The sequence below is a fragment of the Somniosus microcephalus genome, chromosome 9, assembly GCF_052327205.1.
Source record: "Somniosus microcephalus isolate GS21.2 chromosome 9, FLI_Smic_1.0, whole genome shotgun sequence".
NCBI classification, from domain to species: Eukaryota; Metazoa; Chordata; class Chondrichthyes; order Squaliformes; family Somniosidae; genus Somniosus; species Somniosus microcephalus.
The window spans coordinates 205,943,721-206,232,078 of NC_140995.1; the positions used below are offsets into that span (position 1 = coordinate 205,943,721).

Genomic DNA, 288,358 nt, shown 5'->3' on the forward strand with positions numbered 1-288,358 from the left:
ATCAAGCCCCTTCACAATCTTATATGTTTCAATAAGATCGCCTCTCATTCTTCTGAACTCCAATGAGTAGAGTCCCAATCTACTCAACCTCTCCTCATATGACCACCCCCTCATCCCCGGGATTAACCGAGTGAACCTTCTTTGTACTGACTCGAGAGCAAGTATGTCTTTTCTTAAGTATGGACACCAAAACTGTATGCAGTATTCCAGGTGCGGCCTCACCAATACCTTGTACAACTGCAGCAATACCTCCCTGTTTTTATATTCCAACCCCCTAGCAATAAAAGCCAACATTCCATTGGCCTTCTTAATCACTTGCTGCACCTGCATACTAACTTTTTGAGTTTCGTGCACCAGGACCCCCAGATCCCTTTGTACTACAGTACTTTCCAGTTTCTTGCCATTAAGATAATAACTTGCTCTATGATTTTTCCTGCCAAAGTGCATAACCTCACACTTTCCAGTATTGTATTCCATCTGCCAAATCTCTGCCCACTTACTTAGCCTGTCTATGTCCCTTTGCAGGTTTTTTATGTCCTCCTCACTCACTACTTTCCCTCCCATCTTTGTATCATCTGCAAACTTTGATATGTTACACTCGGTCCCCTCCTCCAAATCGTTAATATAGATTGTAAAGAGTTGGGGACCCAGCACTGACCCCTGCGGAACACCACTAGTTACTGGTTGCCAATCTGAGAACGAACCATTTATCCCAACTCTCTGCTTTCTGTTAGAGAGCCAATCCTCCACCCACGCCAGAATATTACCCCCAATCCCGTGATTTTTTATCTTGAGCAATAATCTTTTGTGTGGCACCTTGTCAAATGCCTTTTGGAAGTCTAAATACACTACGTCCACTGGTTCCCCTTTATCCACCCTGTATGTTACTTCCTCAAAAAACTCAAGCAAATTTGTGAAACATGACTTCCCCTTCATGAAACCATGCTGAGTTTGCCCTATTAAATTATGTTTATCCAAATGTCCCGTTACTGTCTCCTTAATAATGGACTCTAACATTTTACCAACCACAGATGTTAGGCTAACAGGTCTATAGTTTCCAGCCTTCTGCCTACTACCCTTTTTAAATAAGGGTGTTACATTAGCAGTTTTCCAATCTGCCGGGACCTTTGCTGAGTCCAGTGAGTTTTGGAAAATTATTACCAATGCATCCACAATCCCTACCGCTACTTCCCTCAAGACCCTGGGATGCAAGCCATCAGGTCCAGGGGATTTATCCGCCTTGAGTCCCATTATTTTACCAAGTACCACTTCCTTAGTGATTTTAATCGTATTTAGTTCCTCCCCCCCTAGAGCCCCCTGTTTGTCCAGTGTTGGGATATTCTTAGTGTCCTCTACTGTAAAGACTGATACAAAATAATTGTTCAGTGTTTTTGCCATCTCCATGTTTCCCACCATTAATTTCCCGGTCTCATCCTCTAAGGGACCAACATTTACTTTAGCCACCCTTTTTCTTTTTATATAACTATAGAAACTTTTACTGTCTGTTTTTATATTTTTTGCTAATTTACTTTCATAATCTATCTTCCCTTTCTTAATCAATCTTTTTGTTATTTTTTGCTGTCTTTTAAAGACTTCCCAATCTTCCATCCTCCCACTAGATTTGGCTACCTTATATGCCCTTGTTTTTAGTCGGATACTATCCTTAATTACTTTACTTAGCCACGGATGGCTATCTTTTCTTTTACACCCTTTTTTCCTCAGTGGAATATATTTTTTTTGGAAGTTGTAAAATAACTCCTTAAATGTACACCACTGGTCATGTACCGTCTTACCCTTTAATCTATTTTCCCAGTCCACTCTAATTAATTCCGCTCTCATACCTTCATAGTCTCCTTTATTCAAGCTCAGCACGCTTGTTTGAGATCCAACCTTCTCACCCTCTAATTGAATATGGAACTCAACCATGTTATGGTCACTCATTCCAAGGGGATCCTTTACTAGGACATTTTTAATTAATCCTGTCTCATTACACAGGACCAAATCTAAGGTTGCTTGCCCCCTGGTCGGTTCAGTTACATACTGCTCAAGAAACCCATCCCTAATACACTCAATGAACTCTTCCTCAAGGCTGCTCTGCCCAATTTGATTTGTCCAGTTAATATGATAATTAAAATCCCCCATAATTATAGCTGTTCCCTTATTACAAGCCTCAACTATTTCCTGATTAATACTCCGTCCAACAGAGTTGCAACTGTTCGGAGGCCTATAGACTACACCCACTAGTGTTTTTTTCCCCTTATTATTCCTTATCTCCACCCAAACTGTTTCACAATCCTGCTCCTTTGACCCAATATCATTTCTCTGTATTATAGTGATTCCTTCCTTTATTAACATAGCCACCCCACCTCCTCTCCCTTCCTGCCTGTCCTTCCTGATTGTTAAATAACCTGGTATGTTTAATTCCCAGTCATGGTCACCCTGCAGCCATGTTTCTGTAATGGCCACAAGATCATACCCATATGTCATTATTTGTGCCGTTAACTCATTCATTTTGTTACGAATGCTACGTGCATTCAGATAAAGAACTTTCAAATATGTTTTGTAACACTTAGTTCCTGTTTTTTCCCTTTTTAGTACTTTACTTTTTACTCCATACCTTCTGTCCCTTCCTGACACATTCTGTTTTTTAATTCCCCCACTGCTACCTAAGTCTATGACCTTCTCTGTTGTCATTTCTATTATTTGCTCTCTAGAAACCTCCCCCCCACTAATTAGTTTAAAGCCCTCTCTACAGCCCTAGTTATATGATTCGCCAGGACTCTAGTCCCAGCACTGGCCAAGTGGAGTCCGTCCCAACAGAACAGCTCCCTCCTGTCCCAGTACTGGTGCCAGTGTCCCAAGAAGCAAAACCCATTTCTCCCACACCAGTCTTTGAGCCACGCATTTAACTCTAAAATTTCCCAAGTTATTAGGATCTGTGGACAGAATTGAACTTCTTTTCACTGGCTGAGTTTGAACATAATCCAAGTCTTTAAAATGAAATACTGTACGTCTTGAATGAGTAATTCATAAATAAGCAGTTATGTAACTTGAACTGTGATCACCGAATGAGAGGACCTCTGCTCAAATTTGGCATGCCTCAGGCAATACCTTGGCATAAAGAATGGTTTCCTAAAAAGATATATGGGATAGACTGCTTTTTAAAGCAGTTAACATTGTGCTGCTTAACTCTTTCAACAAAAAAAAAGTTAGAAAAGTATCTATTTGAGAAAAGGATTGATGGCTTGAGAGTAAATGTAGGCATTTCTATTTCTGTCGCTTTGCAGAGTTGTCACCAGCGAGTGTGTCATGTAGCAACCCTGTAACATAAAAGTGACCCAAAAATGGTGCCATTTGAAGAGGGGTTTCACTGAATTTCTCCAGCAACAAAGTGCCACCTCTATTGTGTGCATCTGAACTGGAATCTCATACAAACCTATGCAGGCAAGCAACACATTATCATCACTGCTGGCCTGCATGGATCTTCCCCTGATATCAGGGAAGGTCACAGCCAGAATGTCGCAATTATTTAATCTCCTTGAAGAAAGTGAATAACAAGCAAATAAAACTGGGCAACTTCTCCCTGACTCTGTAAATGAATGAGAACTCTAGGATATGAATTTAACATGATAATCAGTATTACTCAACCCTGACCAGCTGCTCAACATTCCTTAGGTCCCAACAGGATGAGAGCCATAATGTTGCATAGAAACATAGAAGATAGGAGCAGGAGTAGGCCATTCAGCCCCTCGAGCCTGCTCCGCCATTCAATGAGATTATGGCTGATCATCCAAATTCAGTACCCTGTTCTTGCCTTCTCTCCATATCCCTTGATCCCTTTAGCCTTAAGAAATATATCCAACTCCTTCTTGAATATATTTAATAAATTGGCCTCTACTGCCTTCTTTGGTAGAGAATTCCACAGGTTCACCACTCTCTGGGTGAAGAAATTCCTCCTCTGTCCTAAATGGCTTACCCCTTATCCTTAGACTGTGACCCCTGGTTCTGGACTCCCCGACCATCGGGAACATCCTTCCAGCATCTAGTCTGTCTAGTCCTGTTAGAATTTTATAAGTTTCGATGAGATCCCCTCTCATTCTACTAAACTCCAGCGAGTACAAGCCCAATCAACCCAATCTCTCCTCATGCGTCATTCCTGACATCCCAGGTATCAGCCTGGTGAATCTTCACTGCACTCCTTCCATGGCAAGAATGTTACAGTGGGCATCTTATTGTAGGAATGGCTAGATTCCTAACTAAAGGACTGAGGTCGAGTCAGTCTATCAAACAAACGATGTTTAATACTATTGAACAGAGTTTAACACGAAAACACAGGAGAACTAAATTATAGGTCTGTACTCTTTGCTGGCTCCACGAGGACTGGCTAGGGCGGCTCCCCAGCCTCACGTCATCATGTTTTCCCGCCGCTGGAGGGTCACGTGATCAACGTGATGACGTCATCGCGTTTGGTCTCATTCTTAAAGGGACCGCGCTATGTACATACAATAATATGAACAAAGATACAGATTCATTCTGTAGCTAATAATTTGTTAAAGATAATTATGTACATTAGATCAGAGTCCCCTGGTGGCTCTGCCACATGCGCACCCCCCCCCCCCCAGAATTGTCTTTAACAGTAAAAGTCAATCGACTAGGCGGTCTGACAAGCCTGTCACAGCAACCCCTGTATTCTTGGAGTGGACGTTGTTGAACAGCGGGAGGGCTGGCGGATGGAAGCCTTCGGTCTGGCGTGGATGCAGCGGGAGGTCGACCACGTCGTGGTGGCTGTGCAGCCTCTACTGGCCAGTCGATGTCTAGGTGTGCCGGTTTGAGACGGTCAATGGATATGTGGTCGGGTTTACCACCGATGTCTACAGAGAAACTCTTGTCGCCTGTCTCCAGTACGCGAAAAGGGCCTGTGTAAGGGGCCTTGAGCGGATCCCTATGGGCATCATGACGAATGAATACAAATTCAGCATTCTTTAGCTCCGCTGGCACGTGTGAAGATGGAAGGCCGTGATGCGAAGTTGGGATAGGCGCAAAAGCCTTGGCTGTTTCCCGGTGGTTGCTGAGTTGGTCGGCTGCGGACCACGGCTCAGTTGGAAGCGGCAGGAAATCTCCCGGTACGCGGAGTGGCTGGCCGTACACGAGCTCTGCAGCGGACGATTGCAGGTCCTCTTTGGGTGCCGTGCGAAGACCCAACATGACCCACGGAAGCTTATCCACCCATCCGGCGCCTTGGAGGCTGGGCCTCAGCGATGCCTTTAACGATCTGTGGAAACGTTCGCACAAACCGTTGGCCTGTGGGTGATAGGCTGTGGTGCGGTGAAGCTTGGTGCCGAGACCCTGGGCCACAGCGTTCCAGAGCTCGGAAGAGAACTGTGGACCGCGGTCTGAAGAAATGTCCGCCGGAACGCCGAAACGTACGACCCACGAGGAGAGGAATGCTCTGGCGACATCAGCGGACGTAGTAGTCGCCAAAGGAACTGCCTCTGGCCACCTAGTAGTACGATCGACCATGGTGAGGATGTGTGTGAACCCCTGTGACGGTGGAAGTGGCCCGACGAGGTCCACGTTGACATGGTCGAATCGATGTTCTGGTACTGCGAACGTGGCCAATGGGGCCTTGATGTGACGTTGCACCTTAGACTTTTGACAGACGACGCAGGTGTTAGCCCAGTCGCAGATATCCTTACGCATTCCTCTCCAGACGAACTTAGCCGACATTAATTTTTGAGATGCCTTCACGCCAGGATGCGAAAGTCCATGTACGGCGTCAAAAACTTTGCGGCGCCAGGCAACTGGAACGATCGGGCGGGGATCTCCCATGGAGACATCGCAGAGTAACGAGGTGCCTGCAGCGTGGAATTGCACATCGGCCGGTTGGAGGCTAGAGGTGTCGGTGCGATATGCCTGTGTTTCAGGGTCGGATGCCTGATCGGTAGCCATGAGGGCATAATCGATGCCCAGCTGGACCGCCCGTACGGTCGCGCGAGAAAGGAAATCAGCTACCAAGTTGTCCTTGCCAGCTACGTGTTGGATGTCTGTCGTGAATTCTGAAATGAAAGTTAGCTGTCGCTGCTGTCGAGCCGACCACGGTTCGGCGGTCTTGGCCATGACGAAGGTCAGTGGTTTGTGATCTACAAACGCAGTGAAGGGACGTCCTTCTAACAAAAAACGGAAATGGCGGATAGCCAGGAACAGCGCCAGCAACTCCCGGCCGAAAGTGCTGTATTTGCATTCATTGCGCCGGAGTTGGCGGCTGAAAAATGCCAGTGGTTGCCACGTCCCATTGACCCACTGTTCCTGTACGGCGCCAATGGCAAAGTCGGAAGCGTCGGTGGTAAGGGCGATGGTGGCACCTGGCAGAGGGTGCGCCAACATAGTTGCATTGGCTAGAGCGGTTTTTGTGTTGTCGAAAGCGTTGTCCATTTCGACCGTCCAGACTATTGTATCCTTTCCAGCCTTGCCTCTGAGGGCCTCATAGAGGGGCTGCATGAGTTGTGCTGCCTTAGGTACAAAGCGGTGATAGAAATTCACCATGCCCAGGAATTCTTGAAGAGCCTTGGTGGACTGCGGCCTTGGGAATGCCGTAATTGCTTCGACCTTTGACTGCAGCGGAATTGCGCCCTCCGAAGTAATGCGGTGGTCCAAGAAGTCAATCTGCTGTAGGCCGAACTGACACTTGGCCGGGTTGATTATGAGGCCATGTTGGCTGAGGCGCCGAAAGAGGGTGCGTAGATGGCAGACGTGTTCTTCTTGGGTAGAGCTGGCTATCAGGATGTCGTCGAGGTAGACAAATAAAAACCTAAGATCCCGCAGGACCGAGTCCATTCGTCGCTGAAAAGCCTGTGCAGCGTTCTTGAGCCCAAATGGCATCCGTAGAAACTCGAACAGTCCAAAGGGAGTGATGACTGCAGTTTTCTGGACGTCCTGCGGGTGTACGGGAACTTGGTGGTAGCCACGGACGAGGTCGACCTTGGAGAAGATTGAGTTTCCCGCCAAATGGGCGGAGAAATCCTGAATATGCGGGATCGGGAGTAGTGGCGTCATTAAGGCGTCGGTAGTCCCCGCATGGCCGCCATCCGCCGCCGGGCTTCGGGACGATGTGGAGAGGCGAGGACCAGAGACTATTCGACCGGCGAATAATCCCCAGCCATTCCATCGTGGCAAACTCTGCCTTCGCAGCCGCGAGCTTGCCGGGTTCCAGGCGCCGAGCTCGTGCGTAAACTGGAGAGCCAGTCGTAGTAATGTGGTGTTTGACACCATGCTTAGTGGCCGAGGAGGAGAAAGTGGGCTTGGTCAGCTCCGGGAATTCACCTAATAGGCGAGTGAACTCGTCCGGCGAGGGCAACGCGCAGGAGACAGTGTGCGACGTTGCGGAACTGCGGAAGCAAGGGATGGAGTGGAAGGTGGCCGCGTTAACCAATCGACGATTTCTTACATCCACCAAGAGGCCGTTGGCGCATAAGAAATCCGCGCCGAAGATGGCTTGCGAAACCTTGGCTGTGATGAATTCCCACTGAAACCGTTGCCCGCCGAAGCACACCTTGACCCGCCGTTTGCCAAAGGTACGAATGGCCCCGCCATTAGCTGCCTCGAGGGAGAGGCCGTGCCTCCCAGACTGAATATCGAGTGCTGAGGCAGGAAGGATGCTACACTGCACCCCGGTGTCGCATAAAAAGCACCGGCCCGAGAGGGAATCTGTAATGTAGAGGAGCTTCCCGGAATTTCCAATCGCGGCCGCGGAGCGTCCCTCAGACTCGGTCCTCCTTTTCTGGAGTTGCTGCTGGTGTTGATGTTTTTTTTTTAGGCACGAAACTGCAGGGAGGGCGGCAGCCTCTGGCTTTCATGCCGAAACGGGCGTGGTAAAAGCACAAGCCGGGGGATGGAGGCGTCGGGGCGGCGTTCGCGGGGGAGGGGTGCCTCGTGGCGGCGCAGTATTGCTGCGTGACCGCATAAATCGTATCTGCTTCTGCAGCAAGTGCTGCGCAAACTGTGGCTTCCGATCTGGCGAGGGCAGCCTGAACCTGCTCGGGTAGTTGACTCGGGAATAACTCCCGAAAGAGGAAACATTGTGGTTCGGAGCCAAGGAGCGTGAGCACCTGGCTCATTAACTCGGATGGCTTGGAATCGCCAAGCCTGGGCATAGCGAGCAGTCGACGGGCACGCTCCGCCTTCGTGAGCCCGAAGACCTGTATTAACCGCGCTTTAAGAGTATTATACTTGCTGTCAACCGGGGGGTTTTCGAGCAGGCTGATGATCCGTGAGGCCGTGGAGCTGTCGAGTGCGGAGACCACGTAAAGGTAACGGGTCTGATCCGCAACGATGTTTCGGAGTTTGAATTGTGCTTCTGCTTGTACGAACCAGGAGGCCGCCTGTTGTTCCCAAAACTGTGGGAGCTTCAAAGCCACGGATCGCTTCCATGTTTCGTTTCGCTTTGCTTCTTCCGCGAAAATTGTTCACACAAATTCGGGGTCACCACTGTAGGAATGGCTAGATTCCTAACTAAAGGACTGAGGTCGAGTCAGTCTATCAAACAAACGATGTTTAATACTATTGAACAGAGTTTAACACGAAAACACAGGAGAACTAAATTACAGGTCAATACTCTTTGCTGGCTCCACGAGGACTGGCTAGGGCGGCTCCCCAGCCTGACGTCATCACGTTTTCCCGCCGCCGGAGGATCACGTGATCAACATGATGACGTCATCGCGTTTGGTCTCATTCTTAAAGGGACCGCGCTATGTACATGCAATAATATGAACAAAGATACAGATTCATTCTGTAGCTAATAATTTGTTAAAGATAATTATGTACATTAGATCAGAGTCCCCTGGTGGCTCTGCCACATTACCCCATTTATATTAAGAAAATGCTGCTGCTGAATTTGCTCCATTTACATTGCAAGGCTAATTCAGCAACAATAGAAGAACTGCATGCATGCAAGCTTTGTGCCTGTACAGTTGTTCAGAAGTAGTTTTCGACCACTAAGCATTTTCTTAATATAAATGGGGTAAGGTGCACAGTGTAACATTATGGCTCTAATCCTGTTGGGACTTGAGGAACGTCGTGCAGCTGGTCAGGGTTGAGTAATGTTGATTCTAATGTTAAATTTATATCCTAGAGTTCCCTTTCACATTCAGAGTCGAGGAGAAGTTACCCAGTTTTATCAGCTTGTTATTCACTTCCTTCAGGAGATTAAATAATTTGTAGAATGTGAATAATAAAAGAAAAATCTGCAATTGCTGGAAATCTGAAACAATAGTAGAAAATGTTGGAGAAACAGCAGGCCAGTCAGCATCCGAAAAGTCGTAACTCAACTTTTCTCTTTACAGATGCTAATTGACCTGCAGTATATTTCCAGCATCTTATTTTTATTTGTCACAAGTGCATGAGGCGTCGAACTGTAAATGACCTGCAGGAAGCGGCAAGTGTGATGTGAATTTTTTTGTTCCACACCGTTCTGATATATTTTATTCAAAATGTTTTTAAAAATTCACATTCCATTTTGTTTTCTCTTTTTGCGTTCCCCCTTATGCAACTTTAATAATTGAGAGCCATCAGATGATATCTTTTCAATTCTCTGACACCACACTCACTTCAAGATGATGTCCCTCCCTATCGGAGCACCATGCCTCCCTCCCTCCCCTGACGACCCTGAAATTGTCAACTCACCAGTTGAGGCATTATTTATTTTGGGGAGGCCACAGTATTGGAAACAAAGGCAGAGTTAAATATTAACAGTTGCAGTGTCTCTTCAATAAGGCAAGTGCAGTAACGGATATCAGATATAGCCCGATCTTGTACCTTGTGTGTTTTGGATGGCCTTGAAACGTGCTCCAGTGAAGATTGCAGTAAATAATCCTCTGAAGCAGCATCCTGCTACTGTTTATCAGAATGTGAGGAAAAATGGTTTGTGGCAATATAGGGAAGGCTTGGCTTCTTTGATCTTGACCTAGATTATCCCCTGTACCTCTATTATAAAGGGGGAGTGCATTTAGCCTTTTCTATAGGTTCGGGCTAGGTGTGCTGCCACCTATTGTTTCAATCCTCTTCAAAAATGTAGAATCTGCAGTTGATTCCATGAGTTATTTGAAATGTTTCCTAGCATTAGAACTATTGTCCTTGACTTGCTGTAGGCCGCAGCTTTAACACATAGGAATGACGTCTTTCTCTGCATATAGTTCACATGAATTTGTAATAAGTGCACCAAGAACAGAATGTATCTTTCAAAGTTTGCATTGACTGTATTTAAAACGCAAGCTGTCTGACATTAAAAGATTTAAGTTGATCTTTCTGGTAGCTAGTGGGGATGTTGCTTTGTACCATTTTAGTGCAGTACAGACCCGACTGCAGTTGTACAGACTTGACCTAGCAGTTATATAGTGTGTATCCACAGCTGGAAAAAATCTGTCAGTAAGGACCAATATTGTATTTTGGATTATGTTCTCAATATGGAAAGGTTGGCTGAATGCCTGGGTCACATCAGTATAAGCCTACTTCTACTTCAAAATAGATTAGATTTTATTTAAACAATCACCAGTTCATTAATGGTGGGGGAGGGGGAAATAAATGCATTTTGTTTTGAGTAATTACAGTAATAGGATTTAAATAAAGAAAATACTAACCAATGTTGTTCTGACTTTATGAATGTTTGTCTATCATACGATGAGAAAATAATTTGGCCCAAGATCAGTGTGTGGTACTTAAAATTAGATAAAGCAGTAAAGTAGGAAAGTATTTGCCATGTTTTTAAAAAAAAAAAAAAAAATTGTGTTTAATAAAATGTAGAAAACGAATTAACAATTGGGCACATGCACAGAATAGTTTATGCTTTTAATAATTGTGCATGAGATATGGAATCCTGGTTGTTGAGCAGACTCTGTCGAGCTGGAGCGAGCCAGATGGTTCCACAGAAAATCATGGGAAGCTCTGAAATTCTTTGAGGAAAAAATATTCATATCGATATGGCTAATAAAATTATAAATGCATCTTTTTAAATTATGTGTCAACTTTAACTAGTTGGCAGAGATTTTTTATTTCCGAGCTGTGTTGCAAATCTATTTTTCACATCTGCCCTTCTTGCTATTGGTATCTGCTGTGACTCAGATGTGCCGAAGCAGTTCCTCTGCATGAAACATTTAATATTACATGCTTTAATAAAATACAAGTACACGCTGGAAGCTGTCTGGCATGTAATGCATTACCTTTGTTTCTAGCTCATTGCTTAATATTAGACGGTATTCATGTAGCTCAAAACCACAATCAGTCAGAATGGCAAATAATTTTATCCAGGTATCTCATTATTTGTATGCTAACTCAAAATCCCCTTTCAGAGAACATTCAAGTAAATGTATAATGAAGATTTATTTTTGTTCCAGAGAACATCAATTTAAAGCTTGTCAGAAATGAATAAAATGTTTCATTTTGGTATAACCTCGGTGAAATTTTTCTTGGCACACAGTATGTTAAGTGGTAGCTAAATTATTTTGCCCTTTTTTGCACACTCTCACCAACACAATTTTTCTGGAAACTCTGGTGTGTTTAGGTGTGCTTAAAATAATGCACAACTGTAGCGGCCTATCCAAAAGCACCTGCAAATGGCCACTTAAGCAGCGTAAATAGCACTCTGGAGTGCCCAGTATCAGGGAGAAGTGAAAGGACTGTGCATACAGAGGAAGTAAAGATTTATAGATGTAGACCTCCAGGTCATAATCGATGGTGTGAGGGCAAGGAGGTTTTCTCTGTATTGTGCAGAGGGCTAACCCACGAATAATCAGAAGTTCAGGCTGGTGCGGGAGGTCATTACACTGGCTGTAAATGCGGGGTCGTGTACCCCTTCTTTCTCCGAGGCGAGAGAGCTACCACTAAGTCAAGCTGGCACTAAGCAACAGTAATAATGAAAACTTGGTTACAATAACCAGAAAAGAACATTAAATGAATAAAGTTTGACCTTGGGGGAAAGAACTCCTCAATCATAGCCTGACGTAAGACTGCTTTTGCTAGTTCTTTGGTGTCGTCATTGTCATCTTCCTTGTGTGCCATGACTTCTCGCATGTCTTCATCAAGCAAACTGATGTATGTCTCCATGGTTATATTGTGCAGCACATCACTGCCATTTTGCCACTGTCTCTAGGGCATACTATAATGCATTCTGGCACATATTAAATGTGAGAACAGATGTTTCAGCACCCCAAATGTGTGCCTGATGTGGTTACGGGCTCTGTTCTCCTTTGAGCAGAGGCAGTTAAGGGGAGATTTGATAGTGGTGTTCAAAATCTTGACGAGTTTAGATAGAGTAAATAAAGTAAAACTTGTTTCCAGTGGCAGAAGGGTTGTTAACCAGAGGACACTGATTTAAGGTACAGGTAGACTATCCTTTATCCGAAAACCTCGGGACCAGCCGCGTTTCGGTTTTTGGAAAATTTCGGATTTCAGAAGGTATTTTATAAGACTGGGAAATTTGTTGGGCGCGGGGGTCGGGGTCGGCGGGGGGGTCGGCACGAGGGTCGGAGCCGTGCGCACGACTTACGCTGAACGAAAAAACTTTCGGTTTTCAGAGGATTTCGGTTTTCGGAAGTGCGGATAAAGGATACACTATCCCTTATCCGAAAGGGTGGGGGTCGGGGGGGGGAGAAAAGAATATCGGACAGGCCGCTGCAGCTATCGGACGGGCCACTGTATTGTTGGGTTCACTCTCCCGGTATACCTCTTTCACACTGCCTGGCTCGGCCTGCAATCTCCTACCCAGGAGGGAACTCAGTGACCCTCTGCCCTGCTCAGCGTAAGTCGTGCGCCACTCTGGTCATGTCGTGCGCACGACTTACGCTGAACGAAAAAACTTTCGGTTTTTAGAGGGTTTCGGTTTTCGGAAGTTCGGATAAAGGATAGTCTACCTGTAATTGGCAAAAGAACCAGAGGCGACAGGAGGGAAAAAAAATTAACACCGCAAGTTGCTTTGATCTGGAATGCACTGCCTGAAAGGGTAGTTGGTGGAACCAGAATCAATAATGACCTTAAAAAGGCAATTGGATAAATACTTGAGGAGGAAAAATGTGCAAGGCTATGAGGAAAGAGCAGGGGGCTGGGACTAATTGGATTGTTCTTTCAAAGAGCCGGCACAGGCATGATGGGCCGAATGGCCTCCTCCTGTGCTGTATCATTCTGTGATTCTATGAATATCCAGTAGGTGAGCTCTCTCGTTCTGTCAGGCTCTGTAACCATTGCAGGTTAGTTTTTGTCTCTTCCCCTCCCACTCCTGATGATGCCATTACTGAGCAATTCGCAACCAGTGCTTAAAATAAAGTGCTGGAATGATGAGGAGGGGAGGGAGATTGCACCTAAAACAGCTGCAGACTTAAACCCTGGGTCAGCAGCACTTGTTGAAACCAACGGGTTCAAAAATTCAATAAATAGATTGAATAGAAGGATGAAATTATTCCCAATACTTTCTAATTACTGTATATGAATTTTAACTGCAGTACTGCAGTGCTCTTCCTGCTTCAGTTGGATACCCATAGCTGTGAATTCTGTAGAGGATATATCTTTTTTTAGAAAATGGAGGAGCTGCAGTAACATTACTGAAATTGTAGGAATTTCATCAATATGTATTTTAAAGGAAACGATCAGTTTTGACTGGGAGCACTTTTGTACTGCTTTCTCCTGACCCCTCAAGCAATTACCACTTTAAACACTTTCAGTTGCAGAGAGAGGTTTTTGACATTCATTTTTTTGAGTACAGCTGTAACCATTCTCTTTAGATTTCTAACCATTGTCTATCTAAAAAAATAAATACCAAACCCTTAGGAATATCTGTCATCTTTGTCTCTTACAGCAGGCTAATAATTGCAATAGTTCTGTGTTAAGTTGTTCATCAGTTGTTTGCATTATCTGCTTGTTCAATAATCCTCCCTTTTGCTTTCCTTTCATGGTCTGGTTTACCACTCTAATGTGATGCTCGACTGAGCGACATACACTTTGTTCTCTTTGTTTCTCTGTACAGTGCAAAATAGTTGCTGTGTTTAAAAATAAAAAAGCAGTTATTGAGGTTTCCTCTCTGAGCTTTTATTCCACTTATTCATCACTCTGACAGTTCGGCTTTTGTGTGAGCGCACGCTTTGTGCTTTTGGAGTTTTTTGCTCATCACATTTGGGCAGACTGATTGAATAGTCTGAACTTTGGCAGAACTTTAAACAGGGATTTTTTTCCAATACCTTATCTGTCTCCGTTGCTATCTTTACAGGGACATTCCTGTGGACTTCAAGTACATTGCTGAGCCAAGTATGCACTCCATGCCTGCAGTAACGTTGTCACCAAACGGTGAGTTTGCCTATTCTCTGCACTCATTGTGCTATCCTGACCATTAAGCCACAACTTCATTAAAAAATACTATCTGATGCTATGTTAATTTTTTTTAGCAATATAGTTGATCACAACAACTTGCATGTATATAGCACCTTTTAAAACATCCCAAGGTGCTTCACAGAAGCGCTAGCAAACAAAATTTGACACCAAGATATTAGGACAGATGACCAAAAGAGGTAGGTTTTAAGGAGCGTCTTAAAGGAAGAGAGAGAGGTAGCGAGGCGGAGCGGTTTAAGGGGGGAATTCCAGAGCTTAGGGCCTAGGCAGCTCATCAATGATAGAGTGATTAAAATCGGAGATGCGCAAGAGGTCAGAATTGGAGAAGCGCAAAGATCTCGGAGGGTTGTAAGGCTGGAGGAGGTTACAGAGATGGGGAGGAGTGAGGCCATGGAGGGATTTGAAAACAATGATGAGAATTTTAAAATCGAGGTGTTGCCGGACCAGGAGCAAATATAGGTCAGCGAGCACCGAGTTAGGATACGGGCAGCAGTGTTTGGATGAGCTCAAGTTTATGTAGGGTGTAAGATGGAGGACGGTCAGGAGAGCATTGGAATAGTCAAATCTAGAGGTAATGGGCATGAATGATGGTTTCAGCAGCAGATGAGGTGAAGTAGGGGCGGATGGTGTTGCACACAGAATCAAGACCAAATGTAGTCTTCAAGTGAAGTGGAGTTAAAGGGCAGGGGATAATTGGACCGGGGCGCACATACGGAATTCGGTCCCCATTTTAAAGTCATATATTTTGTTCTTATTTTGATTTTTATGTTCCTATTTATAGTTAAACAGCAAAACATGCAAAAATTTGGGAAGCAGAAAAGTAGAGTTGGTTGGAGCATAGGAATTTCTCTGGAGTACAGGCTGAGGAGCGGAGAGGTGCTACAGGATCACCACTGGTGGGAGGGTGTAATTATAGTGTGACAATTTACATCGGCAGTTTCCATTATAAATGTGGAATTGGGAACTTCAAATGGAATTGCACACTGAGACGTGAGATTGTTTTTACTATAGATGTACTTTGTATGAGCCAATTGTATGAAATTAACTATTCTGTCACAAATATCTGGCTGCCCAACCTGCTACACCTGCAAACACTGCCACTGCAAAAACCCATTCATCTTGGCTTTTTTGTGATTATTTGGAAGCTATGGATGGTTTGTGCCATCAGCAGCTTCATCCATTAAAGTATAGTTGGGATGTATATTCTGAGCACCAAAATCCTGAATGTGGGCAAGGTGGACTAATTTTAGGATAAAACTAACATTTTTCTTCCTCCCCAATGCAACTTACCATTCCCCATGTTCCAAGATGGTGGGTAGGTGATCTGTTTCTAGACCTCTACTCATACACTACCTTGTAAATGACTTCTGGGAGAGTAACATGAGGTCATCCTGGTTAACTTCCCCTAATTTTTTTTTCCCTCCTCCTCCTCCAAGGGCAAATACGCCTTGTGGAGCAAACAAGATGCAGATCTTCCATGTGTGGAACTTATTTCTCTGACTTTGTGTCCTACTGCTCCATGTCTCAGGACACTGGTACACCAACAAGAACTATTCATAACAAACTAATCTCTATTTGTGCAATACAGATAGAGGGAGTTAAAGAAACTCAGACATACTTTTAAATCTGACAAAGTTGGCACTTGCAGGAGTTTACACTTGAGCCTTAAATAGTAATTGTGTGTGATACAGTTTTACACTCACACATGCAAAAGACCTGATTACTTTCTCATTTGTTTCCTGTGTAGGCAAATGGCTGGCATGTCAATCAATGGACAACCAAATTCTAATCTTTGGAGCTCAAAACAGATTTAGACTGAACAAGAAAAAGATCTTCAAGGGACACATGGTGGCAGGTTATGCCTGTCAGGTGGATTTTTCACCTGATATGAGGTGAGTTTTTCAGTTGTGACTTTTTTGACGATGAATTCATTTCTGATTCACTGTTGCATTTAACTAGAACTTTTCAGGTGATGGAATGCTCTCCACGTGCCTGGATGAGTGCAGTTCCAACAACACAAGAAGCTCAACACCATCCCGGACAAAGCAGCCTGCTTGATCGGCACCCCATCAACCGCCTTTAACATTCACTCCCTCCACCACCGGCGTACCGTGGCTGCAGTGTATACCATCTACAAGATGCACTGCAGCAACTCGCCAAGGCATCTTCGGTAGCACCTCCCAAACCCGCGACCTCTACCATCTAGAAGGACAAGGGCAGTATAACGTATGGAAACACCACCACCTCCAAGTTCCCCTTCAAGTCACACACCACCCTGACTTGGAAATATATCGGCGTTCCTTTATCGTTGTTGGGTCAGAATCCTGGCACTCCCTACCTAACCGCACTGTGGGAGTACCTTCACCAGACAGACTGCAGCATTTCAAAAGGCAGTTCACCACCACCTTCTCGAGGGCAATTAGGGATGGGCAATAAATGCTGTCCTTGCCAGCGACGCCCACATCGTGTGGGTGAATTAAAGAAAGAGTAGGCCATATGCAGTGTTAAAGGCTGAACTGAGATACCTTTGGGGGAAAAGGGGGAAACCATACTATATTTTTACTGCCACTCACACTAACGTGTCTGTATTCCTTGAACCTGGTAATTATTAACAGGCATACACGGGATCGAGTTTTGCATGGAAAATGCATGTAGGTTGTATGACAGTTATCTGAACGTTCTATTGAAAACTATTGTTGGTTGAAACAAACGTGGCAATGGAACAAATAGTTAATGTTGAGTGATTGACATCGGAAGGTATTGGCTAGTAATGTTATTTTGAAGCTCCTCAAAAATAGTGTATTATTCCTGAGGTTTTTCGTATCTTGCATCACAGATGGAAGGTACCCTATTCACAACTACCTTAAAAATCCATATTTAACTGATGAATTGACTCAATTGTTTAATCTTATATGCAGTACATCCACATAAATTTATTTTATAGGAAAAAAAAGTACAAAATCTTGGTCACTGGAAAAATTTGTACAAATATTTATTTGTGTCCGTGTGCCTTTTATTACACCTAGATACCGCTATCCTAGTCTTTGAAATCCATTTTAAAACAAACTTTGCCATGCATTCCGAAATGATTTTTTTTTTGTTCAAACAGCTATGTCGCCTCAGGAGATGCTGATGGAAAACTGAATATCTGGGACTGGAAGACGACCAAACTTTACAGTCGAATCAAAGCGCACGATAAGGTCTGCATTAGTGCAATCTGGCACCCGCATGAAACGTCCAAAGTCATCACGTGCGGCTGGGACGGGCTGATCAAACTGTGGGACTGATGGGAGTTCCTGGAATTTAAAGGTTTATTTGGTATCGGGACTCTTCAGCGAAATCGTGTATACGTTCCTTGAGAAGTGCTCTCTGGCCAGATACTTGGTGCCCTCCTTGCTGGCTGAAGACACGGACATGCTCAAGGAGAGTTGGCTGTATATTAGACTGAAAGGTTCAATACACAAGAGTATCCATCGGCTTTGTAACCTTTTATAAATTTGAGTAATTTTCTGTTGTAGGTTACTTTTTTTTAAAATTCCAACTAAACGATCACAGCCTAAAGTAATTTCCAGTTTTTAAAAGGTTCTTTTGAGACTCTGAAAAGATTTCAAAATCTTCAGTATCGCTTGCATCTCCCATTATTTATTTTGTAATTTGTGCAATTCTGAGGAAAGCTGTGGCCGCAAACTGGAAAATACAAGATAGAAGAGATTTTCAAATGCATAAGATCAAAAGTCCAAAAATTGTTGATGAAAAGTCCTTCAGTGCAAAGACTGGACCATTATACAATGCTTCTTTTGGGGGGAAAGATAGTTAAAAGAGCCCTCAGGATTGCAGCAGCTTCAAAGAACCTGCTGCCTTTGGAATGCAGAACCATTGTTTGATGCAACTATGCCTAATGTATTACTTCAGTGAACCATGGGGTACCATTCTCTTGATATTTCAGGGTATTTTCTTTTATCATATACATATTTGTTTAATGGAAACTGGATAATGCCTGTTTTCCTCCATAATTAATGACTATGAAACGCAGTTTTGAAATGAATAATTTCTGATTCTGTTAGAGGACCATCAATTACGGAGAAAAGCAGCCATTCTACGGTTAAGGAATTTGACCCTCATAGTGTCTCATGAATGAAAGTGACCATTCTTTAACTTTCTGTTGAAATAGTAAACTACATATATCATTCAGAAACCAAATTATTTACCATTTCAAAACTACTGTTGACTGTATGGTCAGGAATGTTTGTATAAAAGGAATTTTTTGTTTTCCTGTTTATTCCTATTGCAATCCTAGCCATCAATCTGCATATTCCGTACTATGTACCATGCAAGAGGAGTTTGCCCTTCAGTGCAATGGTGACCCTTTATACAATGGAGACCTTTTATACAGAGAGCTGGTTACATAACTCTGGCTTTTAGTGAAATGTGAATAACCTCTGTATAACTGAAACAAAGGCAAAATACTGCGAATGCTGGAAATCTGAAATATAAACAGAAAATGCTGGAAATACTCATCGGGTCAGGCAGCATCTGTGAAGCAAGAATCAGAGGTAGCATTTCAGGTCGGTGACTTTTCGTCAGAACTGGAAAATGTTAGTTCGTCGACCAGAAACATGAACTGTTTCTCTCTCTACAGATGCTGCCTGACCTGCTGAGTATTTCCAGCATTTTCTGTTTATATTTCTGTATAACTGAATGCTGGTTGAACCAGAAGGGAGAATCCCAAGTACCTGGGTTTTTTGTGGAAAGTTGCAAGGAGGGCATGGAGTTGAAACCAAACCCATACATGCTGGCATTCACGGGTCTCCAACAGAAGTCTTTAAATTATTTTTATGCTGCATGATTATGCTGCATGATTAATAAGAGTTTATTTTTTTGACATTGGTGAGCATGCAGACTTAACAAAAAATTGCGTTCTAAGGTTTTTTTTTAACTACTGTGGCTTCTTTGTTGTACAGTGTATATCCTAATAAACGTACTTTTCTATGCCATTGTGTGTATGTGCATGTGTGTGAGTGCATTTGTTTCAGTGGCATATTGGTTTCCAGTGTCAATTTAAGGCTGACAGCACGAAAGGACAGAGTTCATAATAAAATGCCAAGCAGTCAACTTTGACAGACGAACAGAAAGCATTTTACAGAGGGAAGTTGCACTTGAACTTTTATGTACTGAAAACCGCCTGTTTGACTTTTATAAATCTCAAGAGACAAAAGAGGTTATGATCTGGGCAGTTATTAATCATTGTGCACTTTGAATGGTATATAGGAAATTCAAATTGACTGACTTTGTAATTTGATACTGATTTTAATATCCTGACAGGTCAGTCAGCGTACAGGCTACCCTGTAGTCTTGTATGAAGTTATCTGATGCACAGAATAAGCTCCCATTTGTGAAGGTAATAGGCTTGCATTTGCAGAGGTCATAAATAAGACAAGTGTGGTGGTATCGTGACAATTTAACAAGTTGATCGATGTCAGAGCTGAGGCAGGGAATCCGTTTCTATGCAAATGCTGTGTAAAGACTGAGAAACCAAACCTTTTCTTCTAGTTTGTGGGTAAAGGAAGTGATCCCATGTTGAAACAAATCCCCTCAAAAGCACAAGGTTTTCTCAACAAATGTTTACCCAGCACATGCCTAAAGAAAGCAGCAGGGTTCCTGGTATGTGCCTTTTTGGCAATTTCCCCTTCTCCTTTTATCCTGTCCTAAAGTTAACTTTTTAAAAGGCTATATTTGCAGTGTTCACCAGTGCACTCAGTGCTTTCTCTAAAGATTATATATTCTTATTTTATTTACCTACAATGCAATGATTGCTGATGATGGGTTGGTTGTCTGGACTGCTACTACAGAGAAATAGTGACCTGCCGTTGAAAGCCCAGTGTGCTTGATTTTTAAGGTGCCATTACAACTAGGTATACACAGCAACATTTAGAAAGAAAGAAACTGCATTTACATAGCACCGTTCATGTCCTGAGGACCTCGAAGCCCTTCACGGCCAATGAATTACCCTTGGAGTACCAACAGTGATACTTTGCAGGTAAATATAGCAGCACTCGTATCGGGCATGCGGACAATGTGACCCGTCCATCGGAGCTGATTGAGCGTGGTCAGAGCTTCGATGCTGGGGATGTTGGCCTGAGCAAGAACACTGACGTTGGTGCACCTATCCTGCCAATGGATTTGCAGGATCTTGCGGAGGCAGCGTTGGTGGTATCTCTCCAGTGCTTTGAGGTGCCTGCTGTACATGGGTCCATGTCTCTGAGGCATACAGCAGGGCAGGTATCACTGCTGCCCTGTAGACCATGAGCTTAGTGCCGGGTTTGAGGTCCTGGTCTTCAAACACTCTCTTCCTCAGGCGACCGAAGGCTGCACTGGCACACTGAAGGCGGTGTTGGACTTCATCGTCGACGTCTGCCCTTGTTGACAGTAGGCTCCCGAGGCATGCCCGATACGAGACTCCCAAAACAAGCGCTCTATTCGGAGCTCCGGCACAGCAAGAGAGCCCCAGGTGGGCAGAGGAAACGCTTCAAGGACGCCCTCAAAGCCTCCTTGAAAAAAGTGTAACATCCCCACCGACACCTGGGAATCCCTGGCCCAAGACCGCAGAAAGTGGAGGAGAAGCACCCGGGAAGGCGCCGAACACCTCGAGTCTCTTCGCCGGGAGCAAGCGGAAGCCAAGCGCAGGCAGCACACGTCAACCCAAGCACCCCACCCAACCGCCCCTTCAACCACCATCTGCCCCACCTGTGACAGAGACTGTAGGTCCCGCATTCACCTGCAAACTCATTTTTAATGTGGAAGCAAGTCATCCTCGGTTCCGAGGGACTGCCTAAGAAGAAGATAGCAGCCAATTTGTGCATGGCAATATCCCATAAACAATGAATGAATGACCAGATAACCTGTTGTTGGTGATGGCAGCTGAGAGCAAAGTGTGGGCCAGAACACACTGCTCTTTGAATAGTGCCACGGGATCTTCCGCATCCACCTGAGCAGGCGATCCTGGCCTTGCTTTGGCATCTCAACCGAAAGATGGCACCCCCAACAAAGCAGCACTCCCTCAACACTGCACTGAAGTGCCAGCTTAGATGATGTGCTGAAGCCAGCCGGGAATAGCAGCCCAGGTCAGAAGAGGCCCAGCAAAGTAAGTTTAATCTATTTTAGTTTCCTAGTGGGCCACAAGGAAACCTTGGCTACCTCTGCCATGGGCTTCCATTCCCCTCCTGGAGCACATACCCCACGGACCCCGGCAGCAACCTCCAACCCCTTGGTCGGCAAGAGGCATGCTATTCAGGCCCGGATACTGAAAGTCAGCTGAGCCTGCCTGCAGCCACTGTGCTTTGACCACGTTCCTGCCCAGGAGTTAAAATCAACCTTATATTTGTATTCTATGGCTCCCAAAATTTCCTTTGAATTTGCAGTGTGATGACACAATGTTTCATCACTTAATACATTAAAGCTTAGAAATTGCTGTTTTCAATATTAGTGGGCAAACACCCAAAATGTCTGTATGGCATTTCTTTGCTATTGTCACAGAGGCGTTAATCCATTTAAATAAACTGGTTAATACAGCAATTAAAATAGCAGGCAAAGTAATGTCATACACACATTAAGTGTTTATCTGTCGAACAGTAATTTCTGGTATGTTTTATTTAACTATAATTGTTGTTCTCTGAATATTTTGGGTATCATTATAATCCATCTCATCATGAATTCTCTTGGGTGAATGTAATTGTAGACGTAGATCACATAGATGGTTGATGTCAACACAAAAATGGCTCCTACGGGGAAATACCAAGCAATGGTCAGGTACTTCCCCACAGGGCTAAATGAAAATGGGGGAAGAGTTCATCTGGCCAGCCTTATGTGCCTCCTGGTAGTTGAGTCAAGAACAGCTCGGGCAGCAGCCTGGGAACCGGTTGTCTCTGTGCAGCAGATGCAGGACCTAGAAGGCTTTCCCCAGCACTCCCCACACAAACCCCAACATCCAGAACTCCACCACCTGCAACCCTATCCCATAGTAAGCATCACTCACTCCTATCATAGTGCATTGACTTTATACTCCATAATCTTATTTATAAACCCCTCCTTGGCCTTGCTCCACCCTCTGCCAGCCCTTCATCCCAGCTCACACCTTCTCTTCTGATTCTGAATTATTGTAGAAACATAGAAGATAGGAGCAGGAGTTGGTCCTTCGGCCCTTTGAGCCTGCTCCGCCATTCAATATGATCATGTCTGATCAATATGATCATGTCTGATCCTCTATCTCAATACCATATTCCCGCTCACTCCCCATACCCCTTGATGGCTTTTGTGTCTAGATTGATGCATTTTGTGTCTAGATGTGTGTGCATTCCACTTTCAACAGACTGAACTTTCTGGCAAAGTGCAGAATGTTTTCTCTGTTGTGCAGAGTAGGTCAAAATAATAGTGTGTCCATTGAACATAGAATGAACAGCTGGGAAAAAAATCAGTTGAAATCGGAAAATGTGCTCTTTACCACACCCCACCCCCAGTACTTGGCGTTACACTGTCATTACCCAGTACGGTTAACCAAGAGCTTCACAAACACCGTGTTCCACTTGAAAGAACAAGTAGCTAGAGCAGCTCAAATTGTAATCAGATGTTGATGACAGTAATGGAGCTGTCATTGTCCATAATCCTGAATGACCTGAATGAAGCCCTTTTACTTGCGTACAAAAGAAAAACTTCTACAGCTTTGCTTTATCAAACTGTACCCCTGCCTGTACTTTCACAGAACTCTCACTCTACTGGGATCAGGGTTACATGAACTCGTCCAAGAAGGTTTCAACTGACGACTGCCCTGAGCCACTGCGAGCGCTGAGGACTGAATTCCACTTGAAATGAGCAAGAGATTTGCATCGGCTGTTTACACGAGCCTGATTTGAATCTCACTTTGCGCCTCCAGGCAAAATTCCATTGCTGAACAGTTGAGTTTTTATTCCAAAAATCCCATCGGAGTTCTCCACTCCCTGCAGTTTATACCTCACCAGTTGCTATGGTGCTGCTTCAGATTTTTCACCCTTGATTCAAGATAGCTGCAGGTGGGGAAAAAATATCTGACTGGAGGCGACCACAAATTCAGAACAATGCAAGAAAATGCCCAAAAAGGTTGGTCTGGAGTTTGCAATCTGAGCGCAAATTGTGTTCAAAATTACGCTAGTTTTGAGCAGTGTTTTTTTAAGTTTCCGCTCAAACTCATTTGCGTATCACTGAACGTAAAAGCTGCCATGAACCAGCACAATCGGGCAGTGTTTTAGAATGTAATTTTTGCTTTAAAAAATATTCCTTGATGTAGGAATTGACGAATTCCTAACCAATAACTCAGGTCGACTCAAGAGATCAAATCAAACAGGTCTTTAATGTAAAACTAAACGAGTTCAAACAGTTTGATGAGATCGATACAGGAGAACCACGAAACAGGTCTTAACAAGATGGAGCTTCCACGAGGACTGCCTGGGCAATCACGTGGTTTGCGACATGACGTCATCGCGTTTGCCTGTGTGTTCCCGCGCTCTTAAAGGGGCCACGCCCCGTGCATACAAACACTATATACAAAACGAAGTAATGTCTAACACAATGGTACCGGCTTAGGCTGGTGTTAGAACATCGTTAAAGGGAATTATGTACAGTTGCCCAGAGTCATTCAGTGGCTCCGCCACATGCGCCCCCCCCCCAGAATTCGCTTTAACATACAAAGTCAAACGGCGAGGGGGTCTGATGAACCTGTCGGAACGACTCCTGTACACCTGAGGTGGAGGTGGAGGCGGCTGGTGGTCTGGCGGGCGGTTGCGCTTGGTCTGCCGGAACGGCGATGGGTGGCCGACCTCGTCTCGGCGGGAGTGCTGTCTCGACGGGGCGGTCGAGGTCCAGATGTGCCGGCTTCAATCGATCGACTGAAATGTGGTCCGGCTTACCACCGACATCTACGGTGAAGGTTTTGTCCCCTGCCTCCAACACGCGGAAGGGACCGGTATATGGGACCTTGAGTGGATTCTTGTGAGCATCGTGGCAGATAAAGACGTAGTCTGCCTTGTGAAGCCCCGTTGGAACGTGCGAACTCTGCAGCCCGTGGTGCGAGTGGGCACCGGCGCGAAACAGCTGGCCGCCTCCCGGTGACTAGTAAGCTGGTCAGACGCGGGCCAAGGCTTCGTCGATTCTGGTAGGAAATCTCCTGGGACTCGCAACGGTTGTCCGTACACCAGCTCCACGGATGAAGAGTGAAGGTCTTCTTTGGGAGCCGTGCGAAGGCCCAACAGGACCCACGGTAGCTTGTCTGCCCATCCAGCGTCCTGGAGGCTGGCCCTCAGGGCGGCTTGCAGTGACCGGTGGAAACGTTCACAGAGACCATTCGCCTGTGGGTGGTAGGCTGTGGTGCGGTGTAATTTGACATCGAGTCCTTGGGCCACTGCATTCCAGAGTTTGGAGGAAAACTGTGGTCCCCTGTCTGAAGAAATATCAGCGGGCACTCCGAAACGGGTGACCCAGGTGGAAATGAACGCCCTGGCCACGTCCGCCAAAATAGTGGATGATAGGGGAACCGCCTCCGGCCATCTGGTGGTGCGGTCAACCATGGTCAGGATGTGTGAAAAACCATGGGAGGGTGGGAGTGGACCCACCAGGTCCACATTGACATGGTCAAACCGTCGCTCCGGCACTGTGAAGGTGGCCAACGGAGCTTTGATGTGACGCTGCACTTTGGCCTTTGGGCAGACCACGCAGGTGTTGGTCCAGTCGCGGACATCCTTGTGCATGCCGTGCCATACGAATTTCGCTGACATCAGCTTCTGGGAGGCCTTCATTCCTGGGTGTGACAGCCCATGTATGGCGTCGAACACTTTGCGGCACCAGCCGGCCGGTACGACAGGGCGAGGGTCCCGTACGGAGACGTCATACGAGCGTGGTACCTGCCGCATGGAGCTTGACGTCGGCCAACTGGAGGCCAGTGACGGTGGTTCTGTAGGCTTGGACTTCTGGGTCCGAGGCTTGATCCGCTGCCATGAGGGCATAATCGATGCCTAAATGAACCGTATTGACGGTCGCGCGGGAGAGGCAGTCGGCCACCAGGTTGTCCTTACTGGCCACGTGCTGTATATCCGTGGTGAACTCGGATATATAGGTCAGTTGATGTTGCTGTCGGGATGACCACGGTTCGGCGGTCTTGGCCATGGCGAAGGTGAGCGGTTTATGGTCCACGAAGGCGGTGAAGGGACGTCCTTCAAGGAGGAAGCGAAAATGGCGGATGGCCAGAAAAAGAGCGAGCAACTCCCGGTCGAAAGTGCTATACGCTCTCTCGTTACGCCGTAGTTGACGGCTGAAGAATGCCAACGGCTGCCACGTCCCGTTCACCCACTGCTCTTGCACGGCGCCGATTGCGTAATCTGACACGTTGGTGGTGAGGGCGATGGTGGCTCCTGGCAGCGGGTGTGCCAGCATAGTCGCATTGGCCAAGGCGCTTTTGGTGTCAGCGAACGCCCGGGCCATGTCATCCGTCCAGTCTACCTTATCTTTGCCAGTCTTGCCCTTGAGGGCCTCGTACAGGGGATGCATGAGTAGTGCTGCCTTAGGCACAAAACGGTGGTAAAAGTTTACCATGCCTAGGAATTCCTGCAGGGCCCTAATGGTTTGCGGGCGTGGAAAGGCTGTCACCGCCTCTACCTTCGCTTGTAAAGGAACCGCTCCCTCTGAAGTGATGCGATGCCCCAGGAAATCAATTTGTTGCAGGCCAAACTGATGCTTGGCCAGGTTGATAATCAGGCCATGTTGGCTGAGACGTCGAAAGAGGGTGCATAGGTGACAGATGTGTTCTTCTTTATTGGGACTGGCAATGAGAATATCGTCCAGGTAGACGAAGAGGAACTTGAGGTCCCGCAGCACGGAGTCCATCAGGCGTTGGAAAGCCTGGGCGGTGTTTTTCAACCCAAACGGCATTCTTAAAAACTCGAAAAGGCCGAATGGGGTGATGACTGCGGTCTTCTGGACGTCTTGGGGATGAACGGGGGCCTGGTGGTAGCCCCGGATGAGGTCGACTTTTGAGAAGACAGTGTTCCCTGCCAAATGGGCAGAGAAATCCTGGATGTGGGGGATCGGGTACCGATCCGGAGTGGTGGCATTGTTTAGGCGTCGATAGTCACCGCATGGCCGCCAGGCTTCGGGACGATGTGGAGGGGTGAAGACCAGGGACTATTCGACCGGCAAATAATCCCTAACCGTTCCATGGTTGCGAACTCCGCTTTTGCGACCGCCAGCTTGCCAGGTTCCAGGCGTCGGGCCCGCACGTAGACCGGGGAGCCATTGGTGGTGATGTGGTGTTCCACATCATGTTTCGTGGCTGTGGAGGAGAACGTGGGTCTGGTCAGGTCAGGGAATTCGCCTAGCAGGTGAGCGAACTCATCCGGAGCCGGAAAAGCACAGGCGATGGTGCGCGACATAGTGTTACTGCGGAAACAAGGGATAGAATGAAAAGTTGCCGCATTGACCAACGCTGGTTCCGCACGTCGACCAGGAGGCTGTTGACGCACAGGAAATCCGCGCCGAGAATGGGTAATGAAACCTTGGCCGTAACAAAGTCCCAGTAAAAGCGTTGGCCCCCGAAACACAACTGCACCCGCCATCTGCCGAAGGTCCGAATTGCTCTGCCATTGGCCGCTTCAAGGGCGAGGCCGTGAATCCCGGTCTGCACATCGAGGGCGGACGCGGGTAATATGCTGCACTGCACTCCGGTGTCGCACAGAAAACGACGACCGGAGAGAGTATCGGTGATAAACAGCAACTTGCCTGCGTTGCTGATCGCCATCGCGGCCGCGGGGCGCCCGTTAGACCCGTTCCTCGGTGGTCGCAGTTTTTTTAGGGGGGAAGCTGCAGGGAGGGCGGCAACGTCTCGCTTTCGCGCCGGACTGCGCGTGGTAGAAACACAGCCCGGCAGGCTGACGAGCTGGGGCGGCGTCTGGGGGATGGGCGCCTCGTGGCGGCGCAGTTCTGCTGAGTAACCGCGAAAAGTTTGTCCGCCTCTGCCGCGAGTGCTGTGCAGTCCTCAACTTCGGATCTGGCCAGGGCGGCTTGCGCCTGCTCCGGTAGCTGGCTGAGGAATATTTCCCGGAATAGGAAGCATTCTGGTTCGGAGCCAAGGAGTGTGAGCATTTGGCTCATTAACTCCGAAGGCTTGGAGTCCCCCAGCCCGGGCATAGCGAGCAATTGACGGGTGCGCTCCGCTTTAGTGAGCCCAAAAACTTGCAGCAACCGCGCCTTGAGGGTTTCATACTTGCGGTCCGCCGGAGGGTTCTCGAGGAGGCTGACGATCCACGAGGCGGTGAGGGCGGAGACCACATAGAGATATTTGGTCTGATCCGCAACGATGTCCCTCAGGGTGAATTGGGCCTCGACCTGAATGAACCACGAGGTCGCTTGCTGCTCCCAGAACTGCGGTAGCTTCAGCGAAACGGCGATGGCCTCCATGCTGTGTCCTTTTTGCGAAAAACGTTCACAAAAGACGGGGCCACCAATGTAGGAATTGACGAATTCCTAACCAATAACCGAGGTCGACTCAGGCGATCAAATCAAACAGGTCTTTAATGTAAAACTAAACAATTTCAAACAGTTTGATGAGATCGATACAGGAGAACCACGAAACAGGATGGAGCTTCCACGAGGACTGCCTGGGCAGTCACGTGGTTTGCGACATGACGTCATTGCATTTGCCTGCGTTTTCCCGCGCTCTTAAAGGGGCCACGCCCCGTGCATACAAACACTATATACAAAACGAAGTAATGTCTAACACAATGGTACCGGCTTAGGCTGGTGTTAGAACATCGTTAAAGGGAATTATGTACAATTGCCCAGAGTCATTCAGTGGCTCCGCCACATTGATATATTTAAAAGTGGTAACTTGGTGCAGTTTGACTAAGACAGCTGAAAATGGGTTTAATCACAAAAAAATAAACATCTTAATCAGTGTCTAGTCCACCACCTGTGAGTAACCCGATTTTAAATAACTGAAAATAACTTTTAAAAAAACTATACAGAACCATATGTTAGCTATAGTGGGATACAGTAGTTTCTTAAATTAAAAATATATATATTCAAAAGCTTTTAAAATGTTCCTATTGGTGTCCTTGTGCCCAAAAGAATCAGCTTAATTTTTTTAGAGCCTCCTCGAAGGCCCACAAACGAGCGCAATTAGCGGAAACTCGCCATGGTGATTAATTCGATCCGGGGGCGTGGCCGGTTTTGTGGGCAGGACTGGCTTCCAGTGCAATCTTTTTTAAACTAGCCCAAAAGATCGCGGAAACTCAGTTTGTGCTGAACGTAATTTGCACTTAAAATTCCGTGATCTTTTGCCCGGGTTATGGCGATTTCAGGTGAATTGCACCGAAAAAATCAGCACAACCGAGCAGAAACTCCAGGTCGGTTTTTTTCTCCCCCCCCCCGAAATCTGTTCTGCTTTCATTAGATTCAAAGAGCTTCAGAGTGACCAAGTATGCTGTGGGAGATGGAGTCGGTTGGTTGTAATAATTTAGTGTTTTGTGCCAAAGCCACCTTCCAAAGCAAAGGACTTCTCTGCCTAGACTTTCTGGATGTGCTCCCAGAGCATAGCTCAGATGAAAAACTCACTGAATAAAAAAGCAAAAGTGTTCTGTAACAACAGCAGCATATTTATATAGAACAGTGAGATCGCAGAGCTTTACAGGGTTGGTGGATAGCGAGAGAACACAGCAGGAGGGGGAAGAGATGAGGGCAAGGAAGCAGAGTGAAGAAGAGGCTTACAGAAGCTTTTGAAAGCAAGAAGGATGGTGATAAGCCAAGATGCTGAGGGGGAGACTTTTAGAGGTCGGTGACTGAGCTCACCAAGGCTTCTTCGACAGCACCCTCCAAACCCACGGCCTCTAACACCTAGAAAGACGAGGGCAGCAGGCATATGGGAACACCACCACCTCCAAGTTCTCCTCTAGGGCACACACCATCCTGACTTGGAAGTATATTGCTGTTCCTTCACTGTCACTGGTTCAAAATCCTGGAACTCCCTAACAGCACTGTGGGAGCACCTTCACCACACAGACTGCAGCGGTTCAAGAAGGCAGTTCACCACCACCTTCTGAAGGGCAATTAGGGATGGGCAATAAATGCCAGTGACGCCTATATCCTGTGAATGAATACATTTTTAAAAAGATTCTACAAGTAACGAAACACATTAAATTCATTAACAAAAGATTTTTTAAGTCCTCTCACTTTTCCACCCTGCCATGAAAAAGCCTGCATAGAAGCACAGAAAGAGGCCATTCAGCCCATCATGCTTGTGCCGGCTCTTTGGTAGGGCTATCCAATTAGTCCCTCTCCCCTGCTCTTTCCCCAGAGCACTGCAATTTTTTTCCTTTCAAGTATTTATCCAATACTCTCAAATATTACTATTGAATCTGCTTCCACCACCCTTTCAGGCAGTGCATTCCAAATCACAACAGCTCGCTGAGTTAAAAAATGTGTCCCCATGTTGCCTCTGGTTCTTTTGCCAATCATATTAAATCTGTGTCCTCTGGTTACTGACTCTTCTGCCACTGGAAACAGTTTCTCCTTATTTACTCTATCAAAACCATTCATGTTTTTGAACACCTCTATAAAATCTTCTCTCAACCTTCTCTGCCCTAAGGAGCACAACCCAAGCTTCTCCAGTCTCTCCATATAACTGAAGTCCCTCATCTCTGGTACCATTTTAGTAAATCTCTTCTGCACCCTCTCTAAGGCCTTGACATCCTTCCTAAAGTGTGGTGCCCAGAATTGAGCATGTCTGCCCATTTCACCAGTCTATGTCTTCCTGAAGTCTGTTACTATCCTCCTCATTGTTTACTACATTTCTGAGTTTTGTGCCATCTGCAAACTTTGAAATTCTGCCCAGGTCATTAATATATATCAAAAAGAGCAGTGGTCCTAATACCGACCCACAGGGAACACCACAGCACACTTCCCTCCAGACTGCAAAACAATCATTCACCCCTACTCTCTCTGCTTTCTATCCCTTAGCCCTTGTATCCATGCTACCGCTGTCCCTTTAATCCCATGGGTTTTCATTTTACTAACAAGTCTATTATGTGGTACTTTGTCAAACCATACTACCCTCATCAACCCTCTCCATTACTTCATCAAAGAACTCAATCAAGTTAGTCAAACATGATTTGCCTTTAACAAATCCGTGCTGACTTTCATTTATTAGCCAATATTTTTCCAAATACCAATTAATTTTGTCCTGGGGTATTGTGTCTCAAAGTTTCCCCACCACCAATGTTGGGCTGACTGGCCTGTAGTTGCCAGATTTATCCCTCTCCCTTTTTTTAACAGGGGTACAACATTTGCAATCCTCCAGTCCTCTGGCACCACCCGCATATTCAAGGAGGATTGGAAGATTGTGGCCAGATCATCTGCAATTTCCACCCTTACTTCCCTCAGGAACTAGGATGCATCCCGTCTGGACCGGGTGACTTTTTTACTTTGAGAACTGCCAACCTTTTAAGTACCTCCTCTTTATTTATTTTATCCTATCCAATATTGCTACTGCCTTCTCCTTTACTACTACATTGACAGCATCCTCTCCTCGAGTGAAGACAGATACAAGGTACTCATTTAGCACCTCTTTTGGGTTCCCTTTTATGTTAGCCACTAATCTATTCTCATACTCTCTCGTTGCCCCTCATATTCCCTTTTTTCCATCTCCTCTGTGCTTTATATATTCAGCTTGGTTCTCTACTGTATTATGAACCTTACATTTGTCATAAGCCCTCTTTTCCTGTCTCCTTTTAACCACTATATCTCTACTCATCCAGGGCGCTCTAGCTTTGGATACCCTTCCTTTCCCTCACATAGGAATGTGTCTACTCTGTACCCGACCATGGACTCAGCGTTCTTCCTGCAGTAAACAAAAAGACCATATAACTTGGCTCAGCGGTTGCACTCTCACCTCTGAACCATAAGGATATGGGTTCAAGTCCCCCTGCCCCTTCCCAGGACTTGAGCATATAAGCTAAGGCAGTACCGAGGGAGTCCTTCATTGTCAGAGGTAGTGGCGTTTGGTTGAAATGTTATGCTGAATTCCTGTCTGCTGTTTCGGGTTGATGTTAAAGATGTTGTGGCGATATGTGAAGGGGGCGGGGGTTCTCTTGATGTCCTGGCTAATATTCAACCACCATAAAACAAATCAAATTGAACCATAGAAGTGTGTAGCGCAGGAGGAAGACTATCGGCCCACTGTGTCCTCTGGCAATTTGCTAAAGCAATCCAAAATCAATTGCACATTTATCCACTTTTCCCTTAAAAGATGTAATAGGCTCTCATTTAACCACTCCCTCTACAAAGCATTCAATTCTGTAACAACCCTCATATAACATTTCTCTGAACCTCTCTCCTCCCTATCAGCATCAATTTTAAATTGATGACCCCTCATAACTTACTCTGCAACTACCGGAAGTAGTTTTATTTTCCTTAATCCTGTCAAAACCCTTCATAATTTAAAAAAAAATTCATTAAGGTTAAGTGGTCATTCATCTCACTGTTGTGTACAAAATTGCTCCTGTTACTTTTTTTTTTATTAGTTCCTGGGATGTGGCCGTCGCTGGCAAGGCCAGCATTTATTGCCCATCCCTAATTGCCCTTGAGAAGGTGGTGGTGAGCTGCTTTCTTGAACCGCTGCAGTCCGTGTGGTGAAGGTACTCCCACAGTGCTGTTAGGGAGGGAGTTCCAGGATTTTAACCCACCGACGATGAAGGATTTGCTGCAGTGTGTGGTGTATGTGCCTTTAAGAGCCCTTGTGTACTGTAATGCCGGTAGTGGCCACTCGGGCTATATAAGCCTGTATAGTGTCTTGTATCTTTTAGTTCACCTCCAGACTTTGTTCAGTAAACACCTGTTAAACCAGCTCCTGCATTCCGTGTCTCCATTAACACACGGACACAACAGTGGCGACGAATTGGAAATGGACTTACCTGCAATTCGGCAGCACCTCAAGGAGATCGATTCCTCAGACGAAGGTCGAAGAAAGAAAAAAAGAAAACTGTGGTTTCACCAGCTAGCCGGGCTGGTGGCAGGTACTGCAATAATCCTTCCTGGGCGGCGGGCTGGGGCTCGATCGGCTGGCTCTGCAGCGGGGCCGAGCAGCGAAGGCGGAGGCAAACAGAGATGGAGGGTGGAGCACTCGGGAGACGGCCAGCGCTGCAAAGCAGGTCGGCGTTCGGACCAAGCAGAGGGAGGGAAAAGTCCCAGAGAGTCTGGCGGGAACGAGTCTCCGACTATTAAAAATATCTGTACAAATAAAAACCGCGGAGAACAGCGTTGTCAGCAGCGGCAGCGGCGGGAAAGCGCGGTAGGCGCCATTTTTTTTTCGACAGGGAAAAAAGAAAAGCGCGGGAGGCGCCATTTTTTTTCAGGATGCCTAAGACTGGCAATATTACTGCTTTTGATAGTGATGTAGAGGATTGGACCACATATGTGGAAAGAGTGGAGGTATATTGCACAGCGAATGAAATAAAGGACGATAAAAAGACATCGGTACTTCTAAATCTAATGGGTGCAAGGACATACAGGCTGTTATGAAACTTAATCACTCCAGCCAAACCGATGGACAAGAATTTTAAGGAGATTGTTGATACCCTACACTGCCAATTCGGGGCAGGACTGGCAGATTCTCTACGAGACAAATTCGTCTGCGGTCTCCTAAGTGAAGGAACACAAAAAAGGCTACTTTCTGAGAAAGATTTGACACTGGACAAGGCTTTCAGTGTGGCTGTATCATACGAAGCAGCAGCAAGAGGAGCTGCAGAGATACAGCAAAAGCCACAGGACTTCGGCGCCCATGAAATGACACGTGGTTTCGAGAGATGTTATCGCTGCGGCAGATCCACCCATTACCAGAGGGACTGCTGGTTCAAGGACAAAGCATGCAGGCAATGCGGAAAGATGGGACACATTACACATGTATGCCGATCTGGAAACAAAAAATCCACTGACAGAAAAAAAATCAATAAGGAAAAGTACAGAAAGGTACAAATGATTCTGTGATTCTGTGATGACGGACAGTAGCTCCGAAGACCAGAAGAGTGATAGCGACTCCGGAAACAAGAGACTAAGCTGTCTCAAATTACATAATATAATTGCCAAAGAAGATTACCAGACCATTTGGGTTACCCTCACGATAGCGGGGTCCCCAGTTAAAATGGAGCTAGATACAGGATCAGCTCTGACCGTCATAAGTCGACGGGATTACGAGCGGCTATTTCCGCATATACCTTTGAAAGACACATCCATTATCTTGAAGACATATACGGGGCAGAAAGTATACCCCAGAGGGAAAATAAGGGTGCCTGTTGTATACAACGGCAAGGAAATACAGAAGCTGTATTTATACGTTCTGCAAGATGGTGGTCCACCGCTGTTGGGACGTGAATGGATCAGGAAGATATGTTTAGACTGGCACTCCATTCAGGCACTGACGGTGACCAGTGAAAAAAAAAATGATGATGACGTCAAACCTGAACGATTAAAAGACATCTTGGCCAACGCCAAAGAAGTGTTTCAACAGGAACTAGGGACCTTGAAAGGCGTCACCGCCTCAATAAAAGTGGAAGATGCGGCAATTCCCAAGTTTTTTAAGGCAAGGCCAGTGCCATACGCAATTCGTCCAGCAGTCGAGGCAGAGCTGGAGAATTTGGAAAAGACAGGCGTGTTATCCAAGATAGATTGGAGCGAGTGGGCAACACCCATCGTCCCGGTCATGAAGAAAACGTTGAATAATGATAAACCTGAAGAACAGAGAAAAATTCGCATCTGTGGGGACTTCAAGGTGACTGTAAACCCGGTCCTTCACACGGTACAGTATCCTCTTCCGAGGATAGAAGATATTTTCGCCTCACTATCCGGAGGGAAACGTTTCACCAAAATTGACTTGGCACAGGCATATCTACAGATGGAGGTTGAGGAGGCCTCTAAAAAGTATCTCACGATAAACACACACAAAGGCCTGTACCAGTACAATCGACTGGTTTTCGGAGTAGCATCAGCTCCAGCTATCTGGCAAAGAGCTATGGAGCAAGTCCTGCAAGGGATTCCGGGGACTCAATGCTACCTAGATGACATCCTTGTAACAGGAGAAAATGACAACGAGCACCTTGCCAATTTGGAGCAGGTGCTCACTAGGCTGAGAGAACGGGGCCTACGAGCAAATCGCCCCAAGTGCGAATTTTTCCAGAAACAAATATCATATTGTGGCCACATAATTAACGAAGAAGGGTTGCATAAGTCACCTGAAAAAATTGAAGCAGTTATAAAAGCCCCAGCACCTGAAAATGTCTCACAATTAAAGTCGTTCCTGGGATTGATAAATTACTATCATAAATTTTTACCGAACTTATCAACTGTTCTGCACCCTCTTAATGAACTGCTACAAACGGGAGTAATTTGGAAATGGAGCGAAGACTGTAAACATGCCTTCCATAAATGCAAAGGCTTGATCACGCCCAAGGAAGTTTTGGCTCATTACAACCCATCACTGCCAATCAGACTGGCGTGCGATGCATCCCCTTACGGCGTAGGAGCGGTATTATCGCATAGATTCCCTGATGGCTCGGAGCGGCCGATAGCTTTTGCGTCACGCTCATTGAACTCAGCTGAGCGTAACTATGCCCAGATCGACAGGGAAGCACTCAGCCTGGTATGGGGAGTGAAGAAATTCAACCATTACCTACACGGACAAAAATTTACCTTGTTGACTGACCCCTCGTCTCCATATTCAACCCTAAAAAGGGCGTTCCCATTATGACAGCGCAAAGGCTACAGAGGTGGTCCCTTTTTCTAGGGGCACACCAATATGACATAGAATACAAAGGATCAAAACAGCATGGAAATGCTGACGGTTTATCGCGTCTACCGTTGCCAACGATAGAAGAGGCACCTACAGTGGACCCAGTGGAAATGTTCCACTCAACCATAGTGGAATGTCTACCAGTAACAAATTCTGCCATTGAAAAGGAAACGAGAAATGACCCGACTCTCTCACGAGTCTACGATTTAACGGTGAAGGGATGGCCAGCACATGGCGAACCACTGTTGCCAGCATTCTCGCAAAGAAGAGAACAGCTGTCAGTGTGCCGAGGAACCTTGATGTGTGGATCCAGAGTGGTGATTCCACCCAAACTCCAGGATAAAGTGCTAAAGGAGCTTCACGAGGGGCATCTGGGTGGAGTGAAAATGAAGAACCTTGCCAGAGCGTTTGTGTGGTGGCCAGGTATCGATGGAGACATCGAAGAAATGACCAAGGGCTGTCTAGGATGCCAGAAGGTCCAAAACGCTCCACCACAAGCCCTTCTACATCCATGGGAGTGGCCCTCATCTCCATGGCAAAGGCTACACATCGACTTTGCTGGTCCATTTATGGACTCAATGTTCTTAATCGCAGTTGATGCACACTCCAAGTGGCCGGAGGTAATAAAGATGTCCTCCACCACCATGGAAAAAACCATCACAGTATTAAGGACCATATTTGCCAGGAATGGGCTGCCTGAACAGATCTGTTCTGATAATGGACCACAATTTGTGTCCGAAGAATTCAGGAAGTTCTTAAAAAACAATGGGGTTAAGCACTACACGTCCGCCCCATACCATCCCGCCACCAATGGATTGGCTGAAAGGGTTGTCCAGACCGTCAAGAAGGCCATAAAGGCCATGGGTAATGAAGACATAAATCTACAGCATAAGGTAGATAACTTCTTGTTTGCATACAGGAATGCAACACATGTGGTTACAAACCAAACTCCCGCCATGATGTTTTTCAATAGAAGACTAAGATGCCGGCTGGATTTGATCAAGCCAAACATCAGAAGGGACGTAGAGAACCGGCAATTTCAAGGCATGAATGAAAGGCCAACTAGAACCTTCCAGATAGGTCAACAAGTTTTGGCCCGGGACTACCGTACCGAGAAATGGCAGCCTGGAACTATTTGCACACGACTAGGACCGCTGATGTATACCGTGGACATTGGAGAAAGCATAATAAGGCGCCATGCTGACCAGATCATAGAGTCATCCGAAAAGGGACAACCTACACCACCACTCTATACGCCTAATGATGAAGCAGAGATACCCATAGTATCTACCTCCGATCCGGTAATACTGGAACCAGATGAACCCGACACTGGCATTCAAGCCGAATCGACCTTGCCAAAAGAACCTACTACACCACCGAAAACTACTACACCACCGAGGCGTTATCCGGACCGAGTCAGGAAGCCTCCAGAGAGACTGACTTATAATTGATTAACTGCAGCAAATGTGTAGATTATTGTTCTTGTACACATGTTAATAACAATTAGTTAAAATATTATGTACTGGTTGTCTAAAAGGGGAGGAATTGTGGTGTATGTGCCTTTAAGAGCCCCTGTGTACTGTAATGCCGGTAGTGGCCACTCGGGCTATATAAGCCTGTATAGTGTCTTGTATCTGTTAGTTCACCTCCAGACTTTGTTCAGTAAACACCTGTTAAACCAACTCCTGCATTCTGTGTCTCCATTAACACACGGACACAACACAGTGCATCTTGTAGATGGTACACACTGCAGTCACGGAGCGCCAGTGGTGGAGGGGGTGCCAATCAAGCGGGCTGCTTTGTCTTGGATGGTGTCGAGCTTCTTGAGTGTTGTTGGAGCTGCACTCATCCACGCAGGTGGAGAGTATTCCATCACACTCCTGACTCGTGCCTTGCAGATGGTGGAAAGGCTTTGGGGAGCCAGGAGGTGAGACACTCGCCACAGAATACCCAGCCTCTGGCCTGCTCTTCTTGCCACAGTATTTATGTGGCTGGTCCAGTTAAGTTTCTGGTCAATGGTGACCCCCAGGATATTGATGGTGGGGGACTCGGTGATGGTAATGCCGTTGAATGTCAAGGGGCAGTGGTTAGACGCTCGCTTGTTGGATATAGTCATTGCCTGGTACTTCTGTGGCACGAATGTTACCTGCCACTTATCAGCCCAAGCTTGAATGTTGTCCAGGCCTTGCTGCATGCGGGCATAGACTGCTTCATTATCTGAGGAGTTGTGAATGGAACTGAACATTGTGCAGTCATCAGTGAACATCTCCACTTCTGACCTTATGATGGAGGGAAGGTCATTGATGAAGCAGCTGAAGATGGTCGGGCCTAGGACACTGCCCTGAGGAACTCCTGCAGCGATGTCCTGGGACTGTGATGATTGACCTCCAGCCACCACAGCCATCTTCCTTTGTGGTAGGTATGACTCCAGCCAGTGGAGAGTTCCCCCCACCCCACCCCGATTCCCGTTGACTTCAGTTTTACTAGGGCTCCTTGATGCCACACTCGGTCAAATGCTGCCTTGATGTCAAGGGCAGTCACTCTCACCTCACTTCTGGAATTCAGCTCTTTTGTCCATGTTTGGACCAAGGCTGTAACGAGGTCTGGAGCTGAGTGGTCCTGGCGGAACTCAAACTGGGCATCAGTGAGCAGGTTATTGGTGAGTAAGTGCCACTTGATAACACTGTCGCCGACACCTTCCATCAATTTGCTGATGATTGAGAGTAGACTGATGGGGCGGTAATTGGTTGGATTGGATTTGTCCTGCTTTTTGTGGACAGGACATACCTGGGCAATTTTCCACTTTGTCGGATAGATGCCAGTGTTATAGCTGTACTGGAACAGCTTGGCTAGAGGTGCAGATAGTTCTGGAGCACAAGTCTTCAGCACGACAGCCGGGATATTGTCAGGGCCCACAGCTTTTGCTGTATCCAGTGTGCTCAGCCGTTTCTTGATAGCACGTGGAGTGAATTGAATTGGCTGAAGACTGGCTTCTGTGGTGGTAGGGACCTCAGGAGGAGACCGATATGGATCATCCACTCGGCACTCCTGGCTGAAGATTGTTGCAAATGCTTCAGCCTTGTCTTTTGCAGTCACGTGCTGGGCTCCACCATCATTGAGGATGGGGATATTCACGGAGCCTCCTCCTCCCGTTTGTTGTTTAATGGCCCACCACCATTCACGACTGGATGTGGCAGGACTGCAGAGCATGATCTGATCTGTTGATTGTGGGATCGCTTAGCTCTGTCTATAGCATGTTGCTTCCGCTTTTTAGCATGCATGTAGTTCTGTGTGGCAGCTTCCCCAGGTTAGCACCTCAAATTTAGGTATGCCTTGTGCTGCTCCTGGCATGCTCTTCTGCACTCCTAATTGAACTAGGGTTGGTCCCCTGGCTTGATGGTAATGGTAGAGTGAGGGATATGCCAGGCCATGTGGTGGAATACAATTCTGCTGCTGCCCCACAGTGCCTCATGGATGCCCAGTTTTGAGCTGCTAGATCTGTTCTGTGCCACACGAAGATAGGACTTCGTCTCCACAATGACTGTGCGGTGGTCACTGCTACCAATGCTGTCATGGACAGATGCATCTGCGACAGGTAGATGGGTGAGAACGAAGTCAAGTAGGTTTTTCCCTCGTGTTCGTTCTCTCACCACCTGCCGCAGTCCTAGTCTGGCAGTTATATCCTTCAGGACTCGGCCAGTAGTGGTACTACCAAGCCACTCTTAGTGATGGACATTGAAGTGCCCACCCAGAGTACATTCTGTGCCCTTGCCATTCTCAGTGCTTCTTCCAAATGGTGTGCAACATGGAGGAGTACTGATTCATCAGCTGAAGGAGGGCAGAAGGTGGTAATCAAGTTTCCTTGCCCATGCTTGACCTGAAGCCATGAGACTTCATGAGGTCCAGAGTCAATGTTGAGGACCCCCCCGGGCCGCTCCTTCCCGACGGTATACCACTGTGCCGCCACCCCTGGTGGGTCTGTCCTGCTGGTGGGACAGGACATACCCAGGGATGGTGATGGAGGAGTCCCCAGATTTTGGTGATGAGGACTTTGCAGGGTCGACTGGACTGGGTGTGCCGTTGTCCGGTCTGTAGCCAGTGCCGAGATCGATGCCGGGTGATCTATTCGGTTTTATTCTTATTGTTTCTCGTAGCAGTTTTTTTTACAACTGAGTGGCTTGCTCGGCCATTTCAGAGGGCAGTTAAAGAGTCAACCACATTGCTGTGGGTCTGGAGTCACATATAGGCCACACCAGGTAAGGATGGCAGGTTTCCTTCGCTAAAGGACGTTGGTGAACCAGATGGGTTTTTACGACAATCCGATAGTTTCATGGTCACTAACTTTTTGCTTCCAGATTTATTTAATTAACTGAATTTAAATTCCCCAGCTGCCATAATGGGATTTGAACTCATGTCTCTGGATCATTAGTCTAGGCCTCTGGATTACAAGTCCAATAACATAACCACTATACTACCGTTCCCAATAACAGTGAGTGTAATTCGAACTAATTCATTGTATGTGAACTCCTTCTAAGAGATATACTAAGGTGCTGTATAAATGTCAATTATTTCTATTCATTTAAGGCACTGGAAGCACCACCAGCTGTTTAACCCACTCCCATATAAGCACAAAACCGATTTCAACCCCCATTTGTTTATTTGTAAATTAAACTTTTTGTTTTATGAGAACCAAAGAAAAGGAAGGCAGGTTGTTTGAAAGAATTTATTTTCCTGACTGTTTCTATTTCCTTCTGTAATATGTATATCATTTTGTCACCAATGTTGACAACTGTCCACCCTGAGAACCGGGTCTCCCATAAATACATTCCACATCGCACAATTGTTACCTTTGACTTTTAATGTGTGTAACAACTGAGCTTGTCCACATTATACACATACGTCATGTCGGCTGTATATGTCTCTGCTCCAGTAATGTCCAAATCAGATGCCGGTACTGTTCACTTTACTGCCTGGAGAAAGCCATAGCGTCGAGTTGGATTTGTAAATAAGCAGCCACGGTGACAACTGAAATTGTTCTTCCGTAAGTTCTTAAGGCTTTGTTTCTTTGGAATAGTTTAATTTTCCTGAAGCAGGTTCACACTGCTGATCTCTGATAGCTTTTTCTGAGGCAAACGAATGTATGCCTCATCGGGTGCCAGAATTTGAGCTCTTGAAAGTCGAAACAGCAGCATAATACTGTTCTGCCCTCACAACGCATAGGTCAGTGCAGTTTGTCACCAATGTGTTCTGTAGCTCCTGACTCAATGCTATCACCACTGGGTATTGACCCAGCTGAGTATATAGCTGCTACTAGCGTTGAAAGCTTGCTTTCGCAGGAAGATTTGTGGCTTATTTACATTCTTGTAACTGCGGAAAAGCTTGAAGCTCCTCAGTTCTAGTTCCTTCAGAAGACTGTACCAATACCGAACAACATCACTGTCATCTCCACTGACCTCGAACCCAGGCCAGTGTAGATGTATTGCAAAAACCAATTGTCCAATTTCTTCAATGACATTTTCCAGAATGAGGTTTTCCAGAATCTTCCACTCTGCACTCTCCATGTCTGCCTTGAGAACATCAATCTAGGAAGAGAAAACAGATTCGTTGGGACATGTATTCTTAAATCACTGCTGCACATGCAGATTGAACTGGGAATATATCAAACTAAGTGACCCGATGATTCAGTGTCCCCACGCCAGAGACTTGAGCACAACATCTAGGCTGGTACTTCAGTGCAGTGCTGAGGGAGTGCTGCACTGTCGGGGGTGCTGTCTTTCGGATGAGACGTTAAACCGAGGCCCTGTCTGCCCTCTCAGGTGGACATAAAAGATCCCATGGCGCTATTCGAAGAAGAGCAGAGGAGTTATCCTGGCCAATATTTATCCCTCAACCAACATCACTAAAAACAGATTAGCTGGTCATTATCACATTGCTGTTTGTGGGAGCTTGCTGTGCGTAAGTTGGCTGCTGCATTTCTTACATTACAGCAGTGACTACACTTCAAAAAGTACTTCATTGGCTGTAAAGCACTTTGGGATATCCTGAGGTCGTGAAAGACGCTATATAAATGCAAGTCTTCCTTTCTTTCTCTGTGAATGAATACATTGCTCATTGTGGGCCTGAGCCACACAGACCAGGAGAGACCAGCCTCAGTCTCCAGTATGCCTAGTGTTAGCTGATCTCAGCCAGAGCAGTTGCTGGACTGCTATGACTGGCCTCCATGCTCCTCGGCAAGACAATATCACATCAGGCTGCTGATTGTTGTCCAGCAGCCCCCTGCTGGAAACAGTGTGGACATCTGGTGAGGGCAGAGCTTGGATGGTGAGGTGTCTGAGGATGCCAGCACCTGTGGGGCCACGAGTGAGCATCTTAAGAAAGAGAAAAAAAGGGGATAAAAAGCATGAAGACTGTTTTTTTAACACCAAAGAGAATTTGTTTCTTTAAAGGGGTACTTTATTGTAAGAATAAGTACTAACCCTAGATCGCTGGTTAATAATAATTCAACTTTATTGTCATTGCACAAGTACATGAACAACGAAATGTGATCTTGCAAGCTCCCATGACTAGGAGAAGCAAAGCCGCTGCGTGCCGCCATTCCATTTCCACCATTCCTCCTGTCCAACAATCTTCAGCCCAACGCCCGGGCCTGCTCACCAGCCACTCCTCCTTCCGTGACCTTCTCACCAACCGCCCCTCCTCGACCTTCTGTACCTGGTCTTCTCTGGTGGTCACCCCTCCAGGTACTAACCAGGCCTGGCTCTGCTTAGCTTCCAAGCCTTGCCAGTGAACCTGTCCCTAGTCCCTGGGCCACAACTGGAGTATTGTGTCCAGTTCTGGTCACCACACTTTAGGAAGGATGTGAAGGCCCTTGAGAGGATGCAGAGGAGATTTACCAGAATGATTCCGGGGATGGGGGATCTTAGCTACAAGGACAGGTTAGAGAAGCTGGATTTGTTTTCATTAGAGCAAAGGAGGTTGAGGGGTGATTTGATAGAGGTGTACAAGATTATGACAGGTTTGGATAGGCTAGATGGGGAAAGGCTGTTCCCGCTAGTTGATGGTACAAGGACTAGGGGACACAGATTTAAGGTTTTGTGCAAGAGATACAGGGGGGATGTGAGGAAAACTTTTTTATGCAGTGAGTGGTGAGGACCTGGAACTCGCTGCTGATGGAAGTGGTGGAAGCGGAGACACTCAATGTTTTCATGGGGAGACTGGATAGGCACTTGAGGGAAATAAATTTGCAGAGCTACGGGGATAGAGCGGGGGAATGGGACTGACTGGATTGCTCTACAGAGAGCCGGCATGGACTCGATGGGCCGAATAGCCTCCTTCTGTGCTGTTATGACTCTATGACTCTATAAGCTAATTTTTTTTTACTTCACAAATTTATCTTTTTTTTCTTTCTGTGTCCATTAAAGTGATGGATATCAGTCCTGGGAAGTAGAACACTTTTCTACTTTTGGTACCCTATGTCACCAGATGCAGACTCTATTTTGCCTCCGCAATCTGCTTTTCTCCACGTTCCCAGCCTCTACTACCGCAGTGTATTTTCATTCCCCACACTAGCCAACCTCATGGCCTCTCTGAGCGACAGTACAAATTAAGCAGCAATTAGTCCCAGATTCTGGGTAGTTTTGTGTTGAGGAATGGCTTGAATCTTCCCCGACTCGTTCCACATAGAGCACCTGCAGCTGTCACAGGTTAGACTTTCATCTCATCACCTGAACTGGGTTCAAATCCATGTCCCAGCAGGTAACATACCATGACCCAGTTACCCATCATTTTCTTCTTAATTTATTTGCTTTATTTAAAAAATCGTTTCAATTGGAGGGCTTCCCCCACGTGGAGCCTCATGAGGTTCAACCATTTCAGTACGGTGGATCATGAAGACTAAGGGAGATTCTCTTGCTGTATATCTGCTCTTTGAATATTTGTGGCAATGGGTTCAGTCTGTTTACTAACTGGCTGAATCCTTTTTATTTTGTTTTTGTTAAAACATGACAGGATTTAGTCGGTTTGCAGAGATTAAACTAGAGATTATGTAAAACCTATGACAGTTTATTCACCCTTTTTTCTGAGGCATTAATTCCTCTTTTTATTCTCAGTCCTGCTTTGGTCTCCTAGGTTACGCACCTCCTACATACAGCCTGATGACCTGCTTCCAGGCTACTATCACTGCCACTTTGAATCAACCACAAAGAGGTGTGCAGCAGCAGGAAGGAGAGAGACACCGTCCAAGTCTCCCTGTCTTATGCCTGCGGTTGGAGGGAGCGGGAGGCACTGGGCTCTGTCTACAGCAGCTCAGCTAGGACCAGGAGCCCTGCAGAGATCAAACCTGCATCGCCATCCACTGATGCTGAAACACATCAAGGCTCCAGGCCACTAGCAATGTGTGTAAACCAGTATATTCTGAAAATTGCCATGGGCTGAATGCAAGGGAAGCATTTCCCGTAAACAGAGAGCTTATATTGTCTGAAGTCTCCACGCGGCCTCCTTCCCCCACACACGCCAGCAACCTCCCAGGGCGAGAAAGCAGGTCAAAACAGGAAGAGAGCAACAGTGGCCCACCCAAAATCTAGCAAGGCCAACGGTCTCGGCCAAGAGGACCAATAGTTAGGCAGGATACCATTGCTAACCCCAACCCACTAACTCAACTCTTGTAACCAAAATCAAACAAATTGCTCCAATCCTTAAAGTGCTCAACCAAAGGAACCTATTCTTTCAAATACTCTCCCCACAGGCATCAAATATATATTTGTTCTTAGGAACAAAGGAACAGGAGAAGGCCATTCAGCCCCTCGAGCCTGTTCCGCCATTCAATGAGAACATGGCCGATCTATATCTTAACTCCATTAACCCGCCTTTATTCATATCCTTCGATACCTTTACCTAATAAGAATCTATCGATCTCAGTCTTGAAAATTTCAGTTGACCCAGCATCCACAGCCTTTTTGCGGGGGGGGCCAGAATTCCAGATTTCCGCTAACCTTAGCGTGAAAAAGTGCTTCCTGCTTTTGTAATGTGCTCAACACACGGACACGAGATGTATTCCTTCAGCCATCAACACGAGGCTTCTTTATTCCTTTTCTTTCTCTGTTTACTCCCCGTCGCCCCCTACCGGGGCGGAGGGTAACTATCACCACATCTCCCTTTCTAAACAGACTTTGAATACTATTCCTTTACTGTTAACATTTCAAATGACCTTCTTTCAAATCATTACTTTTTTACTGTGCTTAAGAAATAACAAACTCTAACAAACATAACATCTCTAATGCACAATATATCTCTTTTTTTTTAGAGAAACATGAATAATGCAAGCAGAGTAAGCTTGGAGGGACAAGGTGACTGCCTGAACCCTCCACCAAGTACCTCGGGTATTATTCTGACCCAATGAGGTGTCTTGGTTCTTAAGCTATTCATGTTGCAAAGTCCTGGAGGTATGAAGGAGGATTGCGGACCCTTTCAGGGTATCGTCTGGAACCTGATGGAGGTGGGGTGTCCCCTGTGGGTGGAGGAGACGGAGGTGGGGTATCCCCTGTGGGTGGAGGAGTTCCAGGACCCGCATCCCCATTGTAGTCATTGGGAATGGAAGGCTCATCAGCAGCGTCTGGGGGCTGCTGGGTAAGTGCAAGGTGTCTGCGGTTCCTGCAAACAATCTGGCCCTGGATATCAACCAGATACGATCTTGGGGTGTTGGCCTGTCCTTGCACAATGCCTCTTTTGCGGGAGTCACGTATCCACACATAGTCACCTGGAAGGAGTGGACACAAGGGCTTAGCTCTGTGGCGACTTAAAGTTGGCCTGTTGTCTTAGTTTAGATTGTTTGTCCTTGTCTGTAAAATTCTGGAGGTCGGGGCAGCCTGGGGTCAGGAGTGATGGCATAGCTGGCACGGTTGTATGAAGTTTTCTGCCTTGTAGCAACTCAGCAGGGCTGAATCCGCTAGAAAGAGGTGTGGAGAGGTATGCAAGGAGTGCCCGGTATGGGTCAGGTGACTTTTTTAAAAGCTGTTTGGCTGTCTGGACAGCGCACTCGGCAGCCCCATTGCTTTGAGGATACAGAGGACTGGATGTGACATGGGTGAAGTCCCAGCTGTCGGCAAATGAGCGAAAGGTGTCCGAAGCAAATTGGGGGCCATTATCTGTTCGGACCAGCAGGGGGACCCCTAGGCAGGCAAAGCAGGATTTCATACATTCAACGACTGCATGTGAGGTGGTGGAGAGGAGCTTGATAACTTCAATGAACTTAGAGAAGTAGTCAAACATTACCAGGTAAGTTGAGTTATCCAAATGAAATAGATCAGCCCCAACCTTCTGCCATGGGCCCTCCGGGGTGTCATCTGGAATCAATGGCTCTGGTGGTTGTTGTCTCATTTGGGCGCAGCTTGGGCATTGTTGTACTTTACGTTGTAGTTGACCGCTTAATCCAAGCCACCAGACAGAACACCTGGCTCGTGCTCTGCATTTTTCAGCAACCGCAGGTGTGGATCGGCAAACTGCAGCAAAATGTCCCATTTTCTGGCAATTCCTGCAGCTAACATCTTTGGCTGGACAGATTTGTCGATTGTGTGTACTCCGGCCACACCATCTGCAACTCCGCTTTTGTGGTTGGAAATGTGTTCCAGTGCGAGGCCTCTGTACATATTCATATGAGTCAGTTTGTCTTGATTTGGTAGAAAAATGTTTTTGGGGGGCTGATTGTCGGGGGGCACTTATGGTTTCAATGGACTCCTCCTCCTCATTACTATCTTTCTGAAGCATTGATTGCTGTTTCTTTATTGCTTCACTTTGGAAAACCTGTGTTTTTGCTTTGTCAACTGTGAGGTCTGGATGCATCTGTAATTTTTTTCAGAGAGTTTAAGATCCCTTAGTCCAACAACCAATCTGTCACGAATTAGTTCGTCCCGCATAGCTCCATATTCACAGTGTTCTATGAGCTCATATAGCGCTTTGATGAAGCTATCACCCGATTCCCCTCTCTCCTGCACGCGCCTATGGAATCTTGCGCGTTCGAATATCAAATTCCTCCACGGGATGAAATGATTAGACAACTCCGTTTTAACTGTGTCGTAGCTTTTCAGTTGATCAGCCGTAATATTCCTGTACCGGACGATCGCTTCAGCCTCCGCTCCCATGGAATATAATAGCGTGTTGACCCGTTTTTCGTGTGACTGTTTATCAAGGCCTGAAGCCTGTCTGAAGCGTTCAAATCTGCTGAGCCACAACGGCCACTCTTCTGGCCATGTAAAATTAAATTCGGAGGGGGGAGAAATCTGAAAGAATGCAGGACTTTGAGTGGCCATGATAGTAAGCAACGTGGGGTAAGTACACTTTTTTTTTCTCAGTCTCTCTTGTTTATGTCCGTCCTGGCTTAACTAGCTACTATGCTACACCCGTATCGTAAACTTTCACTCACCGGGAGCTGACTGGTTTCACCGGGAAAGTTAGTTCCATTGACGCGGGCAGTCTTTAACATGGGTATTTCGGGTACTTGCCACTTCTGTCATCATGTAATGTGCTCAACACACGGACACGAGATGTATTCCTTCAGCCATCAACACGAGGCTTCTTTATTCCTTTTCTTTCTGTTTACTCCCCGTCGCCCCCTACCGGGGCGGAGGGTAACTATCACCACAGCTTTCACCCCTGAATGACCTGGCTTTAATTTTAAGATTGTGCCCCCTTGTTTGTGATTTCCCTACCAGAGGAAGTAGCTTCTCTGTATCTACCCTAGCGAATCCTTTTATCACTTACACACCTGAAGTCGATGACCCCTCAACCTTCTAAACTCAAGGGAATACAACTGAAGACAAACTCAAGGTAAAAAGCTTAAAATGGCAGTACTACGTGGTGTGGTGTGGTTTACAATAACAATAGTTTCTGAAGCCAGGAAGTCAATTTGAAAAAGTGTTTACTGTGAAAAAAAGACACGCTCCTTTTATTCAAACGTGTACACATCTGTACAAACACCAGAAAGTAATAGAATAGGTCACTGGCAGTAAGTAACTCCTAGGTACTGATCTCTACCACGCTGAACACATTTGAATGTAATACAATGATATGCAAATTCAATTTGAAGTCTATTCTCCAAAGAAAAAAATTGTTTATGTTCCCTTCCCATGTGCAAGCCAACGATATGTCTGGAAAATCCCTAAATGCATTATGACTGAGCTTCGTGAGCTGTTATGGGGCCAGCCATTCTACTGAACCAACGCATGGCTCTCAATCACCACCAAACCAAAAGCTCATATGACATCGCAGGCAGAACTGACTGGTGTGAAGCCTCTAAATTAAAAAAAAGAGCTGCAAATTTGAATAAACATGCATATTAAAAAGGGTAGCGAGCTGCAAATGTGATTGAATAATGTTAAGTGGAATTATCATTTGCTCTCATTCCCCTTGATTTTTATTTAAGATTTTAAATCCAATTTTAAAATGATTGAGGGGAAACGCGCATTCAATTAGGATGGTCCTGCCAGTCTCCGGCCTCCCCTAGGGTTGGTTACAATAACAAGCAATGATAAATCCATTGCATCTACATCTGCACAATGTGTTGTCATGGAAACAGGGACATTTGCATCTCCCAGATCAACAGAGTAAGCAAAATGATGAGCTGGGCCTCGCTCCAGCAGTGGATCAGTCTTACCCTAAAGGAAATCATAAACAGCATTATTTTATTTTAGCTGTCAGTTTGACTCAGTACTAGTATACTTACCTCAGGAGGTCATGGGTTCAAGCCCCACTCTGGGACCTGGGCATATAATCCAAGTTGACACTTCAGCGCAGTGCCTAGGGAGTGCCGTCCTGCCTGAGGACTTCTTCAGGTGGATGTTAAAAATTCCATAGCACAATTTGGCTAAAAAATAGACTTACTGCTCAGTTATATTTTTACGAGCTGTAATAATGACTGCATTTCAAGTTTAATTCATTGCAAAGCATGGGATGTTTCAAAGGGACAAATTAGCGGTTTTAAAAGTGAGATATTTAACAATATTTATTAACGCCATCCAGAAATGTACATTCGGTGTTAAAAAGTGTTTTGACCGTTTGATATTTCAGATCCTATAGACCCGAAAATCTGCAGACTGCAATCCCAGAGGCTACGCTGGAATTGTGCCCCCTGGTGCCTTCTGGCACTGAACCTGCCGGAGTTTGTGGGTTCAGCGGGAGGGCACATAATTTACACGGTGCTCACGGGTGCCCGCACCCACTACAGTCACAGCTCCACCGCCCGCCTGCTCCGTGAAGCTGAAAAATCCAGCATTTGCCCGCTCCTGGTGAAAATTTATTGGCTTATTAAGTACAGCGCCTTGCACATCTGGCCCAGAAAGCGATTATCCTTCCTCTCCAACACAGCAGGCTAGCTGGGCATTTTAAATCAAAATTACATCTGCAGATGGAGATTACTATTCACTTTATTTCCCATGCAGCCAGTAGAATGGTAAAACGTGGCTTCATAGGCTAGCGTACAGCATCTGGGTATCATTATACGTGTCTGTGGGTGTGTGTGTCTAATGAGCACAGGCTCACTCGCAGAAGGCAGGGAGGAGGAAGTGGAGCGATAACTTACATTTGTAACACAAAAGGGTCTGCCTTAGAGGAAGTGTTAGATTGGCACAGGTCATTCTTAAATATTATAGGAAAGGGAGGTGGGGTGAGTGATGTCAGAGGCAGGAATGGGGGTGAGTGATGTCAGAGGCAGGAATGGGGGTGAGTGATGTCAAAAGGCAGGAATGGGGGTGAGTGATGTCAGTGGCAGGAATGGGGGTGAGTGATGTCAGTGGCAGGAATGGGGGTGAGTGATGTCAGTGGCAGGAATGGGGGTGAGTGATGTCAGAGGCAGGAAGGGGGTGAGTGATGTCAGTGGCAGGAATGGGGGTGAGTGATGTCAGAGGCAGGAAGGGGGTGAGTGATGTCAGTGGCAGGAATGGGGGTGAGTGATGTCAGAGGCAGGAATGGGGGTGAGTGATGTCAGAGGCAGGAAGGGGGTGAGTGATGTCAGTGGCAGGCATGTGCAGCTCTGCGCTGAACACCGAACGTGTCAGGTGAGGGAGGAAAAAAGAGAAACCAAATGGCTGGATGTTAAAAGTGGGATGTTGAAAATGTCCACTGGCACCGAGGAATAAGGTGCCAGAGTTTTGTGACACTAGAAAAAGTTCCTCGTGTTTTTCAACCTCCTGTGCTGCTTTGGGGCGGGGGTGGGGGGCGCGAACAAAATGTAGAGAATCACAAGTGTAGAGCTGTTGACGACACAGCTACCCCTGGGTCGCACATGTCTCAAGCAAAATTTATGCTGCTGTTGTTTCGAATGGGGGAAACCTTAGTGCTGGACACTGTCCGGTTAAAGTGTGGAAGTAAAGCGAGAAATTCATGATTTAAATGGAATGAAAATCAGGCTGCTTCTACAACAGGCGGGTGATCTGCTCCACCGGATTACAGCCCACACAGTGAAGATGAACAATTACCCCCATTAGTTACGGTGGATAACCCCCGGTGGATGAAAGAAAAGGGAAAAAAATTCACTATATAGGAAGACTGGTTACCATTAGTTTAGCACACTGTTATGCACTGGCACACTGAAGGCGGTGTTGGACTTCGTCATCGACGTCTGCCCTTCTTGACAGTAGGCTCCCGAGGTATGGAAAGTGGTCCACGTTGTCCAAGGCCTTGTTGTGGATTTTGATAATCGGGGGGCAGTACTGTGTGGCAGGGGCAGGTTGGTAGAGGACCTTTGCCTTACTGATGTTTAGTGTAAGGCCCATGCTCTCGTACGCTTCGGTGAAGGTGCTGACGATGGTCTGGAGTTCGACCTCCGAGTGAGCGCAGACGCAAGCGTCGTCTGCATACTGTAATTCGACGACAGAGGATGGGACGACCTTGGATCTGGGCCAACGTGCCAGTGCAGCCTTCGGTCGCCTGAGGAAGAGAGTGTTTGAAGACCAGGACCTCAAACCCGGCACTAAGCTCATGGTCTACAGAGCAGCAGTGCTACCCGCCCTGCTGTATGCCTCAGAGACATGCCATGTACAGCAGGCATCTCAAAGCACTGGAGAGGTACCACCAACGCTGCCTCCGCAAGATCCTGCAAATCCATTGGCAGGGTAGGCGCACCAATGTCAGTGTTCTCGCTCAGGCCAACATTCCCAGCATCGAAGCTTTGACCACGCTCGATCAGCTCCGATGCATGGGTCACATCGTCCGCATGCCCGATACGAGACTCCCAAAACAAGTGCTCTACTCGGAGCTCCGACATAGCAAGAGAGCCTCAGGTGTGCAGAAGAAACGCTTCAAGGACACCCTCAAAGCCTCCTTGAAAAAGTGCAACATCCCTACTGACACCTGGGAATCCCTGGCCCAAGACTGCACAAAGTGGAGGAGAAGCATCCGGGAAGGCACCGAACACCTCGGGTGTCTCCACCAGGAGCAAGCGGAAGCCAAACGCAAGGAGCGCACGTCAACCCAAGCACCCCACCCACCCGCCCCTTCAACCACCATCTGCCCCACCTGTGACAGAGACTCTAGGTCCCGCATTGGACTCATCAGTCACCTGAGAACTCATTTTTAATGTGGAAGCAAGTTATCCTCTGTTCCGAGGGGCTGCCTAAGAAGAAGAAGGGACACTGTTGTGAACTCTTAGGGGGAATTTTCTGGGGAGTCAGCTGGTTCGATCGGTGGCGGGTTGGGTGGGAAAGTTTTTTTACACAGCGGGTCGGGACCCCGCTGTCAACCCAGCACGACGCACCTTTACTAAATGTCTGGTCTGCCAGCGCTGAGCAGACCCAACACACAGTGGCAGGGGAGGCAATTCAGGTCATTATGACCTTGTTAACAGAGGATTAACAACAATTTTGAGCTCACCTTTAGAATTTACCAGCTCACAACGGGGTCCATGCTGCTCGGGGATCATGTCTGTTAAGCTGGGCGGGAGTTGAATGGCCATGGAATCATCTCATTACTTGACAGCTTGAAATCTGTTATAAATGCTCCCATCTCACAGCTGTTCACTTTCCAAGCTCAGAAGCTGTTACTTACTGTATTTGGAAGACAGATTGAGCTTTATGCAGGTTGCAAGTGTTTGGAACAAATTCTCCATCCAGTGTCACCTCATTGGAACAGCCTCTCTCACCATTGACAGATTTCTTCTGTCATGTCAAGTTCACCTGCCATCTATTCCATCAGCATGGATATGGTTTATACTGTCCCACCTTAGTCCTCAGAATCTGATCACGATCAGCCCCAACACCATCATCACCAGGCACACCAGCGGCACCAACAACCACACCAACCTTCTCCGCAATCACCTGATGCTGCACAGGACAGAGGACATCAACACCCAATGACATTGCTGTCCATGATCCCAGGGATGGCCTCACCATGGCCAGATTTACTCCATTTGATGCTGTACACCCTGGCTGCCACATGATGCACCCGGTTGGCACCACCCCAAACCAACACCATAAAGCATCCCTACAATGCCCAAGCCATTCCTTTCACATTCATCAGCATTGCAGGGGGTACTGTTATGTCTCACCATTCACTGCAACTCACTAAGCCACTTCCAAAGCTGCACACAAATCTGTCCAAGAACGCAAAGTGTTGAAAATAAAGATTTCAATGTTTGACAGCACATTAACAGAAACTTCACATGAGCATTGGCTAAAACACACAAGTGCCTACCCTTGTGTGTTGTTAGTTGGTATGATTGGACTAGGGATGATGGGGATGTGATGAGTGGCACATCAGGATAAGGTTGAATGTGGCTTTGCAGTAACGTTTAATGATCTACTGAGACATCCCTGCTTGTGCCCTCTTATGCAATGTGCAACCAGGCTGCATTGGTTTCCTGGGGAGGTTTCTTCCGCCCATTGGAAGGGAAGAGGGCCTCCCTGTGTGCTATGACTTCCTCCATATGGAGGGAGTCATGGGAGAGTCTGGGTGCAGCCGTGCACCTCTGTACAGTCATTGTCAGTGTTTGCAGCACCTCAATGCTGTCGAACACTGACAGCTCAAATGCCAAAGTAAATTTGCGCATGGTCCCTTTAAGGAAACTAGCCGATGACGCGTCATCAAATGATGTCATCAGACCCGCTTCCTTCAATTGGACTGGGAAACGCACTGGGCGGGCTTAAAAAGCCCAATTAAGGGAATATCAGCAGCGGGGTTGGGACCTGGCACCGACGTCGCCCACCACGGACCCGCCGAGGTAGGGAAAATCGCGGCTTTAATTATTGTCTACTGCATGAGGAATTGGCACTGATGATAATGTTAAGTTTCTGCTATTTATTCATTTACCGTTCAATGAATTCATTTCGCAGCTAAAGCCTAAAACAAAGTCTAAGTGTAGTGTCGTGGCCACTTTTCGAAGGAAAAAATAAAGAAGACTTGCATTTATATAGCGCCTTTCACGACCGCAGGACATCCCAAAGCGGTTTACAGCCAGTGAAGTACTTTTGAAGTGTAGCCACTGTTGTAATGTAGGAAACACGGCAGCCAATTTGCACACAGCAAGCTCCCACAAACAGCAATGTGATAATGGCCAGATTGTCTGGGGTTTTTTAGCATTGTTAAGTAGGATCCTGTGGAGTCATGGATTACAATCTGTAGCTAAAGCAATCTAAAGAAGGGTTTTCAGTTCCTTATTTTGGGTATGCTATCAAACCTTTCCAGTTATCAGGACAAGTACAGCATTCTTGAGAATGTAGGGAGAAAGTGGTCTTAAAACACAGAAGTCAAAAATATCCAGAGTAAAAAGGGTAAAATAAAAAGACCCAAAGATAATACAGCACGCTCAGCACATGGGCCCTGAAATTAGGATCGGGGGCTTGCCGCGCGTGCAAGCCCCCGATGTGCACTCACCCTGCGCGCCGACATCTGAAGCCCGGGCCTGCTTGCATTTCCTGTCACTGGCCTGGTTCAGATGTCAGCGCGCTGTGCTTACCTGATCCAGCGGCGTAGTTAGTGCGATGTGCCGGCTGGGATCAGGTGAGCACTGTGCAGCCAATCAGGGGAGGGGAAGCTCATTCATGGGTTTGACAGTAAGAGCTGTCAAACTCATGAAAAGTATGGGCTGCCAAAACACTACTTTAACTTTAAATAAAATTTTAAAAAACATCCCACTGATTATATTAACTATAAATAAGTTTTTTAAAATGTTTTAAACAATTAATCAATTTTTTGAAAAAAATAAATTTTTTAAAAATAGGGTCTAAAACTAAACTTATCATCCTGTAAATTCTTTAAAAATAACAAACCTGTGGAAAAAAAATTTCTACATTGTACTAAAAGCCCACTTACCTGAAAAACGAAATACTTACGTCTTGTTTTTCCATGCGTAAAGACCGGAGGCCTTTACACGCGCGCAACTCTGGAAAAAAAAAGGAATTTTACTGCGCACGCGCTGCCTGTGCAGTCGCGCACGCTCTGCCTCTTAACCCCATAGGTCAGAGGACAGGAAATGCCGGTTTTCAGCGCATGCGCTGTGCATGCTGAAAACCGGCAATTCCTCCGGGCACACGCGTGAGTACCCCGTCCGTACTCACGCGTTGTGCCCGGAATTACTGGGCCATGATGTGCACATATGCACCAAAATAAAGGAGAAATGATGACCATTGAGAGCCATGAACCGGCGAGCTTCAATCAAATCACACAGCTTTATACTAAGGTTGCAAACTCTCCACGATTGTCCTGGAGTGTCTTGGTCTTTGAAGATTAATCTCCAGGACACTGCTGGGAGCAACCCTGAGAAAAATCAGAGGGGCATTAAAAAAAAATTCTTTCAACACTTTTGTTTATTACAGTAGTTATAAAAGTGTTGGAGGGGGGAACAAAAGGCCGTTTGACTGACAGTCAAGAACCATCCAATCTGTTCACTTCCCAATTGCCATCGGAAGACGTTGCATCATCAGAGTGGACAATTTGGCCGACCAGTGGGGGGAGCGTGGGGGCGGCCAGTTGGAGGGAAGAGGTTATGCGATGAAACCTCCCGGAATACCAAAGATATAATAAAGAGTAGTCAGCATGGGTGGCAAAAAGGAAGGTCCTGCTTGACCAACCTTGTTGAACTGTTTGAACAACAACAATAACTTGCATTTATATAGCGACTTTAATGTAGTAAAACATCCCAAGGTGCTTCACAGGAGTATTAGAAGACAAAAAAATTGACACCGAGCCACATAAGGAAAAATTAGGGCATGTGACCAAAAGCTTGGTCAAAGAGGTAGGTTTTAAGGAGCCTCTTAAAGGAGGAAAGAGAGGTAGCGAGGCGGAGAGATTTAGGCAGGGAATTCCAGAGCTTAGGGCCTAGGCAACAGAAGGCATGGCCACCAATGTTGAGCGATTATAATCAGGGATGCTCAAGAGGGCAGAATTGGAGGAGTGCAGATATCTCGGGGGAGGGGGGTGGTTGTGGGGCTGGAGGAGATTACAGAGATAGGGTGGGGCGAGGCCATGGAGGGATTTGAAAACAAGGATGAGAATTTTGAAATCGAGGCGTTGCTTAACTGGGAGCCCATGTAGGTCAGCGAGCACAGGGGTGATGGGTGAACGGGACTTGGTGCGAGTTAAGACACAGGCAGCCGAGTTTTGGATGACCTCAAGTTTACATAAGGTAGAATGTGGGAGGCCAGCCAGGAGTGTGTTGGAATAGTCAAGTCTAGAGGTAACAAAGGCATGGATGAGGGTTTCAGCAGCAGATGAGCTGAGGCAAAGGCGGAGACTGGCGATGTTACGGAGGTGGAAATAGGTGATCTTAGTTATGCTGCGGATATGTGGTCGGAAGCTCATTTCAGGGTCAAATATGACACCAAGGTTGCGAACAGTGTGTTTCAGCCACAGGCAGATGTTAGGGATAGAGATAGAGTCGGTGGCTAGGGAACGGAGTTTGTGGCGGGGACCGAAAATAACAGCTTAGGTCTTCCCAATATTTAATTGAAGAAAATATCTGTTCATCCAGAACTGGATGTCAGAAAAACAGTCTGACAATTTAGAGACCGTGGAGGGATCGAGAGAAGTGGTTGTGAGGTAGAGCTGGGTGCCGTCAGCGTACATGTGGAAAGTGACTCCGTGTTTTCAGATGATGTCGCCAAGGGGCAACATGTAGATGAGAAATAGGAGGGGGCCAAGGATAGATCCTTGGGGAACACCAGAGGTAACGATGCGGGAGCGGGAAGAGAAGCCGTTGCAGGTGATTCTCTGGCTACGATTAGATAGATAAGAATGGAACCAGGCAAGTGCAGTCCCACCCAGCTGGACGATGGTAGAGAGGCATTGGAGGAGAATGGAGTGGTTAACCGTGTCAAAGACTGCAGACATGTCAAGAAGGACGAGGAGAGATAGTTTACCTTTGTCACAGTGACTTTGATGAGAGCTGTTTCGGTATTGTGGCAGAGGCAGAAGCCTAATTGGAGGGATTCAAACATGGAGTTGCGGGAAAGATGGACACGGATTTGGGAGGCGACAACACGTTCAATGGCTTTGGCGAGGAAAGGGAGGTTGGAGATGGGACGCTAGTTTGCAAGGACGGAGGGGTTGTTTTTTAAAGGAGAGGGGTGATGACGACAGATTTGAGGGAGAGGGGGGCAGTACCTGAGGAGAACCGTTAACAATGTCAGCTAACATGGGAGTCAGAAAAGGAAGCTGGGTGGTCAGCAGTTTGGTGGGAATTGGGTCGAGGGAGCAGGAAGTGGGTCTCATGGACAAGATGAGCGTGGAGAAGTCATGAGGGGAGATCGGAGAGAAACTGGAGAAAGATACGAGTTCAGGGCTAAGGCAGGGGGGAACCTTTAGAGGAAGTTTGGCCCAGTGGGCTAGGGGAAGGAAGGGAAATGGCAGAGGCAGCTGAACGGATGGTCTCAATCTTAGAGACAAAGAAGTCCATGAGCTCCTCGCACTTGTTGTTGGAGGTGAGTGTGGAGGAGACGGGTTTAAGATGATGGTTAGCAGTAGAGAATAGGAGCCAGGGTTTATTTTTGCATTCCAGAATGATTCTGGAATAGTGAGCAATTTTGGCAGACCAGAGCAGGACCTGATAATGCTTTATGTGGTCCAACCAGATCTGGCGGTGAATGGCTAAACCAGTTATCCGCCATATCCGTTCAAGTCTACGTCCCTTGGACTTCAGGGAGCAAAGATGAGGGCTGTACCAGGGGAATCGGCCAGGGTGAGAGAGAGTAATTGTTTTAATAGGGACTAGGGCATCAAAAGTGGTGGTGAGAGTGAGGTTGAGCAGATTGGTAGCTGCAGAAATATCATGGTGAATGGAGGGCCAAAGGCTGGACAGTTGATGCAGTAACAGAAAGAGTAGACAATGGTAATGCAATCGATGTAATATATTTGGATTTTCAAAAAGCCTTTGATAAGGTCATGGAATCATAGAATCATAGGGGGTGGTTTTGCCAATGGGGACGTGTTGGAGGTGGGACTGCTGCTTGTCGGGTTTTAGTCCCACCTCCATCGACGTCCGACCAACCCACGCTATTTTCCCTTGATTGGCCTTGTTAAGCCCGGCCAGGCAGTTAATTGGCACTACTCCCCTTCCCGCCTCGAGGAGACGGGACTCGGCACGGGTCGGGTACCCGCCTCCTGGGAAGATGGCACGGAGGCGGGTTGGGGCGGGATGGGTACCCGCTCCCAGATTCTGCCATTTTCCCGGCAGTCCCGCCTCCATACCTGCCTTCCCAGGGCTGGGAAAATCACTCCCTTAGAGTTCTGGTCTCCATATTATAAAAAGGATATAGAGGCACTGGTGAAGGTGCAAAAAAGATTCACAAGGATGATACCAGAACTGAGAGGATATACTTATGAGGAAAGGCAGAACACGCTGGAGCTCTTTTTTCTAGAATAGAGAAGGCTGAGGGGTGACCTGATAGATTATGAAAGGGTTTGATGGGGTAGATGTGGAGAAGATGTTTCCACTTGTGGGGGAGTCCAAAACTAGAGGTCATAAATATAGGATAGTCACTAATAAATCCAATAGGGAATTCAGGAGAAACTGCTTTACCCAGAGAGTGGTTAGAATGTGGAGCTCGCTACCACAAGGAGTAGTTGAGGCGAGCAGAATAGATGCATTTAAGAGGAAGCTGGAATTTATTTTTCTCCCAAAGAATTCTCAAACCAGTTCCCCGACTGGTTTGTTTTATTCTCGGTACTAGTCATATAATAACCAGCATTCCAATCAGAGCCACAGTGCCTCAAACTGCAGAGAAAACAAAGCTACTGGTTTATAATTAATGTTCCTGCTGGAGAGACAACTGTCAGTAAGAAGTGATGCCAACCATTCTCGGAAAGATAGGAAAGGGCAGCATTCGATAATGCCGTAGGAAATAAAGGAAATCTGATTCCGGAAAACTACAAACATTCCTTAAAAAACTTACAGCGGAAGTTTGCTGCAGTGGTGCATTTGTGTTAATGCTGACAGAATATGAAAAAGGCCAGAAAGTGGCATTTACTGGGAAATAAATCAGTAGGTGCCATCAATATTGGACAATCCAGATGCCTGAACAAATGGGCATTAACACCTAGAGAACTTCTCTTTAATTGCTGGCAAAATCCAATTTGGACGTAGTCCCTTTACAGAACAATCTTCATATACTGAAATCTTTTATTTCCCAAGTGCTTTCAGTTAGTTTTGTTAGGCAAAAAGCCTATACACTAAATAGATTAAACAGTTAAGTGGAACAGTTAAATGCTTTAAGCACCATGCTTTTTTGAAATGCTTCTAAATGATATTAGGTATCACACGGTAAACACCCTGGAGGCTTTGTAATTTGGGCTCTCGGATCTTGTAGGATTTTTTGCGACAGCCCATAAATACGTTGCATTCAGAGGTATCACCTGTGCCAAAAACTAATTATAAACAAGAACTTAACAGTTTTCATAACAGGCATCTGGTGAAGTATAGTGGCGGTCTGGAGCCACACAAAAAGCCCGTGGCCATATTTTCCAGTGCAGTTCCACTGGTTCCCCAACATAGCTAGTGGGCGCAGGAAGAAAATCAGACACGGAGCAGTTTTGCTGGCTCCTTCCCATGGGGCACCACTTCTATGATTTTCTGCCAGAAGTGAGGTCAGGCACACGTTGGCCCAGAAATTGCTGGAGCGCGGCATCTCGCATCGAGCGCCGTGAATTGGAGTTTTTTCCTCACCCTTCAGGTCATATTATTTTTATGCCGCGAATTGACAATGGCGCGGTGGGGTCAACTGGGGCCTTATGAACGTCGGGTCCAATGGTCTATCTCCTTAACCAATGAAATTTAAGGATAGAGAAAGAAACAGAGTGAATGACGGAGAAGGAAATAAGGTGAATTAAAGTCAAATTAGATACAGAAAATGAAATAAAGAGAGGGAAAGAAAGATGGATTAAGATGGAGTGCAAAAAAGAGACAGAAAGGAAAAGTAAGAAAAAAAAAAATTTTAATTAAAATTTTAAAAACCTCTAGGGGCAATTTACTACCTGCAGGAGTGAGACCCCACTGTTTACAGTAGGCAAGGCAGATTGGACACTTTTTAAATACAAAATTAACTTCTTTTTGGTCTTCTGCCAGGGTTGCCTATACTGTACACTATACTGGAGCAGACACTGCAGTCATTTTTTCTCCCCTCTACCCACCCCAATGATATCAATTCAAAGGTGCTGCAGTCAAGAGGTACAAAGGTGCTGCAGTCAAGAGGTACAGGATAAGTACACTCTGGGGGGAGATGAAATGTGACTGGAGCGGTAGCACAAAAACGGACGATAGCAAATCGCCAGTTCATTTTCCACCCGCCCGATTTTCTTTCCTGCTTCAGTCGGGCGGGGTGTAAAATGGGCTGGCGATTCGCTATGGCACGTTTTGAGCTACCGCAGGAGGTCCAGTTTCACCCCCACAACCTTCCGGAATATCGATACACCAGTGCAAAGTTGAAGCAGAGAGTAAAGGTTTAGTTACCTAACTTTGCGCTGCTGGGAGGTACATTGAATTTATTGGAAATTTGGGCATGCGCTACCCATGATTTTCCCAACCATTCCTTTAAATGGCTGGGTAAATCAATGCATGCCGTAGTTTCCAATATTCACAACTGGGTGGGCGCGATCTCCCTGGTGGCCACACAAAGTTATGAAATGTCCTCTGAATGAACCAAAATCCTGCACCTGTTTTATTCACTAACGTTTTGTCAAGGCCCATCATTCCAACCAATGTCCTGCTTGGGCATCAGAAGTGTTGATATAATGGAAGTAGAGCTCTGTCATGCCTCGAACACAAATGTCTGTATTGCAGCAATTTTATATGACTATGGATGGAGTCAGTTGAGTCTAAAAATGACTGTTTATTTGCGGCTGAGGTAACGCATTGGAAAGGGCCGGAAGTGCAACAGATGGGCACCAGAGCTCCATCCTATCTGGCAAGGAGGCTGAGGTAAACGCTATAACCCATGCGCAATGCGCATTTCAAAGGGGCCCAGAAGCATGTGTACACTTAAAGCTTATGCATAGACTGTCTGCAAGAATCATAAAAGCCCTGAGGTTTAGGATAATGAAGGAAAGCAATCAGCGGCAGGTGCTTCAAGGGAGGCCAAATGAGAAGCGCGACTAATTATTGCCGGTGGCCCTCTCCTTCGCATAAGGTCACCTTTCATTCCAGGAACTCCAATGCCTGATGTGGGTATTGACCTTTCCGGCAAAAGACCATTTAAAAAAAAGTCAGAACTTTAAGGGAAGGCAGCAGCCCTTTAACAGCTGCTGTCTCTCCATGATACTAATGGCTATCTCTAGACAAAATTTTTTTTTTGCCCGTGACGTGAAACAAAACAATGCTGTGGGTCCAATAATGCTGCACCAGGACTGCTTGTGCCTCTGGCATTAATAAATCACACTCCGCTGTGGCGCCCCCTCCACTACCCCCCCCCCCAGACCTCGGCATTCCTCCAACATGCCATTCACTACATGCTTCGTGTGTCATCTAAAAGTTTCAATTGTCTGACCGTGTATGATGCGGTGAGGGTCAGCTTATAACCCTACAGGCACAGCTAAGGGACAGGCCAGGCGGACACATCAGTGCAGTACTGAGCTGCTTTCTCGGAGATGCTGTCCTTCACTTTCAAAGAGGAACTGAATATATACTTGATAAGGACAAATTTGCTGGGCTATGGGGAAAGAGCAGGGGAGTGGGACTTTCAAAGAGCTAGCATAGGCACGATGGGCTGAATGGCCTCCTCCTGTGCTGTCTGACTCTCGGATAATGCCGGATGCACAGTGATCTTGGTGTAGCGTTATCAGCTCCAAAGCGTTGTTTGGTCTCATGTCAGGGGAGGAAATGAATTCTGTCCAGAGACAGCCATTAGTTTCGCGGGGAGGCAGCCAACCTTTGTTACCTGATCAAAAACTAATCAGATTGCTTGCTTGGTTTGGTTCCTCACGGTGTTGAAATGTTCTTGCATACAAACCTGCAGACTCATAATCAGATGTTAAGATGGGATTCCGTTGTGGCCAGGTGTCAAGAACAAATGCCTTATCTACTTAAGTTGTAGAAATGATTAATATCTTGAATGCCTGACTGTTGGGAAGGACCCCTTTGATCTTTAAAAGCACTCACTCAAGCTCAACTTCAAACCCCACATCCTATCCATCACCAAGACTGCTTATACCCACCTCTGCAACATTGCTTGTCTCCATCCCATCTCACACTGCCACCACTGAAACCCTTACATTCATTTTGTCACCTCAAGACTTGATTTCTTCAGTACTCCCCTCACCAGCCTACCGAGTTCCACTCTACACAAACTCCAATTTGCCCAATGTTCTGCCTCATCCCATCCCACTCGCCCATCTCCCTTTGTACTTTTCCACTAACTCCCTGCCTTCCAACGCGCTGAATTCAAAATCCTTGTTTTTGTCTACAGTCCCGCCATGATCTAGCCTCAACCCACCTTTACATCCTCTTAAAATCCCAGTCCATGACCCTCAGTCCTCGGCCTGCTGAGCTTCCTCCCCTCACGTCGTGCCTCCATCAGTGGCAGAGCCTTCAGCTCTATATTCAGGAACTCCCTCCCTGAACCTCTTGACCATCCTCTTTCTCTCCCTGCATTTAAAGCCTACTCAAAACCTTATCTCTTCGACTATACCTTCTCTCGCCTCTCCTAACTCTTATTGCTCAACATCCGCACTCTCTCATGCAAAGCACGCTGCGGCATTTTAATATATTGGCCCTGAATTTGCAGTCGGTATGATGGCGTACTCTCAGGGTACGCCGTCACACTGCCTTCGAAACTGTCCACAAGTTCGGGATTTCCGCATACGTTTGAGCATGCGCTAAATACCAAACTTGTGATCTGTCAAGTTCCGACTGCACATAGACTTCGCTGTGTCTTTCCTCTCCCCATACAAATGAACGAAAAGTTGGGCTAATTGCCCACCTACTGCGAGGTAATTACACTGAAAATTTTAAAGTCTGGTGCAAACAGACGCAAGAAGCCTGTTGCACAGCATAAGGGGTTTCATGGTATTCTGGTTTCATTAACTGCCCATTATCTTTACAGTCATTTTCCATTTGGTTAACCCTAACAGTTTAATGTCAATGGCTAATTTAGTTAATGTGAATGAACTGCGGTGTTTTCATGCGCATATTGGATGACCAAGGCAGTGACTTTTTTTTAAAAAGTCATAAAAAGAAAGAAAAACAGAACTGGGACAAGGGGAAAAAATGAGAAGATGGGGATAAAAGTAATAGACAACGGGCGTCATTTCACATCCCACTAAATCCAAATTGTTAACTGGTGCCATACAATAGGTAAACGTATGTTCAATTATTTGCTGCCATTGGATTGGTGCAGCTTTTTATTTTAAACCATGGACCTACCTATTCTACACCTAAAAATCTCAACATCTCTTTGTGTAGAAAATACAGTTTGTTGACTATGAATATTTACAGCATCCCTGATATAAATCCCTTCACAAGTGGCCATACGTAAACTTTCACTTTCATACCCCACATCAAACAACCGGCATTTTCTTCTCATTTATTAGAAAAATGTAAAATTTCAAAACAGTTACTTTTAGAAGTAAGTCGATTTTAGTAACATACACTTTTTAAAAAACCTCTAATATTTTTTACATTGCAGGAAACTCTTTTCAGACCTATTCAATGTGCCTTAAACACTGGCTGCGGTCACCTGGGCTTTCTATGTTAACCAATTAAAAATAAAATTACCACTTTAACCTAACAAATAGATCTTACATGGTATGATGGTGATATTTCCAACATAAAAAGTTTGCTCAATGAACACCACACTGGTCGCGTTACCCGTTTGCCCAGAATTTTACTGGATCAGCAATTGGCTAAGAGTCAGGAAAGGAGCACCGCCCTGCATGATCCCAGGTTTGCATACATACAACGGTGCTCCGTGGGGCACAGCTCTGCAGCGTTTGAAAGCAAGGGGGGCCCGCATGAGGTAAGTGCAGATTTCCTTGTGATGTCGGCAGCGTGCTCCTTAGCTACGCCGCTGACCGCGAATTCAGGGCCATTAAAGACACCTTAAAAATGCAAGTAGTCGTTTTGCTTTTTTGCCTGGACTTCAAAGAACAGAGAGACATATAAGCAGGCCAATCAATCAATTTCAATTTCAATTTTATTTGCCATATGTAACCAGTACAAGTACAATTACAATGGAATGCTTACTCCCCGTTGGGACACGTCAGCTATTCTTACAGCGCCGTGTTCAGAAAGTCAATACAATGGCTTCCCGTGGCAGTGGGAGCACGATGTCCCTCAGCCGCTCCGTCCTCCTCGTCACCGCGGCCTCCTCCTCACTGTTGCCGGCTCCAAGTGGTGGCCTGCTTCTCCCGCTCATGATCCGACCTCTGGCCGCCATGCCCGACTCCCCTCCTCCCAATCGGACTGCGAGCTTCCCGCCATGGAGCTGCCGGCCGATGTGCTGCAGTGGGTCGTCGTGGCTGCTGCTGCTGCTCGTTGCGCTGCGCTGCCTCCGCCCGACTCGCTGAACACATCGTCGGGATGTGAATGCTCCGGTCGCCGCGGCCTCCTCCTCACCGTCGCCGGCTCCACGGTCCGACGGCCCGGGGCCTGCTTCTCCCTCTTCCGGTTCGGCCTCTGGCCGCCATGCTCAGCTCCCCTCCTCCCAGTCGGAATGCCTTCCCGCCGAGGAGCTGCCGGCCGACGTGCTCCAGCGGGGCGTCGTGGCTGCTGCTGCTGCTCACCGCGCTGCGCTGCCTCTGCCCGACTCGCCGAACACTTCGCTCCGGTTGCGGGAGCGAGCGGCGAGAGCTGGCCGCCCGAAGCAGGGAGAGCTCGCTCAGCACCGGACCGTCTCGGCCGCCACCTTGACTCTTGCCCAGTGCCCTGTAGTAGTTAATTCTGTCATTCTCTGCTTATTTCAGTGGAGGCAGCCTAGGGGGCTCCATGGAGTCTTCACCATCTAAAGGTTCATCAGAGACTCAGCTTAAAAGCTATTGAAATAAAATTCTAACTATGCAGGATTCCTTATTGTTTCTGTAATGTGCAAGTCAAATATTGTACTGCTAGGTTCCCATTGGGTTTTTCGGTTTTTGTGCAACAACTTTACTTGTAAAATAAAAGCATTAGTTTAGCCTGAATGTCACACTCTATTTCCCGCCTTTCGAGTGGACAGGAGAATGTGGCAGGCAACCCGTGTGGCCTCTCATGCCAAACCCCATCGGCCAAGTGTAGCTGTGAGTCCTGTGGCTATCCCATTCATGTCACATATAATGCTACAGGTTTTTGGTCATAAAATATGCTGGTCTGCTGATGTAAACTGCCCTTTCACTGTAAACACAAGTTTAGAGAGAGAAAATCCAGGTTTCGACAGTGGCAACAAGCTTCACCATGGAGCGATGAGACGTGGGTCTGCACCTGTAATTTCTCACACAGTGAACGCATGATCTCAATGGGGAAATTGCTAAGTGGAAGCCAGGCACTTCTCCACAGGGAGGGAAAGAAATGTAAAGGTATATGACCAGCAGTTTTATGAGTTCTCCCCGGTATTCTGGCCAATATTTATCCCTCAACCAACATCACTAAAGCAGAATATCTGGTCCTTATATCGGGCCCTGGTGAGACCATACTGGAGTATTGTGGACAGTTTTGGTCTCCTTACCCAAGGAAGGATATACTGCCATAGAGGGAGTGCAACGATGGTTCACCAAACTGGTTCCTGGGATGGGGGGATTGTCCTATGAGGACAGGTTGAGTAGACTAGGCCTATATTCGCTAACGTTTAGAAGAATGAGAGGTGATCTCATTGAACCATACAAAATTCTTACAGGGCTTGACAGGGTAGAAGCAGGGAGGAGGTTTCCCCTGGCTGGGGAGTCTCGAACCAGGGGTCATAGTCTCAGAATAAGTGGTCGGCCATTTAAGACTGAGATGAGGAGAAATTTCTTCACTCAGGGGGTGGTGAATCTTTGGAATTCTCTACCCCAGAGGGCTGCGGAGGCTCTGTTGTTAAGTATATTCAGGACAGAGATCGATAGATTTTTGAATATTAAGGGAATCAAGGGATATGGGGATAGTGCAGGAAAGTGGAGATGAGGTAGAAGATCAGCCATGATCTTATTGAATGGCAGAGCAGGCTCGAGGGGCCAAATGACCGACTCCTGCTCCTATTTCTTATATTCTTACTTCATTGCTGTTTGTGGAACCTTGCTGGGGGCAAATTGGCTGCCGTGTTTCCTACATTACAACAGTGACTGCACTTCAAAAAGTATTTCTTTGGCTGTAACGTGTTTTGGGACATCCTGAGGTTGTGAAAGACATTTTGGAAATGCAAGTTCTTTCTTTATTAAGTAGCTTTGTTTTAATAGTGCCCTTGCACGCACTGGATGGAAGCTGGGGCAATCATGTCTCATAGCATCACTGCCGTGCCTTTTATTGCTGGGTGGTAAAAATAGGAGAGAGAGCCAGATCCCAGCCAGGCACACCGAGCAGCCAGCCTGCCAAAGGCCATAGCTGAAGGATTGAGCGGCCGCAAATTACCGCAGACTGTATCGTCTGTAGAACTGCCTTGCATACTGACACGGTGAATGTGAAATACTTTCATGGTGCCCTGGACTCCCAATTAGCAGGAATTCAGATCAATTTGCAGTTTCTAGAGCCTAGATTATAAAAAGAAAGTACTTGCATTTATATAGTGCCTTTCAGGATGTCCCAAAGCGCTTTATAGCCAATGAAGTGAAGTCACTGTTGTAATGTAGGAAATGCAGCAACCAAATTGCGTAGAGCAAGGTCCCACAAACAGCAATGAGATAATGACCAGACAATCTGTTTTAATGATGTTGGTTGAGGGATAAATATTGGTCCGAATGAGCTCTTTGAAAGAGCCGGTGCAGACTCGATGGGCCAAATGGCCTCCTTCTGTGCTGCACTATTCTATGATTCTAGGAGTGAGTAAACCAGGACTAGAAAACCCAGCTGATTTTCCCTTTCCAAACCAGGGGCGGAGAGTCCAATTGTAGCGTCTCAAATGGAATGTGTTCTTATGGGGACGAGAATGCGCCCTCAGCAATGAGACAAAGAGCAGTAATGCTACTCACGTGGATTTCTCGAGAGCTGATTTGAGTTAATCCTGACTGGGGTTGTATGGCGCATGCAATAGAAACAGCTCTGCATGTTGGTTCAACTATCATCAGAGATCATTTGCTTTGTGTGGGTTTGTCACAAATCCAGATGTAAAGAAAAGAAAGACTTGCATTTATACAGCATTTCACGACCACCAACCGTCTCAAAGCACTTTACAGCCAATGAAGTAGAGTCACTGTTATAATGTGGGAAATGCAGCAGCCAATTTGCGCACAGCAAGGTCCCACAATGTGATAATGACCAGAAAATCTGTTTTTGTTATGTTGGTTGAGGGATAAATATTGGCCAGGACACCAGGGATAACTCCCCTGCTCTCCTTCGAAATAGCACCATGGGAACATCCACCTGAGAGAGCAGACAGGGTCTCGGTTTAACATCTCCTCCGAAAGACCACACCTCTGACAGTGCAGCACTCCCTCAGCACTGCACTGGAGTGTCAACCTAGCTTTATGTGCTCAAGTCCCTGGAGTGGGACTTGAACCCACAACCTTCTGACTCAGAGGTGAGTGTGCTACCCACTGAGCCACAGCTGACACTGGGCTTGGTATACCTGATGCTCTGAAAACCACAAGAGATTTAAGCTTGGAACATCATGGACAAAACAAGGCGTCTCACTGGTCAGCATATTATCTACGGCAGTGCCGAACCTGAGCAGCACACCTTTGGAAGCCACGAAAAGTACTCATCTCTCTAAGGAGATGGCAGGTGACCTTAATCTTCCTGAGGCACAGGCATCAGTCAGTGGCACTGAGCCATCCATCACCCCCAGGTTACAATCTGTTACCATGGAAATTGGATTAGTACTATGTACATTAGCAGTGCCACCACGGGGAGAACATGCATTTCCAACTGTGCACACAATGACAAGGGTTTGAACCTCAAGGGATTAAACCACCACATACAACAAATTGAAAACAATCATCTTTGTTAAACGAACAGCCTAGTAATTTTGGAGTATGTGATTTTCATTACACTGAAACAATGCTTACCAACTATATTTTAAAAGACTTATGAGCTTAGCTGTTTTTTTTAAATGATTACAATGGTTTAAAGGGCCATCTATCAAGGATCATCCTGGTTGCACAATATAATTGCAATTTCGAAGTGGTTGTATTATAAAGTTTACAACTGGTTCCTGTTTATGACAGTATATGAGCTCCAATCTATTAATTGCTGGCACGTGATTTGTGGCGCCTTTGATGTAATGAAAAGTGCTTTATAAAAGCTCATTTCATTTCATTTGTGCTATAAATGCCCAGCTTCCTCAGGAAAGGTAAAATTAATTGCAATTCAATTATTATGGAAATTACAGGAGGGAATTGAAAAAGTGAATACGGGAGGCAAAGAGAGGTTACGAAAAAAGATTAGCAGGCAACATTAAATTGAACCTTAAATCATTTTATAAACATATAAAGTATAAATGGTTAGCTAGAGAAAAAATTGGGCCCATTAAGGACCCAAAGAGAAATCTTCGTGTAGAGACAGAGGACACAGCTAAAGTATTACATGAATATTTTGCACCTGTCTTCACAAAGGAAGTGGATGATGTGAAGGTTACACTAAGAGAAGAGGAAAGCTACGGACAGGATAGTAACAGATAGGGATGATGCACTAAAAAGATTAGCATTACTGAAAGTTGGTGAGTCACCTGGTCCAGATGGAATGCCATCCTAGGTTGCTGAAAGAAGCAAAGGTAGAAATAGCAGAGGCATTGGTCACAATCTCAACCCTCATTGGATACAGGAGTAGTGACAGAGGACTGGAGGGTTGTTAATGTTATACCACTATTCAAGAAAGGAAGAGGGATTAACCTGGAAACTACAGGCCAGTCAGCCTAACATCAGTGGTGGGGAAGTTATTGGAAACTATTTTCAGGGACGAAATAAACTTTCATTTAGAAAGGCATGGGTTATTCAAGGAGAGCCAGCATGGATTTGTTAAAGGTAAATCGTGTCTGACTAACTTGATTGAATTCTTTGATGAGGTAACAGAGAAGGTTGATCAAGGTAATAGCCTGCTTCTGTGCTGTAAATACTATTAACTATGTAAGGTAGTGCAGTAGATGCTGTATATACAGACTGTCTGAAGGCATTCGACAAAGTGCCACACAGGAGGCTTGTTAAGAAGATGGAAGCTCATTGAATTAAGGGGAAAGTGGCGGTATAGATACCGAATTGGCTGTGACAGGAAGCAGTGGGTGGTGGTGGATGGATGTTTTTCAGACTGGGAGGTGGTTTGCAGTGGTGTTCCCCAAGGGTCAGTTTTGGGTCCATTACTCTTTGCACTTTTTATAAATAACCTAGACTCGGGTGTAGGGAGCAGCATTATCGAGTTTACGAATGATACAAGACTTGATAAAGTAGTAGATAGTGATCAGGACAGTTATAGGCGTCAGGATGACACAGACAGGATGGTGAAATGGGCAGAAGCACGGCTGATGGAGTTCAATGCAGAGAAGTATGAAGTGATGCACTCTGGGAGGACTAATATGGAAAGACAGTAAATGGCACGATTTTGAAAAGTGTAGATGAGCAGAGAGACCTTGGTGTCCATATACACACATCCTTTATGGTGACAGGGCAAGTTGATAAAGTGGTTAAAAAGGCCCATAGGTTACTTGGGTTTATAAATAGAGGAATAGAATATAAAAGCAAAGAGATCATGCTAGAACTTTATAAATCACTGGTTAGGCCTCAGATGGAGTATTGTGGACAATTCTGGGCACCACACTTCAGGAAAGATGTAAAGGTATTAGAAAGGGTACAGTGGAAGTTTACCAGGATGTTACCAGGGATGAGGGACTTCAGTTATGAGGAGAGGTTGGAAAAGTTAGGACTGTTAGGACAGAGAAGGTTAAGAGGTAACCTCATAGAGGTTTTCAAGATGATGAGAGGTTTTGATAGAGTAAATAGAGAAAAACTATTCCCTCTGGTGAGTGGGTCAATAACCAGAGGTCTTAGATTCAAAATCATTGGAAAAAGATCTAGAGGGGGGAATGAGGAGAATTTTTTTCACTCAGTGTTGTCAGGATCGGGAACGCTCTACCTGAAAAGGTGGTGGAAGCTGATTCCATAAATAATTTTAAAAGGGAGTTGGACAGGTACTCGAGGATGAGGAACTTACAGGGTTAGGGACAAAAAGCGGGGGTGTGGGACTAAACACGACGGCTCTTTCAAAGAGCCAGCACGGGCTCGACGGGCCGAATGGCCTCCTTCTGTGCTGTAAGTTTCTATGATTCTATAATCAATCTAACTCTGACCAACATCAGTACATCTGCTATTACCACAAGCTATTGTGGCTCCTCCTTCTCACTAGCTAGTGCCAGTATTGCTCAGGGCTGGCACCTTTGGCTCCGTGTCAGAAGATTGTGGGATCAAGCCCCACTTGAGCACATAATCTAGGCTGACCCTTCAGTGCAGTACTGAGGGAGTGCTGCACTGTTGGCGTTGCCGTCTCCTGGATGTAATGTTAAACCAATGCCCAATTTACCTGTTCGGATGGATGTAAAAGATCCTGTGGCATTATTTGAAGAAGAGCAGGGGGTGATCCCGGTGCCCTGGAAAATATGCATCCCTCAACCAACATCACTTTAACAGATTACTTGCTCATTTTTCTTATTCTTGGGATCTTGATGATTGCAAATTGGCTGTTGTGTTTGCCTACAAAACTACAGTGACTACACTTCAAAAGCAATTCACTGGCTGTGAAGTCTTGAGGATGTGATAGGTGCAAAATAAATTCAAGTTTATTCTTTCCCTTACAAACTCTGTACTATTGCCACTGATTCCATCGCCTGTCTCCATACCTGCCTCAGCCCATCTGCTGCTGAAACCCTCATTCATGACTTCAAGTCACCTCCAGACTTGATCATTCCAAAGCTCTACTGATCGCCCTCCCACCCTCCACCCTCTGTAAACTTCAACTCACCCAAAACTCTGCCACCTGTATCCCGTCCCGTGCCAAGCCCCACGCATTGGAACAAAAAGCAAAATATTGCCGATGCTGGAAATCTGAAATAAAACCAGAAAATGCTGGAAACACTCAGCAGGTCAGAGAGAGAGAGAAACTTAGGATTAACGTTTCAGGTCGATGACCTTTCATCAGCACTGGAGCATAGGAACAAGGGCAAGCCATTTAGCTCCTCGCGCCTGCTCCGCCATTCAATTAGATCATGGCTGCGCTGTACCTCAACTCCATTAACCCGCCTTTGCACTGTATCTCTTGATACATTCGCCTAACAAAAATCTATTGATTTCAGTCTTGAAAATTTCAATTGACCCAGCATCCACAGCCTTTTCAGAGTTCCAGATTTCCACTACCTTTGTGTGAAAAAGTATTTCCTGATTTCACTCCTGAATGGCCCAGCTCTAATTTTAAGATTGCGCCCCTTCGTTCTAGATTGTCCCACCAGAGGAAATAGTTTCTCTGTATCTGCCCTATGGAATCGATTTACCATTTTAAGCACTTACAGAAAGTCACTGTGTAAGGGTCTGGACACATATTCACCGTGACCAAGGTATCAAGGGATATGGGGAGAAGGCAGGTACGGGGTACTGAGTTTGGATGATCAGCCATGATCTCATCAAATGGCGGAGCAGGCTCGAGGGGCCGAATGGCCTACTCCTGCTCCTATCTTCTATGTTTCTATGTTTCAGAGGAGGCAGAGTTTGTCCTTGCTTGCTGATAAATACCTCTCTGTATATACAATATGCTAAAAAGCTGGTTTATTATTTATTAAAGATTTTTGCAGATTTTTCACTCTTTTAGTTGTGTTTGCATGACTTGAGAGCTAGTGGAGGCACTTATCCATCAACCGTGACCTTTCTGACCTACATCGACTCCTAGTCTCCCCATGCCTCAGATTTAAAATTCTAATTTTTGTGTTTAAACACCTTCATGGCCTCACCCCTCCCCATCTCTGCAAACCTCCTTCAGCGCTACAACACCTCTCCCCCTCCCCCGCTCCTCCTCCTCCTCCCCCCTCCCCTGCTCCTCCTCCCCCCTCCCCCCTCCCCCGCACCTCCTCCCACGCCCCCCCCCCCTCCGTACTCTCTGTTCCTCTGACTCTGGCTTCTTTGCATCTTCCTCACATCGCCCACCATTGGCAGCTGTGCCTTTTTGCTGCCTAAAGAAAGAAAGAATAGGCCTCTTGCTCTGCAAGTTTTCCTTAAGCCTCGGTGAAGCGCCTTGGGACATTTTTCTAAGTTAAAGGCGTTATAGAAATGCGAGTTACACCATTATCTGGCTGCACAGTGAGTGACAGAGAGGCAAGAGTACTAAAACTCATCTCTGGTGACAGCCCACACTTGGCTGGCTAGGGAACGGAGGCAGAGAGATACATGGCGCTGCAGGTCTGCCATCTATCATGGGTGGAAGGGGCAGGCATGGTCTGCAAATTGCTCGCAACCATCTTAAGAGCAAGTATACACCAGTGAAATGCTAGGAGTTATTGCTGAGCTTGTGCAGCAAGATCTTGACAACTGTAGAAGGAGCAGATTAATTTGGAGGAGATCACATTGAGACCATAAAGTGTGCAGATGAAGGATGAAGTCATCTTGGTCAGTTAAAGGAACAATCTTACCTCAGACTTAAGAACTCATAGATGCAAGCTGCCGGCTCAACATTTTTACTCAGCATTATTTATACCAAGTTCCCACCATGATGGTTAAAGTGGTGACTCCTATAAATTCTTATGAAATATAGTTACATTGAGGGTTGTTGGAGAGTGGAATGCTTTGCCACAGGCAAGGCAAGATAATTGCATCTTTTAATTAAAATGTGGTTAAATATTTGAAGCAAAGGAAGATAAAGGCAATGGAGAGAGAGCAAGGATTAATTTTAGATTCCTCTAACAAAGAGCCAACACAGACACAATGGCGTAAATCTTGACTTTGCGCAACAGTGTAAAACGCAGAGTGACCCCCCAGAGAATTACCTGATGTACTCCAGTCGAGTAACGCTGGGAAAAGTCTAGGCCATTATCTCTAGCCTCCTCTCTCCCATTTTCTCTGTCTACGTAGAACAATAAGGGACGGTAGGTGAGCTGAGAGATTGCCAGTTGTAGATATCTTGCTCAGATGCGCATGCTCAAGAAAGAAAAGTGCCCTGAAATCATGAAGAGCTGAATCACATTCTCTTAAATGCACCACCGTGACCTCCTCACCCTGAACTGGGTTACATTTGTCATAGCCACTTCCCAGCAGATGGTACCGTACAGCTGACATATGGAGGCAGATTGTGAAAGGGTCTCTAGTAGAATTCCAGAGCTGCCAGTCTCAGCAGGTTAGCAAGGCTGAGAGCTTGGCAGAACAAAAGCTCTATTTACACACTGCAGATTTTAGTCTAGAGAAAACCTGGTCTAGATTTCAAAACTTCTACGGCGATATTGTTCTAGCGTGAAACCAGCAACAACAAAAAAATTCCCTCACCCCTGGAGATGTGGGGGTCAGATCGCTGAAAATCAGTAATATGAACCCTTTTCCGGTGCGGCTTCAGAATAACCTGCGCTATCAGCCATCATCTTGAGGAACATTACAACAGGATGCAGCTTGGGAGTCAGTGGAGTGTGTGCTGCCTTGTTTTATTTAGGCCACCTTGTTGGAATTTATTTTCTTGTACAGTTATGCCGCTAGCTGTAATACATCTAGAGGTCAGAGCATGCGGAGTCCGGGGACAAGTAGCAGAATGAATATCTGGCTGGCTGAAAGACAGAGCAGAGAGTAGGGGTAAAAGGTAGCTATTCAGAGTGGCAGAAGGTGGGCAGTGGGGTCCCACAAGGATCAGTGCTGGGATCACTGTTGTTCACAACTTATAGTCACAATTTAGGCTTTGGAATCAAAAACACAGGGCTGGATTTTGCCAGCCCTGGGGAGGCGGGTTTGGAGGCGGGACTGCCGGGAAAATGGCAGAATTTGGGGGCGGGTGCCCAACTCGCCCCCAACCCGCCTCCATGCCATCTTGCCAGGAGGCGGGTAGCCGTCCCACGCCGGGTCCCGTCTCCTTGGAGGCGGGAAGGGATTACAGCCACTTAACCTCCTGTTAACAGGTAGTTAACAGGCAGAAAATAGGATTATCACCATTTTGCCCACACAAGTGCGGGCTTCCCGAAGGCTCCGAAACCCGCCAGGGTCACCGAGGTGAGCAGTGGGTCTGCGGGGGTCGGAGGGGTCCAATAGTGTGCTGTGGAGGTGAGTGATGGGTGCAAGTGTGGAGAGGTGAGTATCTGAGGTAAGTGCAAAGTGTTAGAAAAAGTGTACTTACCTTTGTTTCTTCCTGCAGGCTTCAATCGGTGGGTATGCGGAGAGTCTCGCACCTCCGCGGCAGAGATGACAGATGGCCATTGCTTTCTCCAATGCAACAACCATCTAATTTCTACAAAAGAAAGAGGTTTGATGAGGTCTTGAATTCAAGAACTCATCAAACTACAGAGAATGTCAGTGTTTGACAGATGAAATATCATACGTTGACGTGCTCTGTAACCAGCTTTCCCTTAATTGGCCTGCTAAGCCCGCTGGGTGGGCTTAACAAGGCCAGTCAAGGGAAAATAGCGTAGGTTGGCCAGAAGTTGATGGAGGCGGGACTGAAACCCGACAAGTGGGAGTCCCACCTCCAAAAGCTCCCCATTGGCAAAATCCAGCCCACAATTTCTAAATTTGCGGACGACACCAAATTGGGAGGGATAGTCAACACTGAGGAGGACTGCAACAAATTACAAGACGACATCAATAAACTTGCAGAATGGACATATAATTGGCAAATGAATTTCAACATAGATAAGTGTGAGGCATTACATTTTACTTAGAAAATACGAATCTAAATGGAGTAGAGAAGCAAAGGGATCTGGGAGTACAAACCTGGGAGTAAACAAATCACTAAAGGTTGCGACACAGGTTATAACAAAGCAAACCAAGCACTAGGGTTTATTTCTAGAGGGATAGAATTGAAAAGTAGGGAAGTTATGCTAAACCTGTATCGAACCTTGGTTAGACCACACTTAGAGTACTGTGTGCAGTTCTGGTCGCCATATTATAAAAAGGATATAGAGGCACTGGAGAGGGTGCAAAAAAGATTTATAAGGATGTTACCAGAACTGTGAAGAATACCTATCAGGAAAGGATGAACCGGCTGGGGCTCTTTTCTCTTGAAAAGAGAAGGCTGAGGGGTAACCTAATATAGGTCTTTAAAATTATGAAAGGTTTTGATAGAGTAGATACAGAGAGAGTGTTTCCACTTGTGGGGAAGAGCGAAACTAGAGGCCATCAATAGAAGATAGTCACCAAGAAATCAAATAGGGAATTCAGAAGAAACTTCTTTACCCAGTGTGGTGAGAATGTGGAACTCGCTACCACAGAGAGTAGTTGAAGCAAATAGTATAGAGGCATTTAAGGGGAGGCTAGACAAGCATATGAGGTTGAAGGGAATAGAGGGTTATACTGATAGATTTAGATGAAGAAGGATTGGAGGAGGCTCGAGTGGAGCATAAACGCCGGCATGGACTGGTTGGGCCGAATGGCCTGTTTCTGTGCTGTATGTTCTATGTAATCCTATATCCTGTGACGTCAGGAGTATGATAAGATACAATGATGTCGTATGATGCATTTCCCATTGTGCCCTCACCAAAGCTGGGCACAAAGAATGCCAGTGTGTTCTCGATGTCCAGCGTTGCTATGGGCTTTGGGAGGAGTGGGAAGGTTTATAAGTTAAAGGGCCACTTTGCATAAGGCAACCTGCCGGAGAGCAATTAACTGTTTCAGTTAAATTTTAAGAAATTAGGATTAGAAAAAATAATTTCTTTAGCTGGTGCAGTTGGCCAACTTGCCTTGTGGCGAGGTGCCCCAGCAACTTCCCAACTGCATCCCACCCAAGACGGGCGCTGGCACCTCTTCTATATACCCAAGATACCCTGACCCCAGAGAATGGGCCGGGGTCAGGTGCACAGGGAAGGGGCGAGCCCTGGCCCGGGTGAAGTCCAGTCTCCCATTGCAGGCGACAAGGGAATCGTGTCCTGTAGTGCATGACTGCACAGCCCAAGGTTCAGCCACGGCTAAACTGGCATAAAGCGCATCAGTGCTGTGCCACTTATGAGCTGTAACAGCCCTTTCGAATGAGGCAAATTACAAAATCTTAACCCTAGCCAAAATTATTGGTGTCAGACAATAGCAAAAACATAGGGCCTCAAACCATTAGAATTCCGTACCAGAAACAGTGGTGGGAGAAGGATCTGAAATTGTTGTTGAAAGGAAAGTGGATAAATAATAGAAAAAGGCAAAAATAACAGCTATGGGGAAAGAGCAGGAGAATGAGATTAAATGGACAGTTCTTTCAGAGAGCTGGCACAGGTGCAATGAGCTGATTGGCCTCCTTCTGTGCTGTGAAATTCTATGATTGTATCATAAAAAACAATACTGCCTGCTGTCCGCCTTTTAAACCTAGCTGCAGTTCATTTACAAGTTTAGAAAGTGGCGATGGCCTAGCATGTAATTTTACATGTTTTACACATGCACAAATTTCTCCCTTGGGTGCAAAATTGGAGTTGCCGTCAGGCAGTATATTGAGGTACTGCCCAGCTGGAGCATATAGTGTCAGCCCTGGCACAGTGGAAGTACTCTTGCCTCGGAGTCAGAAGGTCAGTGGTTCAATCCTCGCTCTGGGACTCCAGCATGATGCTTCAGTGCTGCGCTGTTGCAGGTGCTGTCTTTTGGATGAGATGTTAAATTGTGATCCTGTCTGCATGTTGAAGTGGATGTAAAAGAGCCCATGGCATTCATTGGAGAAGAGCAAGGCAGTTTTACAAGTCTCCTGGCCAACATTATCCCTCAATCCAACATCACTTAAACAGATGGTCCTTTATCTCATTGCTGTTTGCGAGACCTTGCTCTGCACAAATTTTCTGCCGCGTTTCCCACATTACAACAGTGACTACCCTTCAGAAGTAACTCATTGGCTGTGAAGCGCTTTGGAACGTCGCGAAAGGCGCGATAGAAATGCAAGTTTTCGTGTTCTTATCATTCGAGAGCAGTATCTGGAGCATAAATGCAGAGATAGACTGAACTTTGATTTTTCATGAATAACAGCTGATTCACAAAAGGCCCTGCACACCCACATTATTTGGGTGGAAGGCTGACCCCACCGGATTCCATGGGATTGGCTAATTTGAATGGTTTAAATATTCTGGTTCCAGTGGCAGAAGGGTCGATTACCAAGGGACACAGAATTATTGGCAAAAGAACCAGAGGGGAGCGGAGTAGAATTTTTTTTTACACAGAGAGTTGTTATGATCTGGAATGAACGGTCTGAAAAAGTGGTGGAAGCTGATTCAGTACTAACTTTCAAAAGGAAATTGGATATATACTTGAAAGGGAAAAATTTACAGGGCTATGGGGAAAGAGCAGGAGAGTGGGACTAATTGGATACTGCTTTCAAAGAGCCGGCACAGGAACGATGGGCCAAATGTACCCCTTCTGTGCTGTATGATTATATGCTGCTTGCATATTTGCGCCCGCATGGGGGCAGGGACTCAGGAGTGCAGCAGCTCTTAAAGGGCTGCAATGCTGCTGTGAGAGACGTACACCAAAGGAGTTCTGAACAGAAGGAAAACAGAGGAAGGAGCAGGCAAGAAAAAATAATCCGGGTGTAAAAATCCGAGGGTCCTGATCACCGCAGTAGCACTGGGATCATACCCGCTAGTGCCCTCCAGAGTATGTGGGGTCAGTGGTAGGCCACCTCATTTGCATGGGCACATGTGGCACTACATGGGTATCTTAGGCTGAGGCTTTGTCCCTTACAAGACCAAAGAGGAAATCCAGTTTAGGTCAGGATCTGGAGTAGCCGAGTCCCGGCCTTTCTCCGAGCCTTTCTGCCAGACTCCCACCAGAATTGCGATGCAAGTCCAGCAGAATCAGCCTTGTACGTTCAACCCCACTAGCTCCTAAAGTTCACAGTTTAGTCACTCATGTCAAGAACATCGGCCGGAATGCAAATCTTAATAAGGTGGCAACCTCGCCTTAAGTGGTGGACTTCTTCGGCCAATTGCCAGCATCCGTTTTATAACAGGGACTCAGCAAATCAGAAGCTGAACTGCAAGAAGGCCTGGGAAATCGGAGAGGGGCTGGTTTACATTCATTGTGTGCAGCGTGTAATGAAGGCAGCACATCTGAGAAACGCTGCCTCCAAATCGTACGAAAGACTTCCTCCCGTGGAATCGGGAGTGCAGCGGCGAGTGTGCTGGGGCCTACCCTCCCGATTCTCCAGGCCGCGCACACTGCTGGTGAGGGGTGGCTGCCGAACCCACCATCACAAAAACACACAGAACAGGTAGAACCAAACAAGTCCAAGTGACCCTGGAATACAGAGGAAGAGGAATTCTGCTTTGCAGTAAGAGCATGGTTTTTGTTTTCTCCTCAATGCTCTCTATCAAGATTCAAGTGCAGACGAATAAAACAATCTCTCGCTTATCACATAACGCACATAAAAATAGCCAAATGATCTGTAAATGACTTTTGGTGTAAGTAACATTAAAGAAAAACATCTTGGGATTGTGGCTTTTATGGTCATAAGCTTGCATCTGTTCCGCCTTAACCTGCCCTTCTCAAAATTTTGGAAAAAGAACTGTGGAACATAGGAACAGGAGGAGGCCATCCAGCCCCTCGAGTTTAACATCTCATCCGAAAGACGGCACCTCCAACAGTGCAGCACTCCCTCAGCACTGCACTGGAGTATCAGCCTAGCTTTAATGTGTTCAAGTCCCTGGAGTGTGACTTGAACCCGCAACCTTCTGCCTCAGAGGCAAGGGTGCTACCCACTGTCCTGGCTGACACGTGAATAAGTTCGGGAGAACCAGGAGACATGCGTATAAATTACATAAACGTAGAACTAGGTTAGATGTCAGGAGATTTTTCTTCACAGAGATTGTCATCAAACCTCGGAACAAGTCGCCAGCTTGTGCAGCGAGTGCGGATTCGCTGAAAGCTTTGAAATGGGAGCCGGACGAGTTCCTCATGTGGCTGATATCACAGCAGACAAACAGGTAGGTGAGGTATTGGACAACGTGTCTGATGGGCACCGTGGTCTCCTGGAACTTGTTCTGATCGCCTTCAAGGTTAGAGAGCAATTCACAGATTTTCTTCCCCCCCACCCCGCCTTGAATTGGTCGAGGGCATTTTCTCTGTTTTTTTGCCTCTCCCAGGAGAGCTAGTGGATGGAGAGGCGTCAAGGCTCGTGATGACTCTATGGGACTGGCTCAATAATGGACCAGCTGTTCTTTTCCCCGTCCATCATTTTCATATGGTCGTACTCCTGTTACCATGGTAACAGTGGTATGGTTAACTGATCAAATAAGAAAAAGACGCAAAACTTCAGCTAAGAATTTTTGCCCCTGTTACTCTCGTGGGACCGAGAGCGAGATCATTCGCATTCATTAAAAACAAGACAGTTCTTACTGCAGCACCCACATAATGTACCAGACCAAACACATTCCTCCAGGCTGACATAACCCTACACTGGACTCTCCTTTGGCCTTTTCAACAATTAGTATGAGTTCACAGAGCAATACAAGAATCATGTAATCATAGAGCACAGAAGGAGGCTGTGCCACCCATCGTGCCTGTGCCAGCTCTTTGAAGGGGCTGTCCAATTAGTCCCACTCCCCTGCTCTTTCCCCATAGCCCTGCACATATTTCCTTTTCAAATGGATATCCAATTTTTGGAATTTTAATTCGAACACGAGGGCCTAAGTTAGCAGTAGACTGGTTTAAAAGGAACTGGATTAAAAGGAGTTGATTTATTCCTTTACTGTACCTGTTGCCTAACGTTGTAACTAGGCTGCAATGATATTCAGGTTTGATTCATGGCGAATTGATCTTTTTTACATATGCGCCTCTACACAGCATTTCTTCTCCAAAAAAACCCTTTTACTCCAATTAACTTGTAACCTACCACAAATCTAAATTCTCACTTGAATACACAGTAGCAGTCTGTACTTAACAGACTCAGAATTAAAGGGGAACTATTTTATGGGGCGTACATTTAAGGGATTCCCACCATATAATTTGCAAAAAAAAAACTACTAAATATTTCTGTTCGGCACCTGTTAGAGGAAACTCTTGTTCCACTGCCGATACCACCGGCTCATGGATCCCATTACACCGAGTCTCAAACACTGAGAACCGCTCAGCGGACGTGGGCACCAAGACATTCAGCAAACAGCCATGGCTCAGTTGGTAGCATCCTCGCTTCAGGGTCTGAAGGTTGTAGTTTATAGTCCAACTTGAGCACTACATCTACACTGACACTCCAGTGTAGTACTTAGTGAGCGCTGCACTGTCAGAGGTGCCGTCTTTCGGCTGCAACGTTAAACTGAGGCCCCGTCTGCTCTCTCAGGTGGATGTGAAAGATCCCATGGCACTATTTTGAAGAAGAGCAGGGGAGTTCTCCCCGGTATCATGACCAATATTTATCCCTCAATCAACATTAGTAAAACAGATTATCTGGTCATTACCACATTGCTGTTTGTGGGAGCTTGCTGTGTGGAAATTGGCTGCTGCGTTTCCTACATTACAACAGTGACTACACTTCAAAAAGTACTTCATTGGCTGTAAAGCGCTTTGGGGCATCCTGAGGTCGTGAAAGGTGCTATATAAATGCAAGTCTGTCTTTTTGTTCTTTTCATTACAGGAGCACTGATGGTTTCCTTCCTGGTTTTGAACTTTCAGCAGCATAATATATTATGGATAAGCTCTGCAACATAGAGAAATGGGCAATTCAATGTAGAAGCGTATACCTCGGCTGTAGCCATGGTAACCTGAGAGGAACAAGGAAAAGAGAGACAAAGAAACAAGCAGAATATGTGCAGAGAGAGAGAGAGTGAGGGTGTATGATAAAGTAAGTGAGGAAGAACACAGGAAGACTAGGAAGAAAAGTCGATAAAGATCATTTAAATTATTTATTTAGTAATCAGGAGCTATATAGAATATTAACAGTTTCTTTTGTTTTTAGCAATGGGCTACAGGAACAATCCCTGCACAGCGAACAGCTCACTATAAAGTTGCATTTATTCTATTTTTATTTATCTTTTTCCAGTGCTGTACTTTGCTTTTCAATGGTGTTCTTCAGTCATCCGACAGGAAATGCTTTTCTGCAAGGGGAACTTCTTGTGCGGGTTTCCTCCTTGACCCCAAGCAGATTCCTGTGTTTACTGACAGCCAGCGAAACATGTCCACCAAAGGCATTCAAGGTCAAAAAACAGTCAAAAGTGGAGCTGAACACAGACCCTCTGCACTGAAAGTCAACCGGCGGAGTTTGCTGTCCTACCTCACGCCCCACTCTCTGGGCTGAATTTTGCCAGTGCTCAGAGGGCAGGTTTGGAAGCGGGTCCGCTGTCAAAAATCAAAAAGATTGACAGCGGGCCGGAATCCTGCTCTGCACCCGCCTCCTTGTCAGTTTCCCAAGTGCCATTTCTGCCTGCGCTTTGCAGACGTGGCACTAAACAGCGAGTCATTCAATTGTGCTAGTTTGTAGGGTGTTTAAAGTAACTAAATCCCCATTTTCCTAGTTCCAAAGCATTTGCCAAGTTTTCCACGGGGTTCCTGTCGCTCGGGGATCACGCCAGGTAAGTATGTCGGGTTCTGAACAACTCTCCATTTCGTTCAATAGGTGACAGCTGCAAAAGTGGTTTAAAAGCTGCCATTTTACAGCGGGTCACTTTCCAATGTCAGAAGCTTCGGCCTTCAGTATTTGGAACCCATTTTTGAACTTTATGCACTTTGAAGTGCTTGGGGTAATCTCTCTATCCACTGTCAGCTCCTTGGAACAACCTATCTCAACATTGACAGATTACTTCTGTCATCTCAACCTCACCTGCCATCTATTCCATCAGCATCGGTGCCCTTGAAAAAATCTCACCTTGGTCCTCAGAATCCCAACACGATCAGCCCCAACACCAGCAGCACCAGGCACCCCAGCAGCACCAACATCCACACCAGCCTTCACTGCAATCAACTGATGCTGCACTGGACACAGGGCATCATCACCCATGCACATTGCTGCCCGGGACTCCAGCGATGGCCTCACCATGTCCAGATTTCCTTCACTTAACACTGTACACATGATGCACCAGGTTGTCACCACCCCACACCAGCACCATAAAGCATCCCTACAATGTCCAAGCCATTCCTTTCACACTCATCACCATTGGGGGGGGGGGGGGGGGGGGGTGCGGGGACGGACGTTATGGAACTCACTAAGACACTTTCAAAGGTGCACACAAATCTGTCCAAGAACATAAAGTGTTGAAAATAAAGGTTTCAATCTTTGACACCACATTACCAGAAACTTCACGTGAACATTGGCTAAAAGACCCTTGTGTGTTGTTAGTTGGTATGCTTGGACTAGGATGAGGGTGAGTGTGAGGGGTGGCTAGTGAGATGGGGAAGTGATAATATAGATAGAGAGGGATGGGTGGAGGTGCAAGGTAAGTTGGTGTGAGTAAGGATGTGCAGGAGTAGGGTATGGAAGGCAGAGTGATGGGGATGTGATGAGTGGCACAGGAGGATGAGGTTGACTGTGGCTTTGTACTAATGTTTTGTGATCTACTGAGATCATTGAAAGGTTTGTGCCACTGCAGCCTGGTCCTCCTGACGACATCCCTGCTTGTGTCCTCCTGTGCAATGTGCAACCAGGCTGCGTTGATCTCCTAGGGAGGTCTCTTCCACCCATGGGAAGGGAAGAGGACCTCCCTGCCTGCTGTGACTCCCTCCATAAGCATATGGAGGGAGTCATAGGAGAGCCTGTGTGCAGCTGTGCACCTCTGTGCAGTGCTTGTCAGTGTTTGCAGCACCTCAATGCTGTAGATCACTGACAGCACAACTGTCAAAATCAACTTGGATATGTAATGAAATCCCTACTAAAGGAGAAAATAGAAGAACATCTAGAAACCAAAAATATAATAATGAATGGTGTGGAGATGCCGGAGTTGGACTGGGGTGGACAAATCACAGAATATCACAGAATCTACAGTGCAGATAGAGGCCATTTCGGCCTATCGAGCCTGCACCGACACATATCCCACCCTATCCCCGTAACCCCACGTATTTAATCCCCTAACACTAAGGGTAAATGTAAGAAGTCACACAACACCAGGTTATAGTCCAACAGCTTTATTTGAAGTCACAAGCTTTCGGAGCGCTGTTCCTTCGTCAGGTGAAGTGGAGAGATGCATAAAGACACAGCTTATATAGTCAGAGAATAATGTCAGATGTTTACAGGTAATCTTTCTAACTGCCATTTATCACACCTCGGCAGAGAGATAATCACAGCAATCAAAAGTGTGAATGGTGTCCAAACAGGTTAGTCAGGAAAACATTACATCAAAGAACAATGAGGTGGGGTCACAAGGGGTCAAATGTTGCAGATGCTGGGGTCTGTGTGAAAAACAAAAAAAGACAAAAAACATTTTTTTTGCTGGAAATCACAGCAGGTCCGGCCACATCTGTGTAGAGAGAACAAGCCAACGACGACTCGAGTCTGGATGACCCTACGTCAGGTGGGGTTACATGTAGCGTGACATGAACCCAAGATCCAGGTTCAGGCCGTCCTCATGGGTGCGGAACTTGGCTATCAGTTTCTGCTCGACGATTTTGCGTTGTCGTGTGTCTCGAAGGCCGCCTTGGAGAATGCTTACCCGAAGATTGGAGGCTGAATGTCCTTGACTGCTGAAGTGTTCCCCGACTGGGAGGGAACACTCCTGCCTGGCGATTGTTGCACGGTGTCCGTTCATCCGTTGTCGCAGTGTCTGCATGGTCTCGCCGATGTACCATGCTCCGGGGCAGCCTTTCCTGCAACGTACGAGGTAGACAACGTTGGCCGAGTCACATGAGTATGTACCATGTACCTGGTGGGTGGTGTCCTCACGTGTGATGATGGTATCTGTGTTGATGATCTGGCATGTCTTGCAGAGGTTGCTGTGGCAGGGTTGTGTGGTGTCGTGGTCGCTGTTCTCCTGAAAGCTGGGTAATTTGCTGCGAACGATAGTCTGTTTGAGGTTAGGCGGCTGTTTGAAGGCGAGTAGTGGAGGCGTGGGGATGGCCTTCGCGAGGTGTTCGTCATCATCGATGACATGTTGAAGGCTGCGAAGAACATGGCGTAGTTTCTCTGCTCCGGGGAGGTACTGGACGACGAAGGGTACTCTGTTGGTTGTGTCCCATGTTTGGCTTCTGAGGAGGTCTATACGATTTTTCGCTGTGGCCCGTCGGAACTGTCGATCGACGAGTCGAGCGTCATATCCCATTCTTACGAGAGCGTCTGTAGGTGTCCATCGCGTTCCTCCTCATCTGAGCAGATCCTATGTTTTCGCAGGGCTTGTCCATAGGGGATGGCTTCTTTAACATGGTTAGGGTGGAAGCTGGAGAAGTGGAGCATCGTGAGCTTGCGGTAGAGTGAAGTGCTGAGGTGTCCGTCTTTGATGGAGATTCATGTGTCCAAGAATGAAACCGATTCTGAGGAGTAGTCCATGGTGAGTTTGATGGAACTTGTTGATGTTATCGTGTAGTCTTTTCAGTGATTCTTCGCCATGGGTCCATAGGAAGAAAATGTCGTCGATGTATCTGGTGTATAGCATTGGTTGGAGGTCCTGTGCAGCAAAGAAGTCTTGCTCGAACAGACGTCGTCATCCAGTACTTCCCCGGAGCAGAGAAACTACGCCATGTTCGTCGCAGCCTTCAACATGTCATCGATGACAACGAACACCTCACTAAGGCCATCCCCACGCCTCCACTACTCGCCTTCAAACAGCCGCCTAACCTCAAACAGACTATCGTTCGCAGCAAATTACCCAGCTTTCAGGAGAACAGCGACCAGGACACCACACAACCCTGCCACAGCAACCTCTGCAAGACATGCCAGATCATCAACACAGATACCATCATCACACGTGAGGACACCACCCACCAGGTACATGGTACATACTCATGTGACTCGGCCAACGTTGTCTACCTCATACATTGCAGGAAAGGATGCCCCGGAGCATGGTACATCGGCGAGACCATGCAGACACTGCGACAACGGGTGAACGGACACCGCACAACAATCGCCAGGCAGGAATGTTCCCTCCCAGTCTGGGAACACTTCAGCAGTCAAGGACATTCAGCTTCCGATCTTCGGGTAAGCATTCTCCAAGGCGGCCTTCGAGACACACGACAACGCAAAATCGTCGAGCAGAAACTGATAGCCAAGTTCCGCACCCATGAGGATGGCCTGAACCGGGATCTTGGGTTCATGTCACGCTACATGTAACCCCACCTGACGTAGGGTCATCCAGACTCGAGTCGTCGTTGGCTTATTCTCTCTACACAGATGCATTTCCAGCAAAAAAAATGTTTTTTGTCTTTTTTTGTTTTTCACACAGACCCCAGCATCTGCAACGTTTGACCCCTTGTGACCCCACCTCATTGTTCTTTGATGTAATGTTTTCCTGACTAACCTGTTCGGACACCATTCACACTTTTGATTGCTGTGATTATCTCTCTGCCGAGGTGTGATAAATGGCAGTTAGAAAGATTACCTGTAAACATCTGACATTATTCTCTGACTATATAAGCTGTGTCTTTATGCATCTCTCCACTTCACCTGACGAAGGAGCAGCGCTCCGAAAGCTTGTGACTTCAAATAAAGCTGTTGGACTATAACCTGGTGCTGTGTGACTTCTTACATTTGTCTACCCCAGTCCAACTCCGGCATCTCCACACCATGGCTACTATCGACACCACAAACTGCCGGCTCAAAGTGGAGAGGATCTCCAAGAAGATCGCGCATATCGACACAGACATCAAGTTTCTACAGAGATGCAAGAAAGCAGACAAGATCCCGAAAGGACTACAGATCACGAACCCACTCAAGTCGACCTACAACACAGACTACGCTGAGAGACTCTGCCGTCGTACCTCTCGCACACTCCTCAACTATCTCGTACACCAGCTCTACAGCAGACGCCGCAACCTCGAAACCGAGATGGAGTCCATGTTCTCAGTCTGTGCTCAGGACACAGCAGACCAGCTAGGAGACACCGCCAAATGGACGAGGCAACGGAACTACGCTGCCTACATGCACACCAAGAACAGGAAGCTTGAGAAACTCGGCATCACCAGCAGCAGCAACCAAGCCTCCCCCGGTACCACAGTTGAAACCACAGGGAAGTCCATCGTCAACCTGTCCGACCACACCCTTCAACCAGACGAAATTGAAGTTCTCAGCCGAGGGCTCAGTTTCTGCCCCACCACCAAAATGGACGCCATCGGTCTCGCGGCAGACACAGAGGAATTCATCAGGAGAATGAGGCTCCGGGAATTCTTCCACAAATCCCAAGATGTCAGCAGCGAACCCAATGAGACAATCAATGATCCGGAACAGCAGACAGAAGGATCCGCAGTGCAGCAACCGAAGAAGAAAGAGTCAAATTGGACCCCTCCGGAGGGTCGCTGCCCTAAGCTTGACATGTATGCTCAAGCTGTCAGGAGATGCATCAACGCCAGATTCATCAGCCGCACTCACAAGACAGTCCAGAATGTCACCCGAGCACAACGCAACGCCATCCACGCTCTCAAGACCAACCGCAACATCGTCATCAAACCAGCAGACAAAGGAGGAGCCATCGTCATACAGAACAGAACGGACTATTGCAAAGAAGCATACCGACAACTGGACAACCAGGAACACTACCAACAGTTACCCGCAGATCCGACCAAAGAACACACCCGCCAACTCAACAGAATGATCAAGACCTTCGATCCAGACCTTCAAAGCATCCTACACGCTCTCATCCCACGTACTCCCCGCGCGGGAGACTTCTACTGCCTCCCGACGATACACAAAGCCAACACACCCGGATGTCCTATCGTATCAGGCAACGGAACCCTGTGTGAGAACCTCTCTGGATACGTTGAGGGCATCCTGAAACCCATTGTACAGGGAACCCCCAGCTTCTGTCACGACACTACAGACTTCTTACAGAAACTCAGCACCCACGGACCAGTTGAACCAGGAACACTCCTCGCCACGATGGACGTCTCGGCACTCTACACCAGTATCCCCCACGATGACGGCATCGCTGCGACAGCCTCAGTACTCAACACCAACAACAGCCAATCTCCAGACACCATCCTACAACTCATCCGCTTCATCCTTGACCACAATGTCTTCACCTTCGACAACCAGTTCTTTACCCAAACACACGGAACAGCCATGGGGACCAAATTCGCACCACATTACGCCAACATCTTCATGCACAAGTTCAAGCAAGACTTCTTCGCTGCACAGGACCTCCAACCAATGCTATACACCAGATACATCGACGACATTTTCTTCCTATGGACCCATGGCGAAGAATCACTGAAAAGACTACACGATAACATCAACAAGTTCCATCCCACCATCAAACTCACCATGGACTACTCCTCAGAATCGGTTTCATTCTTGGACACACGAATCTCCATCAAAGACAGACACCTCAGCACTTCACTCTACCGCAAGCCCACGGACAACCTCACGATGCTCCACTTCTCCAGCTTCCACCCTAACCATGTTAAAGAAGCCATCCCCTATGGACAAGCCCTGCGAATACATAGGATCTGCTCAGATGAGGAGGAACGCGATGGACACCTACAGATGCTGAAAGACGCCCTCGTAAGAATGGGATATGACGCTCGACTCGTCAATCGACAGTTCCGACGGGCCACAGCGAAAAATCGTATAGACCTCCTCAGAAGACAAACATGGGACACAACCAACAGAGTACCCTTCGTCGTCCAGTACTTCCCCGGAGCAGAGAAACTACGCCATGTTCGTCGCAGCCTTCAACATGTCATCGATGACGACGAACACCTCGCGAAGGCCATCCCCACGCCTCCACTACTTGCCTTCAAACAGCCACCTAACCTCAAACAGATTATCGTTCGCAGCAAATTACCCAGCTTTCAGGAGAACAGCGACCACGACACCACACAACCCTGCCACAGCAACCTCTGCAAGACATGCCAGATCATCAACACAGATACCATCATCACACGTGAGGACACCACCCACCAGGTACATGGTACATACTCATGTGACTCGGCCAACATTGTCTACCTCATATGTTGCAGGAAAGGATGCCCCAGAGCATGGTACATCGGCGAGACCATGCAGACACTGCGACAACGGATGAACGGACACCGCGCAACAATCGCCAGGCAGGAGTGTTCCCTCCCAGTCAGGGAACACTTCAGCAGTCAAGGACATTCAGCCTCCGATCTTCGGGTAAGCATTCTCCAAGGCGGCCTTTGAGACACACGACAACACAAAATCGTCGAGCAGAAACTGATAGCCAAGTTCCGCACCCATGAGGACGGCCTGAACCGGGATCTTGGGTTCATGTCACGCTACATGTAACCCCACCTGATGTAGAGTCATCCAGACTCGAGTCGTTGTTGGCTTGTTCTCTCTACACAGATGCAGTCGGACCTGCTGTGATTTCCAGCAAAAAAAATGTTTTTTGTCTTTTTTTGTTTTTCACACAGACCCCAGCATCTGCAACATTTGACCCCTTGTGACCCCACCTCATTGTTCTTTGATGTAATGTTTTCCTGACTGACCTGTTTGGACACCATTCACACTTTTGATTGCTGTGATTATCTCTCTGCCGAAGTGTGATAAATGGCAGTTAGAAAGATTACCAGTAAACATCTGACATTATTCTCTGACTATATAAGCTGTGTCTTTATGCATCTCTCCACTTCACCTGACGAAGGAGCAGCGCTCCGAAAGCTTGTGACTTCAAATAAAGCTGTTGGACTATAACCTGGTGTTGTGTGACTTCTTACATAATAATGAATAGTCAACATGGATTTCAAAAGGGAAAGTCTTGCTTGACCAACCTTATTGAATTTTTTGAAGAGGTAACAGAGAGTAGACAATGGTAATGCAGTGGATGTCATTTATCTAGATTTTCAAAAGGCTTTCGATAAGGTACCCCATAACAGACTGATGAACAAGGTCAGTGTATGCGAAGTCAGGGGACAAGTAGCAGAATGGATTGCTGGCTGGCTTCAGGACAGAAAGCAGAGAGTAGGAGTAAAGGGTAGCTATTAACAGTGGCAGACGGTGGGTAGTGGTGTTCCACAAGGATCAGTGCTGGGATCACTGCTGTTCACAATTAACATTAACGATTTAGACTTAGGAATCAAAAATACAATTTCTAAATTTGCGGATGACACCAAATTGAGGTGGAAAGTCAATACTGAGGAGGACTGCAACAAATTACAGGAGGACATTAATAAACTTGTAGAATGGGCATATAATTGGCAAATTTAGTTCAACACATAAATGTGAGGTATTACATTTTGGTCAGAAGAATAGGGAGGTCACTTATCACTTGGAGGGTGCGAGTCTAGGTGGGGTAGAGGAACAAAGCGATCTAGGAGTACAAATACACAAATCACTAAAAGTTGCGCCACAGGTTAACAAGGCCATAAAAAAAGCAAACCAAGCACTAGGGTTTATTTCTAGAGGGATAGAATTGAAAAGTAGGGAAGTTATGCTAAACCTGTATCGAACCTTGGTTAGACCACAATTAGAGTACTGTGTACAGTTTTGGTTGCCATATTATAAAATGGATATAGAGGCACTGGAGAGGGTGCAGAGACGATTTACAAGGATGATACCAGAAACGCGAGGGTATACATATTAGGAAAGGATGAACAGGCTGGGTCTCTTTTCTCTTGAAAAAAGAAAGTGAGCGGTGACCTAATTGAGGTCTTTAAAATTATGACAAATTTTGATCGAGTGGATACAGAGAGAATGTTTCCACTTGTGGGGAAGAGCATAACTAGAGGCCATCAATATAAGATAGTCACCAAGAAATCCAATAGGGAATTCAGAAGCAACTTTTTTACCCAGAGAGTGGTGAGAATGTGGAACTCGCTACCACAGGGAGTAGTTGAAGCAAATAGTATAGATGTATTTAAGGGGAGACTAGACAAGCATGAGGGAGAAGGGAATAGAGGGTTACGCTGATAGATTTAGGTGAGGAAAGACGGGAGGAGGCTTGTGTGGAGCATAATCGCCGGCATGGACTGGTTGGGCTGAATGGCCTGTTTCTGTGCCGTATATCCTATGTAATCCTATGTCCCTTTAAGGAAACCGGCTGATGATGAGTCATCAGATGACGTCATCAGACCGGCTTCCTTTTAATTGGCCGGGAACCTTGCAGGATGGGCTTAACAAGCCCAATCAGAGGAAAATCACTCGGAGGAGGCGGGATGAAGACGGGTGCGGAGGAGGCGGCTGCTGTCTGCTCTGGCCGCACCGAACTCGCCATGGCTTGCGAAATCGTGGCCTCTGTCCCTACTTTTCTTCGATGTGCTTCTTTACTTCTTTTCTCTTTCTCTTCCTAGTGAGCCAGCTATTGGGCAGTGACCTCCGCCCCCCCCCGCCACTGCCCCCCGCCCCCCACAAAAGCACTCTGGGACAACCTGAGGTTGTGAATGGAGCTATACAAACAAAAATTATTACTTTAACTAAAATAACAACAGAAAATGCTGGAAAACCTCAGCAGGTCAGGCAACATCCGTGGAGAGAAATTTGAGTTGACGTTTCGGGTCAAACCCTTCTTCAAAACTGGAAAGAAAAGAAAACAGATCGAAGGCAGGGCTGCGATCGGACAAAAGAAGTGAAAGAAACAAAAGAGCTAGACGAGATGGTAATAGGCTGAGATTAGGTGTGAAGTGTACTGGCAGGGCAAGAGATAGCTGCCAGGTGTGAGAGAGAAACAAAAGGAAAGGGGTGGGGGGGGGGAAAGGAGTGGAAAAATTACAAGAAAAAATGTGTAATAGGGGCCGAGGTTATCATCTGAAATTGTTGAACACGATATTGAGTCCAAAAGGCTGCAGAGTGCCTAATCGGAAGATGAGGTGCTGTTCCTCGAGTTTACGTTGAGCTTCCGTGGAACAATACAAGAGGCTACGTTGAGCTTCCGTGGCCCCTCGGAATATAACCTCGGCCCCTATTACACATTTTTTCTTGTAATTTTTCCACTCCTTTCCCCCCCCCCTTTCCTTTTGTTTCTCTCTCACACCTGGCAGCTATCTCTTGCCCTGCCAGTACACTTTACACCTAATCTCAGCCTATTACCATCTCGTCTAGCTCTTTTGTTTCTTTCACTTCTTTTGTCCGATCGCAGCCCTGCCTTCGATCTGTTTTCTTTTCTTTCCAGTTTTGAAGAAGGGTTTGACCCGAAACGTCAACTCAAATTTCTCTCCACGGATGTTGCCTGACCTGCTGAGTTTTTCCAGCATTTTCTGTTGTTATTTCGGATTTCCAACATCTGCAGTATTTTGCTATCTTATTACTTTAACTACTCTACTTTAATGGACGTGCTAACTCACGGGTTAACAGGGATTTCAAGCTCGAGTTTGTTACATTGCATGGCAATAAGTACTCGAAAAACTTTCTGTAAGAGTTTACCAAACACTAACCTCCTGCAGTTTGGAAAAAAACCATACTGTAAATAACAAGTGACATCTTTACAGGATATTACAAGCACAGGGAGTTTGTGGAAGACAATAAATTTCCCGGCTGAAAGCTTCTAAGGTCATGTGTGATCCCTGCTGTCCGTATGCCTTTCATTGCACAGATGCGAACAAGAAAAAATAATGGGCCGTAATTTGCGGCCCCTACGGGCATGTATGAGGTGCGCACGCGCCCGTCAGGGTTGAACAGGTTCCGGGTTTAGGTATGCGATGCGCATGCGCAAAAACCCGGAACTTGCGATCTGTCAAGAATCCTCTTGACAGATCCAATGCATCCCGGGAAAAGGGTCGCCGCGTGCGGAGAGTTGGGCTATTTTCCCAACTACCAGCGAATGCCCGTGAAATTTTTATGCCTGGCAAAAGCAGGCATAAGGCTTGCTTTTACCAGCGTAAGAGTTTAAAAAAACATAAAAATAAATTTGTATCAATCATTTATACATTATACAGAGGCCAGTGTCGGGAGGAGCAGAGAGCGGCGGTACAGTAAGTACTTAAACTCACTTTCGCGGGCTTTTTTAAAGAGGCTTACCAATCTCACAGACCGGCGGCGGCGTTCCAGAGCCACGTCACGATTCAAAAAGTGACGCTGGCAAGAGGAAGCAGGTGATTGGGCGAGTGCGGCCAAGTGAGTATTTATACCACTCTATAGTTTGACAGTTAAGATTAATAGTTTATAAAATATAGAAGGTCTTAATTTTTGTGGTTATAGTTTCTAAGGTCTCTGTTGTGTATCGGGGAGTGCTAGTAACCAAAGGCCCTTGAGTATATCATTTAAATGTAGTGTAATTAGTGGTATTGATCTGATTTAAATTAATTTAAATTAATTAAAGGGTAAGTCATGGCAGGACAGCTCGGTCCCGTGACATGCTCCTCCTGCGCTATGTGGGAAATCAGGGACACTTCATGTGTCCCTGACGACCATGTGTGCGGGAAGTGTATCCAGCTGCAGCTACTGACAGACCGCATTGCGGTGCTGGAGCTGCGAATGGATACATACTGGAGCATTTGTGATGCTGAGGACATCGTGGATAGCACGTTTAGGGAGTTGGTCACACCGCAGGTAAAGGCTGCACAGGCAGGAAGGGAATGGGTGACCACCAGGCAGAGTAGTAGGTGCAGGCAGGTAGTGCAGGGGTCCCCTGTGGCCATCCCCCTTTCAAACAGATGTACCACTTTGGATATTGTTGAGGGAGATGGCTTATCGGAGGAAGGCAGCAGCAGCCAACTTCCTGGCACCATGGGTGGTTGTGCTGCACAGGACAGGAGGAAAAAGAGTGGGAGAGCTTTAGTGATAGGGGATTCTATTGTAAGGGGAATAGATAGGTGTTTCTGCGGCCGCAAACGAGACTCCAGGATGGTATGTTGCCTCCCTGGTGCAAGGGTCAAGGATGTCTCGGGGCAGCCGCAGGGCATTCTGGAGGGGGAGGGTGAACAGCCAGTTGTCATGGTGCATATAGGTAACGATATAGGTAAAAAACGGGATGAGGTCCTAAAAGCTGAATACAGGGAGTTAGGAGGTACATTAAAAATAGGACTCAAAGGTAGTAATCTCAGGATTGCTACCAGTGCCATGTGCTAGTCAGCGTAGAAATAGAAGGATATTTCAGATGAATATGTGGCTCGAGGAATGGTGCAAGGGGGAGGGATTCAAATTCCTGGGACATTGGAACCGGTTCTGGGGGAGGTGGGACCAGTACAAACTGGACGGTTTGCACCTGGGCGGGACCGGAACCAATGTCCTAGGGGAGTGTTTGCTAGTGTTAAAAAATCAAGCCTGAAGGCTTTGTGTCTTAATGCGAGGAGCATTCGTAATAAGGTGGATGAATTAGCTGTGCAAATAGATATAAACGGATATGATATAATTGGGATTATGGAGACATGGCTCCAGGGTGACCAAGATTGGGAATTCAACATCCAGGGGTATTCAATATTCAGGAAGGACAGGAAAAAGGAAAATGAGGTGCGGTAGCATTGCTGGTTAAAGAGGAGATTAACACAATAGTAAGGAAGGATATTAGCTCTGATGATGTGGAATCTGTATGGGCAGAGCTGAGAAATACCAAGGGGCAGAAAACGTTGGTGGGAGTTGTATACAGACCCCCAAACGGTAATGCTGAGGTTGGGGATGGCATTAAATGGGAAATTAGAGACGCGTGCAATAAGGGCACAGCAGTTATCATATCTCCAAGTTTGCAGATGACACAAAGCTGGGTGGGCGTGTGTGCTGTGAGGAGGATGCAGAGAAACTCCAGTACGATTTGGGCAGGTTGGGTGATTGGGCAGATGCATGACAAATGCAGTATAATGTGGATAAATACGAGGTTATCCACTTCGATGACAATAACAGGAAGACAGATTATTATCTGAACAGCAATAGATTGGGAAAAGGGAAAGTGCAACGAGACCTGGGTGTCCTTGTGCACCAGTCGCTGAAGGTAAGCATGCAGGTGCAGCAGGCGGTTAAGAAGGCAAATGGTATGTTGGCCTTCATAGCAAGAGGATTTGAGTACAGGAGCAAGGAAGTCTTGCTGCAGTTGTACAGGGCCTTGGTAAGACCGCACCTTGAGTGTCGTGTGCAGTTTTGGTCGCCTTATCTGAAGAAGGATGTTCTTGCCATGGCGAGAGTGCAGCGAAGATTCACCAGACTGATACCTGGGATGGCAGGAATGACATATAAGGATAGATTGAGTCGATTAGGCTTATATTCGCTAGAGTTTAGAAGAATGAGAGGGGATCTCATTGAAACGTATAAAATTCTAACTGGACTAGACAGACTAGATGCAGGAAGGATGTTCCCGATGGCGGGGGAGTCCAGAACCAGGGGTCACAGTCTAAGGATAAGGGTTAAGCCATTTAGGACTGAGATGAGGAGGAATTTCTTCACCCAGAGAGTGGTGAACCTGTGGAATTCTCTGCCACACAGGGCAGTTGAGGCCAATTCATTAAATATATTCAAGAAGGAGTTAGATATATTTCTTGAGGCTAAAGGGGTCATGGGATATGGGGAGAAAGCAGGGACAGGGTACTGAATTTGGATGATCAGCCATGATCTCACTAAATGGCGGAGCGGGCTCGAGGGGCCGAATGGCCTACTCCTGCTCCTCTCTTCTATGTTTCTATGTAAAAAACCCATGAATAAGGTAAGTTTATTTTTAGCCCCTTTAAAACATTCACATTTATTTTTCAAAAAATTAAATTTTTGGTTTTAAATATTTAATTAAATGGCATTTTAATTCATTTTAAATATGTAATTGTTTTATTTTTTTAATTTGATGTGTAGCTGTATTTTTTGGGGGTATTCCCATTCATGCTTATGGGGTTTCCGTACATACAGAATCCCCATAAGCATTGGTTGCTTTAATTGGTTGGGCCGGCCCATGTGATCCCAGGGGCGCTTATGAACCGCCTGCGCCCGAGGTACGCGGGCTTCTACCCGCGGGTGGCTGGAGTGGCTCAGGACCACGAGTTTCCGGACCACCAGACACGCGGGCATTTCATTTGCGGATCGGAGGCATTTCTCCGCGGGAAGCCTCCGACTGCAAATTCAGGGCCATTGTACTTTTTATTGTATAAATCTTAAAATAATAACATTTTTGTGATGAAATTAACAGATTTAGGGAATGAGGCGGAGTAACGAGTTAGATATTCATTATTTATCTCTGGCGCCAGAGTTCAAATGCAGCCCAGACTGATGAGATGAAAGTCTCCTCTGTGTGCTAACTGTAAGGGTCCTAGGTCAAATGAGGTTGGGTGGTCTCAATGCAGTTCTTATGGGCATAGGCTCAGAGCACAAAACTGTCCCTAATTCAGCACTAATTGGAAATCACAGGATGGCTGGTGCAGGAAATGGAGGAAATGTTGTGCTTGTGCAGTAGGGGGCGCTCTCCCAAGATTGGGGCAGAGTAGAGAGAGCTTTGCTCTGCATCTGGCTGTGCAGTACCTGACCTGGGAGTGCTGGAAGCTGACACCGGTAGTGCCTGAAATGGGAAGAGTTGCAATCCCAAACAGACACTGCGGATAGAGGATCACTTCCGCAACAACTCGGACCCCCGGCGCATGTGGCAAGGCATCCAGTCCATCACTGGCTACAAGGGCAAAAGCACCAGTCCCCCGGTTAGCGATGCCTCCCTTCTGGAGGAGCTTAACAACTTCTACGCTCGCTTCGACAGGGACAACATGGAGCCGGCTACCAAAGCCTTGCCACCCCCGGAAGACCAGGTGCTCACTCTGTCGACCTCCGATATAAGGGGTGTTCTACGCGGAGTGAACACACGAAAGGCTGCTGGACCGGATAGCATCCCTGGACGGGTACTCAAGGAATGTGCTGATCAGCTGGCTGATGTCTTTACCGCCATCTTCAATCTGTCATTGGCCCAGGCAGTAGTCCCTACATGCTTCAAGACCGCTACCATTATTCCTGTGCCAAAACAAACGGCTGTGACGTGCCTGAATGACTATCGACCTGTCGCACTCACACCCATCATAATGAAGTGTTTCGAGAGACTGGTCTTAGCCCACATCAAAGCCAGTGTTCCTGCCTCCCTTGACCAACACCAGTTTGCCTATCGTGCAAACAGATCAACGGAGGATGCAATCACAACTGCTCTACACTCGGCACTGAATCACCTAGATGGTAAGGAGACCTACATCAGAATGTTGTTTATAGACTACAGCTCAGCATTCAACACTATCGTCCCCAACAAGCTGGCCACCAAACTCCAAACTCTTGGCCTGAACACTTCCCTCTGCAACTGGACCCTGGACTTCCTAACAAACAGACCCCAGTCTGTCAATTTAGGTAACCACACCTCCCCCCCCCTGACCCTGAACACGGGGGCCCCACAAGGATGTGTGCTGAGCCCCCTCCTCTACTCCCTCTTCACCCACGACTGTGTGGCTGTTAATGGTTCCAACACCATCATCAAGTTTGCGGATGACACCATGGTAGTAGGCCAGATCACCAACAACGATGAGTCAGCCTACAGGGAGGAGGTCCAACATCTCGTGAAGTGGTGCGCCGGTAACAACCTGGCCCTTAACACCAAGAAAACAAAAGAAATCATTGTGGACTTCAGGAAGTCCAAAGGCGGAAGTCACACCCCCATCCACATCAATGGGGCTGTGGTGGAAAGGGTGGACAGCTTTAAGTTCCTCGGAGTCCACATCACGGAAGACCTCTCCTGGTCCCTCAACACCTCCTCTCTGGTGAAGAAGGCCCAGCAGCGCCTATATTTCTTAAGGAGGCTGAAGGGATGTAATCTGTCACCCCTGATCCTCTCTAACTTTTACCGCTGCACTATAGAGAGCATCCTGACAAACTGTATCACAGTATGGTATGGCAGCTGTAGCTACTATGACCGGAAAGCCCTGCAGCGGGTAGTCAAAACTGCCCAACGCATTACCGGCACCCGGCTACCGACCATAGAGCACATATACCAGAAACGCTGCCTACGGAGGTCACGGTCCATCATCAAAGACCCTACCCACCCCAGCCACAGTCTGTTCGCCCTCCTACCATCTGGGAGACGCCACAGATGCATTCGCACCCGTACGACCAGATTTAGGAACAGCTTCTTTCCCAGGGCTGTCATCCTACTGAGCTCCACAAATAAACTCTAAAGCCTGCACATCTGCCAATGCACTTTATTATGGTCATATTTATGTTAATATACTACAAGCCAAATGTATGTTGTATGTTTAAATGTCTTAATCCAAATGTAAACTCTCGGGAGCCGCAAGCCTACATTTCGTTGTACTGCACTTGTGCACTAACAATGACAATAAAAGTTGATTTGATTTGATTTGATTTGATTTGAACCTTGTTGTCAATAAACCCCGGAGAAGCGATGGTGTTTACGCCATTTCCCCAGAGTTTCCGCAGATCTTCCACCAAAGTTACTCCGTTCAATCGGGAGAACCCCAGTGGAAATAACTGATGCTAATTTCTCCAATGTCATGTAAATATTTTCCCTGAACCTAAACTCGTTTATGTTTCAATATGCAACTACTTAGCACCTAAGAGCACGCATCAGCCAAACTGTGTGTGGGACTCTTAATGCAAAATAAAATAGAATCTATTTGTAATCACTGCAAGGCACCGAGTCTGTGAGAATGTCTGATTTCTCCAGGAAGATATTCGCATAGCAGTGACAATGTTATTTTCTCTCAAAATACTCCAGTCTTTCAAAAATTTCCTATGATGAAGAAACCCGAATAATAAAAACAACAGGGAATGTGTGTTAACCCACCTACAGTCTCGAAATTCTACAATCTTTCTGGGTCAAAAATGGCAGTTTTCCAGGAAGGGAGAGGGAAGAGCATCAGGATTCGGGCGGAGACTTGATGGGAATGGGGCAGGGAGGCTGTTAAAATTCAGCGACATGACTTATTGCCCCGTTCCTGCTATTTTGGTATTGGTTGGGGGTATGGCAGGTATTGGTTGGGGGTGTGGCAGGTATTGGTTGGGGGTATGGCAGGTATTGGTTGGGGGTATGGCAGGTATTGGTTGGGGGTATGGCAGGTATTGGTTGGGGGTATGGCAGGTATTGGTTGGGGGTATGGCAGGTATTGGTTGGGGGTATGGCAGGTATTGGTTGGGGGTATGGCAGGTATTGGTTGGGGGTATGGCAGGTATTGGTTGGGGGTATGGCAGGGATTGGTTGGGGGTATGGCAGGTATTGGTTGAGGGTATGGCAGGTATTGGTTGGGGGTATGGCAGGTATTGGTTGAGGGTATGGCAGGTATTGGTTGGGGGTATGGCAGGTATTGGTTGGGGGTATGGCAGGTATTGGTTGAGGGTATGGCAGGTATTGGTTGGGGGTATGGCAGGTATTGGTTGAGGGTATGGCAGGTATTGGTTGGGGGTATGGCAGGTATTGGTTGGGGGTATGGCAGGTATTGTTTGGGGTATGGCAGGTATTGGTTGAGGGTATGGCAGGTATTGATTGGGGGTATGGCAGGTATTGGTTGGGGGTATGGCAGGTATTGGTTGAGGGTATGGCAGGTATTGGTTGAGGGTATGGCAGGTATTGGTTGGGGGTATGGCAGGTATTGGTTGGGGGTATGGCAGGTATTGGTTGAGGGTATGGCAGGTATTGGTTGGGGGTATGGCAGGTATTGGTTGAGGGTATGGCAGGTATTGGTTGGGGGTATGGCAGGTATTGGTTGAGGGTATGGCAGGTATTGGTTGGGGGTATGGCAGGTATTGGTTGGGGGTATGGCAGGTATTGGTTGAGGGTATGGCAGGTATTGGTTGGGGGTATGGCAGGTATTGGTTGAGGGTATGGCAGGTATTGGTTGGGGGTATGGCAGGTATTGGTTGGGGGTATGGCAGGTATTGGTTGGGGGTATGGCAGGTATTGTTTGGGGTATGGCAGGTATTGGTTGGGGGTATGGCAGGTATTGATTGGGGGTATGGCAGGTATTGATTGGGGGTATGGCAGGTATTGGTTGGGGGTATGGCAGGTATTGGTTGGGGGTATGGCAGGTATTGGTTGGGGGTATGGCAGGTATTGGTTGGGGGTATGGCAGGTATTGGTTGGGGGTATGGCAGGTATTGGTTGGGGGTATGGCAGGTATTGGTTGGGGGTATGGCAGGTATTGGTTGAGGGTATGGCAGGTATTGGTTGGGGGTATGGCAGGTATTGGTTGGGGGTATGGCAGGTATTGTTTGGGGTATGGCAGGTATTGGTTGGGGGTATGGCAGGTATTGATTGGGGGTATGGCAGGTATTGGTTGGGGGTATGGCAGGTATTGGTTGAGGGTATGGCAGGTATTGGTTGGGGGTATGGCAGGTATTGGTTGAGGGTATGGCAGGTATTGGTTGGGGGTATGGCAGGTATTGGTTGGGGGTATGGCAGGTATTGGTTGGGGGTATGGCAGGTATTGTTTGGGGTATGGCAGGTATTGGTTGGGGGTATGGCAGGTATTGGTTGGGGGTATGGCAGGTATTGATTGGGGGTATGGCAGGTATTGGTTGGGGGTATGGCAGGTATTGGTTGGGGGTATGGCAGGTATTGGTTGGGGGTATGGCAGGTATTGGTTGGGGGTATGGCAGGTATTGGTTGGGGGTATGGCAGGTATTGGTTGGGGGTATGGCAGGTATTGGTTGGGGGTATGGCAGGTATTGGTTGGGGGTATGGCAGGTATTGGTTGCGGGTGTGGCAGGTATTGTTTGGGGGTATGGCAGGTATTGGTTGGGGGTATGGTGAGGGAGCTGACTAGCTGATATACGGAGAGAGGGCAACACATACCACGCTCCCATGACACCACCGCCTCTCCCTTGGGGCTGAGTCTCGTCAGTCCCACTGATCGGCCGAGAGCAGATCGCAGGAGATGTGTGAAAGCCCCTATCTATTCAGTCCACCTCGAAATCTTCAATGAGGACAGCTCTCGAGGGGCCACCGATGTAGCGAGCTCGCTGCTCCAGCTCGGAGAGGACCATGATGCTGGGTATTTCTCCTCCTGGTCTTACCCCTCTCATGGAAAGTGGACGAGCTTCCCATACCCAACACAATCAGGTGGGAAACATACCAGTAAAATTTAAATGAGGCTTAGGAGTTAAAATAGCCCAGGCCTGAAATCTAGGCCAGCAAGAGTATTATGCACTCGCCCCAAACTGGCTCCATGTTAAAATAGATCCACCCCCCCCCCCCCCCACCTTTTGGTAAAAACAACATTCCCCATTCTCGGTGAAGATAATACTCCCTGTTTTCTCCCCTTTCTCTTATTATGTCTTACTATATTTCCTGCAGCATTCACAGCTAGAACAGGAGACAATCTGCACCCAGCCTGCCTGCAATGCTGCTGTGAAGTTGCTAATAGGAGGCATAAAGTCTCATAGTCTTCGTCACAATTTGGCAAACTAAAAACAATTAAAAATATCAATGTTAAAAGGGAAAGAAAGAAGTGTCTTAGAGAGGGAACTGCCTCCCCTTCAGCTACTGTAAGACTCACCTTCCTGTGACCAAACTCATTCATTATTGCGCCCAACTTTCTTGCAGTTCTGCGCTGTTTCTGGGCTACAATGGCTGGGTTGGGGTCTCTCCAGTCGATTGACATGCGATGGTGCCAGTAACCCTCACTCTTCTGAATGTGGGCCTCTTTGATACTTGGGTCAAAATAGTGAACCTCGCATCCAGCTTTGGCCATTTCCACTTCGAAATGTTGGTCTCCACTCCCCAGTCTAAAGCAAAAAGTAGAAAGTTGAATAAGTCATGTGCCTGGAATGATGCCGTGCAGCAACAATCAACACAAATCAAAACACTGCGCAATAACATCTGTCCAACAATTCACTGAACCTCCTCCCTGTAGATGAGGTATTGTAGCTGTTGTGGAACAGTTAGCTGTAGACACAGGAATGGCAGAACTGTATTCTTCATAGGTTTTGCTCAACACTAACAAATAACATCATTGTTTTATAAAAGATTTCCAATACTTAATGGGCCAGAAATTCCAGGCCAGAAGCGTGAGTGCGCGCGGGGTACTCACGCTTCTGGCCGTTGGAAATGCCGGCGTTCAGCAGGAACAGCGCATGCGGGGAATGCCGGCATTTCCAGACCTCGAGCGCGTGCGACTGCACAGGCAGCGCTTGCGCAGTGAACTTCGTGGATTTCATTCATGAAATCCGTGAGGGTAAGTCCTCAGAACTTACACTGAAAAAAAGCAAGTGTAAAGTGGTTCATTGGCTGCGGAGGAAGATATATTTTATCGTGGAGCTTTTGAAATGCAATATTTTTGTTTGGGAAAGGGAGGGAAGTTATTTTAAGAAATTTTAAGTAAGTTTTAAAGTTAAAATTATTTTTTTTTTTAAAGGGTTTTCAGAATGGTAGGTAGAAGGGGCAATTGTGGCTGTGTGAATGGAATGTGAGAATGAGTTATGTATGTATGTCCACATATATTCCTTTACGTATATGTATGTATGTTTTATATTCCTTTACTATGAATGTATGTTTTTAATTATGATTTTCCAATAAGTTACTTTCTCTGAAAGTCATAATTAAATAATACATTCATACACATAAGTAAAGGAATATATACATAACACGCAAAGGAATATATACAGACATACATACTTTCAGAAGCTCCACGATAAGAAATATCTTCCTCCGCAGCCTCTGTAGCAACTGTACCCATGCTTTTTTCATGTGTAAGTTGTAATGACTGGACCTCACTGAAAGCATTAATGAAAGCGGCGAATTATACTGCGCACGCGCTGCATGTGCAGTCGCACGCGTTCTGCCTCTGAACCCCTTCGTTCAGAGGACAGGAAATGCCGGTTTTCCCCACATGCACTGTGCATGCTGAAAACCGGCATTTCATCCGGCCAGATGCGTAAGTACCCCGACCGTACTAGCGCATTTGGAAGGGAATTATTGGGCCAACATTTTACATGTCAATAAAATAAAAAATTTAACACTTGCACCACTTGCCCCCTCGCACCTGCGACTGAGGGTCCAAGGAGGTGCATTGCGCAAGAGGTCATCATCGGACGTATCCTCACACTGTTCCCTTTGGGGAACTGTATGAAGTGGTGGAAGGATTTATGGCCGTGATTAACGCTCATTCCGTGACCGTAACCATCTTTGAACCAGCCATTAGGGTGGTTAGTCCTATGGCGGGAGGGTTTTACGGGCTCCCACAACCCATCTGAGGGGGGGGTGGGGGCGGCCACCAACACCCACAGACGCAAGTATCCCGCTGGATGTCCACCCAGAATTTAAAGTTGGAGTTCCGACTCCACTTGCCGGGACTGTCTGGAGTGGGGTTCAAAACCCTACTCCTTCTGGCCCAGCGGCGGGGATGCTTACTGCTACGCAAAAGGCCCACTCCGCACAAAAGGTGACACCCATACGTTTCCTGCGCCTTTTCCCTCCCCGTGACTGGAGCCCTATGCTGCCATTTCACGTTGCTAATCGGATTGGGCCTTTGTCATAGCGGTAGGATCCCTGCCGCTGGGCCAGATCAGGGTAGGGTTTCGAACCCCGCTCCAGACAGTCCCGGCAAGTGGAGTCGGAGCTCCGGCTCTAAATTCTGGGTTGACATCCAGTGGGATATTTGCGTCCGTGGGTGTGGGTGGCCCCCCCTCCTTGTATAGCTTGTGGGAGCCCGTAAAACCCTCCCGCCATAGGACTAACCGCCCTAATGGCTGGTTCAAAGATGGTTACGGTCACGGAATGAGCGTTAATCACGGCCATAAATCCTTCCACCACTTCATACAGTTCCCCAAAGGGAACAGTGTGAAGACACGTATGACGACGACATTGCTAAATAAATAAATGGAATTAAAAAAATTCTTTTAGGGCTTTTAAAAGTCTTTAAATTGCTTTAATTCTCTGTAAAACTACTTCAGATTACTCAAAATAATGTAAACATTTTAAAAATTTTATAAAAGTTACCAAAATCTTGAAAAAACTTCCAAAAACCTATTTAAACTGCTGCTTTGCATGTAAAAAAGCAAAGCAGCTTGACAGAAACATTGGGGGCGTGTCCAGTGAAACTGAGACCTCAAGGGGCGTGTCTCACTTACACTGCACGCTCCTGGGTCCGCGCTGGCTGCACTCCTGGGCGGCGTGACGTCATACGCTGCCCGGGATTCTTGTTTCAGTTTCTGGAAGTGCAGGCGTCCCTGGAGCTGATCGGCAGGAGCACGGGGTAAGTGCAAATACGGGGCTTGCACGCGCTGCAAGCCCCGTTCTGGAATTTCTGGCCCAATACATTTTTTCCTCTCCCTCTCAGAAGATTGTGGGTGCAAGTTCCACTCCTGAGGCTTGAGCACAAAATCTAGGCTGACGCTCCAGTGCAGTGCTGAGGGAGTGCTGCACTGTCGGAGGTGCCGTCATTCAGATGAGATGTTAAAACCAAGGCCCCATCTGCCCTCTTAGGTGAACGTAAAAGATCCCTGGCACTATTTGGAGAAGAGCAGGATAGTTCTCCCCGGTGTCCTGGCCAATATTTATCCCTCAACCAACACCACTAAAACAAAAGATTATCTGGTCATTTATCTCATTGCTGTTTGTGGGAGCTTGCTGTGCGCAAATTTGCTGCCGCATTTCCTACATTACAACAGTGACTACACTTCAAAAGTACTCAATTGGCTGTAAAGCACTTTGGGACGTCCTGAGGTTGTGAAAAGCGCTATATAATTGCAAGTTGCGTTTTTCTTTCTTTAATTGTTCAGGAACATACCTTTCCTCAAAGACTCCGCCAATGCGGCTCTGTGGGCACAAGAGTGCCAAGAAGTGACTCAGCCTTCAGGTTATCCTGCCTTCCACAGAGAGAAAGTGCTGGACTGCTCCTCACCACCTGCCCCAATGGCAGGACCGGAGATCAGGAAGGTGGCAGCTGGAGGCTGGTGGAAGCAGCCTCTTCAGGACCCCTCTCTTGCTTGAATCACAGAGTGGCGTTGTCAGAGGCCAAGAGCTGGGCTGCTTGCCCACTCTCTCAAAGAACGTAGATACAGTCTACTCCTGACAATTCAAAAGTTATTTTTCGCAACGAAGACCAGTCCCTGAAGTTCCGCAGGGGTTCTTCCAGTCTCCCGCCATAACTTCGGCGAGACTACTTGGGCCCCTATAGATCCGGAGTGAACGGCCACCACTGAGGGAAGGCTGCTTCGCCAGAGGTGCCATCTTTCATCCCTTGCAGATAAACCATGCCCTCATCGGCATGTTCAGGAAAAGGTCCAATGGCACTATCTGACAAAGAGCAGGTGTTCTTCTGGTGCCCTGGCAACCGCCAACAAAACAGATGAACTGGCCATTAACCTCATTGCTACTTATGGGACTTTGCTGTCCGCAAATTGGATCCTATGTTTGCCTACATCGCAAGAAAGAAATAACTTGCATTCATATAGCGCCTTTCACAACCTCGGATGTCCCAAAGAGCTTTGCAGCCAATGAAGTACTTTTTTGCAGTGTAGTCACTGTTCTAATGTAGTGACACATGGCAGCCACTTTGCACACAGCAAGCTCCCATAATCACTGAAACAAATGGCCGGATAATCTGTTTAAGTGATGCTGGTTGGAGGAATAAATGTTGGCCAGGATACCAAGAGAGCAGATAGGGGCATGGCTGAACATCTCATCCGAAAGACAGCACGCCCTCAGTACTGCAGTGTCGTGTCAGCCGAGATCACGTGCTTTCATCTCTGGAGTAGGGCTCGAACCAACTACCTTCTGACTCAGTGGTGAGAGTGCTACCTGTTGAGTCTGTGCTTTCAAATGTAGTTATGCTGAATAACTGGACACAGACTACAGAAATACTTAAACAGGTCTTTAGTAACTGAGGGTCAGGGCTGAACTGGAATACACTTTGCTCCACAGGGTTTATATACCGGTGTGGTCACCACTGGTACTACAATGTACAGGAGCCATCAAAAAGTAGTCCATCACCTTAAGGTATCCTCTTAAGGTGGTACAGGTTACATACACTACACTACCCACTGAGCCAAGGCTGACACCTTGAAACATAGAAACATAGAAGATAGGAGCAGGAGTAGGCCATTCAGCCCATCGAGCCTGCTCCGCCATTTAATGAGATCATGGCTGATCATCCAAATTCAGTACCCTGTCCCTGCTTTCTCCCCATATCCCTTGATCCATTTAGCCCTAAGAAATATATCTAACTCCTTCTTGAATATATTTAATGAATTGGCCTCAACTGCCTTCTGTGGTAGAGAATTCCACAGGTTCCCCACTCTCTGGGTGAAGAAATTCCTCCTCATCTCTGTCCTAAATGGCTTACCCCTTATCTTTAGACTGTGACCCCTGGTTCTGGACTCCTCCACCATAGAGCACATATACCAGAAACGCTGTTTACAGAGGTCACGGTCCATCATCAAAGACCCTACCCACCCCAGCCACAGTCTGTTCGCCCTCCTGCCATCTGGGAGACGCTACAGATGCATTCGCACCCGAACGACCAGATTTAGGAACAGCTTCTTTCCCAGGGCTGTCACCCTACTGAACTCCACAAATAAACACTAAAGCCTGCACATCTGCCAATGCACTTTATTATGGTTATGTTTATGTTAATGTATTACAAGCCAAATGAATGTTGAATGTTTAAATGTCTTAATCTAAATGTACACTCTCGGGAGCCGCAAGCCTACATTTCGTTGTACTGCACTTGTGCACTAACAATGACAATAAAAGTTGATTATGATTATGATTATGATCAGGAATATCCTTCCTGCATCTAGTCTGTCTAGTCCTGTTAGAATTTTATAAGTTTCAATGAGATCCCCTCTCATTCTTCTAAACTCCAGCGAGTATAAGCCCAATCGACCCAATCTCTCCTCATACATCATTCCTGCCATCCCAGGTATCAGCCTGGTGAATCTTCGCTGCACTCCCTCCATGGCAAGATCATCCTTCCTCAGATAAGGCGACCAAAACTGCACACAATACTCAAGGTGTGGTCTCACCAAGGCCCTGTACAACTGCAGCAAGACATCCTTGCTCCTGTACTTGAGAAAGTAATTCATTAGCTATGAAGCACTTTGGGACGTCCTGAAGATGTGAAGAACGCTAAATAAATGCAACTTCTTTCTTTACCCAAGAACTGTTTCAATTGCCAGGACCCGATATCCCCAACATTGACGATGCCGAAATGTTTAGAAAAGTAACCAAGATCCAATTAAACAAACACTTCGGGGAATATTTATGAGTTTCTACAAACATTGATCCGGAAGAGGTTAGGATTTTTCACAGGCTGCACTGTGAAATGACGGGGCTGCTGAAATGAAAAATAAAGCGGATTTAGAAGGATTATGTCTGAAGTGGATTAGGAGGACCTCAGCTTGACTTCCCAGAGCATCTCCCGCTCACTTCATTAACCCAGCTCAGCCTCCAACAGCTCTATAATTTGTTCTAATGGTATTAGGATTGACAACTGTTGCGACAGAGCACGCCAACAATGTGCTTCAACAAGCAAAGAAACAATCACCCAGCATCCTAACCATGACCAACAATTTGCCAGAGACAAGCCGAGAAATTCTGTGGGAGGAGGGGGGAGGGGTCAGCTGTGCTTGCACAGTATGGTGGGGTAGGACTTCCGGCCGCCATTTTACAGTGGCGCACATCTTATTGGAAATCACGGGGATTGCTCATTTTAATATGCGGTGGTGCGTATGCAAGCTGAATAGCTTCAGCTTCGTGGACTGGCAAGAACATAAGAAATAGGAACAGGAGTTCTACCTCAACTCCACTTTCTCACCCGATTCCCATAGCCCTAGAATCCATTAGAGTCCAAAAATCTGTCTATCTCAGCCTTGAATATACTCAACGACTGGGGCAGAGAATTCCAAAGATTCACCACCCTCCGAGTGAAGAAATTTCTCCTCATATCTTCGTAAATGCCATCACTACTGTCAAACAGACAACTACTAATCTGCTTCACTGATCCTCCACCACAGGGGGAAGTTCGGCCACAGTAAGACCGGCCACAGGCCACAGGCGTGGAACCACCCAACATTCCACCCGTGGAGGGACGGGAGGAAGATCCGTCGCAGATCCTGGGGAGGCAGGTGGCCGATGTTGTAAGAGATGGGGAGGTGGGAGGTGCCTGTGGCACGCGGTAGGTTTGTCAGACCCATCAGGGTCTGGCCATGATAAAGGCTTGTGTACCATGCGCCCATGCAAGACCCCTGGCTGGCATTGTGCAAATGCAGCTGAGCAGACTTGCAGTAATTCAGCCTGCACGTCTAGCATATTTTCCTTCATTTCTCCCTCTTGGATAAGCCAGAGCGAGCTGCTGTGGGGAGGGAGTAAATACATCACGCATTTTTTGAGAGTGGGCAAGCAGCACATCTCTGGGCCTCTGACAGCGCTCTGCCACCGTGCCAATGGCAATTCCTTTGTCACCCATGCTGACAATTCACCCCTTACTCCCTCTCTCGTTCACCAACCCAGAGAGATTCATCTGTGGGGGGGGGGGGAAGTGATCTAGATAAATCTGATGAGAGTTTGTAACTGGATGAGCCACAGAACGTGAGGGTGCCAGGGAGGGGGAGGGGGTGCATGGGGTGGGGCCGGGTGGTGTCACAGGTGACAGCAAGCAGAAGAGGTGCTGCAGAAGTCAGCCCCTTGGCCCCGGAGCATCAGGAATGTGATCTCAGGGATCCATGTTACAGCAACAGAGATGCTGAGTGAGCATCGCATTTACACAAAGGCGCGGAGAATGACTGCCGAGGATCGGAGACATGTGGCGGGGGGAGCGCGGTGAAGACCGCTCTGCCAATGTCCGAGATGGATTCAAAATGATGTGGCGCCAACTGGAGCGAACGGCAGTCGCAAGAACCTCTGCATCGGTCGTCCCCACCCCCTCCACCCCACTCCTAACCCAGCTGCCTCGAGATAGTGCCGATGCGGGTCTGTCACTGGGTGATGCACAGAGCACAAGGGTGCAGGGAGGAGCCACAGGTGCCACTGGAGTCTGACAGGAGTCAGAGCTCCAGGACTCAAAACCTCAGCGGCCCTGCCTCAGCAAGAAGGATGCTAGATGTCAGGAAGCACTTCTTCACACAAAGGGTCGTGGTAATGTGGAACGCTCTCCCTCAAAAAGCTGTTGAGGCTGGGGTGTCAACCAAAAATTTAAAAACTGAGATTGATAGAATTTTTAAGGCAAGGGTGTTAAGGGTTACGGAACCAAAGCGGATGAATGGAGACGAGATACAGATCAGCCATGATCTAATTGAAAGGCGGAACAGGCTCAAGGGGCCTCCTCCTGTTCCTATGAGCATCACACTTACTTAGCAAATGTGATGATTATTTTGAAGGATCCTGTTCCACCTCCAACAGAAAGACTTGTGTGGGAATGGCCATAGGGAACCTCAAGGAAGAGGCTCAATGAAAGAAGTAAAACCATCCCCGGCCTGACGCTGCTGAAGGGCAGCTGGTAAAATCCTTTCTTTAGCAGCACAGCAAAAAAAAAAAATTCAGGTTGCTCCAATCTGAGATATCAGATATAGTTTGTGGATAGTCCGCGCTCGAGAAATCAACCACTCCCTGGCATGGGCAGGTGATGCAGGCAACTCACGCCTGCTTTGTGCATGTTTGGGTCAGGTGCAATATTGGCTTAAATAACAGACTTTATGATGGATCAGGAGCTGCCCTCATTATCCAAACATCTGCCACTTTTGAGGCAGACACACCTTCCACTCGGCCCCACCTCTGCCGGAATTCAGGCTGTATTTTAGAAATGGTGGAACTCTGCTTATATGCGAGTCCTGCCCCAAATCCTGATCCCCTCTGCTGGAAATCTACCATTTTCTCTCCCCACCCCCCGCCACACCCGCCCCAAAAGGATCACAGAATTTCCAGATTCAAAGTAAGTCAACGTCTATGATGACAGACACTAATGGTTGGTGGACACTGTGTCACGCCAAAGAATACAAGGGTGTGAGACCATTATTGCAAGATAATCAACAGTCAACGTAGGGGTAAATTTACAAGCCCCCTACTCCCGGCTGGGAGCCATGCCTGCTGGGAGCACCTATCGAAAATTTGGGTGTGCACGCCCCACAATTTCCTGGCCAGTCATGAAAGTGAAGGTTTGGAGGTATCACCACACTGGCTCGGCTAAGTGGTAGCATTCTCGCCTCTTGATTCAGAAGATGCAGGGTTCAAACCCCGCCCCAGACAGTCCCAGCGAGTGGAAACCGCAGCTGCAGCCCGAATTCTGGCTTGACATCTGAATGGGATACTTGAGCCCAGTGGGTAAAAACGGCCTCCTTTTCTCATATAGATTGTGGGAGCCCATAAAACCCTCCCACTGTATGGGACTAACCCGGTCGGCTGGTGATAAAGATGGTTACGGCCATGGCCTGGTTGATCAGCCTGTGGAATCCTTTCACTGCATCACACTATTCTCCAGGGGAAGGGTGTGAATTTTCCAAAACAACAACCAGAGCTGTGAAACAAAAGTAAGAAACTTCTTTACCCAGAGAGTGGTGAGAACGTGGAACTCGCTACCACAGGGAGTGGTTGAAGCGAAAAGTATAGATGCATTTAAGAGGAAGCTAGTTAAGGGAAAGCTAGATAAGCATATGAGGGAGAAGGGAATAGAGGGTTATGCTGATAGACTTAGATGAGGAAGGATGGGAGGAGGCTCGAGTGGAGCATAAACGCCGGCATGGACGGGTTGGGCCGAATGGCCTGTTTCTGTGCTGTAAATCCTATGTAATTCTATGTATAGCGAAGCTATCACCCTGACATAGGACACAAGTACTTCTCTCATGTTTAGCCTCTGATATCTCTCCATTACAACTTCCTTGTTTTTCGATCTCTACTTTATCTACTGTGGCCTGTGGTCATTGCTCCTCTGAACTTCGGTCTCATGTTCCTGTGACACTCCAAATACACAGTCCGACATCTGCTTTCTCCTCCCTGCATCCTCACTTTGTTGAAACCAAGATTCCTTACCTCCCTCAGTCGTCCTCCTACAATACATAGGGGGAGAAATTCGGTGGAGCCACAAACGGGGCGGCAAGCTCGCCTGGGCGCCGGAATTAGCGCAGCGATCAGAGCAGTTGCGGCCGCCGGAAATTCAGCTTGAACGCCCCAAGAGGGACACGGGGCGAGGCTCGAGGCGTTCCGCGTCCCTCTTAGGGCGCTGAAACTGAATATCGCAGCGCAACGTGCCGCAGCGCCACACGCTGCGGCACGGCGCATTGTGGTACTGCAGGCCTTCCTCCCATTCTTAAGGGGGAGGGACCTGCACCAGCGCGATCAGAGATCGTGAGTGCCGGCAAAAGAGCCCGGCACCGAGGGGAAGTGCCGGGCTCTCGGAAAACAGCCGGCAATGCTGCGGGGGGAGATCAGGAGGCCGGGGACGTTAGTGCTGGCAGGCGGCCGCCGAAAAAAACGGCCGCCCCGCACCTCCACCTTAATTTGCGCCACTGCCGCCACAGGTAGGCCCCGTAAACCGGGCGCGAGTTGCGAACGGCGCTACAGAGGCGGGTGCCACCGAATATCGAGATCAGGGCGGTAGCGGGGTGCTGCGCACACCGATGACGTCATCGGTGGCGGCACAGCGCAACAGGCTAACGTCGCCATTAGCGCCCCAGCTAAATATCATGGGAGGCGCGGCCAGTGGTGCTACAGCCACTGAGTGCCCTCTTTATGCGCTAACTGGTGGCGCAGCCCACCGAATTTCTAGGCCATAGACTTTTAACAACAACAACTTGCATTTATATTGCGCCTTTAATGTAGTAAAACGTCCCAAGGCACTTCTTCTTCTTCTTCTTCTTCTTCTTAGGCAGTCCCCTGGAGTCAAGGATGACTTGCTTCCTCTCCAATATTGTGAGTTCTAAGGTGACTAATGAGCCCTTTGTGGGATCTACAGACGCTGCCACAGGTGGGGCAGGTAGTGGTTGAAGGGACGAGTGGGTGGAGTGCTTGGTTTGTCATACGTTCCTTCCGCTGTTTGTACTTGGCCTCCGCGTGCTCCCGACAAAGATACTCAAAGGGCTGGATTTTCTCAGCCCGGAGGAGGCGGGTATGGAGGCGAGACTGCCGGTAAAGTTGCAGGATTTGGGGGTGGCTGGCAAACCCGCCCCCAACCCGCCTCCGTGCCCTCTTGCCAGGAGGCGGGAAGCTGTCCTGCCCCGGGTTCCGTCTCCTCGAGGCGGGAAAGGGATTAAAGCTTATTAACTGCCTGTTAACAGGTAGTTAACAGGCAGAAAATAGGATTATCCCTATTTTTAGCTCCGAAGTGCAGGCTTCCCGACCTCAGAGAACCCCGCCAGGGTGTAGGAGACGAGAAGGAGGTCTGCGGGGGTCGGAGGGGTCTGAAACTGAGATGTAGAGGCGAGTGATGGGTGCAAGTGTGGGGTGGTAAGTATGTAAGGTGAATGTAAAGTGTTATAAAATGTTCACTTACCTTTGTTTCTGCCTACAGCCTTCAGCCGCTGTGGATCCGGAGTTCTAACATCTTCATTGTAGATTTCACAGACTGGCTGTTGGATCCTCCGAACCAACAGCCAGGTGATTTCTGCAAAGTTGAAAGTTGAACACAAGTTGAACATCAAACTACACAGAATGTCAGTGTTTGACAACTTCACAGAGCTGTCACAAGAAATCTTGACAGGTGGCACGTCAGACGTTGATGTGCTCTGTCAGTGACTTCCCCCTAATTGGCCTGCTGAGCCCGCTGGGCGAGCTTAATAAGGTCAATCAGGGGAAAATTCTGCTGGTTGGCCAGAGGCTGATGGAGGCGGGATTGAAAGCCGGCAAGCAGCAGTCCCGCCTCCAAAAGCTTCCCATTGAGAAAATCCAGCCCAAAGTGTTTGGCACCTTCTCGAATGCTTCTCCTCCAATTTGTGCGGTCTTGGGCCAGGGATTCCCAAGAGTTGATGAGGATGTTACATTTTTTCAAGGAGGCTTTGAGGACGTTCTTGAAGTGTTTCCGCTGCCCTCCTGGAAATCGCTTGCCGCGACGGAGCTCGAAGTAGAGGGCTTGTTTCGGGAGTCTTGTATCAGGTATGCGGACAATGTGACCCATCCATCAGCGCTGGTTGAGCGTGATCAATGCCTCAATGCTGGGGATGTTGGCCTGAGAGAGAACACTGACATTGGTATGCCTATCCTGCCAATGGTTTTGCAAGATTTTGCGGAGGCAGCGTTGGTGATACGCAGGAAGGATGTTCCCGATGGCGGGGGAGTCCAGAACCAGGGGTCACAGTCTAAGGATAAGGGGTAAGCCATTTAGGACTGAGATGAGGAGGAATTTCTTCACCCAGAGAGTGGTGAACCTTTGGAATTCTCTACCACAGAAGACAGTTGAGGCCAATTCATTAAATATATTCAAGAAGGAGTTAGATATATTTCTTAAGGCTAAAGGGATCAAGGGATATGGGGAGAAAGCAGGGACAGGGTACTGAATTTGGATGATCAGCCATGATCTCATTAAATGGCAGAACAGGCTCGAGGGGCCGAATGGCCTACTTCTGCTCCTATCTTCTATGTTTCTCCAGGGCTGTGTGATGCCTACTGTACGTTGTCCATGTCTCTGAAGGTTACAGGAGGGCGGGTATCACTGCTGCTCTGTAGACCATGAGCTTGGTGCCGGATTTGAGGTCTTGGTCTTCAAACACTCTTTTCTGCAGGCGGCCAAAGGCTGCACTGGCACACTGAAGGCGGTGTTGGATTTCATCATCGAAGTCCACCCTCACTGACAGAAGGCTCCCACGGTATGGAAAATGGTCCACACTGTCCAAAGTTTCGTCATGGATTTTGATAGTCGGGGGGCAGTGTTGCGCGGCGGTGGGAAGGTTGGTAAAGAACCTTTGTCTTTCAAATGTTTAATGTAAGGTCCACTCTCTCGTACACTTCAGTGAAGGAGTCAACGATGGTTTGGAGTTTGGCCTCCGAGTGTACACAAACACAAGCGTCGTCTGCATACTGTAATTCAATAAGAGGTTGGGACAATCTTGGTTCTGGACTGAAGGCGACGGAGATTGAACAATTTCCCAATTCGTCCTGTAGATTAGCTTCACTCCGGCGGGAAGCTTGTTAGAGGTGAGATGAAGTATTGCAGCGAGAAAAATTGAGAAGAGCGTTGGCGCAATGACACAGACTTGCTTGACCCCGGTCTTCACAAAAGCATTAGCAGACAAAATTTGATACCGAGCCAAAGAAGGAGACATTGGGACAGATGACCAAAAGTTTGGTCAAAGAGGTAGGTTTTAAGGAGCGTCTTAAAGGAAGAGAGAGAGTGGGAGAGGCGGAGAGGTTAAGAAGGCAAATGGTATGTTGGCCTTCGTAGCAAGAGGGTTCGAGTACAGGAACAAGGATATCTTGCTACAATTGTACAGGGCCTTGGTGAGGCCGCACCTTGAGTATTGTGTGCAGTTTTGGTCGCCTTACCTGAGGAAGGACGTTCTTGCCATGGAGGGAGTGCAGCGAAGATTCACCAGGCTGATACCTGGGATGGTAGGAATGACGTATGAGGAGAGATTGTGTCGATTGGGCTTATACTCACTGGAGTTTAGAAGATTGAGAGGGGACCTCATCGAAACCTATAAAATTCTGTCAGGCCTGGACAGACTAGATGCAGGAAGGATGTTTCTGATGGCCGGGGAGTCCAGAACCAGGGGTCATAGTCTAAGGATAAGGGGTAAGCCATTTAGGACTGAAATGAGGAGGAATTTCTTCACCCAGAGAGTGGTGAACCTGTGGAATTCTCTACCACAGAGGGCAGTGGAGGCCAGTTCATTAAATATATTCAAGAAAGAGTTGGATATATTTCTTGAGGCTAAAGGGATCAAGGGATATGGGGAGAAGGCAGGGACAGGGTACTGAATTTGGATGATCAGCCATGATCTCATTGAATGGCGGAGCAGGCTTGAAGGGCCGAATGGCCTCCTCCTGCTCCTATCTTCTACGTTTCTATGTTTCCAGAGCTTGGGGCCTAGATGGCTGAAACCCAAGCTTGGCACCACTGTGTCCACTACTTCCTGATCTCGCTCATCTGCTCGCCTATTCTGTTCAACCTTGGTGGTGTCCTGCATTATTGGCCCTTGGCCTCCTGCAACTAAAATTTTTCTGGATCTGGAAGCTCGGTAATTTGTTATTTTTGGACCTCAGCCCCACTCTACTTAAACTTTTCAGGATCTGAAAGGTCATTATAATGGGAGTGCTCCCCCCTGCATTAGAATCTCAGACAGGATCAAAAACTCTTTCTGAATGTTTGTGGTGCTTTTGTTTACCATTACCTCCTGTCCTTTGGAACACCAAGTACACAACTTCAGCCAAGTTACTTTATCTCGAATCTCAGGAAATAGCTCGACATATCACATGAACCTCGCTCTGTACAGTAGGTCAAACTTTTTCCGTAGCAAACACAAACAGCAGGATGCTATTTTCTCCACGAAAAGCAGTCTCTAGTTATTCTTCTGAGGCAGGGATGGGGGTAAGTGGAGGGGCGGGCGGGCGGGCGGGGGAGGGGGGAGGTCAGGTAAAAAACTTTTGATTCCAGCAGTAATTTCCTGGAAAACTAAAAGCAAAAACAAAAAAACAACGCAGTTGCTGGAAATGTGAAACAGAAACAGGAAATGCTGGAAACACTCTGCAGGTCAGGAAGCATCTGTGGAGAGAGCAGGCAGGTTAGCATTTCAGGTGTAACCCTCTGTCAGAACTTCGAATGTACAGAGCAAGGTTGATGAGATATTTTGAGCTATTTCCTGAGATTTCACATTGAGCAGCTTGGCTGAAGTTTACGCTAGGCTCTGATGAGTGCGTCCAGCATTGACAGCTTTTACAGAATCATAGATTGCTGCAGCACAGAAGGAGGCCATTCGGCCCATCGTGCCTGTGCCGGCTCTTTGAAAGAGCTACCCAATTAGTCCCACTCCCCTGCTCTGTCCCCATAGCCCTGCAAATAGTATCATAGTATGACACGGCACAGAAGGAGGCCATTTGACCCATCGTGCTTGTGCTGGCTCTTTGGTACAGCTATCCAATTAGTTTCACTCCCCTGCTCTTTCCCCGTGGCCCTGTAAATTTTATCCCCTTCAGGTGTTTATCCAATTCTCTTTTGAAAGTGAATCTGCTTCCACTGACCCTTCTGCCACTGGAAACGGTTTATCCTTATTTACTCTATCAAAACCGTTCAGGATTTTAAACACCTCTATTAATCTCCCCTTAACCTTCTCTGCTGTAAGGAGACCAACCCCAGCTTCTCCAGTCTCTCCATGTAACAGAAGTCCTGCATCCCTGGTACCATTCTAGTAAATCTCGTCTGCACCTTCTCAAAGGGCTTGACATCCTTCCTAAAGGGTGGTGCGCAGAACTGAACACAACACTCCAGCTGAGGCCTAACCAGTGTTGTATGACTATGTTTTAGTAATTTCCTGGACCCTGTCACGCACCATTGATCTGTTTCGTTGTAAACACTCTTAAGCTGGCAAAGTCCAAAGTTTACATTATACGTTGTTGAAATTCAGTGCAACAGCTGAGGCTACCAATATAAACAGGGCCTGGCGCTGACAAACTGAAAAAGGATTGGAAAAATACTAAGGACGTACTTCTGGCGAACAGCCTAAAGGCCTCTCTTTAACCTGTGAGTCAATTCCAAAAATGAAATCAGTTGTAGGAGTACCGACTGAAGCATAATGCGTATAATCACACTGCACTGTTAACTCAGCTGCCACAGTACCAAGCTAATAACAGGCGGCAAATTCACCACTGGTCCATTTTTCAATAATCTCCCACTGGTTGCTTTTGTGGACAGCAAATGTAAATAAATAACTCCACATCCAGCGGTACTCACAGCTTGATTTTGGCCCTAGTTAGTGGCTGCCGTGGCATGTGGTGGCTCTTTTGTTAAACCTCCGAAAGGAACAGCTGGAGTGCCGGCAACGCAAAAATGCACCGGGCAATAAAAGTGCACCGGCACTCCTGAAGCACCAGGAGCAGAAGTGCAGCCCCAACTTTCTCAATACCCCCAACAATGGCTCCAAGCTGAGTTTTCACCACAGGGGGTTCTTTTACAGCCTGGACCAAAAACGCCACGAAAGGACCTCACTGCTCTTAACATGGGGAACCCGTTTCCCTTGTATAAAAACCGAAAATGCTGGAAATACTCAGCAGGTCAGGCAGCATCTGTGGAGAGAGAAACAGAGTTAACGTCTCAGGTCGATGACCCTTCGTCAGAACTCTTTATGCACTGATGTAGCGCCTTTCATGACTGCAGGTCATCCCACAACGCTTCACAGCCAGTAAAGTACTTTTTGAAGTGTAATGTGGGAAACGTGGCAGCCAATATGCGCACAGCAAGATCCCACAAACAGCAATGAGTTAATGAACAGAAAAGTGATGTCGGCTGAGGGATAAATATTAGGCGGGACACCGAGGAGAACTCCACGGCTCTTCTTCGAAATAGTACCATAGGATCTTTGACATCCACCCTGAGGGGGCAGACTGAGGGGCCTTGGTTTAATGTCTGATCCAAAAGATGGCACCTCCAACAGTGCAGCACTCCCTCAGTAGTGCACTGGAGTGAGAGCCTGGATTATGTGACCGAGCCTCTGGAGTGGGACTTGCAAGGCCTTCTGACTCAGGGGACGAGAGTGCTCCCACAGAAAGTTGAACACTTTAACAATCTTGTGTGGTGCCGAAGGACTGGAGGACTGCTAATGCGGTACCCTTGTTTAAAAAGGGAGAAAAGGATAGACCGAGTAATTACAGGCCAGTCAGCCTAACCTCGGTGGTGGGAAAATTATTGGAAAGAATTCTGAAGGGCAGGATAAATCTTCATTTAGAAAGACACGGATTAATCAAGGGTAGTCAGCACGGATTTGTTAAGGGAAGGTCGTGTCTGACAAACTTGACTGAATTTTTTGAGGAGGTAACAAGGAGGGTAGATGAGGGTAGTGCGTTTGATGTAGTGTATATGGACTTTAGCAAGGCTTTTGATAAGGTTCCACTGACACCTGGGATGGCAGGAATGACGTATGAGGAGAGATTGGGTCGATTAGGCTTATATTCGCTAGAGTTTAGAAGAATGAGAGGGGATCTCATTGAAACTTATAAAATTCTAACAGGACTAGACAGACTAGATGCAGGAAGGATGTTCCCGATGGCGGGGGAGTCCAGAACCAGGGGTCACAGTCTAAGGATAAGGGGTAAGCCATTTAGGACTGAGATGAGGAGGAATTTCTTCACCCAGGAAGCGGTGAACCTGTGGAATTCTCTGCCACACAGGGCAGTTGAGGGCAATTCATTAAATATATTCAAGAAGGAGTTGGATATACTTCTTGAGGCTAAAGGGATCAAGGGATATGGGGAGAAAGCAGGGACAGGGTACTGAATTTGGATGATCAGCCATGATCTCATTAAATGGCGGAGCGGGCTCGACGGGCCGAATGGCCTACTCCTGCTCCTATCTTCTATGTTTCTATGTTTCTACATGGCAGACTGGTCACGAAGTTAAAAGCCCATGGGATCCAGGGTAAAGCGTCAAGTTGGATTCAAAACTGGTTCGGAGACAGGAAGCAGAGGGTAATGGTTGATGGGTGTTTTTGTGACTGGAAGGCTGTTTCCAGTGGGGTTCCACAGGGCTCAGTACAGGGTCCTTTGTTTTTTGTGGTATACATCAATGATTTGGACTTGAATATAGGGGGTATGATTAAAAAGTTTGCAGATGATGTGGTGTATGTAACCTGTTCCACCTTAAGAGAACTTAAGCCTGTTCCACCTTAAGAGATGTACTACTTTCTCTGGCTGCTGTATACGTAATACCGGTGGTGACCACACTGTGTAGTAATATTGTATTCAGTATAGTCCCGACCTCCAACCAGTAAAGACCTGTTGAATTTACTCTTGTAGTCTGTGTAGTAATTATCACTATAACACACAGACTTAACAGTGGCGACGAGTCCGATTCTTACCCTGCGGCAGTTATTTCCACGGCGGCTTTGTCCACAGACAGGACGTCGAAGAGAGGTTTCCACCCTCATCACCCTACTGGAAGACACGTCGAGCGGCAGGCATCGAGAAACCGGAGTGCAGAAGACATCCTGACTTCGAAGCCTCCATCAACGACTGTCAGCTTTCTTCTTTCTACCTCGGTGGTGGGTAAGCCGGGCAGCGACGCGACAGAAAGTCAACCGCGTTGGCTGTACAGACGGGGCTGGGAAGACGGAGGAATAAGGGCGGTGAGATCGATCGCGACCGGAGATAAGGGCCGGGCCGCTTTTGAGCGAGAGGCGCAGCGCGGGGACATCGATCGCGACCGGAGATAAGGGCCGCATTCGGGCTAAAAGGCGCAACGTCTGGGGAAACTGAAGGCGCGAGAGCCGCGGTGAAGCGGAGACAGCGTCGGGGGACGGTTGAAGACCGCCAAGCGCGGGAAAACCGCCATTTTGTGGGCGGAGGACGACGACAAGAGCGGGAAGCCGCCATCTTGGATAACATAAAAATACAATAAATTGCAACGATGCCTAAACATGGGAACATTAATACCTTTGATAGTGACATCGAAGATTGGGCCATGTATGTAGAATGCATACAAAATTATTGTAAGGCAAATAAAATTCCTGATGCAGATAAAGCACTAACATTATTAAATTTAATGGGTGCGAAGACATACGGGCAATTGAAACACCTGTTATCACCAGATGAACCGGCGGATAAGACGTTCGATGAGATTGTTACTGTCCTGAAAAATCATCTAAACCCCACGCCGCTGATGCTAGCGGAACGATTTAAATTTTATGACAGAAGGCAGCTGCAGAATGAAAGCAATGCTGAATATTTGATGGAATTACGTAAGCTAGCAAAATATTGTCAGTTTGGAATGGGACTGAAAGAGGCACTACGAGATAAATTTGTGTGTGGTTTATTTAAACAGGATACACAAAAGCGACTGCTCGAGGAGAATGAGCTGACGCTTGAGAAGGCGGTCACTATGGCAGCAGCACACGAAGCCGCAGCGAGAGGCACGGCAGTAATGCAGCTACGGTCACCGGAACTCGGTACAAACAAATTGGGTTTGAGTTCTGTCAAATGTTATCGTTGTGGAAAGACAACGCACGATCAGAACCAGTGTTGGTTTAAAAACCAAGAATGCAGAACGTGTGGCAGGCTTGGCCACATAGCTAAAGTATGCCGGTCAGGAAAGAAGACCAGCAACAAAAAGTCACCGCAAGGAAAATACGCAAAGGTACACAAGGTGACAAAGAACAGTTTGACCGAACAGAAGTCAGATTCAGACGCTAGCAGTAATGAACTGGATAGCTTAAGAGTACACAACGTTGGTAAGGATGCAGATCTCCAGACAATTTGGGTCACTCTTCAGATAGCAGAAGTCCAAGTAAAAATGGAATTGGACACTGGATCGGCATTGACGGTCATGAATAAGAAAGATTACAGAAGGTTATTCCAACATATTCCCCTACAGGATACGGAGATTATATTGAAAACATACACGGGGCAAAGAGTGTACCCCATCGGAAAAATAGAGGTAGAAGTGGTCCACAAGGGCGAAGAAAGCCAAGTAATGGACTTATATGTGCTACCTGAAGGAGGTCCACCACTACTAGGACGGGAGTGGATTAGGAAAATGAATATGGACTGGCACTCCTTGAAGGCACTAACGGTAGATTCCGGGGAAACAGATGTCAAACCTAAACGATTGTCCAGAATATTGGATGATGCTAAAGAGGTGTTCCAGCAGGGACTGGGAACACTGAGAGGAATTACGGCAAACATCAAGATTGATGAACATGCACAACCAAAATTTTTTAAAGCCAGACCGGTACCCTGTGCAATACGACCTACTGTTGAAGCGGAACTGGAAGCACTAGAACGTTCAGGTGTACTGTCTAAGGTAGATTGGAGTGAGTGGGCTACGCCCATTGTTCCCGTTATGAAACGTCCTGCGAGCAACAAGCCAGGAGATCCAGGGAAGGTTCGCATCTGTGGAGATTTCAAAATCACCGTTAATCCGGTGCTTCACACGGTGCAGTATCCGCTTCCACGGATTGAGGATATTTTCGCTTCATTGTCTGGCGGGAAACACTTCACCAAGATAGACCTGGCGCAGGCATACTTGCAGATGGAGGTTGAGGAAGAGTCACGCCAATACCTCACGATCAACACTCATCGAGGGTTGTACCGGTACAATAGGCTGGTTTTTGGAGTGGCATCGGCTCCAGCAATTTGGCAGAGGGCCATGGAGCAGGTATTACAGGGAATTCCAGGCACACAATGTTACCTGGACGATATTCTGATCACAGGTGATGGTGATGAACAACATCTCGCAAACTTGGAACTGGTGCTCAACAGACTGAAAGAGTATGGACTTAGAGTAAATCGGCAGAAATGTGAGTTCTTCCAGAAGCGGATCTCGTACTGTGGCCATGTCATTGACCGGGAGGGGCTTCATAAGTCTCCTGACAAGATTGAGGCAGTTGTAAAGGCTCCCGCTCCGGAGAATGTCTCTCAGTTGAGGTCGTTTCTAGGATTAATTAACTATTACCATAAATTTCTGCCAAATCTATCCACGGTACTGCACCCGTTAAACGCTCTTTTACAGAAAGGGGTACCATGGGAATGGGGCGAAAACTGTAAGAAGGCATTTCGCAAAAGCAAAGAATTGATCACCTCAGAGGAAGTGTTGGCTCACTTCAACCCGACACTGCCTATTCGGTTGGCTTGTGATGCTTCTCCATATGGTATTGGGGCAGTACTCTCACACAAGTTGCCAAACGGCACGGAAAGGCCAGTCGCGTTTGCATCCAGATCATTGACCTCCGCTGAGCGCAACTATGCGCAGATCGATAGGGAGGCTCTTAGCCTTGTATGGGGAGTGAAGAAGTTTAATCATTACCTGCAGGGCCAAAAATTCACACTTCTGACAGACCATCAACCGTTGGTATCCATTTTTAACCCTAAGAAGGGTGTTTCGGCGCAGCGCAGCGTCTCCAGAGATGGTCTCTTTTCCTAGGGGCACATCAATATCAAATAGAATTCAAAGGTACGAAACAGCATGGCAATGCTGATGGGCTGTCGCGCCTGCCACTACCTGAAGAAGAAGACACGACGAAAGTTGACCCTGTTGAGTTATTTCATTCGACCATCATCGAGTGTTTACCAGTCACCAATGCAAGTATTGAAAGAGAAACCAGGAACGACCCGACACTGTCCAGAGTCTACGAGGTGACAGTGAAAGGATGGCCAACACGGGGTGATCCTCTGTTACCGGCATTTTCGGCAAGACGAGACCAGCTGTCCGTCTGCCATGGTACCTTGATGTACGGGACAAGAGTGATTATTCCTCCCAAGTTAAGGGAAAGAGTTTTAAACGAACTGCATGAAGGTCATCTGGGGGGAGTTAAAATGAAAAGTCTTGCTAGGGCTTATGTATGGTGGCCGGGTATTGACCAACAGATTGAGGAGTTAACGAAAAGCCAAAAAGTGCAAAATGCACCTCCGATAGCACCGCTAAACCCATGGGAATGGCCTTCAGCCCCATGGCAACGCGTACACATTGACTTTGCTGGTCCATTCATGGACTCCATGTTCCTAATCGCGGTGGACGCACATTCCAAATGGCCAGAAGTCATCAAGATGAATACCACTACTTCAGAAAAGACAATTGCGGTGTTAAGAACAATATTCGCAAGGAACGGATTGCCAGAACAGATCTGTTCGGACAGCGGACCACAGTTTGTATCGGAAGAATTCCGACAATTCTTAAAGAAGAATGGAGTAAAACATTATACCTCTGCCCCATATCATCCGGCGACAAACGGGTTGGCTGAAAGATTTGTCCAGACATTCAAAAAGGCAATTAAGGCCATGAACGATGATCAGATTCCGCTGCAACACAAGGTCGACAAGTTCCTGATGTCATATCGAAACGCCGATCATGCAGTGACTAACCAAAGTCCTGCCATGATGTTTTATAACAGGAGGTTGCGGTCCAAGTTGGACTTGTTAAAACCAAATGTGCGGAGGGAAGTGGAAAACAAACAGTTTCGGCATATTAACAACAAGACCACTCGAACTTTCGACGTAGGACAACCAGTGTTGGCAAGGGGCTATGGAAACGAAAAATGGCAGGCCAGAACAATTCGGGCCAGACAAGGACCTCTGATGTACACAGTAGATATTGGTCATAATGTGATAAGGCATCATGCGGATCAACTGGTAGAGTCGAGAGCAAGGGTCGAACCCATGGTTGTGACAGAGACAACTGTGGAAGACGTTAATGAACCTGAAGCATCTACCTCGGCAGGGAATGTACTTGATGATGATGACACCCAATACATTGGAAACCAAATAGAGGAGGCACCTCAACAACAAGAATCAGAGACTACTGAGAGGCGTTATCCAAGCCGCATCAGAAAGCCTCCTGAGAGACTGAACCTTTGAACTGTTATACCTGAAGTTATATATGTATATATGTTATTATGTTATGTTAAATGGGGATATGACTGTTAAGCTAAAAAGGGAGGATTGTGGTGTATGTAACCTGTTCCACCTTAAGAGAACTTAAGCCTGTTCCACCTTAAGAGATGTACTACTTTCTCTGGCTGCTGTATACGTAATACCGGTGGTGACCACACCGGTATATAAGCACCGTGTAGTAATATTGTATTCAGTATAGTCCCGACCTCCAACCAGTAAAGACCTGTTGAATTTACTCTTGTAGTCTGTGTAGTAATTATCACTATAACACACAGACTTAACAGATGATACTAAAATCGGCTGATTGATTGATACTAAAGAAGGAAGCTGTAGACTGCAGGAAGATATCAGTAAATTAGTCAGAACAGTAGCAAATGGAATTCAATCCGGAGAAGTGTTAGGTAATGCATTTGTGGAGGGCTAACAAGGAAAGGGAATACACATTAAATGGTAGGACACTGAGTAGTGTAGAGGAACAAAGGGACCTTGGAGTGCATGTCCACAGATCCCTGAAGGTAGCAGGCCAAGTAGATAAGGTGGTTAAGAAGGCATACGGAATGCTTGCCTTTATTAGCCATGGCATAAAATAAAAGAGCAGGGGGTTATGCTTCAACTGTATAAAACACTAGTTAGGCCTCAGCTAGAGTACTGCGTGCAGTTCTGGTCACCACATTACAGGAAAGATGTGATTGCACTAGAGAGGGTACAGAGGAGATTTACAAGGATGTTGCCGGGAGTAGAGAATCTTAGCGATGAGGAAAGACTGGATAGGCTGGGTCTGTTTTCCTTGGAACAGAGGAGGCTGAGGGGAGACCTTATTGAGGTGTATAAAATTATGAGGGGCCTAGATAAAGTGGATAGTAAGGACCTATTTCCCTTAGCAGAGGAGTCAAAAACCAGGGGGCACAGATTTAAAGTAATTGGTGGAAGGTTTAGAGGGGATTTGAGGGGAAATTTCTTCACCCAGAGGGTTGTGGGGATCTGGAACTCACGGCCTGAAAGGGTGGTAGAGGCAGGAACCCTAACCACATTTAAAAAAGTACTTGGATGTGCACTTGGGATGCTGTAACCTGCAGGGCTACGGACCAAGAGCTGGGAAGTGGGATTAGGCTGGATAGCTCTTTGTTGGCCGGCACAGACACGATGGGCCAAAATGGCCTCCTTCCATGCTGTAACTTTCTATGATTCTCTATGATTCTATGAATCTTCTTCAGTTACAGTTCTCTGTCCCTTTCTCACTGAGGCCTAATCCTTTGAGTGTGTCAATTCCAAATCAACGTAGACGAGAAAGTGATCCTTAGGGTCTAACGTGAACGTCACCTGGACTGTTACTTATTAAATAAGAGCTTGCAATTCTTATCGTTGACTTGAAATCGGAATTCTGAACCTTTCAAAATCACACTTACCCCACTGAGTAAATCCGGCACTGTCTCCTGTGGATCTGCTGAGCAAGGTGAAAAGTATTGTCCAGGCAGACAGGCCATGGTTCCTGAGTGAGCTCCAGGCTGTCAATCAAACCCTTTTCTTCCACATTGGTACAGGAAATCTGTTCAATGACAAAAGCCAATTGTTGCTTGTATCTGTCAAATATGGACATTTGAGAAAACTGTTGCAATGTCTGGAGCTTGAACTAATTGAAGACACGTTGTGGCCTGCAGAGGGGTGACACTACTATCTATCTGATGCGAGGCTGGCCAGACAACTCAGACAGGGTGAAGTTACAAGTAGGTTATCACCTGCTTCGGAAATTAAGTTATTTACCACAGCGCAGTGGTTATGTTACTGGACCAGTAACCCAGAGGCCTGGACTAATAATCCAGAGAGTTCAGAACCCATCAGTGCCATTAAAATCCAACTGATTCGCTACTGTCCTTCCAGGAAGGAAACCTGCTGTCTGGACCTGGTCTGGCCTATATGTGACTCCAATCTCACAGCAACGTGGTTGACTCTGAACTGACCTCTGAAGTGGCCTAGCAAGCCACTCTGATGTGTCAAACTACGACAAAGCATCACCGCCTTCTCAAGGGCAACTAGGGATAGGCAATAAATGCCAGCCTTGCCAGTGATGCCCACATCCTGAGAATTCATGAGAAGAATTAATCACAGAACATATCCTTAATTTATTATCTTATACTATTTATTACATAAAGCATATATGAGATAAACTGGCCTGGAGTTTCTGCTCGGTCGCGCTGATTGTTTTGGCATAATTCGGCCAAAATCAACGTAACCCGCACAAAGAATGACGGAATTTTAAGCACAAATTACATTCAGCGCAACTCGAGTTTCCGCCATCTTTGCGCTAGTTTTAAAAACATCGCGCTAGAAGCAGGCCCTGCCCACGAAACCGACCACGCCCCCGGATCGAATTAATCACCATGGCGAGTTTCTGCTAATTGCGCTCGTCAGCGGCCCTTCGAGGAGGCTCTACAAAAATTAAGCTGATTCTTTTGGGTGTAAGGACACTAATAGGAACGTTTTAAAAGCTTTTGAACATAATTTTTATTGCTTAAAAAAAACTGACTACTGTACCCCAATATAACTGATAAATGGTTCTGTAAAATAATTTAAAGTCACTTTTAGTCATTTAAAATCATGTTACTCACAGGTGGTGGATTGACACTGATTGAAAAAGCTTATTTTTTATGATAAACCCATTTTCAGCTGTATTAATCAGCCTGCACCAAGTTACCACTCTTAAATATATCAAGGAATAATTTTTAAAGCGAGCTGTTTTTTAAAAAATAAAAAGACATTTTAAAACGCTGCCCGATTGCGCTGGTTCATGGCAGATTGTGTGTTCGCCGATATGCAAATGATTTGAGCGGAAACTCGAGAAAAAAAACACTTTTCAAAACTGGTGCAATTCTGGGTGCAATTTGTGCCCATTTCGTCGAATGCGCCCAAAGTGGAAACTCTACCCCACCATATATATTACTCCCCAGATGAAGAGGCTAGTAGGGTCAAATTTAATCTGCTTTGTATCCGGGGAACTCTTAGTTGCCCTGGGATATCCAGGGTTTCCTGGGTGATGGTGGGGGGAAGGGACGGGGTGGGGGGAGGGAAGGGATGGGGTGCACGCTCCTGTAGCAGGTGCAAGCGTTCAAATCCCATGCAAAATGAGGCAAAAGTGATGAAACTGCAACACCTGCCTCATTTTTCAACCCCAATGATGGCCAGGCGACGATGAGGAAGGACACTGAGAGGAACTAGGTCCTGCACCCAGCCCTGGTCAGATCGGAGGATAAAGGAACCCGGAAAAGACAAAGGGGGAAAAATTCGGTACCACCCATTTTGGGGCGCTAATATCGGCCGGGCGCAAAGTTTAGCGCCTGGCGCTAATTATGGCCTCCGACTGCAAAATTCACCTCTATCGCCCCTGGAGGTGATTTGAGCGCGAAATCAGGCGTTACACACCTCTGTTAAAGCGCAAACATCAGGGAGTGAGGCGCTACCTCAGAACGCTACCGAAGCTCAGGCGATGCCAGTTGCCATGGAAGCCAGACACACTGGCGTCGTCTAGTTCTTAAAGGGGAGGGGCCATCTTGCTGACCAGCAACACCCTGCTCATTGCAGCCTTGAATCTCGGCCTGGAGAGACCTCAAAAGCAATTGTGTTGGAAGCACTAATGGATAGGCCCACAGAAAGAGCTCGGCGCTTAGGAACCTTAAAAGTGGTGCTGAGGGCCAAAACTCCTTAGGACAGTGTTAAAACCAAAACTTTTGCCGACAAGGAAAGGCAGGAAGCGCCCGCCTTTAAATAATGCTCCCCAGCACATTCCCAACTTGAAAACGTTCCCCTCTACCTGTCGTTGCTAGCGGCAGGCGCTAAGGCAGGGGCGCGACTCAATATCCGGTCCGGGGCGCTACACGCTTGACTGATGTCACAATCTGCGGGCTCAGGAGATCATGGCGGTAGTGTTTAGCGCCGCTGCAAAACGACTGGTCAATTTTGCGAGTGGCGCTAAAATCGCTGCGCTCGTGCGCCAAGTTCCTAGCGCCCCCTAGAGGCGCTAACTGACAGAATTTTTCCCCAAGTTAGTTTTTTTTCCCCCTAGGTGCCTTTGGGACTGGAGGAGCTTTTAGTTGCTGTTTCTGGACAGTAGGCAGAGACCCCACTTGCCTGCAGTAGAGCTTGGAGTTCCGGCTCCCTTTCTGGGTGCAGGTTCTACCAAGAGGCAGGCCGGCACTGGGGAGAGGGCGGGCCCATTCAAATGACAGGTGGATTTCAGGTCATGTCAGGCAGAGTGGACTTTGGCTGTACTTTGCCTGATTAGCACCCAGGTGGAGATGAGGAAGAAAATTGGCTAAAGTGTGTCTACCATTTAAATCTAATTTAGTCCCAATAAAGCTACTGAAGAAACCAACAACAACTTGCATTTATAGAACATCTTCAACATAGAAAAATGCCCCAGAGTGCTTCACTGAGGTTTAAGGAAAAAAGCCAAAGCAGGAGACATTAGGAAGGACAACCAAAAGATTAGTAAGAAGTGCATTTAAAGGAGGAGAAGGAGGTGGAGAAGTGGAGGGGTTTAGGGAAGGAAACTGAGCCAGGAGGCTGAGAATGCCTCCTTTCATTGCAGTATGAACAATGGGCCTGCGATTGGTCCTGGGCCCAATAAAACCCATCTGGGGAACCCCTGGTAGATCCCAGGACAGCATATTGAGGGCAGAGGCCAAACATCGTGCGTCTCCAATTCACCTGGGAACTGAGCGGGATGAGAAACATTGCCCCTACTTTCTTTCTGTACATATACAGGCAGTCACAACACTCTTATTGATGCCATATGAGATTACTGCAACAATTAAAGAGATGAAATGGAAGGTTAACTGTGCAAGTACAAAGGAGACATAATCTGCTAGCAAAAATCAATCATGACTAAGAAGGTCGGCCACTTTTAATTGAATACCATTCGCTGCAAGTCTGTGTTCACTGTTGCTGTGTTTCTATGTCGAAGATAATATATAGCTGGAAGTGAGTTGCAAAGCAGCAACTCAATCAGACAGTTCCGATGACATTGCAAACTACGAAAGTGAAGCTTGAGCGATGTTTGAAGGTCACGGGAATTGAGAGATTGCCTTCTATGCACTAACGGATATTTATTAGGCTTATCTGGGAGTAATGAGATTGCACTTTTCAGTAGCCACACCAGGGACTGCAGAGGTGACAGAAGCTAAATAGAAATTCTACAATAAAAGATAGCTGAGTGGAACCTAATGGTATGCAACATTTAGCAGTACTGCAATATCGGTTTCTTATTTATCAAAGGTTTACTAGCAATCGGCCTACAAAGAATTTCCTATAGAAAATAAAAATGAGAACACCCAAGCTCGTAGGATCAAGTGAGTTCTTTCATTAGGTTAGAAATAACAAAATACAGGAAACTCTTGTTTAAACGGCACCTAAATATCCGGAATTCTCTATTAACCGGCAAAATTCTCACTCCGAAAATAACACCTCAATAACCGGCAATGTTGCCGAGTCCGAGTCCGAGTCTCCCGCGGTGGCCGAGTTAGTCAGTGGGGGTAGTTCTCCAAACTGCCACTACTCGGCTTCTTGGCGCTGTCGGAAGTCGGAACACATCAATAATAGGAGTCTGACTCTCCCGCGCTGCCGGTCGTCTCTTCTGAGCCGCCATTTTACAGGGGTACTGTGTGTCTCCCACGCTGCTGGGAGTCACTGCATTGCATTACCCTCGACTGGCAGTACTGTACTTAATCAAGCATCTTCCACCATCCATTTAACACAACATTCTGTAGGTGAGTACCCAATTACTCTATACTGCACATTTCTTGATTTCTTTATTTTTCTTTGTTAAAAATAGCCTCGGTAGATAACCCTCTCCGTCATCCGGAATTTTTGATCAACCGGCAACACGCCGGTATCATCGGTGCCGGATACCAAAGAGTTTCCTGTAAACACTCCTTTCATCTCCACGATCTGAGAATTATTTTTCTTAAATGAACAGTAGCCTAGTCGTAAAATAGCAAAATACTGCGGATGCTGGAAATCTGAAATAATAACAGAAAGTGCTGGAAACACTCAGCAGGTCAGGCAGCATCGAGGAGAGAGAAACAGCGTCAACGTTTCGGGTCGAGGACCCTTCGTCAGAACTGGAAAAGGTTAGGGAAGAGAGATTTGTAAGCTGGGGCAGGGAGGAGGGGAGGGAAGAACAAAGGGAAGGTCTGTGATAGGCTGGCAGGCAGGAGAGATCGACTGACAAAAGGGATGATGGGTGCAAGGCAAAGGAGAGGTAATGGGACAAATTAAGAAACAAAAGATGGCTCTAAATGATGTGTGAATGATGATGGCAGCAACATTAACAGCTACAATGTGAGGAAACAAGAGAAACAAAATATATAAAGAAATACAGGGGCCAATTTATAGTCTGAAATTGGTGAACTCGATGTTAAGTCCAGAAGGCTGTAAAGTGCCTAGTAGAAAGATGAGGTGCTGTTCCTCGAGCTTACGTTGAGCTTCGTTGGAACAGTTTAAGAGGCCGAGGATGGAGAGATCAGAGTGGGAGTGGAGGGTGTTATGTTCATTAATAACTAGTCGTTTTTATTAAGAACAGCTAGCTTTTGCTAGACACTTTATTGAGCACATGTGGACTAGGTACAGTATCTGTAGAGGCCTCCATCTTGACTGCTGCCTTGTGGGTAGCCTAGTGCATCCTGGGTAGCTCACTCTTATATACATACAGCACCACCTAGTGTACCATTCCAGAATTACAGGTTACTGATCATTACAGAGAGGAGATTTAAAGTGACAGGTGACCAGAAGCTCGGGGTCACGCTTGCGGAGCCTAGTAGTTATGGTTCTGGACCAGCAACCCAGAGCTTGCGAGTTTATAATTGCACCATAGCAAGTTGTGAAATTGAATTCAACAAGACTGGTAATTTGTTGGCTAGCACCAGAAAGGTAACCATGGAAGCTCATAAACAAAGCAAGTAACCACAGCCAATTCATCACCATTTTCTAGTTCTGACCTAATATCATCAGCAGTAATGCTTCATAAGAGTCAATGTTTGCGTGCAATGACACAAAGGAAGATTTTTTTTTAACTTGCAAGAGGAGACAGGAAAACACAGTTGCACAAAGAATTTATTTCAGATTCTGTATGGTAGAAGTGCATTCATTATACATTGTTTTATGTTTCCATGTGTCAGGCAAGTTTTTTTTAACTATGTACCCTCCACAGAGACTGTGGCATCAAATAATTTCACCGGTGGGGGGTCGCATCCCAGCATAAATGGCCAGATGCACCAGCCCAGAACTTCTGCCATTGACCCTGTCAAAGTTCATAGGGTCTGGGGGAGGTTCCCTGTTTTGCATGGCAATGGCAGATGCCCATGTCAGTAGGGGCACATCTAGGGTGCCTTCCCACCAAAGAGGCTGAAATTCCAGCCAAAAGGTGGCTGGCCGGCGTGAGGGGGACAGGTTACCAGGTACCCCCCCATCTCTCTGGGGGGGTCTGGGCCACTGGTACCATTTGGTGGGTATATACGCCTGGTCTGACCAGATATACCTGCTCCTTCAATAAGCCGAATGGCCTTCTACTGTGCAGCAAGATTCCATATCTCCACCAAATCTATCCCTCTGAGGCCAGAAAAGTGGGAATTCCCAATGTCGGGAGTCCCTTACCCCTCTTATGCCGATGTCTTGTTTGGGGCGGGCAGAGACTCTGTCCCCAACAGGCTACTGTCGAACCTCTAACGTAAGACCGGGATCCAGCCTAACTTGTGACACTTCCAGTGTACTCCCGCAGAAGTTAAAATGGGAGTGCGCTGGTCATTCGCTTTCTCCTCAGCAGTTTGATCTGCAACCCCCTGAGCTTAGTGGAAGAGGGATTCCAGATGCAGACAGGTCAAGATAGCAGGCTGATCATTGAGACAACCAGCATCGCCAGATGTTTTGCATCTGGGCAACATCCAGTCTGAAAAGCAGCTCATACTTCTCTCAGAATAACGTTGCACTGGGAGTTCGCTACCTTGTCTGGCTTCAAGAAACCTTTGGGTATTTTATTTTTTCCTTTTGAGGTTTTTCCATGCTATCATTGTGTGAGGTGTCCTTCTGGAGGCTCCCGTTGTTTATAGCTCTTCCTGCTGTTTGCTTATCATATTTCACTCATATGGAAGTACTTTGACACGAGAGGTGCTATCCTCTGATGCTGGGGGACTACTTGCTTCTTCCCTTCCTCCTCATTGCAGTGGTGGGTTCCATGTCTGCGGAATCTGGTGGCTAGAACCTGCCAAAAGACCTGGTGTCATTTGAATAAAGAACAAAGGACAACTGCTAGCAAAACATTGTGAATTCTGTGCCTGCTTCCTTTCCCTTAAAGTTACACACCATTGTTGCAAGCTATATTCACGAGGATTCTGATGGAATATTTAGGTATTTAATTCCAAGCTACATATGACGAAACGGCGCCAATTTTATTTTCTGAGGATATGGAGTCGCCCTATTTTCTGCTCAGGTTCTTCAGTCATTTCACACTGCTCATGGACAAGAGGGTGGAAAGTGACCCACATCCACACCTCAACTATCAGCAGGCGACCTGCAAGAGCTGGCCAGGGAAGATTTTCCCTCCAGTTTTCCCTCTGATGTGCCTCAATAAATCCGAGACTCAATGTTAGCGGAACAAAACAAGGCTTTTATTAACTTAGAAGGTAACACACAGTGGAGAGGTGTCTTCCATCCAGAGGTCTGCAGTACTGGATGTGAGGCACGCTGAGCCTGCTTACATAGGGGCCAGGTATGGGCGGAGCCCTACACACAATACAATACAATACAAGGTGAGGAAACGGAACTGAGGTAAGGGAAATGAAACTGAAACTAAACCACAGTCACAGGCACAATCACACAAAGAATACAGATGAGTGATGAATGGCATATTTCATCACACCCTCATACCGAGGAAGAGATGCCTGGTTGTTCCTTGGCGCCTCTCTACCGCACTCAACGAAGATCAGGAACTTGTCAGAATGAAAGACTCCGGTCCACATCCTGCAGCTTTCTGCCCATTACGTTAATGAAATCCAGAACTTAGCAGAAGTTTGCAGTCCAATCTGTGGCTCTTCTACCCCCTGTGTGGCCTTTTATGTGAAAAGTTATATCTCCTTGGTGGTCTAATGGGGGTGGAGCTTGGGGGGCTGGGAGGAAGCACACCTTCTCCTCCTGGCCCACAAGCAGTGCTGTAAAGGCACTTACCTTCTCCCCAAAGCTGTCCACGCCTCCCTTCAGCTGCCGGGTTTCCCGAGGCCTGGGAAGCCCAGCAGGCCACAGTTGAACCTGCCAGCCTTATTAAAATATTTAAATAGCCAACCCGCCTCCTGGGAGCAGGACCACCCCTTGTCCCGCCTCCGTTAACCCCGGAAGTGGGTGGGTTGAACGCGGGTTGGGGTCGGGTTTGAGATTTTTTTAAACTTTTAACCTCTGACCTGAATCTAACCCGCCCATTTCTGGGTGTTAAAATCCAGCCCTAATAATGTTTAGAAAGGTTCAGTGACCCATTTTCAAGGCTTCGAGATGATTAATTTGCAATTTATTAAATTTGAATGTGAGTGGAAAGCTAAATTTGAAGGAAAATCAGGACAATCATTTTTATACAAAGGATAATAAGCTTATGGAATAAGTTATAAAGGTAATCCATTGATCTGGAGAATAAATGGATTCTGGGAATTCTGCGGCGAGTGTCTCACCTCCTGACTCCCCAAAGCCTTTCCACCATCTACAAGGCACAAGTCAGGAGTGTGATGGAATACTCTCCACTTGCCTGGATGAGTGCAGCTCCAACAACACTCAAGAAGCTCGACACCATTCAGGATAAAGCAGCCCGCTTGATTGGCACTCCATCCACCACCTTCAACATTCACTCCCTCCACCACCGGCGCACTGTGGCTGCAGTGTGTACCATCTACAAGATGCACTGCAGCAACTCGCCAAAGCTCCTTCAACAGCACCTTCCAAACCCACGACCTCTACCACTTAGAAGGACATGGGCAGCAGACGCATGGGAACATCACCACCTATAAGCTCCCCTCCAAGCCACACGCCATCCTGACTTGGACCTGTATCGCCGTTCCTTCACTGTCGCTGGGCCAAAATCCTGGAACTCCCTTCCTAACAGCATTGTGGATGTACCTACACCGTGTGGACTGCAGCAGTTCAAGAAGGTGGCTCACCACCATCTTCTCAAGGGCAATTAGGGATGGGCACTAAATGCAGGCCTAGCCAGCGACGCCCACATCCCATCAATGAATAAAAAAGAGGCAATTAGTTGCACTTCTGGCAAGAGAAGGGTTACGGGATATTGAGAGAAAAGGGTAGGGGGGGTGGGGGGTTTGAGATCAATCAAAAAGAAACTGGCGAGAGGTTCCAGCCCACATCCCAGAAGTTGCTATTTTTAATTTATTTTCAGGATGTGGACATCGCCGGCAGGGCCGGCATTTATTGCCCACCACTAGTTGCCCCCGAGAAGGTGGTGGTGAGCTGCCTTCTTGAACAGCTGCAGTCCACATGGTAAAAATTGGGCCAAACACACTTTTCGTGATCTAAATGGATAAGTCTACCATTTCAGAGCTTGTGCAGAGGATTTACCTTCAGCAACGATGTCCATTGCACCGAGAGAGAAAAATCAGGCCTGAACTATTCATTTAAGAAGGAGTGACAGTGGCTGTCATTCTGGATGATACTAGAGCGCTCAGTGCCACGTGATGCACAATGATGCTCACAGGAGAAGACATACCTGCCAGGTTATCAAAACCTTATCCACAGCTGAATGAATGCCACTCTATGTCCGGTGCAAAGATTATTATAAAATATTAAAAACAAAGCACATGGGCAAAACCTATATTTTTTGGCGACCTTCCCTTCTTCAGAATTCTGAGCTTTGAGTACTGCCGTTGATGGGGCACAAAGCAGATTTCAACTATCTCTGAAGAAAAGCAATTTGTGTTTATTTTGGGAAGTAAGGTAGCATAGCAGAACGTACAGAGTCTACTTGTTTGCCATGTTGCCAGGAAGCAAGGTATAATGATAATGTGATGATTAAAGTGGGAGAACAGTACACAAGGGTTCACATAATCCTGCAAATGTGCCAGGAATCGATGACAGTAAGTATTCTCCACGGACACTCAGGAGACTGTGGCTCAACACCAATTAACCCTCCGTAGTCTATAAGGGCATTCTTCTTTTACACACATCGTGTCAAAGAGGGTAACAACATTCATTCCACAGTAAGGATGGTGAATTTCACTCCCTCAAAGCATCAAGGATTTGTGGAAATGGAAAAATAAAAACAGTTCACATTTAGGAGAGTTCTCAATTACAGGGGTACTACTCCTGGTAAACTGTCAAGGCCTTGGAGAAAGTGCAGAGATGGTTTACTAGAATGGTACCAGAGACGAGGGGCTTCAGTTATGTGCAGAGACAAGAGAAGTTGAGATTGTTTTCCTTAGAGCAGGGAAGATTATTGGGAGATATAATAGAGGTGTTCAGAATTATGACGGGTTTTAACAGAGTAAATAAGGAGAAACTGTTTGCACAGGTCGGTAACCAGAGGACACAGATTTAAGATAATTGCCAAAAGAACCTGCGGGGAGATGAGAATTTTTTTTACGCAGCGAGTTATGATGATCTGGAAAGGGTGGTGGAAGAAGATTCAATAGTTATTTTCAAAAGGGAATTGGCAGAATACTTGAAGGGGAAAAAAATTGCATGGCTATGGGGAAAGGGCAGGGGAGTGGGACTAATTGGATAGCTCGACCAAAGAGCTGGCACAGACCTCCTTCTACAAACTGTGCTGTATCATTCTGCGGACTGTCTTGTAAATTGTCTAGATGTGACAAAAAATAGAATAATTTGTCCATTTGTTCCTATTTTTGTCTCTGTGTCTTTTTAGTTCGTTAAAATATCAGACTCAGAATGGAAGTTATGCATTCATTAAAAAACATAAGAACTAGGGGCAGGAGAAGGCCATTCGGCCCTTCGAGCCTGCTCCGCCATTCAATGAGATCATGGCTGATCTTCTGCCTCAACTCCATTCACCGGCCCTATCGCCATATCCCTTGATGCCCTTACTAGTCAGAAATCTATCGACTTCTGTTTTGAATATACCCAATGACTGAGCCTCCACAGCCCTCTGGGGTAGAGAATTCCAAAGATTCACCACCCTCTGTGTGAAGAAATTTCTTCTCATCTCAGTCCTGAATGGCCTACCAACATGTTGGTTTTAGAGATGGAAGCTGGGATTATCCTCTTTGAGGCAGAGTTCCAGTGGGGTGGAACTTCTAGCTGCCCCTGCGATCCAGCCCCAGCCTCAACCTCTTTCCCCGGGGCTAGGCAGATGGAGTAAGCACTGGCGGAATTACTGCTGCCAAGAAGGACCTGCAGCACCAACGTATTGAGGCCGGCATTAAACGGGCAGCAGCGTCCCAAAACCTGGTGCAGCTGCAGCCTTGTGGGCCTACACGGGTAAGTCACTGGGTGCCAGCTTGAAGGGAAAGTAGGTTCTGTCCCTCCGCTGGGGGAACCTGGGACCGTTACTACCGCTTCTGAAACCTATTATCACTTTCTACATACAATAGCAGAATACTGCAGATGCTGGCAATCTGAAATAGAAACAGAAAGTGCTGGAAACACTCAGCAGGTCAGGCAGCATCTGTGGAGAGAGAAACCGAGTTAACGTTTTAGGTCGATGACGTTTCGTCAGAACTGGAAAAAGGTAGAGATGTAAAGGGGGAGCCGCCTTCTACCCTTTCACAGGCCTTCCCTTTTGTTCTTTCCTCCTGTCCCCCCCCTTTTCCTGCCTCTGTACTTGCTTTAAACCTGTTACATCTCTACCTTTTTCCAGTTCTGAAGAAACGTCATCGACCTAAAACGTTAACTCTGTTTCTCTCTCCACAGATGCTGCCTGACCAGTTGAGCATTTCCTGTTATCACTTTCTATACGGCGGTTCATGCAGGAAAATGTGAAGTAGTGCATTTTGAGAAAAAGAACAGTGAAAAGAGTATACCCTAAATGGTAGCAGAGCAGAAATCTTTAAAAGGTGAAAATATAAGTAGAAAAGGCCATAAAAAGGAAAATGGAATTCTGGAAGTTATCTGTAGAGGCATTGAATATAGAATCAAGGAAATGGAAGAACAAAAGATAAAAGCAAAATACTGCGGATGCTGGAAATCTGAAATAAAAACAGAAAGTGTTGCAAATGCTCAGCAGGTCAGGCAGCATCTGTGGAGAGAGAAACAGAGTTAACGTTTCAGGTCGATGGTCTTTCGTCAGAAAAAGATGTTGAATTTATACAAGACATTGGGTAGCCCACAAGTGGAATAACATGGGCATTCTATTATAGAAAGGCGATTAGAGCCATGGGAAGATTCACTGGAATGATAGCTGGAATGATAGGTTATCGTTATGAAGCAAGGTTTAAAAATTAGGGTCGTTTTCACTGGAATATAGAAGACTAAGAAGGGGAGGGGGAATCTAATGCGGGTTTCAAAATTATGAAAGCTTTTGAGAAGTTAAATGGTGAAAGTTTGTTTCCACTGGTTGACAGAGGCTAAAGATTATCACTGCAAGAATGAAGACTGTATGGCTGTTCATGGTTCCAACACCATCATCAAGTTTGCGGATGACACCACGGTGGTAGGCCAGATCACCAACAACAATGAGTCAGCCTACAGGGAGGAGGTCCAGCATCTCGTGAAGTGGTGCGCCGATAACAACCTGGCCCTTAACAGCAAGAAAACCAAAGAAATCATTGTGGACTTCAGGAAGTCTAAAGGCGGAAGTCACACCCCCATCCACATCCATGGGGCTGTGGTGGAAAGGGTGGACAGCTTTAAGTTCCTCGGAGTCCACATCACGGAAGACCTCTCCTGGTCCCTCAATACCTCCTCTCTGGTGAAGAAGGTCCAGCAGCGCCTATATTTCCTAAGGAGGCTGAAGGGATGTAACCTGTCACCCCTGATCCTCTCTAACTTTTACCGCTGCACAATAGAGAGCAGCCTGACAAACTGTATCACAGTATGGTATGGCAGCTGTAGCTACTATGACCGGAAAGCCCTGCAGCGGGTAGTCAAAACTGCCCAACGCATTACTGGCACCCGGCTACCGACCATAGAGCACATATACCAGAAACGCTGTTTATGGAGGTCACGGACCATCATCAAAGACCCTACCCACCCCAGCCACAGTCTGTTCGCCCCCCTGCCATCTGGGAGACGCTACAGATGCATTCGCACCCGAACGACCAGATTTAGGAACAGCTTCTTTCCCAGGGCTATCATCATACTGAACTCCACAAATAAACTCTAAAGCCTGCACATCTGCCAATGCACTTTATTATGTTTATGTTAATATATTACAAGCCAAATGAATGTTGAATGTTTAAATGTCTTAATCTAAATGTACACTCTCGGGAGCCGCAAGCCTACATTTCGTTGTACTGCACTTGTGCACTAACAATGACAATAAAGTTGATTATTATTATTATTATTAAGAGGCAAGTTAGAAGAATTTCACAGTGCATTCCTGAACCTAGAATGTTTTACTACAAGTCACTGTAAAGGCACAGACTATAAAACACAATTTAAAAGGGAATTGGATAAGTATTTGAAAAAGAATGTAGAAGAATATGGGGAAAGAGAAGGGCAATTGGTTTAGACCAGACAGCTCCAGTGGAAGAGCTAGCAAAGGTACAATGGGCCAAATGGTACTTCCTTTTCTGTACTGATTCCATAAAGTTTAGAACGTAAGTTTTCAAAAGTTTCTCACCTGGCTGGTTTGTCTGTTTAACCTTCCTTGAACTGGCTCCAGACTGCTGATTTTGGCTTGCTTCAATATTTTGCTTTTACTATTTGCTTCCTTATATAGCCCCTAATCATGAATACATTTCTTTCATATATAGCTTAGCTTGTTACAAAAGTGCCCAGCACGGCCAATACTAACCATCGTCTGAAGTGACGGGAGATGTAGTGGAATCCCTATGTGTTACTCATTAGCAATAAAAGGGTTCATTGTTCACCTGGGCATTTCGCACATGGGCTCACTATTCCGATCATAGGGAATGAGGGCTTACCTAAGGGAGTGGACGGTATATGTTGGGTACAAGAAAAATGATCTGGACTGATCTTGAATTGCAGCAGGTGGATTCACTGGATTTGAGAACAGAAACATATGCTGTGACTCATTTGGGAAGAATGACACCCATTACTGTGATACTGTTAAGATTATTTTTTCAAATTATTTCAACTGAATTTTCACACTCATCAAGGTTCAAGAGAAAGGAATATTTTTGCACCTAAAGTCAAGTATAACTCAGGCCAGATGCAGAGTGAAGTCCTGTCCTAAACAGAATTATGCCAGCTCTGAACTTTGCTTCTTTTTGGCCAATACTGTGTGTAGGCCACATAGATATTCAGAAGCTGCAACCTGATGATAATTAATCAGGACTGCCTACATAATAATGGCCTTAATTGCTGCGGCACTTTCAGGAACCAAAAGAGCTAGTTAACATCGGGACCCGGCGAGAAGGGAGCGGGCTCAGAGGGGGTAAGTCGCTGCCCTCACTTTAACTGCCTCACCTGGCCGGTTTCCACCAGGCGAGGGGTGGGGGGGGAGGGGGGGGGGTGGGGGGGGGGGGGGGGGGAGTTAAAATCGGGGCCACTGCATTTCTGGCGTACAACTCCTTTAAGGTGAAATTAGCAAAGTAAGTCCTTTCACACTTTAAGAGCACTTCTTTATACACAGCAGGTCAAAATTGTGAGGAATCCACTGCCGCCACCTCTCTCGACCCCTCCACGGTCTCTAAATTGTCAGACTGCTTGTCCGACATCCAGTACTGGATGAGAAGAAATTTCCTCCAACTAAATATTGGGAAGACCAAAGCCATTGTCTTCGGTCCCCGCCAGAAACTCCGTTCCCTAGCCACTGACTCCATCCCTCTCCCTAACATCTGTCTGAGACTGAACCAGACTGTTCGCTACCTTGGTGTCATATTTGACCCGGAAACGAGCTTCCGACTGTAATGATCAATAACATGTCATTCTATAGTGGACACTAGGTGGAGCCGTAGAGCTGTGTAGAGTTGTATATAGCTGTATGTATATAAGACTACACTACCCAGCTGTATGTATATTAAGACTACATTACCCATGAGGCACTAGGCTACCCACAAGGCAGCAGTCAAGATGGATGCCTCTACAGGTACTGTACCTCGTCCACATGTGCTCAATAAAGTGTCTAGCAAAAGCTAGCTGTGTTCATAATAAGAATGTCTATTTATTAATGAACATAACACCGACTACATATCCACGCCATCATTAAGATCGCCCATTTCTATCTCCGGAACATCGCTCAACTCTGCCCCTGCCTCAGCTCATCTGTTGCTGAAACCCTCAAGCCTTTAGACTTGACTATTCCAACGCACTCCTGGGTGGCCTCCCATCTTCCACTCTCCATAAACTTAAGTTCATCCAAAACTCTGCTGCCCCTATCCTAATTCGCACCAAGTCCTGTTCATCCAACCCCCCTCCCCTCCGTGCTCGCTGACCTACATTGGCTCCTGGTTAAAAGATTTTAAAATGATCATCCTTGTTTTCAAATCCCTTCATGGTCTCGCCCCTCTCTATCTCTGTAACTTCCTCCAGCCCTAAAACCCTCCGAGATCTCTGCGCTCCTCCAATTCTGGCCTCTCGCGCATCCCCGATTTTAATCACTCCACCACTGGCAGCTGTGGCTTCAACTACTGAGGCTCCAAGCTGTGGAATTACCTCCCTAAACCTCTCCGCTTCTCTACCCCTCTTTCCTCCTTTAAGACGCACCTTAAAACCTACCTCTTTGACCAAGTTCTGCCCTAATATTGCCTTATTTGGCTCGATGTCAAATTTTGGTTGTTAATGCTCCTGTGAAGCATCCTGGAACGTTTTACTACAGTAAAGGCGCTATATAAATGCAAGTTGTTGTTGTTGTTGTAGGAGAGAGGGCTACAACACTGTAACGCAAACTCTGCGCCCCTGCATTCTCAACTAATGAGGCTCTGCGATTGCACCAGCAATTGACAATGCTCACATCAGGTAAAAACACCTTTAGATTGATGAGCAAAGCAAAACAGTGCTTTTAACTGGCTCCCAACCCTCACTTCCTACTGTCTCTATAAGTGTTTCATAGAATCGTAGAATGGTTACAGCACGGAAGAAGGCCATTCGGCCCGTGCCACCTTTCTGCAAGAGCACTTCAGCTAGTCCCACTCCCCAGTCCTTTCCCCGTAGCCCTGCAAAATCTTTTCCTTCAGGTACTTATCCAACTCCCTTTTGAAAGCCGTGATTGAGTCTGCCTCCTCCACCCTTTCAGGCAGTGCATTCCAGATCCTAACCACTCGCTGCATAAAAAAGTTTTTCCTCACGTCGCCTTTGGTGCTTCTGCCAATCACCAAAATCTGTGTCCTTTGGTTCTTGATCCTTCCGCCAATGGCAACAGTTTCTCTCTATCTACTCTGTCTAGACCCCTCATGATTTTGAGCACCTCTATCAAATCTCCTCTCAGCCTTCTCTGCTCTAAGAACAACCCCAGCTTCTCTAGTCTATCCATGTAACTGAAGTCCCTCATCCCTGGAATCATCCTCGGAAATCTTTTCTGCACCCTCTCTAAGGCCTTCACATCCTTCCTTTCATTCAGTTAAATTCCCTGGAGCGGAGCTGTGCCTTTGTCAAGAGTCCATTTCAATGTGAAGGTCAAGTTGCTTCCCCCCCCCCCCCCCCCTATCTGTTGTTGATCTCCTGCCATTTCCTTTCTGTCAGCCTCATTATTTTTTTTAAACACAGGATAACCCAGTGGTCAGCCAGCTGTCTGGTCTGACGTGCATATGTAATTAACTTGATCCAACTGGAAAGAGTGATTAATTATACTGCATGTTGGCCTACTTTGAAGAGGAAAGGAAGAACTTGTGGGTATTGTATATTTAGACATCCCAAAGCACTTAGAAGTTTACTGCTTTATATTTGAAATTACAAACTACCTTTCTGTTTTCATTGCTTCTTTATTTTTAAACATGGGGTGAGTAGCAAAGTGGGTTAATACACTGACCTTCCACCTCTGGGACCTGAGTTTGAATCCAGACCAAAGCGATGTGATAAAAGTTTTCCGTCGCTGATTGAAAAGACTTTGGGCCATTTCAACACAATTCTATGGTGTGGAGATGCCGGAGTTGGACTGGGGTGGACAAATGTAAGAAGTCACACAACACCAGGTTACAGTCCAACAGCTTTATTTGAAATCACAAGCTTTCGGAGCGCTGCTCCTTCGTCAGGTGAAGTGAAGAAATTCTAGTCAGCCTAAATCCAAACAAAACTGCCTAGGATCGGCAGGGCAAGGAGTGATGGGTCTTCCAGCTCACCCACCCACCCCACATCGACAGCAAGTTCCGGGGGCGTGTCTGCGGTGTTCCCGGACCACCTTGGGAATTCTGCCCAGGCTGCTACCCGATGGGCCCAACAGGACTTCTGGTACTGGGGCTGGGGAACGCTCCGGCAGTTCCCAGATGGGATGGATTGCCGTTAAGATGTCCATTTGCTGCCTTAGGCTTTCTTCGCCCCTCCCGGATCGCGGTGTCCCCATGTCAGAGCAGCGGGGTGCTGCTCCAACTACCGCCCGCCTATCAGGGCAGGCAGCTCTGTTGCACTTCAGCAAGCTTGGGCCACCCACCCTGTCTATGTAAATGACTCTGTCCCTGTTATTTGTAGCAGGCAGCCGGAGATCACATCTCGCTCCACTTCCATTGGTGGTGCAGGACCTCTGGGATTTTGGACACTCAAGATCAAGTGGTACATCAGTGGGAGCCCACTACCTACTGAAATGCTAAATGGAAAACAATATGAAATTTATATCATCAGTGGTAGGGAAATTATTGGAAAAAATTCTGAGGGACAGAATTAGTCTCCACTTGGAGAGGCAGGGATTAATCAGGGATAGTCAGCATGGCTTTGTCAGGGGGGAGATTTGATTGAATTTTTCAAGGGGGTGACTAGGTGTGTGGATGAGGGTAGTGCAGTTGATGTAGTCTACATGGACTTCAGTAAGGCTTTTGACAAAGTCCCGCATGGGAGACTGGTCAAGAAGTTAAGAGCCCATGGGATCCAGGACAATTTGGCACATTGGATCCAAAATTGGCTTAGTGCCAGGAGGCAGAGGGTGATGGTCGAAGGTTGTGACTGGAAGCCCATGTCCAGTGGTGTACCGCAGGGATCGGTGCTGAGTCCTTTGCTGTTTGTAGTGTACATTAATGATTTAGATATGAATGTAGGAGGTATGATCAGTAAGTTCGCAGATGACACGAAAATTGGTGGAGTGGTAAATAGCGAGGAGGGAAGCCTCAGGCTACAGGACGATATAGACAGGTTGGTCAGATGGGCAGAACCGTGGCAAATGGAATTTAACCCTGAAAAGTGTGAGGTGATGCATTTTGGGAGGACTAACAATGAATGGTAGGACCCTAGGAAGGACAGAGGATCAGAGGGAACTTGGTGTGCATGTACATAGATCCTTGAAGGCAGCAGGACAGGTAGATAAGGTGGTTAAGAAGGTATATGGGATACTTGCCTTCATTAGCCAAAGCATAGAATATAAGAGCAGGGAGGTTATGATGGAGCTGTACAAAACGTTAGTTAGGCCACAGCTGGAATACTGTGTGCAGTTCTGGTCGCCCCACTATAGAAAGGATGTGATTGCATTGGAGAGGGGGCAGAGGAGATTCACCAGGATGTTGCCTGGGCTGGAGCGCTTCAGCTATGAAGAGAGACTGGAGAGGCTGGGGTTGTTTTCCTTAGAGCAGAGAAGGCTGAGGGGGGACCTGATTGAGGTGTACAAAATTATGAGGGGCATAGATAGGGTAGAGGAAAAGGAACTTTTCCCTTAGTAGAAGGGTCAATAACCAGGGGACATAGTTTCAGGGTAAGGGGCAGGAGGTTTAGAGGGGATTTCAGGGAAAACTTTTTCACCCAGAGGGTGGTTGGAATCTGGAACTCACTGCCTGAAAGGGTGGTAGAGACAGGAGTCCTCACAACATTCAAGCAGCATTTGGATGAGCACTTGAAATGCCATAGCATACAAGGCTACGGACCAAGTGCTGGAAAATGGGATTAGAATAGACAGGGCTTGATGGTCGGCGCAGACACGATGGGCCGAAGGGTCTCTTTCTGTGCTGTATAACTCTATGACTCTATATGTTGTTGCCTATTTTGAGGAACAATACACGCTGGAATGTATTCTAAGGGTTAGCGGTTTGGGGGCTCGGGCAGGAGTGTAGTTGTCCCTTCTTGTGCTCATATTCTCACATATTGCTGGAGTTTCTGTTACAGTGGAGCCTGCCACTTATATTTGGCTCACGCTTTTTATTATTTCTTGTCCTTTTTCTCTTGCCAATATCTGGGTGGTTTAAAAAAAAAAATCCCTTGCTGGGGTTATGGTAGTGGAGCTGATCCTAGTCCCCATAAGATTATGGCTCCCTTTATTTGGGTTGTTTATTCAGGGGAAAGGGTTTATTTGTGTTGGGGGTTAGGTCAGCTCCGATCAGGGTGGGCTTTAGCATTAGGAGCGGAGGAAAAAGGGGCCTTTTTTCGTTACAACGCTAATTATGAGACAAAATGAAAGAAGTGTTTAAAATTATGAAAGGAAGGGTACATAGAAGCAGACTGGTTCCAGTAGTTGAGGGGTCATGAACAAGGCGCCATGGATATATGATTAAACATAAGAGATTTAGAACAGAGCAAGAGAAACATCTTTGCACAGAGAATAGCGAGGATGTAGAGCTTATTTCTAGGATTAGTGGCTGAGGCAGAAATGTTCAAGATTAGATTGGATTGGGTTGAAGGGATAGGGAAAGAGGGTGGTTAAATGTGATTACAACTACTTGCTCTTGTGGAGGGTAAATGTCGACATGGACTGGTTGGGCCAAGTGGCCGGTTTCTGTGTGGTAACCTCTGTGTAATTCCAGGACAGACACTGGTAGGAATGCCCATGTTGAGCACTGTGGTTGGTAACTGGTGGCAGCACGAATGCTGCTGTTGGAGCTGTACCCCAGAGAAATCCAAGTCTCATCAATCAAGGGACCTAGCTTTAAGGGCTGGAGTTTCGCAGCGAACAATATGGACGCCTCCCAGCACCCATTTTATATTGTTGCTCAGCAACTGAGGAGCTGCCTGTGAAAGGCCACATGGAACTTGCCAGGGCACCACTTTGCATTAATTAAAATAATTTTGGGGGCAGTAATGAGGCCTTGAGGACACATGTAGCAGTACGGTCTTAAAACGCAATGAACTTCTACCGCAGAATAGAAGTTCAGTGTCAAGCGCACTGGAGCACAACTTCAAGATTCTGCAAACCTTGTACATTCCAGGCTAGGGTGGGGAGGGGGGGGGGGCGTGGCGGGAGGGAGGGGGAGGCAATGCCCGAGCGCAACATCAGAGAATTATTTCTATTATGTATAGCGGTGTGACATGATAAATATTACAGCAGGATGATTGCTCATTATGTAGGGTGAGTTGAGCACCCATCATGCGCATCCTATTTCCACATCCGATTGGAAAATCTGGGCCACAGACTCCGAGGAGCACAGTTCTGTGAGTTTTTCCTGTGCTACAATCAAACGGTTCTGTGATTTTCCTCTTCAGGTTCCACACCTATCTTGATATTTAAACACAATGGCCTAGAAATTCACTTGGGCGCGGGCAGCTCGCTCGCGCCCAAAAGTTAGCGCTGGGCGGGGAGGCATTAGCGCACGCCGTATATTCGTCTTCTGTGCCCCAATTCGGAAGCGGGCGCTATACCAGGGTGTGCCCGCCTCCGTTTGGGGCGCTGCAACTGAATATCGGCGCGCTAGTTGCCGCAGCGCCACCCGATGCGGTGCGGCAGGCTGCGGTACTGCAGGCCTCCTCCTTCTCTTAAGGGGGAGGTGCCTGCAACGGCCGGAGCCCCGATCGCGAGTGCCGGCAAAAGAGCCCGGCACAACGGAGAAGTGCCGGGCTCCACGGAAATCAGCCGGCAATGCCGCGGGGGGGGGGTGGAGGAGGCCGGGGAAGGAGGTGCGGGCAGGCGGCCGCCGAAAAAGCGGCCGGCCGCACCTTCAGCTTTAAAGCGCCCCACTATGGCAGCAGGACGGCCCCGTTTTCTGTTCGCTGTTTGCGCCCGCTTCGGAGGAGGCGGGCGCAAATAAATATGGGGATCGGCGCGGTTTCGGGGCGTTACGGGCCACCGCGCACACCGATGACGTCATCGGTCCCGGCGCAGCGCTAACGGCTACCACCGCCAATACCGCTGCACTCAATTTCCGCGCTACCACCCCGCCGGCGCAAAAGACCTCTTTAGGCGCTAAGTGGGCGCAAGGCCCACTGAATTTCTAGGCCAATCTCTTCTTTTTGCAACCCTTTTAATATTGTTCAATCTTTTTCTGGTATCCCGCCAGCTTCTTTCTGCTGTTATTGTGCTGAACCACAGAATTCCCTCTTCCCATGCCGCCCTTCTTGTCTAGGGGCTGTTTTGTGATTCCAAAAGATCTTCAAAGAAAGTTCTAGCTCCCACACGATAATTTTATGTTTCCAGGGCATGTTTATCATTCTTCAGCAAATCTTGCAATCAGTATCACTGGAGGGGTTTGCGCACTTTTCCGTATTTGGCTTGTGATTACCACATTAGCTGTGATTACTTGCAGCATTGTATGTTTAGATTTGTTCATTATTTACCCATGGGATTTCCTGGCTCTATTGGGTAATTCAGCAGAAAGTGTCAAGGATTTCCTCCCCACCCCTCAAATATCTAAAATCTGGCAAAGTGCTCGAAAATACATCCTGGCAGCCATTACACACGAGAAATCGCTTCACTCCTGAGGGCGCATGGAGGCCTCAAGCGTTGCAAAGCCACAAGTCGGGATAGTTGCATAAGCAGACATATTTATATGATTATAATCGCTCAGCCATTGGTGGCTGTGCCTTCTGTTGCCTAGGCTCTGGAATTCCCTCCCTAAACCGCTCCGCTTCCTCTCTTTCCTCCTTTAAGACGCTCCTTAAAACCTACCTCTTTGACCATGCTTTTGGTCACCTGCCCTAATTTCTCCTTATGTGGCTCGGTGTCGCATTTCTTTTTGATCTTTTAACGCTCCTGTGAAGCGCCTTGGGACGTTTTACTACGTTAAAGGTGCTATATAACTACAAGTTGTTGTTGTTATTTAAAGTTGGCAAGCCAAAAAAAAACACAATTGTCTCCAATGGACAAATATGAAGTGGAACTGGTAGAGGACCCCAACACCAAAAATGTTATAAATCGTGATAAAAGGAAAAGTCCTATAGCTCACCCCTGCTGTAGCTTTGCAGGCTCATGGGGTCTTTTGAGGTGGGGCAGACGCTGACAAATTTATCTCATATCTTGCATCTTCTAACAACGATGCTGTACAAACAAATATGTTCCTTGCCCAAATGCAAAGAATGCAATACAAACTTATTTACTGTTAAACATACCACTGTAGTTATTTGCAAAGATTCTGAAGGTAGAGTCATGTCCTTTAACTTTTTCCCCTTACTGCAGTCTCCTAGAACTTGTTTGATCATCAGTGGGCCGGGGAGAGGAGGTAAGGCGCGGGGTGGACGGGAGGAAAATCCACCAGGGACACTGGGCCCTGCCTCACTGCTACAGCATTTGCAAGCGGCAGGTGGGGGGAAGGGGTGGCTAGCAGCAGTCCCGGCAGGGGTAGGGAGAGGAAAACTCTGGGCTGGGGTGAGCAGGCGGCAGTATGCTTACTATCTCATTTTTCCAACATTTCCGCCCAAGGTTAGCAGAGGAAAGTCCGGCTCATTGAATCAGTTACGAGGACAGAGCTGGCAGATGTTAGACTGACACTGTAATCAGCTGGTCGGGAATATTTGTCAAAGATGAGTGATGTCGTGTACATAAATCACTGAAAGCTAGTGCACAGGTAGAAAAAGTAATTAAAAAGGGGGCATAGTTTCAGAATAAGGGGCCGCTCATTTAAAACGGAGATGAGGGGGAATTTCTTCTCTCAGAGGGTTGTAAATCTGTGGAATTCTCTGCCCCAGAGAGCCGTGGAGGCTGGGTCATTGAATATATTTAAGGTGGAGATAGGGAGATTTTTGAACAATAAGGGAGTGAAGGGTTATGGGGAGCGGGCAGGGAAATGGAGCTGAGCCCAAGATCAGATCTGCCATGATCTCATTAAACACGGAGCAGGCTCGAGGGGCCAAATGGCCTACTCCTGCTCCTATTTCTTATGTGCTTATGTCAAAGACTAATGGAATGCTGGCCGTTATTCAAGGGAGCTGAGATACAAAAGTGAGGAGGTGATGCTTCAGTTGTACAGACAGTTGGTCAGACCCCATCTGGAGCACGGTGTTCAGTTTTGGGCACCGCAGCTCAGGAAAGATATATTGCCTTTGGAGGGGGTACAGTGCAGATTCACCAGAATGATACCAGAGCTTACAGGATTAAGTTATAACGAAAGAAGATGGCATAGACTTGGTTTGTATTCCCTTGAGTTTATAAGGTCGAGGGGTGATCTAATCGAGGTATTTATAATCATAAAGGGATTCGATGGGGTAGATACAGAGAAACTATTTCCTCTGGTGGGGGAATCCAGAACAAGGAGGCACAATCTTAAAATTAGAGTTAGGTCAGTTAGGAGTGAAGTCAGGAAGCAGTTTTTTTTCCCACACAAAGTGTAGTGGAAATCTGGAACTTTCCTGCTCCGCCCCCGCCAAAAGTCTGTAGCTACTGTGTCAAGTGAAATTTTTAAGACTGGGATTTGTTAGGTATGTGTGGTGTATGTAACCTGTTCCACCTTAAGAGAGCTTAAGCCTGGTCCACCTTAAGAAAGGTACTACTTTCTTTGGCTGCTGTATACGTAATACCGGTGGTGACCACACCGGTATATAAGCACAGTGTAATAATATTGTATTCAGTATAGTCCGACCTCCAACCAGTAAAGACCTGTTGAATTTACTCTTGTGGTCTGTGTAGTAATTCTCGCTATAACACACAGACTTAACAGTATGGATATCAAGGGATGTTGAGAAAAGGCAGGTAAATAATGTTGAGGTACAGACCAGCCATGATCTAGTAAAATGGTGGACCAAGTTCGAGAGGCTAAATGGTCTACTCCTGTTCGGCAGCACGGTGGCATAGTGGTTAGCACTGTTGCCTCACAGCGCCAGGGACCCGGGTTCAAATCCGGCCTCGGGTGACTGTGTGTGGAGTTTGCGCATTCTCCCCGTGTTTGCGTGGGTTTTCTCCGGGTGCTCCGGTTTCCTCCCACAGTCCAAAGATGTGCGGGTTAGGTTGATTGGCCATGATAATAATTGGCCCTTTGTGTTAGGGGGGATTAAATATGTGGGGTTACGGGGATAGGGCTTGGGCGGGATGGCTGTCGGTGTAGGGACCGGGTGCTAGGGTTTGGATGATCAGCCATGATCTCGTTGAATGGCGGAGCAGGCTCGAAGGGCCGAATGGCCTACTCCTGCTCCTAGTTTCTATGTTCCTTTGTTCCATGCAGTCTGGTCTGGTTTCAGCCAACTCGATGGCTGGTTTTTGTATATGAAACCATAATGGAGCAAGCCTGAAGCAGACAATGGCACTCATCCCAGTGATCTGTCTTTAGTGATATCTAGCATGGCTGCTATCCACAACAGCAGATGAAGCAGACATTTTGCAGATGTGAAGACGCTCGCTAGTGCTATTTCTGTAGCCAGAATCCACACCCTACAGTATGAGCATCCAGCTGTTGAAATAATTCACTCTTGATCTGGTGCGGTTATGAAATGGGTTGCATCAGGAATACCATCTAGTACTGCAGTGCTTTTAAGGAGAGCTTCTAGGGTCACAAGGGAAAAACCACCACAGTAAAACTATTGGCACAAATTTCTCATTTTTTGCTTTACTTACCTATAAAGTGCAACACCTCAGATACGAAGTGTACCTGAAAAGTATTTTTCTGTCATACAGTTTGATTGAACACGTGCTCATGATTAGAAAATTCTGTTACTGTGGGATTATTGCACATATCTCAACTTAAACTGATTATAAACAACACTTACTGAGCACTTTCCTGCACTGCTTAGGTCATTGAACCGCTTCCGCTCCTGCTGCTGACCTCTTGTGCTACCTCCAACCACATCTTCTTGGTGTCCCCATCCAGCTTCTTCCTCCCGTCGCTAGGGAACAGTACATCCCTCTGGGTCCTCACAGCCCCCAGCGGCTCATCCAGGGTCACCGAACCGAGGCGCAGCCTTTGATCTTCTGGACTCCATTCTCCCACTTTCTTCTCTTTGGCTCCAAACTGCTTCAAGTTGCATGTTTGGAGTGTCCCTTTGAATAGTGGAGTTGAAAACACGTCATGCGGGTCGTCATCACAACCGCTGACGCTAATTGGTCGGGAAATCAGAAATCGTATGCTAATGAAGAGGCTGGGTTAAAAAGCCACTGACAGACGCGCTGCAGTGACCTCCGGGTTTCCCGTGTGCTAACGGACCTGACTCCCCGCTCCCAGCGCGACACAAACTTAAAATTCAGCCCAATAAAAGGGAGAAACCCAAGTGCTGGAAATCTGAAATAGAAAACGCTCGAATTACACAGCAGCTCCGTCAGCATCTGTAACAAGATAACACGGGTCAACATTCTGGGTGTAACCGTTTGCTCTGACCTAAACCGTCAACTCATCGCTTCTCTGTGCAGACCCTGATGGACCTGCTGTGTGCTTCAAGCACTTTCTATCAGTAGAAATAACATCACAACATAGAAAATGGGCAGGTCATCGCTTCAGGTGAGGTAGTTTTCAATCCCAGGACACCGCTATCTGCAGCAAACTGAAACTCCTCCTCGTTTTGGACACAACCATTTGTGGTTACCTGTAGTCTAATCTTTCAAGTGCAAATGAATGTGCGAGAGGTTAATAATTAGGAAACTGGTTACCTAATGCCTTTGGCACAGGCCTCTCCAGATCAGGTGGAGTGTAGACATGATCATGAGACTACTGCAGTTGTTCCATACATTGCGGAGAAACAGGATCAGGCTGTAGCTGGGGCAGGAACATACAACTGCAGTCTGCTCAAGACATATATCTACAAAGTAGGGCGACAGGAGTGCTTCAACTCCCAGTGTATTAAAAAAATATTTTTAAAAAGTTAATCTTGCCAGTTTGCATTTCTCCCACCTAGAGCATCTTATGTAGCCACCTGCTTTCAATCCCTCGTGCAGCAAGCTTCAGATTTTCCAGCTCTGAATCTGCTACGAGATCCACAAGTGTAGTCTATAGGTTTTCTTTGTCCTTGTGGGGGAGTGCCCAGCCTCCATGCAGCAATGCACCCCCATCCCCCCCCCCCCCCCCCGATGATCCAAACAGCTACCATCATTTTGTTCCGTCCAGTGAAGACTCTTCTGTACACATCTGAATGTTTTGTGGGTTGAATTTTCCAGCTCAAAGTTTTGGAACACATTCCACTTTGCACAGTCATCATCAACATCCAGCATTCCCAGGGCAGGTGCAATATAACATGGTCAGTTGCAGAGTGAAGTCGCAGCCTAATAAAGTGCCTTCACTACAATCTCCGAACGCGCCCTAATTAGGCATTTCTTACCACATCATCTATTTGCGTGGACTCTGCAAGCTTACAACCTCAGCCAAATTATGGAATGTTCGGAGCAAAGACAGGGGAAAAGCTCTGTAGAGATTTCTTTGTTGATTGTGAGCAAATGTATGCAAGGGACATTTGTTTCTTACCTGCTTACAGTCTGTGGATTTCCACTAGGAATTGTTTGGGATTGCACCAGCCTCACTTCACATGGGCCTGGTGCAGCTTGTCAGGAGGGGAAGCTTTCCCCTCATTGGTCCTTGCAGGATTCGAACCCAGAGGGGAAAAGGACAGTTTGGTAACTGTTCCTTTGCAGAACTCTTTCGCTGTATTTTTGCAACAAAAGAAAGATTTCAGCCTCTTACTGAGATTCCAGATACCACTTCATTGATTTCGGTATCAGATAGAGGAATAGCTGAAAGAGGCAGATGATGACGTATGAGGAGAGATTGGGTTGATTGGGCTTATACTCGCTGGAGTTTAGAGAATGAGAGGGGATCTCATTGAAACTTATAAAATTTTAACAGGACTAGACAGACTAGATGCAGGAAGGATGTTCCTGATGGTCGGGGAGTCCAGGACCAGGGGTCACAGTCTAAGGATAAGGAGTAAGCCATTTAGGACTGAGATGAGGATGACTTTCTTCATCCAGAGAGTGGTGAACCTGTGGAATTCTCTACCACAGAAGGCAGTTGAGGCCAATTCATTAAATATATTCAAGAAGGAGTTGGATATATTTCTTAAGGCTAAAGGGATCAAGGGATATGGGGAGAAGGCAGGGACAGGGTACTGAATTTGGATGATCAGCCATGATCTTGTTGAATGGCGGAGCAGGCTTGAGGGGCCGAATGGCCTACTCCTGCTCCCATCTTCTATGTTTCTATGTAAACGAGCCGGGGGTGGGAAAGTGCCAAGCATTCCAGCCCTGGCAGAAATTCTGGCACATGAGATCCAATCACAGAGCAAACATTTGCTGCAGTAATTTAGCCCATCTAGAGAAAATTCATGCAACATACCAAAAGGTTTGACACATAAATAATCTAACTGCACATAATCAAATTGCTGTCTATCCAATCTGAGTTAAAATGCAGCCAACCGTGAAGCACTAAAGGAGCTGCAGGTCTTAATTAGCACAGTTCACAGAGGAACCCCATCTATTTCAATTCTACCGCCAATCAGCTTCTAATTAAAATGTTTAATTTAAGAACATTATTAATTGCACACGGACTCAGTCCTCAGTGGACACACAGGTATCATAATCACACTCGATCTGTCACTTTTCAATAATTGCACATTAATTCAGATATAACGTGGTGCAGTTACCGTACACCCTACACAAGATGCAGCAACTCCAACCCATTGTCGTTACACATGATGGCGAGGGGGTCGTTCGGCCCGACTGCCTGTCTCTCGTCGCATGTTCGCGCCCGGGTGGCCCTGGAGATGGAGCACGCGGTGTCTGCCGGCACGCTCGAGGCCTTCCGCGACCGGTGGGCGCCGCGGGAACTGGAGTGCATCATCACCCCGGCCAACGCAATTTTAATTTAATTTGTTAAGGTTCCTTTAAAGTTTTATTAATTTACGGACAATTGTTTAACCACCCAATCAAAAAGAGTACACATGATGGCGCCGAAAATTCACAGCCCTTCCAGCAAGTCCGCAGTCAGCCACCAGCAGCTAGTCTATAAAAGCTGGCTTTTATAGTAGATTCCTGAGTCAATATGGATTTTTCACGGGAGCAGGGGGAATCGTTCAGTATCAATTCAGATACTTACTGCACAAGTGCTGCTGCTGCCTCTCCCACTCTTGATTCACCAGCAAATGTTAGACCTTTCCTGAAGAGCAGGGGCCAAATTGGCTGCCGCATTTTCCTACATAACAACATGACAAGGCTTAAAAAGTACTTTATTTGCTGTGAAGCACTTTGGGACGTCTTGAGGTCATGAAAGGTGCTATGTAAATGCAAGTTGTTTCTTTCTTGACTGCCTTTGGCGATGGATGCACCTATGGTCACGTGTTCATTATAGTTCAAGTTACCGTTACCAGACCCACCTGAGAATTGCTGATATAGGCCAGGAACCTAGTTGCCTCCTCCTCCAATGAGTGATGTGGACTGACCCAGGGTTGGAGTTCAATGTGCCATCGAAACGACTATAAATGGAAGACAGACTAAAGTTAATGTGCGCAAAACCTATGGCTCATCGATCGTTCAATACATAATCAATGATTGCTTGCAACTTAGCTTTCATGACTGTTAAGTGATTAGTTTACCTCGCCACAGTTTCCAGTAAGGTTGCAATCTCAAACCATGCCACTAAACTCTAGGGATCTTGTACATATGATATATTACATGAGGATTACATACCTTGCGGTGTCCCAGTTTTCCCTGCAGATTACCGTATTTCTTTATTTCCCTTCCCATATCTCTATTGAGCTATTCATTCCTGCAAAATGAAACAATTCCCAAGCCAAAGATGACAACATCGCAGCTCAGTAAATTGTCATAATGAAAGCACCCTCACTGAACAGTGGCAATAATTCATATGGAGCTGGCTAGATACACAGCGCTTGATCTTCTGCTGAGGATTTACTGAATGCAGAGCTGCACCAGTTGTGTTGATCATTAGCATATTGTGGTGAATAGAAGCTCCTTGCGTCTGATAAAGATGATGGCTTCTGCCAGTTCTGGAGTGCAAAACATTTAATTCAGAAACAAGAGTGAAAAAACAATTTGTTAAAACAAATTTGACGCAGCGAGCTGCTATGAGCCGGAATGCACTGCCTGAAAGGGTGGTGGAAGTAGATTCAATAGTAACTTTCAAAAGGGAATTGGATAAAAACTTGAAGGGAAAAACATTTACAGGGCTATGGGGAAAGCAGGGGAATGGGGCTAATTGGATAGCGCTTTCAAAAAGCCAGCACAGGCACAATGGGCCGAATGGCCTCCTTCTGTGCTGTACCACTCTATGATTCTATGTGTTATGTTGACTCTGATTTCTCATTTGTTTTTTTTAAACCAACATGGCCGCTGGTGTACCACACGATCTCCCCCGCAGTTGGGACGGTTGACGTGGTTCAAATGACAAATTAATCTACCACGCGCTGTCACTGTGATTGAATTGGCAAGGCTTTGTTTGCAGCGGAGTTATTTTGAGGACTCCATCGGTCTCTCTCTCCCTCTCTCTTGGAAGTGGAATTGTCAGCTTGTCACGGGGGAGGCTCCTTTCCAGCTCTGACAATCAATGAGACCAATAAATAAAGAAACCTGCCCACTTTGGCACCGGGATCGGCAGCAATCATTCAGTCATTGATGCGGCACTGGATCACCCGCCTATTTCTGTATCTTTCCTGTCGCCGTCGTGTGCTGTGCATCTGGTCAGCTCCACATGAGCAGTTGCCACTCTTCAGCTAAGATGATTCTGCAATAATAGTTTGCTCAGCTCCATCACTGTCAGCTTTGGCTGACTGTGTCCCATCGAAATGGGAATCCCTGCAGGAAAAATTTACCGCAACAGAGATATTGGAAGGATAATAAGGAAAGCTGGTAATGTATAATGCTTTAGAAAATACATAAAACAGAAAAGGAATCCTTCATGGGAACGAACCCAGATTGACCATTTCTAACACACTTAGCTCAATGGTGAAGCCAATAGTTCCTGCTTCTGATCATCCCCTACCCCAAACTGCATGTACAGGCTGAAGCATTAAAAAGCACATGAATATACTCCACAAAATTGAATGCAAATCCTCAAAATCCAGAGGTTAGAAAAGAATACAGCGTTTGAATATTTACTCCAGGAGTAGGTGGCATGAACTGTCATTACCTTACTACACCACCAGCTAACACAAAAATAAACACTCCTATTTGTTGCTATGGTTACAGTCCCAGTCACTCATTCTCAATCTTCATGAAGGTGGGAGACAAGTGATATACAAGACTGCGGTGCATATTAATAGTCCCATTGTACCTACACTTCTTTAGGAACAGGTTCCCTCCAAAGGTGTCTGAACTGAGCTAAATACAGTCATCGGCAAACTGGTTCAGTCTAGTCTATTTCAGGTCACTTCCAGTCTGTGATTTGGTTTGACGCCTAAAGAAAAGGTTCAGAATCGGGCTTCAGTGCAACAGAAAAACAAAGCATGATTCAGTGCCAATTTTTTTCAAATGTAACGGCGACACAGCATAATTGCGTACACCCACAATAGATTCCATCACACTGCAGCTTAGTTTGGCATCGGTTTCATTTATGTCAAAATGCATACAGCTGTGCTAACCAGCCTATAAACACACAGACATTTACTGATAAAGACCGGGTGTATAGAAACATAGAAGATAGGAGCAGGAGTAGGCCATTCGGCCCCTCGAGCCTGCTCCGCCATTTAATGAGATCATGCCTGATCATCCAAACTCAGTACCCTGTCCCTGCTTTCTCCCCATATCCCTTGATCCCTTTAGCCTTAAGAAATATATCTAACTCCTTCTTGAACATATTTAATGAATTGGCCTCAACTGCCTTCTGTGGTAGAGAATTCCACAGGTTCACCACTCTCTGGGTGAAGAAATTCCTCCTCATCTCTGTCTTAAATGGCTTATCCTTAGACTGTGACCCCTGGTTCTGGACTCCCCCGCCACCGGGAACATCCTTCCTGCATCTAGTCTGTCTAGTTCTGTTAGAATTTTATAAGTTTCAATGAGATCCCCTCTCATTCTTCTAAACTCCAGCGAATATAAGCCTAATCGACCTAATCTCTCCTCATACGTCATTCCTGCCATCCTGGGTATCAGTCTGGTGAATCTTCGCTGCACTCCCTCCATGGCAAGAACATCCTTCCTCAGATAAGGCGACCAAAACTGCACACAATACTCAAGGTGTGGCCTCACCAAGGCCCTGTACAACTGCAGCAAGACATCCTTGCTCCTGTACTCTAATCCTCTCGCTATGAAGGCCAACATACCATTTGCCTTCTTAACCGCCTGCTGCACCTGCATGCTTACCTTCAGCGACTGGTGCACAAGGACACCCAGGTCTCGTTGCATTTCCCCTTCTCCCAATCTATTGCCGTTCAGATAATAATCAGCCTTCCTGTTTTTGCCACCAAAGTAGATAACCTCGCATTTATCCACATTATACTGCATCTGCCATGCATCTGCCCAATCACCCAACCTGTCCAAATCATACTGGAGTTTCTCGTGCATGCTCCTCATTTCCATTACAGTCCGTGAAGTAATCTGGCCTGCCAGCCATGTCTCCAGTGCTGGAGGATGACAATAGGGAGTCATTCATTTGAAAACAAAGAACTTGCATTTATATAGAGTAATAGGCCTAGAAATTCGGTGGCGCCCCATTTGGGGCACCAAGCTCGCCTGGGCGCCAGAAGTCCCGCCCCGGAAGGAACCGGGAGCGCCAGCGGGATATTCAGTTTGAGCGCCCCAAACGGAAGCGGGGCGCTGCTCGAGGCGCCCCGCGTCCGTCTTGGGGCGCTGAAACTGAATATCGCAGCGCAACGTGCCGCAGCACCACACGCTGCGGCACGGCGCGCTGCGGTACTGCAGGCCTTCCTCCCATTCTTAAAGGGGAGGGGCCTGCACCAGCGTGATCTCCGATCGCGAGTGCCGGCAAAAGAGCCCGGCACCTCTCCTCGGTGCCGGGCTCTCAGGACACAGTCAGCACTGCCCGGGGGGATCAGGAGGCCGGGGAGGGCGGCGCGAGGAGGTGCTGGCAGGCGGCCACCGAAAAAAATGGCCGCCCCGCACCTGCCCTTTAATTTGCGCTACTACCGCCACAGGTAGGCCCCCCCTGAACCGGTTGCGATTTGCGACCGGCGCTACAGGGGGGGCGCGACCCAATATCACGTTCGGGGCGGTAGCGGGGTGCTGCACACACCGATGACATCATCGGTGGCGGCGCAACGCTACAGGCTAACGCCGCCATTAGCGCCCTGCTAAATTTCGCTGGAGGCGCGGCCAGGGCACTAAAGCCACTGAGTGCCCTCTTTAGGCGCTAACTGGTGGCACAGCCCACCGAATTTCTAGGCCATAGAGTTATACAGCACAGAAAAAGAGGCCCTTCGGCCCATTGTGTCCGTGCCGGCCATCAAGCCCTGTCTATTCTAATCCCATTTTCCAGCACTTGGTCCATAGCCTTGTATGCTATGGCGTTTCAAGTGCTCATCTAAATGCTTCTTCAACGTTGTGAGGGTTCCTGCCTCTACCACTCTTTCAGGCAGTGAGTTCCAGATTCCAACCACCCTCTGGGTGGAAAAGTTTTTCCTCAAATCCCCTCTAAACCTCCTGTCCCTTACCCTGAAACTATGCCCCCTGGTTATTGACCCCTCTACTAAGGGGAAAAGTTCCTTTCTATCTACCATATCTATGCCCCTCATAATTTTGTACACCTCAATCAGGTCCCTCCTCAGCCTTCTCTGCTCTAAGAAAAACAATCACAGCCTGTCCAGTCTCTCTTCGTAGCTGAAGCGCTCCAGCCCAGGTAACATCCTAGTGAATCTCCTCTGCACCCTCTCCAATGCAATCACATCCTTCCTATAGTGAGGCGACCAGAACTGCACACAGTACTCCAGCTGTGGCCTAACAAGCACTTTGTACAGCTCCATCATAACCTCCCTGCTCTTATATTCTATGCCTCGGTTAATGAAGGCAAGTATCCCATATGCCTTTTTAACATCCTTATCTACCTGTCCTGCTGCCTTCAAGGATCTATGTACATGCACACCAAGTTCCCTCTGATCCTCTGTCCTTCCTAGGGTCCTACCATTCATTGTTAGTCCTCCCAAAATGCATCACCTCACACTTTTCAGGGTTAAATTCCATTTGCCACGGTTCTGCCCATCTGACCAACCTGTCTATATCGTCCTGTAGCCTGAGGCTTCCCTCCTCGCTATTTACCACTCCACCAATTTTCGTGTCATCTGCGAACTTACTGATCATACCTCCTACATTCATATCTAAATCATGAATGTACACTACAAACAGCAAAGGACCCAGCACCGATCCCTGCGGTACACCACTGGACACAGGCTTCCAGTCACAAAAGCAACCTTCGACCATCACCCTCTTCCTCCTGCCACGAAGCCAATTTTGGATCCAATGTTCAATGCACCTTTCACAACCTCAGGGCACTCCGAAGCGCTTTACAGCCAATGAAGTCATTTTTTAGTAATGTTGGTTGAGGGAAAAATACTGGCCAGGACACCGGGGGAGAACTCACCTACTCTTCTTTGAATAGTGCCGTGGAATCTTTAATGCGCATTGTCCATCGTCGCTTGGTCAAAATCCTACCAGCACTGTGGAAGAACATTCACCACACGGACTACAGCGGTGCAATAAGGCGGCTCACCACCACCTTCTCAAGGGCAATGAGGGATGGGCAATAAATGCTGGCTTTGTCAGCAACGCCCACATCCCCAAAAAAACAAATTTTTAAAAAATCTGAGAGGGAAGGCGGGGCCTCGCTGTAACGTCTCATCCGATACGGAGTTACCATTAGAAGTTCAGCGATGGTTGAGCAAATACTGTTGTCTCCTCATGTACTTCATCCAGTCCTTGTTCAGTAATTCCACCTGGCACCACTTCTGTACAGTACAACTGCTGACATGACTCATCGTTCCCTCTGCATCCCACCAGCTAGCCAACTCCAGCTCCTTGTTCCACCCCATTGGAAACAATAATGAAGCCAACCTCAATGGATGTTTAAAGAGCTGAAAGTCGCCTCCGATGACATCATCAATGCTGCTGGATTTAAGGCCTGCAAGCAGCCTTGCTTCTTCTGCAGACTGCAAACCTTATGCCCTTTGCTTTGATAGATTCCTCCAGCCAATAGGTCCAGCAGCAGGCCAAAGTCTGCACCAACGTTCGATGACACTGCCCTGCAAGCTCTGGTGGAGGGAGCAAGAGCAAATAAGGAGGTGCTCTTCGCTTCCTCAGGGAGGAAGAAGCCTCCCCAGCAGACGAAAGCTGTGTGGATGCAAGTGGCCCAGGAGGTCAACTCTTTGTCTATGTGCCGCAGAACCTGGCTGCAGTGCAGGAAGAGGTTTCATGACCTTCTGCACACTGGAAAAGTGAGTATGATTTTCCCATCACCCTCAATCTGATCCCCATTGCCTCTCCTCACCAGCACTCAGCTCTGGCAACCTCTTCCTCCACATCCCACTTGACACTGACATCCATGCACCCTTACCCATTCCCTCTCTCTCTATGGTCACATTCACCTAACTATTCGACTATATAGCCCTCACACTCCCTATCGCTGTGATGCTATGAAAACAACTTACAACACACAGGGAGGGCCCTTGGTCTTGCCACCTCACTCCATCTTTGTCTCCTTCTAACCATCAATGATATGGATTCTCTACACTCACTCCTTCATTCTCACTCAAACTTCACTTGTCTCCCTCATTGCAGGAAAAGAGAGCTCACAATAAGAGGGAATGAGCGAGGACAGGAGGAGGGCCACCCTCAGTAGCCCAGCTCACCCCCTGGGAGGCGGCGGCCCTGGAGATCGTGGGAGTGGAGGAGGATGCGCAAGTGGGGGACGGACAGACAGGTGCATCAGAGCAAGCTGGTGACAGAATAGTTTATCATCTCTCTCATTGACATTGCATGAGTCACTGATAATGATTCTGATGCTCTAACAGATTGACTTTTGATCATCTGCACTATTCAATGTGCATGTAACCTTGGCCTCACATCTCTGACTCTTTCCTTTACTCCCCCACAGAAGCATTGAAAGCCCCCATCCCCACTATCCAGGAGGAACAGCCTGAGCCTCCAGACTCCTCAGGGGAAGCTGCAACCTCTGAGGGCGCAGAGTCAGCAGAATTCAGCGCATCCAGCACCAGCGCAGACACTCACACCTCGGTGGGACTTTCGGGACATAGAGTAGTGTTGTCACCTGGTGTATCACAGCTCACAAGTGAGCAGGAGCAGATGGTGGAGACAGGGACAGCAGTGGAGAGTCCTAGTCGGAGGGCGCAGGACTCTGCCAGCTCGGCTCAGCTGCATGTCGACCCTCTGCCCCCGGGTCCATCCAGAAGAAGAGCGGTGCTGAAACTCCAGGAAGAGGTGCAGGAGTCTCTGGCAGGTTTTGTCTCCAGGGTCGCTGCGAGTGTGGAGCGAATGGAGGAGTCCATCGCTAACATGAGCAGAGCCTTTGTGGAGGCGTTGGTGCATGAACGCATCACTATGGAAAGAATGGCAACCTCCTTGGAAAGGATGGCTACCTCCATGGTAAGGCTGGCTACCGTAGTCACTTGGGTGTAATGTTGTGTTTAATTTTGAAAAGCCATCAGTTGCTTATTGTCAGAAAAATTCTGATGGCAAACTGTTGCAGTTGTGGCGTGTGTCATTTCGCTAATAGGACTTCCACATTGAGGGCTTAGGGCGACTTGAAATTGTCAGTATGGTGGTCAGAGTGATAGGAATCCGCAGGTTCTTGGCCATTGTCGATGATCTGATAAGAAGGTGCGAGGCAAAAGTGTTTGATTGTGCAGGCTAAGCAAATCTGGGCAACATGAGTGCGTCCCTTGCATCCCGGGCAGCAATGTGGTCGCGCGCTGGCGCCTTCTGGCCTGTGCAGCTTCAGGTGGGTGAGCAGCAGCTTGGCGCTCCTATTGTTGCTGCTGCTGTTGGTGGTGCTGTTGTTCAGGGTTCTGCTGCTGCAACGGTTGGTCTTCGTCCGATTCTGATGTCCAGGAGGAAAGGAAATAAATGGTTTCCATGCTTCTGGTATATACCTCAGTTGAGGAAGTGCTCAGTCAAGGTGGCGAGAGGGGTTTCCCAGGAGGTCACACTGGAGATGGGGGGTCAGGCTCCAAACTTCCACAACAATGGGTATGCCTACTAAAAGTTCCCCAGACCTGAGACAACAAAGTTCTGCCACCTGCAAATGAAGATTGCTGAAAACTCCTTTTTAATGGTGGAGCTGCAGCTGTTAGTAAGCAGTCCACTTGTGAGGCCACCAGGATTCACTGGCGTGTTCCAGAGGAGACGTGCAGGACATGGGAAAAGTGGTAAAATGAGAAAGGCCTCTCAAAATGGGATAATAGAGGCATTTAACTGGTTGTTAAGGGCTTTAAGGGCCTATCCCGCCTCTTGGAGGCGGGATGGAAACGGGGTCAGAAAACACGCATTTGGGAAAATTGCTCGGAGGCGGGATGGAGGCGGGATTGGGCCCGCCCGCCATTTTGTGCGACTTTACCACCTCACACGCCTCCAATCCCGCCTCCTCGGGCCTGGCAAAATCGAGCCCATAGGCTGGTGGAGGGAAGAGCCTTGGGGGGAGAAATTTGGTTGCTTTGCACCACCCGTTAGTGCCTTAAGAGGGCGCTAATGAGGTGCAAAACAACTAGCGCCCGGACACGGAGATGTTTGCGCTGCTCGCGAAATTGACTAGACATTTTGTGGCGGTGCTAAACACTACTGCCATAACCTCCTGTGCCCGCAGATCGTGACGTCAGTCGAGAGTGCAACGCCCCGGACTGGATATTGAGTGGCGCCCCTGCCTTACCGCCTGCCGCTAGCAACGACAGGTTGAGGGGAACGTTTTGCAGTTGGGAAGGGACTGGGGGAGCGCTATTTAAAGGCGACCGCTTCCTGACTTTTTTGTCGCCAACATTTTTGCACCACACATTCTGAGAGAGAGAGAGAGAGACTTCTGGAGAGATTCAACATTGTGTGAAGGAGTTTTGGGTACTGAGCAGCACTTTGCAGGTGCATTTTGATTTGACCTTCCTTGCCTCAATTTAGAAGAGACTATCGGGGCTGCACTCTGAGCTCTTTTCCTGGACCTCTCCATTGTTCTTTCCAGCAGATTTGATGTACAGGTCTCTCCAGGCCGAGATTCAAGGCTGCAATGAGCAGGGTGTGGATGGAGAGCAAGATTGACCCTCCCCTTTAAGAACTGGCCGGCGCCAGTGTGTCTGTGTTCCATTGCTGACTGACATCACCTGAGCTTCGCCAGCACTCTGAGTTAGCGCCTTGCTCCTCGGCCTTTGCACCTTAAGACAGGTGTGAAGCGCCTGATTTAGTGCTCCAATCACCCCCAGGGGCGATAAAAGCCAAGTTTGCAGTCGGGGGCGATAATTAGCGCCAGGCGCTAAACTTTGCGCCCGGCCGATAATTGCGCCCCAAACGGGGCGATACCGAATTTGTCCCCCTTGGTCTTGCCTTTGTTATTATTTAAAATCTGGGTTGTAGAATAGAAGTCTGATGAAAGGTCATCAAGCTGAAACATTAACTCTGTTTCTCTCTCCACAGATCCAGCCCAACCCGTTGAGTGCTCCCAGCATTTTCTATTTATAGTTCAGATTTCCAGCTTCCGCAGTATTTTGACTTTGCTGTAGAATATATTTGTATTCGGTGCCCTGAGGTAGGGAGAGTGGAATACAAATGAGACGAAAACTGTGACCAATGTTCCCTCTAATTGTGTTTCGGGCTGCGGGGTCCATTGACATTCCCACACATGCACAGTTTTTCCATTTAAAAACCGGTGAGCGGCCTGCGCAGGACCTCCAGACCGCCGTGCAGCTTAACGGGAACATCGACTGTGACCGCTCTTTACTCAGAGAGTGGCGAGAATGGAGTGGTTGAGAGACTAGCATAGATGCATTTAAGGGGAAGCTAGATAAGTACATGAGAGAGAAGGAATAGAAGGATATGTTGATAGGGTTAGATGAAGTAAATAGCGTAGGGGATACTCGGGAGTGTGTCAGTACCGATGGGGTACACTGGAGTGTGCCAACATTTGAAGGGGGGTTTGGAGATTTTGGGATTGTGTTAGTGGCCGGGAATTCCCTCAGAGCTGCTCCCGCCTTTACAGAAAAGCTTATAGACATGTACATGATATACAGAAAGAGTGACGAGTGACTCGTAATGTGTTCACAAGTTATATTGACACAGTCCTGGGAACCCCAGGAAATATTGACACATTCCGGGTGGGGGGAGGGGGGCCTGAAAATATTGACATATTCCAGGATAATCCCTGCAAATATTGATCCACTCTTGGATATTCACTGCCTTCACTTCCAAAAGACAGTGTCCTTTAACCAAAAGAGTGCTGTCACTGCAGAAAATATTTTTTGTTAGTATACAGTGACTAATATAACGTGCGAGTAAGTCAAAGAGAAATCGGATGATGGACGGGCAGGAATCTGATGACTTCAGGGCCCCCTCGAGTCCCGAGACTCCAGTTTAGAAGCCTATGGTCTATATTACCAAGTGGCTTATTTTTTTGTGGGGTTTTTTTCTTTTAAGCTTTCTCTGAGTAAATGTCGATTAAAAAGGGCAAGAGAATGCATTTCACGTTCATAAAAATAATCTCTTTACAAGAGAATGGCCTCGTCACCCGCCCCACAGGAGATCTTAGGTTATTGGTTAGCGAGCGCAATGATTCATTAGCCGCCCGCGGTCTCTCCTCTTCTCAGATCCTGTGAACCCCACTGGTTTTAAATCAGATGCAAATTCAGCTGCAGCTTAACTCAATTTACACCCTAGGATGAGAATGCAATTTAATTGTTTCATTTTGCTGTGGCACAGTGTTGGCCTAAAGCTGCACGTAAGCCTACAGGTAAGGGCAGATTGAAGTCCAGCAGCCTCCATGTTTAAGGTTGTACTGGGAAGAGTCGGCATTGCCCTCCCCAATCCAGGGCACAGAGTGTTTTCCAAAAAAAATAATTAACCATTTAACAGTTCAGTCGATAAAGGCCCCACGTAAAGTGGCATTGTGCCCTACAGACTAGGAAAGACCCCAGGTTTCACCTTGGGTTAGCTTTACCTTGTCCAGACCACTTTGAGAGGTGGAGGGGGTAGGGATGCTATCATTGGTCTCATTATCCCCAGCCTTTGGGAAGGGGAAACTCAGCCAAGGATATCCCTGCTAATGGACATCCAGTGTTCTTGCTGGAAGTGCGTGCATTTGTGTGCACATGTGTTTGGGCGTATGCCCATGTGTCTGGGTGTGTGCCCATGTGTGTGCCCATGAGTCTGCCCATGTGTCTGGGTGTGTGCCCATGTGTCTGTGTGCCCATGTGTCTGGGTGTGTACCAGGTTTCTGTATGTGTGCCCGTATGTCTGGGTGTGTACCAGGTGTCTGTGTGTGGGTGTGCTCGTGTGTCTGTGTATGTGTGCCCGTATGTCTGGGTGTGTACCAGGTGTCTGTGTGTGCCCATGTGCCTGTGTATGTGTGCCTGTGTGCGCAAATCCATTGGCAGGATAGGCGCACCAACGTCAGTGTTCTTGCCCAGGCCAACATCCCCAGCATCGAAGCTTTGACCGCGCTCAATCAGCTCCGATGGACGGGTCATATTGTCTGCATGCCCGATACGAGACTCCCAAAACAAGCGCTCTACTCCGGCACGGCAAGAGAGCAGAGGAAATGCTTCAAGGACACCCTCAAAGCCTCCTTGAAAAAGTGTAACATCCCCACCGACACCTGGGAATCCCTGGCCCAAGACCGCACAAAGTGGAGGAGAAGCATCCGGGAAGACGCCGAACACCTCGAGTCTCTTCGCCAGGAGCAAGCGGAAGCCAAGCGCAGGCAGAGCAAGGAGCACACGTCAACCCAAGCACCCCACCCACCCGCCCCTTCAACCACCGTCTGCCCCACCTGTGACAGTGACTGTAGGTCCCGCATTGGACTCATCAGTCACCTGCGAACTCATTTTTAATGTGAAAGCAAGTCATCCTCGGTTCCGAGGGACTGCCTAAGAAGATGTGTGCCCGTATGTCTGGGTGTGTACCAGGTGTCTGTGTGCCCGTGTGTCTGCGCATGTCCATCTCAAAGGAACTGTCCCCCAGCATGCATCTGCACCTTCAGGGAAGGAGGGGAGGAAAAAAATCACTTTCTGTAGCTGGACTGCACTGCAATGAGTTCAGGTGATTTTTGCAGCATTTTGTCCCTGGTGTCTAGTCTGTAAATGTCAGTGGTCTAGTAAAAATGCTTACAATATTTACTGCATTGTGTCCTACAGGTTGCTCATCTTAAAAGTTATTTGCTGCTGTTTTATCAGTGTTGAGAGAGCGAATGTGAACATCTTTCGAGAGCGGTCTTTGCCAGAAATCCTCTTGCTTTCCCAAGGAACAGACAGTATTGTGATAAATTGTGCAGATAAGCGATTGTGATCACACCGCATCACTGATCAGATTCTTAACTCTAGCAGCTTCAGTGAAAGGGGCAACGATCCCTGGTACAGTCGACTAGAATGAAGCATGAAGCATGTCTCAGTCCACACTGGTTGTACGTCTCATTGTAAAAGCAAAGCTGCTATGACTGCGACCCTAACTGTCGCTCTATTTTGCTCCGTGGTAACAGAGTAGATAGGCTGGTCCTGTCCATTCATTTCTCCTGACTGAAATTTGGATTATTTCCCAGATTTTAAAATATCGACAGTAGGCACTGCAATCAAGCCCAGAGGAAAGGTGAGCTATTCTGCACAAAATCCAGCACAAGAGAAAGAAATCCAGATAATTAGCGATAAGGTTACAAACAATATAGCGAGTTCAACTGACGACTAGTCCTCCATCTGTTTTCGCCGGAATGTTTATCACAGTGCGATAGAGTGAACCTGTTACCAAGCACTGTGGAATGTTCTGAGTCTAATGGGCTCAAATGTTTGACGATTAACTTTCTGCTTTCCTAATTATCGGTGTAGCCATATTCTTCCTGTCTGATTTGAACCATCATGCTGTCAAGTAGATGCTAGTTGAAAGCCCCCTCTTGGTACAAGTGGCATTGCAGAACAAGCTTTTACTTTTACGTAAAAATCTGGAATTATTATGCTCATTTTAATGTCTTTCAAATTAGTTCATGACATTCGACTCAAGTATTGACGGCTATAGTTTCTACATTTTTACACGTATGTACAGTCAGAAGTTTCATTGGAGCTTAGTGGCTCACCCAATGGTTCATGAAGCGTCACTAGTAAGGTAGACAAAGGGGTGTCTATAGATGTTGTCTACACGGATTTCCAGAAGGCATTCGATAAGGTTCCCCACAAAAGATTCTTGGCAAAAATTAGAGCGCATGGAATTGGAGGTAGCCTTTTGTTGTGTTGGAAACTGGCTGGGAGGTAAGAGACAGAGAGTGAGGATAATTAAATATTGGGAAGACCGAAGCCATTGTTTTTGGTCCCCGCCACAAACTCCGTTCCCTAGCCACCGACTCCATCCCTCTCCCTAGCAACTGTCTGAGGCTGAACCGCGCTGTTCGCAACCTTGGTGTCATATTTGACCCTGAAATGAGCTTCCGACCACACATCCGCAGCATAACTAATACCGTCTATTTCCACCTCCGTAACATTGCCCGACTCCACCCTTGCCTCAGCTCATCCGCTGCTGAAACCCTCATCCATGCCTTTGTTACCTCTAGACTTGACTACTCCAATGCACTATTTATTAATGACGTGGATGAAGGAATAGAGAGTTGTATATCCAAGTTTGCAGATGACACTAAATTCGGAGGGACAGTAATTGTGTAGATGGGAGCAAGAGGTTGCATAGGGTTACAGATATATTAAGTGAGTGGACAAAGCTGTGGCAGATGAAGTTTAAAGTGGGCAAGTTTGAGGTCATCCAGTTTGGACCCAAGAAAGAATTACTTCTACCTACCTGGTACACCTACACTTACACCCAATATACAGAATTCTCTTCTTATTTTTTAGATAAGTACCTGAAGGAAAACAATTTGCAGGGTTACGGGGAAAGGGTGGGGGATTGGGACTAGCTGAAGTGCTCTTGCAGAGAGCCGGCACGGGTTCGATGGGCCAAATGGCCTCCTACCGTGCTGTAACCATTCTATGATTCTATCTGAAATACCCTACTAACAACTGCCAGCTTTTAAGCTGACACCTTACGGCTTGGTAACCCTTCATGATGACTAACTATTCCTCTATTCAATACTATCTTTCTAGCAGTGAAATAATCAATCTAGTCTTCAAACCAGAAACAACAGTGTGTGAAAGTTTCACATTGATTTCACTTTCATATTCATTTCATGTCAGTTTCACATTTTTTGCTGTGTTATGTTATGAAACTTAGGACAAGAATAAGTCAACAGATCCATAGGCACAGAGACCATTTTTTTTGCTGGATCTCATGCACTCCCTCCCTTCCACCTCCTAGGAAGAGAACTGCTACCTGTCGCCAATTGAGGAGTCCTCTACAAAAATAAATTGCACTCCAATCTCCTCACATGCGATCAGACAAACCTTCACTATGTTTATGCCCTCATTATGGATCATTACCTTACAGTCAACGAGTCGGTCCAGCGAAATGTGTTAATGTGTTACTCTTTAGAAATTCCATTGAGAAATAAAAACTCCACGGGAAAAGTGATGCATCTGTGGCTAACTAAAGAAGTTAAGGATAGGACTCTAAAACGGTCCCAGTGGATTGGAAGGTAGCAAATGTAACCCCGCTATTCAAGAAAGGAGGGAGAGAGAAAACAAGGAAATACAAGCCAGTTATTCTTCTTCTTAGGCAGACACTCGGAACCGAGGGGGACTTGCTTCCACATTAAAAATGAGTTCTCAGGTGACTGATGAGTCCAATGCGGGACCTACAGTCTCTGTCACAGGTGGGGCAGATGGTGGTTGAAGGGGCGGGTGGGTGGGGTGCTTGGGTTGACGTGTGCTCCTTGCGCTGCCTACGCTTGGCTTCCACTTGCTCGCGGCGAAGAGACTGGAGGTGTTCGGCGCCTTCCCGGATGCTTCTCCTCCACTTTGTGCGGTCTTGGGCCAGGGATTCCCAGGTGTCGGTGGGGATGTTACACTTTTTCAAGGAGGCTTTGAGGGTGTCCTTGAAGCGTTTCATCTGCCCACCTGGGGCTCTCTTGCCGTGCCAGAGCTCTGAGTAGAGCGCTTGTTTTGGGAGTCTCGTATCGGGCATGCGGACAATGTGACCTGTCCATCGCAGCTGATTGAGCGTGGTCAAAGCTTCGATGCTGGGGATGTTGGCCTGAGCAAGACGTTGGTGCGCCTATCCTGCCAATGGATTTGCAGGATCTTGCGGAGGCAGCGTTGGTGGTACCTCTCCAGTGCTTCGAGGTGCCTGCTGTACATGGTCCATGTCTCTGAGGCATACAGCAGGGCGGGTATCACTGCTGCTCTGTACACCATGAGCTTAGTGCCGGGTTTGAGGTCCTGGTCTTCAAACGCTCTCTTCCTCAGGCGACCGAAGGCTGCACTGGCACACTGAAGGCGGTGTTGGACTTCGTCATCGACGTCTGTCCTTGTTGACAGTAGGCTCCTGCAGTATGGAAAGTGGTCCACGTTGTCCAAGGCCTTGTCGTGGATTTTTATAATCGGGGGCAGTACTGTGTGGCGGGGGCAGGTTGGTAGAGGGCCTTTGTCTTACGGATGTCTAGTGTAAGGCCCATGCTCTCGTACGTTTCGGTGAAGGTGTTGACGATGGTTTGGAGTTCGGCCTCAGAGTGAGCGCAGACGCAAGCGTCGTCTGCATACTGTAGTTCAACGACAGAGGATGGGACGAGCTTGGATCGGGACTGGAGGCGATGGAGGTTAACAGTTTCCCGTTTGTTCTGTAAATTAGCTCCACTCCAGCGGGGAGCTTACTGAGGGTGAGATGGAGCATTGCAGCAAGGAAGATCGAGAAGAGCATTGGTGCGATGACACAGCCTTGCTTGACCCCGGTTCGTACATGAATTGGGTCTGTGATGGAACCGTTGGTCAGGATCATGGCTTGCATGTCGTCGTGAAGCAGGCGGAGGATGGTGACAAACTTTTGAGGGCAGCCGAATTTGAGGAGGACACTCCATAATCCCTCACAGTTGACAGTGTCGAAGGCCTTTGTGAGATCAAAGAAGGCCATGTACAGTGGTTGGTGCTGTTCCCTGCATTTCTCTTGTAATTGACGTGCGGTGAAGATCATGATCCATCTGTGGCTAACGAAAGAAGTTAAGGATAGGATTCTAGAACGGCCCCAATGGATTGAAAGGTAGCAAATGTAACCCTGCTATTCAAGAAAGGAGGGAGAAAGAAAACAGGGAACTACAGGCCAGTTATTAAGGAAGTGGTAACAGGGCATTTAGAAACTCATAATATGATTAGGCAGAGTCAACATGGTTTTATGAAAGAGAAATCGTGTTTAACAAATTTATTTAAATTTTTTGAGGATGTAACTAGCAGGGTAGATAAAGGGGAACCAGTGGATGTAGTATATTTGGATTTCCAAAAGGCATGCGATAAGGTGCCACATAAAAGGTTGCTATGTTTAACAAACCTATTGGAGCTCTTTGAGGATGTAACTAGTGGAGTAGACAAAGGGGAACTGGTAGATGTGGTGTATTTGGATTTTCAGAAGGCCTTTGATAAGGTCCCACACAAGAGGTTGGTGAACAAAATTAGGGCACATGGAATTGGGGGTAATATACTAGCATGGATTGAGAATTGGTTAACAGACAGAAAACAAAGAGTAGGGATAAATGGGTCTTTTTCAGGATGGCAGGCTGTGACTAGTGGGGTACCGCAAGGATCAGCGCTTGGGCCCCAGCTATTCACAATCTATATCAATGATTTGGATGAGGGGACTAAATGTAACATTTCCAAATTTGCTGATGATACAAAGCTAGGTGGCAGTGTTAGTTGTGAAGAGGATGTGAAGAGGCTTCAAGGGGATCTCGACAGGCTCAGTGAGTGGGCGAGAATATGGCAGATGGAATATAATGTGGATAAATGTGAAGTTATCCACTTTGGTAGAAAAAACAGAAAGGCAGAGTATTTCCTAAATGGTGAAAGATTGGGGAATGCAGATGCTCAAAGGGACCTGGATGTCCTTGTACATGAGTCACTGAAAGTGAATGTGCAGGTGCAACAAGCCATTAGGAAGGCAAATTGTATGCTGGCCTTCATTACAAGAGGATTTGAGTACAGGAGCAAAGAAGTCTTACTCCAATTATATAGGGCCTTGGTGAGACCACACCTGGAGTACTGTGTACAGTTTTGGTCTCCTTACCTAAGGAAGGATATGCTTGCCGTAGAGGGGGTGCAACGAAGATTCACGAGATTGATTCCTGGGATGGCGGGACTGTCGTATAAGAGATTGAGTAAACAAGGCCTGTATTCTCTTGAATTCAGATAATGAGAGGGGATCTCATTGAAGCATACAAAATTATTACAGGGCTTGATAGGGTGGATGCTGGGAGAATGTTTCCCTTGTCTGGGGAGTCTAGAACCAGGGGCCACGGTCTCAGGATAAAGGGTAGGCCATTCAGGACTGAGATGAGAAGAAATTTCTTCACACAGAGGGTGGTGAATCTTTGGAATTCTCTACCCCAGAGGACTGTGGAGGCTCAGTCATTGGGTAGATTCAAAACAGAAGTCGATAGATTTCTGACTAGTAAGGGCATCAAGGGATATGGTGATAGGGCCAGTGAATGGAGTTGAGGCAGAAGATTATCTCATTGAATGGCGGAGCAGGCATGAAACGCCAAATGGCCTACTCCTGCTCCTATTTCTTATGTTCTTATGTTCATATATGCAAGATAAGGGCTCATGGGGTTGGGAAAATATACTAGCATGGATAGAGGATTGGTTAACGGGCAGAAAACAGAGAGTAGGGATAAACGGGTCATTTCTGTTGTGATGTAGGAAACGCGGGGGCCGGTTTGCGCACAGCAAGCTCCCACAGACGGCAATGACTTAATGACCAGATAGACTGTTTTGGTGATGTTGATTGAGGGATAGATGTTGGCCGGGTCGCTGGGGAGAGCTCCCCTGCTCTTCTTTGAATGGTGTCGTGGGATCTTTTACGTCTACCTGGGAGGGCAGACGGGGCCTCGGTTTGATGCCTCATCCTGGGGATGGCACCTCCGACAGTGCCGATAATGAAGCTATCCATGCCCGCATGCAGCAAGACCTGGACAACATCCAGGTTTGGGCCGATAATTGGCAAGTAGCAATGGTGCCACAGAAGTGCCAGGCACTCTAACAAGACAGAGTCTAATCACCTCCGCTTGACATTGAATGGCATTACCATCGTCGACTCCCTCACCATCAACAGCCTGGGGGTCACCATTGACCAGAAGCTCAGCTACATCCATAACTGTATTCTTTTTACAAGGTTTACCACATCTGAAAGCACACTGTTACTGGCCATTCTGGTACAGGAGATAAGGGGACCTTTCATCGTGATTCTCCAGCGCCCACTCCCCCACCGCCCTTCTCCATTTCCCCTCCTGCTGGGTGTCTCCTCTTTATCCGCTGCCCACTCACTGTTCTGAGGCAATTTCTCACAAATGAGGAGTGTAATAGAACTGCAAGTATTTTTGCTTTAAATTTGTATCGAGGAATTAGAAATGTGAAAAAAATATGCTGATAGAGAGGAATAAAAAAAGGAATGGATTCAATGCTGAGACATTGAGAATGAGTTATGTTCATTGGGCTTTCTGATAACACATAGCAAGGCAAAGCCTGTGTAATACCTAGTGCTTTTGTGTATTTAACAGTGAAAGGTTCCGATGCTAATGTGAAACCATACACTCCAGATTAACATTTTCTATTCCACTTAATATCTCACATATCTCAGTAAGGTTTCCTTATAACTCTACCCTCTGACACTAGGGATCAACAACAACAACTTGTGTTTATATAACGCCTTTAATGTAGTAAAACATCCCAAGGCGTTCCACAGGAGCATAAATCAGACATAAATTGGCACCCAGCCACACAGGAGAGATTAGGACAGGTGACCAAAAGCTTGGTCAAACAGGTAGGTTTTAAGGAACATCTTAAAAGGAGGAGAGAGAGGCAGGAGGGAATTCCAGAGCTTAGGGCCCAGGCAGCTGAAGGCACCACCACCAATGGAGGGACAAAGGAAATTGGGGATGGACTGGAGGCCAGAATTGGAAGAACGCAGAGTTCTTGGAGGGTTGTAGGGCTGGAGGAGGTGACAGAGATAGGGAGGGGCGAGGTCATGGATGGATTTGAACACAAGGATGAGTATTTTAAAATCGAGGTATTGATGGATCGGAAGCCAATGTACATCAGCGAGCACAGGGGTGATGGGTGAACGGGACTTGGTGTGAGTTAGGATACGGGCAGCATAGTTTTGGATGAGCTCAAGTTTACACTCCAGATTAACTATTTCCATTCCACTTGATGGCCCAAAATTTGCTGCCAAAACAATGGTGAGGCTAATGGCACTCGCTGTTATTTATGTGTAAATGGCACGACAACTTCAGGCGAGTGGTAAATGCGAGGTTAAACACTAATACCAAAAAGTTGCTGTCCAAGTTGCACCACTCCGCCATTAGCTTTGTGAAAATGGCATCTCGCTTTCTGCCTCACCCACTGAAATGCATTGAACAGCGTGAAGGTCCTGTACTTACATGGTAGATATGAACTAAACTCGTCACAGAAAGTTAAGTCAAGTCATTTCAAGTCTAAGTACCCGTTTAACATGATAATTGCTCATTATTGCCAGTCAACCTCTCTGGCCCTGAAAATTAACTATTACCAATGTGGAGTCTCATTCCTTCAGGTTTTAATTATTACTGGGGATTTTTAAAAAATGTTAAAAATGTATTTATATTTTTCCTTTCTGTCTCCTTTTTTTCTCTCTTAATCCAATCTTTTTATTCCCCTCTCTTTAGTTTTCTTTCTGTACCTGATTTGACTTTGAATTCACCCACTCTAACTTACACTTCCTTCTCAGTCCTTCTGCTATTTATTTTACAATCCTTCAATCTGTTAAGGAGATACAGTTACTTGCCTGGTTCACTGAGATCCCAGGTGCCCTGTAGAGCACCGTGCTGTTTCCATGTCCCTCTGACAGCAACTTGCATGGCAAAATATTGTCGCCCTTAAACGGGCAAGGGCAAGTCTAACTAACAGCGGGCACCGGTCGTTGTCCTGCTACGGCACATCAATTGTGTTTAAAATCATAAAGGGTTCAGATAGAGTAAATGAAGAGAAACTTTTCCAATGGCTAAAGGGCCGATAACCAGAGGGCACAGATTTAAGGTGATTGGCAAAAGAACCAGAGGCGACACGAGGAAAAACCTTTTTATGCAACGAGTGGTTAGGATTTGGAATGCACTGCCTGATAGGGTGGCAGATACAGATTCAATAGTAGCTTTCAAAAGGGAATTGGATAAATACTTGAAGGAAAAAAAATTGTAGGGATATGGGGAACGAGCAGGGGAGTGGGACTAACTGGATTGCTCTTCGAAAGAGCCGGCGCAGACTCGATGGGCCGAATGGCCTCCTTCTGTGTTGTACTATTCAATGATTCCGGTTGGCAGGCTGTAACAAGTGGGATGTCACAAGGATCAGTGCTTGGGCCTTAGCTATTTACAATCTATATTAATGATTTAGATAAAGGGACCGAGTGTAATGTATTCAAGTTTGCTGATGATACAAAGCTAGGTGAGAAAGTAAGCTGTGAGGAGATCCGAAAGTGTCTGGAAAGGGATATCGACAGGTTAAGTGTGTGGGCAATAAGGTGGCAGATGGAGTATAATGTGGGGAAATGTGAGGTTATTCAATTTGGTAGGAAGAATAGAAAAACAGAATATTTTTTAAATTGTGAGAAATTATTAAATTTTGATGTTCAGCGAGATTTATGTGTCCTCGTACAGGAAACACAGAGAGTTAGCATGCAGGTACAACAAGCAATTAGGAAGGCAAATGGCATGTTGGCATTTATTGCAAGGGGGTTGGAGTATAAGAGTAAGGAAGTCTTGCTACAATTGTGTACCTGGAGTACTGTGCACAGTTTAGTCTCCTTATCTGAGGAAGGATATACTTGCCTTAGAGGTGGTGCAGCAAAGGTTCACTAGATTGATACCTGGGATGAGAGGGTTGTCCCACGAGTTGTTTCCCCTGGCTGGAGAGTGTCGAACTGGGGGCATAATCTCAGGATAAGGGGTTGGCCTTTTAAGACTGTGATGAGTAGGAATTTCTTCACTCAGGGAGTTGTGAATCTTTGGAATTCTGTACCCCAAAGGGCTGTGAATGCTGAATCATTGAGTATATTCAAAGCTGAGACAGACAGATTTTTGGACTCCAAGGGAATCAAGGGATATGGAGGTCGGGCGGGGAAGTGGAGTTGAGGGTTGTTTCCCTGGCTGGAGAGTCTAGAACTAGGGGGCATAGTCTCAGGATAAGGGGTTGGCCATTTAAGACTGCGATGAGGAGGAATTTCTTCACTCAGAGGGTTGTGAATCTTTGGATTTCTCTACTGCAAATGGCTGTGGATGCTCAGTCGTTGAGTATATTCAAGGCTGAGATAGATAGATTTTTGGACTCTAGGGGAATCAAGGGATCAGATGAGAAAGTGGAGTTGAGGTCAAAGATCAGCCATGATCTTACTGAATGGCAGAGCAGGCTCGAGGGGCCGTATTGGCCTACTCCTACTCCTAATTCTTATGTTCTTAAATACCTGTATAAGGTCAAAGTCATGAGGTATTTCTACAAAGCAACGCATCTATGGCAAGTCATCCTGCATCATTACGAGGGTATCCTGAAACCTTGGCCTCAGCGTCAATGGAAGGAGATGTTGACGCGGCTGGAGCCATTAAGGACTGAATTTATATTTACATGAAAAGCAGGTTTCCGTTCTCAGGATAAAACATAACAGGAAGTTGCACTTAGAATTACCATTTGTCCCATGGATAATACTGTCCAAAAATAAATTCTTAACAGCCCCGCTTTGATGGAGGTATTTACATTATCCTTTTGGTCTTATATGCTGATTTGTGAAGTCTGATTAATTCCAGAATATATGCACATTCCAAGACCGCTACCAGCTGGGATGCTTTAACATAATTTACAAAGGCTTGTGTTCAATTAGACGTTAATTAAATTATGCATCAAACTGCATTGTTAAAGAATGTTGCTGAAGGAACTATCCAGGATAATGGCCTCTTCCTAGACTTATCTTAATGTTTTTGCAGCCGTGCGTTAAAATCTGCGGCTTTTCTAATGAAACCTGTAAAGAGAATCACTATTGCTTGAGTGGCCGTCCATTCAGAGCTGCCATCTTCCAGCCGCCACACAGCAGCTGCCCAGATTGGCACGTTTGAAATCCGGTGCTCACCACGTACCAAACTGAAGGCGGTGAGCCGTGTCTCATCACTCGGTGGCACAGTGTCCTGAAGCATTCTCAAGAGCAACCCTCAAGCAAAAACACTGCTGTTGTGGCCCTCAACAAAAGGTTGGTGAAAAACACTGCCCCAGTTTCAGTGTCTAACCTAGTGCTCATACGGACCACACCAGATTGCATGGCAGGTCCCATCTGACATGTTAACCCATCTTTCTTGGTTGTAGAGGAGGGTTCAACTGGACACCATCAGAACTGTGATAGTGAACAGAACAGGGTGGTTAGATTGTGTAACTTGCTACCACATGGAATGGTTGAGGCAAATGGCATAGATGTATTTAAGGGGAAGCTAGATAAGTACATGAGGGAGAAAGGAATAGAAGGATATGTTGATAGGGTCAGATGAAGTAAGGTGACAGGAGGCGCATGTGGAGCTTAAACAGCAGCATGGACCTAGTGGGCCGAATGGCCTGTTTCTGTGCTGTAACTACTGTGTCACTGTATGTAACTAGTCTCATCAACGAATGATATCATGCTTTTGTGATGCCTCAGCCAGTGTATAAAATAAATAGCTGCACTGAAAAGTGGGCAAGAATGAACAAAATAATTTGCTACATTTGGAGATGAGCATTCAGATAAATGTAAGACTTTAGACTTAGTGGGTCCAGTCTTCAGATCATCTGAATTGGAAGTGTGACTTAGCAAATGGGGGAACAGCCTTCCTTAGCACTCTGAACACATACCTGATTACCTCTCAGAACAAAGATAATAGGAATCAGATGATTATACATGAACTGAGATTATATAGGCTCTCCACCACAAAAAATATGAGCTGAGATTTTCCGTGCTGGCGTAAACTCAGTGGGCGAGCATAAGGCTGTGCGCCTGACCCCAGGCGACTATTTGGGGTCCGGTTAATTTGTTTTTGACGGGCTCCCAGTAGTATAGCAAATCTGGTTGGATGTATTCCTGGAAATTTCATCACACAACTTCCTGCCGCCAACCGCCCCGCCCCCACGCTCCCGCCACTGGTCGCCCGACACCCCCATCATTGTGGCGCCCCGCCTTCCCCGCGTCAATTGGAAAACAAACAGACTCTTCATTAGCCGATTGGATGAATCTTGACATGTCAGTCAAACAGCCTCTTTTTCTCCCAATCTTTTTAAAAAAAAAACTAATAAAAGTGTTCAAAGATAATGAAAAAAAAATGTTTTTTTTAATGCTACTGTGGCGGATCGCCACCTAAACGGGCGCAATCCACTTTTCCGTCCGTGGACAATAAATCGGGCACCTTGCCTTTAAGAAGCATGCTGCCTTTAAGACATGACAAAGGAGTGGGCGTCGCCCTCAGAGTGTACTCAAAAGCGCGGGTGTCGCCCTCAGTCTTTTTTCAGGTTTAGCAGAGAGAGGAGCTGGGGCAGCCATCTCTCAAGAGAATGTAATAAAAGCCATGTGTTCCTCAGATCGGTTCGGCCTCCATTCGTGTTCCGCGGCAGCCGCAACATTGGTGACCCCGACGCTCAGAACGTATTCCGAGCACTGCAATGGCGGACACGAACGCAGTTTCCGTGAAACTGCCGGAGTTTTGGGAAAACCAGCCCGAAGCCTGGTTCCTCCAAGCTGAGTCCCGATTCCGGCTGCGACACATCACCACAGATGCGACGAAGTATGACTACCTCGTCGCATCACTCGGTAGCTCCACAGTCACGAAGGTCTGGATAGCGCTGCAGAACTCACCAGAGGAGGGCAAGTATGCACATCTTAAGGCCGCGCTCCTTAAAAAATTTACAACCTCGACATACCAGCGAAACTGCCGCCTCCTCGACCTTCCAGGCCTCGGTGCCGCCTCACCGTCAGACCTCCTCTCCCACATGCTCTCACTCACCGACGAGAGCCCACCCGGGTCCCTCTTCCGCACGCTGTTCATCCTCCAGCTACCTCCCAGCATCCGCCCAGCGATCGTGGCGTCCGGCCTCACGGACCTAGAAGCCCTGGCCGACGAGGCCGACAAGCTGCTGTCCGCTCACTCCAGCCGCGACGTCGCTCCGGACCTGGCAGCCACAGCCTGGGCGCGCCCCTCACTGGCCACCACGCGGCCACAAGGCCCAGCCACGGGGCCCACTGGGCCTTCGCGCCCCACAAACCCGGGCTACTGTTATTACCACGCACGGTTCGGCGCCAGGGCACAACGGTGCACATCTCCCTGCTCCTTCAAGTCCGCCCCCGTACCAGCCCCCGCGATGGCCGTGGGCCACGCGGGCTCCCTGCTGTACGTCACGGATGACAAAACCGGCCGCCGGTTCCTGTGCGACACTGGAGCTCAGCACAGCATCATCCCGGCCTCCGCCCTCAACATCCAAAAGGGCGAACGAGGACAGGCGCTGGCTGCCGCTAACGGCTCGGACATCCGGACGTACGGCACCCGCACAGTCACCCTCGACCTCGCTGGTCGCCGCTACCGATGGGAGTTCATCACTGCCAAGGTACTCTCCCCTCTCATCGGCGCAGACTTCCTGTGCGCCCACGGCCTACTGGTAGACATCCCTCGACACCGCCTCGTGGACATGAACACCATGTCCCCCATCCTGGGCGCCATGGCCCCCCGTCAACCCGCCGACATGGCATCACAGTGCCACGCCCGGGCCACGGATGACTACTCGGCACTCCTGGCCGAATTCCCGGCCCTCACCAACCCGACCTTCTCCGCGGAGGTCGCCAAACACGGGGTGGAACACTTCATCCCCACCACAGGCCCCCCAGTGTACGCCCACGCCCGCAGGCTGGACCCGGCCAAACTGGAGATCGCGCGGACCGAGTTTGCCACTATGGAACAGCTCGGCATCATCCGCCGCTCCAACAGTCCCTGGGCCTTCCCACTCCACATCACCCATGCTGGGGCCATTCCCCTGCCCACCAAGGTGCAGGCCGTCCAGCAATTTCCCCGCCCCACCACCATCAAAGGACTCCAGGAGTTCCTCGGGATGGTGAATTTCTACAACCGCTTCATCCCCAAAGCGGCATCCCTCATGAGGCCCCTGTATAAAGCCCTCCGGGGCAGGAGCGGCAAGGTGGCGGTCGAATGGACGGCAGACGTATCAGCCGCCTTCAACTCCACCAAGACCGCGCTCGCCGACGCCACCCTGCTCGCGCATCCACGGCCCAATGCCAGAGTAGCGCTCACCACGGACGCCTCCGACCACGCGGTCGGCGCCGTGTACGAGCAGTGGGTCGACGGCACCTGGCAACCACTTGCCTTCTTCAGCCGCCAACTACGCCCCCCGGAGGTCAAGTACAGCACCTTCGACCGCGAGCTCCTTGCGCTGTACCTGGCGGTCCGCCATTTTCGGTTTTTGCTGGAGGGCCACCCCTTCACTGCGTTTGTCGACCACAAACCCCTGACATTCGCAATGGCAAAGACAACCGACCCCTGGTCTGCCAGGCAGCAGCGCCAGCTCGTGGCAGTGTCCGAGTTCACCACGGACATCCAACACGTCTCCGGCCGAGACAACGTGGTAGCCGACTGCCTCTCCCGCCCCGCCATCCATGCCGCACACCTGGCAGTCGACTACGCTCAACTCGCAGCAGACCAGCTCACGGACCCTGATCGGCTCTCCGCACCTACCAACCTACCAGGGCTACGCCTGGCCAATGTCGCCTGCGGCCCGACTGCAGTCACGGTCAAGTGCGACATATCCCTATCTCAACCTCGGCCCGTCGGCCCAGCGTCCTGGCGCCGCCGGGTATTCGAGATTCTCCACAACCTCTCCCACCCCGGCACCCGCACATCCATCAAATTGGTAGCCAACCGCTTTGTCTGGCGCGGGCTTCGCAAGGATGTGCGTACTTGGGCCAACTCCTGCCTAGCCTGCCAACGGACCAAGGTGCAACACACGAAAGCACCCCTCGAGGAGTTCACCGTCCCTTCACGTAGATTCGACCACATCCACGTGGACATCGTCGGGCCCCTGCCGCCGTCGCAAGGCCACACGCACTTGCTGACGATCGTCGACCGCACCACGCGCTGGCCCGAGGCAATTCCACTGACCTCTACCACCACCGCCGACATCGCCAGAGCCTTCGTCAGCACCTGGGTCGCACGGTTCAGCGTCCCCTCCGACATGACGTCGGACAGAGGTCCGCAATTTACCTCTGAACTCTGGACCGCCATCGCACGCAATCTCGGGGTGACCATTCACCGCACCACAGCATACCACCCCCAAGCCAACGGACTGTGTGAGCGGTTCCACAGATCCTTGAAGGCATCTCTTCGAGCCAGCCTCCAGGACGGCGCCTGGACCGACCGACTCCCGTGGGTCCTCCTCGGCCTGCGCTCCGCGGTTAAAGAAGACCTCCATGCATTGGCAGCAGAGCTCGTGTACGGCCAGCCGCTGCGCGTACCCGGCGAGTTCCTGCCCACCGCCACGACACCCTGGTCAGCCGACCAGCAATGCCACGACTTCGCCTCACCGGCGCTACAGTTCGCCCCGGTGCCCATTGCCTGGCACGGTGAATCCACCTCACACGTCCCGCTAAGCCTGCACCAGGCACGGTTCGTTTTCGTCCGGCACGATGCCCACCGCGGACCCCTTCAACCCCCGTACGATGGGCCCTACAAAGTGCTACAGGCTGGGGACAAATTTTTCGACCTACAAGTGGGCGACAGGACTGAAAAAGTGTCGGTTGACCAACTCAAGCCAGCACACTCGGAGCCCGGTGAGCAGGTCCCAGTAGCTCGTCCACCGCCACGTGGCCGACCTGCCCTCAAGCCAGTACACCCGGCTGCTCCACGCCCGGCCGTTCCACGTCCACCGGCGTCCTACAAGAGCCGCTCCGGCCGGCCCATCAGACCGCCGCACCGTCTCGTCCACACCTCCTAAGCGGATTCTGGGGGGAGCTGTGTGGCGGATCGCCACCTAAACGGGCGCAATCCACTTCTCCGTCCGTGGACAATAAATCGGGCACCTTGCCTTTAAGAAGCATGCTGCCTTTAAGGCATGACAAAGGAGCGGGCGTCGCCCTCAGAGTGTACTCAAAAGCGCGGGTGTCGCCCTCAGTCTTTTTTCAGGTTTAGCAGAGAGAGGAGCTGGGGCAGCCATCTCTCAAGAGAATGTAATAAAAGCCATGTGTTCCTCAGATCGGTTCGGCCTCCATTCGTGTTCCGCGGCAGCCGCAACACTACTATGAATTTTCTCCTGGGTTGCTCGTAGCAATGCCCTGGAGATTAATCTTTAATCCCTGGTGACAATCCTAGAGCGTTGCTCCCGGCAAGAATCCTGCCTCCCTTGGGGAGCCTGGTTTGGAGAGGAGGGTCGGGGGGAGGAAACAAAAATGGTTGCAGCATGTCTTGGGTGTCTGCCATGGCATAGTGCGGCTTGCAGGGTGAACAAAAGAAAAATCTTCTTCTTAAATTTTTTCAAACGGGAGAACATGAGGCAACCCAAGGCCACATCACTATTAAAGTTGTTGTGTTACTTAGCCAGGTAAAGATATGTGGGATACAATGGCTCTACAGTTACTGACTCATTCCAGAAATACTCGGGCCTACAGCTAAGCAGAGCCTGCATAGCATACAGGAGTTAATTAATCCTGAACGCATCCTTAATTTCCCCCAAATTATATAATCATCGCCACCACCAAAATATTTTGTTTGTCTTTATGAACACTTAATTTGCAGGAGAGATGATACATTCACCTCATGGTCTTTGTGCCAACTGAAAACTCCTACTTCCCCCTCTAGTGTCTGGATGAATACACTACAAATACTGCCGAGTAAAACTGTTTCATAAAAATGTGGCCCTCGACACGGTCGGACTCTCGGTCTCAGTGAAGGCAAGACTCCAGCCACATGTTTTCTCAGGTAATCTGAAAAAAGATTTTTATTTTAAAAAATACCTTCCCAAATCCAAAGCACAGCCCACCACTGGGCTCGATGTGTCCCCCCTTTCCTTTTACCACCTCAATTCATGCATTGAGTTCTGAATATTGCGGGTGATAAATGAAAATACTCAAATAGCCATCTGCCCCAAAAGAATTGCAGTGGCGAAGTCTGTGATTATTTTCCACCATTGGTAAGTCTACCAGTAAATTTCCTTGCTGACATTTTTTTTCCAACCGAATGTTACAGGAAAACAACATACCTTGTATACATTGCAGCAAAATTGCCTTAATAAATGGTTCGAGCTTGACACTTGATGGAATTTTTGCAATGACTATTTCTTCAAGTACACTGAATCACTTTCATGCTGCTCTGCTCACAGTTTGGCACAGTGCAGATGATCTTACTGACTGACTGCCAGAACAGAAGACAGCAGTCGCCATCTCAATAAAAAGATTTTAGGATTTTCTGCTCAAACCGCTATGATGTGTGAGGGTAATCCGCTGATGGTTTACTGCAAATAGGACATTTAAGTGTCCAATCCTGTGGATTTTGTGTCCGCTTTCTTCCTCATTGGACAATTTTTGAGGAGTGAATTTAAATAAAGGCAACTACATAATAAAAATGCTCTTTATAAAGCCGTGCACAATATGTGCCTATATTGGCAGCTCTGTTTCCAGCTGCCTTGAGTTACTGTGACCCTGTCAATCCCCTATCTTTCCTGTGGATAAGAACTGAAACAGTGATCACTTTATCCACATGAGGCACTTTAGTTTCTGAGTCTTGCACATACCTGGGGCCATTTTGGGAATTACAGCAAAAAATGCGAAATGGGAACGTGACACTCCAAAAAATAAAGAGCAGGTTTTGTGATTGGATTTTCTTGGAAATACTAACTGGGTTTTAAATACTCAGAGGGATCCGTTAGATTCAAATGGGGCCATTGACTTGGTTTGAAAAGTCCTGAGTCTGATGTGGAAATGCCAGTTCAGTCATTGCTCCTGGACTGGATACTTGTTGGGAACGGGTGCGCCTCAGCTGCCCCTGCCTCGGGACACATGATCCCTTTCTCACTGTAACTTACAGATCATCTAATGGAAAAACGGCATAACAAACAAACATTCAAATATCAGCCTTCAAAAAGAATCTGCATGTGTATCTACATCTTTCTAGATAATCTATTGTCTATATATTACCTATTTGTCTATATATAACCTATTGTTTATATAATAATAATCATAATAATAATCAACTTTATTGTCATTGTTAGTGCACAAGTGCAGTACAACGAAATGTAGGCTTGCGGCTCCCGAGAGTGTACATTTAGATTAAGACATTTAAACATTCAACATACATTTGGCTTGTAATACATTAACATAAACATAACCATAATAAAGTGCATTGGCAGATGTGCAGGCTTTAGAGTTTATTTGTGGAGTTCAGTAGGATGACAGTCCTGGGAAAGAAGCTGTTCCTAAATCTGGTCGTACGGGTGCGAATGCATCTGTAGCGTCTCCCAGATGGCAGGAGGGCGAACAGACTGTGGCTGGGGTGGGTAGGGTCTTTGATGATGGACCGTAGCCTCCGTAAACAGCGTTTCTGGTATATGTGCTCTATGGTCGGTAGCCGGGTGCCGGTAATGCGTTGGGCAGTTTTGACTACCCGCTGCAGGGCTTTCCGGTCATAGTAGCTACAGCTGCCATACCATACTGTGATACAGTTCATCAGGATGCTCTCTATTGTGCAGCGGTAAAATTTAGAGAGGATCAGGGGTGACAGGTTACATCCCTTCAGCCTCCTTAGGAAATATAGTCGCTGCTGGGCCTTCTTCACCAGAGAGGAGGTATTGAGGGACCAGGAGAGGTCTTCCATGATGTGGACTCCGAGGAACTTAAAGCTGTCCATATATAACCTATTGTCTATATATAATTTTTTAAAATCTTGCATATGGTACATGCTGCATTGAAGCCTCCAATGTAAACGTCTTCAATGACAATTTCAATATCAAAGGTCAGTACTCAGTTGTTACGATTATCTGTGACAATAGGTTGTCACAAGTGGCACTTTAATGACAATTTCACTAATCTCTGTGACATCAGCAGGTGACCCTGTAGCGGCAGCTCATCCCCTGTCAGAGCTGCCGCTCCTCAGCTCCATCTGTACCTTGAAATATAGCACTCAGTTTCCCAGCAAGCGCTCACTCCCAGGCCCCGAGCCGCCATCCCTCTGCCACTCCCACTAGCTGACGTCCCCTCTAACCTATTCTCTCTGCCCCCCAGCCTCTTCTTCACCCCCTGCCATGAGCTGCAGCCACCGTCCCCGTCCTTGGGCTCGATTTTGTCAATGGGGAGCTTTTGGAGGCGGGACTCCCACTTTTTGGGTTGTAGTCCCGCCTCCATCGACTTGTGGCCAACCCACGCTATTTTCCCTTGATTGACCTTGTTAAGCCCGCCCAACGGGCTCAGCAGGCCAATTAAGGGACACCTGGTTACTGGTGACATCAGTGATTGACATTTCATCTGTCAAGAGCTTTTGACAAATGAAAAATCAGCGTTTGACAGCTCTGTGAAGCTGTCAATCACTGACAATCTGTCTTCTAACTTGTGTTCTTCTACTCAGACTCAGTTAGCGAGCTCTCCAGACCAGAAAGCAGAGGCTGCAGCTTTTGACAGTTCAGCGGCCATTCTGCTTTCTGTGCCGGTGAGCTGAGGGACTCCCGAGAACTGAAGGGAGGAAGCCTGCAGGAGAAAGTAAAGGTAAGTAAAACTTATTAAAACACTTTACACTTACCTCACACACTTACCTCTGCACACATACACCCATCACTCACCTGCATCTCGACCCCTCCAACCCCTGCAGACCGACGGTCCGCCTCGCTAACTTGGCATGGTTCGGAGCCGTCGGGAAGCCCACACTTCAGGGCTAAAAATAGGGATTAGGCAAAAAACTGCCTGTTAACTACCTGTTAACGGGCAGTTAATTGGCACTAATCCCCTTCCCGCCTCGGAGAGGTGGCTCCCAGCACAGGTCAGCTACCCACCTCCTGGGACATTGGCATGGAGGCGGGTTGGGGGCGGGTTGGGTTCCTGCCCCCCGATTCTGCAATTTTCCCACCACTCCCGCCTCCAAACCCGCCCCCTCGGGGCTTGGAAAATCGAGCCCATTGTCTCTGCCACTGCCTGTAATCCCTCTGGCCTCCCCCTGCCTCTGCTCTTCCCTTCTGGCTTCTCTCCGGTCCCTCCCACGGCCTGCAGCTGCCCTCCTTGTCCCAGTCTGTGCCACTCCTGCTGACCCAACATCCCAGCCTGCCCCACCCCCCGCAGGCTCTGGTCTCCTCTTTTGGCTGGCCTACTGCCAGTTGCCCACCCCTAAAGTGAGCCAGCAACAATTTCCGTCCCACGGCCACCAACGTTGGCCACCTGTCCATTGCCATATGGAAATGGGGCTGATTTTCCTGTGTTGGCACTTCTGCACTGTCAGCCGAGAGAAAGACAATCTAGGAGGCGGTAGGCGGGCGGAAGCCTGGAATGGAGGAGAGAACGTTTATCTGGTCACCTCTTCCATTCCTGACCCCTCCAACTGCCAGCAGCTTCCTTCAGAGATATGTAAAAATCTCCAGTCCGCCACAATTCGGAGCCCCTTTACCTGTTGCCCCCACCCGTTGTTACAGGAGCTGCACTGAGTGCTCTGCTGCTCCACCACCACATTTTCCTCCCCACAATTGGCAGGTTCTCCCCCTCCCCCGAAGAACAGATACCGCTGGGAGCCCACCCAGGAAAATGGGTGTGGGGGGGGGGGGGGTGGCGGTTCATGGCAAGCAGGCAAGGCAAACATAACAGACGGAAATCCAGCTCTCTGCTTCCAGCCCCGCTGTATTTTCTCCTCACTCCTAGAATCGCTCTTGTAACCCCCTCCCACCCCCCACCCCCACTTGTGAGTCTTACTGTATTTTTGTTCATTCCTCAATCCCTCGCCGACTCTTAAAAAGCGAGCCAGTCATTTCCGACGTACAAAGAATAAGTCTCACCAACAGAGGTCACATTTTTTTAAAACGGATATGAGAAAGTCCATTCGGACCTCTTATTGACATGAGGATCTGCCTAAGAACAATTAGCCTCGAAATGACCCAGGAAGGCACGGGAACCACAATTAAACCCTGTGGCCTTAAAGAAATACAGTAAGTTACACGTAGCTACACTTTAACAGCAAAATAATATACTTGCCAGGAATTTCCTTGGGGTTTTTCCTGCTCCACTGGTGTAACTTTGGTGGAAGTTCGATGGAAATCCCCGAGCGTAAACGGGGCTTCTGCCGAAGTTACGGCGGTGGAGCAGCAAAATCCCTGAGGAGGTTCCCGCCGATTGTGTTTTTTAAAATTCATTGGTGGGATGTGGGCATCGCTGGCAAGACCAGCATTTATTGCCCATCCCTAATTGCCCTTGAGAAAGGTGTTACATGGTATAATGCTCCTGCACTTACAAAAAAAAGAGATACAGGGGGGATGTGAGGAAAATCTTTTTTACGCAGCGAATGGTGAGGACCTGGAATTCGCTGCCGACAGAAGTGGTGGAAGCAGAGACACTCAATGTTTTCAAGGGGTGACTGGATAGGCACTTGAGGGAAATAAACTTGCAGGGCTACGGGGATAGAGCTGGGGAATGGCACTGACTGGATTGCTCCACAGAGAGCCAGCACGGACTCGATGGGCCGAACGGCCTCCTTCTGTGCTGTTATGACTATAAAAAGGAATATCCTCCAACCAACTGTGATCAGCAGCATGGGAGCTCCACTAATTCATCGATTGGAGGGATGAATGTCTCCTTTCTCTGCCAAATTCACGTGCCCTGTCTGAAATGAATTTGAGTCATTCTCAATCCAGGATATCTGTGCTTCATAGTTTGACAGCCAATGTTGCACTGCTGTTCGAAGTAGTTAAAAAGAAATTGTAAAACAGCTCCTTCGAAATATTTGATTAACATTAATAATAATCCATTCTTTCTTTTCCCATGCGTTCCAGGGCCTGACTCCAGACTCAGGTTACATTCACACTGCAGCGTCGGGGCAAAGCTAAACTATTTCACGTTGCCCGCCACAACTGTAGTGTAAATTCATCTTACAACTCCTGACTCTGCGGAAGAGAATTGGAAATGAGTGCCACTTCAACCTAACGGATCAAAGAGAAACGAATTACTTTTTTAAATTGTTGATCAGATGTTTCTGAGGAACTGTCTTGAAATAAATTTTGAAAACTATCTGACGCAGCAGTGCAGTATCTGGCGTCAAACGTGAAGCACAGAGAGAATCATAGAATCTTACAACACAGAGGGAGGCCATTCGGCCCATCGTGCCTCTGCCAGCGCTTTGAAAGAGCCGTCCAATTAGTCCCACTCCCCCCGTTCTTTCCCCACAATCCTGCAAATGTTTCCTTTTCAAGTATTTATCCAATTCCCTTCTGAAAGTTACTATTGAATCTGCTTCCACCACCCTTTCAGGCAGCGCATTCCAGATCACAACAGCTCGCTACATGAAAAAAAAATACTCTTCATCTCCCCGCTGATTCTTTTGCCAATTATCTTAAGTCTATGTCCTCTGGTTACTGACCTTGCTGCCTGTGATAGATATCCTATTGCGAGGCCTCTTGACACCCAGAGAATAGCAATGATTCCTGTCAATTGGTTAGGGTTACACAGCGCTTTGGCTAAGCTAGACCTTTCTGGGAAATATTTCTCATGATTTTACAAGGTACTGCAGAACGAACAGATTCCGAAATAAACAGTTATTCAGGTCTGTTATTCTAAAATCACAAAGTTGTAAAGGGGCAGAAATGTGAGAAACTATTGTTTATATTTCCATGTGTGTTAAGTAACTGAAGCTCCACAGATTTTATACGCTGACTGAGAGCAGGTATAAAGCAGTGTTGTTGTCCAATAGAAATTGCTGACTAGCCACAGATGTGACTACAGCGACACCATTTTAGCCACATGCACTAATTTTAGAAAACAAGTAAAAGTACTTCAAGTGCATATTTACTTAACAAACATCTACCACCATTCAGTAACTAAGGAAATAAAGCACTCACAATGATCAAAAAACACTTGCACACTCTGATTTTCGTTATAGCATTTTACCAACAAACGCACAAAACAGGTTAAATTCCACATGCATACATCGTGCGAGTCTGAGTACTGAGATCACATGCCCAACAACGGAGTCTATTACTCGTTTTTTATTTACTAATCAGAAATGCAATTCGCCACATCTGGTTTCTCAACCAGCCACACGTGACTGGCGGCTAACGTATTCGACAGCACTGGTATGAAAGATTCTGTGACACCAAAAGCCATTTACTGAGAAACAGGCTTCATGTGAAGTGAAAACATACTATAAAAAGTACAGGAACAATGAAAGTTTGGTGAATTTTGTTGAAGAGCAATTCCATTATGATAGCTACAGCTGGTGAAGATCAGGAACCTACAAGTGTGTCTACAAGTGATCAGTATGTTTCCGGCCCAACGAGGAAGGAGGCATTGCTGGATCTGGTTCTGGGGAATGAGGTGGGTCAAGTGGAGCAAGTGTCAGTGGGGGAACATTTAGGGAACAGTGATCATAGTATCATAAGGTTTAGATTAGCTATGGAAAAGGACAGGGAGCAATCTAGAGTAAAAATACTTAATTGGAGGAAGGCCAATTTCAGTGGGTTGCGAACGGATCTGGCCCGGGTAAACTGGAATCAAAGATTGGCAGGCAAAACTGTAATCGAACAATTGGCTGCCTTTAAAGAGGTGATGGTTCGGGTACAGTCGAGGTACATTCCCACGAAGGGGAAAGGTAAGGCAACAAAAGTCAGAGCCCCCTGGATGACAGAAGAGATAGAGAGTAAGCTGAAGCAGAAAAAGTGCGCATATGACAGATGTCAGGTTGAGAATACAAGTGAGAATCAGGCTGAATATAGAAAGTTCAGAGGGGAAGGGAAAAACAAAATAAGAGGGGCACAGAGGGAGGATGAGAATAGCTTGGCAGCTAACATAAAAGGGAATTCAAAAGTCTTCTATAGGCATATCAATAATGAATGGGTAGTATGAGGAGGGGTGGGGCCGATTAGGGACCAAAAAGGAGGCCTACGTATGGAGGCAGAGGGCATGGCTGAGGTACTAAATGAGTACTTTGCATCTGTCTTCATCAAGGAAGAAAATGCTGCCAAAGTCATAGCGAAAGAGGAGGTAGTGGAGATACTGGATGAGATAAAAATTGATAAAGAGGAGGTACTACAAAGGCTGTCAACTTAAAGTTGATAAGTCACCAGGAGTGGATGGGATGCATCCTAGGATGCTGAGGGAGATTAAGGAGGAAATCGCGGAGGTACTGGCCATAATCTTCCAATCCTCCTTAGATATGGGGGTGGTGCCAGAGGACTGGAGAATTGCAAATGTTACACCCTTGTTCAAAAAAGGGTGTAAAGATAAACCCAGCAACTACAGGCCAGTCAGTTTAACCTTGATAGTGGGGAAGCTTTTAGAAATGATAATCCGGGACAAAGTTAACAGTTACTTGGACAAGTGTGGATTAATAAAGGAAAGCCAGCATGGATTTGTTAAAAGCAAATCATGTTTAACTAACTTAATTTAGTTTTTTGATGAGGTAACAGAGAGGGTTGATGAGGGCGATGCGGTTGACGTGGTGTATATGGATTTCCAAAAGGCGTTTGATAAAGTGCCACATAATAGGCTTGCCAGCAAAGCTGAAGCTCATGGAATAAAAGGGACCGTGGCAGCGTGGACACAGAATTGGCTCAGTGACAGGAAACAGAGAGTCGTGGTGAGTGGTTGTTTATTGGACTGAAGGAAGGTACACAGTGGTGTTCCCCTGGGGTCAGTACTAGGACCACTGCTTTTCTTGATACATATTAATGACTTGGACTTGGCTGTACAGGGCACAGTTTCAAAATTTGCAGATCACACAAAACTTGGAACTGTAGTGAACAGTAAGGAGGATAGTGATAGACTTCAGGAAGACATAGACAGGCTGGTGGAATGGGCGGACACAGGGCAGATGAAATTTAATGCAGAAAAGTGCAAAGTGATACATTTTGGTAGGAAGAACGAGGAGAGGCAATATAAACTAAAGGGTACAATTCTAAAGGGGGTGCATGAACAGTGAGACCTGGGGGTATATGTGGACAAATCATTGAAAGTGGCAGGGCAGGTTGAGAAAGTGGTTAAAAAAGCATACAGGATCCTGGGCTTCATAAATAGAGGCTTAGCAAGGAAGTTATGATGAACCTTTATAAAACACTGGTTCGGCCTCAACTGAAGTATTGTGTCCAATTTTGGGTGCTGCACTTTAGGACGGATGTAAAGGTCTTAGAGAGGGTGCAGAAAAGATTTACAAGAATGATTCCAGGGATGAGGGACTTCAGTTACATGGATAGACTAGAGAAGCTGGGGTTGTTCTCCTTAGAGCAGAGAAGGTTGAGAGGAGATTTGTTAGAGGTGTTCAAAATCATGAGGGGTGTAGACAGAATAGATAGAGAGAAACTGTTGCCAGTGGTGGAAGGGTCGAGAACCAGAGGACACAGATTTAAGGTGATTGGCAGAAGAACCAAAGGCGACATGAGGAAAAACGTTTTTACACAGCGAGTGGTTAGGATCTGGAATGCACTGCCTGAAAGGGTGGTGGAGGCAGAGTCAATCACCACTTTCAAAAGGGAACTGGGTGAGTACCTGAAGCTACAGGGAAAGGGCGGGGGAGTGGGACTAGCTGAAGTGCTCTTGCAGAGAGCCGGCATGGGCTCGATGGGTCGAAGGGCCTCCTTCTACTGTAACCATTCTATGATTCTAAGTGTCAGCCAGTGGCGCAGTGGGCAGCACCCTCGCCTCTGAGTCAAGAGGTTGTGGGTTCAAGTTCCTGCTTCAGAGACTTGAGCACAAAAATCTAGGCTGACACTCCAGTGCAGTGCCGAGGGAGTGCTGCACTGTTGGAGGTGCCGTCTTTTGGATGAGATGTTAAACCAAGGTGGACGTAAAAGATCCCATGGCAATATTTCGAAGAAGAGCAGGGGAGTTATCCCCGTGTCCTGGCCAATATTTATCCCTCAATCAGCATAACAAAAAAAAAACGATTATCTGGTCATTATCACATTGCTTCTTGTGGGCGTTGGGCTGCTGCATTTCCTACATTACAACAGTGACTACACTTCAAAAAGTACTTCATTGGCTGTAAAGTGCTTTGGGACCTCCTGAGGTCGTGATAGGCGCTATATAAATACAAGTATTTCTTTAAAAGCGTCACCTGCCCCCCACACATTGTAAATTGCCAGTTCGGTGATGCTTGGGCCCATCCCCACAGAAGGCGCACGTTATGCTGCATTGCTCCAACTTTAAAATGCCCAAACTTGTTGCAGAGTTACTGATGAAGCACAGTACACACTTCCTTTGTCCGTCATCCCTGGAGCAGCCAGCTTTCACTTTTTCCTTGCAGTATCCGTGGAGAAGTAATTTCTTCTCCAAAATAACACCATCAATCCGGAACACTGTTTATGAGAGAGCTGCTCTTTTAGCTGTTCAGTTCAATTTATAACGTATAATGGGTATGTATTTATGTATAATGGGTATGTTCAGGCTCATAAAATGACAATTTATATGCAGGCGTCTAGAATTTTCTAACTTAATTCAATTTTCTAACAAACTAACTTATGTTATTAGCCACACACCACCTTGGCGATCTCCACTCTTCGCTGTCATTTAATGCTCCGGCGCTTTCTTATTAAATCATGAAATAAGCTTGACACATAAGCCTATATTAATCGTACCGATGGCGCTGGCATCATTCAGGGATCTCATTACTTGCGTTGACGCTGTTGCCTTGGAGTGACGGTGCAGTGTCTGTACAGCGACTTGCTAAACACTTGTGGCAGAATTGCATGACCAAGCGTGTCTCCACAAAGCAAAAAAGTATATCGAAAGATAAGCATGACTTCCCCCTTGCCAAATAAAATCCCCACATTATACTGTCAGTAACACACGGTGCTCTGAGGATCTCCTCCCTCGGCACTCAGTTACACCAGCCCATTCGCATCGCTCCCTGCTCAAGGGGAGGGACAGCCGAGTTCTGTCACTAAGAGTACAGAAGTGCAATTTACACAGAACTTTGCTCAGGTTTTTTTTTCCAACAAAGGCTTACATTTTTCAAACTTCAATTGTAAAAGTTTGGAAAGTGAACTCTGCACCAATGGATGGCACTTACATCGTGATGGGTGCGAGGCACACTGGCACCCGTCTAACCCCTATCATCCCACGCACACTCCACCCTCCCAACTCGTCCCTTTTCCTCCTCATCCCAAATTCACGTTTGAAATACTGCAGCAACAGCCCGAGCTGCCCCTAACCTCAAACTAGGACAGGAGGAGGCCATTCAGCCCCTCGAGCCTGTCCCACCATTCAATGAGATCGGGGCTGACCTGTACCTCAACCCCATTTACCCGCCTTGATACCACATCGCCCTTATTTAACAAAAAAACTTAAATGCAAAGGGCGAAGCTCAAGAAAGCTGCCCAGCAGCAGTTAGTTCTGTCATTACTGGGCAGCACTTTAACTGCAGGCTGTGAGAACTCAAGAGGTCAGGTTCCTGGAGTTAGGGACTCACACCTCAAGGCTGGTCAGCCTCCTGAGTTATACTGCCACTTCTCTGTTGCAGTGCATCCAGAAACCACTTTGCATGCGTGTAAAGTCGGCGCTGTGTAAAAAGTGCAAATCGCCCGCCAGCCCCCAGCCGAAAGCCCGGGGTGTTTGCTCCCACTCACCTTTCGCTTGCCCTGCCGGAATGGGCTGTGACAGCAATCCGCCGGCCGCCCCTCCGCACTCCCGCCGCGGCCTGTCGGACGGTCCCGGTTCACACTCCTGACATAAGTCACTCGCCTCCTCCGGCCAGCCTCCCACCTTGTGCCGGGATCGGCGCTCGCCTCCTCGCCCCGGGCGCCCTCCGCCTCCTCCTCCCGGCTCCTCAGCACCGACCGGTCGGACCAGGAGCCCCGCAACTCGGCCAGCACCCCGAACAGCAGCAAGAGGGCCAGGGCCGACAGGCAGAAGGGCATCCAGCGGCAGCGAGGGGCGGCAGAGCCCGGGGACAACCTCCTCCAGTGCATGGCTGGCACCCACTCTTGCAATGTCTCTCCCCCCGCCCAACGGCTCTCCTGTTATTATCACCAATAACACTGGCGCTTATGGTTAGGACGGGCTACAGCAGCCGGACGGGCTCTGCCCGGGACCCTCGCTTGCACTCTTGAGAGTGATGTGGGCACAGATGGACAGATCCATGCGGGAGAGACAGGGACACTAACTTTTGTTCCGCGCTCAACATGTCAAGTCCCCCTTAATCTTCCTCCAGCCCTCAACCCCGGTCCCCGCCCCCCGGGCTCCTCCCGGATCCGCCCCCCCGGGCTGAGCTGCCACCCTCTTCCTTCCCCGAGCCGGTACTGGACACACCGTTCATCCATTCCCCCAGCAACTCTCAGCTACTTAACCCCTTGGCTTCCCAAATGGGCCCCGTCAGCTCCGGGGAGCTCCCCGTTTCCTATCCGCAATAACTGAGTTTCCCTGCAATAAGTGATAGGGATCAATTGAGAGGACTGCATGCAGCCCTGGAGTGTCTCTTGATGCAGGAGTGTCCCACCTTTCGGAGCTGGGGATAGGGGTGGGGGCGATACATGTGTCAGCCACAGAGGATTACATGAAAACGCAGCCCTCCATTTACAAAAATGTAAGACCCCATATGAATAAAGAGCACGACTCCAAACACAGAGAGAGCACGATCCCAAACACAGAGAGAGCACGATCCCAAACACAGAGAGAGCTCGACCCCAAACACAGAGAGAGCTCGACCCCAAACACAGAGAGAGAGCTCGACCCCAAACACAGAGAGAGAGCTCGACACCAAACACAGAGAGAGCACGACCCCAAACACAGAGAGAGCACGACCCCAAACACAGAGAGAGCACGACCCCAAACACAGAGAGAGCTCGACCCCAAACACAGAGAGAGCACGACCCCAAACACAGAGAGAGCTCGACCCCAAACACAGAGGGAGAGCTCGACCCCAAACACAGAGAGAGAGCTCGACCCCAAATACAGAGAGAGCACGACCCCAAACACAGAAAGAGCTCGACCCCAAACACAGAGAGCACGACCCCAAATATAGAGAGAGCTCGACCCCAAACATAGAGAGCTCGACCCCAAACACAGAGAGAGCTCGACCCCAAACACAGAGAGAGCGCGACCCCAAACACAGAGAGAGCTCGATCCCAAACAGTGAGAGCACGACCCCAAACACAGAGAGCACGACCCCAAACACAGATAGAGAGAGTGCGACCCCAAACAGAGAGAGAGCTCGACCCCAAACACAGAGAGAGCTCGAACCCAAACAGAGAGAGCACGACCCCAAACACAGATAGAGCACGACCCCAAACACAGAGAGAGCACGACCCCAAACACAGAAAGAGCTCGACCCCAAACACAGAAAGAGCGTGTGGTAAACCACGTTCACTATCGTATCACTGTTAGTAGTTAGCACTGTTCACCACTGTTCGTTATAACTGTATCACTGACCACTATTGTATCACGGTACGAGGTCGCCTCTTGCCACACTGCTATACCTGGGATGACCACTGCCGACTCCGCCTTGGCTCCACCCACCAGGCCAGGTATAAAGGTGAGCGACTGGCTGGTATTCCTCCTGCTTGGATCGGATCACCCACGAGAGTGGGCTCTGTTATTTAGTCAATAAAAACCTTTAGTCACCTTCGTAACTCTTCGCCTTTTATTGGAGGAATTGATAGGTATATCAATTTTATTGACTAAATTTAATGATGTCCGACAACGAGTCACAACCGGCGGAGGAGCCACCAGCGCAGCTCCCAGGAGCACAGCCACACCAGCCAGCTTGGCTGCGAGCCCTCAGACCGCCGTACCTGGACCTGAACCCACGAGCAGCAAACTCAGCCGCAGACTTTAAACACTGGCTGGTCTGCTTCGAATCATACCTGAGAGAATCCAGCGTCCCTCAGGCATCCAAACTAAGTGTCCTGCAGGCACAACTGAGCCCGAGAGTATACACTCTCATCGAGGACATGACTACCTACGAGACCGCCATCAACCTGCTGAAACAGAAGTACCGGACCCCGGTAAACTACATGTATGCTAGGCACCTCCTAAGATCACGGCCGCAACAGCCAGGAGAATCAGTAGCCGAATTCTCACAGGCGCTATATGCACTCGCCAGGAACTGTGACTTTAAATCGGTGTCGGCAGCCGAAAATACTGAAGATAATATCCGCGACGCATTCCTGAAAGGCCTACGGTCCGAGTACTCACGGCAAAGACTGCTGGAAGCTAAAGACCTCAGCATGGAAAAAGCTGAAGCCCTCGCTATCTCCCTGGAAGTGGCCCACCAAGATCAGGAAGCATTCACCAGGTACTGCTCGCGACCCTGGGACTCGGGCCCGACCCCTACCACAGCACCCTTCCCAGCGCCGCCCCCGGGACCTACCTCTGCGTCGGCGTCCCGGACCCGACCGGCCCCGCCACCCCCGGCACCGGCCCCGACATCGGGCATCCGCGATCGGGCCGCCGGCTGTTTTTTTTGTGGCCAGGAGAAGCACCCGAGGTCGCGCTGCCCAGCCAAGAACTCCATATGTAAAACCTGCCTGAAGAAAGGCCACTTCTCCAAGGCCTGCAGGAGCGGATCCTCAGAGGCCAGCAGTGCCGCATGCGAACTATGGGGGCGGCCATCTTCGTTTAGGGCAACTGAGGCCAGCATCCCCACACATGAGTCATGGGGGCGGCCATCTTTGTTTAGGGCAACTGAGGCCAGCATCCCCACACATGAGTCATGGGGGCGGCCATCTTTGATTAAGGCAACCGACCCCAATAGTGCCTCATGTGAGCTACGGGGGCAGCCATCTTCTCCGTCATTTTGCCCTACCTCGTGGGAGACGCCATTTTACTCACCACGCCCGACCGCCTCGCCCGCAGATGACAACGACTCGCTCAGCTACACACTAGCTTCCGTCACCCTGGACCAAGCCCGCCCGCACCATCTGTCCAAGTCAATGATGGACATCAAAGTGAACGGCCACGCCACGACCTGCCTGTTCGACAGCGGAAGCACGGAGAGCTTCATCCACCCAGACACGGTGAGCCACTACTCCCTCTCTGTCCTACCAACGCGCAGCCGAATCTCGATGGCATCGAGGTCCCACGCCACGGACATCAGCGGCTACTGTGTCGTGACCCTGTCGGTTAAGGGCACGGAGTATAAAAACTTTAAACTCCTCGTCCTCCCCCATCTCTGCGCTGCCGTCCTACTAGGGCTGGACTTCCAATCCCACCTCCAAAGCGTAACCCTAGCATACGGTGGACCCCTCCCCCCACTCACAGTCAACAACCAGCAAACGTTAAACCGCCCACCGCGTAACACCTGCAGCCTCTCCACCCTCAAGGTCCCGCCACCCTCTCTGTTTGCTAACCTTACCCCTGACTGCAAACCCGTCGCTACCAAGAGCAGGCGGTATAGCGCCGGGGACAGAGCCTTCATTAGCTCTGAGGTGCGGCGCCTCCTGAAAGAGGGCATTATCGAGGGGAGCAGCAGCCCCTGGCGTGCCCAGGTCGTAGTCGTAAAGACCGGCGATAAAAACCGCCTGGTCATCGACTACAGCCAGACCATAAACAGATATACCCAGCTGGACGCATACCCCCTCCCCCGCATATCTGACATGGTCAATCAGATTGCACAGTATAAAGTATTCTCGACCATCGACCTGAAGTCGGCCTACCACCAACTCCCTATCCACCCTGAGGACCGCCAGTATACCGCCTTCGAGGCGAATGGGCGCCTATACCACTTCCTTAGGGTCCCCTTCGGTGTCACTAATGGGGTCTCGGTCTTCCAAAGGGAGATGGACCAGATGGTTGACCAGAACGAACTGCAGGCTACATTCCCCTACCTAGATAACGTCACTATCTGCGGCCGCGACCGGCAGGAACATGACGCGAATCTGGAGAAATTCCTCCGTACGGCCCAACGGCTGAACCTCACCTACAATAAGGAGAAATGCGTGTTTAACACCACGCGCCTTGCCATCCTCGGCTGCGTAGTGGAGAACGGAATCATCGGCCCCGACCCAGAAAGAATGCGCCCCCTCATGGAGCTACCCCTCCCCCACTGCCCTAAAGCACTTAGGAGAACCCTGGGGCTTTTCGCCTACTATGCCCAATGGGTACCCAATTACGCGGACAAAGCCAGACCCCTCCTGAAAGCCACTTCCTTCCCCCTCACGGAGGAGGCGTGCGCGGCCTTCTCCCTCATTAAGGGAGACATAGCCAAGGCCACGATGCACGCAGTGGACGAGTCCATCCCCTTTCAGGTGGAGAGCGACGCATCCGACTTCGCCTTAGCCGCCACCCTAAACCAGGAGGGGAGGCCAGTGGCCTTCTTCTCAAGGACCCTACAGGGCCCCGAGATCCGACATTCGTCGGTCGAGAAAGAGGCCCAGGCGATCGTGGAGGCAGTACGGCGCTGGAGGCACTACCTGGCAGGCAAACGATTTACCCTCCTCACTGACCAGCGTTCGGTGGCTTTCATGTTTAATAACAAGCTGAAGGGCAAAATCAAGAATGACAAGATTTTGAGATGGAGAATCGAGCTCTCCACTTACGATTATGAGATCTTGTACCGGCCAGGCAAGCTGAACGAATCCCCTGATGCCCTTTCACGAATGACATGCGCCAGCGCGCATATCGATAGGCTTCAGACCCTCCACGACCAGCTCTGCCACCCCGGAGTCACCAGACTCTACCATTTCATTAAGGCCCGCAACCTGACCTACTCCATCGAGGAGGTCAGGACCATGACCAGGAACTGCCAGACCTGTGCGGAGTGCAAACCGCACTTCTATAGGCCGGACCGAGCAAGCCTGATCAAGGCCACCCGCCCCTTCGAGCGCCTGAGCATCGACTTTAAGGGGCCCCTCCCGTCCTCTGACCGTAATGTGTACTTCCTCAACATCGTTGATGAGTACTCCCGTTTCCCCTTTGCCTTCCCCTGCCCCGACATGACCAGTAGCACGGTCATTAAGTGCCTGAATGCCCTCTTCGCCTTGTTCGGGTTCCCGAACTATATACACAGCGACCGGGGCTCCTCCTTCATGAGCGAGGAACTCCGGCAATTCCTCCTAGAGAGAGGTATTGCAGCAAGCAGGACCACCAGCTACAACCCCAGAGGTAACGGTCAGGTGGAAAGAGAGAACGCGACGGTATGGAAGGCCGTCCTCTTAGCCTTAAAGTCTAAGGGCCTCCCAACCTCCCGCTGGCAAGAAGTCCTCCCGACAGCGCTGCACTCCATCCGGTCATTACTTTGCACGGCCACTAACACCACCCCCCATGAACGAATGTTCGTTTTCCCCAGGAAGTCGACTACGGGAACCACTCTACCAACCTGGCTGACCGCCCCGGGGCCGGTCTGGCTGCGGAAACACGTGAGGACCCATAAAACGGACCCCCTGGTCGAGAGGGTGAACCTCCTGCACGCCAACCCCCAGTACGCCTACGTGGCGTACCCAGACGGGCGGGAGGACACTGTCTCCCTACGAGACCTCGCACCCTCAGCCGATCCGGAAACACCGCCACCACCCCCCCCAACCTCAGTCCAGGTAGACGGCATGCCGGAACCCCACGAGCCCTCGCCGACCACGCAAACACCAGCATCAACACCGGATAAGGCACCAGCACCGGATAAGGCAACACCACCGCTGCGGCGATCGGAGAGGCTTACGAAGCCTCCGGACAGACTGACCTACCAGAATTGGTAGTACACTTCACCCCGCCGGACTTAATTCTAAACAAGGGGTGAATGTGGTAAACCACGTTCACTATCGTATCACTGTTAGTAGTTAGCACTGTTCACCACTGTTCGTTATAACTGTATCACTGACCACTATTGTATCACGGTACGAGGTCGCCTCTTGCCACACTGCTATACCTGGGATGACCACTGCCGACTCCGCCTTGGCTCCACCCACCAAGCCAGGTATAAAGGTGAGCGACTGGCTGGTATTCCTCCTGCTTGGATCGGATCACCCACGAGAGTGGGCTCTGTTATTTAGTCAATAAAAACCTTTAGTCACCTTCGTAACTCTTCGCCTTTTATTGGAGGAATTGATAGGTATATCAGAGCGCGACCCCAAACACAGAAAGAGCTCGACCCCAAACACAGAAAGAGCGCGACCCCAAACACAGAGAGAGCACGACCCCAAACACAGAGAGAGCACGACCCCAAATACAGAGAGAGCACGACCCCAAACACAGAGAGAGCACGACCCCAAACACAGAGAGCTCGACCCCAAAACACAGAAAGAGCTCGACCCCAAACACAGAGAGAGCTCGACCCCAAACACAGAGCGAGCTCGACCCCAAACACAGAGAGAGCACGACCCCAAACACAGAGAGCTCGACCCCAAACACAGAGAGAGCACGACCCCAAACACAGAGAGAGCACGACCCCAAACACAGAGAGAGCACGACCCCAAACACAGAGAGAGCACGACCCCAAACACAGAGAAAGCATGACCCCAAACACAGAGAGCTCGACCCCAAAACACAGAAAGAGCTCGACCCCAAACACAGAGAGAGCACGACCCCAAACACAGAGAGCATGACCCCAAACACAGAGAGAGCTCGACCCCAAACACAGAGAGAGCACGACCCCAAACATAGAGTGAGCTCGACCCCAAACACAGAGAGAGCTCGACCCCAAACACAGAGAGAGCACGACCCCAAACACAGAGAGAGCTCGACCCCAAACACAGAAAGAGCACGACCCCAAACACAGAGAGAGCTCGACCCCAAACACAGAGAGAGCTCGACCCCAAACACAGAGAGAGCACGACCCCAAACACAGAGAGCTCGACCCCAAACACAGAGAGAGCTCGACCCCAAACACAGAGAGAGCTCGACCCCAAACACAGAGAGAACGACCCCAAACACAGAGAGAGCACGACCCCAAACACAGAGAGAGCTCGACCCCAAACAGAGAGAGCACGACCCCAAACACAGAGAGAGCTCGACCCCAAACACAGAGAGAGCTCGACCACAAACACAGAAAGAGCATGACCCCAAACACAGAGAGAGTACGACCCCAAACACCAGACAATGGTTTATGTCAGAGTGCTATAGATGAAAATCTACCCATGTGTGTAAATGTTGTGGGAATATTTTTTCTGGTCACAACTTCAAACAAAATCAAACATAGGCCTAGAAATTCGGTGGGTTGCGCCACCAGTTAGCGCATAAAGAGGGCACTCAGTGGCTGTAGCACCACTGGCCACGCCTCCCGCGATATTTAGCTGGGGCGCTAATGGCGGCGTTAGCCTGTTGCGCTGCGCCGCCACCGATGACGTCATCGGTGTCCGCAGCGCCCCGCTACCGCCCTGATCTCGATATTCGGTGGTGCCCGCCTCTGTAGCGCCGTTGGCAACTCGCGCCCGGTTTATGGGGCCTACCTGTGGCGGCAGTGGCGCAAATTAAGGTGGAGGTGCGGGGCGGCCGTTTTTTCGGCGGCCGCCTGCCAGCACTAACGTCCCCGGCCTCCTGATCTCCCCCTGCGGCAGTGCCGGCTGTTTTCCGAGAGCCCGGCACTTCTCCTCGGTGCCGGGCTCTTTTGCCGGCACTTGCGATCTCCGATCGCGCTGGTGCAGGCCCCTCCCCCTTAAGAATGGGAGGAAGGCCTGCAGTACCGTAGTGCGCCGTGTCGCAGCGTGTGGCGCTGCGGCACGTTGTGCTGCGATATTCAGTTTCAGCGCCCTAAGAGGGACACGGAGCGCCTCGAGCCTCACCCCGTGTCCCTCTTGGGGCGCTCAAGCTGAATTTCCGGCGGTCGCAACTGCTCCGATCGCTGCGCTAATTCCGGCGCCCAGGCGAGCTTGCCGCACCGTTTGTGGCTCCACCGAATTTCTCCCCCATACTCTTTTAAAATGTTTTTATGATTTTGCAAGAAATGAATGTCAGTGTGGTTCGGTTGGTAGCACTTGCATCTCAGCGTCAGAAGATCGTAGGTTCAAGCCCCACTCTAGGATTTAATCTAGGCTGCCACTTGTGAAGTACTGAGGGAGTGAAGTATTGTTGGAGAGGCCGCCTTTCAGAGGAAATGTTAATCTGAGGCCTTATCTGGCTATTCAGTTGGACGTAAAATATCCCAGGGCACTATTGAAAGTACTCTGAGAGTTCTCCCACTGTCCTTGCTAAATTTCATCCCTCAATCAACATGATTAAAACAGAGTAACAGGTTAATCATTTCATTGGCTGCCACGTTCACCAACTGAAAAGTGACGACACTTCAAAAAGTAATTCGTTGGCTGTGAAGCCCTTTGGGACGACCTGAAAAGCATTCTTTCTATAAATGCATATCGTTCTTTGACTAGCAATCCTAAGAAATCTCCCTGCTGACACATACCAAAGATGTTATGTTTTCTATTTGGAATTGGAGCATTGCCGTAGTTATGAAAGGGCAGTGTCTTTCCTTTGCTCAGGAAACCATGTTCTGTGTTCACTATGACACAGTGGCTCAAATCATAAGGAAACAAGTCACAGGTAGAGGGCAGGGGCGGTGCGGGTGGGTTGATTTTCAGGTAGCAGCCGAAACAGGCACAAAGTTGAGAGTGCGGCTTCTCCCACCGTACGTTTGTGCTGATGTGAGGCCCGAGCCATTTTGAGGGCATGCCGCCGGTGAGTGCCGGGCGCTAGGCGGGCACCCTGCTGCAGCTCACTGGTTCCGGGAGGGCAAGAATGGGCTGGAGCCAGGTGGGCAGGTCGGGACTGGGTTGGGGGAGGTGATCCCGGGGGAGGCCTCGAACTGGGCGGAAGCAGGCCAGAGTTTTTTTGGGGGGATGGGCCCAGGAGCAGCACTACTGTGTGGGGTTCAGGGTAAACTCTGGGAATGGATAAGAATTTGGCTGAAGGGGAAGTGCTGAGTGGGGGGGGGGGGGACCCTGGGCTTGTGGTTGGGAACACGACTGTTCCTCATCTCCATAAATGACCTAGACTCAGAAACATAATGCAATGTGGTTAGATCTGCTGATACCAAACTGGGAACAGCTGTGGAAATGGAGGAGGCAGCTCAGAACCTGCAGAGCGAGTTGAACAAAATAAGTATATGATTAGATCAATAGCTGATGAAATTTAATGCAGACAGGGTATTGCACAGAGGGTGGAAGAATAAGCAGCACACATACTCTGTGAATGGTGTTGGAATGCTTCGGGATGAAGTGGACAGAAATCTAGGAGACTTGGTAGTAAACATGTCCAACCAATACAGCACAGCAATGAACAAAGCCAATAAAATGTTGAAGTACATGATCAAAACAGTTGAATTCAAGCCAGAGGAGGTATTGATCAAATGGTACAACGGTCTGGTCAGACCACACGTTGGGGTAGATTGTGACTTTGTGCAAAAGTGTAAAATGGGTGATAACGAGTCGGCAGCCTGTTTTAGATCTCTCCTGATTTTTATTTCCATTGACTTCAATGATGATGACAGATATAACACGGGTTGCCGACTCGCTATCACCTATTTAACACTACCGCACAACGTCAGTATCTACCCCATTGAGCACTTTGCCAGTTCTGGTTACCGAGACACACGGGAGAGATAATATAAAATGACAACTTCTGATTCTTGCTCTGGCCATAGTATTGGGAACATTTATTTTTTTAAACCAGAATATACACTTTAATCCGATCATAGATTGAGCTGTTGGTTCTTTAAGAAAGCGCACAGTCCCACTTTTCAAATGTAAATTGAGTTCTCAGAATGCAGAATTATGATATATGGATACTCTCCAGCCAACCTGTTTCCTTTAATAGCACAATCTGCCTTTACAAATATTGACTTATCAGAACAGAGACCTCGGCTGTATGTATGCCATTTACTTAAAGTTGAATGTTTATGAAATCACATCAGAAAATTCAGGGCAAAAACGAGCAGGGATAAGAATTTGAGAACCGTTCCCATTAATTGTCAATTTACCTGCTTTCTGGAAATGGCTTTTCTTGCTGGTACTTAATGTCTCACAGGGTGTGAGGTCAGAACATAGTAGAAGACAGTAGAAGAGGAGGTTAGACCATATGGAAAGACTGTTTTATGGGGGTGACTTTCGACGGGGAGGGAAGGAGATTCTCTCGCTCGTCTGTTGTAACTTCGGCGCAAGATCCTGGGAAATCCCAGAGAAATGGCATAAACACCGTTAGGGCCAAATAAGAACATAAGAACTCGGAGCAGGAGTAGGCCATACGGTCCCTCGAACCTGCTCCGTCATTCAATACGATCATGGCTGATCTTTGACCTCAACTCCACTTTCTCACCCGATTCCTTGATTCCCCTAGAGTCCAAAAACCTATCTATCTCAACCTTGAATATACTCAACGACTGAGCATCCACAGTCCTTTGCAGTAGAGAAATCCAAAGATTCACAACCCTCTGAGTGAAGAAATTCCTCCTCATCTCAGTCTTAAATGGCCAATCCCTTATCCTGAGACTATGCCCCCTAGTTCTAGATTCTCCAGCCAGGGGAAGCAACCTCTCAGCATCTATCCTGTCAATCCCCCTCAGAATCTTATATGTTTCAATGAGATCACCTCTCATTCTTCTAAACTCCAAAGAGTATAGGCCCAATCTACTCAATCTCTCCTCATAAGACAACCCTCTCATCTCAGGGATCAATCTAGTGAACCTTCGTTGCACCACCGGGGCTTCTATATCCTTTCTCAGATAAGGAGACCAAAGCGGTGCACAGTACTCCAGGTGTGGTCTCAGCAAAGCCTTGTACAATTGTAGCAAGACTTCCTTACTCTTGTACTCCAGGCCCCTTGCAATAAAGGCCAACATGCCATTTGCCTTCCTAATTGCTTGCTGTACCTACATGCTAACTTTCTGTGTTTCCTGTACGAGGACACCTAAATCTCTCTGAGCACCAACATTTTTAATAGTTTCTCACAGTTTAAAAAAGATTCTGTTTTTCTACTCTTCCTACCAAAGTGAATAACCTCACATTTCCTCACATTATACTCCATTTACAGTTACAGCCTGCCAACCGGAAAATTACCTGTTTATCCCTATTCTCTGTTTTCTGTCCGTTAACCAATCCTCTATCCATACTAATGTATTACCCCCAACCCCATGAGCCCTTATCTTGCGTAGCAACCTTTTATGTGGCACCTTATTGAATATCTTCTGGAAATCCAAAAAACACTACATCCACTGGTTCCACTTTATCTACCCTGCAAGTTACATCCTCAAAAAACTCTTACTAAATTTGATAAACACGATTTCCTTTTCATAAAACCATGTTAACTCTCCCTAATCATATTGGGGGTGCCGATTAGGGACCAAAAAGGAGACCTACGCATGGAGGCCGGGGGCATGGCTGAGGTACTAAATGAATACTCTGCATCTGTCTTTACCAAGGAAGAAGAGGCTGCCAAAGTCATAATGAAAGAGGAGGTAGTTGAGATACTGGATGGGATAAAAATTGATAAAGAGGCGGTACTAGAAAGGCTGGCTGTACTTAAAGTCGATAAGTAGCTAAGTCACCAGGACCGGAGGTACGATCCATAACCTTCCAATCTTCCTTAGATAGGGGGTGGTGCCAGAGGGCTGGAGAATTGCAAATGCTGCACCCTTGTTCAAAAAATGGTGTAAGGATAAACCCAGCAACTACAGACCAGTTGGTTTAACCTCGGTAGTGGGGAAGCTTTTAGAAACTATAATCCGGACAAAATTAACAGTCATTTGGATAAGTGTGGATTAATTAAGGAAAGCCAGCACGGATTTGTCAAAGGCAAATCATGTTTAACTAACTTGATTGAACTTTTTGATGAGGTAACAGAGAGGATTGAGGAGGGCAATGCAGTTGATGTGGTGTACATGGACTTCCAAAAGGCGTTTGATAAAGTGCCACATAATAGACTTGCCAGCAAAGTTGAAGCCCATGGAATAAAAGGGACAGTGGCAGCATGGATACGGAATTGGCTAAGTGACAGGAAATACAGAGTAATGGTGAACGGTTGTTTTTCGGACTGGAGGAAGGTATACAGTGGTGTTCCCCAGGGCTTGGACTGGAGGAAGGTACACAGTGGTGTTCCCCAGGGGTCGGATTGGAGGAAGGTCTACAGTGGTGTTCCCCAGGGGTCAGACTGGAGGAAGGTATACAGTGGTGTTCCCCAGGGGTCGGACTGGAGGAAGGTGCACAGTGGTGTTCCCCCGGGGTCGGACTGGAGGAAGGTGCACAGTGGTGTTCCCCAGGGGTCGGACTGGAGGAAGGTACACAGTGGTGTTCCCCAGGGGTTGGACTGGAGGAAGGTACACAGTGGTGTTCCCCAGGGGTCGGACTGGAGAAAGGTGCACAGTGGTGTTCCCCCGGGGTTGGACTGGAGGAAGGTACACAGTGGTGTTCCCCAGGGGTCGGACTGGAGGAAGGTACACAGTGGTGTTCCCCAGGGGTCGGACTGGAGGAAGGTATACAGTGGTGTTCCCCAGGGGTTGGACTGGAGGGAGGTACACAGTGGTGTTCCCCAGGGGTCGGACTGGAGGAAGGTGCACAGTGGTGCTCCCCAGGGGTCGGACTGGAGGGGGGCACGGTGGTGTTCCCCAGGGGTCGGACTGGAGGAAGGTACACAGTGGTGTTCCCCAAGGGTCGGACTGGAGGAAGGTACACAGTGGTGTTCCCCCGGGGTCGGACTGGAGGAAGGTACACAGTGGTGTTCCCCAGGGGTCGGACTGGAGGAAGGTATACAGTGGTGTTCCCCAGGGGTCGGACTGGAGGAAGGTATACAGTGGTGTTCCCCAGGGCTTGGACTGGAGGAAGGTACACAGTGGTGTTCCCCCGGGGTCGGACTGGAGGAAGGTACACAGTGGTGTTCCCCAGGGGTCGGACTGGAGGAAGGTATACAGTGGTGTTCCCCAGGGGTCGGACTGGAGGAAGGTACACAGTGGTGTTCCCCCGGGGTCAGACTGGAGGAAGGTCTACAGTGGTGTTCCCCAGGGGTCGGACTGGAGGAAGGTACACAGTGGTGCTCCCCAGGGGTCGGACTGGAGGAAGGTGCACAGTGGTGTTCCCCCGGGGTTGGACTGGAGGAAGGTACACAGTGGTGTTCCCCAGGGGTCGGACTGGAGGAAGGTGCACAGTGGTGTTCCCCAGGGGTCGGACTGGAGGAAGGTATACAGTGGTGTTCCCCAGGGGTCGGACTGGAGGAAGGTACACAGTGGTGTTCCCCAGGGGTTGGACTGGAGGAAGGTACACAGTGGTGTTCCCCAGGGGTCGGACTGGAGGAAGGTATACAGTGGTGTTCCCCAGGGGTCGGACTGGAGGAAGGTACACAGTGGTGTTCCCCAGGGGTTGGACTGGAGGAAGGTACACAGTGGTGTTCCCCAGGGGTCGGACTGGAGGAAGGTATACAGTGGTGTTCCCCAGGGGTCGGACTGGAGGAAGGTACACAGTGGTGCTCCCCAGGGGTCGGACTGGAGGAAGGTGCACAGTGGTGTTCCCCCGGGGTCGGACTGGAGGAAGGTACACAGTGGTGTTCCCCAGGGGTCGGACTGGAGGAAGGTACACAGTGGTGCTCCCCAGGGGTCGGACTGGAGGAAGGTGCACAGTGGTGTTGCCCCGGGGTCGGACTGGAGGAAGGTACACAGTGGTGTTCCCCCGGGGTCGGACTGGAGGAAGGTACACAGTGGTGTTCCCCTGGGGTTGGACTGGAGGAAGGTACACAGTGGTGTTCCCCAGGGGTCGGACTGGAGGAAGGTACACAGTGGTGTTCCCCAGGGGTTGGACTGGAGGAAGGTATACAGTGGTGTTCCCCCGGGGTCGGACTGGAGGAAGGTATACAGTGGTGTTCCCCAGGGGTCGGACTGGAGAAAGGTATACAGTGGTGTTCCCCAGGGCTTGGACTGGAGGAAGGTACACAGTGGTGTTCCTCAGGGGTCGGACTGGAGGAAGGTACACAGTGGTGTTCCCCAGGGGTCGGACTGGAGGAAGGTATACAGTGGTGTTCCCCAGGGCTTGGACTGGAGGAAGGTACACAGTGGTGTTCCTCAGGGGTCGGACTGGAGGAAGGTATACAGTGGTGTTCCCCAGGGGTCGGACCGGAGGAAGGTACACAGTGGTGTTCCCCCGGGGTCGGACTGGAGGAAGGTACACAGTGGTGTTCCCCCGGGGTCGGACTGGAGGAAGGTGCACAGTGGTGTTCCCCCGGGGTCGGACTGGAGGAAGGTATACAGTGGTGTTCCCCCGGGGTCGGACTGGAGGAAGGTACACAGTGGTGTTCCCCAGGGGTCGGACTGGAGGAAGGTACACAGTGGTGTTCCCCAGGGGTCGGACTGGAGGAAGGTACACAGTGGTGTTCCCCAGGGGTCGGACTGGAGGAAGGTACACAGTGGTGTTCCCCAGGGGTCGGACTGGAGGAAGGTGCACAGTGGTGTTCCCCCGGGGTCGGACTGGAGGAAGGTGCACAGTGGTGTTCCCCCGGGGTCGGACTGGAGGAAGGTATACAGTGGTGTTCTCCAGGGGTTGGACTGGAGGAAGGTGCACAGTGGTGTTCCCCCGGGGTCGGACTGGAGGAAGGTACACAGTGGTGTTCCCCCGGGGTCGGACTGGAGGAAGGTACACAGTGGTGTTCCCCAGGGGTCGGACTGGAGAAAGGTATACAGTGGTGTTCCCCAGGGCTGGGACTGGAGGAAGGTATACAGTGGTGTTCCCCAGGGGTCGGACTGGAGGAAGGTACACAGTGGTGTTCCCCAGGGGTCGGACTGGAGGAAGGTACACAGTGGTGTTCCCCCGGGGTCGGACTGGAGGAAGGTGCACAGTGGTGTTCCCCAGGGGTCGGACTGGAGGAAGGTGCACAGTGGTGTTCCCCAGGGGTTGGACTGGAGGAAGGTACACAGTGGTGTTCCCCAGGGGTTGGACTGGAGGAAGGTGCACAGTGGTGTTCCCCAGGGGTTGGACTGGAGGAAGGTATACAGTGGTGTTCCCCAGGGGTTGGACTGGAGGAAGGTACACAGTGGTGTTCCCCAGGGGTCGGACTGGAGGAAGGTGCACAGTGGTGTTCCCCAGGGGTTGGACTGGAGGAAGGTGCACAGTGGTGTTCCCCCGGGGTCGGACTGGAGGAAGGTACACAGTGGTGTTCCCCAGGGGTCGGACTGGAGGAAGGTATACAGTGGTGTTCCCCAGGGGTTGGACTGGAGGAAGGTACACAGTGGTGTTCCCCAGGGGTTGGACTGGAGGAAGGTGCACAGTGGTGTTCCCCCGGGGTTGGACTGGAGGAAGGTACACAGTGGTGTTCCCCAGGGGTCGGACTGGAGGAAGGTGCGCAGTGGTGTTCCCCAGGGGTCGGACTGGAGGAAGGTACACAGTGGTGTTCCCCAGGGGTCGGACTGGAGGAAGGTACACAGTGGTGTTCCCCAGGGGTCAGACTGGAGGAAGGTACACAGTGGTGTTCCCCAGGGGTCGGACTGGAGGAAGGTACACAGTGGTGTTCCCCAGGGGTCGGACTGGAGGAAGGTGCACAGTGGTGTTCCCCCGGGGTCGGACTGGAGGAAGGTACACAGTGGTGTTCCCCAGGGCTTGGACTGGAGGAAGGTATACAGTGGTGTTCCCCAGGGGTCGGACTGGAGGAAGGTACACAGTGGTGTTCCCCAGGGGTCGGACTGGAGGAAGGTACACAGTGGTGTTCCCCAGGGGTTGGACTGGAGGAAGGTATACAGTGGTGTTCCCCAGGGGTCGGACTGGAGGAAGGTATACAGTGGTGTTCCCCAGGGGTCGGACTGGAGGAAGGTACACAGTGGTGTTCCCCAGGGGTCGGACTGGAGGAAGGTACACAGTGGTGTTCCCCAGGGGTCGGACTGGAGGAAGGTACACAGTGGTGTTCCCCAGGGGTTGGACTGGAGGAAGGTATACAGTGGTGTTCCCCAGGGCTTGGACTGGAGGAAGGTACACAGTGGTGTTCCCCAGGGGTCGGACTGGAGGAAGGTACACAGTGGTGTTCCCCAGGGCTTGGACTGGAGGAAGGTATACAGTGGTGTTCCCCAGGGGTTGGACTGGAGGAAGGTATACAGTGGTGTTCCCCAGGGGTCGGACTGGAGGAAGGTACACAGTGGTGTTCCCCAGGGGTCGGACTGGAGGAAGGTACACAGTGGTGTTCCCCAGGGGTCGGACTGGAGGAAGGTACACAGTGGTGTTCCCCAGGGGTCGGACTGGAGGAAGGTACACAGTGGTGTTCCCCAGGGGTTGGACTGGAGGAAGGTATACAGTGGTGTTCCCCAGGGCTTGGACTGGAGGAAGGTACACAGTGGTGTTCCCCAGGGGTCGGACTGGAGGAAGGTACACAGTGGTGTTCCCCAGGGCTTGGACTGGAGGAAGGTACACAGTGGTGTTCCCCAGGGGTCGGACTGGAGGAAGGTATACAGTGGTGTTCCCCAGGGGTCGGACTGGAGGAAGGTACACAGTGGTGTTCCCCAGGGCTTGGACTGGAGGAAGGTATACAGTGGTGTTCCCCAGGGGTTGGACTGGAGGAAGGTACACAGTGGTGTTCCCCAGGGGTTGGACTGGAGGAAGGTACACAGTGGTGTTCCCCAGGGGTCGGACTGGAGGAAGGTATACAGTGGTGTTCCCCAGGGCTTGGACTGGAGAAAGGTACACAGTGGTGCTCCCCAGGGGTCGGACTGGAGGAAGGTACACAGTGGTGTTCCCCCGGGGTTGGACTGGAGAGAGGTATACAGTGGTGTTCCCCAGGGGTCGGACTGGAGGAAGGTGCACAGTGGTGTTCCCCAGGGGTTGGACTGGAGGAAGGTGCACAGTGGTGTTCCCCAGGGCTTGGACTGGAGGAAGGTACACAGTGGTGTTCCCCAGGGGTCGGACTGGAGGAAGGTACACAGTGGTGTTCCCCAGGGCTTGGACTGGAGGAAGGTACACAGTGGTGTTCCCCAGGGGTCGGACTGGAGGAAGGTACACAGTGGTGTTCCCCAGGGGTCGGACTGGAGGAAGGTACACAGTGGTGTTCCCCCGGGGTCGGACTGGAGGAAGGTATACAGTGGTGTTCCCCAGGGGTCGGACTGGAGGAAGGTATACAGTGGTGTTCCCCAGGGGTCGGACTGGAGGAAGGTACACAGTGGTGTTCCCCAGGGGTCGGACTGGAGGAAGGTATACAGTGGTGTTTCCCAGGGGTCGGACTGGAGGAAGGTATACAGTGGTGTTCCCCAGGGGTCGGACTGGAGGAAGGTACACAGTGGTGTTCCCCAGGGGTCGGACTGGAGGAAGGTACACAGTGGTGTTCCCCAGGGGTCGGACTGGAGGAAGGTATACAGTGGTGTTCCCCAGGGGTCGGACTGGAGGAAGGTACACAGTGGTGTTCTCCAGGGGTCGGACTGGAGGAAGGTACACAGTGGTGTTCCCCAGGGGTCGGACTGGAGGAAGGTACACAGTGGTGTTCCCCAGGGGTTGGACTGGAGGAAGGTACACAGTGGTGTTCCCCCGGGGTCGGACTGGAGGAAGGTACACAGTGGTGTTCCCCAGGGGTCGGACTGGAGGAAGGTATACAGTGGTGTTCCCCAGGGGTCGGACTGGAGGAAGGTACACAGTGGTGTTCCCCAGGGGTCGGACTGGAGGAAGGTACACAGTGGTGTTCCCCCGGGGTCGGACTGGAGGAAGGTACACAGTGGTGTTCCCCAGGGGTCGGACTGGAGGAAGGTACACAGTGGTGTTCCCCAGGGGTCGGACTGGAGGAAGGTACACAGTGGTGTTCTCCAGGGGTCGGACTGGAGGAAGGTACACAGTGGTGTTCCCCGGGGTCGGACTGGAGGAAGGTACACAGTGGTGTTCCCCAGGGGTCGGACTGGAGGAAGGTACACAGTGGTGTTCCCCAGGGGTCGGACTGGAGGAAGGTACACAGTGGTGTTCCCCAGGGGTTGGACTGGAGGAAGGTGCACAGTGGTGTTCCCCCGGGCCCGGGGTCGGACTGGAGGAAGGTACACAGTGGTGTTCCCCCGGGGTCGGACTGGAGGAAGGTACACAGTGGTGTTCCCCAGGGGTTGGACTGGAGGAAGGTACACAGTGGTGTTCCCCCGGGGTTGGACTGGAGGAAGGTACACAGTGGTGTTCCCCAGGGGTTGGACTGGAGGAAGGTACACAGTGGTGTTCCCCCGGGGTTGGACTGGAGGAAGGTACACAGTGGTGTTCCCCCGGGGTCGGACTGGAGGAAGGTATACAGTGGTGTTCCCCAGGGGTCGGACTGGAGGAAGGTACACAGTGGTGCTCCCCAGGGGTCGGACTGGAGGAAGGTACACAGTGGTGTTCCCCAGGGGTCGGACTGGAGGAAGGTACACAGTGGTGTTCCCCAGGGGTTGGACTGGAGGAAGGTATACAGTGGTGTTCCCCCGGGGTCGGACTGGAGGAAGGTGCACAGTGGTGTTCCCCAGGGCTTGGACTGGAGGAAGGTATACAGTGGTGTTCCCCAGGGGTCGGACTGGAGGAAGGTACACAGTGGTGTTCCCCAGGGGTTGGACTGGAGGAAGGTACACAGTGGTGTTCCCCAGGGGTTGGACTGGAGGAAGGTATACAGTGGTGTTCCCCAGGGGTCGGACTGGAGGAAAGTACACAGTGGTGTTCCCCAGGGGTCGGACTGGAGGAAGGTACACAGTGGTGTTCCCCAGGGCTTGGACTGGAGGAAGGTACACAGTGGTGTTCCCCAGGGGTCGGACTGGAGGAAGGTACACAGTGGTGTTTCCCAGGGGTTGGACTGGAGGAAGGTACACAGTGGTGTTCCCCAGGGGTCGGACTGGAGGAAGGTATACAGTGGTGTTCCCCAGGGGTCGGACTGGAGGAAGGTATACAGTGGTGTTCCCCAGGGGTCGGACTGGAGGAAGGTGCACAGTGGTGTTCCCCAGGGGTTGGACTGGAGGAAGGTATACAGTGGTGTTCCCCAGGGGTCGGACTGGAGGAAGGTACACAGTGGTGTTCCCCAGGGGTTGGACTGGAGGAAGGTACACAGTGGTGTTCCCCAGGGGTTGGACTGGAGGAAGGTATACAGTGGTGCTCCCCAGGGGTCGGACTGGAGGAAGGTACACAGTGGTGTTCCCCAGGGCTTGGACTGGAGGAAGGTATACAGTGGTGCTCCCCAGGGGTCGGACTGGAGGAAGGTATACAGTGGTGTTCCCCAGGGGTTGGACTGGAGAAAGGTATACAGTGGTGTTCCCCAGGGGTCGGACTGGAGGAAGGTACACAGTGGTGTTTCCCAGGGGTCGGACTGGAGGAAGGTGCACAGTGGTGTTCCCCAGGGGTCGGACTGGAGGAAGGTACACAGTGGTGTTTCCCAGGGGTCGGACTGGAGGAAGGTGCACAGTGGTGTTCCCCCAGGGGTCGGACTGGAGGAAGGTGCACAGTGGTGTTCCCCAGGGGTCGGACTGGAGGAAGGTATACAGTGGTGTTCCCCCGGGGTCGGACTGGAGGAAGGTACACAGTGGTGTTTCCCAGGGGTCGGACTGGAGGAAGGTGCACAGTGGTGTTCCCCCAGGGGTCGGACTGGAGGAAGGTGCACAGTGGTGTTCCCCAGGGGTCGGACTGGAGGAAGGTATACAGTGGTGTTCCCCCGGGGTCGGACTGGAGGAAGGTACACAGTGGTGTTTCCCAGGGGTCGGACTGGAGGAAGGTACACAGTGGTGTTTCCCAGGGGTCGGACTGGAGGAAGGTACACAGTGGTGTTCCTCAGGGGTCGGACTGGAGGAAGGTATGCAGTGGTGTTCCCCAGGGGTCGGTTCTAGGACCACTGTTTTTCTTGATATATATTAATGTCTTGGACTTGGGTGTACAGGGCACAATTTCAAAATTTGCAGATGACACCAAACTTGGAAGTATAGTGAACAGTGAGGAGGATAGTGATAGACTTGGAGAGGCTGGTGGAATGGGCGGACACATGGCAGATGAAATTTAACGCAGAAAAGTGCGAAGTGATACATTTTGGTAGCAAGAATGAGGAGAGGCAATATAAACTAAAGGTTACAATTCTAAAGGGGGTGCATGAATAGAGAGACCTGGGGGTATATGTGCACAAATGGTTGAAGGTGGCAGGGCATGTTGAGAAAGCAATTAAAAAAGCATACGGGATCCTGGGCTTCATAAATAGAGGCACAGAGTACAAATGCAAGGAAGTTATGATAAACCTTTATAAAACACTGGTTCGGCCTCAGCTGGAGTATTGTGTCCAATTCTGGGCACCGCAGTTTAGGAAGGATGTGAAGGCCTTAGAGAGGGTGCAGAAAAGATTTACAAGAATGGTTCCAGGGATGAGGGACTTCAGTTACGTGGATAGACTGGAGAAACTGGGGTTATTCTCCTTAGAACAGAGAAGGTTGAGAAGAGATCTGATCAAGGTGTTCAAAATCATGAGGGTCTAGACAGAGTAGATAGAGAGAAACTGCTCCCATTGGCTAAAGGGCCGAGAACCAGAGGACACAGATTTAAGGTGATTGGCAAAAGAACCAAAGGTGACATGAGGAAAATCTTTTTTACGCAGCGAGTGGTTAGGATCTGGAATGCACTGCCTGAAAGGATGGTCGAGGCAGACTCAATCATGGCTTTCAAAAGGGAATTGGATAAGTACGTGAAGGAAAAACATTTGCAGGGCTACGGGGAAAGTGCGGGGGGAGTGGGACTTGCTGAAGTGCTCATGCAGAGAGCCGGCACGGGCTCGACCGGCCAAGTGGCCTCCTTCTGTGCTGTAACCATTCTATGATTCTTGTTTCCTGTTACCACTTTCTTAATAATGGTTTCCAGCATTTTCCCGACGACTGGTGTCAGACTAACTGGCCTGTAGTTCCCTGGTTTCTCTCTCCCTCCGTTCTTGAATAGCGGGGTTGCATTTGCTACCTTCCAATCCGCTGGGACCGTTCTAAAATCTTGGGAATTTTTGAAGATCACAATCAATGCATCCACTATCTCTAGGCCGTCAGGTCCAGGGGATTTGTCAGCCTTTAGTCCCATTAGTTTCTCAAGTACTTTTTCTTTACTAATATTAATTACGCTAAGTTCCTCACTCTTATTAGCCCCTTGGATCCCCACTATTTTTGGTATGTATGGTCAAAGTTAGGATAGAGGAGTGGCAGAACCCCAACCAGAATTCACCTCCCATTCTGTGTCTGGGATATTCAGCTACAAAGGTTATTTGAGATTTTGCTTTCAGGAAACCTCATCACTGTATACCTTGGGATGTTTTACTATGTTAAAGGTGTTATATAAATGCAAGTTTTCTGTTGTTTGGATTCTTTGGACTGGACTTTAAGTTCAGGGCATGCTTGGAGCTGGGAGGGGTCCAGTAGTGTGCGGGAAATCCGGGCATTACTGCAGCGGGTCTGTCAATGGCTTTTTAACCCAGTCACTGAATTACCATATAATTTCCTGGCTTAGAACATAACATAAGAAATAGGAGCAGGAGTAGGCCATTCGGCCCTTCGAGCCTGCTCCACCATTCAACGAGATCATGGCTGATCTTCTGCCTCAACTCCATTCACCGGCCCTATCGCCATATCCCTTGATGCCCTTACTAGTCAGAAATCTATCGACTTCTGTTTTGAATATACCCAATGACTGAGCCACCACAGCCCTCTGGGGTAGAGAATTCCAAAGATTCACCACCCTCTGTGTGAAGAAATTTCTTCTCATCTCAGTCCTGAATGGCCTACCCTTTATCCTGAGGCTGTGGCCCCTGGTTCTAGACTCCTCAGCCAAGGGAAACATTCTCCCAGCATCCATCCTATCAAGCCCTGTAATAATTTTGTATGCTTCAATGAGATCCCCTCTCATTCTTCTGAATTCATGAGAATACAGGCCTAGTTTACTCAATCTCTTCTCATACGACAGTCCCGCCATCCCAGGAATCAATCTCGTGAAACTTCGTTGCACTCCCTCTATGGCAAGTATAACCTTCCTTAGGTAAGGAGACCAAAATTGTACACAGTACTCAAAGTCTGGTCTCACCAAGGCCCTATATAATTGGAGTAAGACTTCTTTACACCTGTACTCAAATCCTCTTGTAATGAAGGCCAGCATACCATTTGCCTTCCTAATGGCTTGCTGCACTTGTACATTCACTTTCAGTGACTCATGTACAAGGACACCCAGGTCCCTTTGAGCATCTGCATTCCCCAATCTTTCACCATTTAGGAAATACTCTGCCTTTCTGTTTTTTCTACCAAAGTGGATAACTTCACATTTATCCACATTATATTCCATCTGCCATGTTCTCGCCCACTCACTGAGCCTGTCGAGATCTCCTTGAAGCCTCTTCACATCCTCTTCACAACTGACACTGCCACCTAGCTTTGTATCATCAGCAAATTTAGAAATGTTACATTTAGTCCCCTCATCCAAATCACTGATATAGATTGTGAATAGCTGGGGCCCAAGCACCGATCCTTGCGGTACCCCACTAGTCAGAGCCTGCCATCCTGAAAAAGACCCGTTTATCCCTACTCTTTGTTTTCTGTCTGTTAACCAATTCTCAATCCATGTTAGTATATTACCCCCAATTCCATGTGCCCTAATTTTGTTCACCAACCTCTTGTGTGGGATTTTATCGAAGGCCTTCTGAAAATCCAAATACACCACATCTACCGGTTCCCCTTTGTCTACTCCATTAGTTACATCCTCAAAGAACTCCAATAGGTTTGTCAAACAGGGTTTCCCTTTCATAAGGACAAGGGCAGCAGACGCATGGGAGCATCACCACCTACAAGTTCCCCTCCAAGCCACACACCATCCTGACTTGGACCTGTATCGCCGTTCCTTCGCTGTCGCTGGGCCAAAATCCTGGAACTCCCTTCCTAACAGCATTGTGGGTGTACCTACACCATATGGACTGCAGCGGTTCAAGAAGGCAGCTCACCACCATCTTCTCAAGGGCAATTAGGGATGGGCACTAAATGCAGGCCTAGCCAGCGACGCCCACATCCCATCAATGAATTAAAAAAAAAAAAATCCATGTTGACTCTGCCCAATCTTACTATTAGTTTCTAAGTGCCCAGTTATTGCATCCTTTATAATAGATTCCAGCATTTTCCCAACTACTGATGTGAGGCTAACAGGTCTGTAGTTCCCCGTTTTCTCTCTCCCTCCTTTCTTAAATAGCGGGGTTACATTTGCTATCCTCCAATCTGCAGGAACTGTTCCAGAATCTATAGAATTTTGGAAGATGACAACCAATGCGTCCACTATCCCAATGGCCACCTCTTTCAAAACCCTAGGATGTAGGTCATCCGGTCCTTGGAACTTATCGACTTTTAGTCCCATTAATTTTGCTAGTACTGTTTTTTTACTAATAATAATTTCTTTAAGTTCCTCATTCTCGCCACATTCTTGGTTTTCTCGTATTTCTGGGAGGCTTTTTGTTTCTTCCTCCGTGAAGACAGAAACAAAGGGCTGGATTTTCATTGAGGAGGCGGGTAGGAGGCGGGACTACAACTTTCGGGGTTGTAGTCCCGCCTCCATCGAGTTCTAGCCAACCCACGCGATTTTGACTTGATTGACCTTGTTGAGTCCGCCCAGCAGGCTCAGCAGGCCAATTAAGGGTCACCCGGCAACAGGTGGCGTCGCAGATTGTTATTTCATCTGTCAAGGCCTTTTGACAGATGAAATATCAGCATTTCACAGCTGTTTGAAGCTGTCAAACACTGACAATCTGTACTCTAAGTTAATTCCTTCCTCTCAGGATGATTTAGAGATCTCTCCGGAACAGAAAGCTGAATGCTGCAATTTTTGACAGATCGCGGCCATTCTGCTTTCTGTGCCGGTGAGATGAGGGACTCCCGAGACCCGAAGGAAGGAAGGCTGTAAAGGTAAGTAAAACTAATTTAAACACTTTAAACACACCAAACACACTTACCTCTTCACTTATGCACCCATCACTCACCTGAACTCCGGACATCTCGAACCCTCCAAGCCCTTCATCCCGACGGCCCGCCTCGCTAACTTGGCGTGGTTTAGAGCCGTTGGGAATCCCACATTTCACCAATGAAAATAGGGATTAGGTTAAAAACTGCCTGTTAACTACCTGTTAACAGGCAGTTAATTGGCACTAAGCCCCTTCCCGCCTCAGGGAGGCGGGTCCCAGTGCGGGTCGGGTACCCGCCTCCTTTGAAACTAGCATGGAGGTGGGTTGGGGGCGGGATGGGCTCGTGCCCCCCGATTTCAGGATTTTAACCCTCCACATGCCTCCAATCCCGCCTCCACAGCCCAATGAAAATCCTGCCCAAAGTATTTATTTAATTTCTCTGCCATTTCCTCATTCCCCATTATAAATTCTCCCGTCTCTGACTGTAAAGGACCTACATTTACCTTCGCCAGTCTTTTCCTTTTCACATACCTATAGAAGCTTTTATAATCCGTTTTTATATTTTTCGCTAGTTTGTGCTCATATTCCATTTTCCCTTTCTTTATCGATTTCTTGGTCCAACCTTTGCTGATTTCTAAAAAGATTCCAATCCTCAGGCTGACTGCTTTTTCTGGCAACTTTATAAGCTTCCTCCTTTAACTTAATACTAGCTTTAATTTCTTTTGTTGCCATGGTTGGATCACTTTTCCTTTTGGGTTTTTATGCCCTAGAGGAATATATGTTTGTTGCAAATTATGCATTATTTCCTTGAATGTTAGCCATTGTATGTCCACCTTCATACCTTTTAGTGTAGTCTCCCAATCTACCATGGCCAACTTGTCCCTCATACCCTTGTAGTTTCCTCTGTTTAGATTGAAGACCTTAGTTTCAGATTGGACTACATCACTCTCAAACTTAATGTAAAATTCAATCATATTATGGTCACTTGTCCCTAAAGGCCCCTTTAACACAAGATTATTGATTAGCCCTTTCTCATTACACAGTACCAGATCCAGAATAGCCTGTTCCCTGCTTGGTTCCTCCACATACTGATCCAAGAAACCACCTCGCATGCACTCCAAGAATTCGTCCTCCACACCATTAGTGGTCATTTGATTTGCCCAGTCAATATGTAGATTAAAGTCCCCCATGATTACTGTATTGCCCTTGTTACATGCACTTCTAATCTCTTGATTGATACTGTGCCCTACATTACCATTACTGTTTGGTGGCCTATACACAACTCCCACCAATGTTTTCCACCCTTTGCTGTTTCTTAGCTCCACCCAAACTGATTCCAGTTCTACATCACGATCTGCCAAGCCAAGATCATTTATCTCTACCGTACCGATCTCATCCCTTATTAACAGCGCTACGCCACCTCCTTTTCCTATTTGTCTGTCCTTCCTAATTGTTGAGTACCCTGGAACATTCAGTTCCCAGCTTTGGTTACCCTGCAACCATGTCTCTGTAATGTCAATGACATCATACCCATTTACTTCTATTAGTGCCATTAGTTCATCCACCTTGTTGCGAATGCTACGTGCATTTAGATAAAGCGCCTTCAACTTTGCCTGTTTAATATTTTTCTGCACTTTGACCCTCTTTACTGTTGGCCTTTGTTTCTGCTCCCTACTAGTTTTGCTGGCTACTTTTCTAACTTGCACTTCCAGCTTTGTTTCTCTCCATTCTGGGCCCACGCTTAGGTTCCCAGCCCCCTGACAAACTAGTTTAAATCCTTCCTAACAGCACTAGCAAACCCCGCTGCGAGGATGTTGGTCCCGTTTCTGCCGAGGTGTAACCCGTCCACCTATATGTTGATGTGTTTCCCAACCAATTAGTGCCAGTGGGCGTGATGACGATCCACATGACGTGATTTCAACTCCACTATTAAAAGGGACACTCCAAACATGCAATTTGAAGGAGTTTGGAGTTGGGAGCCAAAGGGAAGGAAGTGGGAGAATGGAGCCAAGAAGGCTGCGCCTCGGATCAGTGACACTTCCCTCGATGTGCTGCTGGGACTATGAGGACTATGAGGACCCAGGGGGATGTACTGTTCCCCAGCGACGGGAGGAAGAAGCCGACTGGGGACACCAAGAAGGCGTGGTTGGAGGTCAGTAGCAGGGTGTTGGTGCCACGCTCCTGGATACAATGTAGGAAGCGGTTCAATGACCTAAGCAGGGCAGGAAAGGTGAGAGCAATGGCACATTCACCTACATGCTGATGTGCATATCACCCAACCCCCTCACTCTGCCTTCTCAAGCCTACTCCAGCAGGTCACTGCTCACACCAACTTACCTTGCAGGCACACCCAACCCTCTCTGTCTATGCGCTTCCTCACATCTCCAACTGTCTATCCACCTCCGACACTCACCCTCATCCTTATGGAAACTCATGCCTCTCCTTCACAGTTACCCTCACTTACTTATTGAGCTTATTATTGAGCTTAAATCCCATCATAAGTGGGAAAAGGCTTTCTTCAGAAATTTTCCCTGATGCTGTTCTCCATCCATCCGTTCAACACATGCCATTACTCTCACTTATTGGTCTCTTCTTTTCCTCCTTACAGGCGAGGAGAGCACAGAATGTGAGGGAGAGGCAGTGAACCAGAGGTGGCCCTCCACAGACCTCACAGCTAACATGTGCAGAGGAGGAGGTGCTGAAAATCAGCGGAGTCTTGGGGTGCCTGGCCATCAGAGATGGGGCGTCCCAGCTACCCGGTGAGAGAATTAAATATCAGACAGTCACATGGCATAGAACACTCACTCTTGTTGACTTGACGTCAACAGCGAGTGAAATACGATCATGTGCACAATGATAACGTCAAACTCTCTTACCTTGACAGTACTCATTCATGTCTTTTATCTCCCACAGGGCCTTCATGCGTCCCGCAGGAGGAAGTCCAGCTGGCTGCTACCACTGCAGTCGGCTCCTCAGAGGAGGTCAATCCCGCTGAGGGTGCTCTGTCACAGGACTCATGCAGACCATGCACCAGCTCAGATACTCACACTTCGATGGTACCAGTGAGGCAGGTAGTTGGGTTTTCACCTGGTGACTCACACATCACAAGTGAGCAAGAGCAGATGGTGGAGACAAGGAAAGCAGTGGAGAGTGTGCGTCGGAGGCAAAATTGCTCACTATTCCAGAATAATTCTGCAATGCAAAGATAAACTTCGGCTTCAATTCTCTACAGCTAACAGTCTTCTTAAACCCCTCTCCCCTGTCTCCTCCACCCTCACCTCCATCAACAAATGTGAGGAGCTCATGGACTTCTTTGTCTCCAAGATTGAGACCATCTGTTCAGCTGCCTCTGCCACTTCCTTTCCTTCCCCTAGCCCACCGGGCCAAACTTCCTCTAAGGTTCCCCCCTGCCATAGCCCTGAACTCACATCTTTCTCCAGTTTCTCTCTGATCTCCCCTTATGACCGCTCTGCACTCATCTTGTCCATGAGACCCAGTTCCTGCTCCCTCGACCCTATTCTCACTAAACTGCTGACCACCCAGCTTCCTTTTCTGGCTCCCATGTTAGCTGATATTGTTAACGGTTCGCTCTCTACAGGTACTGTCCCCCACTCCCTTAAATCTGCCGTCATCACGCCCTCCTCAAAAAACCAACCCTTGACCCCTCCGTCCTCGCAAACTACCGCCCCATTTCCATCCTCCCTTTCCTCTCCAAAGTCCTTGAACGTGTTGTCGCCTCCCAAATCCGTGCCCATCTTTCCCGCAACTCCATGTTTGAATCCCTCCAATCAGGTTTCCGCCCTTGCCACAGTACCGAAACGGCTCTCATCAAAGTCACAAATGACATCCTTTGTGACTGTGACAAAGGTAAACTATCCCTCCTCATCCTTCTTGACTTGTCTGCAGCCTTTGACATGGTTGATCGCTCCATCCTCCTCCAACGCCTTTCCACCATCGTCCATCTGGGTGGGACTGCACTCGCCTGGTTCTATTCTTATCTATCTAATCGTAACCAGAGAATCACCTGCAACGGCTTCACTTCCTGCTCCTGCATTGTTACCTCGGGTGTCCCCCAAGGATCTATAGTTGGCCACCTCCTATTTCTCATCTATATGCTGCCCCTTGGCGACATCATCCGAAAACACAGCGTCAGTTTCCACATGTGCGACTACCTCAATACCACTTCTCTCGACCCCTCCACTGTCTCTAAATTGTCAGACTGCTTGTCCGACATCCAGTTCTGGATGAGCAGAAATTTTCTCCAATTAAATATTGGGAAGACCAAAGCCATTGTTTTTGGTCCCTGACACAAACTCTGTTCCCTAGCCACTGATTCCATCCTTCTCTATAACATCTGTCTGAGGCTGAATCATATTGTTCGTAACCTTGGTGTCATATTTGACCCTGAAATGAGCTTCCGACCACATATCCGCAGCATAACTAAGACCGCCTATTTCCACCTCCGTAACATCGCCCATCTCCCTGATTATAATCGCTCAACCATTGGTGGCCGTGCCTTCTGTTGCCTGGGCCCTAAGCTCAGGAATTCCCTCCCTAAATTCTCCGCCTCTCTACCTTTCTTTCCTCTTTTAAGACACTCCTTAAAACCTACCTCTTTGACCAAGCTTTTGGTCACCTGCCCTAATTCCTCCTTAGGTGGCTTGGTGTCAAAAAAATTTTTGTCTTATAATACACCTGTGAAGCGTCTTGGGACGTTTTACTATGTTAAAGGCGCTATACAAATACAAGTTGTTGTTGTTGTTGTTGGCATGATATCGATTATGTTTTCGTCCATGGAAAGAGTGGCCACCTGCATGGAGCATCAAAACACACGAGTGCATGTAGGCATTCACCAATGGCTTGCACACTATGAAAGCTACCTTAAATAGGATGACTGATACCCTTGCCTTGGCCGTTCAGCACCCCACTGATCTGCAGCAAAGTGCTCTCCAGCTCATTGCTAGCAGGAAAGTGCGGCTGGGCCATGAGAGGGATGATGGTGAAAGGGGACATGGAAGTGGGGACTCCGCTCAAAGCGCTCATATTTCTCACCCATTGCCGCCCCCCGCCCCCAGTCAGTACCCCACATTGCATCCCGATGGCCGAGTCTGCTCCTGCACAGGCGCAGGTGGAGCAGTCTTTGGCGGGGTCCTCATGGGCTCCAAAACACAGAAGGCGTCAGACAAGAACATCTCAGCTGTCAGTACAGCGATCTGAGCAGCCTGCCTCTACCTCATAGAAATGATAGGAAAAGGAAGAGTCAAGATTTGTAGTCGCGCAAGGGTATGCACATGGGTGAGTTACACATTGTTAGAATGGTAAGTTTCTGTTTTATGTGTGCGCTATGACATGAATCTTGTCATTCATGTGGAAATGACTTATGAAATGATGCTGGGCGGCCTGCTGGTGGCGCTGTCCAGGGAGAGTATAAATACTCGGGCATGGGCCCAGCTTGCTCAGGACATTCTTTAACAGGAACTAGTGAAGGACACAACTAGATGTCCATGTTGAAAAACAGTTGATTAAAGCCTTGTTTAATACTTAGACCAAGTGCCTAGTAGTTTTCTTACGTCAAGCCACTTTCCCGTCTTGCCCATTCTTGGTTGCTGGCTGGCAAGTGGCTTTTTCAGTTGTGTGATGGTGAATGGGAAGACATGAATTGACGCTGAGCAATGGGAGGCTGTAAAAGGAAGGCTTGGTTGTTTGCCGGGCTGCTTTGTGTTAGTGGCATTGGGGTGCAGGGGCAAAAGTGGATCTTACATGTGGTTATTAAATTGGTGCACTGGTGGAACCTAAGTGAACTTCATAATAATGAGGGAATCCCGGGCAGCACTGTGCGCTGCTGGTGGCGCATTACCGTATCACCTTCCACCTCCTCCTCCTCCCCCTCGTCTTCCTCCTCGGAATCATCTGAGGAGGCTCTGTGCTCTGCGCCTTGTTCCTCCTGCAGGTCCAAGTCTCGCTGTTGCGCAATGTTGTGCAGAGCGCAGCACATCATGACCATTCTGGAGACCCAGGCTGGTGCATACTGAAGGGCACCTCTAGATCTGTCCAGGCACCTGAAGCGCATCTTCAGCATGCCGATGGCGTGTTCGATAACACATCTGGTGGTCATATGGCATTCATTGAATTGCCCCTGTGCCTCATTCCTCGGGTTTCCGAGAGGTGCCATCAGCCACGTTTTAAGTGGGTACCTCTTGTCTCCGAGCAGCCAGCCGGTAACTCCGCTTCCAGGTACGAAGATGTTTAGGAGGGTGGACTGCCGCAGGACAAATGCATCATGGCAGCTGCCCAGGAATCTTGCGCACACCCGCATAAAGATCTTTTTGTGGTTGCACACCAGTTGCGCAATGATGGAGTGGAAGCCCTTGCGGTTCACGAACACTCCTGAGTGGTCTATGGGTGCCTTAATTGCCACATGCGTGCAGTCAATGACATCTTGCACCTGTGAGAAGCCAGCCAGAGCCGCAAACCCAAGCGCCCGCTTGTTCTGACCAGCATCATTGCAGGCGAAGTTAATGTAATTACCTGCCCTGACAAAGAAGCAATCAGTCACCTGTCTTACGCATTTGTGTGCCACCTTGTAAATGTCTCTGGATGAGCCCTCGAAGGAACCAGAGGAAAAAAAAGTTGAGGGCGGTGATGACTTTGACAGCCACTGGTAAAGCATGGTCACCCGGTCCAGCTGTTGTGCAGGTTTTTTTCCAGTAGGCTGAAAATGTCTGCCTCCACCTGACGCAACATCCTGAGCTTCCTGAGACACTGGTGTTCCCACATGTCGAGGAAGCTTATCCTCTGCATGTAGACCCTGTGCTGGGTATGGCCTCCTGCGAACTTCACCTCCCTGCTGATCCCCTCCCTCCTGCGAGCTTCACCTCCCTGCTGATCCCCTCCCTCCTGCGAACTTCACCTCCCTGCTGATCCCCTCCCTCCTGCGGAGCTGCAGGTCTGTTGCTGGTGCAGGTCCTGCTGCTCCTGGTGCTGCGGTTCCAGCGGGGGTCGGTGATCGCGGAGGGGGGGCTGGGGGAGTTCGAGGAGGGTCAGTGATCGCGGGGGGTGTCGGGGAGATCGAGGAGGGTCAGTGATCGCGGGGGGTGTCGGGGAGATCGAGGAGGGTCAGTGACCGCGGGGGGTGTCGGGGAGATCGAGGAGGGTCAGTGATCGCGGTGGGTGTCGGGGAGATCGAGGAGGGTCAGTGACCGCGGGGGGTGTCGGGGAGATCGAGGAGGGTCAGTGATCGCGGGGGGTGTCGGGGAGATCGAGGAGGGTCAGTGATCGCGGGGGGTGTCGGGGAGATCGAGGAGGGTCAGTGATCGCGGGGGGTGTCGGGGAGATCGAGGAGGGTCAGTGATCGCGGGGGGTGTCGGGGAGATCGAGGAGGGTCAGTGATCGCGGGGGGTGTCGGGGAGATCGAGGAGAGTCAGTGATCGCGGGGGGTGTCGGGGAGATCGAGGAGAGTCAGTGATCGCGGGGGGTGTCGGGGAGATCGAGGAGGGTCGGTGATCGCGGGGGGTGTCGGGGAGATCGAGGAGGGTCAGTGATCGCGGGGGGTGTCGGGGAGATCGAGGAGGGTCAGTGATCGCGGGGGGTGTCGGGGAGATCGAGGAGGGTCAGTGATCGCGGGGGGTGTCGGGGAGATCGAGGAGGGTCAGTGATCGCGGGGGGTGTCGGGGAGATCGAGGAGGGTCAGTGATCGCGGGGGGTGTCGGGGAGATCGAGGAGGGTCAGTGACCGCGGGGGGTGTCGGGGAGATCGAGGAGGGTCAGTGACCGCGGGGGGTGTCGGGGAGATCGAGGAGGGTCAGTGATCGCGGGGGGTGTCGGGGAGATCGAGGAGGGTCAGTGACCGCGGGGGGTGTCGGGGAGATCGAGGAGGGTCAGTGATCGCGGGGGTGTCGGGGAGATCGAAGGGAGTCGGTGATCATGGAGGAGGGGGCTAGGGGAGATCGAGGAGGGTCGATGATTGCGGAGGAGGGGGCTGGGGGAGATCGAGGAGGGTCAGTGACCGCGGTGGGTGTCGGGGAGATCGAGGCGGGTTGGTGATCGTGGAGGAGGGGGCTAGGGGAGATCGAGGAGGGTCGGTGATTGCGGAGGAGGGGGCTGGGGGAGATCGAGGAGAGTCAGTGATCGCGGGGGGTGTCGGGGAGATCGAGGAGGGTCAGTGATCGCGGGGGTGTCGGGGAGATCGAAGGGAGTCGGTGATCATGGAGGAGGGGGCTAGGGGAGATCGAGGAGGGTCGATGATTGCGGAGGAGGGGGCTGGGGGAGATCGAGGAGGGTCAGTGACCGCGGTGGGTGTCGGGGAGATCGAGGCGGGTTGGTGATCGTGGAGGAGGGGGCTAGGGGAGATCGAGGAGGGTCGGTGATTGCGGAGGAGGGGGCTGGGGGAGATCGAGGAGAGTCAGTGACCGCGGTGGGTGTCGGGGAGATCGAGGCGGGTTGGTGATCGTGGAGGAGGGGGCTAGGGGAGATCGAGGAGGGTCGGTGATTGCGGAGGGTGTCGGGGAGATCGAAGGGAGTTGGTGATCATGGAGGCGGGGGGGCCGTCGGGGGGAGATCGAAGATGGTTGGTGATTGCGGGGGGGGGTCAGGGGAGATTGAGGGGTTCGGTGATCACAGGGTTCGGGGGGAGATTGAGGGGTTCGGTGATCACAGGGTTCGGGGGGAGATTGAGGGGGGTCGGTGATCACAGGGTTCGGGGGGAGATTGAGGGGGGTCGGTGATCACAGGGTTCGGGGGGAGATTGAGGGGGTCGGTGATCACAGGGTTCGGGGGGAGATTGAGGGGGTCGGTGATCACAGGGTTCGGGGGGAGATTGAGGGGGTCGGTGATCACAGGGTTCGGGGGGAGATTGAGGGGGTCGGTGATCACAGGGTTCGGGGGGAGATTGAGGGGGGTCGGTGATCACAGGGTTCGGGGGGAGATTGAGGGGGTCGGTGATCACAGGGTTCGGGGGGAGATTGAGGGGGTCGGTGATCACAGGGTTCGGGGGGAGATTGAGGGGGTCGGTGATCACAGGGTTCGGGGGGAGATTGAGGGGGTCGGTGATCACAGGGTTCGGGGGGAGATTGTTGCGGGTCGGCGATCGTGGAGGGGGTCGGTGAGATCGGGAAGCTGGGGGGTGTCGGACAGATCGCTGGCGGGGTGGGGCTTATTTTACTTTGATACAATAAATTATTTTCTTAAAAACACGGAAATAATAATGAAGTACAAATAAATATTTTCTTTGAATCTCTGGGTCCAGTCCTTTTTTTGCCCCTGATCCATTTTATAAGGTTTCTTACACCAGGATATGCTGCTAACGGTTCTCAGACCTTTGCCAGTGATGTTCTGTGACCAGCCCACTGCTGATCACCTGAAGGTAACCCAGGCTGACCGGGCCTCTGATGTTACCTGCCTCCCTGTCTGCCTGGCCTCCACTACAGCACGGGCGAGGCTAGGACCTTACGGGTTGGTGAAGTGCCGCCACTAGCAAGAATGTTACCACACTGACACAGTGCATCTTTCATTACTTTTGGTTGACGAGGTGTTGCAGTGTTTTCTACCGATCAATCAAACACTGAAATCACTGAAGTAATTCGCTGCATGGTTTCCTCTGCAGGTGGGCAGCAATCAAAATAGTAGGAGGCATTTTGCGTATGTGAACCCCCCACCCCTATTCTCAATAATCTTGCACTATGTTGAATCGTAAAATGTTTAGGCTGTTAAAAGAATTGCACAACAGCAATGAAAAGAAATTAATCTGCCGGTGCCCTCTAGGGATAAAGTGAAGCACTGCAGGCACTGTTAATGCTGCCTTGTTGAGTGGCAGCCTGACAGCGCTGCCCTCAAGGTTAGATCAGCACTGGCGAGATGGCCCACGAATTCCTGCTTTGAACAAGTCTGTAGGATGTTTATCTGGAAAGGCAAGCCAGAAAACCCTTTATGTTTCTGTTTTAACCGCTACTGGTGGTGGGAAGACAACATTCTCGCCCTGAACAATAGGGGCTGACGACGTGATGCCAGGAGCCCGCTCCCTGAATTGTCAGGCGTTGAGGCCTCAGGCTCACTACACAGCCGATGGGCTCAGTGCAGCCCAAGTGTGGCTGACCAGCACAGAGAGCGCCTGCAGCCTGCGCGCAACCCGTGTTCAAGGGCTTGTCCTGGCCAATATTTCGAAGAAGGAGCAGGGGAGTTATCCCCGGTGTCCTGGCCAATATTTATCCCTCAATCAACATAACAAAAACAGATTATCTGGTCATTATCACACTGCTGTTTGTGGGAGCTTGCTGTGCGCAAATTGGCTGCTGCCGCGTTTCCCACATTACAACAGTGACTCCACTTCAAAAGTACTTCATTGGCTGTAAAGCGCTTTGAGACGTCCGGTGGTCGTGAAAGGCGCTATATAAATGCAGGTCTTTCAAGTCTTTCTTGATAGGACCATATTTAAATCGGGAGGCAACCTCCCCCTTAATGTGATGGGAGCTCCTGAGCGACCTGGTCTTGGAAGTCAGAAATTCCTGACCACAGCACACATTTTACCTACATTTTCTACATTCCATTCGCATGTCCCATTAGCTCACATCAAACCCCTCTACTCTTCTTCTTCTATGCCTGAAAGTCAGCAGAAGCTAATACGAGTGCACGGCCCGTCAACGTCAGTCTTAGTGTATCATCTCTCTTTGTCCTTATCTCACAGGAGCAGGGAGTTAGCTGATGAAAGTTGGCAGATAATCTTCTCTTCTCTTAGGCAGTCCCTCTGAACCGCCTAAGTGGCAGATAATAATGTGGCATGAACTCCCTATTGATTTGTGACCATCCGAGATCACAGATCTACAAGATGTTCTGCAGCAACTCACCAAGGCTTCTTCAGCTGCACCTCCCAAACCCGCGACCTCTACCACCTATAAGGACAAGGGCAGCAGGCGCATGGGAACACCGCCACCTCCAAGTTCCCCTCCAAGTCACACACCATCCTGACTTGGAAATATATTGCCGCTCCTTCATCGTCGCTGGGTCAAAATCCTGGCACTCCCTCCCCGACAGCACTGTGGGAGTACCTTCACAACACAGACTGCAGCGGTTCAAGAAGGCGGCTCACCACCACCTTCTCAAGGGCAATTGGTGATGGACAATAAATGCTGGCCTTGCCAGTGACCCCACATTCCATAAGCGAATAAAAAACAATTATTCACGACAAAACTTCGAAAGGTACCAATTAACAGATGTGGTCCACGACAGGAGGTGACAGGCTTTGTGGAGCGATCTAGCGCCTGACTATGAAGAAACCGATTCTGCCTGTGTGAACAGTAGGCTGCCCAGGTGAATCTGTACTTTTTTTTAAATGGGGAAAAAATGTGCAACAATATGTCATTCCTTATCAAGAACCTTTGGTATGGAGCCATCAGGTTTGCCTAGAAATTCGGGCATGCCCATTTTTGAGCGTACGCGGGGAGCCGAGTGAGCATCCTGTACCAGAACGGTGAGGTGCCCTTGATATTGGGCCTCGGATCTTGGACCTCATTGTGATGGAGCCGGCGTGGCGCTACAGCATGCCGGCAAAGACTAGAGAAGAGTGGCGAAAAATCGGGCAATGCCAGCATCGCAGCAGCCCTCACGTAAGTGGATCCGTGGGTTTCTTGCCCGCTATTCTGCGACCTTAGGTGTCTGGGGAGCGCCCGATAAATGGACTCTGCGTGATGCAATTTCTAAGCCATTTTGTTTCGCAGCTCAGGCCCACTTCGAAAACGTGACTATTACTGTATGCGACACCTCGATTTTAAAATTATCACCCTTGTTTTCAAATCTCTGTAACCTCCTCCAGCCCTACAACCCTCTGAAATCTCTGCACTCCTCCAATTCTGGCCTCTTGCGCATTCCCAATTTTAATCGTTCTATCATCGGTGGCCGTGCCTTCAGATGCCTAGGTCCTATGCTCTGGAATTCCCTCCCTAAACCTCTCTACCTTTCTCTCCTCCTTTAAGACGCTCCTTAAAACCTACCTCTTTGACCAAGCGTTTGGTCACCTGTCCTAATATCTTCTTATGTGGCTCGGTGTCAAATTTTGTCGGATAATGCTCCTGTGAAGTGCCTTGGGATGTTTTACTACATTAAAGGTGCTATATGAATGCAAGTTGTTGTTGTTTTTCTTGTGTATTCTAATAATACATTTTCATGAACAGATAAAAAAATAATGGGCGTAAAATCTGATCTAATTTTAGCCTTTTACCTGCAGGAGAAGTGACTTATACGTTAATATAATATTAAATCAATTAAGAGGTCTTCCATGGTGTTGCTCACAGTGAGTTGGAGGTCACACTGGGATAGTGCTGGGAGGTGGGAGTTGGGGAAGGGGGCACATCTCCGGTGAAAGCAGATTACAAGTGCCTGGAATTTCCGCGGAGCTCTCCCAATCTTGGCGGGAGATCGGCAGAAACCCTGGAGAAACAGTGTAAATGCAGATTGTGTCCAATCAGGAGGTGTCCTCCTCATCCAGAAGTATGGGAGATAGAACTGCGAGTCCCATCCTCCCAACCTGCCTAGGTGCTACTTGGATTGCTGAATCTATTTGCCCCGTTCAATGAAAATGCAGCAGAACAAAAATAATGTCTACAAAAAGGGCAGCACCGGGGACCCCCCAAAAATATTTCCACGATGAATGATGTAACACCTACAAAATGCTCACGGGTAAAATAATGGAATTGAAATGCAGCCGAAGCAACAATAAAATAGTTTTAAGAGTGCCTATGGTGACTGAAGCTCCACTGTCCCCAGTTTTTAATGGGACAAGGCTAATGCTGTGGGTAGCAATAAGGTCTCTCTAAATCTTGTTTGTATCTTCCCTTTCATTCTGGATTGTTTATTCTGTGTTTGAATACTAAAATTACCTTTTTTCCCCCCAATACTTCCATTGGCTTTCCATCCTTCTAGAACTGGGAACCACATCAGTAAAATTTGAGTTGGTTTTCAGCTATCACTGGACACAACATTGAAATCTGACCTAGTTGGATTGGATTAAACTGGTGAGAGTTTCCCTTGGGCTGACATATGAAGTAGAAGAGAGTTGAATGAGAAAACCCTGTCGGCAGTCCAGCAAACTGGGTGCACCCAAACAAATCAGTTTAGTTGGCAGTTTAACGATTATAAGTTGCTTATGTTGCTTGTAATGCATGAAGATGTTTTTCACATCCATTGTATACAGCCAATTCTTTCCAGTGCACAAACCAATCAGGAGCAATGTACTGCAGCAGTTAGTAAATTTAGAATAAAAATAATTCCATCTGCCTTTATCTTTTTAAAGGAGTTCAATTTGGAACTTTTCAGGCGGATTTTGAAAATGAAGGTGAGAGACATTTGTTGGATACTGTTGGTTGGCTGATTTCCAGTAGACTTGTGAAGCATGACTTATTACAGTACATATAAAACCAGGCTGACTACACCTGTGACCTCTATGCTTTTTAGAAGGATATTCCCAGTGTCCTATAAAATTAAGATCCCTACTATCAATCTCTAGGAAGGACTGATTTATATTTTACTGCTTTATTTGAACAGAGAGGTTACATTTACTACCCTCCTTGCGAACAATCCTTGTATTCAGAGAATTCTAATACCATTAACCAGAGCCTCGTCTATTTCTTCACTCATTTTCTCGAGGCCTGTAGGTTGTATCCCACCTGTTGCTGGTGCCCTGTAGAGATTTCCCTCCGGGAACACATATTGGGAAAAATCACGATCTTCCATCCATTAAAATTCCTTTAAGTTTCTTCATGAGTAGGTGCTATACTGGCCAGATGCACGAGACTGCTTGGCTGCCTTTGAAATCTGACTATGTAGAATTCATTGAATACACATCTGCCGACTCCTGATCTCCCAAGGTATTTCTACCCAGTTCCAATTCCCATTCTTCTTACCACTATTGACAATCCGCCTTTCTATTTACCTCCCACTAGTTGTAATGATCATTTTAATTACTCTGTGTCTACTGAAACAAGTGATTATAATTCATAAATTGTAGAAATGAAAAATAGGAGGCAGGTAATAAATCTTCTGAAGATACATACAACAGAAACATTACCTCCCCAAACTGGCAGAGAAGCAGCAACTAATCCTTTAAGATGTGCTATTTATTTTCTTTTATCAATTCTAATTATAGCAGCTACATAGAATTACATCGAATTTACAGCACAGAAGCAGGCCATTCGGCCCAACAGGTCTATGCCTGTATTTATGCTCCACACGAGCCTCCTTTCACCCTTCTTCATCTCACCCGATCAGCATGGCCTTCTATTCCTTTCTGCCTCATGTACTTATCTAGTTTCCCCTTAACATTGAATGGCACATTTTCTTCCATCTTTCTTGAGCTATTTGAAGATATATTTTTCTTCCATTGCCTTCTAATTTTTTAAGCTCTCTCTCAGCTCTCAAAAGAGAAAAAGTGACAACAAGGAGCTTGTCAAATCCTGTTACATGCAGCAACTTGAGACAGGATGGAGAAGAGAAGCTTAGGCCCCGATATTTACGGGGAGGGTGTGGGGGAGTCCGAAAATGGCCGAAGAACCCTGAGGTCCTAAGAACATAAGAACATAAGAAATAGGAGCAGGAATAGGCCACTTGGCCCCTGGAGCCTGCTCCGCCATTCAATAAGATCATGGCTGATCTTGGGCTCAAAACCACTTCCCTGCCCGCTCCCCATAACCCTTCACTCCCTTATCTTGGAAAAATCTGTCTATCTCCACCTTAACGGTATTTAATGACCCAGCCTCCACAGCTCTCTGGGGCAGAGAATTCCAGAGACTTACGACCCTCTGAGAGAAGAAATTTCTCCTCATCTCAGTTCGAAAAGAGCGACCCTTTATTCTGAAACTACGCCCCCGAGTTCTAGATTTCCCCACGAGGGGAAACATCCTCTCTGCATCTACCTTGTCGAGCCCCCTCAGTATCAAATGTTTCAATAACATCACCTCCCATTCTTCTAAATTCCAATGAGTATAGGTCCAACCTGCTCAACCTTTCTTCATAAGTCAACCCCCTCATCTCTGGAATTAACCTAGTGAATTGTCTCTGAACTGCCTCCAATGCAAATATATCCTTCCTTAAATAAGGAGACCAAAACTGTATGCAGTACTCAAGGTGTGGTCTCACCAATACCCTGTACATTTGTAGCAGGACTTCTCTGCTTTTCTACTCCAACCCCTTTGAAATAAAGGCCAACATTCCATTTGCCTTTTTGATTACTTGCTGTACCTGCATGCTAACTTTTTGTGTTTCATGCACAAGGACCCCCAGGTCCCTCTGAACTGTAGCATTTTGTAATCTCTCTCCATTTAAATAATAATTTGCTTTTTTATTTTTCCTTCCAAAGTGTATAACCTCGCACTTTCCCACATTATACTCCATCTGCCAAATGTTTGCCAACTCACTTAGCCTGTCTATATCCCTTTGCAGATTCTTTGAGTCCTCTGCACAACTTGCTTTCCCACCCATCTTTGTATCATCTGCAAACTTGGCTACATTACACTCGGTCCCTTCATCCAAGTCATTAATGTAGATTGTAAATAGTTGAGGCCCCAGCACCGATCCCTGCGGCACCCCACTAGTTACCGTTTGCCAACCGGAAAATGACCCATTTATCCCGACTCTCTGCTTTCTGTTAGTTAGCCAATTCTCTATCCATGCTAATATATTACCCCCAACTCCGTGAGCTCTTATCTTATGCAGTAACCTTTTATGTGGCACCTTATCGAATGCCTTCTGGAAATCCAAATACACCACATCCACTGGCTCACCTTTGTCCACCCTGCTTGTTACCTCCTCAAAGAACTCCAGCAAATTTGTTAAACATGATTTCCCTTTCATAAAACCATGTGACTCTGCTCGACTGCATTATGATTTTCCAAATGCCCTGCTACTGCTTCCTTAATGAAGGACTCCAGCATTTTCCCAACGACAGATATTAGGCTAACTGGTCTATAGTTTCCTGCTTTCTGTCTCCCTCCTTTCTTAAATAGGGGTGTTACATTTTCGGTTTTCCAATCCGCTGGGACCTTTCCAGAGACGAGAATTTTGGTATATTGCAACCAATGCATCCACTATCTCTGCAGCCACTTCTTTTAAGACCCTGGGATGCAGGCCATCTGGTCCAGGGGACTTGTCGTCTTTTAGTCCCAAGTACTTTTTCCTTCGTGATAGTGATTGTCTTTAGTTCCCCCCTCCCTGTGGCCCCTTGATTATCCATTATTGGAATGTTGTTAGTGTCTTCTACCGTGAAGACAGTCCTGCTGAACTTGACTCATTATTTTTTATTTTCCGTTTCCCTCCCGGCAGCTTTAATGGTGAAAATGATTTTGGATTCACAGTGATGTTAAACTGATTGTGTAACTCCGGAGTCTCAGGTGTAAAGTGGAGTGAGGCTCCCTGGAGGCCACGGCATCACACCACTTTCGATTGACACCACCTGGCGGTGTTAAACCTGGTTTGCAGAGTGCCCCGTTGGACCCTTTGGACACTTAGTAAACTTACCTGACCTCAGTCTAAACTTTGAGAGCAGGGGTAGCCTTCCCCACATTCTCTAAACGTTTGCATTTTTAACTTTCGGGAGGCAGCTCTGTGCAGGCCTGGCATGGAGCGAGATCTCTCCTAAACAGGGCAGTTAAGGGCTGAGTCTACAATCACATACTCCCAGCGGGAAAGAAAGAAAGAAAGACTTGCATTTATACAGCGCCTTTCACGACCACCGGCCGTCCCAAAGCGCTTTACAGCCAATGAAGTACTTTTTGAAGTGTAGTCACTGTTGTAATGTAGTAAACGCGGCAGCCAATTTGCGCACAGCAAGCTCCCACAAACAGCAATGTGATAATGACCAGATAATGGGCTAAAAATTCGGTGGCACCGCGTTTGGGGTGCCAAGCTTGCCTGGGTGCCGGAAGTCCCGCCCCGGAAGGAGCCGGGAGCACCAGCGCGATATTCAGTTTGAGCGCCCCAAGAGGGATGTGCGGTGCTGCTCAAGGCGCCCCGCGTCCCTCTTGGGGCGCTGAAACTGAATATCGCAGCGCAACGTGCCGCAGCGCCACACGCTGCGGCACGGCGTGCTGCGGTACTGCAGGCCTTCCTCCCCTTCTTAAAGGGGAGGGGCCTGCACCAGCGCGATCACCGATTGCGAGTGCCGGCAAAAGAGCCCGGCACCGAGGAGCAGTGCCGGGCTCTCGGGACACAGCCGGCACTGCCCGGGGGGGGAGGTGTTTAGGAGGCCGGGGAGGGCGGCCCGAGGAGGTGCTGGCAGGCAGCCACTGAAAAAAATGGCCGCCCCGCACCTCCCCTTTAATTAGCGCCACTACCACCACAGGTAGGCCCCCTGAACCAGTCGCGATTTGCGACCGGCGCTACAGGGGGGGGTCGCGACCCAATATTGCGTTCCGGGCGGTAGCGGGGTGCTGCGCACACCGATGACATCATCGGTGGTGGTGCAACGCTACAGGCTAACGCCGCCATTAGCGCCCCGCTAAATTTCGCGGGAGGCGTGGCCAGTGGCGCTAAAGCCACTGAGTGCCCTCTTTAGGCGCTAACTGGTGGCGTAGCCCACCGAATTTCTAGGCCAATCTGCCTTAGTGATGTTGGTTGAGGGATAAATATTGGCCAAGGCACCGGGGATAACTCCCCTACTCTTCTTCAAAATAGTGCCTTGTGATCTGTTACATCTACCTGAGAGAACAGACGGGGCCTCGGTTTAACATCTCATCCGAAAGATGGCACCCACACCCATAGGGAGCATGGGTGAGAAATAAGGCTACTACACCATAGATCTGACTCTCTGATCATTGTGCCCTGACAGCGCAGCTCCCCGCTGGGAGCCCTGGATGGTGGAATCACCCCTTTCAAATTCCACTGAAGAAAGGAGCTGAACGGTGTAAACAGGGTTTTCTGCCTGTCTGGAACCCCCACCTGGTCCCGGATCAATAACTGCAGTGGAAGGTCCACCCTGAATAACAGGGATGGCTGGCTCAGTGATGACTCGGATTTATTGTTCGTTATTTTTCCTCCACCTGTAATGCCCATGATTTTTAATATGGCTGGGGATTAATGAAACTCTTAAAGCCTAATTTTTATTGTATAAATTGATTATTTTTTTTACATTGTGAAGTCCCAAGTGAGGGAAGTGGTACTCTGAGAGAAACAATTAAAGACCATTACAGGTTTGAGCAAAGATAGGCTCACCACAGACACTGGAATCCTCTTGTATGCAATAGGTCGGGACTGACAAAAATGAACTTCTGGCCAGTTTTGGCGCTACCAGCTCTGATTATAGCATTACTGGCTGTGTGAGAAACTAACTGGGTGACAACATTTGTAATTTACTTCCATCAGAATTGCACACAAGGCAGCACTGTACAGCATTTGATTATATACCAAGCCGGTTTCACTGCGGATAGTTTTGGATTTGTTTAAGGAAGGGCTGCTATCTCATAAACCTGTAATTCTATTGCTGAACCAACAAACACACACACAACCACACCAAACGACAACCTATTAATTAAAACTGAGAGCCGTGTGAGTAATTGCTGCAAATTTGCACAATTCCCACAGGAATTGAAAATTGCTGGAATTTCTCCTGCAATTGATTGGCTTCCTTTCAGCTTCACGTAAAAACTGCAATTACTGCCCCCACTCTTCTCCTCTCCTCTCTCCTCCTAACAGCAGCTTGTAATAATTGTCATCAGTAACCATGGAGTGGGAGCCAAGTCTCATTAATTATACAGTAGGAAGGGAATCTTTTCAACCAAGTGACAATGAACAACATTCTTTTATCCACAAAATTATGTTGTGTTGAAAATTGCTCGACAATACATGCACTGTAATGTGGCTTTGTGGCACCATTGTGTGCACAGCCCATCAAACTGTTGGAAGGAAGTTCTTACTCATTAAAGTATTCACTGTCTCCTGCCTTACCTCTCTTACCCCCAGTACAGTACACAGCGTAGTTATAGTGACACCGGGGTAGAGTATCCGCTTTGGGTGCAATCAGGAAATTGCTCACAAAATGCTCTTGAAATTCTGCTGGTTAGGTTTCAGTTCAAGTTTCTACTAAAATTCATTTGCATAATCACAAAGGTCAAATTCTTCAATGAACCAGCGCAATCAGACAGCGTAATAGAATGTAATTCTTTCTTTTCTTTCCATTAAAAAGTGTTCCTTAATGTATTTAAGCGTGGTAGCCGGGTGAACATAAGAACATAAAAAATAGGAGCAGGAGTCGGCCATTTGGCCCCTCGAGCCTGCTCCGCCATTCAATAAGATCATGGCTGATCTTCTACCTCATCTCCACTTTCCTGCACTATCCCCATATCCCTTGATTCCCTTAATATTCAAAAATCTATCGATCTCTGTCTTGACTATACTCAACGACTGAGCCTCCACAGCCCTCTGGGGTAGAGAATTCCAAAGATTCACCACCCTCTGAGTGAAGAAATTTCTCCTGATCTCAATCCTAAATGGCCGACCCTTTATTCTGAGACTGTGACCCCTGGTTCTAGACTCCCCAGCGAGGGGAAACATCCTCTCGGCATCTACCCTGTCAAGCCCTGTAAGAATTTTGTATGTTTCAATGAGATCACCTCTCATTCTTCTAAACTCTAGAGAATATAGGCCTAGTCTGCTCAATCTGTCCTCATAGGACAATCCCCCCATCCCAGGAACCAGTCTGCAAGTATATCCTTTCTTAGGTAAGGAGACCAAAACTGTACACAATACTCCAGGTGTGGTCTCACCAGGGCCCTATATAATTGCACTAAGACGTCTTTACTCTTATACTCAAATCCTCTTGTAATAAAGGCCAACATACCATTTGCTTTCTTAATTGCTTGCTGTACCTGCATGTTAACTTTCAGTGATTCGTGTACAAGGACACCCAGGTCCCTCTGAACACCAACATTTCCCAATCTCTCACCATTTAAAAAATACTCTGCTTTTCTATTTTTTCTATCAAAGTGGATAACTTCACATTTCTCCACATTATATTCCATTTACCATGTTCTTGCCCACTCACTTAGCCTGTCTATATCCCCTTGAGGCCTCCTTGCATCCACCTCACAACTTACATTCCCACCCAACTTTGTACCATCAGCAAACTTGGATATATTACATTTGGCCCCCTCATCCAAATCATTGATGTAGGTTGTGAATAGCTGAGGCCCAAGCACTGATCCTTGCGGTACCCCACTAGTTACAGCCTGTCAACCCGAAAATGACCCATTTATTCCTACTCTGTTTTCTGTCCGTTAACCAATCCTCAATCCATGTTAGCATATTACCCCCAATCCCATGAGCCCTAATTTTGGTTGCAGTTTTATTAATACAGCTGAAAATGGGCTTATCACCAAAAATAAACATTTTTAATAAGTGTGTCCAGTCCTCCTGTGAGTAACCTGATTTGAAACCACTGACAATGACTTTAAAAAAACTATAATAGCTAACTATAACTAAAAAACCATTTAATAGTTTCATTGGTGTACACTGTATTGATTTCTTTGTGGGTTCAATGATGAGACATTTATGAAAGAGAATGTCTTTTAATCTAAAGTCTGTTCAACTCTTTACCAGCATTTACAGGAGTCCATCAAGCTAGTGATGCATCTAGAATGAAACTGAAACTAAACTAAACTGCCTTGCTTGTCGCGGTCACATGACCTCTGCTGGTCAGGCACAAGCAATCAATACATACAAACATGCTGTTAAGGCATGATAATCGAACAGGCAAATACCATCTCTATTTGCTGATATCATTACATCTCCTTTTCTTAAAACAAAAGTATTTTACTTTTAACTAACAACATGTTTTCTTTGTATTAATCTGCATTTTAACTGTAACACTTAATGAACTTACATTATCATTATCACGATCAAGGTTTTTTAACCTTGCTTTGTGTGTTCACATGAAATATGTCAATACACTAGAACTTGAAGAAAGAATAAGATAACATTACTTCCTTCTATAACAATAGTCCTTAAATTTGCTCAATGAGTCTCTCAGGAGGCTTCACGTGTCTTGAGGATTTTCTGATTGATTGTCCTTGAATCTGAGTTGTTGCCTCAGATGATTGGTTCTCAGCTGTGTGATCAGGTTGTTCAACAGTATCAGTCTCTTGACCTGCTGTGGCTGGTCCCATGAGAAGATCTCGATGATTTATTCTCAGAACAGCACCCTCATCTGTCTGAATGGTGTATGATCTTGGTTGAACTTCACTCAGGACAGTTCCCTTCTGAGTCCATGTGTTTGTTTTGTCTTTGAACCTTACTTGGTCACCAGTGTGGAGTTCAGGTAGGTTTTGTGTTCCTCTGTCATAGTAGTACTTTTGCTTTTCTTTCTGTTGCTCTTTGAACTTCCTCACTTTCTCCCCCTCTTTTGTTTTCAGGAGGTTCTCCGGGATGGGTAGGTTTGACCTTAGCTGACGTCCCTAGAGGAGTTGGGCTGGTGACTTACCACACTCGAGCGGCGTTGTGCGGTATACAAGCATGCTTTGGTAGAAGTCAGTTCCACTGTCTTTTGCCTTGTACTTCAGTCTTTTCACTGTGTTTGCGGGCTCTCCTGAGTCAACAGCTCTGGACAACGTGTCTGCTGTATACATCAGCTTACCCGGTGTGTACGCAACATTCAGTTCATCATAGACTGTCTCTCCTTCGCTTTCCACAACGAGGACTCTCTTTACCAGGTTCAGTCTCTCACAGGCTTTTAAACCTAGTATGGCTTGCACATCCTTTGGCACCACGATTAATGCTAGCGTGTGCTCTCTGTCCTTGTGTGTTACTTTGACAATGCATCTTCCTTTCACTGGTATATCAGTACCTGAGTATCCTGTCACTTTCACTTTGATTCCATGTATCTTTGGTCTGGGTCTAATTTTCTTAAAATCAGTCTCTGATATCACATTAACTTGTGCTCCAGTATCCAGTTTAAATGGAATGTGTATATCATTCACTTTTAGTGTCAACATCCAGTCTCTTTCTTCTTTTTTGTTTTCAGACACAACATCTACATAGAACTCCTCTATGTCGCTTTCATCTACTGCATGGACCTTGCTTTGTTGCATTTGGTTCTTACAGCAACGGGCATAATGGTTGTTCTTGTTGCAACTATTGCATTTTTTACCATATGCTGGACACTTTTTTGGTGGATGCTGTGTACCGCATCGACTACATGACTTCCGATTGTCCCTTTCATTTTCGTTCGCTGGCCACGCCTCTTTTATCACATTGGCGCTCTTTTCGTTAAACGGTTTGTATCCGTTCTTTCTCACTGCATCCACGTTGCAGCTATTATCACTGAACAGCTCCTTTGCCTGCAACTTCACAGTCTCTGTAGCCCTACACAGTGCTATGGCTTTTCCCAGGTCTAGATCTTGCTCTCTTAGCAGTCTTTCCCTTAGACCATTATCCGGAATACCACACACCAGTCTGTCTTTTATCAGCGAGTCTGTCAGTCCCCCAAATTCACACGATTTGCTTCTGTTTCTCAGTTCAGTCACATACTGATCAATAGTCTCTCCCGTTTTCTGTACACATGTGAAAAATCTGTGCCTCTCAAACGTCACGTTACATTTAGGTATGCAATAGGCCTCAAACTGTTCCATTATTTTATCTAGCTTCATTTTGTCTCCATCAACAGCGAATTTGAAGTTATTATACACCTCCAGCGCTTCATCACCCACGACATGTAAGAACAGTGACGATTTCCTTTTATTACTTTTCTCGTCAGCTCCGATTGCTGATAAATACAACTCTACACGTTGTTTGAATCTCCTCCAATTTTCAGCCACATTACCTGTCAACTGAAGCGTCGCCGGTGGGTGTAAACCTTCCATTTTTCACTTCGTTAGCTATTCTCCAATGGTAAGCAACGATGTTCTCTTTTGGCTTGCTAATTTGTGGAGAGCTGATTTAACTTCAGATATTTTCTCTTCATCTCTTTCAATCACTTCTGACACCATGTATTGATTTCTTTGTGGGTTCAATGATGAGACATTTATGAAAGAGAATGTCTTTTAATCTAAAGTCTGTTCAACTCTTTACCAGCATTTACAGGAGTCCATCAAGCTAGTGATGCATCTAGAACGAAACTGAAACTAAACTAAACTGCCTTGCTTGTCTCGGTCACATGACCTCTGCTGGTCAGGCACAAGCAATCAATACATACAAACATGCTGTTAAGGCATGATAATCGAACAGGCAAATACCATCTCTATTTGCTGATATCATTACATGCACTAGTCAGTTTCTTAGTAAATTACATATTTTTACATATTACATAACTTTTGAAGCATGCCGACTAGTGCCTGTGCGCCAATAGTGAATGAGCGCAATTTGAAGAGCCTTCCCTAACCAGCGGAATCGGTGGAATCTCACAATGTCGACCTGGGCCGTGGCCGGTTTTGTGGGCTGGGCCTGATCCGAGCGAATCGAATCTTAAACCAGTGTAAAAGATCACGCGCTGAAAACACGTTTGTACGTAGTTTTGCTGTGAACTCACTTATGTTTAAAATTCAATTGGCCGGGAAATTCCTCGGAGCTGCTCTGGCTGCACTGCTGTAACTTCACAAAACCCCGTTTACATGTTTGGTGAAGTTACAGTGCTGGAGGGAGACCAGATTCAAGGAATTTCCCGGCCATTTATAGCGTGCTAAAAAATCCCATCTGACTTGAGTGGTCAGCGAACATAGATGTTGTTGCTGTGATGGCTTAGTCGGAAGTGCACTATTAAATAAGGCGTGCTGGCCATGGAGGTCCCAGCTGCAGGCCCTGGTCTGTGCTGAGTTGGCTGGCCTCAGCCACAGTTGACCTTAAAGTGGGGAGGGGGAAAAAAATCAGCCAAAATTCTTGCACCCGATCACTCCACTGACTCCTACTGGAAAGTGTGCCAGTGTGGACATAGGGTGAGATCAGGCTCGTCTGCCGTGTTCCTCCACAGACGAGCAGCCTACAACGCTCAACTTCCAGTCTCTGAAGTGAGGAATGGCACCTTTAGCAAAGGGCTGGAGGAAGCCTGGCACCTATGGAACCAGGGCAGTCAGCATCTTCACAAGGGGAGGAGGAAGATAAACATCTTAAACCTACACATCCAGCAGTGGGGGAAGGGTATATTTTTCTGAGTAAAGAATGAACGAACTTGTATTTATAAAGTGCCTTTCACATCCTCAGGATGTCCCAAAGCTCTTTACCGCCAATGAAGTACTTTTGAAGTAATGTTGGAAATGCGACAGCCAATTTGCACACAGCAAGGTCCTACAAACAGCAATGTGATAATGGCCAGATAATCTGTTTTAGTAACGTTGGGTGAGTGATATATTTTGTCCATGACACTGGGAAGAACTCCCCTGCTCTTCTTTAAATAGTGCCATGGATTATTTTACGTCCACCTGAGAGAGCGTCCACCTCAGTTTAACGTCTCATCTGAAAGACGGCACCTCCGACAGTGCAGCACTCCCTCAGCACTGCACTGGAGTGTCAGCCTAGATTTTTGAGCTCAAGTCTCTGGAGTGGGACTATGAACATGCAACCTTCTGACTCAGAGGCGAGAGTGTTATCAACTGAGCCACTGGCTGACATTATACCTGTCACACCTGAGTACGCACCTGTGGCGTAGCATGGCATCTCGTTCTCGCCAACGCTTTATCAGAAAATCGTGGTCATATGCCCTTGAATATCCATCCATTGATATTAATGGATGGAGCATCGTGGGCAAGGTTGGTGACAGACATTGGCACAGGCGAGACACCTCACTGCTGGTGTGTACTCGTCAGGCTTGAGGGGGACGTTCACAGCCCTCCTGCCTCGGTTTTCTTCTCAGTGCAACAAAAGGTTGACTGGGAATCCCTCAGACCGGAGGGGACCAGGCAACAAGTCAAGGGTCGCCATCCCAGCTCCACCCCTAACCCACCTCCCCCCACAACTGGACTTTGTTAAATTTTCATTTTTATTATTTTTAAACGAATGTTGTCAGTTGAAAAATAACATTTGTCCAACTGCATGTGATCTTCCTCTGACATCCCTGGTCTTTCAGTAATCTTTCTTAGTCTGACTCTGTTGGCCATCATTTTCTTCTTGCTCCTGACCAGCATCTGGGCAAAGGGGAGGAGGAGAGTGTTATGGTCAGATGCTCAATCAGTTTGATCCTGATATAATGAAATGCTGCTGTGACAAGCAAGTTTTCATTAAATTTCTACAAATTCCAAGTTTCCAGGGTCTCCCCGCATTAAAACTGAACATTATAATGAGCATCAAAACCGTGGCTACTTTTGAGACGCAAGTCAAGCACATTCGTAATCAACTTTGCATGTTTGTTTGGCTGACTACAAGAAAATTGAGGACCGTTGCTCTCTAATGTTTTCTCCTTACTCGCTCAGTCATATTTGATTTTGTATTCAGGCTCCCAGCAATGTCTCAATTGTCCATGCATGAAATAAGCTAACTTGAAATGGAGCCAACTGCAATTAAACGTGACTTATCCCAATGAAAACACATTGTGCATTAAATTTAATCCACAATTACAATGTGTACATTATTGATTTATTTTATAAGTCAATATCACCGTTTGAGTTGACTGTGAGCCTCACTTCTGTTGTTGTGAACCTGTACAAAATTGGGATCACATTAACAAAGGTGTTTTTCAAATTAAAGCCATCGACAATTTTAGATTTATTTCTCTTTATTTTTGGTCAGCTGGTGTCTCACGTGTTTGAAACTGGTCATCAGATTTACGAGTCTCCAAGCCAAGCTATTGAGAACTATGCAAAGGTAGAATTTCTGTTTGCCCCATATGGAGGGCCTACTCTTTCCACACAGTGCTGCAACCTACTGACCTAAGTCCAGAGAGTTTAGATGGAGATTGACAGAGCCAAGTCTTCAGGACCCCCAGTGTGCGCAGAGGTACTGCAAACGTTTAACCAACTAGAGCTGCCCAGCCTACCAGTGCTTGTCCAACCAGGATGATCCCGTTCATTACAGCAGAGTTATCTGGTGCCAAGTGGGAAGAATCCTTGCCTCCCCCCCCCCCCCACCCCCCACCAATGATAGGTCTACCCCTCCATTATAACGGTTCCATTACTGAGCTAAGCTGGCTAGTCAATTAGAACCAGTCCCCTGGGGACTTGCCTGGCTCAAGTATCACATTATCAGTCTTGACAAAGGGTTTGCCCTGAAACGTTGACTCTATTTTCTCTCCACGGATGTTGCCTGGCCTGCTGAGTTTTTCCAGCATTTTCTGTTGTTATTTCGGATTTCCAGCATCTGCAGTATTTTGCTATCGTATCACATTATCAGGTTTGCCACAGAGGGTGGACTATGTTACAAACTGGGCACGCCATCTGGGACCCACTTCATTCCCCGTAAAATGATCCCAGCAGAGAGGATGTCAACTAGGTAATCATTAGGCAACTGACAAGTGTGTATCTAGGCAAACTGTAAATATCAGGAGCTCCTCATAAGTGGCAGGGCAGGGTACAGTTAGAGTTCAGCTGCAGCATGGAATTGGTCTAAAGCTGGTTCTTGGCCGCTGATGTGCCTCAATGAATCCAAGACTTGACGTTAACGGAGCAAAGCAAGGCTTTTATTAACTCAGAAAGTAATACACATTGGAGAAGTGTCTCTTATCCAGAGATCTGCTGTACTGCTGTGAGACACGCTGGGGCTTGCTCAAGTAGGGGCCAGGTATTGGCGGAGCCCTACACACAATACAATACAGGTAAGGAAATGAAACTGAAACTAAACTAAACACAGGGAATACAGTGCCTGATGAATGGCATATTTCATCACAGCCGCCAAGGTAACAGGTAGAACAAGATAGGAAACTTTGTGAACACATTAGTGGAGCAGTGTAATGTGGTTATCATGGGGGATTTTAACTGCTCACCCATTCAGCGGTCTGATGAGAGGCAGCCAAGTGCAGAATGAGGCAAGACTGAGTTACTTGTTGGCACAATAATTGATTCTTTCCTTATTCAATACGTTCGGGAGAGTACTAAAGAGGACAACTTGTTAGATTTAATACTCAGTGATCCAGAGATGATCGGGCGCGTTCCCCGATGTAGCTCTCGGGGGAGCGGTCCTCCGCCAGCAATGCACGAGTCTCACTGAATTGGAAAGGAGGGGCACAGCACACGCGGCACTAAACTCACCATTCTGCGGGAGGAGAATTTCAATTTTTTAAAGCCGCGCTGTGTGCATATGCTCGCCTCATTACACATTACAAAATGATTTAAATTGATGCAAAGTGCTCCCACAACAAACTCCCCCATTCGCTGCTGCAGCGCAGATCCTGATTAAAACAGACACAAGCAGGTTTGCAAGCTGTTTATTGAAGAAATCCACCACTTAAAGCTAGCTTGCCATATTTATGGGACTTGGATTTGACAAAATGAGTCTTGTGCATTATAAAAAAACGCTTTTGTAAAGAAACGATGGGGGAGAAATTCATTATAGCCCCGTTTGGGGCGCTCACTTTTAAAAGTTGAAAAAATTAACGCCAGGCGCTAATGTCTTTCAACTTTAAAAAAAGTCAGTTTTGCGCTCCAGAAAGGAAGTGGCACGCTAAGTCAAGCGCTCCACTTCCTTCCTGGAGCGCAACAGGCAGCAGGCGGGATGGTAGGTGAGCAGCGCTGCTCAATGGGCTGTGCAGCGCTGCCGCGTTGGAAGGCTCCTCCCCTCCCTTAAAGGGAAGGGCCATCGCAGCAGGCTCTGCAAGAGGAAGTCTTACCTGGTCTCCAACGGCAGCTGCGATCCGGCCCGATCAGCCCGATGCACTGCAGCAGAGTGCTGGGCTGATCAATTGCTGGAGAAGAAAAATGAAAACAAATCTGAAACAGCATTTCACAATCTTTTCCACTTACCTGCAGGGGTCAGTACCGAAGTTTGGGTTCGGAGTGCTACCGGGGCGATGCGCACGGTGATGACGTCACGATCTCCGGGCGAAGCAGATCAGGGCGCAACGCCATACCGCCGCCGCAAACCTCCCACCGAATATAGCGAGAGTCGATCTTCTCGCCACGCCCGGTCGGTAAGTGATTATCGCCCCTGGAGGTGATAACAGAAGGCACAAAGGTACCCAATTTCTCCACCTATGTGTTCTCGGGATGGAGGCAATGCTGGCAAATCCAGCCCTTTCTGTCTACCCCTAGTTGCCTTGAAAAGGTGGTGGTGTGCCTTCTCCTTGAACCACTGCAGTCCACGTGGTGAGGGTACTCCCACAGTGGTGGGAATTCCAGGAAACTGACCCAGCGACGATGAAGGAATGGGTATATATGTACAAGTCAGAATGCTGTGTGACCTGGAGGGGGACTTGGAAGTGATGGTGTTTCCCTGACATTGTTGCTTTTGTCCTTCTTAGTGGTGGAGGTTTGCAGGGAATGGAGCTGCTCTGAAAGTAGCCTTGGGGAGTTGCAGCAGTGCATCCTGTAGATCATATACACTATGGTGGTGGTGTTGGGAGTGGATATTGAGTCCAGTGGCAGGGCATCAATCAAGCAAACAGTTCTGTCCTGGATAGTGTTGATCATCTTAAGTATTGTTGCAGTGATAAGTATTCCATCACACTCTTGCCGGGGCTTATAGATGGTGAAGAGCAATGTTCCCTCTAATTTTTTTTGGGGTGTGTGTAGCCCCTTTATCGGGCTGTGTGGCCCATTCAAATTTCCGCGCGTGCCTAGTTTTTCCATTGTACAGTCGGCAAGCGGCCTGCGCAGGGCCTCCAGACCAGTGCCCGGCCACGCAGCTTAGCAGGAGCATTGGTGAAGAGGCTCTGTGGGGTCAGGAGGTGAGCCACTTATTTCAGCGTAGCCAGCCTTTACCCTGCTCACGTCGCCATGGAGTTGATATAGTTGGTCCAGTTCAGCTTCCGTTCAGTGGTGACCACCAAGATGTTGATGGTGGGGGACTCGGCGGTGGTGGTGCTGTTGATAGTTAAGGGTAGATGACTGGGCTTTTTCTTGTTCGAGATGGTCATTACCTGGCACTTATGTGGCACAAATGTCACCTACCAATGTCAGTCCAAGCCTGGATGTCATCCAGGTTCTGCTGTAAGCTGATTCATTATCGGAAGAGTTGTGAATAGAGCTGAACACTGTGGAATCACCAACAAACAACACCATTCCTGACCTTATGATGAGATGGTCATTGATGAAGCAGATAAAGATGCTTGTCTGAGGAACTCCTGTAGTTTTGTCCTGAGGCTGCAATGATTGGCCTCAGGCAGCCACAAGCATCTTCTTCTGCATCAGGTTTTGTGGTGTATGTAACCTGTTCCACCTTAAGGGAACTTAAGCCTGTTCCACCTTAAGAGATGTACTACTTTCTCTGGCTGCTGTATACGTAATACCGGTGGTGACCACCGGTATATAAGCACTGTGTAGTAATATTGTATTTAGTATAGTCCTGACCTCCAACCAGTAAAGACCTGTTGAACTTTAATCTTGTAGTCTGTGTTAGTAATTACAACTAGAACACACAGACTTAACAGTGGCGACGAGTCCGATTCTTACCCTGCGGCAGTTTATATCCACGGCGGCTTCGTCCACAGAACGGACGTCGAAGAGAGGCTTCCACCCTCATCACCCTGCTGGAAGACACGTCGCGCGGCAGACATCGAGAAACCAGAGTGCAGAAGACATCCTGAACTCGAAGCCTCCATCAGCGGCTGTCAGCTATCTTCTTTCTACCTCGGTGGTGGGTAAGCCGGGCAGCGACGCGACCAGAAAGTCAGCCGCGTTGGCTGTACAGACAGGGAGGGAAGGCGGAGGAATAAGGGCGGTGAGATCGATCGCGACCGGAGATAAGGGCCGGGCCGCATTCGGGCCGAAAGGCGCAGCGCGGGGACATCGATCGCGGCTGGTGATAAGGGCCGGGCCGCATTCGGGCTAAAAAGGCGCAGCATCTGGGGGCAACTGAAGGCGCGAGAGCCGCGGTGAAGCGGAGACAGCGCCGGGGGACGGGTGAAGACCGCCAAGCATGGGAAAACCGCCATTTTGTAGGCGGAGGACGAAGACAAGAGCGGGAAGCCGCCATCTTGGATAAAAATTAAAATAAATTAAATTGCAACAATGCCTAAACATGGGAACATTAATACCTTTGATAGCGACATCGAAGATTGGGCCATGTATGTAGAACGCATACAAAATTATTGTAAAGCAAATAAAATCCCAGATGAAGAGAAAGCACTAACATTATTAAACTTAATGGGCGCGAAGACATACGGGCAATTGAAACACCTTTTATCAGCAGATGTACCGGCGGATAAGACGTTCGAGGAGATTGTTACTGTCCTGAATAATCATCTAAACCCCACGCCGCTGATGCTAGCGGAACGATTTAAATTTTACAGCAGAAGGCAGCTGAAGGATGAAAGCAATGCTGAATATTTAATGGAATTGCGTAAGCTAGCAAAGTACTGTCAGTTTGGAACGAGACTGACAGAGGCGCTACGAGATAAATGTGTGTGTGGTTTATTAAAAGAAGATACACAAAAGCGACTGCTCGAGGAGAATGAGCTGACGCTTGAGAAAGCGGTCACTATGGCAGCAGCACACGAAGCCGCAGCGAGAGGCACGGCAGTAATGCAGCTACGGTCACCGGAACTCAGTACAAATAAATTGGGTTTGAGTACTGTAAAATGTTATCATTGTGGAAAGACAACGCACGAGCAGAGCCAGTGTTGGTTTAAAAACCAAGAATGCAGAACGTGTGGCAGGCTTGGCCACATAGCTAAAGTATGCCGGTCAGGAAAGAAGACCAGCAACAAAAAGTCACCGCAAGGAAAATACATAAAGGTACACAGGGTGACAAAGAACAGTTCGACCGAACAGAAGTCAGATTCAGACGCTAGCAGTAATGAACTGGGTAGCATAAGAGTACACAACGTTGGTAAGGATGCAGATCTCCAGACAATTTGGGTCACCCTTCAGATAGCAGGAGTCCAAGTAAAGATGGAATTGGACACTGGATCGGCATTGACGGTCATGAATAAGAAAGATTACAAAAGGTTATTCCAACATATTCCCCTACGGGATACGGAGATTATATTGAAAACATACACGGGGCAAAGAGTGTACCCCATCGGAAAGATAGAGGTAAAAGTGGTCCACAAGGGCGAAGAAAGCCAAGTAATGGACTTATATGTGCTACCTGAAGGAGGTCCACCACTACTGGGACGGGAGTGGATTAGGAAAATGAATATGGACTGGCACTCCTTGAAGGCACTAACGGTAGATTCCGGGGAAACAGATGTCAAACCTAAACGATTGTCCAAAATATTGGATGATGCTAAAGAGGTGTTCCAGCAGGGACTGGGAACACTGAGAGGAATTACGGCAAACATCAAGATTGATGAACATGCACAACCAAAATTTTTTAAAGCCAGACCGGTACCCTATGCAATACGACCTACTGTAGAAGCGGAACTGGAAGCGCTAGAACGTTCAGGTGTACTGTCTAAGGTAGATTGGAGTGAGTGGGCTATGCCCATTGTTCCCGTTATGAAATGTCCTTCGAGCAACAAGCCAGGAGAACCAGGGAAGGTTCGCATCTGTGGAGATTTCAAAATCACCGTTAATCCGGTGCTTCACACGGTGCAGTATCCGCTTCCGCGGATTGAGGATATTTTTGCTTCATTGTCTGGCGGGAAACACTTCACTAAGATAGACCTGGCGCAGGCGTACTTGCAGATGGAGGTTGAAGAAGAGTCACGCCACTACCTCACGATCAACACGCATCGAGGTTTGTACCGGTACAATAGGCTGGTTTTTGGAGTGGCATCGGCTCCAGCAATTTGGCAGAGGGCCATGGAGCAGGTATTACAGGGAATTCCAGGCACACAATGTTACCTGGACGATATTCTGATTACAGGTGATGGTGATGAAGAACACCTCGCAAACTTGGAACTGGTGCTCAACAGACTGAAAGAGTATGGACTTAGAGTTAATCGGCAGAAATGTGAGTTCTTCCAGAAGCGGATCTCGTACTGTGGTCATGTCATTGACCGGGAGGGGCTTCATAAGTCTCCTGACAAGATAGAGGCAGTTGTAAAGGCTCCCGCTCCGGATAATGTCTCTCAGTTGAGGTCGTTTCTAGGATTGATTAACTATTACCATAAATTTCTACCAAATCTATCCACGGTACTGCACCCGCTAAACGCTCTTTTACAGAGGGGGTACCATGGGAATGGAGCGAAAACTGTAAGAAGGCATTTCGCAAAAGCAAAGAATTGATCACCTCAGAGGACGTGTTGGCTCACTTCAACCCGACACTGCCTATTCGGTTGGCTTGTGATGCTTCTCCATATGGTATTGGGGCAGTACTCTCACACAAGTTGCCAAATGGCACGGAAAGGCCAGTCGCGTTTGCATCCAGATCATTGACCTCCGCTGAGCGCAACTATGCGCAGATCAATAGGGAGGCTCTCAGCCTTGTATGGGGAGTGAAGAAGTTTAATCATTACCTACAGGGCCAAAAATTCACACTTCTGACAGACCATCAGCCGTTGGTATCCATTTTTAACCCTAAGAAGGGTGTTTCAGTGATGACAGCACAGCGTCTCCAGAGATGGTCCCTTTTCCTAGGGGCACATCAATATCAAATAGAATTCAAAGGTACGAAGCAGCATGGCAATGCTGATGGGCTGTCGCGCCTGCCACTACCTGAAGAAGAAGAAACGACGAAAGTTGACCCTGTTGAGTTATTTCATTCGACCATCATCGAGTGTTTACCAGTCACCAATGCAAGTATTGAAAGAGAAACCAGGAACGACCCGACACTGTCCAGAGTCTACGAGGTGACAGTGAAAGGATGGCCAACACGTGGTGATCCTCTGTTACCGGCATTCTCGGCAAGGCGAGACCAGCTGTCCGTCTGCCATGGTACTTTGATGTACGGGACAAGAGTGATTATTCCTCCCAAGTTAAGGGAAAGAGTTCTAAAAGAACTGCATGAAGGTCATCTGGGGGGAGTTAAGATGAAAAGTCTTGCTAGGGCTTATGTATGGTGGCCGGGTATTGACCAACAGATAGAGGAGTTGACGAAAAGCTGCGCTGGGTGCCAAAAAGTGCAAAATGCACCTCCGATCACACCACTACAACCATGGGAATGGCCTTCAGCCCCATGGCAATGCGTACATATTGACTTTGCTGGTCCATTCATGGACTCCATGTTCCTAATTGCGGTGGACGCACATTCCAAATGGCCAGAAGTGATCAAGATGAATACCACTACTTCAGAAAAGACAATTGCGGTGTTAAGAACAATATTCGCAAGGAACGGATTGCCAGAACAGATCTGTTCAGACAACGGACCACAGTTCGTGTCGGAAGAATTCCAAAAATTCTTAAAGAAGAATGGGGTGAAACATTATACCTCTGCCCCATATCATCTGGCGACAAACGGGTTGGCCGAGAGATTTGTCCAAACATTCAAAAAGGCAATAAAGGCCATGAACGATGATCAGATTCCACTACAGCACAAGGTGGACAATTTCCTAATGGCATATCGAAACACCGCTCATGCAGTGACTAACCAAAGTCCTGCCATGATGTTTTATAACAGGAGGTTGCGGTCCAGGTTGGACTTGTTAAAACCAAATGTGCGGAGGGAAGTGGAAAACAAACAGTTCTGGCATATTAATAACAAGACCACTCGAAGTTTCGACGTAGGACAACCAGTGTTGGCAAGGGGCTATGGAAACGAAAAATGGCAGTCCGGAACAATTCGGGCCAGACAAGGACCTCTGATGTACACAGTAGATATTGGTAACAATGTGATAAGGCGTCATGCGGATCAACTGGCAGAATCGAGAGCAAGGGTCGAACCCATGGTTGCGACAGAGACAACTGTGGAAGACGTTAATGAACCTGAAGCATCTACCTCGGCAGGGAATGTACCTGATGATGATAACACCCAATGCATGGGAGACCAACTAGAGGAGTCACCTCAGCAACAGGAATCAGAGACCACTGAAAGGCGTTATCCAAACCGAATCAGAAGGCCTCCTGAGAAACTGAACCTTTGAACTGTTTATACCTGAAGTTATATATGTTATTATGTTATGTTAAATGGGGATATGACTGTTAAGCTAAAAAGGGAGGATTGTGGTGTATGTAACCTGTTCCACCTTAAAAGAACTTAAGCCTGTTCCACCTTAAGAGATGTACTACTTTCTCTGGCTGCTGTATACGTAATACCGGTGGTGACCACCGGTATATAAGCACTGTGTAGTAATATTGTATTTAGTATAGTCCTGACCTCCAACCAGTAAAGACCTGTTGAACTTTAATCTTGTAGTCTGTGTTAGTAATTACAACTAGAACACACAGACTTAACAGGTTTGACTCCAGCACTCGAGGTCTTTCCCTTTGACCCTCATCCACATCAGTTTTTCTAGGGCTCACTTTCCCCACGGAAAAGGAGGCAAAGCCATGAGATAGATAATGCTGGCACTGTGGGCTGGAGCAAGTTGAAGACATCAGACTGTTGCTGGGTATCTTGTACTCACTTGCATTATTCTCTTCCTGAGGTCCAACACCAGGACCTTGCTGGAATGAAAGCATTTCCTATATGAGCTACTACGTTGGTGTTAGGGGTATTGAGGCTCTGTGCATTAGGGAAACCTGCCACTAGGCAAAAGTGATGCACCTCTCTCATGGTTTAGCCTCCTATACACAGCAATGTCCAGACCGACACAGCAATGTCCAGGCGCACACAGCAATGTCCAGGCGCACACAGCAATGTCCAGGCGCACACAGCAATGTCCAGGCCCACACAGCAATGTCCAGACCGACACAGCAATGTCCAGGCGCACACAGCAATGTCCAGCCACACACAGCAATGTCCAGGCGCACACAGCAATGTCCAGACACACACAGCAATGTCCAGACACACAGCAATGTCCAGACGCACAGCTGTTAGATCCGTGTATCTTGATGTGTGTCCTTCAATAATTAGACAAGGGACTGCAGGGAACAATCAACAAGTGTTTACTGGATGAGGGTTACTCTAAAACTAACTATACAGATCCCTAGTCAGGGTTTATATACAGGTGTGGTCACTGCCGGTACTACAGTATACAGGAGCTGTAAAAAGTAGTACTCCCCTTAAAGGTACATACACTACAATTCCTCCCCTTTTAGATTAACAGTACCATAACATTCATTTAACAATTAAATATCAACTAATTACAATTAACACTTTTAACATGCAACATTAACTGAAAATAGTCCATTTATAAATTCAGTCTTTGGGGCGGCTTCCTGATCCTTTCTGGATAGCGCCTTTCCTGAGTGTCTTGCTCTTGGTGCGGAGGCGATTCTGGCCCCCTGTCGTCAGTTGGTTCATCAGCTTCCGATGCTACTGTTTCTGGGGTAGATGCTACCTGTATGTCGGGTTCATCACCAGGTACGCGAGACATGGGGTTGCCTCGTTCCTGTGACTCTAGGATCTGGTCAACATGGCGTCTCACAATGTTCTCCCCAACATCCACTGTGTACATTAGTGGCCCCTGCCGTGTGCATATCGTTCCTGGTTGCCATTTCTCTGTTCGGTAGTCGCGAGCCAAGACTGGTTCCCCTACATTGAAGCTCCTTGTCAGCTTCTCATTGATGTGCTGGAATTGCTTATTCTCAACATCTCTTCATACATTTCGTCTGAGCAAATCCAGACGAGATCTCAACCTTCGGTTAAAGAACATCATGGCCGGGGTCTGGTTGGTGACTGCATGTGTCGCATTTCTGTAGGCTGACAGGAAATTGTCCACCTTATGCTGCAGTGGAATGCCGTCATCGCACATGGCCCTTACTGCTTTTTTAAAGGTTTGTACGAACCTCTCAGCCAATCCATTTATGGCTGGATGATACGGGGCGGATGTGTAATGCCTTACCCCATTCCTTTTCATAAATCTTCGAAACTCTTCGGACACAAACTGTGGTCCGTTATCAAAGCAAATCTGCTCTGGCAAGCCGTTCCTGGCAAATATGGTCCGTAGGACTGCAATAGATTTCTCCGTGGTGGTGGAGGACATTTTGATCACCTCAGGCCATTTCGAGTGCGCATCCACGGCTATTAAAAACATTGAGTCCATGAATGGACCAGCAAAATCAATATGCACCCGTTGCCATGGAGATGAGGGCCACTCCCATGGGTGTAGAGGGGCATGTGGTGGTGCATTTTGGACCTTCTGGCATCCTGAGCAGCTCTTTGTCAGGTCCTCGATTTGCTGATCGATCCCCGGCCACCACACATAAGCCCTAGCAAGGCTTTTCATTTTCACCCCTCCCAGATGGCCTTCGTGAAGCTCATTGAGCACTCTCTCCCTTAACTTGGGTGGAATTACCACTCGGGATCCACACATCAAGGTCCCCTGGCATACTGACAGCTGTTCTCTTCTGGATGAGAATGCTGGCAACAGTAAGTCGCCATGTGTTGGCCATCCCTTCACCGTCAAGTCATATACCCGAGACAGTGTCGGGTCATTTCGGGTCTCCTTCTCTATATCAGCGTTAGTTACTGGTAAGCGTTCAATTATAGTCGAATAAAATATTTCGACAGGGTCCACTGCTGGTGCTTCCTCCGCAGTAGGCAGCGGCAGGCGTGATAGCCCATCAGCGTTTCCATGCTGTTTCGTGCCCTTATACTCGATTTCATATTGGTTCGCCCCTAGAAAAAGGGACCATCTTTGTAGTCGTTGTGCAGTCATCACCGGAGCGCCCTTCTTTGGATTAAAGATGGAGACAAGTGGTTGGTGGTCAGTCAGCAAGGTGAACTTCTGCCCGTGCAGATAGTGGTTGAACTTTTTCACTCCCCACACTAGGCTGAGGGCCTTCCTGTCAATCTGGGCGTAGTTACGCTCGGCTGAGGTTAGTGACCGAGACGCAAAGGATACTGGCGTCTCCGAGCCGTCCGGGAATTTGTGCGACAGCACCGCTCCAATGCCATAGGGTGATGCATCACACGCCAACCGAATTGGTAGTGCTGGGTTGAAATGAGCCAACACCTCTTTTGATGTGATCAATTCTTTGCACTTCTGGAAAGCTCGTTTACATTCGTCATTCCACTTCCATGGTACCCCCGTTTGCAGTAGGGTGTTCAGTGGGTGTAGTACTGTAGACAAATTCTGCAAGAACTTATGGTAGTAGTTCACCAGCCTGAGGAACGACCTCAGTTGTGACACATTTTCCGGTGCTGGAGCCTTGACTACTGTCTCAATCTTTTCAGGGGACTTATGTAACCCCTCTTCATCAATATTGTGGCCACAATACGAGATCTGCTTCTGGAAAAACTCGCATTTGTGGCGATTAGCTCGGAGCCCATATTCCTTCAATCTAGTGAGCACCTGCTCCAGGTTGGCGAGGTGATCAGTCATTTTCGCCCGTGACCAGGATGTCATCCAAATAACACTGGGTCCCTGGAATCCCTTGCAGGACTTGATCCATTGCCCTTTGCCAAATAGCCGGAGCTGATGCTACCCCGAACACCAGCCGGTTGTATTGGTAGAGACTTTTATGAGTGTTGATCGTGAGGTACTGTTTCGAGGCTTCTTCTACCTCCATTTGCAGGTACGCCTGGGCCAGATCAATCTTAGTGAAGCGTTTCCCTCCAGGTAGCGAGGCGAAAATATCTTCAATCCGCGGAAGCGGATATTGTACAGTGTGAAGGACTGGGTTCACTGTCACCTTAAAGTCCCCACAGATGCGAACCTTCTTTGGTTCCCCAGGCGTATTACTCAACGACCTCTTCATTACAGGAACGATGGGTGTGGCCCACTCGCTCCAGTCCACTTTGGACAGTACTCCTGAACGTTCAAAACCTTCCAGCTTTGCTTCGATGGCTGGGCTGGCCTTAAAAAGCTTTGGGCTTCCATTTTCCTCTATTTTGATCGTCGCTGTTATGCCTTTTAGTGTTCCGAGTCCCTCCTGGAACACTTCTTGTGCGTCAGTTAGCATTTTTGACAGTCGTCCAGGTGTGACGTCGTCATCCTTTTTGGCATCTACAGTCAGTGCTTGTATGGAATGCCAATCTAGCTGTATCTTCCAGATCCATTCACGTCCTAGTAGTGGTGGTCCTCCATCTGGCAATACATATAGGTCCATTTTTGGTGTTTCCTTGCCGTTATATATAACGTTCACCCTTATTTTTCCTTTGGGGTAGACTTTTTGCCCCATGTACGTCTTCAAGACAATCTTTGTATCTCTCAAGGGTGTATGTGAGAATAGCCGCTTGTAGTCCCTTCGGTTTATGACTGTTAGGGCTGATCCTGTGTCCAATTCCATTTTCACTTGGACTCCGGCTATCTTGAGCGTGACCCAGATAGTTTGGTGATCCTCCGTTTTGATCACATTATGTAGTTTCAGACAACCCAGCTCCTTGCTTCCAGAGTCTGTATCACTTTTCTGTTCGTCTGCACTACTCTCCGTCACCTTATGTACCTTCTTGTACTTCTCCTGTGGGGATTTCTCGCTGCTGGTTTTCTTTTCCGACCTGCAGACTCTTGCTATGTGTCCTACTTTTCCACACTGTCTGCACACTTGGTCCTTGAACCAGCAATCCTTATGGTTGTGTGTTGTTCTGCCGCAGCGATAGCACTTCACTGTTCCGTATGACATTTCATTTGTGCCATATTCTTGCGGTCTCTGTTGTATCTCTGCCGCGCCCCGTGCTGCTGCTTCATGTGATACTGCCATGCTGAAAGCCTTGTCCAGCGTAAGATCCTTTTCTGATAGAAGCCGTTTCTGGGTTCCTTCACTTTGAAGCCCACACACAAACTTGTCCCTTAAAGTATCTGCTAGTCCCGTTCCAAACTGGCAGTGTTTCGATAGCTTGCGCAGTTCCGTTAAAAACTCAGCATTACTTTCATCTTTATGCTGGTTCCTTTTGTGAAACTTAAATCTTTCCGCTATCAGCAGCGGTGTGGGGTCTAAGTGGTCCTGTAGGATTGACACTATGTTTTCAAAATCCTTTTCCACTGGCTTCTCTGGGGTTACTAGGTTTCGCAGTAAGCCATACGTTTTTGCACCCATTGAATTCAACAATACCAGCGCTTTCCTGTCATCTGGCACTTCATTCCCCTTGCAGTACACTTCTATGCGTTCGACATATGTCGTCCAATCTTCGACTTCATTGTCGAACGCTGTGACACTGCCACTCTTCGGCATCCCTGGGTGTGGTTAGACTGGCTCAAAATGGCGTCTCCCGCGCTCCCCCTTCTTCTCCGCTGCGGCTCAAAATGGCATCTCCCGCGCTTTCCTTTCTTCCCCGCTGACGCTGCTCGGCCCTTGAACACTGGCTGCGCTCTGCGCGTTTTCCTGCGCGCCTCTCTCTCTCGTTGACGCCGCTCGGTCCTGAACACCGGCTGCGCCCTGTGCGCTCTACCCTCTCTCTTCTCCCGTCAACGCTGCTCGGCCTTTTTCTGTGCCGTCGGTCGGCTCTAGCCGCCGCTGTCCGGGAAGGGTCTGCGCCGTACCTGTTGCCAGCCCGTTTCGCTGGACCACCGTGACTGGAGAACCAAGCCCAGCTCTCAACAGCCTCCCCTGCGATGCTCAAGTCTCCGCTGGATGGTCGACGCCCGTGCTTCTGGACTCGGCCTTCTTCTTTCACTGTTCTCCAGGAGCGAATCCCTGGGAGGTGATGCAGAGTTGCAGGTAGGTTTGAATCTTCTCGTCGCCAATGTTAGATCCGTGTATCTTGATGTTGTGTGTCCTTCAATAATTAGACAAGAGACTGCAGGGAACAATCAACAGGTGTTTACTGGATGAGGGTTACTCTAAAACTAACTGTACAGATCCCTACTCAGGGTTTATATACAGGTGTGGTTACTGCCGGTACTACAGTATACAGGAGCTGTAAAAAGTAGTTCTCCCCTTAAAGGTACATACACTACAACAGCAATGTCCAGACACACACACAGCAAGGTCCAGACAGACACAGCAATGTCCAGACACACAGAGCAATGTCCAGACACACACAGCAATTATTATGTCCGTGTATAATTGAGACACGGACTGCAGGAGTTGGTTATAACAGGTCTTTACTGAGTGGAGACAAACTGGAACTACTATGCAAAAGTTACTACACAGGCTTATATACAGGGGTGGTCACTACTGGTACTGCAGTATACAGGGGCTGCAGAATATAGTTCCTTCTGCAAAGTACATACACTACAATTCCTCCCCTTTTAGCTAAACAGTACATAACATTCGATTAATAATTAAATAACATATTTACAATTACAGTTGCTAGATACATTAGTTGAAGTTGAGCAATTATAAGTTCAGTCTTTGAGGAGGCTTCCTGATTCTGTCTAGATAACGCCTCTTTGGGGTATCAGGTTCTTCTGGCAAAGTTGATTCGGGATCAATGTCATTGTTTGGTTCGTCTGCTTCCAATATCACCGATTCTGAGGTAGATGCAAATGGTACTTCGGTTTCATCACCAGGTGTATCGGATCGTGGTGTGGAATTGACGTTTTCCAGTGACTCTAGAATCTGGTCAGCATGGCGTCTTACAATGCTCTCTCCAACGTCCACGGTATACATTAGAGGTCCTTGCCGTGTACAGATCGTTCCTGGCTGCCATTGCTCTGTGCGGTAGTCCCGGGCCAAAACTGGTTGACCTATCTTAAAACTCCTGGTCGGCCTTTCATTCATATTCTGAAACTGCCTGTTCTCCACATCTCTTCTGATGTTTGGCTTAACCAAATCCAAGCGGCATCGTAGTCTTCGATTGAAGAACATCATGGCTGGAGTTTGGTTGGTAACCGCATGTGTCACATTCCGGTAGGCAAACAAGAAGTTATCCACCATGTGTTGTAGGGGTATGTCTTCATTACACATTGCCTTGATAGCCTTCTTGAATGTTTGAACGAACCTCTCAGCCAATCCATTGGTGGCTGGATGATATGGGGTGGATGTGTAATGCTTAACACCATTGTTCTTTAAGAACCTCCGGAACTCTTCAGACACAAACTGTGGTCCATTGTCAGAGCAAATCTGTTCAGGCAGCCCATTTCTGGCAAATATGGTTCGTAAGACTGTGATAGTTTTTTCTGTGGTGGTTCAGGACATTTTTATTTTCTGTGGTGGTTGAGGACATTTTTATTACCTCTGGCCACTTTGAATGTGCATCCACCGCAATTAAAAACATCGAGTCCATAAATGGACCAGCAAAATCAATGTGCACCCTTTGCCATGGAGATGAGGGCCACTCCCATGGATGTAGAGGGGCTTGTGGTGGGGCGTTTTGGACCTTCTGGCATCCTGTACAGCTCTTGGTCATCTCTTCGATTTCTCTATCGATTCCCGGCCACCACACAAACGCTCTGGCTAGGTTCTTCATTTTTACCCCTCCCAGATGACCCTCAGGAAGCTCATTGAGCACTCTATCCTTCAATTTGGGTGGAATTACTACTCTGGATCCACACATCAAGGTTCCTCTGCACACTGACAGCTGTTCTCTTCTCGGCGAGAATGCTGGCAGCAGTGGTTCGCTATGTGCTGGCCATCCCTTCACCGTTAAATCATAGACCCAGGAAAGTGTCAGGTCATTTCGTGTTTCCTTTTCTGTGTTTGCATTCGTCACAGGGAGACATTCGACTATGGTCGAGTGGAATATCTCCACTGGATCCACTGCAGGTGCTTCTTCCACCGTCGGCAACGGTAGGCGCGACAATCCATCAGCATTCCCATGCTGTTTAGTTCCTTTGTACTCTATGACATATTGGTGTGCCCCTAGGAAAAGGGACCACCTCTGTAGCCGTTGTGCTGTCATTATCGGTACGCCCTTCTGAGGGTTGAAAATGGAGACAAGAGGTTGATGATCAGTTAGTAGAGTAAATTTCTGACCGTGCAGGTAGTGATTGAACTTCTTCACCCCCCACACCAGGCTGAGGGCCTCTCTGTCAATCTGGGCGTAGTTACGCTCGGCTGAAGTTAACGAGCGTGACGCAAAAGCTATTGGCCTCTCTGAACCATCAAGGAATTTATGTGACAGTACCGCTCCAATGCCGTAGGGAGACGCATCACACGCCAGTCTTATCAGTGGTGATGGGTTGTAGTGAGCCAATACTTCTCTTGAAGTGATTAGATCCTTACTCTTCTGAAAGGCCCGCTTACATTCATCGCTCCATTTCCATGCTACTCCCGTTTGTAGTAGGGCGTTCAGTGGGTGCAGAATTGTGGACAAATTCGGCAAAAACTTATGGTAGTAATTCACCAATCCGAGGAATGACCTCAGTTGCGACACATTTTCAGGCGCTGGAGCCTTAACTACCGCTTCAATTTTGTCAGGGGACTTATGTAACCCCTCTTCATCAATCACGTGGCCACAATACGATATCTGTTTCTTAAAAAACTCGCACTTGGGGCGATTGGCTCGTAGCCCATGTTCTCTTAGTCTAGTGAGCACCTGCTCTAGGTTGGCAAGGTGTTTACTGTCATCTTCACTTGTCACTAGGATGTCGTCCAAGTAACACTGAGTCCCCGGAATCCCTTGCAGGACTTGTTCCATCGCTCTTTGCCATATCGCCGGAGCTGATGCTACTCCGAATACCAGTCGATTATACTGGTAAAGACCTTTGTGAGTGTTTATCGTGAGATACTTCCTAGAGGATTCTTCAACCTCCATCTGCAAATATGCTTGTGCTAGGTCAATTTTTGTAAAACGCTTCCCTCCAGATAGTGAGGCGAAAATATCTTCTATCCTCGGAAGAGGATATTGTACTGTGTGAAGGATTGGGTTCACCGTCACCTTGAAGTCCCCACAGATGCGAACCTTCCTTGGCTCCTCAGACTTATTGTTTAACGTTTTCTTCATGACAGGAACGATGGGTGTTGCCCACTCGCTCCAGTCTACCTTAGATAACACGCCTGCATTCTCCAGATTCTCCAGCTCTGCCTCGACGGCTGGGCGAATTGCATATGGTACCGGTCTTGCTTTGAAAAACTTGGGAATTGCATTCTCTTCTATTTTTATCGAGGCGGTTACACCTTTAAGAGTTCCCAGTTCTTGTTGAAATACCTCTTTGGCGTTAGCTAAGATTGTTGACAATCGTCCAGGAGTGACGTCGTCATCCTTTTTACCAGCCACCGTCAGTGCCTGAATGGCGTGCCAGTCTAAACTTATCTTTCTGATCCATTCACGTCCCAATAACGGTGGTCCACCATCTTGCAGTATGTACAGATACAGTTTCTGTATTTCCTTGCCATTGTATTCGACAGGCACCCTTATTTTTCCTCTGGGGTATACTTTTTGCCCCGTATACGTCTTCAAGACAATGGATGTCTCTTTAAAGGGTATGTGTGAGAATAGCCGCTCGCAGTCTCGTCGATTCATGACGGTCAGAGCTGATCCTGTATCCAATTCCATTTTGACTTGGGACCCTGCTATCTTGAGGGTGACCCAAGATGTTCGGTGATCCTCTTTTGCGATTACGTTGTGAAGTTTGAGACAGCTTAGTCTCTTGTTCCCGGATTCACTATCGCTCATCTGGTCTTCGGAACTACTGTCCGTCATCTTTTGTACTTTCCTGTACTGTTCCTTAGTAGCCTTTTTGTTGTCGTTAGTCTTCTTCCCAGACCTGCAAACTCGTGCAATGTGTCCCATCTTTCCGCATTGCCTGCATATTTTGTCCTTGGACCAGCAGTCCTTCTGGTCATGGGTTGTTCTGCCGCAGCGATAACATTTTTCAAATCCCCGTGTCATTTCGTGGGTGCCGTATTTCTGTGGCTTTTGCTGTATTTCCGCAGCTCCCCTTGCTGCTGCTTCGTACGATACTGCCATGCTGAAAGCCTTGTCTAGCGTCAGCTCTTTCTCTGAGAGTAACCTCTTCTGGGTTCTTTCACTCAGGAGTCCACAGACAAATTTGTCCCGTAGGGTATCTGCCAGTCCTGCTCCGAACTGGCAGTGCTTTGATAGCTTGCGTAGTTCCGTAAGGTAATCAGCATTGCTCTCATCTTTATGCTGATTTCTCCTGTGGAATTTAAATCTTTCTGCTATCAGCAGCGGTGTAGGATTTAGGTGTTCCTGTAGGATATCAACAATTTTGTTAAAACTCTTCGCCTTCCGTTTGGCTGGAGTAATCAGGTTCCGCAATAGGCCGTACGTTCTTGCGCCCATTAAGTTTATTAGTACCGATGCCTTTTTCTCATCGGCTACTTCGTTTGCCTCGCAATATACCTCGACTCTTTCCACATGCGTGGTCCAGTCTTCTATTGCATTATCGAAGGCAGTGATATTGCCAGTCTTCGGCATCTTGGAAATCTAAGATGGCGCCTCCCGCGCTTTGCATTCTTCCCCGATTTAACAAAAGGCGCCTCCCACGCTTTGCCTTCTTCCCCGCTGGATTAAGATGGCGCCTCCCGCGCTTTCTGTCTTCTCCGCTGCTGCTAGCGCTGTTGCTGGCGTTTTATGCCTTGATGGCGACGCCCTATGGTCTTCGCGCACTTCCCCCCCATGCTGTTGCTAACGCCGCTCTCCGCGGTTCCCATGGCAAACTGCAGCTCCTCGCGGCTTTCTGCGCTTCTAATTTTTATTATTTCCCCATCGTCGGAGCAACCCTGCAGGACACTTGCCTCCCTCTTCTCAGGTCTGTACGCTGCCCGGCTTCGTAGCACCGGCCGCGCCCTGTGTGCTCCACCCTCTCTCTCTCTCCTCTTCCCGACAACGCTGCTCGGCCCCATTGAAAAGCCACCCGATCGAGCTCTAGACCGCCTCAGCCCAGGAAGGATCAGTGTACTACCTGCCACCAGCCCGATTAGCTGAAACACCATCGACAGGATAACCAAGCCCCGCTCTCGACAGCCTCTCCTGCAAATCTTCAACTCCGATGAATCAGAGGCGGATGCCCACGGTCGACGCCCGTTTCTTCTGTTCATTTATTTTTTTCCTTATTCCTTCTGGCCTCGACCTCTGCTAACTTCGCTTCAGGGATGGATCCCCATGAAGTGGTGCAGACTGTATGTAAGTTCGGATCTGCTCGTCGCCAGTATTATGTCCGTGTATAATTGAGATCACGGACTGCAGGAGTTGGTTATAACAGGTCTTCACTGAGTGGAGACAACCTGGAACTACTATGCAAAAGTTACTACACAGGCTTATATACAGGGGTGGTCACTACTGGTACTGCAGTATACAGGGGCTGCAGAATATAGTTCCTTCTGCAAAGTACATACACTACAGCAATGTCGCCAGACACACACACAGCAATGTCGCCAGACACACACACAGCAATGTCGCCAGACACACACACAGCAATGTCACCAGACACACACACAGCAATGTCGCCAGACACACACACAGCAATGTCACCAGACACACACACAGCAATGTGGCCAGACACACACACAGCAATGTGGCCAGACACACACACAGCAATGTGGCTAGACACACACACAGCAATGTGGCCAGACACACACACAGCAATGTGGCCAGACACACACACAGCAATGTGGCCAGACACACACAGCAATGGCCAGACACACACACAGCAATGGCCAGACACACACACAGCAATGGCCAGACACACACACAGCAATGGCCAGACACACACACACAGCAATGGCCAGACACACACACACAGCAATGGCCAGACACACACACAGCAATGGCCAGACACACACACAGCAATGGCCAGACACACACACAGCAATGGCCAGACACACACACACAGCAATGGCCAGACACACACACACAGCAATGGCCAGACACACACACGGCAATGGCCAGACACACACACGGCAATGGCCAGACACACAAACGGCAATGGCGAGACACACACACGGCAATGGCCAGACACACACACGGCAATGGCCAGACACACACATGGCAATGGCCAGACACACACACGGCAATGGCCAGACACACACACGGCAATGGCCAGACACACACACGGCAATGGCCAGACACACACACGGCAATGGCCAGGCACACACGGCAATGGCCAGGCATACACGGCAATGTCCAGACTGTGATATCCGAGTGGTAAGGTCGGAAACTGAGACAAGCGAGATATTTGGAACAAAACCCAACTGTTTATTTACACGGTGTAGCAGAGACATAGCTCTTACTAGCTGGAGGCAAGCACACATTTCTTACTGTACGAGCCAAGATGGAGGATGAACCTCTGAGTCATACCCATAATGCAATGCCACATTACCGTATAAACTGGTGTTCCTGGACATTGAATACATGACCCATTACCTTAAATACTGGTGAATGTGAACCCTTAATGTTTGGCTCCATCTGGTGGATAACTGAAACATTACATCCCAGTTTACTATAAGGCACACGCAGCAATGGCCAGGCACGCGCAGCAATGGCCAGGCACGCGCAGCAATGGCTAGGCACGCGCAGCAATGGCCAGGCACGCGCAGCAATGGCCAGACGCACGCAGCAATGGCCAGACACTGTCAGGGTTGCTGTCACGGGGCCATGTAGACATGGGGCCGTGCTGTCCGGGCGAAGCTGGTTCTGGACCCAAGTGCAGACAGACAAGGTGAGAAGCAGATATGCAGTCTTAAATAACAGTACTTTACTAGAACCACACAGGTAAACAATACAAACATAGAAGCTCAAGACAAGCTACCACATAGGCAAATGGCTAGTCAAGATAGGAACTCAAGACAAGCTACCGTGAGGCAACCGGCTTGTCAAGACTGAGCTCAAGACAAGCTACCCCAGGGCAACTGGCTTGTCAAGATAGGAACTCAAGACAAGCTACCATGAGACAACCAGCTTGTCCAAACTGAGCTCAAGACAAGCTAGAGCACCTTGTCAAGACTCACTCCCTTGTCAGGACTGAGCCCAGAGGGAAGAAACCACAGAACTTAAATACAAGCAAAAACAGGTGAAACCAATAAACCAGATAAAAGGCAGTTAAGTAATAAACACAGGAGACGAAAAATAATTAACAAAAGGAAACCAACCAGTGACCCTCACACAAGCTCATTTTGGACCTTGCAGTCAGAGGAGCAGGTTGTGTTGCTGAGCTGCTCCTGCTGCTGTGGGGAGAGAGTGTGTGGTTGCCTTGGCCTGGGAGTAGAGTGGAAGGAAGGAGTGACCCCAGGCCACCACCACCATCAACCATCTACTAACATCATCTACCGAGGTGCCTGGAGAGAGAGGAGGAGAGGGAAAAAGGAGGCCAGCATTTACAACAAGAGAGGCTTTTCCATCACTGCCTCCCCAAATTGGCCTCCATTCCAGGAGAGGGAGAGAGGGGAGAGGAGCGGCCTTCAACACCCACTACTTGCAAGGAGGGTAGGAGCAACTTCTTTTCCATTTGAAACTTCTGCAGGGGGGGTGTCATTCGGTGCATTCCCCAAAGACTTTGTATTGTGGGTAGGGGGAGGAAAGAAGACCGGGCCGGAAGACCAAGGGGTGTCAAAAGCCCCTTCCATTGCCTGGCCTGGGTTAGCTGGAGCTGCCCAGGTGAAGCCTTCATCACGAAGACCTGGTGTGGGGCTGAGCCTGGGCTTTTCTCCAGCTTCCCAGGCGAAGACATCTTCTCCCCCTGCCTGAAGACCATCCGCAGAGACTTTATTTATTTTTCCATCGGGGAGTGCACCCCCTGCCGACACCCACCCACCGTCTACCATCCTTGAGTGGGGACCCTGCCTTTGCGGCCCCCCCCTCCTTCCCACCACCCCCTCTCTCTCTCTCTTTGTCCTCTCTCTGCCTCTCCAAAAGGCACCTCCCTTCTTATTATTTATTTTTACCAATTGAGCAGAGGGAAGGAAGGGCCCCCTCCCAATTTATTCCATCAAGGGGAGAGGTGGCCCAGTACATTTACACTCCCTCTGCTCAGGACTCTTTTTCCGAGGCCATTGAAAACCTCCAGGCCTGCGACAAAGTTAGGGTGTGTGTAGCTCTTTTTTAAGAACCACCCCATGATGGCCAGTACTTCTTCGGCGGTGACGGGGCCAGCGATGACCTATGCGGCGGCGACGGCCAAAGCCTCGGCTGCTCCCGCTGCTGCTGCTGCCCCGTCGCCGTTCCGGCTGATGACCATGAAGCTCGGGGTGAAGAGCTACACCCACCCCAACATGACTATTGAGGCGTGCGTGAAGGCTATGGCCGGGGTTGTCGGCCCTCCGGCCATAGTCGCCGCCTCAAAAATGTACGGGAAGGCTGTCTTCTTCCTGGAGTCCGAGCGGGCGGTGGCCCTGGCCATCGCCCAGGGGCTCACCGTGGGCGGGACTTTCCTGCCGGTGGACCCGCTGGAGGCCACCGCGCAGAGGGTGGTCCTGTCGAATGTCCCGCCCTATATCGCCGGTGAGCTCCTCCTCCCCCACCTTCGTCAACTTGGGGAGGTGAGGTCGGGGATTTCCCCGATCCCGCTCGGGCTCCGGGAAAGCAGCCTTCGCCATGTCTTCTCCTTCCGGCGCCAGGCCTTTGTCCAGCTGGCGCGGGAGGGGGAGACGGACGGGGCTTTCACGGTCCTCCACGGGGGGACCCCGTACCGCGTCTTTTGGACCACGGACGGCGTGCGGTGCCACGCCTGTAGGGAGGTGGGGCACGTTCGGAAAAACTGCCCCACCTCCAAAGCCGCCAGGGTGACTGGCGCGACCAAGGCTGGCGCCGCCGCCGCTCCTCCCTCTGGGTCTAGCCGCGCCCCCTCCCGAACAAAAGCTAACGGGGCGCGGTCGTCGTCGGAGGCCAACGTCATCCAGGCCTCCGGCGGGGGGGAGGAGGGAGGTCCGGTCGGAAGGAAGGCGCTGGGCAAGAATAAACACCGTAGGGTGGGTCCCCCCGTGGAGGGCGAACCCTTCGATATGGACCCCCTGACGCCCGAGAGCATCGCGGCATTGTTCGTGGAGTGCGGAGCTGGGGGGGACCCCGTGCCTGAGCCCGTGGCCGCGACCGCCGAGGCGGGACCACCAGAACCTGCGGCCGGGCTTGGGTCCGGGGGACCCAAAGAACTCGCTCCTCTGGAGGGAGCAGGGGAGGCCCCTGAAGACATGGAGGCCTCCCTCTACCCCTCCGCACTCAAGCGAAGGCGCGACTCCCGGGACGAGGGGGGGGACCGGGAGGTGGAAGGTCCCTCCGGTCAGGGGGAGTCGTCGCCCGCCGCGGGCGCTGCGCCCCACCCCACCGCTATCACCATCGCGAGCGAATGGCAGGGGTCGCCTGTCCCCGGGGAGGCTGAGGCAGAAGCGTCTGCCCAGCTCGTGCCTCCCGGGGATGGGGACGAGACCCTGCCCGTGGGGGGGGTCGCGGAACAACCCGCGGCGGGGATTCACCCTCTATTGGTGGCATTACCCCTCGACGGGTCAGGCGGCCAGGGGACCGGGCCGGGCGAGTCATCCGATGATGAGCTCGCCCAGAGCGGCCCGGACCTTTCCTAGGTGCTGCTCGACTTCATCGAGGTTTGTGGGAAAATCACCCCATCTGCTGGGTCGGAGGCCGGTGGCGTGGCGGGGGAGGGCCCTCTGTCTGTGTCTCCGGCGCCGGGCGACTTGGAGAAGATCGGTTACACGTGTTCTCCCGTCTCTCCGGTCTCTCCGGTCGTTCCGGCGCCTGGGGCGGAGGGGGTCTCCGGACCGCCGCCGCCTTCTGGCCCGGCCCCCCTAGAGGAGCCCGGGGGGGAATCCTCCGCTACCGATCCTGGGGGTGGGATCCGGGCGGAGGCGGGGCCGGCTGTCGCGGCCGAGCCGCCCGATGCGCACTGCGTGGCGGACGGTTCGGCCGCCAGTGGCGACCCCCCGGAGGAGGACGGGGACTCGGTGGTGGGGGCGGAGGAAGACTTAGAATCCATCGCCGATGAGGCGATGGATGACCTCGCGCCCCTCGCCGGGACCCCCCTCGTTCTTATTCCCATCAGGGAGCTCCGGGAATTTGTGGCCACGAGCCAGGGTCGCCGCAGGACCCAGCAGGCCCTCGACAGATGGTCGGGGCTGGCGCTGCTCATCGGGTCGGCCCGCGTCGCCTATAAGACCATGGGTGCGGACGCGGGCGTGAGCCCGTCCGAGCTGCGTCGGTTCCGGACATTCTTCACCGGGCTGCTAAGGGAGTGGCGGTTGACTAGCGGCCGCCCTCCCTTCCCCCGTTAGGTTTAAGTAGGGGTTGGTTGTGCTTCTGAAATGAAGATAACCATAGCCAGCCTCAACGTCAACGGCAGCAGGGAAGCTAGCCGCAGATTTAATAACTTTTCGGTCCTTCGGGATGGGAAGTATGCGGTGTGCTTCCTGCAAGAAACCCACACCGTTCCGGGAGACGAGGCCACGTGGCTCCTGGAGTGGCAAGGAGGGGTCAACATGAGTCACCTCTCCAGTGTTTCCAGTGGGGTGGCTATCTTGTTGGCCCCGCATTTTCAGCCGGAGATCTTGGGGGTCAAGGAGCTGGTGCCGGGCCGCTTGCTCCAGGTCACCGTTCGCCTGGGGGGCGTGCCGCTCCATTTAGTGAATGTGTACGCCCCTCGGGCCGGTGCGCAGCAAGCGCGCTTCTTTGAAGAAGTGTCCACACTTTTGGGCTCCATCGACGCGGGCGAGTGCGTCATCCTCGGGGCGATTTTAATTGTACCCTCGAGGCGAGGGACCGCACGGGTACCCAGCCGAGCCCGGCGTCGGTGGGGAAGTTGAGGGACCTGGTCGGGTCCCTCGACTTGGTGGACGTCTGGCGTAATCTCCATCCCGACTCCAGCGCCTTCACTTTTGTGAGGTCTGGGGGAGGAGCGTCCAGGATCGACCGCCTCTACATTTCCCGGGCATACATCTCCTGCGTTCCGACGGCTTCCGTGCGGCCGGTGCCGTGCACGGACCACCACCTGGTGTGGGCGGAGCTCGTGCCGCTGCGCGCCGGGGGGGGGTCCGCGTACTGGCACTTTAACAACCTGCTGCTGGAGGACGCGCGGTTCCGGGATTCGTTCGGTCGGTTCTGGGCCGGCTGGAGAAGGAAGCAGGGGGGCTTCCCCTCCTTGAGGCTATGGTGGGATGTGGGCAAGGCTCACATCCGTCTCTTCTGTCAGGAGTACGCGAAGGGGTCGACCAAGAGGCGGGAGGCCCGGGTCGGGCAGTTGGAGAAGGAGGTGCTCGACCTGGAGTCCTGTCTCGGTCAAGTCGCCGAGGACCCGGCCCTGCGGCTGGCGTACGAAGAGAAGAAGGGCGCGCTGGAGGACCTGCAGCTCGTCGGGTCCCGAGGCGCGTACGTGAGGTCGCGGATCCAGTTCCTGCGGGACCTGGACCGCGGCTCCCCCTTCTTCTACTCGCTGGAAAAAAGACTGGGGGTCCGTAAGCAGCTTTTGGAGCAGCTGGCCGACGACGGATCTCTGGTCTCGGATCCGGAGGGAATCCGCGCGGAGACCCGCGCCTATTACGGGGCTCTGTTCTCTCCGGATCCGTCCAGCGAGGACGCGCGCAGAGTTTTGTGGGAGGACCTGCCGAAGGTCGGCCTGGAGGGCGCCGAAAAATTGGAAGCTCCTCTGAGTTTGGAGGAGCTGTCCGGCGCCCTCCGCCAGCTCTCTAGGGGGAAGTCCCCGGGGCTGGACGGGCTGACCGTGGAGTTCCACAGGGCGTTCTGGGGCGTCCTGGGGGGCGACTACGTGCGGGTCCTGGGGGAATGTTTGGCGACCGGGGAGATGCCCCTCTCGTGGCGCAGGGCGGTGATCGTCCTGCTGCCGAAGAGGGGTGATCTCCGCCTCCTTAAGAACTGGCGCCCGGTCTCCCTCCTCAGCACGGATTACAAAATCTTTGCCAGGGCCATGTCCGTTCGCCTTGGCACCGTGCTGGCCCACATGATCCATCCCGACCAGTCCTACACGGTCCCGGGCCGGACCATTCATGATAACATCCATCTGGTCCGGGACCTGGTCCACCATTCCCAGAGGGCTGGTCTGTCGGTCGCCTTCCTTTCCCTGGATCAGGAGAAGGCGTTCGACAGGGTGGATCACGAGTATCTTTTCGGGACTCTGCGCGCTTTCGGGTTCGGGACGCATTTCGTCGCCCGGATCCGACTTCTGTACGCTGCCGCGGAGTGTCTGATTAAAGTTAACGGGTCCTTGGCGGCGCCCCTTCGCTTCGGGAGGGGGGTGCGTCAGGGATGCCCCATGTCCGGCCAGTTATATGCCATTTGCGTGGAGCCTTTCCTGCGCCTCTTGCGGAAGAGGTTGGCGGGATTGGCTCTGCAAGGGCCGGGCGTGGAGGTGGTCCTCTCGGCTTACGCCGTTGACGTGCTCCTCATGGTCACAGATCCCGTTGACTTGCGGAGGATGCGGGAATGCCAGCAGATTTACTCGGACGCATCCTCCGCCAGGATCAACTGGGGGATATGTTCTGGACTCCTGGTGGGTCAGTGGCAGGTGGACTCTCTGCCGGAGGAGTTCAGGCCCTTCGCCTGGAGTACAACGCACCTCCTCTACTTGGGAGTCTACCTCAGCCCGGCCGAGGATGCCTGGCCGGCGAACTGGCACGAGCTGGAGGCCAAAGTCACCGCTCGCTTAGGACGCTGGACAGGATTGCTCCGAGTGTTGTCCTACAGGGGTCGGGCGTTGGTCATAAACCAACTGGTGGCCGCCATGTTGTGGTACCGGTTGGTTACTCTGATCCCCCCCCCTGCGTTTGTCGCCAAGATACAGAAGAAGCTCGTCGACTTCTTCTGGAACAACAGGATACACTGGGTCGCTGCCGCGGTTCTGAGTCTCCCGCTTAGGGAGGGCGGTCAGGCGTTGGTGTGCCTCCGCACCCAGGCTGCGACTTTCCGTCTTCAGACGCTGCAGAGATACCTGTACGTCGAGAATCCTCCAAGATGGTGTGCGCTGGCGACGTATTTTTTCCGCCAGCTGCACGGCCTCAATTACGACACGCAGCTCCTGTTTTTGGAGGTGAGCGGCAGGCGTGAGAGCCTGCGGGAGCTGCCTGTCTTTTACCAGGAACTACTATGGGTTTGGAATTACGTCGCCTCCAGGCGGAGCTCCCCCCCGTCAGGAGCGGCGGCTGTCCTCCGGGAGCCGCTGTTCAGGAATCCGCACCTCCACGTCCGCGAGTTCGGGTGGCTGGCGGAGCGCAGGGCTGTGCCTGGCAGGGTGACGAGAGTCGGGGACCTACTCGATGGCGGAGGAGCGGGCTGGATGGCGCCAGAGGAGCTGGCGCGACGCATGTCGTGGGACAACGTCCGGCTCGCGGTCAATGCCATCGGGGCAGTGAAAGCGATGTTGCCCCCCGGCGCCACGAGGTGCGCCGAGGCGGCTCGGGCGCGTGGGGAGATCCCGTCCGAGCTTACTCCCGTTCGGACGGAATTCCTTATCGGCGCCTTGCCCCGAAACTCCCCTCGGGGATCGGTGCCTCACAACTTGAGCCGTCTCGAGGAAATACCCTCCGTGCTTTTTCATTCTGCGCGGAGGGGTTTCCTGCACGGGCTGCTCTTGCACACCTTCCACTTTGCCATCTTCGCCTGCCGTCCGGACACGCCGTGGCGTGCCGTTTTACCTCCGGACGGAGACGGAGGTCCCCAATGGGGGGCTCTCTATGCGGGAGTCCTCCCTTGTTCTATTGGGGATTTGGCCTGGAGGGTGTTGCACAGAGCAGTTCCGTGCAATAGATTTTTAAATAGGTTTACGGACTCCCAGACCACCTGTTTGTTTTGCGGTCTGGAGGAGTCCGTATTTCACGTTTATATGGGGTGTGAGAGGTTGCAGCCCCTCTTCCATTTTTTGAGGGGGCTGCTCCTCAAATTTTGGTTGCACTTCAGTCCCACGCTCCTGATCTACGGTCACCCCGTGCGGAGGGGAGCGGGCGGGTTGGAGGACCTCCTCGTGGGCCTGCTCCTGGGCCTGGCCAAGAAAGCCATTAATTGGTCCAGGCAGCGGGCGGTCGAGGGGGTCGTCCGACCGGATTGCCTCCCCCTCTTCCGTGGCCATGTTCGCGCCCGGGTGGCCCTAGAGATGGAGCACGTGACCGGTGGGCGCCGCGGGGACTGGAGTGCATAATTAATTTAGACAACCAAATTTTAATTTGATTGGTGGAGGGTTATTTAAAAGGGTTATTGGTTTTTTGTTAGGTTATTTGTGAACTTGTTTTGGTTGTACAAAAAGAGGAACCAGTGAGGGTGCCATCTAGGGGTTACTGAAGGAACTGACCGGCACCCTCACAGACACACACAGCAATGTCCAGACACACACAGCAGTGTCCAGGCACACACAGCAATGTCCAGACACAAACAGCAATGTCCAGAAAAACACAGCAATGTCCAGACACATACAGCAATGTCCAGACACACACAGCAATGTCCAGACACACACAGCAATGTCCAGACACACACAGCAATGTTCAGACACACACAGCAATGTTCAGACACACAGAGCAATGCCCAGACACACACAGCAATGTCCAGACACACACAGCAATGTCCAGACACAAACAGCAATGTCCAGGCACACACAGCAATGTCCAGACACACACAGCAATGTCCAGACACACACAGCAATGTTCAGACACACACAGCAATGTCCAGACACACACAGCAATGTCCAGACACACACAGCAATGTCCAGACACACACAGCAATGTCCAGACACACACAGCAATGTCCAGACAGACACAGCAATGTCCAGACACACACAGCAATGTCCAGACACACACAGCAATGTCCAGGCACACATAGCAATGTCCAGGCACACATAGCAATGTCCAGACATACAAAGCAATATCCAGACACACACAGCAATGTCCAGACAGACACAGCAATGTCCAGACACACACAGCAATGTCCAGGCACACACAGAAATGTCCAGACGCACACAGCAATGTCCAGACACACACAGCAATGTCCAGACACATACAGCAATGTCCAGGCACACCCAGCAAAGTCCAGACACATACAGCAATGTCCAGGCACACCCAGCAAAGTCCAGACACACAGAGCAATGTCCAGACACACACAGCAATGTCCAGACATACACAGCAATGTCCAGACACACACAGCAATATCCAGACGTATAAAGCAATGTCCAGGCACACATAGCAATGTCCAGGCACACACAGCAATGTCCAGACATACAAAGCAATGTCCAGACACACACAGCAATGTCCAGACAGACACAGCAATGTCCAGACACACACAGCAATGTCCAGACACACACAGCAATGTCCAGGCACACATAGCAATGTCCAGGCACACATAGCAATGTCCAGACATACAAAGCAATATCCAGACACACACAGCAATGTCCAGACAGACACAGCAATGTCCAGACACACACAGCAATGTCCAGGCACACACAGAAATGTCCAGACGCACACAGCAATGTCCAGACACACACAGCAATGTCCAGACACATACAGCAATGTCCAGGCACACCCAGCAAAGTCCAGACACACAGAGCAATGTCCAGACACACACAGCAATGTCCAGACATACACAGCAATGTCCAGACACACACAGCAATATCCAGACGTATAAAGCAATGTCCAGGCACACATAGCAATGTCCAGGCACACACAGCAATGTCCAGACATACAAAGCAATGTCCAGGCACACATAGCAATGTCCAGGCACGCACAGCAATATCCAGACACACACAGCAATGTCCAGACAGACACAGCAATGTCCAGACACACACAGCAATGTCCAGGCACACACAGCAATGTCCAGGCACACACAGCAATGTCCAGACACACACAGCAATGTCCAGGCACACACAGCAATGTCCAGGCACACAGCAATGTCCAGACACACACAGCAATGTCCAGGCACACAGCAATGTCCAGCCACACACAGCAATGTCCAGACACACACAGCAATGTCCAGACACACACAGCAATGTCCAGACACACAGCAATGTCCAAAAACACACAGCAATGTCCAGACACATACAGCAATGTCCAGACACACACAGCAATGTCCAGACACACACAGCAATGTCCAGACACACACAGCAGTGTTCAGACACACACAGCAATGTCCAGGCACACCCAGCAATGTCCAGACACACAGAGCAATGTCCAGACACACACAGCAATGTCCAGACACACACAGCAATGTCCAGGCACACACAGCAATGTCCAGGCACACACAGCAATGTCCAGACACACACAGCAATGTCCAGGCACACACAGCAATGTCCAGGCACACAGCAATGTCCAGACACACACAGCAATGTCCAGGCACACAGCAATGTCCAGCCACACACAGCAATGTCCAGGCACACACAGCAATGTCCAGACACACACAGCAATGTCCAGACACACACAGCAATGTTCAGACACACACAGCAATGTTCAGACACACAGAGCAATGCCCAGACACACACAGCAATGTCCAGACACACACAGCAATGTCCAGACACAAACAGCAATGTCCAGGCACACACAGCAATGTCCAGCCACACACAGCAATGTCCAGACACACTCCGCAATGTTCAGACACACACAGCAATGTCCAGACACACACAGCAATGTCCAGACACACACAGCAATGTCCAGACACACACAGCAATGTCCAGACACACACAGCAATGTCCAGACAGACACAGCAATGTCCAGACACACACAGCAATGTCCAGACACACACAGCAATGTCCAGGCACACATAGCAATGTCCAGGCACACATAGCAATGTCCAGACATACAAAGCAATATCCAGACACACACAGCAATGTCCAGACAGACACAGCAATGTCCAGACACACACAGCAATGTCCAGGCACACACAGAAATGTCCAGACACACACAGCAATGTCCAGACACACACAGCAATGTCCAGACACATACAGCAATGTCCAGGCACACCCAGCAAAGTCCAGACACACAGAGCAATGTCCAGACACACACAGCAATGTCCAGACATACACAGCAATGTCCAGACACACACAGCAATATCCAGACGTATAAAGCAATGTCCAGGCACACATAGCAATGTCCAGGCACACACAGCAATGTCCAGACATACAAAGCAATGTCCAGGCACACATAGCAATGTCCAGGCACGCACAGCAATATCCAGACACACACAGCAATGTCCAGACAGACACAGCAATGTCCAGACACACACAGCAATGTCCAGGCACACACAGCAATGTCCAGGCACACACAGCAATGTCCAGACACACACAGCAATGTCCAGGCACACACAGCAATGTCCAGGCACACAGCAATGTCCAGACACACACAGCAATGTCCAGGCACACAGCAATGTCCAGCCACACACAGCAATGTCCAGACACACACAGCAATGTCCAGACACACACAGCAATGTCCAGACACACAGCAATGTCCAAAAACACACATCAATGTCCAGACACATACAGCAATGTCCAGACACACACAGCAATGTCCAGACACACACAGCAATGTCCAGACACACACAGCAGTGTTCAGACACACACAGCAATGTCCAGGCACACCCAGCAATGTCCAGACACACACAGCAATGTCCAGACACACACAGCAATGTCCAGACACACACAGCAATGTCCAGGCACACACAGCAATGTCCAGGCACACACAGCAATGTCCAGACACACACAGCAATGTCCAGGCACACACAGCAATGTCCAGGCACACAGCAATGTCCAGACACACACAGCAATGTCCAGGCACACAGCAATGTCCAGCCACACACAGCAATGTCCAGACACACACAGCAATGTCCAGGCACACACAGCAATGTCCAGACATACAAAGCAATGTCCAGGCACACATAGCAATGTCCAGGCACACACAGCAATGTCCAGACATACAAAGCAATGTCCAGGCACACATAGCAATGTCCAGACACACACAGCAATGTCCAGACACACACAGCAATATCCAGACACACACAGCAATGTTCAGACAGACACAGCAATGTCCAGACACACACAGCAATATCCAGACACACACAGCAATGTTCAGACAGACACAGCAATGTCCAGACACACACAGCAATGTCCAGGCACACACAGAAATGTCCAGACACACACAGCAATGTCCAGACACACACAGCAATGTCCAGACACATACAGCAATGTCCAGGCACACCCAGCAATGTCCAGACACACAGAGCAATGTCCAGACACACACAGCAATGTCCAGACATATACAGCAATGTCCAGGCACACCCAGCAATGTCCAGACACACAGTGCAATGTCCAGACACACACAGCAATGTCCAGACACACACAGCAATATCCAGACGTATAAAGCAATGTCCAGGCACACACAGCAATGTCCAGGCACACACAGCAATGTCCAGACACACACAGCAATGTCCAGGCACACACAGCAATGTCCAGACATACAAAGCAATGTCCAGGCACACATAGCAATGTCCAGGCACACACAGCAATATCCAGACACAAAAGCAATGTCCAGACAGACACAGCAATGTCCAGACACACACAGCAATGTCCAGGCACACACAGCAATGTCCAGACACACACAGCAATGTCCCGACACACACAGCAATGTCCAGACACGCACAACATAGTCCAGCCACACACAGCAATGTCCAGGCACACACAGCAATGTCCAGACACACACAGCAATGTTCAGACAGACACAGCAATGTCCAGACACACACAGCAATGTCCAGGCACACACAGAAATGTCCAGACACACACAGCAATGTCCAGACACACACAGCAATGTCCAGACACATACAGCAATGTCCAGGCACACCCAGCAAAGTCCAGACACACAGAGCAATGTCCAGACACACATAGCAATGTCCAGGCACACATAGCAATGTCCAGACATACAAAGCAATATCCAGACACACACAGCAATGTCCAGACAGACACAGCAATGTCCAGACACACACAGCAATGTCCAGGCACACACAGAAATGTCCAGACACACACAGCAATGTCCAGACACACACAGCAATGTCCAGACACATACAGCAATGTCCAGGCACACCCAGCAAAGTCCAGACACACAGAGCAATGTCGAGACACACACAGCAATGTCCAGACATACACAGCAATGTCCAGACACACACAGCAATATCCAGACGTATAAAGCAATGTCCAGGCACACATAGCAATGTCCAGGCACACACAGCAATGTCCAGACATGCAAAGCAATGTCCAGGCACACATAGCAATGTCCAGGCACGCACAGCAATATCCAGACACACACAGCAATGTCCAGACAGACACAGCAATGTCCAGACACACACAGCAATGTCCAGGCACACACAGCAATGTCCAGGCACACACAGCAATGTCCAGACACACACAGCAATGTCCAGGCACACACAGCAATGTCCAGGCACACAGCAATGTCCAGACACACACAGCAATGTCCAGGCACACAGCAATGTCCAGCCACACACAGCAATGTCCAGACACACACAGCAATGTCCAGACACACACAGCAATGTCCAGACACACAGCAATGTCCAAAAACACACAGCAATGTCCAGACACATACAGCAATGTCCAGACACACACAGCAATGTCCAGACACACACAGCAATGTCCAGACACACACAGCAATGTCCAGACACACACAGCAGTGTTCAGACACACACAGCAATGTCCAGGCACACCCAGCAATGTCCAGACACACACAGCAATGTCCAGACACACACAGCAATGTCCAGGCACACACAGCAATGTCCAGGCACACACAGCAATGTCCAGACACACACAGCAATGTCCAGGCACACACAGCAATGTCCAGGCACACAGCAATGTCCAGACACACACAGCAATGTCCAGGCACACAGCAATGTCCAGCCACACACAGCAATGTCCAGACACACACAGCAATGTCCAGACACACACAGCAATGTCCAGACACACACAGCAATGTCCAGACACACAGCAATGTCCAAAAACACACAGCAATGTCCAGACACACACAGCAATGTCCAGGCACACACAGCAATGTCCAGACATACAAAGCAATGTCCAGGCACACATAGCAATGTCCAGGCACACACAGCAATGTCCAGACATACAAAGCAATGTCCAGGCACACATAGCAATGTCCAGACACACACAGCAATGTCCAGACACACACAGCAATATCCAGACACACACAGCAATGTTCAGACAGACACAGCAATGTCCAGACACACACAGCAATATCCAGACACACACAGCAATGTTCAGACAGACACAGCAATGTCCAGACACACACAGCAATGTCCAGGCACACACAGAAATGTCCAGACACACACAGCAATGTCCAGACACACACAGCAATGTCCAGACACATACAGCAATGTCCAGGCACACCCAGCAATGTCCAGACACACAGAGCAATGTCCAGACACACACAGCAATGTCCAGACATATACAGCAATGTCCAGGCACACCCAGCAATGTCCAGACACACAGTGCAATGTCCAGACACACACAGCAATGTCCAGACACACACAGCAATATCCAGACGTATAAAGCAATGTCCAGGCACACACAGCAATGTCCAGGCACACACAGCAATGTCCAGACACACACAGCAATGTCCAGGCACACACAGCAATGTCCAGACATACAAAGCAATGTCCAGGCACACATAGCAATGTCCAGGCACACACAGCAATATCCAGACACAAAAGCAATGTCCAGACAGACACAGCAATGTCCAGACACACACAGCAATGTCCAGGCACACACAGCAATGTCCAGACACACACAGCAATGTCCCGACACACACAGCAATGTCCAGACACGCACAACATAGTCCAGCCACACACAGCAATGTCCAGGCACACACAGCAATGTCCAGACACACACAGCAATGTCCAGACACACACAGCAATGTCCAGACACACACAGCAATGTCCAGACACACAGCAATGTCCAAAAACACACAGCAATGTCCAGACAGACACAGCAATGTCCAGACACACACAGCAATGTCCAGACACAGACAGCAATGTCGACACACACACAGCAATGTCCAGGAACACACAGCAATTTCCAGACACATACAGAAATGTCCAGACAGACACAGCAATGTCCAGACACACACAGCAATGTCCAGGCACACACAGCAATGTCCAGACACACACAGCAATGTCCAGACACACACAGCAGTGTCCAGGCACACACAGCAATGTCCAGACACACACAGCATTGTCCAGACACACACAGCAATGTCCAGGCACACACAGCAATGTCCAGACAAACACAGCAGTGTCCAGGCACTCACAGCAATGTCCAGACACACACAGCAATGTCCAGGCACACACAGCAATGTCCAGGCACACAGAGCAATGTCCAGACACACACAGCAATGTCCAGGCACACAGAGCAATGTCCAGACACACACAGCAATGTCCAGACACATACAGCAATTTCCAGGCAAACACAGCAATGTCCAGACACACACAGAAATGTCCAGATGTGCACAGCAATGTCCAGACACACACAGCAATGTCCAGACACGCACAGCAATGTCCAGGCACACACAGCAATGTCCAGGCACACCGAGCAGTGTCCAGGCACACACAGCAATGTCCAGACACACACAGCATTGTCCAGACACACACAGCAATGTCCAGGCACACACAGCAATGTCCAGACAAACACAGCAGTGTCCAGGCACTCACAGCAATGTCCAGACACACACAGCAATGTCCAGGCACACACAGCAATGTCCAGGCACACAGAGCAATGTCCAGACACACACAGCAATGTCCAGGCACACACAGCAATGTCCAGACACACACAGCAATGTCCAGACACATACAGCAATTTCCAGGCAAACACAGCAATGTCCAGACACACACAGAAATGTCCAGATGTGCACAGCAATGTCCAGACACACACAGCAATGTCCAGACATGCACAGCAATGTCCAGGCACACACAGCAATGTCCAGACACACACAGCAATGTCTAGACACACACAGCAATGTCCAGACACACACAGCAATGTCCAGGCACATAAAGCAATGTCCAGACACACACAGCAATGTCCAGGCATGCACAGCAGTGTCCAGACATACACAGCAATGTCCAGACACACACGGCAATGTCCAGACACACAAGGCAATGTCCAGACACACACAGCAATGTCCAGGCACATAAAGCAATGTCCAGACACACACAGCAATGTCCAGGCATGCACAGCAGTGTCCAGACATACACAGCAATGTCCAGACACACACGGCAATGTCCAGACACACACGGCAATGTCCAGACACACATGGCAATATCCAGACACATCCATGTAAGGGGTGGTGTGCGTTGTCAGATTTACCTCTGACTCCCTGAGCGGTTCGAATCACTCCCACTCCCTTGCTTCTAGACTTTGGACTTATTTGAGGGTTGTAATGAAATTGCAACAGACACCTGAGTTGGTCAAAAGAATTGAGATTTTTATTTTGAGACAGGAAAATATACAATACAATAAATCTTATACTCTATAAGGGGGAACACTTCAGAATATGCGAGGGAGAATTACAATAGACAAAAATACCTTACCCTCCCAACCCCACTATCCTAACTAGGTTGAATTCCAGAGGACCAGGAAATGCTCACCCAATGACTTTCTTGACAGATTGTAGAGGTTCGCGATTTCGGGGTTCTCTTTAGTTGTGGCAGTTGGGGCCTGCCGTACCCCGGATGTGGTGGAAGACTGCACCTGCGTTGGGTTTTCAGTCTTCGCCTGTCCGCTGGTGCGGTTAGATGCGTAGTTGGATTTATCAGGTAAGAACCCAATTTCCTTTGGTTAGGTATAGGTTTTAGAATCTTTTGTGTCAAATCTTACCCAGGGGTAAGTCAGGCTAGCTTGTAGAGTGGAAACAGGTTTGTGAATTTCCGACTTCTCGGTGGTTGGTTTCTTGTTGGTCGCGGTGGCCCAATATTACCTGGTTGGTGTTAATATTGTTAGTTGTTGGTTTCTTGAGGCCTTTGGTTGCTGCGATTTCCTTTTCTTTCCATTTCGTTCTTCTTTCTTCAAGTCTCCGATCCTCCGACTAAATACGGTGATGATGATATCTTTTCTGAACCGTATTTTCTCTCTCCTGTACTGAACTTGAACCTTCTGGAGCTGTGTCCTCAACTGTGTGCTCTGATCCAACGTCTGTCTCACTGTCTGTTTCACTGAACAAGCAGGCCTCAATTATACTGTTTTGAGGCCTGGCTTATCTGACCGCCAAATCTCTGGTCCTTTGTTAATTTTGGCGGGCTCGTTAATTTTAATATGTTTAAATTCTCATCGAGTTTCGGGGATGGCCCCATCTATTTTTAATTGGCTTTTAACTGGTTCCAGGATTGCTTTGAAATCAGTTTAAAATGTGTAAAGTGTTTTGGAAATCTTTCTGAGTGGTTTTTCCTGCTGGGGCCAGGTTCTCTTGTGTTGACTGTTGGCATGTATTGTATTATTCATGTTCTTGGTGGCCCTGTGAGTTTCGGCGGGAACAGTCTTTTCCGTGGACTTATTGGCCCCGATTTTCCCGAAAGTGCGGGGAATTGTCGGGTTCCCCGAATGTTGGGTTCCGACCCGAATCTAAATGGGTCAGCCAGGTGCACGCAATTTTCGCTCAAGTGGCCAATTTATTTCCAGCATGTGAGCACCCTTGCTAATTGTCCATTTCCAATCAGAAAGCCCCACAGTATGATGTCATCATTCGTGGTGCTTTTAAAGTGTCCAGCAAGCTTTTCAACCTCTGCAGGCTTCCGAACCAATCTTGCAGAATGGCAGAGTAGCCTGCACCAGCTGTTGCCAGCGGCAGTGCCGAGCTGCTGCCAAATTTGACGAGACATCACTCCAGACATTGGTGGACGGGGTAAGGGCCCACAGGGAGGTCCTCTTCCCTAGCTCAGGGAGGAAGAGGCCTCCCAAAGAGACCAGGGCGGCATGGATGGAGGTGGCTGCAGAGGTCAACTCTCAGGGAGTCACCCGAAGGACCTGGATTCAACGCAGGAAGCGCTTCCATGACCTTCACCGTACAGGAAAAGTAAGTATGAAGTTTCCATTGCCCTCAACCTGATCCCCATTGCCTTTCCCCAGCAGCACTCAGCTTCAGCAATCTCTTCCTCCACATCCCACTTCACAGTCACATCCATGCACCCTTACCCATTCCCTCTCTCTCCATGCTCACATTCACAGAACTATTCCACCATGCAGCCCTCACACTTCCTCTCACTCTGATGCTTGGAACACAACTGACAACACACAGGGAGGGCCCTTGGTCTTGCAGCCTCACACCATCTTTGTCTCCTTCTAAGTATCTATGCTATGCAATCTCTACACTCACTCCTGCACTCTCACTCAAACTCCACTTGTCTCCCTCATTGCAGGAAAAGAGAGCTCACAATAGGAGAGAGCGTTCGAGGACTGGAGGAGGACCACACTCAATCGCCCACCTGAGCCCCTGGGAGGAAGCCGTGATGGAGATTGCTGGGGGTGGCGTGCCTGTGGAAGCTGGGGCAGGAGAGACAGGAGCAAGCCCGCAAGCTGGTGACAGAATAGTTTCCCATCTCTGTGATTGACATAGCATGAGTCGCTGATATGATTCTGAAGCTGCATCATTTGGACTTATGAGCATATGCCAAATCCAAAGTGCAAGTAGCCTTGGCATCACATCTCTAACTCTTTCCTTTACTCCTCCACAGGACCATCCGGAGCTCCCGTCCCCACTGCCGAGGAGGAAGAGGCTTTGCAGCCTGACTCCTCAGAGGAAGCTCCAGCCTCTGAGGGCGCAGCGTCAGCAGAAGTAAGCGCACCCAGCACCAGCACAGACACTCACACCTCGGGGGGGCCTTTGGGACATAGAGTAGTGTTGTCACCTGGTGTTTCACAGCTCACAAGTGAGCATCAGCAGATTGTGGAGACAGGGACAGCAGTGGAGAGTCCTCGTCGGACGGTGCAGGCCTCTGCCAGCTCAGCTCAGCTGCATGTCGACCCTATGCCTCTGGGTCCATCCGCAAGAGAGGAGGTGATGGATCTCCATGCACAGATGCAGGAGTCTCTGGCAGGTTTTGTCTCCAGGGTCGCTGCGAGTGTGGAGCACATGGAGGAGTCCATGGCGAGCATGAGCACAACCTTATTGGAGTCACTGGCGCATCAAAGCATCACCACGAAAAGGATGGCTACCTCCGTGGTAAGGCTGGCTGCCGCCGAGGAGAGGAGGGCTGCAGCCGAGGAGAGGAGGGCTGCGGCCGAGGAGAGGAGGGCTGTGGCCGAGGAGAGGAGGGCTGCAGCTGAGGAGAGGAGGGCTACGGCCATGGAGGAGCTTAGTCGCCAGGTTATCGAAAACATGGTAAGTGCTCAGAATAGAATGACATCTCTTGAGGAGCAATGGGCATCTATTGAGCGCCGAAACCAGACCTTCAAGGAAGTCCCTCTGAGCAGGACTTCCAGTGTAGAGACAGGTCCCCATGGCCCCCCTGATTTGCAGCAAGGTGCTCTACAACCACTTCCAGGCACTGAGGGGGACCTGACCCATGAGAGGGAGGTTGTTGGCACACCTCAGGGAAGTGGGAGCTCCTCTCCATGCGCTCTCACTTCCATGCCACTTCAGAGCCCTCGGTCAGAGCCCCGCCGGAGTCCACACCCAAGTGAGATAGGAGTCTCAACCCCTGCACAGCCGCAGGAGCAGCAGACTGCTGGCGAGCCCTCACAGGCTCGCCACCCCAGAGGACGCCCGCCAAAGGTGTCTAGACAGGAGCAGCAGCAAACTGAGCAAGGGGCCTCCACATCTGCTGATGCCATAGGGGTACCACTACGTAGGAGCACGCGTAAGAGAAAAATAGAGCACCACTAATCACAAGGGTAGTCACTTGGGTGAGAAATCTTGTATATAGTTTTAATGCCATCACTTTGTTGTACATAAAAAAATCTGGTGGCAACTGCTGGAATTGTGGCATCTGTCATTTGGCAAATGGGGATTTCACATTGAGGTCTTAGGATTACTTGCAGATGTCAGCAAGCTGGTCCAATAGGTAGAAATGCACAGGGATGGGTCACTGTCCATGGTCAGTTAAGAAGCAGTGAGGCTACAGTGTTTGAGGTACCAGGCTATGCAAATCGGCCCAGGATGAGTGCGTTCCTTGCATTCCGCCCAGCAATGTTCTCGCGCACTGATGCCGCTGGTTGATGGGCCTCTGCAGGATGCACGTTTCCGTCCTCCTCCTCCTCCTCCTCCTCAGCATCATCCTCATCCAAGGCGGCTCTGTGAGGAGCCTCTTGGTCCTGCGGAATCGGCAAGCCACGACGCTGTGCCATTTTGTGAAGCACACAGCATACCACAACGATTTTGGAGACCCTGGCTGATGAAAACTGTAGGGCTCCACCTGATCTATCGAGGCTTCTGAAGTGCATCTTTAGCAATCCGATGGCTTGCTCGATAATGCATCTGGTGGAAATGCGGTTGGAGTTGTAGCGCTCCTCAGCTTCGTTGGCTGGTCTCCTCACCGGCATCATTAGCCAACTCCGCAGGGGATATCCCTTGTCTCCAAGTAGCCATCCCTGAAGTTCGTTTGGCGGACTGAATAGCGGAGGCACAGTAGACTGGCGCAGTATGAGGGAGTCATGGCAGCTGCCAGGGTACTTGGCACAAACATGCAAAATCTCCTTCTTGTGGTCACACACCAGCTGAACGTTAAGGGAGTGGAAGCCCTTGCGGTTGACAAAAACTTTTGGATTACGATGGGGTGCCCTAAGGGCCACATGTGTGCAGTCAATGATGCCCTGCACCCTTGGAAAGTCTGCCAGCTAAGCTAATCCACGTGCTCGCGCCCTCGCACTTGCGCGATCCCGGGTGAAATGGATGTGATTGTGTGCGAGGGCAAAGAAGCCATCGGTGACCTGTTTGATGCAAGTGTGTGCGGCCGCCTGGGAGATGCCGCTGATGTCTGCTGCTGATCCCTGGAAGGAGCCTGAGGCATAAAAGTTGAGTGCGGTGGTGACTTTGATGGCCACTGGTAAGGAGTGTTGACCTGGTGCTCTGGGCTCCAGGTCTTGCTGTAGCATTGTGCAGATGTCAGTCACTACCTCTCGCAAAAGTTGGAGCCGCCTTTGGCACTGCTGCTCAGTCATGTTGAGGTAGCTCACCCTGTGTCTGTAGACCCTGTTTGGGGGGTGTAGTGTATGTAACTGTTCTACCTTTAAGAGAACTATTGTATGTAACCATCCACCTTTAAGAGAACTATTTTAGGTGTGGCACTACTTTATCTTGGCTGCTGTATACTGTAATACCGACGGTGACCACACCGGTATATAAGTGCTGTGTCAGGATTTATTGGGCAGATTCGCCCTGACCTTCGAATAGTAAAGTCCTGTTAAAGTTACTCTTGTCGTCTGTGTATTAATTAGCCATAATACCTACAGACTTTACAGTGGCGACGAGTTCGATCTTACCCTGCGGCAACAATACTTCCGAAGCAGTTAACAAGCGTCGAGAAGAGGCACCCGCCCTCGTCGTTCCGCTGAGAGAAAACTTGAGTCTGCAGAGCAAGGAAGAAGGAAGAATTCAGACACGAAGCCTTCCATCAGCAACAGGCACTGATTGTCCCTTCTGCCACGGTGGTGAGTGAGCCGATCAGCACGAGAAGCAAGTCGGCCACAGTGACTGTGAGTAAAGGGAAAATAAAAAAAATATACGGAGGATAAGGGCGGTGAACTCGACCACGGTCGGGGGAAAGGAGCCGGACAGAAGTCGGGCCCAGAGGCGCTGAGACTGGGGCAGCGTGGAGCACGGAAGCCGCGGTACAAGCAGGCTGGGAGACGCAACGGCGTCGTGAGACAGCTAGACCGCGACCGGCGAAAAAGGCCGGGCAGCTACCGAGGCCACGAGGCGCTGCGACCGGGATCGTAAGGCGCGGGAAGATATAAAAATAAATAAATCGCGGAGAACTCAGCCGCAGCCGGGGAGGAAAGCACCGGACTGCGAGAGGGCTGGGAGGTGCGATTGGAAGCCGCTGAGGGAGAGACAGAGCCCGAGCGAGCGGGAGAGACAGAGCCCGAGCGAGGGAGACTGAGCGAGATCCAGCCCAGCGGCTGAAACTGTTCGCCGTCAACGGGTTGTACCCAGCGCCGGTTGCCCTGCCGAGAAAAGGGAACAACAGAGCCCGAGCGAGGGAGACTGAGCGAGATCCAGCCCAGCGGCTGAAACTGTTCGCCGTCAACGGGTTGTACCCAGCGCCGGTTGCCCTGCCGAGAAAAGGGAACAACAGAGCCCGAGCGAGGGAGACTGAGCGAGATCCAGCCCAGCGGCTGAAATTGTTCGCCGTCAACGGGTTGTACCCAGCGCCGGTTGCCCTGCCGAGAAAAGGGAACAAGGAACGCACGGAAGCCGACGCGCAGGCTGCGAACCCCGAAAGCCAGCGGTCGTCGCCCGAGGGAAAAGCTTACCCCTCCCGCCAGGGGAAGAAACGCGGGAAGCCGCCAGTAGGCGGGGAAGAAGACAGAAGCGGGAAACCGCCATTTTGAAAGTGGGCGGGGGAAAGAAGACAAGCGCGGGAAACCGACATTTTGAAAAAAAAAGTTAAAGAAATATTTCGTTGTTGTTCTCAGGAAGAGTGTGAAGGTGCCTAAGCGTAGTAACATCAACGGTTTCGATTCCGATGTGGAAGATTTGGGCCACGTATGTAGAACGCATCGAGATATATTGTAAGGTCAATAAGATAGCAAATTATGACAAAGCTCTAACCTTACTAAACTCAATGGGTGCGAAGACATACGGGTTATTGAAGCATCTTCTATCACCAGCTAAACCGGCGGATCAGTCTTTCGCTAATATTGTTGCTGTCCTGAAGGATCATTTTAACCCCGCACCGCTGATGTTAGCGGAACGATCAAAATTTTACGTGCGAACGCAACGAAAAGAGGAAATCAACGCGGAGTACCTGGTTGAACTGCGTAGGCTAGCAAAATACTGTCAGTTTGGGGTAAATCTGACAGAGGAACTGAGAGACAAGTTCGTGTGCGGGATGTCGAAGGAAGGAACACAAAAACGACTGCTCGAAGAGAACGATCTTACACTTGATAAGGCTGTCCTTATTGCAGCATCGCACGAAGCCGCAGCGAGAGGCACGGCGGAAATGCAGCGGAAGACAGCGGTACTCAGTGTGGATCAAATGACTTCGGGTACAACGAAATGTTATCGTTGTGGGAAGACAACACACGACCAGAACCAATGCTGGTTTAAAAACCAGGAATGTAGAAAATGTGGCAAGCTTGGTCACATAGCTAAGGTATGCCGGTCAGGAAAGAAGACCAGCAATAATAAGTCACCGCAGAAGAAGTACAGAAAGGTACATAAGGTGACTGGGAAGAGTCCAGATGAACAGAATTCGGACTCAGACTCCAACAGCAAGGAACTGGGTAGTCTGAGGATTCACAATGTGAGTAAAGAAGCTGACCGACAAACTATCTGGGTCACACTACAGATTGCAAAAGTCCAAGTGAAGATGGAAGTGGACACCGGATCGGCGTTGACGGTCATGAATAAGCAAGATTACAAAAAGTTATTCAAACATATTCCCCTACGGGATACGGAGATAGTATTGCAGACATACACGGGGCACAGAGTATACCCCATCGGAAAGATAGAAGTCAAGGTGAGATACAAGGACAAAGATCACCAAGGGATGGACATGTATGTGCTGCCCAAGGGAGGTCCACCACTTCTGGGACGGGAGTGGATCAGGAAAATAAAGATAGACTGGCATTCACTAAACACAATGACGGTAGATTCCGGAAAGGAAGATGTCAAACCTGAACGGTTGTCCAGAATATTGGACGAAGCTAAAGAGGTATTCCAGCAAGGACTGGGAACACTGAGAGGAATTAAAGCAAAAATCAAGATTGCAGAACATGCAAGCCCAAAATTTTTCAAAGCCAGATCGGTACCTTACGCGATACGACCTGCTGTGGAGGCAGAATTGGAAGAGCTTGAACGTTCAGGGGTACTGTCTAAGGTGGACTGGAGTGAGTGGGCCACGCCCATTGTGCCCGTCATGAAGTCTTCATCAAGTAACAAGCCAGGGGGACCGGGAAAGGTCCGCATCTGCGGAGACTTCAAGATCACAGTTAATCCGGTGCTTCACACGGTACAATACCCGCTCCCGCGGATTGAGGATATCTTTGCTTCATTGTCTGGCGGGAAACACTTCACCAAGATAGACCTGGCACAAGCATACTTACAAATGGAAGTCGAGGAAGAGTCGCGCCAGTATCTCACAATCAACACGCACAGAGGCTTGTATCGTTATAATAGACTGGTTTTTGGAGTAGCTTCGGCTCCAGCAATTTGGCAGAGGGCCATGGAGCAGGTCTTACAGGGTATTCCAAGCACGCAGTGTTACTTGGACGATATCCTGATTACGGGAGAAGACGAGGAGGAGCACCTCACAAATTTGAAACTGGTGCTCACCAGGTTGAAGGAATATGGCCTTCGAGTTAATCGCCAGAAATGCGAGTTCTTCCAGAAACGGATCTCGTACTGCGGTCATGTCATTGACCAAGAGGGGCTGCACAAGTCACCTGACAAGATAGAAGCTGTCGTGAAGGCCCCCGCTCCGGAAAATGTATCACAGTTGAGATCGTTTCTGGGGTTGATTAATTATTACCACAAATTTCTGCCAAATCTATCCACGGTGCTGCATCCGCTGAATGCTCTGTTGCGGAAAGAAGTACCATGGAAGTGGAGCGAGGACTGTAAGAAGGCCTTTCGCAGAAGCAAGGTGTTGATTACCTCTGAGGAAGTGTTGGCTCATTTCAACCCAACGTTACCTCTTCGTCTAGCTTGTGATGCTTCCCCTTATGGAATTGGAGCAGTACTTTCACACAAGTTACCAAATGGCTCGGAAAGGCCAGTCGCATTTGCGTCCCGATCATTGACCTCTGCTGAGCGAAATTATGCTCAGATAGATAGGGAGGCCCTCAGCCTTGTGTGGGGAGTAAAGAAATTCAATCATTACCTGCAGGGCAAGAAGTTCACATTACTGACAGACCACCAGCCGTTGGTGTCCATATTCAACCCTAACAAGGCCGTTTCCACTATGACAGCGCAAAGGCTACAGAGGTGGTCCGTGTTACTTGGGGCACACCAATATGACATCGAATACAAAAGGTCCAAACAGCATGGAAATGCTGATGGGTTATCGCGCCTACCGTTGCCAGTAGTAGAAGAGGCGGCTACAGTGGACCCGGTAGAGATGTTCCACTCATCCATAGTGGAATGTCTACCAGTAACAAATTCGATGATCGAAAATGAAACAAGAAATGACCCGACTCTCTCACGAGTCTACGATTTAACAGTGGAGGGATGGCCAGCACATGGCGAACCAACGCTGCCCGCATTTTCGCAAAGAAAAGAACAGTTGTCAGTGTGCCGAGGAACCTTGATGTGTGGATCTAGAGTGGTGATTCCACCCAAACTTCAGCAGAAGGTGCTAAAGGAGCTTCACGAGGGGCATCTGGGTGGAGTGAAAATGAAGAACCTAGCAAGAGCGTTTGTGTGGTGGCCAGGTATTGATGGAGACATCGAAGAAATAACCAAGAGCTGTCTAGGATGCCAGAAGGTCCAAAACGCGCCACCACAAGCTCCTCTGCATCCATGGGAGTGGCCCTCATCTCCTTGGCAAAGGGTGCACGTCGACTTTGCTGGTCCATTTATGGACTCAATGTTTCTAATCGCGGTGGATGCACACTCCAAGTGGCCGGAGGTAATAAAGATGTCCTCCACCACCACGGAAAAAACCATCACAGTATTAAGGACCATATTTGCCAGGAATGGGCTGCCGGAACAGATCTGTTCTGATAATGGACCGCAATTTGTGTCCGAAGAATTCAGGAAGTTCTTAAAAAGGAATGGGGTCAAGCACTACACGTCAGCCCCATACCATCCCGCCACCAATGGATTAGCTGAAAGGTTTGTCCAGACCTTCAAGAAGGCCATAAAGGCCATGGGTAATGAAGACATCAACCTACAACATAAGGTAGATAACTTCTTGTTGGCGTACAGGAATGCAACACATGCGGTCACAAACCAAACTCCCACCATGATGTTTTTCAATAGAAGACTAAGATGCCGGCTGGATTTGATTAAGCCAAACGTCAGAAGGGACGTAGAGAACCGGCAATTTCAGGGCATGAATGGAAGGCCAACTAGATCCTTTCAGATAGGTCAACAAGTTTTGGCCCGGGACTACCGTACCGAGAAATGGCAGCCTGGAACTATTGGGAAAAGGCTAGGGCCGCTGATGTATACCGTGGACATTGGTGACAGCATAATAAGGCACCATGTTGACCAAATCATAGGGTCATCCACAAAGGACCAACCTACTCCACAACCTTACACGGCTAATGTTGAAGCAGAGATACCCAGAGCACCTACCTCCGATCTGGTAATACTGGAATCAGATGAACCTGACACTGTCCTTCAAGCCGAATCGACCTTGCCAGAAGAGCCTACTACCCCGCCGAAAACTACTACACCACCGAGGCGTTATCCAGACAGAGTCAGGAAGCCTCCAGAGAGACTGAATCTGTGAACTGTTTTGCATAAGTTGTATATATGTGATGATGTTATGTTAATGGGGAATAAGTATGTTGTAAGCTAAAAAGGGAGGATTGTAGTGTATGTAACTGTTCTACCTTTAAGAGAACTATTGTATGTAACCGTCCACCTTTAAGAGAACTATTTTAGGTGTGGCACTACTTTATCTTGGCTGCTGTATACTGTAATACCGACGGTGACCACACCGGTATATAAGTGCTGTGTCAGGATTTATTGGGCAGATTCGCCCTGACCTTCGAATAGTAAAGTCCTGTTAAAGTTACTCTTGTAGTCTGTGTATTAATTCGCCATAATACCTACAGGCTTTACAGGGGGTATCTCCTGCACCGACAGCCTTCCATGCGCTGGCACCTTCTGGCCTGTGCTGCCTCAGGTGGCTGAGCCGCAGCCTGTCGCTCCTGCTAGTGCTACTGTTATTGCTGGATCTGCTGTTGTTGCTGGATCTGCTGTTGTTGCTGGATCTGCTGCAGCCTCCTCTGCTGTTGGAGATCCTCTAATGCCAAGAAGGGAAGGAACAAAAGGCCTCCCATGCATCTGGCAGATGCCTCCGTTGAGGAGGCACTGAGTTAGGGTGCTGAGAGGGGCTTCCCAGGAGCTCACACTGGAGAAGTGTGTGAGGCTCCAACCTTCCACAGCTGTGCCTAAGCCTTCAACAAGTTGTCCCAAGCCTTCAGCAACAAGGTCCTGCAACCTACAAATGTTGGCTGATTAAATCTCTTCAGTCCTGATTGACCTGCAGCTGAAAGCAAGCAAGCCGACATTGTTCAGGCCAGGTTTCATCAGTGGTGTTCCCACCTGGCGTGTTCTACGTGAGGAAAGGCTGAAAATTCCAAGGGCCCCTGAAAATAGGATTAAACATGCCAATTATTGGTCATTAGGTTCCCGCCGACCATTCCAGCCTGCGGCGAGCAAGACTGATTCGGGTCTCGCTGAAACACGGGGGCGAAAGTCGGGTGGGGCGGGGAATCGGGCAGGGGGGGTCGCGACCCCCTATTTCTGCGATTTTTCAGCCCCCGCCTGCCTGAAACCCCGCCCGACGGCGCCAGGAAAATCGGGGCCATTGTCTTTATGTAGAATGACTGGGATGGCCCAGAACATTCCCAGACGATCTGGCCTATCCAATACTCAAACTGTCTGTCCCACCCATTCCTTTTGTGGCAGCTTTTTCCACAGGCATGAACATGCCTTTTAAACTAGCCAAATCTTCCTGGGGTTTTGATTTTAGGTCCCCTTTGGCCCAATATTATTTCAAACAGTCCAATATCTCTTCTTTCTTTCTTTGGGGGAATTTGTATAATTTTGCGAGCCTTACATCAGCAATGTCTAGACACACACAACAATGTCCAGACACACACAACAATGTCCAGACACACACAACAATGTCCAGACACACACAGCAATGTCTAGACATACACAACAATGTCCAGACACACACAACAATGTCTAGACATACACAACAATGTCCAGACACACACAGCAATGTCTAGACATACACAACAATGTCCAGACACACACAACAATGTCTAGACACACACAACAATGTCCAGACACACACAGCAATGTCCAGGCACACCCAGCAATGTCCAGACACACACAGCAATGTCCAGACACACACAGCAATGTCCAGACACACACAACAATGTCCGGGCACACACAGCAATGTCCAGACACACACAACAATGTCCAGACACACACAGCAATGTCCAGACACACACAGCAATGTCCAGACACACACAGCAATATCCAGGCACACACAGCAATGTCCGGGCACACACAGCAATGTCCAGACACACACAACAATGTCCAGACACACACAGCAATGTCCGGGCACACACAGCAATGTCTGGGCACACACAACAATGTCCAGACACACACAGCAATGTCCAGACACACACAGCAATATCCAGGCACACACAGCAATGTCCGGGCACACACAGCAATGTCCAGACACACACAACAATGTCCGGGCACACACAGCAATGTCCAGACACACACAACAATGTCCAGACACACACAACAATGTCCAGACACACACAGCAATATTCAGGCACACACAGCAATGTCCAGACACACACAGTAATGTCCAGACACACACGGCAATGTCCAGGCACACACAATGTCCAGACACACACAACAATTTCCAGACACACACAGCAATGTCCAGACACACACAGCAATGTCTGGGCACACACAGCAATGTCCAGACACACACAGCAATGTCAGGACACCCA

General features: G+C 48.5%; 2 protein-coding genes across 3 annotated transcripts in view; one reads left to right on the forward strand and one right to left on the reverse strand.

The window, feature by feature from the left end:
* Positions 1–19,358, forward strand: part of cdc40 (cell division cycle 40 homolog (S. cerevisiae)) — a 148,689-nt gene extending 129,331 nt beyond the window's left edge. The window contains exons 13-15 of the mRNA XM_085997797.1: positions 14,246–14,322; positions 16,112–16,256; positions 17,474–19,358. Of these exons, the coding sequence (XP_085853923.1) occupies positions 14,246–14,322; positions 16,112–16,256; positions 17,474–17,651 (400 nt within the window). The 3' untranslated portion in view covers positions 17,652–19,358. The remainder of the gene's footprint in view (positions 1–14,245; positions 14,323–16,111; positions 16,257–17,473) is intronic.
* A 20,566-nt stretch (positions 19,359–39,924) lies between these two features.
* Positions 39,925–190,215, reverse strand: mettl24 (methyltransferase like 24). Of its 2 annotated transcripts, XM_085997804.1 has the most exons (5): positions 189,634–190,214; positions 150,943–151,041; positions 122,673–122,812; positions 99,308–99,536; positions 39,925–40,797 (listed from the first exon to the last, which is right to left on the reverse strand). In XM_085997804.1, the coding sequence occupies exons 1-5, from the start codon at positions 189,973–189,975 to the stop codon at positions 40,486–40,488; spliced, it is 1,122 nt and encodes a 373-aa protein (XP_085853930.1). In that variant the 5' UTR covers positions 189,976–190,214; the 3' UTR covers positions 39,925–40,485. The 2 variants fall into 2 exon arrangements, with proteins under 2 accessions (XP_085853930.1, XP_085853931.1); XM_085997805.1 differs by lacking the exon at positions 150,943–151,041 and having other exon boundaries at positions 189,634–190,215.
* Positions 190,216–288,358: the final 98,143 nt, after the last annotated feature.

Excerpts from the sequence above, each read along its gene's own strand:
- mettl24 (XM_085997804.1), bottom strand. The coding sequence starts at position 189,975 with ATGCACTGGAGGAGGTTGTCCCCGGGCTCTGCCGCCCCTCGCTGCCGC. Across the intron at positions 151,042-189,633 it reads TCCGGCAGGGCAAGCGAAAG|TCGTTTCGATGGCACATTGA; the intron begins GTGAGTGGGAGC and ends TTCCATTTATAG. Across the intron at positions 40,798-99,307 it reads ATGAGTTTGGTCACAGGAAG|ATTGATGTTCTCAAGGCAGA; the intron begins GTGAGTCTTACA and ends TTCTCTTCCTAG.